Raw genomic sequence first — 263,309 nt, forward strand, 5'->3', positions numbered from 1 at the left:
TTACCATACGGTTTTTTTTTAAATTGCAGCTGATAATTAAAAGCAACAAAATATACAATCCACACGAGGTGCGTCGCCTATCATTGTATTTCAGCACTTTCAAAATACTACGACAAAAAATGATAAATTCATTGTAAAACACTTCAATTGAAACAGAATTTTTTAACAACCTAACATCAACCCCAATTAGAGAAACGTGTTAATAATTTATTAATAGTGCAAGAAACTAAATACAGCACATACTTATAAATTTCCAACGGGCCATTACGATCTACAGGCCAGGTGGCAATCTCTCCCTGCCCCCCCCCCCCGTGCCAGTCCGTCCCTGGCTTTAATCCGTCGTAGAGCTCACGTCAAAGTATATGTATGTTTTGTTGTAAAATAATTTTTTTATGATGGTTAAAAGAAGGTAAATTTTAAGTGGCGAAAATCTTTCCACTGAATAATTCCAGTTTAACTTTAGAATCATTAGACAATACTACATTATCCCTATCAAATACGTTGGACAGCATATTTCAACAGTTGATAGTGTAAGGGTAACACCTAATTTGCGCACTGTTACAGGTTTGTTAACAGAGAGTGAGTACGGTAGTCGAAGTAGAGGCTTGGTAGTTTCAATATACGAGTAAATTTAGACTTATGGGCAGTTCCCATGTTTATGTTAAAAATCATATTTTTGTCCTTGCGTATTTCAATTCTATACAGTGGTCCTGTCGACAGAATATCGAAGTAAAAAGAGCTAAAGTGGTTATCTTCATTGGTTTTACCTGCAACGTAAGGATTAGGTCATTTCGGTATTATAAGAAATGCAACGTGGCATATTTAACCATACATGAGATTAGTTTTCATTTAATTCGTAAGGCAGGAACGACAGAAACGAATCAATGATTAAAGATGGCCGTTTTCGTTAATAAGAAGCCATTTTGTAGACATTAATTAGTTAAAATAGTAGGTAGGAGTTCGTCTAGAGTAGTTGGGGGAGGCATTCGTTAGCGGGTCACGAAAGTATCAACATCACATACTGTTTCCTAATTCGTCAATATCAAGCAAACGTGCAAATGTCACGATGAATATCATATTATTATTATACAGTACATTTAACCTAATCGTTATAGTACACAACTCAAAGACCGAATTAGATCGTCAGTGGCGGAACGCGATGTGTTGCCTGAAAAAACTGCGATGCTGCCTAAAAGAACCCCGCGTTGAAATGAGAGCATTATTAGTCAAATGTACAGACTGCAGCCCCAACGAGAGTCATCAACTGTACGATTTCGATAAAAAGGAAATGATCACAGACTGTCGGAAAAAGTTGGTGTTAACACTAAAACTTCAAACACCAAGTGGGGGCCTTTCCAATTCCGAGTACGTCGTCGTCGATCACGTCTACGACCCCATCAGTCGTAGAAAAGCGCGTTTGCTGACCCCGTACGTGGTCAAATTAAAACAGGAAGTAATCAACGAAGTTTATCCTCTGCAGTTCTTGCACGTTGTCAACGGTCTCGCCCATGAAGACGTTCACAACAAACATGCCCCTAATTTTACCGGTTGTGACGTGACCTCCCGATCGCCGACTTGTAGCAAAGTTAGATACCGAGGGACCGATGTTGCGTACAGTGAGGGATTTTGTTGTTCGTGTAACGCGTTGACGAATTCACAACGACAACCAACACCCAGCGAGTACGTCGCGAATTTTGTGAAATACGGCGATCCTGAATTCATGCTGGATGGCTTGGAGTGTCCCAGACATTTAAGAGGTAAAGTATGCAGTGGATGTACAACGTTAACCCATGATTCCAGCAGCGAGAGACACTAGAAATTATGACCAAAGTCCTGAGGCCAAGATGGAGAAACTGGTCTACTTTAGTCCTAGCTACGAGGCGGTTGACAAAAGGCAAATTCATTCGAGTGGCGACCAAGCGAGAGGAGGTCAAAATTGTGTGGATAGATACACTCCACCAATGCTTAATCCGGAGGGATACCACGAAAGTGCGCATTGTCTCAAATTTTCCGACGTTTGGTACACGGTTTACCGCCTGGGAAAACCGAAAATGGAACATTCTGTTCTGGTGCAGATTTTTGAGAGGGCCGACGATTTAAACGGGGATGTAATTTGGAAAGACCTCACTGAAGGAAAGGCGATTAGAGTTGGGACCGACAGCTGTCACTATGTAGACGAAAAACGAACTCTGTCAATTAGATATAGCTCAAGAGTGAAAGAGACGGATCCCGCTACGTTTGCAATTAATTACAAGGAGGCACTATTGCTGATCCCGGAAAGTGGGCACGCCGGCGCCTACTCGCACCATCCAGAGGTAAGAAATGGGCCATCCGAATACCTAATAGTTCACAAAGACCAAGTATCGGCCAAAGGTGATCGATGTAACGTTGCAGGCGTAGGATTTGAGGCATTCGCCAGGCAACCCAACCGTTGCTCCGTTCCGAAGGGAACGTGCTTGTCCAACCAGCCCTTCCACTTGTGGGAACATGATCACAAAGCCGAAAAATTGGGCAAGAAAGGGTGCTTCTTTCTAAAAAACTACGGAAATTTCCCCGAGAATCCCATCCAAACAAACCCGAAATCCGGAGACAAGATTTTGACTATGAACCATGCCGAAAGTCAATTCGTAATGATCGACATCGAAGTGAGGGCAGATTTTAACACGCTTCTTCGACCGGAAGGTGGCGCCAAAATTACGGAAGTTTACATAGACAGCACCCGCCCTTTTAAAACAATAATCACTGTGAAAGTAACAAACTCCGGATTAGTCTCAAATTTGTTCAGTGTTCGATTGTGTAATTGTCCACTGGAACTACCGGCTAGTTTCAATGACATTGAAGCCCGAAGGGCTTTGATTCCCCCCCAAACTCAGCACATTTTCAATTTGGAAATCAAATGTGAGCTTCCGCTGAAGAGATTCCAATGCTCAGTCGTTGCGTTAAATGTAAATAGAGAAGTGTCCGCGACAAGAACAATTCTAATTCATAAGTTCGATCGTTGTTTCTGTACTTGGCACTGCAGGTGCGCCTGCGTAGACTCGTCGCGTGGATTAAAATGCAAGCCCATGACCCTAAAACAGTACCACGCCGCTGGCTTTTTAGGGTCACTACCGCTCATCACAGTTCAGAACGTCTCCTTCAGCGACCGCGCAACTATCGTCATCCATTTAACCGTATCGATAATAATGCTGTTACTTTTACTGGGTGCCGTGAAAGGACTAATAGGACTTCTTTGCAGTGCTCCCTTAGGAATATGGGGTTTGGAGAATGTTATGGATTTGCCCAAACCGATCAAGCACTACTTCGAAGCGGATCTCTGCTCAAAAACCGTAATCTATGACAGTGAAGGTTGGCCCGTTCATCCAGAGACGCTAAAACGAGTTAGGTGTATGCCTAAGTCGACCGAAATGATCCTCAACGTATTGTTTTTCTTCATTTATCCCACAAATATTTGCATTTCACTCGTGAAGCGACCCCAAACGCCCAAAAGGACATGCAGATGTAAACTCAAGGGGAAGTACGATAATTGCCTAACGGAAAGCAAACATTTCGTTCGGCGCTCGTATGTCAAAGTTAAAACAATTTTTAAGCGTAAATTCAAAAATGAGGACGAAATGTAAATGTAAAACGAAGGCAAGAGGTGTCACAGATTAGCTCAAGTTCCCAGGAATGTTGATTGTTTCATTGGTTGACGAGTCGTTTTGGAATTTATCAGGGAGTGGGAGCTAATTGGGGGGAACTAAGATCGGGATTCGCGTCGAAGCGTTAACCGTAAACAATGAAGATTTCAATAAAACGTTCAGAGCCTTGCCTACCCTCAAATGTAACCTCTGCTACACTCATCAGATGACCTAATTAATCAATAAATGAACACCCACCCATTGCAACTTTATATCAGCTACAAAAATTATGAAAAGATGCCAATCAGAATATTTGTTAGTTAATGTCTTAACTAAAAAGTGAAAACTTACCCTTTAGCCTTATTAATTTGGTCTCGCCTAGGAAGGTCCTGACATGTTCACCTGATGGTAAACTGAAGGCATCTGAAAAGTAAAAGAATATACAAGGTAGTGACTTACTGTATACACCACTACATAAGAAATTGTCTATTTCGACCAGTTGTAACGGGAACCCGTTATGCTGTACACATTTTTTCGAATTGTATGTATAGGTAAAAACGCATATGTACCGCTTTATACGAACAGTAGACTGTAGCTTTAAAAATGATATAGTAGACGCATTTTGGAAAGCCGAGATAGCAGTGAACCGTCCAGTTCCGTTGGTTCCGTCTGGATAAAGACGAGAAAACGTAAATGCGGGTTTGCTATTGGCTAAAAGGGGACACTAACTGCGGAGATTGCGTTTGTTCCGTTTTGTATGAACCATGATAACTGAAGCGAGGGGAGAGGTAGCAGTCCAATCAACGAAAGAAGTTCACTTTAATTTATTATTAAATGTATTCAATCATTTATTAAAATCTTGAGTAGTTACTTCCTGTGATAAGAGAAATTGATCAGGGTTCCTGGGTCAAAGAATAGTTAAAAAAATCAACATAGTAACCGCCAGGTTCTACTATACAGACTTTACCTGTATGGAAAAATGTCAAAAATTGACAGTTTTTTGTTACTTTGACACACTTGCGCATGCGCGATTCTGTAGTAGTAATATATTCTTCCCTCCATTTCGGGCCGTATTCTTTGTAGAATACGCCCTTTAGTTTTCAGGGTGCAGAAACGGTTTTAAAAAGTACGAAAAAAAAATTGTCTCAGATCGTCCCGGAAAAAATTTTTCTTATAGAACGTGGCCTGTAGAATCCATAATTTCAAACAGTTCCAACATTGGGTTGCTAGTTCAAAAGTTACAGTCCTTTGAATTTTCTTTCGAAATTGGTTTCTAGTCTATAACTTTTGATTGAGAAGTCTGATCGAAAAAGTAAGAATTTTATTCATGTGCCCATTTGTAAATTTTGTTGTGGGAAATTGGAGAAGTTAGGAAATTATGAATTATCATTTTAGTAAAAATCACTCTTGCCGTGAAATTATTATTTTTACGCAAATACTAAATTTTACTTTATTTAATTTTTCCAGTAAACAGAGATAATACTTTATAAGCTTCCATTAATACCAATCATGGGTTTATACAATACAATCGTAATTATTATTAGGTATATCCGTAAAAAAAGGTTTATTGTGCGTCGCTAACAACCAACGAAACCCTACATTTGTTTCTATTGGCTATTTCCTAATGATCTAAGATAGTGAACTAATGATAATAATTGTATAAACGCACTATGAATGAAATAAAACAATGGGCATGTAAATAAGTCTGCCAAAAATTAAAATTAATCTCTTGAAATATGAAAAATTGTACACTTCCTGTTATTTATCTGCACTTAAGTGACAAATTTATAAAAAAACGATTAGTTTTTTGATGTTATATGATTTATGATAAGTGATTTGGTTATGAAAATAAATTAAAGCCGATATACATCTACCTATAGCTTTTGAAAAGGAAGTAGCATAGGTAATATAAGAGTATTTCACAAATTTTTTTAATGCCATTACAAATATATTTATAAGTAGGTAACTAAATGAAGGATGCTCATTTACGATGTAGAAACTTTGTCGTTCTTGACAGTGAAAGTGTACAGGGTGTTCCAGATCGAGTGGGATTATCCTCATATACCTATATTTATTTCTTTATTTCTAATGTTCGATAGTCGTTAAACTGTTACCTACATTTTCGAATATATACTCATATACATGATCACTTAACGTACAGGCGTCAAGTGGCGCGTAATACAAACAATAAAATAACAATATATCAACAAATAACCAGTGTAAAAGATAAAATTAACGGAAGTTCAATTTAACGGAAATTAACAGAAGCGTTAACATCTTAATCCGTTAAGCAAAATACTACTCAATTTTTGGGGAACTTCTCATAGCTCGACCAAAACTATATAGAAGATAGGAAAAAATTGAAAAATCACCACTTTAGTAAACCACGCTCGGAGATGGCGCCCAGATGTCGCCGACCGTACTCTGTCACTAAAGTTGTTAATTACACGGCCCCGGTAGGTACATGACGTGCACTCCTCGTTTTCTACAAACTTTCTTCTACGGGCCTTCATTTGCTAATAGCCAGCCAGCCGGCCAAAAAGAGATTAAAAGCTACCTTTTTACATAAATGAATTTGCAAAAATGCGCTACAAACAAGGTTCTATTTCCATATGTCTACAAAGAATGTTATATTTCCATTTAATTCTTCATTGAATCATATCCTGCGGCTTACGGCCGCGCCAGCCCTCGCACAACGAGCCCCTGAATAAATGCATGTTGTTTTTCTCGTTTCTTATATTTCAAAAATGGAATTATTTAATGGATGTAATTATATAGTGTGTTTTTTAAGTTCCCAACCTTGATAGCCAAAATGTCAAAATCCGAGAGTTGAAAGATGAACAAAAAATAACTATTTTTCTTCAAACGTCAATAAAACATGACATTTCTCAACACATTGAATGACATAAAAGTTTGACTTTTTAGACGTCTGTGCGTTGGCATTGGTATTGGAAGTGTATAAAAAAGTTCGCGTTGCCATTGACAACGCCAGACAATAGTTTTTTGTACTAGTTTTTAGAGTGATACTTTTTTTATGAATTTGCAGTTTGATTAATGAGGACGAAGCCAACAAGTTGAATAAGTAGTAGGTATCTATATCTATAAAAAAACAATTATAACTCTCGCCAGGAAAGATTGCCGGTCACAGCACACCTTGTGTCAATTTACAATCTATGTTTTTTTTAAGATGCGAGCGACTTCCGAAATAGGATCGTGCCAATGTTGAACGAAAAGTTTTTTCGTTCAACATTGGCACGATCCTATCCCGGAAATCGCTCACATCTTTAGAAAAACACAGATTGTAGACCGAGATCAGGTCTTCTGTGACCGGCAATCTTTCCTGGCGAGAGGTTTATGTCCATTCCTTTTTGATAGAAGTAGGTACCTGCCTAAATCGACACCCCAATTTGTTGCTTCTTAAAAATATTGTTCTAATTTGTGCGCCAATCCCAAAATGTTGTGTGATGCTTCTTGTTTACGAGAAAATCAAAATTTTCCGTTGGGGTGCTGTGCTGGAACATCATCATTCTCGTATCCACATGACACTCATTCCATACCTAGTTTTGTGCTCGTTTTGTGCTGATAAGTATGTGCGCTAATACTCAGGCCTTGTGTGCCTTTCCTTTCGGTGTAATTCAAACGTTCTAAAGGGGGTGCCAAGTGCCAATTTAACGCAGCACCCGTTACAATCGGAGCGACTTAAAATCTATATCATCTTTTTGTGCCTATAGTGCTTTGAGCTCCAACCCCAGGTTTTTTTGTAGACCAATTTTATCCCTACGTTTAAAATACAATTTTTATTCATGTATATAGAGTTCACGTTTTATAATACGTTGATAATATGTATATAAATAAACGTTCTTTTAAGAATAATTTGATAAACGTATATAACACCACTTTGATTTACCATACAGGAATATCGGTTTACTGACTTCCTCTAAAATAGGTACAAAACCATAACATATCATAACATAACGGTAAGTTGGCTCCCTGTTTAGAAATTTTGAATTACTCCGATTGTATGAGATGTCATGATGTGGATACGAGAATGATGGTTTTCCAGCATTAAGTTGGACTCCCAGCGGAAAGTTTTATTTTCTCATAAATAAGAAGCGCACAAAATTTGAGGATTGGCGCACAAATAGGCACAATATTTTGATGATGTAACAAATTGGGTTGCCGATTTAGGGATGCTAACTTAATCCACCTCCTGCCTATACTTGTACTGACACGTATACCATTCGGCGCAACTGTTCAACCCCCGTCAATTATCGGGTTTAAAATTTTCATATAGTGTTTAGTAATAGGTACCTGATACCTACCATATTGTTTAAAAACGCTATCCCTATAGCAACACAGTTCCGTATAAGAAGCGTTTATTGTAGACTAAAATCTTACATATATACGCATAAATATCCGGCGGATGTTGCTGTATAGGTATTCTTGTAGGAATATTATACGTTTATTATTTTCCATTGATATGCGATTTATATACGTATATTAAAGTGGTGTTATATACGTTTATAAAACGAATGCTAAAAAACGGTTATTTATATACGTATTATCAACGTAGAAAGTGAACTCTATGACAAAAATCGTATTTTAAAGGACATATGGCTAGGTACATATACCGCAAGTGGGGAATTGTAAAATTTCTACTACGTCTGATACGGAAAGGTAAGAAATAATAATATTCTGGGTCTTATACCGTACAGGATTTGCTGTTCATACTTCCATAATTTTAGTGAATATATGATAAGCGGCGGAGCATTTCCCCGGAAAATATGCAGTATGGCTCTCTCTAAATTCGAAAAATAAATTTAATATAAATAAAGAGAAAGCATAAAATATAAAGCTTTGCGTATCTCTGCAAATTTAAACAAAATTACATCTTAAACTCAGCATAAAATTAAAGTACTAAAACATCTTTATAGAAGTAATAAAAATATAATCAATATGGAATAAGCTAAGCTTCGCCAGTGCACAATCTTTGTTATTAACGCCGAAAATGGTCCATATATCTGTTTAATACGCTCCGACATGTACTAAGAGGCCATAAGGACTGTTTCGTTGGAAAATGAATCTAGAGACAAGTGAAAATAAGTCCATAGAGGCGGAATAACCAATCAGGAAACGTCACACCGCAGCCAACCAGGGCGGATTCGAACCCCGCCTAGAATAGCCCCAAACTTGCAAGACTTGGAGAGACTATCACTCAACGCACAATTATTTGCCTTCTACCCTTTTTGGTGGTAACTTAATACAGATCTCGGTAATTTCGTGCGGCGTTACATTATTGAATTTAAGTGCTAGTGACGTGCCCATGCATAACAACTTTAGGATGTATCATCAACAAGAAGCTGGCAAAAATGCGCCTGTAGTTTTAGACGTCATTCCGCCTCATTATAATGTTCATCACCATAATCAGCCCAGCCCGCCGCAATCGCCCAACAGTACGCAGCATTATAAAAAAGGTACTAAATTAGGCAATCCGTCGGATCTTTTCACCTATAATAGGTACCTTGGAGGGCGGAAGCGCGTCGCCAAGTCACTTAAGTTTTAGTTCCTCTCAATTATCTGGTTCCTGTATGTTTTTTGGATTTTAACCACTTGTAGTGTCTAGACTATCAGGAACATCGACTTTAAGCTTTTGCTTCCGCGCATTATTGAAACATTTCCTGAATTTCGTTTCCCTTTTTTGCAGAGTGCAGCAGCCCGTTATCGTCGGAATCGAAACTAAACACGTCATCCACAAGTCCAGTTCAATCCGATCCGAATATTCGGCGGTATCGTACGGCGTTCACAAGGGAACAGCTAGGAAGGCTAGAGAAGGAATTTTATAAAGAAAATTACGTTTCGAGACCACGAAGATGCGAGCTGGCGGCGCAACTTAATTTACCTGAAAGTACTATAAAGGTAGGTGCACAATTTTTATTTCCGATGATTTTTTGGCTGAAGTATCAGTAAATCAGTAAATGAAAACATAAATTCCATTAGTAATTGACGATGGTCACATCATAATTGCAATTTTTATCTAATAATTACAGCAACTGATCGAACAAAAGCTTTTTTGTTTTCTAATTTTAATGAACTCATTAACTACCTACAAACAAATCTCATTAATTATCTTGTTTATTCATAGACAGGAAATGATTAAATAGTTTCATATCGAACAAATCATCAACATTCTATAAATGATCATTTTTAATGTTTTGTTCTCTAATGTTATTTTTGTGTTCTAAATTTAAAGAAAGATTGAATTTTCTGATTTTATTCAGGAATTTAGCAGAATATTCTTATTCCCGCAAATTTTTTCCGTGCGAGTTTTTTTTTTCATTGGGATTTTGGAAACCGTAAGACATAGAGATTCGGTTAAATGGAGAAAGAGTTGTCGTTTTAAGTATACTTATTCTTTGTTTTTTGAAACAAATCCACAGTTTACTAGATATGAGCGAAAAACAGATTTAGTGATTTTTCTTCTAAATGTTGTAGAATCGTTAGTATTCGTATTAGAAATGCAGAAATATGCAAAGAGAAGAAAAATTGTAGATCTTTTTCCGATTAATAAAATACATAATTGTTTAATTTTCATTTTTCTTTTATAATTTTCGAGTTATAACGCAAACTTACATTTTCTTAAATAGTAACCATAGTTGGCTGTGACATTTTTAAAAAGTGCAATTCATAAAACAACAAAAGTCATGGCTATTGCTACGAATAACAGAAATGTTGAAATTTAATTTTAAATTTTCGGGTATACCAAAAGCTTAATAAAACATGTACAGGAGGGTAGGATATTGCATAAAACTAATTTCCCATGTTAAATCCCTATACGTTCCTGGTGCACCACCCGGTATAATATATTCTGATTATTGGAAATCGAAAATATTTGCATTTTCAAAAGTTATAGCGATTTGACTGAAAGCTTTCAGGGGCAAAAATTAAAGCTGGCATTTTTGTTTGCCCTCAAATAAAAAGAAATATGGAGTGTGATATTTTCCCGCGGTTACTTAGCAAAGAGGAGAAAAAATCCTGGAACAACAAGGGGAACACTTTCATCAAGACATAATGGAATTTGAACACGTTACCAAAGCCAGTTAGTTAGACGCGAATGTATAGGAAGCTTTAGAAGCTTAATTCTCTGTTAACCACAGATTAAACCCTAAATTTGGTTAGAAATGATCTAAGTACCTATTTAAAATACAAGCCCACATATGTATTGGACCAAAGCAGATATGGAACAAAATTTTCTGAATTAGAATTTACTATTAGGTACTACCTACTAGATTTTCCTCCGCGACTTCGTACTCTCGATATTGACGGACGGTGCCCATTTTTCGAGTACCACTATGGCGATCTCCCTTATCTTAAGAGATAGAAACTTGATTAAATTAGGGCAAAGTTGCGAATTTTCGTGCTGAATAATAATCTAAAAATAAATTCATATCTTCAATAGTTTTGAAAATATGGCAAAAAATCGAAAATTGCTGATTTTCATTTTTAACTTTTTTTAGGTAAACTAATTGTACCAGACATTTCTAATTAACACATTATTCAGACACTTTTTAATGGATATTTCGAATATGGCATCCCGTTTTTAATAAGTTTCAAGATAACGGATAGAAACGCGTGGCAACTTTAGTTTTTTTTATGGGCGCCGTTTTGGATTTTGACATTTTGAGATTAGGTCTTTTTTTCTCTTTACAACGATATATCACACATGGTGGTTCAGTATCACATTTTTTCTAAAAATACAATTTTCTTTTTCTGAGTGCTACGCAAAAACAAAACGTTCTTTTGTTATGAACAAAATGTTGACTTATTTCAAGCAGTCATTTACGATTGTGCTAGTTTTATTTTTATTTTGTTCTAATTTGAATTATAATTTTCTTGCAAAAGGAAGGTTCAATTCTGTTCCTATGAAAATCGAATTTTCTCAACACATCTAGTTCGCTGATGCCCACCGGACATATGCATCAAACTGTAAAACTTTTGTTCACAATAAAAGAACGTTTTGTTTTTCCAAAGCACTCTTCCCAAAAAATTAAAAATTGTATTTTAGGAAAAATGCGATACTGAACCACCATGTGTGATATATCGTCGTAAAGAGAAAAAAAGACGTAATCTTAATATCTCAAAATTAAAAATGGCGCCCATAAGAAAAGCTAAAGTTGCCACGTGTTTCTCTGTCATCTGAAAAGTTATTTAAAACGAGATGTCACATTCGAAATCTCCATTGAAAAGTGTTCGAATAATGTGCTAATTAGAAATGTCTAGTACGAGTAGTTTATCATGAAAAAATTAAAAACTAAAATCAGAAAGTTTCGTTTTTTTGCGATATTTTCAGAACTATTGATGATATTTTAAATTTCTTGTCAGAAGGTTATTCAGCACGGAAATTCGCAACTTTGCCCCCATTTAACCAACTTTCTATCTCTTAAGGTAAGCGAGATCCCCATAGTGGCACTCGAAAAATGGACACCGTGTATACTTAATAACGAAAACTTACAGAATGTAAAAATGTAAATACATCGGCACGGTACACGAAATAGCACAGTGCGACATCAACGAAAAAAGAAGTTTAAAAAAATAACACCTAAAATATTGGTTTAGTAACTTTAAGGTTTGATGGTTAATTTAAGTTTTTTCAGAAAAAAATTTGTTTAGGCTAGTTTTGTCAACAAAACACATAGTAACAAAGAAACAGAAGTTGTACGGTGAATTTTAACTGTAGCTTATAATTTCTTTCATGTTTTTTTAAATAAAAAAGCATACCAATTACGTTAAGTTAAAACTCCATGAAAATGTTAACAAAAATTGCAGATCTATTGCAGAGTATTTTATTAAAAAAAATTGTTCAAAAAGCGTATTATGTTTTCTCGACGAATTTAATAAAAATAAGGTTTTATTCGAATTTGGGCATCTGTCCATTGCGTCCGTCTTGCGGGGCTACTTTTTAATTAAAGGGTGTAATTATCAATGGATATATGGATATACGCGAGGTGACACAACGAAATTGCAATTGTTATACAAGGTGATTTATATCAAAGTTGCATTTTTTAAATGAAATCCCCTGTAGGTATATTACTTATTACATATTTCCATTCCTTGAACAATTTTAGTGTGACTTTATGTTATTACACATGATATCAGCTAAAATCAGTCGTTTAACCGCAATTCGTCATTTTTTAGTAGATATCCAGTAAAAATTGAATATCGCAGTTATCATAAATCTAAGAAGGCCGTGACTTTGCAGTGTTAAATGTATTAAAAAAATCACTCCCTGAATTTTCAATATTCTTCAATCAAAGGTAACTTGATTTTTTTTAATTGAACTACCAAGTTTTTTATTGCATAAAATTTAGGATTTTATCACCTTTCTAACGATCATGCCGGTATTTAGCTTTTACATATTTTTTGTCAACAATTTCTAATAATTGACAGTGTCATTCAGTTGTAAAAGCCCCTTACTAGGTAACTAGTAAGCTGTTAAAAATTATTAACAAAAGAAAAGGATAAAATAATAATTTTTTTATTTAAACTATGAAAATACGTAAAAAATGACCAATTGCGGCTAAACGACTCATTTTAGATACCTATCATGTGCAGTGTAATACACTCGGTAATACATAAAGTCACACTAAAATTGATCACGGAATCAAAATATGTAAAAATATACCTACAGGCGGGGTTCCATTTAAAAAAATGCTACTTTGTTATAAATCACCCACCCACACACTAATAGCCCACCCTATATATCCTAGATTTTAAATGGATGCCAGGCGGCATTGAAATGTTTATAATAATAATAATAATAATATATATTTGCCCAACAGATACATAAAAGATCCAATTAGAGGACAAATGGAAAAAGTTAAACTTATAATAAGTAATTCGAGAAAGTAGAACAGTAACAATGAAAGTAACAAACAAAAGAAAAAAGAAATAACGCGCATGAAAGTAATTCTAAGTAATACTAACTCTATGGTAATACATAATAAGTTACATGAATAAACAATTCAAAAACTTAGGAACTGATTTTTTGACAAATGTAAGATGTCATACCTATTTTTTTTTATACGTTTATACGTAAAGAACCCCTTCCCCATTAATTATTACGCTTTATCTGTACAAGAGTTGTGCACAATTTATACCTACGTATTTGCCACACATCCATAATTGTTACACCCTGTATCATTGACATATCGGGGAACGATACAATATACAGTGCTATTTATTAAGAAGTAGACATAGGGATTTATGTGTATTATACCTATGTCTACTTTTAAATAACAACATTTCTTCTGAAAGGCGCGTAATTTTATGCACCCAATTACTTCTTAAAACAAAATGAAGATCTGACTGTCACTTAGTTAATCTGAATATTGTTGCTTTGGCGATGCGAAAATCATCGAAAAATACAAGAATTCTAGCTGAGATTTCCACCTCGGTTAAACTCCTTGAAAATGTTTCATTATACCAAACGTAACAGGTTTTTTTTTCATGCGTTTATTGGCCATGTAATAAACTATAATTAGGCAAACATTCAAGCAAATCGTCATTCTTTTGCTATTGCATTTAAAAACTTTACATTATGCTCAATATGCTTGGCTCTTTTTAGCCATATTGATTATATTTGAAAATTGTCACGATAGCGTTCGCAGATGATGATGCTACTGTTGCCGAAACGTGTTCGTTGAAAGTGGTTGGCTAATAATCACAGCTTTCCGATCAATACGCCTTCGTTTAATTAATTCTGCTCCATAGGACTTCCATAAAGCTTTATGCAAACGTTCACGAGCCTTTCGAATCGTATTTTAGAAGGAATATAGGTAGATCCTCTCCAGAACCCTTCTAAGAGCATCCTAAGCTCTTTCCAGAACTTTATGCTTCTTCCCGGGCTCGGCCAGTTTTGGAAAGGGCCTCTACACACATAGTTAATGGAAAATTGAAAATATCTTTAGAAAGCTGTTTTGCATGGTCTTAAAAGCTTTGTAGAGGCATTTGTGTGGACCTTTTCTAGTGATCGCTAGAGGTCCGGGAAACCACCTACAGCCATCACTAAAAACGCGCATTTGGGGTACTTTCCAGCACATTTTCACCCTATACCAAAGCCTTATTGACAGTTCCCACAATGAAGGTGTAAATCTGAATTTAGATCTTATATTGTGAATTCGATGCTTGGAGTCCGAGTGCAAAGTACGTCCGGCCCTTCCACGCACCTTCATAAATAAGAGAGTAGTTATAATGTACGGTATACATGTATATAAATTGGTCCTTGTAAAGGGTTATACACGGTGTCCATTTTTCGAGTCCCACTATGGGGATGTCGCTTAGCTGAAGAGATAGAGAGTTGGTTAAATGGGGGAAAAGTTGCGAATTTTCGTTCTGAATAATAATCTGAAAAGAAATTAAAAATATCTTTAGTAGTTTTGAAAATATCGCAAAAAAACATTATTCAGACACTTTTTAATTTTTCGGGAAGAGTGCTTTGGAAAAACAAAACGTTCTTTTATCGTGAACAAAAGTATGACAGTTTGATCCATCTGTCTGGTTAGAGCGTTGGCAGGGAACTAGTTGAGTTGAGATTTTCATCTGAATATAATTGAACCTTCGTTTTGCAAGAAAATTATAATTCAAATTAGAACAAAATACTTAAGAAGAAATAATATTTTCGCAATAAATCTAGCACAAACGTAAATTACACTACTTGAAATAAGTCAACCTTTTGTTCACAACAAAAGAACGTTTTGTTTTTCCAAAGCACTCTTCGCAGAAAATTAAAATTGTAATTTTAGGAAAAATGTGTTACTGAACCACCATGTGTGATATATCGTTGTAAAGAGAAAAAAAGACGTAATCTCAAAATGTCAAAATCCAAAACGGCGCCCATAAGAAAAATTAAAGTTGCCACGTGTTTCTCCGTCATCTTAAAAGTTATTGAAAACGGGATGCCATATTCGAAATCTCCATTAAAAAGTGTCTGAATAATGTGTTAATTAGAAATGTCTAGAACGATTAGTTTACTATGAAAAAATTAAAAACGAAAATCAGAAATTTTCTTTTTTTTTTGCGATATTTTCAAAACTATTGAAGATATTTTAAATTTCTTTTCAGATTATTATTCAACACGAAAATTCGCAACTTTGCCCTCATTTAACTATCTATCTCTTAAGATAAGCGAGATCCCCATAGTGGCACTCGAAAAATGGACACCGTGTATACTGTACTTTGTACACTGATCATACTGTAATCGACGGTTTCCACTTCAGAGTGCTTTTCCATTTCTGTATATACCTACATTACGTTGCTTCAAGATTAATTTGGAATGGACAATAAATAATTAGACACCCACTTATATGTTCGGTACACGATACAATAGTCTACAGGAGATTTTTTTAGGATTCCGTTCGTTTTACTTTTCTCAGAGAAAATAATAGGACAAACGATCAAAAATTAGCACAAAATTATAGTATCGATTTTAATAATTTGTGAAATGTGTGTTTTCAACTAACAGATCGAGTAAACATCGATTTTGGTTAAATATGGGAGAGGTTGTCTATCGATATCGATTATTATACACTTACATAAATTGTCAACAATAAATTTATTATGATAATGTTGTTTTTTTAATAACTTAGTATTTATTACGCAATTATATATTCATTTACTGTAAAAAATCAAAGCTATAAAATGATCCTACGAATTTCTTTGGTCATTAAATATTTAAAAATGACCGCTGTAGACAATTAACACATTACAGGCCAAATAAGACATTAATGTAGCTTTTAACACATCAAAGGAACCGCGGTGTTCAAGTATAAAACATGGAATCGCCACTTTAGCTTCTATTTTGGTACAACTTAAGAGTTTATTATAAAGCAGTAGCCTAATGCACAGATAAGTTCGAATCATATGTTTTATGAAGTGCTAACTACTTAAGATCAAGGCGGTGTTTAAGCATTCATGAAATTAACATTTTTACAATTGAATGAAGTTTTTTGTTTCGGCCTCAGCGGCAGATACACATATAACACTTTACTAGTTCGTTTTTTCTTTGCCGCTAATAAATTTTTCTCTTTGTTAAAGGTTTGGTTCCAAAACCGTCGCATGAAGGACAAGAGACAACGGATGGCGATCGCGTGGCCCTACGCCGCAGTGTACACGGACCCTGCGTTTGCCGCATCGCTACTACAAGCCGCCGCGTCCACCTTACCGCTACACTACCCCCCTCCGCCACCGGTCTACCCTCATCACTACCCGCGCTACAACCCCTGGGGCCAAGGATTCGGACTACCCCAAACCGGCATCCCCCTCTCAAACCCATCCCTAAATCTAAATCAAAACATTAACGTGCCTCAAAACATGCCACAAACCATAACTCAACACTCCCTACCTCAAGCGCTCAATCTCAACTTGGGATTGGACTTTTCCCCGTACCCGTCGATGAAATTGGACGCCCACGCGAAATTATCGCCGAGAGTCTCACCGGTACATTCAGATATTAGTCTCAGCCCTCCGGCGCCCGAAGGTTTACTCATAGCGGCCAAGGACCACCATACGAGCATCTCCATGCCGGAAAAACCTAAACTGTTCAAACCTTACAAATCGGAAACTTAAATCCGTAGATACCTTTTATGTGTTAAGTTTGTTAAATTATTAAATTGTATAGTTGTGTATTAGTCTATTAAATAATAAGTTACCTACTTTTTGTACAGCGAGTATTATTAAGTTATTTGACGATGGCGATCTGAAAAGTGATTGTAAGAACATGTCATTTATGTTGTAAATAAATGCCGTAATATAAACCTTGTTTTCTTTACGTCGTTTCGTACAAAAATTATTCGCAGAGCAAGCTAGAAGATGTGAGTTACTACTATCTTCAAAATCTTTCTTTCTTTAATTTTGCTATATAATTATTCAATCAAGTAGGCGGGCGTGATTTTTAAGGACTTTAAGGGCCCTGGGTGGGGAAACTCTCGATAAATCCTCAGATACTTCAATTTTGAGCTCGAGGGGTACCTCTTCTACGAAACTCACTAATATTTCCGTCCTTGAACATGAAAATTTTGAACGTACATTCTACGGTCACTAGGCTACTACTTTCAGTACTTTCTTATGAACAGGGGCGGACTGGGTAGTAACTGCGGGCCAGGTGGAATTGCATAGGTTACGGGCCATTAAAGTATTAGTGTAGTAATGATGGTGGGGGGGGGGGGGGGGGTTAGCTCTGATCTGCACCACAAAAACATTTTAAAGTACTCCTTTCTCGAAAATAAATTACCATACAGTTTTTTTTTAAATTGCAGCTGATAATTAAAAGTAACAAAATATACAATCCACACGAGGTGCATCGCCTATCATTGTATTTCAGCACTTTCAAAATACTACAACAAAAAATGATAAAGTCATTGTAAAACACTTCAATTAAAACAGAATTTTTTAACAACCTAACATCAACCCCAATTAGAGAAACGTGTTAATAATTTATTAATAGTGCAAGAAACTAAATACAGCACATACTTATAAATTTCCAACGGGCAGGTCAGGTGGCAATCGCCACCCGCCCCCCCGTGCCAGTCCGCCCCTGCTTATGGACGCCATATTGGAATGACGGAATGAGATAGAAGACATCATGGCCAACAAGGCTATTTAACAAGATCTAGTTACCCGTGGAGGTTTTGTTGAGAAATGGAATGTAAAACATTTGATTTTGAAATTGTTCTTGTAGGTACATTTCTGTACAAAAATACACGTCATCATCTGTCTTTTCTGTCTTTTTTTGTCATCTATCTCATTCCGTAAAAATCCAATATGGCCTCCATAAGAAGTATGAAAGTACCTAGTAGGTAGTCTACTGCTTTTATACATCTAGAGTGTTATGGAAATTCTAACAGATTCAGATTCTCTCAAAAAAGTTCTTATAAAAGGATCCAACGGGAACCGTCCAAATGAATGAAATTAAATTTAACATTTTCAGTTTTTCGGTGATATCTCAATTATTTGCACAGATTTTAAAATTCATTTTTTTAGTCACAAAAAGGAGCAACTTTGCCACACTGTATCTCTCACCCTTACGGAGAACCAAATAGTGAGCCACGAATTTGAACCGCCCAGTAAATACAAGCCCGTAGCCAGGGAGTGAGCCCACCTAAAACCTGGTCTTGCCCCCACTGGAAATTACGGTTGATGATTCCTTTACAAAAATTACACGGGAAGTCTTTATCTAAAAGGCTTAAGCCCCACCTAGAAAATTACCGACCACCCCTGCTACGGGCCTGTGTAAATACATGGCCAAAATGTTGTCTGGAGCACTGAATATATCTTCAAAATACCATTTTTTAAGAAGCGTTTTATAGTATCCCAAAGTTTGCTACCAATCTACGTACTTTAAAATTGTGGCCAGTGGCGTACTTCTGCATAGTGAAGATAAGCCTATTTTTTTTAATGGCCTACTAGTTTTCATTACATATTATTAAAGAGTACTCTTTTTTGGATATATAACAGCATAAAAAACATAATTAATTAATAATAATAATCAAATTTAAGAGAAAGATTATTCTTTTGTTAGTTATGTCAAAGAAATGTAGGTATTAAAAATCATTAAAAAAATTTAAGAAAAGAGATACATGCTTAAAAATTATTTACAGCGTGGGGCAACCGTCTACAGAACTAAGAGGGCACTTTTTTAAACCTTTATAATTTTGTAGACCATAAAAAGTTTCTTTAAAAAAATGTCGACTGGATTGATTTTCATGATCTTTGATTTTTTGAATTGTCGAACTGTAAATCACGTGGTAGTGTGTAACAATGACCAATCAACGCTTGGCACTTACTTCAAAATTTGTGTACACATTGCAATTTTGCAACAAATCTTCAATACCTATGTTCTGAAATGGCATCTCTTAATACAGCAGTCTCCAACACATTTAAAATCTGTACAGTGTAATTATGCAACGAACGAGAAATCAAACTTAAGTAGACATACTACCAAATATTTAAAATGTGCACAGTGTGATTTTGCCACACGTCACCACCATGTCCTAGAAGTGCCTCACAAAATCTCAAAGGATTTGAAATGTGAACACTGTAATGGTATTATATGGAGGAAATGTCAGGTACCCATAATAAGAGGTTCGCCGGGGTAGGCGTTATACAACATTAGTGGCCATATAAATACAAATATGTTTGTTTGATATATTCCAATTAGGCAATTACGCAATCTGGATTCAGAAGTGAGTACAGCTGTACTGTTAAATGTAACTGAATATATTTTTAGTGCAACTGATAACCATAAACTATTAATATTAGTAATAATCAGCGATCGATTCCGCTCTGGTGTCCCGCAAGGCACAATACTAGGACCATTACTGTTTGCACATCAAATTTCGGTAAATGTTTGAAGTACCTACATTTCTTTTCTTTAATAGGCGATTCTCGTTTAAAAAAAACTGGAGCCAAAATGGCGGCCAACATTACGTTAAAGCGAGTGGTTGAGAGTCAAATTGTCTACTGTGTGTTAATTCAAGGAAAACTGATTTTCCAGATCAGCACAAATTAAAATTGGATCAGCACAATTTAGTACAACACTAAACATTTTCATAACACATTTTGTTTTTTAATCGAATGCTGCTGCAAAATCTTAGAAATTAAAAATTGAAATTTTGTTTAAAAAGTTCTAGACGTTAGATCCCCTTATTGTAAATAAAAAGTGTCTGTAGCTGTGCCACATATTTTCTTTGTAGGTAAATAGCATTATCCAAATGGGCGTCATTAAATTAATTTCATTGACGTTGACCTTTTAAGTCAACCAGTGTACCAGAATAATTGAATGGACAGTGTCCAGTAGTAGGTATATGGGGTGATTTACAGATTTGCAGTAATTACAATCGGCACTAACGTCCGATGACAGATGCAACCGCAACCACCCACTATACACGATAAATTGGTCCATTAGCTGCAACCGATTTGTGGAGTTTAGTTATTCTCGCATTATTAAATCGACTTTGTAGTGTTTGACGAATGGGTGCGGTTGGTCAATTTACCTTATTTATTGGGTTTAATTGCCGTTTGCAAACAATGAGTGCGGAAAATAACGGCGCCTCTAAACGTTCGACAAGATTCTCGCATTGTTTCTTATTCACACCCGTACGTAATTACTTGTCATATACATAAAAATGAAAAATAAAATAAAAACAGATGCTGCACCGCTCTCGTATAGCCATCCAATGGAAGGTATGCCCGTAATGTAGATAAATGTGTTATCATTCGAGGGTGGAACAATGGAAGAGCGTGACAAATTGTTTCTATTCCCTATTGTATTAATCCTGCGCTGTAAATGCAGTCAACATTGTAATAGATATAAGATAGGATTATGGTAACGCTACGGATATACGCTAATAGAAAATCAATACCAATTATAAATGATACATTGCTGATTTATTACCTACACGGTTTGCGTCATCGGCCCTCTATTAATATGTAGATAGAGGGTGGAAATGTATCTGGGAGAACATCGTCAGTTTATTACGAATACGAATTAATTCTCTTTTTTAAACTATTTATTATTACATGCGTTTTGCTCTGATTAACGTGTCTTTGCCCAAACTAGTGATGAGCATCCCTCTTCCCAAAATTTCGTGTCAAAAGCTCAGAAAGAAGTCGACACTACCTAATAGCGCATCTGTTCGTAATTTAGTTTTCATTTCGTCGTCGTTTTCTCTCTAGAGAATAATTTTGCTCATAGCGAGCAAAAGAAGAAAAACATTTTGTGTGCAAATGATGCGCGTGCCTCTGCCGAAAGTTTGCAAAATAGACAAACTTCAAAGCGTCGTCCGCCGCACTAATCTAAGTTCAACGTGCCCAGTAGAAATTTCCAAATCTTAAAAACGCATTATTAGCCCTTATTTTACGACATATCCGCACTTGCCGCAACGAAATTTGCCTTTTTCTTTCAGTGCGGGTACACCATTTTTAAAGTGCAATCCACCTAGTAAATACATTTATTGCAGGACCGCAATAAATAAATAAAGCCATAATTTGTTCGATGACCCTAAGTTTAGCCATAATACCCCCTTAAGGTTACTGACCGTTCTTCATAGGTTTTTACTCAATTAACCACAGTTTTGGTCGAATTTCTTAAATGACCATACCAATGACCACAACATGACAAATTGATTCGTTACGGAAACTTGTTTCGGTTTTGAATGTCGTGCAGGTTGCCAAAGTAATGTCTGTTTGTGAAAGGAGCATGCAAACCTCTTTGAGAGGCTGTCAATATTTGTGTTTGTGTATCCTTTGAAGGATGTAGATTTCTTTTCTTAGAAACCATTCATTTTCCCAAGAAATGTACAAATATTGTGCTTTGTTTCAAGGTTTAATTTTTTATTTATTATGATATTTTTTGTTAAATTTGCTTCATTTCTGCACAACATTTTGGATTGCTTCAACTTTTAATTTTAGGTACCTACAGTATTGCACACCATGTATATACGTATACAGAATGAAGTAAACCATCAGAGCTGCTACAGACAGAGCCGTCCTTAGCAAATGCGAGGCCTGGAGCGAAATATTTTTGCGGGGCCTTTTTTAACAATGATTTCCGAAGGGGGAGGGGAACACAGCCATTTTCAGCGGGTCCAGGAAGTTAGCCACTGATATGAAGCACAAATGACGTCACCATGCAAAGTTCTTAGTGCTTCATTGTGCTTCACACCAGAAAACGGCCACAACTACGGTTCAGAAAATATAGAAAGCCTCAAAGTTAGAGGCTTTTTTATTAATGAAGCACAAATATCGTGATCTGGCAGAATCCTTAGTGCTTCGCTTATGCTTCATACTGGAACCCAGCCACACCTACGGTTCGGGAAATGGCAATGTTTCTCTCTATGTACCTATTCAAAGCTATACACAGTTATCGTATTAGGGACATAGGTATTCAATTTTGGGATTAAAGATATACAATTTTTTACTTTTACGCCATTATGGTTTGATTGTTTAGTTTAGAGATTTGTTTACGCGGCGCCGGGGTTTCATAATGATGTCGTCTGCAATTTATGACGAAGGTACTAAGTCAGCGTTTCTCAACCTGGAGAGGAAAGTTTGAGGACCACTGTGAGCATGTTTGGGGTTTCTGTTTTAGAGGAATAGAAGTCAGTGTCTGAAAGGCCATTGCACATCTTTCAACCACATATTTATGTGAAGCTGGATTTTCCACGATGACAAAAAACAGATTGCACGTTTCATCGTCATTATGGATGGCAATAAAAAGCGAAATCCAACCCCGAATTCATAAATTGGGATCTATCCAACAGGATCAGGGCGGCCACAAGTGCCTAACTTTTTTCGCATTTTTTAATTTTTTTTAAATTTTGATTTTTTTTCTTCTTCTACTGACCTTGTATTACTGATTGAAAATAAAAATAAAATATCCAAAAAAGAAAAATATAATTTTTTTTATTTCGGTGTTACAATGAGAATTTTGTGCAACTGTTTTCGGCAAAAACAGTGTTTCAATGAGTTCCATTGTAACATTGTTTTTGGTAACTTTTCATCTTTAAGTTGGCAGCTCGCCAAGACGTCAACGTCAAATCATCAGATGTGAAATCAAATTACGTAAAATTTATGTGTTTTCCTTGATTTTTGGTACACGAAGAACTTAATACATTCCAAATCAGCAGTTTACACATCCACCATAAATAAATTTATCTACGAATAAAAAATTACACATTCACGGAGTTTAAGTTTCCAAATGTCAGTGTTGCCAACTTAAGACATATTGATTCTAAAGTTTCCGGTAGTTTTTCATAATTACTTTTTAATTAAATTAAAGCCCCGAAATAGATAGTCGTATTACAATAGGTCGCATTGTAACACTTGTCTTTCAATATACTATTGTGGCACCATTCCTTTTACAGTTTACACTTTTACAGTTTTACAGCACTGTTGGGGACCACGAATATTTTTACGCCAAAAAATTGAGACCACAAGGCAAAAACAGGTTGAGAAACGCTGTACTAAATCGATGTTAATCCAGCGCATTTTAAGCACTAAAGAGAAAATATACAGGGTGCGTCAAAAAATTTCTAGGATGTACCTAAAATTGAATTACGTTTTGCTCCGAAAGAGTTAAAGATAGGTAAAGGATATGCTACATGAATTAGGCGTGTAGAATTTGACACAGAATTCAAAAATGGATTTGAAAAAATTCTGTTCTATTTAAAAAATCAATTTGATATCAAAATAATTTGCACATGCCCTGTATCATTTCTCTTTAGTGCAAAAAATTCACAAGAAAAATTATGATAGTGCGGTGCGAGCATTTTTTAAACCCCACACATGATTTTTAAATGAATTTATTTCATATTTTAACCCCCGACTATGCATATTGTTAAGTTGAACGCATTTGGGTTCACAGCGAGGTTCACAGTACAAGCAGGAAGTGTGACATAGAAAATAAGCACATTATTTTCCATATTTTCGGTTACCACCACACTATGCTAGACAATAAACGAATGAATTAAGTTTCAATCACAATCGGTCATGGAATTATTGCCATAATAAATACAGAAATACAAGATTAATTTCCAAATAAAATATTAAGTAGTATTTGCGTATACAGGGTGGTGACTTGCGTAACGCATCATAGGGATTTCAATGTAAAATTCATAACATGCGATTATTGGCTCCCCAAATTATTTTACAGCAAAAATGCATTAAGGTTTTTTGTAGAAAAAATTTTTTTACGCCAATCAACCGTATTAGTTTTCAATTTTTTGCATAATAAAGACGGAAAATTGGAAAAATAAAACCCGCATCTTTTTCAATAATCAGCTACAAAAAACCTTAATACATTTTTGCTCTAAAATAATTTGGGGAGCCAATAATCGCATGTTATGAATTTTACATTGAAATCCCTATGATGCGTTACGCAAGTCACCACCCTGTATATGCGAAACGTCTTTATTCATTGCTGATATCTCGGTCATTACTACCTACGTATACAGAGTGTTTTTTGGGAGCTTTAGTTAAACGTTTCTGGGAGGCCGAATCGATGAAAAATATTTCCAAAATTGCCGCCCTTCCGGAAACACCGGAAGTAGATAGTAACTTCGTTATTTTAAATAGCAACCCCTATTTTTTACTGGATTTTTGGATTTTACGTGAAATTTCAGGTCCTTTGATACCCGTATGTCGATATCTGCCATTTATGGTTTTTAAGTTATTTTGACTTGAAGAAAAAAAATGGCGGATGCAGATAATTGATTACTTCAAAACCGTTGTAGTTATGGCAACCTATTTTTATCAGTGCATAGAGAATAAATAGGGATTTCTTTTATTGCACTTAAAAATAAGTTAAGTTGCGTACGACCGCCCCTCTGGAGATCCAAATTTATGCAACTTCAAAGACTCAAAACTCAGTTTTTTTAATGGAATTGCCATTTCCTTACTATTGCACGAGATAAAGAATCGAAATGGGCATATTTTGACAATACATGTTCATATAGCTATCTCTCGAGCTATCTTTAACAGTTTCTGACTTATTCTGACTTAATTGACACTATTATTTTCGGATTTTATTTTTAGTAGTCGGCCATGATTTTATAACAATCGAATTTTAAACAAATCAAGGAAAAGATTCTTTATATCATTGATTCTAGTCTAAATAATCTAGGGGACCAACAAGTACCATTTTTAGTGTACACCAAAAATTCAAATTCAAATTAATTCACGTTAATTCAAATTAATGTAATAATAATAATATATGTTTATTTCTCAATATAATAACATGATTTACAATAAAAAAAAGAAAATTAAACTTGTAAATAGATCACATTGAGAAATATTAGGGGTCCCAGACAATTCACGCCAATTCAAATTAATTTACGTTAATTCAAATTAATTCACGTTAATACAAATTAATTCACATTAATTCACGTTAATTCACATTAATTCAAAGGGGTGTACACCAAAAATTCAAAGTTGTTTCCCCCTAGTAAATAATTCATTACCTTTGGAGTGGTTAGAAAGCGAATGGCAGTTCCGTTCAGTAGGTACACAGCGTAAATCAAGTGTCTAAGCTAAGGTGTAATTGCTATAGTTAGCTGAAGAGTGCCAATTCACAAAAAATTCAAGATTGTAAGGAATTTCAAAAGCTACAAGACCATATGAATTTCCTTCGGTTCCTTTTCGTTTTAAAAATATCGTAAGGTGCTGATATTGATGCAAAATTTTGACAATCTATATCGATATTGTTCATACAGTGAGTTTGTAACTGCTAAAGTTGTTATAAGTGTATTATTAAGATTTTTGCAGTACAGTACATTTGAAAAATGCGATAGGCTCCAGGTTTTTTTTAACTGAGCACCTATACATTCTTTTTCAAATGATTGTTGTGATCTTTTCATTGTCGTGTAATAAAGTTGTAAACATTTGTTGATGTCAGATAATTACATACCCAAACTCGCATTTTTACCTTAATTAAGATTTATTGCACATCGGATTGTAACGTTTTCTTTTGTGTTTGGTAGAAGATTTGTATGTAAATGCGTGTATTATGACATCCATTATAAGTATAATAAATCAACGCTTTGTTGTAATTACGATTAAGCATTGCAACGTGGCTTTAATTATCAAATATTGCCATTATTAGCGCGTTTATGTCTTTAATGAATATTAGTTTCGTTCGACGACTTCGAATCTTTCAAAAATCATAAAGCCCATGTCTACATTGCATCCCATCAAAATATAATAATAATAATAATATTTTATTGTGTGTTGTGTTTATACACTTACACTCGTCAACAAAGATAGGTACATAAACAATAAACAATAAAACGGACGTATAGTTACAATCACATTGTGTATATGAACGGAGAAGACTTACAATAACTAACAAACTCGTCGAACGAATAAAAAGCATTACTTAATAGAATTTGTTTAATTTTTAATTTGAATGTAGAGAAAGGTAATGATTGTATATTAGCTGGGAGACAGTGGTCGTGTATATTCTGATGAAAGCTAGTTGCCAAAGTCGGCCTAGGTATAGTGTTTTTATTCAGTGCTTATTGAACATATTTTAGATAACTTCTTCATATTGACATTAGTAGGTACTGTACCTACTGTTCAATTTTCAAAACATTCCTATTTCTTCTCTTCGAGATACCTATGTAAAATGTACAAATAAAGACTATTATTATTATTATTATTATTATTATAGATAGTTGGCGTTGGTCGCGGGACACCCTTACAACGTTTTAATTTTTAAAATTTTGTAGAAACGAAATTTCTGAATAAAAAAAGGTCTTGTACTGACGGTCCTAATTACCACCGTATCCGGCAAGTTGCCACTATAAGACTAACAGCAAGTATGATTCATTTTAGTTAAAGAGAGCAAATAAGTATGATCATGTAGTTTGATCGGTGGAGGAGAGGAATATAAAAAAATCTAAATATTTGAAGGACGCAAGAATGGACTTAGATTATTTGAACGCTTTCGTGCAGTCGACTATTAAGATGCTCAAAAACGATTTTCTCCCTTTACAGAAGTTGCCGAAGACGACGGGGTGTCCACCTTTAAATTGCCGATATCGTAAACATTTTAAAATGGGACTGCTAGTTATTACTTAGTAACTGTATCGTTTATTGCACGCCCCTTTAAGGAGACAGTCACGGTAGCCGAAAGACATTATTTACGGGGTAAAAGTTTATTGCTGTAAATATTAGTTCAACCTTGAAATTGTTAGTCCCGAGCTTTTATTAGTAATTAGTTTAGCGTGTTGGTTGTAAATATTTGTTCCGGCGTTATAAAAGATTGAACTATTTCCAATTTCTGATGGTTAACGTGTATTAATAGCGGGGGGAAAAGGGGGAAACACATACGAGCTTGGCATCATTAAAAATATCCGTGATCTTATTATAAGGTAAAAAGGGCACGATCTCTAAGGCTTGCACGGTGTGTCACGCCAACCCTGATTTCCCTAAGGTTGAATAAAGATTGATTTAAAAACACTTTTGCATTGTGTCACAATTTTCTACAGTTGTACTGTTTGTTGTGCTATAAACAATTCAGTCCTCTATTTAACTACCAATAGAAATGATTGTACCTATAGGCGGGTCTAATTACAATTCTAATCGATTACAGATTGGGCCATCTTATGGTACAATCGACTAAGGCATTATTAAACTTTAATAAGCGTCATTCGCTGCGAGCATCGTAATCCTGCAAGGAAAAATCACAATTCCTTATTCGGGCGACCATTTCCAACGTCAATTATTTCGCATCTGAGGGCGATGTACGGTTTTATTACGTTTCCCGTTTTCGTCCTTTTATACGATTGGGATTCTAATAAATATCTATGAGTATCTACAGTATCGGGGCGCGTTTTCCAATATTCTGCCTCAAATAAAAGGGTAGATACGAGAGCGAGTTACATTAATATGTATTGCGATGCATTCCACCACCCAAAATTTAAATTTTTAACTGGATTTTGCCTGATTTCATTTCTACATAGAGATGATATACCCTCATAACATTCTTTAATTACATGAAAATATCGTTTAGAAAGGGGGCATAAGTATAACTTTTGTTTGAAAAAATTAAAGGAGTAGGATGTCTATTAAGAGCATGTGTTACGTCACGGAAACATTAAAAACCGGCGTTGAAATGGTCAAATGCCCGTCGCTGTATACAGGGTATTTTTCAAGATATACGTAGCTCAAATTTGGAATAGAGTACTTTCAAATCTTGAGGTACAATATGTCTGAATTAGAATATTAAAAATCGCGAGCGTTTTTGCAAAAACTACCCTTGAAGTATGACGTTAATGCAAAATATAGTCAATGTTTGACATATTTTTTAGAGGGTTAGAATAATAAAAGTGGAAAAACGATTCAGTCATAATGGAGTTTAGACTGTTATTTACCTTTTAAAAAAATTGCGAGTCATTACAGTTGATAATCAAATAGTTCTGGGATCGGGTAAAAAGTATGTTTTTCTATTTCGGTGTTACAATGAGAATTTTGTGCAACTGTTTTCGGCAAAAACAGTGTTTCAATGAGTTCCATTGTAACATTGTTTTTGGTAACTTTTCATCTCTAAAGACGTCAACGTCAAATCATGAGATGCATGTGAAATCAAATTACGTAAAATTTATGTGTTTTCCTTGATTTTTGGTACACGAAGAACTTAATACATTCCAAATCAGCAGTTTACACATCCACCATAAATAAATTTATCTACGAATAAAAAATTACACATTCACGGAATTTAAAGTTTCCAAATGTCAGTGTTGTGTTTATCTACGCTGCCAACTTAAAATTTGTCAACGTAAATGGTGTTGCCAACTTAAGACATATTAATTCTAAAGTTTCCTGTAGTTTTTGATATTACTTTTTAATTAAATTAAAGCCCCGAAATAGAAAAAATAGTATGAAAAACACGTGTTACAATGCTTTATTGTAATACTCCTATCTTGTGGACACTCGTGGCTCCGCTTCGCTACGCCACTCATGCCACAAAATAGTCGTATTACAATAGGTGGCATTGTAACACTTGTCTTTCAATATACACGGTGTCCATTTTTCGAGTGCCACTATGGGGATCTCACTTATCTTAAGAGATAGAAAGTTGGTTAAATGGGGGCAAAATTGCAAATTTCCGTGCTGAATAAGAATCTGAAAAGAAATTTGAAATATCTTCAATACTTTTGAAAATATCACAAAAAAACGAAAATTTCCAAAGCACTCCTTCTCAAAAAATTAAAAATTGTATTTTTAGGAAAAATGTGATACTGAACCACCATGTGTGATATATCGTTGTAAAGAGAAAAAAAGACGTAATCTCAAAATGTGAAAATCCAAAATGGCGCCCATAAGAAAAACTAAAGTTTCTACGCGTTTGTCCGTCATCTTGAAAGTTATTAAAAACAGGATGCCATATTTGAAATCTCCATTAAAAAGTGTTCGAATAATGTGCTAATTAGAAATGTCTACTACGATTAGTTTATCATAAAAAAATTAAAAACGAAAATCAGAAATTTTCGTTTTTTTGCGATATCTTCAAAACTATTGAAGATATTTCAAATCTCTTTTCAGATTCTTATTCGGCACGAAAATTGGCAACTTTGCCCCCATTTAACCAACTTTCTATCTCTTAAGATAAGTAAGATCCCCATAGTGGCACTCGAAAAATGGACACCGTGTATATAGTACTTCGTCATAATTTTTCCGTGATCCAGAATTAGTTTCTTCCACCTTACATTTGCAAAAGATTGGTGTGTAATCATTCGGTTATAACCCGCGATCGTACGATTATTATGGGCGTTTATAATATTAAAAGCGACAATCCAAAAAGGTAGGAAATATCACGAAGAATTAGAAGTGTAACTGTACTGTAATTATTCTTCTTCTTATTACTTATTATTATTACATTTTTACGTTACGCCGAACGCACCATAGGAATTTCAATAGTAATTTTTTCATTTCCGAATTGGCGTCCCTAATTATTTTAGAAATACCTAGTCTATTTAGGTTTTTTGTAGAGAAAAAAATTACGAATCCGTACACACTATTGTTTCCTATTTATAATCCGGTAATGCCATAATGGAATCATGAAATCAAACAAAAGCGCATGCACTCGCCCTTAGTTATTGTGTTTACGGAAAAATATAAAAAAAGGAATCCCGAAAATTATCAATCTGTTTTTACTATAGCAAAATTCATCCGATCATTTGAAAATCCGTATTTAGTCACTTCTTTTGATGACAAAACAATAAGACAAACCCGATCACCGTAGGTCACTGATTATTAACGAGGTCCTAGTGAGTTTATAATTTTGTGGTGTCTGTCCGTCCGTTAGCACGATTTCTCGATAACAAATGAACCGATTACAATGAAATTTTGTAGGTAGATTCTTTATCAAATTTGTTGACCGGAGTTCGTGAATTGGTAATGTAGGTAAAAAAAATAAGGAAGGCCCTTTTGACATATCTGTTAGTTATGAACCAAATTGCATGAAATTTAATATGGACATGGTTCTAACATACAATACGCACTTCCAAAAGTTGAGTCTTTTCGATTCAACATTCAAAGTGCCCTTTCACATCTCGACCATTTAAGAAACGAATTGCAAACTTTTTTATTTATGAAGGTATTTATGTACAGGGTGTTTTTTTGGGAGCTTTAGTTAAACGTTTCTGGGAAAGTAAAATAGGTAGGTTTTTGAAAATGTGTACTTAGGAGTTACTCTGAAGACCGAATCGATGTAAAATATTTTCAAAATAGCCACACTTCCGGAAACACCGGAAGTAGATAGTAACTTCGTTATATTAAATGGCAACCCCTATTTTTTATTGCATTTTTGGATTCTACGTAAAATTTCAGTTCTTTGGATACCCACATGTCCATATCTGCCATTTATGGTTTTTAAGTTATTTTGACTTTATGAAAAAAAATGGCGGATGCAGATGGTACCTTGATAATTGATTACTTGAAAACGGTTATAGTCATCGCAACCCCCGCACAGTTACATAACATGTGTTCTATGTCCTTTTCTTCCTCTTTGCATATTCGACGTTTTCTTTCATTTTCCTGTCTCAATTTTTCCCCCTCTTTTCATTTCCGCATCTGAATGTGAACATTGCTTAATGCGTCAATATTTATTATTATCCAACATCTACAATAACGATGTGGATTTTTGATCCGCCACTGGAGAAATTCAAATATACCGCCACGTGCCGACCACTCCACATACTGTACTTTCAAGGAAATGCCGAACTTGTAATTTCTATTTTTCTATTATAACAAAACGATTTTGTGAAATATCTGCGGTAGGGTACCAAATTAATGAGTTTATATCTTGTTAAAGCCTTCAATTCGTCAGTTGACATGTACTTAAACGGCAATTAATTGGTTTAGGACGCCATTTATAAAGCAAATTTAGGTTCATGAACGCTGCCTGTTGGCCAAAGCTGCAAAGCTTACTTTATGAAATTTTTGTTGGAAAATTATCTTATACGTTATGCACCAATCCGCCAAGAAACAGCAATCAAACAAAAAAATATTCCCAGTTTTCACAGATGAATCCGGAGCGTTATGAAAAAAACACCTGAAAGTCGATAAACCTAACCTAAAAGGTTGCTGATTCGAATAGTATTTTATTTCAAAGGGTTCGAATTTAGTTCATACATAGAAATCTTATATACCTAGATACAAACTGATTTTTAGGAAATGCGGGCGCAATAAAGTAATGTTTTCAATCAAATTTTTGAGAACCTTTTGTGTTTCAAGGCTACACATAGCAATACGCGTAACGAATCCTTAGCATACAAGTAGTTGGTACAGAAATGGAAATAGGGATAAAATAATAACTTTAAAGCTTACCAGGTTAGCGGCATCGTATGATGAATTGCAAAATCTGGAAGACCATCCACCGATGCACTGTTCGCCGTTCACACATTAACTGATTCGATTATTTGAATATAAAAATGTCGTTATCGCTAACGACAACCTGACCGGCCGCATCCGAAGTTGAACCCACCTGCTTATCGGCTCTGCCATATGACAAATTTGAGTCACGCGCGCCTTGAGCAACTTTTTGGAATTAAATAGCAATAATTTCATTAATAATTAGACCGTTAGAAATGTTATTGTTACTCCGATTGAGCTAGCCGCACGCACTATATTATAAAGTTGATCTATGTGAAGTTAGTAGCCACATTGCCGATGACGCCCGAATGTTCAGTGGCGTAGTTTAACAGAAATTTTCAATAAAATTAATTAAACCCCGACTTCAATTAACATAGGTAATCAAAATTCAGTTTTTGTAACGGCAGCCCCCTACATTTATTTATAATCAAAATAGCAACATTTACCGCAGTTCACGAAAACGGAACCTCCAAACTTCCAAAAAGGAAAACCAGTCCCGATTAAATAATTACAGCTCTTATATACAAAAAATTGTAAATTGTTGATATTTTGTTTAGAAAGAGATACAGGCAGACCAAAAACTAATACTATAATGCTGTATTGTTTGATTTAAAACGCAGCGAGTCTATTCGAATTATTTTTTTGAGTTGTGGAAATTCGGTCTACAATTTTGTCCTTTATGAACGCAATCTTGAAAAATCACCTTTAAACGTCACGAAAAAGCTAAAACCTCCCTTGAACTGCTCAAATATCCACCAATATTACAGATAATTTATTAGTAGCACAGAAACACCCTGCGCCATCTTGGAATTGGTCACGTCACACGGTCGTGACCTTAGGATTTCCCCGAGGTCATGGCCCTGGAGTTTCCAAGGTCATGGGGCTGGGGGATTTTTGAAAGCCATGGAGCTGGGATTTCTTAAGGTAATGGCGCTGGAACTTCCCAAGGTCATCGCCTCGGGATTTCTCAAGGTCATTGGACTGGGATTTCCTTGCAGTTTGGCCCGAGGTCATGGTCTTGGATTCCGGATCAAGGTAATGGCAAAAGAAAATGCAAATAGGTTTAATAAATAAAATAAAATTAGGGACAGATGCTTCATTGCAACATTTAAGCGATCTTTAAAAAATCTACATTTCTAATTTTACAAAGAGGAAAAGCAATAGCATTCAAGCAAAACAACAACAATAAATAAAGGCTACTGACATATAACGTTATCCTGGTTCTTGTTTGAAAATCCCCATGTTTTTAGCACATTTTTCAACTCATGTTGGTAGGTGCTAATATAGCCACTTTGTCCGTCCGCCTGTCCATCCGTGCGTTCGTCCTAGACCTCCGACAGTTTTCATGATATTTACAACGTTCTTTTTGCATTCGGTAGCTAATAACTCTGGCACCTCAATTAAGAAAAATCTTGACGATTAATATGCGCATGCGCAGACTGGGCAATATCAACTTTCTTATTAATGGTGATATTCCTTTAAAATTGTAACCCCAGATGGTTCTAGTAAAGACAAGCATATTGTATATTGTAAAAATCAGATGTGCAGTTGAAGAATGAACCTTCCTGGAGAGGTTTCCGGAGGGCAGTATTTTATTTTATTTATTGTGTTTCTTGGGCCCTCAATAGACTTTCGCCCAGTTACAGGGTAACGCGTAATGGTTTCTAGAGGTGTCCCTGCAGAAGGTCTTCAGTTCTATAATACTCCTCCGGTATTTACCTTACAAATTAGGAAAACTGCAGGAAAACTTAATTCGGAGTAGCCGGCAGAATGCTCGAAACTGATCTAAGTAAATTCCCGTTTTTGCCACAGATGAAAAATGTTGTCTCAGCCCAGGTTCGAACACCCCACCTCCGGCTCGACCACTGAGCTACACAGTCCGCGATATGGCCCCCCTGGTACTAGGAAGGTGTCGACGTGCGGCGTCGGGCATTTTCCTAGCACTAGATCAGAACAGTTGCTTGATCCTACTTTCATATTTACAATGTGTAGCTTCAATTAGGTACTTATACAAATTAAACAAGCAAAATAATATATTATACGCTTACAAGAACAAAGCGATCTAATAAAAAAATGGCAATAATAATAAAAGCGACGTAAAACCTTCTTTCTGTACCGCACCAATTTCCAGCATCCAATGATATAATGTAGAAAGAGCATAAAATTACAACCGAGTACGGTTAAAATATTTTATTTAAAGTAATAATTTTGGAGCGTAAGCGAATTTAATGAAGGGTTTACAGAAGAGGGCGCAATGCAAATGAATTTTGAGAAGTATACTCATAACTATATCTCCCTTGAATATCAAATTCCCATCTTTTCGTGCGTGTTACTGAAAGCTATTATGAATTAGAAACAAATTGGAAGCATGAATGTTAATAAAGCGCCCTGAAAACATTTCAACGGAATTTATAAAATGAATCTGTCTGAGCGAGGCAGCGCCGCTATCATGGCTGATAATAGAGCGCGAGTATTTTTATCAGTCTATCTGTCCTTCTCTTTCATTGGCCGTAGCTTAGATCGTCGCGAGTTCTCATTGGTTCAGAGAAATTGCTAGGGGAAAAACTAACATAAAACAAGGGCCAATTTCGTGCTACAGCCCGTTCGAGCTCTCTTTCCCTGGTTTTGCTTTTTACGCTCGTTTAGTTGAATGCGGAACCTTTACTCTCACGCTAACTTCTTCATTGATTACCTACATTTTAATTCTGCACCCTCGAGAGTACCATCAGCATATGCATTTACAATAGGTAGGTAGGACACAGGACGAAACCCTGAACCACAAGACGCAGATGGGTTAATGTGGGTGTTCGATAAGTGACGAAGGGGCGAAGAAGTGGGAGCTGTGGCCAGTTAGAGTGCTATCAAAGTTGCAGACACAATAAGAATCATGTAATAAGCTGGGGAAGAGAAAGTCACTCCTAATCTTGTTTGTATTCTCACAGATACCAGCGCGCAGTTCGCAATTTATTACGGCTATTTATTTCATGGACTAGATTACATGCATATAAACGTTGCGAGGGTAGAAAGGGTAGGATCCACTTCCAATCCTCATCTACCTATAAATATAAACAACAAACTAAATAAACTTTCACATTTAAGTAAAATCGAAGGTAAAATGGATTATTGCTATTTGAGGATTTCTATACTGTTAGTGTGTTACAGCTGCTGCCAGGGTCCACGAAGGCATAGAAGAATCACTTGGAGTATTATATAATTATTAATGAATTGTAAATTTTTTTTGCAATTGCAACTATTCGCATAACAAATATACAGAAAAATAGACCCCATTAAAAGCATTAGAAGTTTTGGATCGGCTTTTAAGGAACTTTAAATGGCACCGATTGACCAATTCCGGTCTTTGAATTTTCTTAAATTTGAATCTGCATAGGTTCGGTCGTACGCAACTTAACTTTTTTTTAAGTACTTGCACTAAAGGAAACCCCTATTCTTTCTCTATGCACTGACAAAAATGGGTTGGCTTCAGTTTTCAAAGTACCATCTGCCTCCTCCATTTTTTTTAAGTCAAAATAACTCAAAAACTGACATGTGGGTATCAAAAGAACTAAAATTTCATCTAGAATTCAAAAATGCAATAAACATAGGGGTTACCCTAGTAGAAATGCAAATTGGCTAGAACTTGGTGGAACATTGGCCCAATATTTGAGTATTGGGCCAATATTTGCAATGCCATGCCGATATTGCATACAGACGAAAATGCAATATTACCGGGGTATTGTAATCTATATTGGCGCTATTTCGTTTTACCAGTGGAAAACAATATTGGAGTAGTCAGTCAATGTTGTGGCTATATTGTACTACAATAGTTAACCAATTTGTCGACCACCTCTTATTAATAATAGTATGTAAGTATATAATATGACGATTTACATGTAATGCGTTTCGAAACAAATTTTATGTTTTATTTACTAAAAAACCAACGAATTATTTCCAAAATGCCGGGTTCGTATAGGTTTGATTTGTTGGATGTAACTTTTCCTGCCGCAATGGCAACTCCGCACGCATCAATCGAGCGCTATAGTTGGCAACCGCGCGAGTATTAACCAACAATTATGGATTCTACAGGCCACATTCTGTAAGAAAATGTTTTTTCCCGGTCGATCTGAGACAATTTTTTTTTCGGGGCAAAAAAAAGGCAGTGTATAACCTTCCTTTTTTTGCCAAAAATCGACTGCACCAAAATTACTCGGGAAAACACTTTTTCTTATTAATTGTGGTGCGTAGAATCTAAAACAATTCGTACTTTTTCGATTAGACTTCTCAATCAAAAGTTATAGACTAGAAACCAATTTCGAAAGAAAATTCAAAGGGCTGTAACTTTTGAATCAGTAGCCCAATCTTGGAACTGTTTGAAATTATGGATTCTACAGGCCACATTCTATAAGAAAATTTTTTTCCGGGTCGATCTGAGACAATTTTTTTTTCGGGGCTCAAAAAAAGGCAGTGTATAACCTTCCTTTTTTACCAAAAATCGACTGCACCAAAATTTCTCGGGAAAACACTTTTTCTTATTAATTTTGGTGCGTAGAATCCAAAACAATTCGTACTTTTTCGATCAGACTTCTCAATCAAAAGTTATAGACTAGAAACCAATTTCGAAAGAAAATTCAAAGGGCTGTAACTTTTGAACTAGTAGCCCAATCTTGGAACTGTTTGAAATTATGGATTCTACAGGCCACATTCTATAAGAAAATTTTTTTTCCGGGTCGATCTGAGACAATTTTTTTTTCGGGGCTCAAAAAAAGGCAGTGTATAACCTTCCTTTTTTACCAAAAATCGACTACACCAAAATTTCTCGGGAAAACACTTTTTCTTATTAATTTTGGTGCGTAGAATCCAAAACAATTCGTACTTTTTCGATCAGACTTCTCAATCAAAAGTTATAGACTAGAAACCAATTTCGAAAGAAAATTCAAAGGGCTGTAACTTTTGAACTAGTAGCCCAATCTTGGAACTGTTTGAAATTATGGATTCTACAGGCCACATTCTGTAAGAAAATTTTTTTTCCGGGTCGATCTGAGACAATTTTTTTTTCGGGGCTCAAAAAAAGGCAGTGTATAACCTTCCTTTTTTGCCAAAAATCGACTGCACCAAAATTTCTCGGGAAAACACTTTTTCTTATTAATTTTGGTGCGTAGAATCCAAAACAATTCGTACTTTTTCGATTAGACTTCTGAATCAAAGGTTATAGACTAGAAACCAATTTCGAAAGAAAATTCAAAGGGCTGTAACTTTTGATCCAGTAGCCCAATCTTGGAACTGTTTGAAATTATTGATTCTACAGGCCACATTCTATAAGAAAATGTTTTTTCCCGGTCGATCTAAGAAAATTTTTTTTTCGGGGCAAAAAAAAGGCAGTGTATAACCTTCCTTTTTTTTTCAAAAATCGACTGCACCAAAATTTCTCGGAAAACACTTTTTCCTATTAATTTTGGTGCGTAGAATCCAAAACAATTCGTACTTTTTCGATTAGACTTCTCAATCAAAAGTTATAGACTAGAAACCAATTTCGAAAGAAAATTCAAAGGGCTGTAACTTTTGATCTAGTAGCCCAATCTTGGAACTGTTTGAAATTATGGATTCTACAGGCCACATTCTATAAGAAAATGTTTTTTCCCGGTCGATCTGAGACAATTTTTTTTTCGAGGCAAAAAAAAGGCAGTGTATAACCTTCCTTTTTTGCCAAAAATCGACTGCACCAAAATTTCTCGGGAAAACACAAAGTCCACATTTTCACAATTCTCTTTCCCAGAAACGTTTAAGCTTCCAAAAAACACCCTTAATATAGAATCCGTTGGAGGTCTTTGACGCTATATCCAATTTAACCAATACAGTGTGATTGATTTTGCGCGTCCAAGTGTGTATATCTTTTATTATTGGAGATAGGAAAATATGTTAGAAGCAAAAATAGTCTATATATATACTTTCATTTTTTGATAAAGCTACTTACATATTTAAAAAAAAAGCAAGCGATGTAAAAACAAAAGAGCATCAGAAAACAAATAACTTGAATAGAGCGGTTAAATTTTCTCTGCACTTTCACTTTCAAAAAATAAAAAAGTCCGCTCTTGATGTCTGTCTGTCTGTCTGTCTAAGTCACAAAGGCTACGGCACTACACTATCACTTACAGATTTGGTATTGGGGTCATTCGATCGTATTTGTATACCTTCACAAAATGTTAACCATTGATACAATTTACCCCAAAACGCCAAAATACAGCAGGATCTTCGTTATATGGTTGAAAATTAGTCAAAATTGCGGAAAATTTGAATTTAGTTGATCCAAAAGACATCTTTTATTAGATGCACTGCTAACGAGTATATAATATAATTAATTCGACTGCAAGAAATTTAAATGTTAGCAGGCATTCCAAATACCTTCTAAAAGCTGAAACGGTAAACTAAAAAGAACAAGGTAGGGGATGAAAAATTGTGACATTTATTGACCAACTGTATCTAAACTTGACTGACAATTATTCGTCGTAAGAATCAACACTGTCTAAACTTTACCGACGTTATTGACAACAATAAGTCATAAAACTGTCGACACTGTTTGAAAATATTGGACCTCGTTTTAACTAATGCGGAACGCTCCCTAAAGCGTGGGTACAAAAATAGATGGGAGCCGTTCTAGAAGCGTAAGAAATTGATACAAACAAATAGTGCTTTGATTAGCTACAGTATGAAAACATTTTTTTCCCGTTTAGACGCATCAAGCGTGTGGAAATTGGGTATTTGATTTGTAAATTAAATTCCGAATACCTAGTCAACGGAGGTATGAGAAGAACACAAAATTTCAACAGCCTCAATCATTGACGATTATCATTACGTCTACCATATTCCATTCTTTGTAATTAAGATCATGTAGGTAAAAAAAATTATCGCAGTATTCAATTAGCCAGTTTTGACTCCACCATCAATAAGACCTTGTACAAGGCTACCACATTCCCTTTGTGGGTACCCACGAGACACGAGAAAGAGAGAGACTACGATTCGAGCATTTTGGGCGCCCAAAGTCGACTACCCCTCGAAGACGCGCGCCTTGCAAAAGGTCGTTAATTCCGCCTCTAAGAAAAAAAAACAAAATTCCGACCAAAACTGAAAAATCACAACGTAGCAAATCCACGCTCGGGGATGGCACCCAAGGAGAAACACAAAACAGGTGGGAGATTGAGAAGGGATTCAATTTCAAAGGATGGGGGCGACACCAGGCGACATCTAACGGAGGAATTTTACAACACAACTGCAGGATGTTTCCAAAAAAATTGACATTGCCACTTTTTATATTTTCTTACACATTGTCCCCTCCTCGGAAGGTCGGGAACGTTGGGGTTACCTCAAGCTGGAGTCGACGCCTCTTTTGGTCGTTGCAAACTTCAATTCTTGAAGGGGAAAACGTGGTATGAAAACTGCCTTTGAAGCTTGGAACCAGTGTCCCTAAAACGTATACTGAAGGCATTTCCATCCCTCACTATATTAAAAAATATGAAGATTTGTTGTCAACGAAATGAGAAAAGTTCCCCCCTTCAGGTTATTATCTGTTCAAAGTCCCAGATAAATACAAATAATTTAAAAGAACAGAACAAAAGGATTTTCGTAGTGAATTCAGGTGAAAATTCGACTCTATAGGTATTAATAGAATGAAACTTGTGAAATGTTATTACAATTACGGTTACGTATTTGGAAAATGAATTAGAGAAACCAGAAACCTATACAAAAATATTGTTTTTGTACATCAAGATTAGCTTTACACCCTACACAGTGTTTTCGTAGTAACGCAGGCTATTGTCATATAATGAAACGATATACAGTTGATTCAGTAGCATAACCGACGACCCCATTATCTTTCCAGATATGCAACATTATAGAACTCTCCCCCTTTATCGGGAAAAGCGGGAGTCTACGTAATAAAATAGATTTTATCGTCGAAACTTTTATTGTTAATGTAAATTTTGGCTTGTTTGTTTGAAAAAGATTCTTTCTGCAATCGCGAATGCGTTAACAATGATCTCCAGAACAAATTTTCTTTCGTCCGATTCGAAGGAGCAATTGCAGTAGTTTTAGAATTATGGGGCAATAAAACGAAAGTGCACCCCATAAAAATATAAAATCATTTATGATTTCTTCCAGTTTTGTGAGCGGAACTAATAAGCGTCAGCTACTGGCCTAACCGGTACCTACGCTTTAAATAACATTAGGTATACCTACCCTAAAACTGTATTTTAGGGTTTTAAAGAACTGTCAGCGTCGCAATAAAACTACATCCACCGAAAATTATTTTTATACGACCATATTATTAGCCACTTCACTTAGTTGGAAACATAATTGCGGACGAAATAGTGCAACCGGTTAGTATCGATTGAAAAATATATGAAGCTAAATTAATGATCTGGAAGAGGTAGGTAGGTAGGTATAAAGTGACTAAAAGAAAGGATGAGAGTTATTTACAACCCAATAAGAGCTGGTGTTGGTGGTGTGCGGTAATGGCAAATCCCGGAAGTAAATTAACTGATCGCCCCGATTTATTGGGGCGTAAATAACAACCAATAAGTCTATCACGGTTCCCTATTAACTTAAATCTTTTCAAAGTCCAATATAAGAATGTGTTTTAATTTGCTTTTAGCCGATGAAATGAAATTTCTAAAAAGTAATTACTTACTTAAATCTTGCAGTATCCCTTACAGATGCATATTGTTATGAAGATATGACATTCCTGAAGTCGAATGAGGGTGAGTACACCCCCAATGTCAAAACAGTTGTAAATGAACAGAAAATATTACGTTTCCGTTAGTTTACTTCAAGTCAATTTCAAATAAATCCTTCCATTTCGTCAGCTTTTTTTGGAAAAAAGAAAACTCGAACAACAATAAAAACCATTAAACCCTTTTACCTACAACTAATGACTGGGGGATAATTTTTGGGGCGTATGAGATGGACCAACGAGCAGACAATTTTTCATCTTGGAACAACTAGAACACGTAAAGGACAGTGCGAAATCAACGAAAAACGAGACTCATTTGTTTTCCGAAATAAAAACAACTGAATATCACCTTATTATGGAAAATAAAATGTTAAACAACTTTTATATAGAAAAATGTTGTATACCGAGTAGATAAGACATGAAAAGACATGAAAAGCTGTTTGTAAGTATATATTATTATGTTTCTTTGTTGAATAAATACCTACCCTATCTCTATCTTTCTTCATATCATGTGTGTGATTGTGGGAGCGATTTTAATACTTAAGCCTCTCATTCCTCATTCTCAACACCAAGGGAACACTACCAACGGATATAGTCGTGGTGTGGAAGACCCCCTCGATTGAGGGTGAAAAACAACTAGCATTGTTTCAATAAGCACTTCAAAGGATATATACCCCTACTGAGGCGCTTCACTCCTATCTTTTGCAATTGTAGGATGGGGTGCAAGGGGCGGTGCACTTGTCCAAAAGATAGGACTTAAATTTTCGACAATTGGTATATCTGAATTCAGAATTGTAAAGGCCAGGCGTGCTCCAACGTTCCTGTTCAAGAAGAAGCATTTACCATCCCTCATCCTGTCATCCATTAAAGGAAGAAGAGGAGGGCCTCAGCAATGAATTGACGAAGAGGAGACTGAATATTATGCAGAAGATGGTGGGATAGAGCACGATGTTAGCGTCAATCGACGCAGAATTTAATTCTATTTAATTGGTTTTAGCTATAGGATGTGTTGTTAAGGAGTTTGGAGGTGTTTGGGACATTAAAAGTTATTCTCAACCCCTGGAGGGGTACAAACTCAAATTACTTTTTTTCAAGAACGATTTCCAGCTTTCTCCATCCCATGTCGCTTTGAGGCACCCCTTTTTGTGGGGATTATATTAAACATCAGCGATGCCTACCGCCATCTATGCAGTTAATATGACATTACGAACGATTAGCGAATCGTTTACAGATTTCTTCTTTCTTGCCACAGATGATCGTCAAATGTGGTTTATCTGGCTGTCACCTTTTAGGTTAGAATTGTATGCACGTGTGAATCGTGTGTAATTATTTAGTATTTACATCAAGAAATACAGTTAATAGCACAGCCAAAATGTCGCTGTACAATTTTAAGAAAATTGCGGTTGTCCCAACTGCTAAGGTAAGGACACCACTAAACCTCTTACGATATTTAACCACCTTCCTCTTTCTAGGACTTCATCGATATTATGCTATCGAGGACACAACGACGAACACCGACAGTCATACATAAACATTACAAAATTTCACGAATTAGAAGTTTTTACATGAGAAAGGTGAAATACTCCCAGCAGAATTTCTTCGATCGCCTCTCGCAAATATTGACCGAATTTCCCAAATTGGACGACGTGCATCCGTTCTACGCAGATCTAATGAACGTCCTCTACGATAAAGATCACTACAAGTTGGCCTTAGGTCAACTAAATACCGCTAAGCAGTTGATCGTTAAGTAAGTTCGATTTTGTCGATATTTGGAGATTACGGGTTTAATTGCAGTGTGTCGAGGGATTATTTGCGACTGTTAAAGTACGGCGACTCTTTGTATCGTTGTAAACAGTTGAAACGGGCTGCGCTCGGACGAATGGCGACGATTATGAAAAGGCAAGGTGCCAATTTGACGTACCTCGAGCAGGTTAGGCAGCATTTAGCTCGTCTTCCGTCCATAGATCCGTATACGCGTACAATAATTATCTGTGGTAAGATGTTTGTGGCTTCTACAGCTTTTTACAGCAAAAATTTGTGACCCTTTTGTGGTATTTCGACATTTTTTTATACAGGGGGTCCCATTAATGTGACATTAGGTGATATATCTCTTGACAGGCTATTACTACAAAAATAGGTGTAATCATTTAATAAATTATTCTGTAGTGTAATGCAAAATTGTCTGCTTGTTAATGTAACGCAAAACTATTTTTGTATGTGCAGGTTGCTCCATAAATATGGTGTGAACCACAACCTTGTTATTTTAAATGGAACTTTTTTTCAGCATCATGTACAGGGTGGCCAAATAAGAATGCGAGGTAATGTATCTGGGAACCTGTCCATCGTATAGGCTTGCGGTAAACAAATTTATTACTAAAACGGTCACGAGAAAAACCTGGAAAATATTTTTAAGTTTGTGCAATGGCCGCTAGGGGGCGTAACTGCAATCTGGAATCTAAAAAAGTGATGTTTCTATGAATTCCGCTATATTAACCTAACAAAAAAATGTCCGGTCTTTGAAGTTGAAAATAATCTGAACCTTTTTTGTTTGAAAATTTTTCTTGTATCTCTAAAAATGAAGTGGTGGGGCGTATTCAAAGGTTTCCGTAAAGAACACCCTGTATCTTCGAAACGGCTGAGCCGATTTAAACAAACTCGGGTTAGTTCCAAAGATCTATTCTTCAGCTACAAATATTATACTACATATTTGAAGTTTTGTTAGTTTCACATATCACCGCTTAAGGGCTTTTTTCGACGAAATGGTTAATTTTCTCAAAAAAATGAAATGCATTGGTTTGATTTTTTTTTCATGAAAAGGTAGCTAAATGATGCCTAAACAAGCTCGCGAAAACAGCATCTCGATATCTTGAGATATATATATATATATATTTTTTATCGTGATGACCAGCATTTCGAAGATTTACGGCGGAATTAAAAGCTTCATTTTTTAAATCGACCCACCTTAGGGGCACAAATTATATATATAAAAATAATTTCGGAAAAATTAGCTTAAAAAAATAAAATTTTGAGGGTATAAAATTTTCTTTGACCTAAATTTTAGGTTAGGAACAAGATATCGAGATGCTGTTTTCGCGAGCTTGTTTAGGCATCATTTAACTACCTTTTCGTGAAAAAAAAATCAAACCAATGCATTTCATTTCTTTGAGAAAATTAACCATTTCTGTCGGAATGTCGAAAAAAGCCCTCAAGCGGTGATATGTGAAACTAACAAAACTTCAAATAGTATGATGAAGAATAGATCTTTTGAACTAACCCGAGTTTGTTTAAATCGGCTCAGCCGTTTCGAAGATACAGGGTGTTCTTTACGGAAACCTTTGAATACCCCCCACCACTTCATTTTTAGAGATACAGGAAAAATTTTCAAACAAAAAAGGTTCAGATTCAAAGACCGGACATTTTTTTGTTAGGTTAATATAGCGGAATTCACAGAAACATCACTTTTTTAGATTCCAGATTGCAGTTACGCCCCCTAGCGGCCATTGCAGAAACTTAAAAATATTTTCCAGGTTTTTCTCGTGGCCGTTTTAGTAATAAATTTTTTTACCGCAAGCCTCTACGATGGACAGGTTCCCAGATACAGTACCTCGCATTCTTATTTGGCCACCCTGTAGATAAAAATCGATTTTGGAACATTTTACAGGGTGTTTGCACTACTGTCCATAAAAATAGAAACTTCCCCTTCTTTTTTGTAACTTAAATTGTTCACTAAGCAACAACTGCTACATAATTGTTAATTCAAAGCAGAATAAGTGCGGGTTAAACCTGTGCATCAGTTTCAAAACAATGTGTTTCACCGTTTTTCAGATGAAAATGGTGCATAAATTAAAATTTGTTCAAATCGTCATGAAATCTCAAATTATCTTGCCCCCAGTAAACTTCACTCACAAAGTAAAGTATTCTAAGGACGTTTAGGATTACATAATTCATTACATTTGTGAATCTGCGCATCTCCACCAGAGCAGACAATTAATTTTCTCATTCTGGCAATTTTTGTAGGATTTCCAAATGTGGGAAAGTCATCTTTTATTAATAAAATCACACGAGCCGACGTTGAAGTACAACCGTACGCGTTTACGACCAAATCGCTGTACGTCGGTCACACAGATTACAAATATTTACGTTGGCAAGTAATCGACACACCTGGAATTTTGGATCATTCTTTAGAGGAGCGTAATGTTATTGAAATGCAGGCAGTAACCGCCCTGGCGCATTTACGAGCGTGCGTCTTGTACGTCCTCGACCTTTCAGAGCAGTGCGGCCACTTGCTCGACGAACAAGTACGCATTTACGGTGTTTTAAATGAAATTACCACGTGCATTTCAGGTGAAATTGTTCGAGTCGATTAAGCCCCTGTTCGCGAATAAGCCGTTGATTGTTGTCGCGAATAAGACGGATATTGTCAAATTGGAGGAATTGACTCCCGAACGTCGTGCTCTACTTAAGGAACTCGAAGAAGATCCCGAGATACCTCTTTTGGAAATGTCAACAGTGACTGATTATGGTGTAATGGAGGTGAAGAGCCAAGCGTGTGAGAAGTTGCTCAGCTACAGAGTTAATCAAAAAATGAGAACCAAAAAGGTAAGATAATTTGACCTAATTTTTATTTTATTTTTATTTTATTTTATTTTTATTTTTTTTATTTATTTTATTTTTATTTTATTATACCTCTCTTGTTCTAATCACTTTTTGACATCTTTACTTAGCATGAGCAGTTGCTAGTAATAGTTATTTATTATATAAGACGATAAAGGGATATTTTCAGTTTACGGTTTCCATTATCGTCTTGTGTAATAATACAAATATTTATTTTATAGAGAAGCCATGTAATCATTGTAAAGCTTCTGACAATTTTGAATTTAATTTTGGGACGTCAAAAATAGCAAGCTTAGGTTCTGCCGTCGAGGTCATTTCTATAGAAACAACATTGTATTATATTCTGAACTTCATTTTATTTCGTGCTACGCGTTCCATTTGAAGAGCGTACTAATATGCACTTTAAGTTTGAAGAGGCCAAGACGCATGAAGGTCCACTAGATGTTCTCTAATTGTTGACGATAAAATCATAATATTGTCCAGGCTTGCTAAGACGATATTATCTTTTAATCTCGACCGTAGGCGATCTGTTAATCTCTGAAAAGTCGAAGGCGAGTTCCCCAGCCCAAACGGCATTCGCTCGAAACGAAAAGTGACGTAAACGTGACGCGATCTACTTCTTTTACCGGAATCTGCCAATAACCGTCAATGCGCGTTAATGGATAACGATCCGGCTATGCTCATTTGTGGGTTATTTGGTTTTTCACAGGTTCAGTACACACTTCGATTTCTGTTAATGTGAAGGCACTACAGTTGGGCCCCAATGCGTTTTTTAATTATTGTGTATCGGTGCAGGTTGATGGAATCTTAAATAGATTACACGTTGCACTCCCCGAAGCTAGAGACGATAAAATACGTCCTCCCTGCATTCCCGAATCGGTCCTACTGAAAAAGCAACAGACCGCGGAAAAACGTAAACGCAAACTCGAAAGAGATATCGAATTGGAAGAGGGCGACGACTACATGCTGGATCTTAAGAAACATTACGTCGAAATACCAGAAGACGAGAGATACGACATCGTACCGGAAATATGGGAGGGTCACAATATCGCGGATTATATTGATCCCGAAATCTTTGACGTAAGACCCGGTTTTGGTTTAAAGTAGAGCTTAAACTTGATAAATTTGCAGAAATTGGAGGAGTTGGAGAAGGAGGAGGAGTTACGTGACGCGTCGGGTATGTACGTCGCGCCGAAGATCGAATTGGATGAAACCTTGAAAGAGATTAAGGCGTTGGCAATCAAAATTCGTGAAAAGAAATTTATACTCAAGGATGAGGCGCGGATTAATAAACAGAGTACTAAACCTAAACTTCCGCGTACCGCCGCTGCTAAGGTAAATATGCTCTTGTACTTCAGTAGATAAATTGTACGTAAATAGGGCCGCAATCGCTCCGTAACACGGCTGCGTACACAAATGTCCGAACTTGGAGTGGATATGTCGGATACCGCAGGTGCACACTTCACAAGAACAAAGTCGCGAGGTCGATCTGCTGGACCAGTTGCCAAACGTATGAAAATGGACGCAACAGATCCAAGATCAGCGAGCAAAAATAGAAGCGTTTCCAGAACACCTAGAAACGAATTAGGTGTTAGAGATGCAGTGGTATGATCATGTTGCATAATACAATTACCTTTCATTAATTACCGTTTATTTTTGTAGATGCAAAGAAAGGCACATAAACTCGCCCACCTTGCAATAAGCAAGAAAGTTAAGAAATACGGTCTTAAAGGTGAAGCAGATAGATTTATTGGAAACAAAATGCCAAAACACTTGTTTACTGGCAAACGTGGTATCGGCAAAACAGATCGTCGTTAAACATATTTATTGTTATTTAATATATGTTAATACTTTTTTGAGAAGTGATGTAAAAATAAAGTTTTATAGTAGTATGACCCATAATGCTCAAAATAATTTATTTATATCATTTCTAAATCATTACATGGAATAATTAATCTAAAATGTCAACATCGATAGGTAGGCGGATTATCTATAAAGATGCCAGTATAGTCTGCTCACATCTCACATAGAGATTTAATGGAGACAGACCCATGGGGCGTTGAAGGATCAGTAAATCATTTTTGTTAATAGCACCCAAGCTTAAGCGCAAACACTAACCTCAAAAATTGGCTTACGTTTTGTTACATTGCGTCCTTTCGTTGCTAAAAAGTTCGCGTCATTTCATTGATAAAGCGGAGCAAATGAGAAGAGGGTAACGTTACATTTTGAATCGTAATTCTGAGGTAAAATGGTCTGAGCTTCGGGTCCCTTTTTCAGACGGCCGATAATGTGTGTCAAAAGTTTGCGCCCTTGTTGCTATTACATGGCTTGTTGCCTACCTTATGTATGTACATGAGCTAATACTCGGAAGCATTCTGAATTTGAATCTAGGATGAAATTTGAAAAAATATATTCGAACACCCTGTACAAAAAAAAACCTAATGGAGAAATTCGGCAACGTTGCTTCTTATGTTTACATGTATTTTCTCTGATTGGTGGAACCAAACGATTAGATTTCCGTTTCCTACGGAAGCGTTATAATCTACGTTTTAAATTTGAAACCTTTGTTTACACAATTTCAATTACTTTAAAAAGTGTGTATTTTTAAAGTACTGCATCCCGTACAAACCGTAAAACTCGTATTCATGTCCGCTTAATTTCATCGAATGAACGAAACTCGATACCTGATGAGTGTTTAACAACATTTTGTGTTGATAACTAAAATGGACGCTATAGGTACACTTTCGTCTTTACTAGTCCGCCTAAGAAGTTTTGCCAGTTTAAAGGTAAATTACAACTTATTTCGCTACAACAAATACATGTATCTTCTTAGAGTTCCGAAGAAATCCCCTTTGACACAGTTCGAGCCTTTAGCGTAGATCTCTACGACTTCTACTACTTCGCCTGCGAATCCCTGCACGATTACGACGTAATAAAACTCCTTAAGGATTGCAGCGTAGAATACGTGAATTGTGTCGATAGTTTACTGGAAGCGGGTATAATAGATGAACGTGACGACATTAAGCTTTTGTGCGATAGATTGGAAATACTTCTGGTGCGGTGATGCGTTAGTTAAAAATAAATTACTCAGCGGTCATGTTCGATAGGTACTTTCGTCAATCGAAGGGATCAAGGATGAGTATGCGAGGTTGGTCGTTGTGCCACTGATTGAGAAAGCGAGCGAGCCCGACGAACGCTTGTACTTCAGTAAGGAGTTGCTTAAATTGGTCCTTCTAATGGTGGAGAAGGTTTGCGGTGAGGTCAAGGAAGCTATTGTGAACGACAATGCCCTACAGTTGTAAGTGAATTTCTGTGCGTTACTGCTTTTTGGTAGTACCTATCATTTCAAATTTTATCAAAAGTACGTCGGAGAAGTAAGTATGGTGCAAGTTAGTTAAGTTCAGAATGTGTTAGACACAATATTAAGTATCCTATATCCTATATAAAGTTTGTTAAAATCGGCTCAGTCGTTTCGAAGATACAGGGTGTTCTTTACGGAAACCTTTGAATACCCCCCACCACTTCATTTTTAGAGATACCGGAAAAATTGTCAAACATAAAAGGTGCAGATTATCGTCAACTTCACAGACCGGACATTTTTTGTTAGGTTAATATAGTGGAATTCACAGAAAAATCACTTTTTTAGATTCCAGATTGCAGTTACGCCCCCTAGCGGCCATTGCAGAAACAGAAAAATATTTTTCAGGTTTTTCTCGTGGCCGTTTTAGTAATAAATTTTTTTACCGCAAGCCTCTACGATGGACAGGTAACCAGATACAGTACCTCGCATTCTAATTTGGCCACCCTGTACAAATGATAAAAGCAATGCAGAGGGAATTTTGGTACCTAAAATAGAATTTTTGGTAGAGACCAAGAGAGTAATGCACGCGAAAAGGTTGCGTCGCTGTATTAAATCTGTGTAAATTGTCTATAATAGTTATTTACATAAAAGTAAGGAAAATGATATATTACTGGCGAGGAAATATTGAAGTGCGAGGCCCCTTAGGGGCCGAGTACTTTAATTCCCGAGTCAGTTAATGACATTTTACTGACGAGTTTTGTATTAAATTTTACCCGAAATCGTCTTTTAATACAAAATTTCAATTTTTATATAGAACTTATGATTAAAGTCAATCTGTCAGTGATGACAGGAGTCATGATCGACATTTAGAAATGTCAAAAATGTCGCCGGTAAAGTGGCAATCGGCACGAAACGTAGTCTGCTCTGCCTCTGTTATGGAAACTAAAATTTCCTGACAGAAAGTAGGCATGAGAATGAAGGTTTCAGGACGATTTTGGGTAAAAACATTTACTTGTTGTCAAGGAACAGTGCACAGTACCATAGTGCAGAAAGTATTTTTATATTTTTTATTAGTATAGTAGTAGGAATATTATACAGGGTGTTTTTTTGGGACCTTTACGTTTCTGGGAAAGTGAAATAGGTCGGTTTTTGTTTTCCATTTTTATAAGGAACTAAAATATGCGTCACGGTTTCTCCCGGATGGATTAAAATGCGATGAGGGACGAAAAGTGACAGTACACATTCAGTGTACGGTTACCTTTATACAGGGTGTTTTTTTGGGAGCTTTAGTTAAACGTTTCTGGGAAAGTAAAATACGTAGGTTTTTGAAAGTTTGTACTTAGGAGTTACTCTGAAGGCCGAATCTATGTAAAATATTTTCAAAATGGCCGCACTTCCGGAAACACCGGAAGTAGATCGTAACTTCGTTATTTTAAATGGCAACCCCTATTTTTTATTGCATTTTTGGATTCTACGTGAAATTTCAATTCTTTGATACCCATATGTCGATATCTGCCATTTATGGTTTTTAAGTTATTTTGACTTTAAGAAAAAAAATGGCGGATGCAGATGGTACCTTCATAATTGATTACTTGAAAAAGGTTATAGTCATGGCAACCCATTTTTATCAGTGCATAGAGAATGAATAGGGCTTTCTTTTAGTGTACTTCAAAAAAAGTTAAGTTGCGTACAACCGCACCTATGGAGATCCAAATTTAAGAAACTTCAAAGTCTATAAACTCAGTTTTTTTAAATGGAATGACCATGTTCTTAATATTGCATGAGAGAGAGAATCGAAATTGGCATATTTTGATATTACATGTTCTGATTTATCTCATTTCATTGAATTGATTTCGAAATTGATGCCATTTTTTTCGTATTTTCTTTTTAGTAGTTGGCCATGATTTTATAACAATCGAATTTTAAACAAATCAAGGAATGGATTCTTTAATACCATTGATTCTAGTTCTAGTCTAAATAATTCATTAATAAATAACTCATTTATTAAGGATAGTATAGGACGGAAAATTTTTGAAAAATCTAAACAGAGTCGTTCAACTGAATTTCTTAAACAACGCATAAGTCTGGAAATTAAGAGAGGTAATGCGATATCTGTTCTAGCAACAATTGCATACCAAAAATGTTTCAACGAAGTTTTTTATATTTTACATTGAATTTATTTTGTTAATCTTGCATTTGCAATTCAATTCATTTTCTTAAATATTCTCTTCTAGAGCTTTGTATCACTTGTGCTTCAACGGTTTGTAGTGCATTAGGGGTACAAAATTTCCAAAATTCATACAATTTCGAAATGAATGTACGGAAAGCACGCGCCGCGATTCTGCCCATTTCACCATAAATAACAATTAAATTCCAAAATAGATGAAACCACTGCGAGTCATTTTTCGATTTTTGAAAAACTTATGTTAACCTATAACAGTGAGTGATGGATTAGTGTCACTAGAATTGTTTAAAATTCAATTGTTATAGAATCATGGCCGACTACTAAAAAGAAAATCCGAAAAAAATAGTGTCAATTCAATAAAAGTCAGAAACTGTTAAAGATAGCTATAGGAACATGTATTGTCAAAATATGCCCATTTCGATTCTCTATCTCATGGAATAGTAAGAACATGGTCATTCCATTTAAAAAAACTGAGTTTTTAGTCTTTGAAGTTTTATAAATTTGGATATCCATAGGGGCGGTCGTACGCAACTTAACTTTTTTCTAAGTGCACTAAAAGAAAGCCCTATTTATTCTCTATGCACTGATAAAAATGGGTTGCCATGACTGCAACCGTTTTCAAGTAATCAATTATCAAGGTACCATCTGCATCTGCCATTTTTTCCTTAAAGTCAAAATAACTTAAAAACCATAAATGGTAGATATCGACATATGGGTATCCAAAGAAGTAAAAATTCACGTAGAATCCAAAAATGCAATAAAAAATAGGGGTTTCCATTTAAAATAACGAAGTTACTATCTACTTCCGGTGTTTCCGGAAGTGCGGCCATTTCGAAAATATTTTACATCGATTCGGCCTTCAGAGTAACTCCTAAGTACAAATTTTCAAAAACCTACCTATTTTACTTTCCCAGAAACTTTTAACTAAAGCTCCCAAAAAAACACCCTGTATATACATTTATAGTTTCGTGCACCAAATGTTATACTTATACCGTTTTCCATATCTTTTTGAATTTGGGATGCAATCATCGCTATTTATATCTGCTTCTACTGAGTTTTGGACTATAATTTCTGCACGGTTGTTTTGTACAGGAACCTTTAAATTGAATTAATTAAATCTTTGTAATGTAGACTTTGCCATTGAAGTTACTGTAACTGATTACCACAGTACAAAAAATTGCTATATACCACAGGACTACAGTGGGTCTCCTTCGGGTGCTGCATTCTTGAGCTTAAAACCCACACTTTTGGGCCCTTGGTATATACTGAATATACTATTATTATATACTTTTCTTTTTAGTTACAAGCTAGTGGATATGTTAAGCATGTGCGCGGATTATGGCCATCAGTTCACTATAATGAAAATCATTTTTTGTTTATTCTCCGATGAGCAATTACAAAATCGTGCCCATATAATGTTCCCCGGATCTGATACGGCAGCAAGTGATTTAAAGAACGTCAGCCTTCAAACTTTCAATAACGATATCAGACACTTTTTGAACAATTTTAATTCGAAGAGTCGCCGAATAAAGTCGTTCAAATTCGATTTCGCATTTTTGGATTCGTATGTGATAACTGCACCCAATGTAGGTAGCCGCACAGATGAGTATAGCTACTCATTTTTTTCCTTGTAGGTTCTCGATGATAACATTTGGGTGGATTTTAATCTGGCGATTAAATCTATTACAATTCTTTGTAACAAAAAGTCGTTAATTTTCAACACTTCTATTGAAGATGACTTTGCCCTAGAGGAACTCACTGTTTATTTCGACAATGTGGAAGCAGTCGATATAGTGAAGTAAGTACAAGTGTAGCACTTGACATTAATTGCTTGCCTTGCTTTAAATATGATACTTTTTCAGCAGTCTAACTGGTGCGTCAAAATTGCATTATTTCAGTTTCAAAATGTCTGACTTTATTGGGATACAATGGAAACAAGCGCACGTGTACAATCATTTGTTTTTCATTATTCGTGTGTATTTATCAAATAATTTCGATTTTTCTTTCACCCGCTTCACATTTCTAGCTTATCTGAGCTACTCAAGGGCGAATGGGATCATAAAAAATAATTGAAAAAAATTAAATTAAATTAGTTGCAAAAAATTAGATCAAGCTATTAGTAGTACTGACCCCTATTCGCTCCTGCTTGCATTTGAATCCTTTACCTATTAAAAAATATGCTTCATTATTTCAACAAATTTGCATTATTACAGATTGAAGAAAACCGAATCGGGATCGTTGGGGAACAAAATACGATTTAAGCTCAAAACCCCATATGCTGTCGTTCACAGTTCATCAGAAAATGCCGCAAATGCTAATTATTTAAATTTAATCCTTTTCGATAGTACCGAGTTAAATGAGTTAGCGAAAGAAGTGTTACCATTGATTTTTGCCGACCATGAAGAGGTAAGTAAAATTTGGCGGAATGTTTCCCACTCAAAGAACCACTACTCAAAAATACGTGCATATCATCTGCATTAAAATAAAACGATTTTGTTTTCGAAAATGTACAGGATGAACCAACAAAATTTTACTTTGGTAGTGTTTATAATAATAATAATATTTTATTGACGGCCAAGCCAATTTATACATAAATTATTAACAATAACAATAATATTTTAATTAGTATAAGAAGATATAGATATTAATAAATAATACAATAATAAATTACCTACACAATAGCAATGAAAAACAATTAGTGAATATAATTTGTATCTTAAATTAGAATAATTTAATGACTATAATATATTTAGTTTATATTTATAATAGAAATTTAGATTTTAAGGTAGACGTGATGCATTTGGTATTAACAATAAATATAATGGGGAACATTTGAATAATACAATTTATACATTTTCAGGACAATGTGTGTGAACCAAAGAGGCCAGATCATTTAACGGAAAACTTTAGTTGTATACGTAGGTTACATGCACATCTCTTGTAATTTTGTAATACTTTCATTGCAGTAACAAATAACGAAAGATCACCAGTGGGGGAAACATTTGAAAATGGGTTGAAAAAATCAAGACGCAGTGTAGGTTCCTGCAGTACACTGACAATGCCAGATGGAATGGTAAGTAACATTAGTATAAGAAGCAAATTCCCTCATACACAATTTGTTTAGAGGCTAGTAAGGAGAGCGACGGAAGTAGAATATGAACATCCTAAATCTCCAAGTATTAAATTAAGGCGAAGGGTAAGGCCTACTGGTCCTTTAGCTTTAATGTTTAAAAGTTACATTTCTAGGCAATTTTACAAAATATTGCAAATTTTGATTCTTCCATCGGTCGAGGAAAAGGTTCAGCTAGCTCCCGTCAATTGTTGGAACCAAGCAAAGTTTGCAAACTTAAAAACCAAACATTTGACCTTGAAGCGACTGGAGATATTTCTGTCAATGAAGGTATTAAATCGCATGGACAATTTCTCGGCAGCCCTCTTGAACCGCACGACATTTCACAAGTAGCCCTTGTTAAATCTATAGATACAACAGTAATTGGCGAAGAAACCAATTCTGAAAGTGACAAAACCAGCATCGATTATGTTCGTAATGAAAATCTAGTAACAATTATTACTAATGACTCACAAAACATAATTGCGGAACAGTCGCAATTGGCCACCGTTGGTGGCTGTAATGAATCTGCTTCATGTTTCACGATTAAATCAGATGAGTGTGTGTCGATATCGAGTGATAGTGGATCTTGTGATATTCACTCTCGCAGTACAATCATTATAACACAGTTCAGCGATTCAGAATATGAAGCCAGCACAGTTATAATAGACTCCCCTAATAGTAGGAGTGACACATTTTATAGCAAAGTTACTACCAATGACTTGGAGCCAAATAGTTCAAAGCTAATTATTGGTATTGAAACAGACAAGATTCATGATCATTGCTCGAAACAAACACAAGAAGTGGATCGTCAACAAAGTTCTGAATATTTACAATCCAATCAGTCACCTACAATGAGAATCAATAACAACAAAGCGTTAGATAGAAACAAACAAAAAGAAGATGTTGTTAGCATAAAGGTAACACCCGAAATTCCGAAACAGATTGGCGTGGAAAGACAGAAAAGTGAAACGTCATTATCAACTCCCAAGAAAACTCAAAGCTTCGTAAATATTGTAGATGACGATGAAGAAAATGAGGAAGGAAAAAATGCAAATATAATTCAAAAGAAAGAAAAAAGAAAATACGATGAAGACAATAAGCTACTGTATAAAATGTCGAAAAAACAGAAGAAACAAGATAAAGATCTAGATACCTTATTGTCCCCTGCCTCAAAGTTAATTAAAAGTAAAGAAACCAGAAAATACAACGATGAAAATAATCCAAGATACCAAAAGAAGGAACAATATAAAACTGTCTCGCCATTAATTGCCCAAAAAATTGAACCAAGTAACGTTGATTTGTTTGAACCAAGTGAAAGCACCAAAAAGATACATAAGAAAATGATAAAAAACTTGAAATATTTAAAGGTGGAAATTAGCACCGAGTGCCAAAATATTTTAAAGGCATATATGAAAAAGCAAAGACGGCTTAGTAGTTTGCGAAAACTATACAATCCAAATAGTATGTTTACTCCGAACTGTGCAAGTGGTATTAAAATGACTACTGCGGCAGAAATTAAAAAAGACAATAGTCTAAGCGAACCTTCTATGTCAGGAGAAGAAGACGGTACAAATCCAATCCTGCTCAATTATGTAAATGAAAAAAGTATCAACATATTGCAAAACATTGTTATAAAAACTGCAAATACAAACAATGTTGCTTCTACATCCACTCCATTGGATATTGAAAGGTCCTCCGTACCTAATGCGAGACAGCACAAACACGTGAAAGCTCCTCCCAGTTCGCTAGACATTGACAGATCAATGGTATCTAATGTGAAACAACATACGAAATTTGTGTCTAGTCCATTAGCTATTGAATCTCCAGTACTTAATGTGGAACATGTAAACATTACTCCCAGTCCATTAGACATTGAGAGATCTCCGGTACCCAATGTGAAACAACATGCGAAAGCTACACCTAGTTCATTAAAGAATGGAAGATCTCCAGAATCTGGTGTGAAACCTAGGTCTAGTCCACTAGACATTGAAAGATCTCCAGAATCTAATCAGAAACATGTGAAATCTACGCCTTATAGTCCATTAGATATTAAAAGATCTGGTGTGAAACAACACAGACAACATGCGAAAACTACACATAGTTCATTAAACATTGAAAATGGCGTGAAACAATATGTGAAACCGAGGTATACTCCACTAAACATTGAAAGATCTCCAGGATCTAGTGAGAAACAACATGTGAAACCTAGGTCCAGCCCATTAGACCTTGAAAGTTCTCCGGTACCTGAAGTGAAACAACACATGCAACATGTGAAATCGACGCCCAACCCCTTACATATTGAAAGATCTTTAGTATCTAGCGTGAAACAACAACACAAACAACATGCGAAACCTACGCCAAGGCCATTAGACTTTGAAAGATCTCCTGATGCGAAACAACATGCAAAATCTAAGCTTAATCCATTACACATTGAAAGATCTTTAGCATCTGATGTGAAGCATCGGAAACAACATCTGAAACATCCATCTAGATTTGGAGATTTAGATAACCGTGATGAAGATTTAAATGGCTCAGAATTTATGACGTTGTTGAAATCGCTACACCAGACGATAATAGAAGGCACTAAAGCTTATGGTCCAAACAAGAATCGATCATCGACGTACACAAAAGGAAAAAGATCTGCAAACAAAAGAAAGTATCCTAAATTAAGAGCGCAAGGGACATGCTTCGATAAAAGTAGTAGCGATGATGATAGTTCGGAAGTGATTTTGAAACGGTACAGTGATGCTTGCAACAAAGTTGGCAAGTTCTTGTACAGTCACCAAAAGAAAGGTATGTTTAACATATGTACTTTCAACACTTACGTAAATGTTGTTTTTCAGGATCGACTCCGCACTTTGAGAGGTAAGTTTATGGAATGTGACCAAGTGTAAATTTATTTATACAGGGTCATTCAAAGGTCTTTTTCATCATTCTATTTTTTTTTATTGCGCCTAAGGTTGTTTTGGAAAAATTCAGTTTTGATTGTCCTCGTTTGCTTTGTTTAAATGAATTGTAATTAATTTTTGTTTAGAGTATCACGAGTAATTCTCCAAGAACATAGCAAGATATATGACCGAATGCTGGATGTAGATCAAGCATACAGAACGAATTACAATCTGAAAGAAAGCCTTGTAAATACTGAATTTAAAAGATACTTACACAAATATGTTAAGTAGGTAATTTTATTTATTAATGACTAGTTAATGTTTTGTTGAAAAATTGTATTCTTTTGTTTATAATTTACCTACGTATTTGTAGGCTGTAGACAAAATACCATAACATAATATGTTAAATTTGGGTAGGTAAATTATGCTATTATGAAGTGATTATTTAATTTGTAATTTATTTAAATATCAGAACATTAGTAATAGTGTTTGAGTTAAACACCATGTAATAATAATAATCCAATAGTTCAATGTTTCTTAGTTTAGTTTTTTTGAATTTATGTGTTGTATTCCTTGTTACTTCTGTCTGTACAGTCTGAGATCTTGGTTGTTTCATAAGAAACCACGGTTTTTAGCGAATTAAAAAAATGTGCTATTGTTTGCGCTCTGTCAGTCCGTCTGTACGGACCCACTTCTGCCATGTTGAACTACTTTTAGGGTAGCCTATACCTTGAAGGTGTGCCAGATGGCCATCAAATTTGGCCTTAATTCCCATTGTCTGTTGCCTACCTTCTTCAGAAATGGTTGATGCTTGGACTTCAAAAGCGATTGGATAGAAGAAATAAAACAAAAAATACCCTGTATTTGTTCTTTAAGAATTTTGCAATTATAGGTGTAATGATAAATGAAAGGTTTTGTGCTACTATTTTATTCATGAGGAACGGTTGGTTGCCTAACTAACTAGGCGCCTCTAAGGGCATGCTAAAGCTAATGCGACAATAGGTCCTTTAACAAAATTGAAATTAATTCCTTCATAACAGGTTTAACTGTAAGTTTTGCGATCCAGATATGCCCGAAATGAAACCCCCCCAACCCGCTAAATTTAATCTCTACAGTTTCGCCAACCTTAGGCAGGTGCCGAACCGAGTTAGTCGGCGGCATTTGTGATTTTGTAGTGGTAGTGGAAATATGGAGAGACTAGATGTGTATATTAATTTTGTGATTTTAGTGTATTTATTAGTAACTTTAACAAATTGTATAAATGGAACTTTAGTACATAAAAAATTTGAATATAAATACTCGTTTAAACCTCCATATTTAGCCCAGAAGGACGGAAGTGTTCCGTTTTGGGAGTACGGCGGCAGTAAGTAAACACATTACTATAGTACACGTAGTTGTTTTTGGCCTCTATTAAAGACATACGTACGTCAACCTTTTTCTTTTTATTATTCAACAATTGTGCTCTCACTTGTAAGTAGGCAGGTCGCGTACGTCCACGTGTTTTGGACACGTATCTAACCTGTACAAAGCAGATGTTATCTCTAATTATTGTTTAGGTACCATTTCTCATCTTGAGAATACAAATTTGCATAGACCTCCGTAAGCAAACCCCGCACTTTAGACTGTAATCTCGGCATATACCTACCTACCCCATGATCATTCATAAAGCATTCAAATTTTCTAGAATGAAATTGTCTCGGTGACAGTCTGAGTGACCTGTGGCCTTCCTGCATTTGATAGTAACGACCTGTTACCCAACACTTACATTTTAACAGAACATTATATCTGGGTATCGTACTCGGTTGAATCTTAAAAGTAGTCATGAGATCGTTGTTGTAGTACGTAGAAGAGGAAGTAAATCGAGTTATAAAGGCAAAGGCCGATTGGCCATACAGTACAATAGGAATAGATTACAGCCCTTGTTGGAGGAGCTTCCGACAACGAACCGAGTCGATTACTATCTGACTAACTAATGTGAATAAATTTCTGATTATTTGTACATTATGAGTTTTTCTTTGAGCTTTTTATATAATTTGTTATATAACGGAACAATGTTTCAGACAATGTTTCTAACAAAATTGTGATATTGTTTAAGGGTCATGTATACAACAAGATCTGAAGAATCGCATACGATTTTCAGTAGGGTAATTTTTTGCCACTCAGCTCGTATTCATATTCAATAACACTGATCGTGTAAACGCGTCATAAGAGATCCGGGGGGGGGGATTTCAAAATGGTCCTATATTTTCATAGTTACGAGTAGGCATGGGAATTTTTTTCGATATATCGATGGTATCGATAGTTTATCGATATATCGAATAACAAATAAGGTAGAGCATTACAAACTGAAAAAAAAAAATCGATATGAATCGATAGATGATAACTATCGATATATCGATCTTATCGATAAGTATCGATATATTCGATACTATTCTGATATGTCGATAACTATCGCATGATGTCGATAACTATCGATATGTCGATAACTATTGATATAATCGATAAACTATTGATATAGTCGATATGGTCGATAACTAATCGATATGTCCGATAACTATTGAATATACGATATGTCGATAACTATCATATATATCGATATGTCGAATAACTTATTAGATATATCGATATGTCGATAAACTGTACGATAAAATTAATGTATTGTTGAGATTTCAACGAGCGCTACTAATTTATTATTAATAAAATTTCCATTTTCGGGTTTACTCTCAGTGTAAATTTGACTAATTTTAGTTGGCTCGGTACGTTTCGGAAACTTAACTTTGCTGCCTTTCTCAAGAGAAGCGCTACGTCAACATGCATTCATCCATGCCAAAAAATTAAACGCAGTAATAAATCTTTAGAAAATAAGATCTTTTCGTCTTACTGACGATTGCTCAAAAAAAGAAGATCACTTCAAAAACCTTGAACAAATGTTTGCATCAAAATGGCTACTCTTTAGATAAAATAAAGAAGACAATCAAAGGGTGTAATCATGGCCTATGTATCGGTATCTGACTGATGGTTACAGAGGACCAGTCACAAAAAACAGAAATGCTAAAGAGCCCTGCGATAATTGCACAGTTAATATGGTAACTCCATTAAAGTTGCAAGAACTGCATTCGGTTATTTTCATATTTTGTTAAAAAGAGCCCTCTTGTCTTGTCGGGCTCTTTCGCCAAAATATAAAAGTAAACTCATGCAGTTTTTAGACACGCTTTCAAAAAAATTATCGGTAATATATCGATACCTATATATTAAAAACTATCGCCATAACGAGAACTATCGATATACCGATACTTATCGATATAGCGGTAGTTATCGATCTTTCGATAGTTATCGATGTATCTATAACCATCGATATTTCGATAATTATCGACATATCGATAAGTAAAATATATCGATAGGTAAGTACCCGATACTTATATCGATAGGTGAAAACAGTTATCGCCCATCCCTAGCGATAACTATCGACATATCGATATATCGATAACTATCGATATATCGATACCTATCGATAGTAATCATATATCGATAACTATCGATATATCGATAACTATCGATATATCGATAACTATCGAAATATCGATAACTATCGAAATATCGATAACTATCGATAACTATCGACATATCGATATTTCGATAATTATCGGCATATCGATAAGTAAAATATATCGATAGGTAAGTACCCGATACTTATCGATAGGTGAAAACAGTTATCGCCCATCCCTAAGTAGTTACGAGACAGAAAAATAATATTATAGGTATTAGTTATAATAATTATTGAATAATCTGTCGTTTTCAAAAAAGTATACAGGGTCAGGTAAAAAAAATATCGGGCCTAACCTCATTTTTTTAAATATAACATATATCTTGAAATTGGAACTGACTGAAACGCAACTCGGTTTGTTTATACGTGTAGCAAGCGCCTCACATCCGCTTTCGTCTCTTATCGCCTCTACTCCTTTATGTCGCCTTGACGTCTTGGGATTTCTAGAATAATAGTGTTGATAGCACTAACAATTACGGAGATACCCTATAAAAGTGTTGAAAATGGGACACCGTGTACTTGATCGGTTACAATTTTGAAACAAATCCGGTCATCAGGTCATTATGCACTGTAATAACAGAGACAGACTGAGTGTACATGGGCTCGGGTGGCAGCAAAGCAAGGACTCCCATGAAAAATTTGTATTGTTGAAACATTTCATTAAATGGTGGATTTTTAGAATAACAAATAACCGCGCATCCTGTCAGCACACGGCCTGCTAGATTTCATATGTTTTCTAAATATTGAATCACGAATTTTTCCACTTTATGCATAAATTTATTCTCAAAAAGACATTGAAAAATATGCGAAAAATGGTATGGTAGAATTCTCCAAACGTATGTGCGTTACAATAAACTAAAGGATTAATTGGTTGATAAATTTAGCAATGGTTAAAACTTTTGTCCTCACCGAATTAATCCGATAATCCCATTGGATTATCTTAAATCCACATTTAGTTGTATCAAATTTTGTTTTGACATTCCATTGTTTACTGTGACTTTTTCAAATCCCTCTTTTACTTTTAATGTAGAAAAATACCTACAATCTCGCACTTTGAAAATGGAATTTGACCATTTTTGTAGAAGAGGCGTTGTTTAAGTTCATAAAAGGTGAAGTGCGCGATTAACTTTTCTGTAGAGCAAAATCCGAATTCTGTAATTTGCAAAAGATAAGTTCAGGGCCGCCATAATTACAACAAAATAACGCACTTTCTTGATAAGCCATGTATTAATTAAAATTCTTTAAACAGATGCAATTGCCAGTGCTGAAAATGTAAGGCTCGCGCCTTCGCTACGAAGTCAAAAAGGTGCGATTTGGACAAAGTCGCCCCTAAATTTTGATTGGTGGGAAGTGGACATTGTCTTTCGGGTAACGGGCCGAGGAAGAATAGGAGCAGATGGCTTGGTAAGTTTGGAACTGCACGCCAGTAAATTAATAACGGAACCCTATTTCAGGCGTTTTGGTATACACAAAGTAAGGGCTCCTACGAGGGTGACGTGTACGGATCTTCGGATAAATGGGTAGGGCTTGGTGTGTTTTTCGATTCGTTCGACAACGATAATAAGCATAACAACCCGTACATCATGGGCATGGTTAATGACGGAACACGATTATTTGACCACCAGAAGTATTGTATACATTTCATTTGTTTAGTGTATTAAATCTGTTATTTACACAGCGACGGTGGTACTCAAGTGATGGCCGGATGTCTCAGAGATTTCAGAAACAAACCGTTCCCGACGCGCGCGCGTGTGGAGTACTATCAAAATGTATTAACCGTGTCATTCCACAATGGTATTACAAATAACGAGGGCGACTATGAGTTATGTTTCCGTACTGAAAATGTTATTCTACCCAAAGGAGGATATTTCGGTCTTTCTGCCGCAACAGGCGGACTCGCCGATGATCACGATATTCTCCACTTCCTCACGTCGAGTTTATGGCCGCCGGGTCAACATCCCACAAGTGGAACTCAAGGTCAGTTCTTTGTCAGTTCTATAAAAAATATCACCTGTACATTTTACAGCATCAAGTGCCGAGCAGCAAAAGTTGACACAAGAATACCAGGAATATCAACGTAAATTAGATCAACAAAAGGAAGATTACAGAAAAGAGCACCCTGATGCTGTAAGCATTACTATTAATTATAATTTTGTCAATTCTTCTTGTTTTTTGCTCGATTTTGATACCCTTTTATAGTCTGAGAGCCAGTGGCAGGCAACCTTTATGTAAATTATAAGATCTTACCACTCAGGTATCAAATTCTTGACAGAACAGCTTTCTAGCTCAAACCAAAAATTGCGCTTTGAGAAGAGTGTGGGGAAAAAACGTTTCCCACGAAAGTGTATTGTATTCCAATGTAGAATAAATCATTTTTTGATATCCCCGCTAGTTTCCGCAATAATCGACTGTCCAATAAATCATCCCCTGAAACTGATATCTTTTCTAGACAAAAATGCTTGCTACAAAACTATCGTATATTCGTTCTGTTCATTGTTATACTCGAACAAAAAAGTTTACCCTTAAATTGTATTGTGTGTGTGAGGGTAGGGCAGTGTAGCCTTTAAGCACCTAATCCTCTAAGGATGTGTTCAGCCTTTTTATCTGCCTGTCCACTCTGGCGGAACTCTATTATTATATTCTATTCATAAGGGCAGCAACAGCGAAACCTTACCTACTGCATATGCATATGTTTATATAGGATGTTTTCGCGAGCTTGTTTAGGCATCATTTAGCTACTTTTTCATGAAAAAAAAATCGAACCAATGCATTTAATTTTTTTGAGAAAATTAACCATTTCTGTCGGAATGTCGAAAAAAGCCCTCAAGCGGTGATATGTAAAACTAACAAAACTTCAAATAGTATAATATTTGTAGCTGAAGAATAACTCTTTTCATTTAACCCGAGTCTGTTCGGCTCAGTCGTTTCGAAGATACAAGGTGTTCTTTACGGAAACCTTTGAATACCCCCCACCACTTCATTTTTAGAGATACAGGAAAAATTGTCAAACAAAAGAGGTTCAGATTATCGTCGTCTTCAAAGACCGGACATTTTTTTGTTAGGTTAATACAGCGTAATTTACAGAATAATCACTTTTTTAGATTCCAGTAAAGTCACTAGTACCGCAATCATCCGCCATTTTTGGGCAAATTTGCTGCCAACTTAAAACAATTGACAAATAAAATCTCAATAGCTGTAATTTTTTATAACCTAAATTCATAGTACTGTCATGTTTTATAAAAATATACAGATATCTCAATGAATAAAGAATACCAGGAAGGAGCATTAATCAAGTTGTATACGAGAGAGAGTGCGACGGAAGTCGGCCATTTGCAAAAGCCACTTATGAGTCATTTTTGTTGTGGCTGTTGCAGTGACATAAAAAGAATGGTTAGTTGTTGTGCTTGTAGTTGCTCCAAAACAGAAAAAAATAAAACTTTGGGAATTACATTTCATGTGTAAGTATTGATACCAATATTATTTTTACATAGTACATGTAAATTTACAAATTTTTTATCGGAATGTAGTTTGAGGTTAGTTAAACAAAAGTCATAGGTGGAGTAGACACATGGGGGTTTAGATTGTTTTCGTGTAAAATTCTTTATAATTGTATCCTTCTACAACTGTAAGGTAGGTACGCCACTGGAACAGGAAACTACTGTCCGCCATTTGCAAAAGCCATCGCGGTCGCACGTATATTGTTGATATTCTCCTTCCTGGTATTCTTTAATCATTGACAGATATCTCCAAACAGGTGGAACAATCCCTAACATTAAAGTTACTAGAATCTGGTAACTTCCGCCATTTTTGGGCAAAAATCATGCGTTCTCTCTCTAACACACGAGCCCAATGGATTGCGGTACTTTCTATATTTAGTGACTTTAGATTCCAGTAAAGTCACTAAATATAGAAAGTACCGCAATCCATTGGACTCGTATTCTTTATTCATTGGGCTCGTGTGTTAGAAAGAGAATGCGTGATTTTTGCCAAAAATGGCGAAAGTTACCAGATTCTAGTAACTTTAATGTTAGGGATTGTTCCACCTGTTTGGAGATATCTGTATATATTTTTATAAAACATGACAGTACTATGAAGTTAGGTTATAAAAAATGACAGCTATTCAGATTTTATTTGTCTTTTTTTTAAGTTGGCAGCAAATTTGCCCAAAAATAGCGGATGATTGCGGTACTTTCTATATCTAGTGACTTTAGATTCCAGGTTGCAGTTACGCCCCCTAGCGGTCATTTCAGAAACTTAAAAATATTTTCCAGGTTTTGCTCGTGGCCGTTTTAGTATAATTTTTTTACCACAAGCCTCTATGATGGATAGATTCTCAGATACAGTACCTCCGAGAGTACCTCGCATTCTTAGTTTGGCCACCCTGTACTTGTATTACGTCCTTCTAATTAGTTTTTACTTATTTGCTTCCTTTCAACAGAAACCGAAAGATCCAAATGCCGAAGATTGGTTCGAGTCCGATAACCAAAGAGAGTTGCGACAAATATTCCAGGGACAATCGCAAATGTACGAAGTAATGCGCGATCTGAACCGTAAACTGGACGAAATAATTGGTCGGCAAGAACGAACTCTCAGCGTTGTTTCCATGATGCAGTCCGGCGTTGCGGTTCCCCAAGGACAAGCGCCGCCGGTGGGACAAGTTCCGCCGCCATCGGGCGCTGTGCCCTCACTAGGTGAAGGTATTAGAAAGTACGAGTTTGACGCAATGTACAACAATGTTGTACAAGTAATGACATCTATAAATCAAATAACGTAAGTGGCGTTATCTCGTTTTGTTTGTTGTATCGTTGTGTTCACAGGCAATCTTTGGGAGATCTTCATCGGAAAACTGAAACCGTAATGAGTAACCAAGCGAAACAGCCCACTGCACAAGTGCAATCGGTGGGTTACGACATGCAGTCGCTTGTTTCCGAAATGAGGGACGGTCTTAACCATGTTAAGCAAAACGTCGCCCAAGTTTCTCAGAAAATGGGTGGTTCCACTACTACTTGCACAAGCTGTGTATCACTAACGGCGGTGCTCGTCATCACCGCCGTTCAGCTAGCAATATTGCTAGGATACTCGATATACAGAGATAGCAAAGAGAATCAGGCGAAGAAGTTTTATTGAGGATCGGCAGTTGTAAATGAGTGTATAAAAAAGGGCATATTTGTACCGATTTTAAATTTAAATTATTAAATAATTTGGACTTTCGTTTTACTCATCATCTTTTGATCATCTTTCGGTTTTAAACATTTTGAGTACAAACTACACTCGCACTATTATTTAGTATGAGGATAAGTACATGTAGGTAGTGAATATAACTTTTTGTACTTGGAGCATTAGTTATTGTCTTCCATTTCAAAACAATTCCCACATTTCTATTTTTGTTATGTAGAGATACTGAAATTTAATAAATAATTGTTGGTATTTGTATTACTCTCGTTATATACCTAAAAGCAAACGTCATTGGAAATTAAACTAATTTTAGTAACGTGATAAGCCCACGATGAAAGAGATGAAAGTACTAACAAATAATCACTGGTTGATTAATTTCTTCTCTTTATTACTTACATGTATGTTGTGTTGCCTATGGATTGAAAATTTCTACGAGTAAAACGTAGGAAAATTTAAATTATTGAATAATTTGTCAATCTTCTTCTGAAGAAGAGGCGGGAATATCCCGCATGGTCCTACATTCATAAATGGGCTGAACGTGTTAATAATAATAATAATATTTATTTCAATCAGCTACAGAGACGTAGTTTGGAACATGTCATGAGCATCTTGATCGGCCTTACACTTTTTGCCCCGTGGCTTTCAAAAGGATCTTACGAAGTTTTTGAACTTCAAGGAGACCCTTTATGTTGATCACAGAAGATCCTCATTTAGACCTTCGAATATGGTCCTTATACCTGCACTAAGCCATCTCGCAGGCAGCTTGGTTCACATATGGTCCTATTAAAGAGTCTGCGAACCTCCTTGCGATTACTCCTCAATGCTACTACGCAACTGACAATATTTAAATCAAATTTTGGCGCGCTTCCTCTGCGCATCAACCGATCTCGCCATGCGAGTGGTTGCGATCGGTGGTGAGAATTAGTGACTTGCAGATGTGTTGCATATTGACTCCCTCGGTACTGCGTAAACGCAAGCGCGCTTAAATTTGAATTTGCGTAAAACTGTCAAGTTTAATGTGTAAATAATAAACATAACCTACAAACGCTATAATTGAAGAAAATTTAGTTTACCTGCTTACCTATTGTAAGTAGGTGTAGTAGGTATCGCGTTTATCTTGTTATGATCGTTCTTATTTTCAAAGAAAACGGAAAAAAGCTGCATAGGAAGCGTAAGCGGCTTCAACGATAAACTAAAAACTGGGTCACGTGACATTACGCGATGACGTAGTAGGTTAACGTCATCGCACGTGACTGATTTTAAAAAATGGTCCAATCACAGCGCTTTTAAAAAAAAATTGGCATTGTTGATAAAAAGCATTGTTTATTTATCACGGATTTCACACAATTTAGGAGAAAACTACTTTTCTTTTGTGAAAAACTAATCAGTGATTCTTATAATGAAATGCACAGAACAAATTATAAATTCCGTTGACGGAAATTGCCATCTTATAAGTAACCCCGACAAATTTTAGGGGCATGATGATTCATAGTAAAAAAAGATAATTTGTTTATGATTTAGTTATTAAATTTGGGCATCAGATTTAAAAAAAAAGAAGGAAATTATAACGCACGTTATTTGCAATGGTGTAGCCGCCAGGGAATCTAGAGCCTTCAGGAAAAAATGAAAATAGTTACTAAAGGTCCCACAATTTGGAACAGATGCCGTAGGGTTGAATTCTAAAAGGACAATTGAACGTCTGCAGATGTTCATGTATAAGGGCGACTCCTAGGCTACTCAGAGACCGATTCCAATACAGGGTTACAAAATGTGGTAAAGGGCTCTTTAAGAAACATTTGCAATGTCTTTATTAATTTTTTCCATCACTCTCGCAATAAACCTACATACTGCTACCTCAGTACTCTAGGTATGTACACCGAAACGAAAGTACACAAGTTCTACTTTACGCTGACCATAAGACCTATTGTAGCTGCTCTAGACTTCTACCACTTGCAGTCCAATAAAATAAATAAGAATAACACAGGCCATATACAAATTTCAATTCGCTACCTCGCCTACTACCATCTAGTGAATGCAATCTTGAGTCGAGATCTCACTTGATTAGAAATTGCAATCTCACATCTCGGGTAGTTTTCGAAAAAAAAAAATTGTTTATATTGGATAATTAGAAAGAAATGAAAGCTACTAACATAACATGTGATTATGAGGTTGATCAACACTGTGGCACCAGGGTGAGTAAACTATTGCAAAAAGCTACTCCTTGTTTCCCAACACTCATATACATCTATCATCATCACGTCTATAAAAAATGGAGCACAATAGTTTATAGCTTGGTTTATAGTCATTTATCTGGTAGAATATGTTAATTTATTTTCCGTACACCATGAGGGTTTTGATTATAATAAATAATAACGTTACAATTCTTGTTGTTTATTCCAAATTATGTTGTAAAGGATCATGACGGTTGTTGGGATTATAATTTATAATGTAACTGGAATTCACAGTGATGACCGAAGGCTTTATTAATTCGAGCAAATTCAAATTTAAGCGCGCTTGCGTTTGCGTAGTACCGAGGGAGTCAATATGCAACACATCTGCAAGGAATTAGTGTCAAATTTTGTTCTACAGTTCAATAACATTAGGTAAATAAATTTTCGTTAATAGAAATTGTGTGATTGTCTCGGAGATTATACTGTAGTAGAATTTGTGATAGTTTCATGACTGTAGAAACGAAAAGTAAGTAAATGACGTCCTTTGGCATTTAAATAATGTGGATCTTATTCGACCTCAAGTGTTTTGTTATGCATTTGAATATTGTTAGGGAATATACTGTGTGTATTTGTACTGATAAGTTTGTTTTAAACCTGCAGATGAGTAGCAGCCATCAGTATATGCAAGCAACAAATTCGAGTGGTGTTTCTTCCAGACATGGTGATATTGAACATTTGTCGCAGCTTTCAGATAACTTGTCATCTTTGTGTGTTAATCAGGAATACTCTGATGTTACGTTGATAGTAGAGGGACAAAGGCTTCATGCACATAAGGTTCGTATAGTAAATTTTATTAACCACGGTTTCTGCAACAAAGGACTTACATTATCAATGATTGAAATTTTGATTCTCAATTGGTAAATTTGTTTTATTTTATTTTTGTGATTATTTCTAAGTAGGCTGCTCTACCAACCTAACCCAACCCGCTATACATTTATAAATATCCATGGTCAAACCCAGACTTAAACCTGGGACCTTCAGTACCACACTCGAGCTTCCACTGTGCACTGTGGCAAGCGGGCTCGCATAATTAACAAACAACTAAACTAAAATGACTGATAGTATTCTTTTCAAGCAATTGTAATTGAAGTCCCAAAATAATATGAAAACAAAAAAACAAAATAGAGAGAAAGAAAAAATATTAATATTAATTAAATTTGTAATATTTTTCACAAAAGTGAACTGACACTAATTCGTATATTTGAAACAGGTTATATTGGCTGCTAGAAGTGAATATTTTCGAGCACTCTTATATGGTGGCTTAAAGGAATCATCTCAGGTAAGAATAATTTAAATTCCGTTTATCAAATTTAAAATTTACATTTGAGAGGTACCCCCCGAAAGTCCCATATTTTTGGATAAAATATATTCAAGTTGGTGGCCATTTTTAATTCTAGTTTTGGAACCCCCTGTATTTCTTCATAGGTAGTCCACTAAAGCAGAACCTCTTCTAAAAGGAACTCTGTCTCAATTAAATAATAACAGCTCTCGTACAGAAAAAAAATCATTAATTTCCCATTTTTATGTAGTATGGTTGCTAAGTAAAAAAGTACCAAAAATATTGAAATTATGGGACTTCTGGGGACAAATGCATATACACAATTTTCTTACATAAATTACTATTTTAGTCTGAAATTGAACTGACAGATGCACCCTTAAACGCCTTCAAGATATTATTAAAATACATTTATTCCGGTAAGTAGCAATGCGTTCGGCGAAGATGCCATAAATCGATTTAAAAATCTTACAGGTCACATGTTTTTAATGACTCTCAGAGAAGACGTAATTCTTGACACCTTAGGTTTGGCCCACCAGTATGGCTTTCAAGAGCTGGAAACGGCAATTTCGGATATCCTACATCAAATTTTGGCATTGAGAAACGTGTGCGCCATTCTCGATACCGCTCGGTTGTACGGATTAAATCAACTAATTAAAGTTTGCCATTCTTATTTGGACAGTCACGCATCGGAAATCTTATGCCACGAATCTTTTTTGCAGCTGTCGCAGGTACATAATTTGTTATTGTCGGAGCAAATTGTAGGTAGACTCTAGTTTGAGTAATAGGTAACGCAGATTTAATCAGCTTGATATCAAGATATTTGAGCGTCAATTTCTAAGCGCGAATTTGCGATTTTGCCAAAATCAATGATCTTTAATAACAATCAACTTTTTCTGTTTTGTTGAAATCCTAAATATTTATTTTCATATCGTCCAGTGTTTCATTGTTGAGTGTCTGTTGTTCTGCTTCTTTCCTATAAGTAGCATCTTACATTTACTTATTCCAAATTCCAAGACGATGTCTTTTGTTACTTGCTCAGTTGTTTTGAGGAGTCTAGTCATTTTTTTTAAGTGGGAGGATTTCAGTCAATCACCTACTATACATTTACAAATATCCAAGCACGAACCATGTAGAGCAGGCATGTCAAACACGCGGGCCACATCGCCATTCTGTAACCTGCAGCCCGTCACGATGTTTGCAAATTATAAATTAAAAAACCTGCCTATTTGAGATATTTTTACGTAGAATCCAATGGCGTAATAAAGAAAACTTTTGGACCACCCATGCTGAAATTTGACCCAAAGTTGGTATTTTTTAAATGCAACACCCTGTATATCTTAACTTCATTTTTGACATTCCTTTTCCTGTTTACATTAATGTAGCACATCCTATATAGTCCTAATTAATCTCAAACTTGAACCTCATACTTTCAGCACCGATAGTAAGTGACAGGTAACAAACTGATCCCATTTCAGGCTTCACTAGTCGACCTGCTACAAAGAAATTCATTTTTCGCGCCCGAAGTCGAAATTTTTCGAGGAGTATGCGCATGGTGTAGAGCAAACGAAGACTGCGACGATTTAGTGATGAACTGTGTCCGATTGCCTTTAATGAGTATTTCCGATTTGCTCTCTGTGGTTAGACCGGCCGGTCTAGTGAGACCCGACGCCTTATTGGACGCCATTGCTGAACGAACCATTGTGCGGAACAGCAGTCTACCACACAGAGGACAACTAGGTAAAAATCATTAACTTCGATATTATTTTTGAATGGACCACCCTGTATATTTTGAAACTAAATCTATGAAAAACTGAAAAGTTGGCTAAGACCGGATGTTCTTACAGCAATGGACGAAAACGTGGCATCCCCTCGAATGGGTGCTAAGGTAGTGGCGGGTGAATTATTGGAAGCGCTATTAGACGGCGATCACACAAATTATGACATGGAACGTGGTTATACAAGGCACGCTATCAATGGTCTTGGCGATCAAGGTATTATCGTTAAACTTGGCACACCTTCCATTATTAATCACATTAAAATGTTGCTATGGGATCGTGATCTTAGGTAAATTGATTTTAACAAACGGATTAAGGTTGATTCATTTTTTTTTAGATCATACTCGTATTATATTGAATTGTCCATTGAACAAAAAGATTGGGTGCGTGTCATAGATTACAGTCACTATGCGTGCCGTTCTTGGCAATATCTTTACTTTCAAAACAGAGTCGTACAGTATATACGGATTGTTGGCACGCACAATACTGTAAATAAAGTAAGCGCTACGAGCTTCTGTTACTCAATTACTCAATGTACAGTATATTTCAGGTTTTCCATCTGGTTGCCTTTGAGGCAATGTGCAAGGTCAAAATTCCAAGAATGATAAATGACATAATCGTACCGCAATACAATGTTGCCACTTTAGACTGCAGCGCTTCTGTTATAGAAGGTGTAAGGTAAGGAACCAAAATTGATGGTGTCTGTTTTTAAACTCGAATTCGGTCACAGGATAGTGTACCACAAGGGTATCTGCTTGGTCCATTACTTTTCAAATTGTAGACATGCATTTCATTTCAAATAAAAATTAAATTAAAATTAAAAATAAAAATAACTCTCCCAACTGAAAAACAGTTCGACCTAATTTTTTTGTTATAGTTAATTATTGTTTTCTTCTTTGTTACACAATTTTAAATATTTCGTTTAACTAAAGTTTTATACTCGGAAAAAAAAAATAAGAAGACTGGAAAAAAAAATAAATAAATGTTATAGAAGGTGTAAGGTAATGAAATGCTGAATAGTAATATTAGTCACTAAATTTCAGCCGAAAGCCGAATGAGTTTCAAAACATTTCTGACACTAGGGCTAATAATTCAAATAGGGATCATGCGTAGTAGTCTCAATAATCCGAGGGTATTGGGGTGGCACCTCAAATTTTGAAATACTCCCTACGTGGAAACAGTGAAATGGGATCCGCAGCTAATAATGCAGTGAAGAAGTTTTCAAGTTTTTCTTTGGGACCTTGGTTAACATGGAACCTCGGATTATCGTCACTTTACTGTAAAGCCAAAATTATTATTAATTATTAGTATATTTCTTATGGTTTTGTAAGGTTTCTGACACCCAAATCATTGAGGTAAGAGACGCCATTACGTCTTTATCTAATAGTAAATGTCGAGACATATATGATCTGTCTAAGGCTTTTATTGTATTACCACTAACAGTGTTAATTAATGAGTGTTTCAGGGAAGGGCCGTTCCCAAAGGCATTGAAACGGTTTATAATTTTACCTTTGTTTAAAAAGGGTGACAAAGAGGATGTTTCAAATTATAGGCCGATATCAATACTTCCCATTTTTTCAAAAATTTTTGAAAAATCTTAAAAAATCGCATACTGAATTATTTTGAGGTCAATAATATTTTTAATAATGCACAATACGGTTTTAGATCAAAAAAGTCAACGACGGACGCCCTTGTAGATCTATCTAGTACAATCTTAAATACATTTAATGAAAATAATTATACAACAGCAACTTTTCTAGATTTAAGCAAACCTTTGATTGTGTAAATCATAAGATCTTGTTAAATAAGTTGCAAGCATATAATTTTGATGAAATTTCCATTAAACTCATGCAATCATATCTCGAAGAACGTTCTCAAACTGTTAGATATAACGGTTTATTCTCAAAAGAAATATGTGTACAGTCTGGTGTTCCACAAGGTTCCATTTTAGGGCCTGTGCTTTTCTTAATTTATATAAATGACTTGCCTTCTACAGTTAATGGTCATTTCATATTATATGCCGATGACACTACAATACTAAGCTCTGGTTCTAGTCTAGAAATAACAAATATAAGAAGTAGAGATCTTCAAGGGCAGTCCAAGCCTTGGTTCCACTTGAACAAGTTGTCTCTAAATGAAGACAAAACAGAAGTTTTAACTTTTACGATGAGAAGGGACACTGGTAATTAACCGAAAGCCGGTGAAATTTCTAGGCGTCTATCTGGACTCCTCACTTTCATGGACACGCCATATTGACGAGCTCTCCTCAAAACTGATCAGAACTGTGTTCTTACTCTGTAATTTAACAAACCATGTTTTTCGGAAATTACGTGCACTGCGTACTTTGGATTATTCCATGCCATAATGAATTATGGTATTTTAGTATGGGGTCACTGCTCCTCTGTATCTAGAATCTTTAAAATACAAAGAAGAGTGGTTAGAATATTGGCTAACCTAGACTATCAATCTGATTGCAGGCAAGCCTTCACAGATTTGAAAATATTAACCTTACCCTCACTTTACCTATATACCTGTATGATTTATATGAAAAGTCTTTGCCAAAAATTTAAATGCCACTCGGACTTTCACAATTATGATACGCGAAATATGCATAATTACGTACCTACCTATTTACGTCTTAAAAAAAGTCAGTACGGCCCTAATTTTTTAGCCATAAAATTTTTTAATATGTTGCCCACCGCTCTTGAGCATTGCAATGAAATAGAGTTTAAATCTAAAATTAAATCATATCTAATAAAAAAGGCTTTCTATTCACTAGAAGAATTTTTGACGAATAAATGTTGTGATATAATGGAATAGTTTGTATAATTATTATCTTTGTTTGTAATTTATTATATTCATTTGTCTCTTACATTGCATACTTGAAATGACTTGTGTAAACACCATGTGTAAAACATCAATAAATATTATTATTATTATTATTAATGTAAGAGGGTAACATGTTTTTCAAGAAAATTACTGAAATTTTCAAATTGTTTGCTACCTCAATTTGGTAAAATGAAACTAATGTTCTAGTCGATCAAGAAATGCCTTACTAAATGGTGACACGAAACATTACGATTGGGACTCCGGCTATACGTGTCACCAGTTGGGTTCCGGAGCCATACTAGTTCAATTAGGTAAAATTTGACACTTTTGTTCTTATGTTTTTCACAGTTGATATTTTAGGACAACCGTACATAATATCGAGCTTACGACTGCTATTGTGGGATTGCGACGAAAGAAGTTACAGCTACTACATCGAGTCGTCCGTAAACATATGGGACTGGGAAATGGTCGTCGATAAAACCAGAGAGTCGTGCAAATCATGGCAAACGATACGCTTTTCGCCACGACCTGTTGTGTTCATACGAATTGTCGGAACACATAATACGGCGAACGAGGTGAGGCATCAATTATTTACTTCCGTCATTTGTTAACGAATTTATAGGTTTTCCACTGTGTCCATTTTGAATGTCCGTCTTGTGATAAAGAAGACTTAAATAAGTGGACTTCATCGTCAAAATCTTCCAGTGATCTAATAAATACTGTAAATTCCAATGACGCAATTCAACCGACAGAGACTGCAACTGAAGCAGAAGAACTAACTGTGGACAGTGGCGACAGTTCCGATTAAATTTGTTGGTTTTTGATACTTAATTTGTTTTTAAATTCCGATTACTCGTAGAAATTAAATTGTAAAGATTTGTTCCTTATAGTTTATAGTCGAGCATCTCATTTGGTAGGTCCCATTAGTGTTCACTGGCTGTACAGGGTGACTAATAAAAACGCACAGTAGATTTGATTAGATTCTAAAAGAGGGGTTGTTTTGTAATTTACTAGAAAATATTTTTATTAGTACCCGTACATGAAAAATCGAAAGCGTCTACAGATTTTTTGTCTGGTTTGAAGAATTGAAGGTTGTTTATTTTTGATCTGCTGTGTCTTTATAAATGCAAGTGCAAGTTTAAGGTAATTTAAAAGTCATAATATTATTTCACAAATCTGTAGATTACTAGTACATTAGAAAGTTCACCTCTAAATATACAAAATCAGACAATTAGGATTAGAAATAATAATTGACTTGATTTAAATTTTTATTTTGATGTGATTAAGCCTTACAATTATAAGTGCCAATTTCCATATGCTCTGACAGATTATTTTACATTAAATTCAAGTTTTGTGTACAATTCAGGGAGCAGCTCGTAAAATGGGATAACGTTAATGCAATAAAATTAACTCGTTTAAGAAATGTGAGAACCTTTGTGATAATTTGACAGTATTTTTTGTATTTTAAATGTTATGTTAGATGTAGCAATTTATATTATTGCAGGCAGATAATGAAATTATTAAGTTTTTTTAGATTTATTTGATACGTGTACCTACATATTATCTAGGAAATTTTGTTATAATTAAAAGCTAAATATATTTGTAGTTTATGGACATTATTTTAAGATATTGTAAAGGGTAAGATACTTTTGGAAGGGATCAATTATTTTTTCCCCAATAAACCAAGGTGCTTTGCTAGCAAAGGTCAACCACTCTCAAAACATGCTCAAATATTTTTATAATTTACAATAACTTGTGATCAAAGTCGAAAAACTCGCCTACCAAAACTGGAAGGAAATGCTTACACTCTCCACACAGGATTGAGAATGACGGTTGCTAGCTGTTACAATACGCATCAGCGCCCTCTGTGGTAGAGGTATTTTTTCTCGCCCGTACACAGGTAAAACCATGTCACTGGGAACAATAAAAGAAACAAGGCTAAAGCGATATCCCCTATCCCCAACATATAAATATTTAAATCCTCTCATATAAAGTGATCACTATGGTTAAGGCAGCACCCCATTGTTTTTATTTCAGAAAACAAATGAGTAACGAAAAAATTGAGTTTTTTTAAGACAGTGCATCTTCTCATTCATTTGATAGAGATTTTTTTCTCTTCCATGATATACCTAACATATTAGTATCCTTATTCAAGAATATTTTAATATAATTAAATCAATAACATTAATCCAGATATACTACATTATAAACTTTTGTCGTTCTGGTCTCTGGACTGTGTTACACAGTGTAAGGAAGGAACCACAACGAAAAAGCTTAAACTGGAGGACTAGTAGTGGTACAGACGGACAACAGCAGTCAGGGGCGGGCGTGGCGATTGCCACCTGGCCTGTAGATCATAATGGCCCGTTGGAAATTTATAAGTATGTGCTGTATTTAGTTTCTTGCACTATTAATAAATTATTAACACGTTTTTCTAATTGGGGTTGATGTTAGGTTGTTAAAAAATTCTGTTTTAATTGAAGTGTTTTACAATGAATTCATCATTTTTTGTCGTAGCATGAAAGTGCTGAAATACAATGATAGGCGACGCACCTCGTGTGGATTGTATATTTTGTTACTTTTAATTATCAGCTGCAATTTAAAAAAAAACTGTATGGTAATTGATTTTCGAGAAAGGGAGTACTTTAAAATGTTTTTGTGGTGCACCTCAGAGCTAACCCCCCCGCCACCTTCATTACTACACTAATACTTTAATGGCCCGTAACCTATGCAATTCCACCTGGCCCGTAAGTACCCCTGTGTATAACCTTCCTTTTTTACCAAAAATTGACTCGAGACTCTCGAGAAAACACTTTTTCTTATTAATTTGGGTGCGTAGAATCCAAATCAATTCGTACTTTTTCGATCAGACTTCTCAATCAAAAGTTATAGACTAGAAACCAATTTCGAAAAAAAAAATTCAAAGGGCTGTAACTTTTGAACTAGTAGCCCAATCTTGGAACTGTTTGAAATTATGGATTCTACAGGCCACATTCTATAAGAAAATTTTTTTCCCGGGTCGATCTGATACAATTTTTTTTTGGGGCTCAAAAAAGGCAGTGTATAACCAGGGGCGGACTGGCCCGGGGTGGGGCGGGTGGCGATTGTCACCTGGCCTGTAGATCATAATGGCCCGTTGGAAATTTGTAAGTATATGCTGTATTTAGTTTCTTGCACTAAAGAGCTCCCCCCCCCCCCCGCCACTTTCATTACTACACTAATACTTTAATGGCCCGTACCCTATGCAATTCCACCTGGCCCGTAAGTACCCAGTCCGCCCCTGATAGCAGTCATTTGCCTTTTGGAAAATGCTCTAAAAAAAGAAGAATCGCGATGGGACTCCTTATAAAACATAGTGCTTTTATTTCTAAGAGATAAAAATGAGCCAGTCATTTTACTGAAAGCGGTTTCCCTAGCAAGATACTGAGACACAGGGGACTATGCGAATATCACTGCAGCAGAGGTAAGCACAGTTTACGTTAATAACCAATTTGAAATCAGGCACTTTCCTCTCCTCACTGATAGAGAACATAAAAGGAAAATTTTCAAGGATTATTCAAAGCACTTCCCATGTAACCCAATTTGTGTCTCTTACCGCTTCTTGAATGCTCATAGCGGTCCTAGGTACCTGTTTGTATTTTTGACATAAAACATATCGAAAACGACTACTTAGACAAAGTTGCCTAAGGTTACCTCTAGGTGCATATAAACAAGTTGGCATCAACTTTCGGTAGGTATAGCCGAAAGTGCCACCAACATGAAAGAAACTAAATGAATTTCTCTTATCGGCATTATAGTGTACACTGTACCCAGGGCCGGACTGGGTGGGTAAGGGTCCCGGGCGCTCCATGACCAAAAGGCCCGCAAACTCATGGACCCCTCCCCCCCTCCCGAAAAAGAAGACAAGGGATTTGCAGATTTTTTAATTGTATTTCAAACAGCTTGCTGCTTAGGGGGGCCCCGCGGCGGAGGCTCCGCTTCGCGGTTCCACAAGGGCCCCGGCTGGCCTGGCGGCCTGGGCCAGTCCGGCTCTGGCTGTACCCTCAAATTTTGAAAATATTTCGAGATTCAGACAGCCTTTATTACTCGTGGGACACCCTGTATCACTACTTACTAATTATTACTAAATGGTGTTGTTACTCAATTTCCTAATTAAGTAATTAATTTTGAACTTGATTTCATGTTTGTGGTTGAAATACGATTTTGTGAGAATTTCATTTTTGAGTGCTGTACACATCTACGAAAAATTCGTGTGCAATGGAAGGCTTATTAATTCGTGGGGATTAAAATAGATCGCTTTAATTTATTCTATTCGAACATATTGCAAGACGCAAAAGCTATAAAAAGGTTGTATGCATTAATGTATCTGACAAGGACACGCCGGAGATTCCAAAAGAGAGAAGGAACTATAACCTGTTATATAAAACAAGGACTGGCGTGTGGTGAAAGCAAGATACGAAATAGGAGATTCCTATACATTTACCCACGCATTAGAGGGAGAAGCCCAATAAGAGGAAATTCCGCTATAATAAAGTGAGCACGACGTACAGTTCGGGCGATCCCAACATGTGCATGTGATGCCCGCCGCTTCTGCGAATTCGAATCATAGCAAGCCGTACATACGATTTATTAAAGAGTCTATATTTAGTCGCTGACAATATGCTATCGAAAACCACGTCCATCGATCATTCGTTAACTGAAAGTGAATGAGGAAAAGTCGGGTTTTAACAATCGTCGGTAAAATTTGGATTATATAACGTTAAAAGACAATCGGACCATATGGTGGTAAACAAAGACAAAAAATTATGTGAATAGCACTGCCTACTAAATTAGACTTTGAACTTACACAGTCAGTTGTTAAAAATAAGAGAAACCAACAACAGAAAGAGAAAGCATGACGCACGAAAATTGTAAGGTGAATCCAACACCAGACAAAGATGGTTGCTAAACAGGTTTGAAAGATTTCAAGGAATGAGGTGGAATAATAAATAACTATAGCGTAAAGTGAGAGGTGAATATGGTATTGACGCGTTAGAAAAGAACGGCCGAGTTGTACTGCAAGAAGCTGTAAGTGAACCACACTTTAGTCACTATGTTTGTTGGACTGAGACAGAATAAATAAACATGGCGCCGTGCTAGCCAGCATATCATATTTAGTGTACATTGTAAACGCAGTATCTTCTAGATTTATCTTAATTTCACAGTAGATAAGTGCGAATGTCGTATACAATGCTAAAATGGGTGATAGAAACCGATTTTAATTCAAGTGCCAAGTGTTAATTAGATTCCTATTTACGTTATCAGCGAAAATCCATGGTACATTTAAACGCGGCTCGAAAAGTACGAATTCCAATGCCAACTTTCCTGAAATGTAAACATTGGGAGAATCTGTAGATCGAGTGAGTATTGTTTTTATTCAATTTTTTCGTAAAATGCCCGCTAGCGAATTCTTGCCGTATGTACGTGAATTAAGAATTTTTTGCACGGTATTGTACTGTGGCGCCTTGTTGACTATCACTTTGGCGTCATAGGCTGTCTGTCTCCCGATCGTTTCGCTCCCCCCCGCGCCCCGCCTTCGCCGAGATTCTTTGCTCTACATGTCAAATACTTATGACGTCGCAATAGTCGAATGCCAATGAATTTTTTATTATTTCCAAGGAGGACATACATACATACTAATTGCAGTCAGCGTCGACCACAAGCAGGAAACAAACAGTCATTCATACAAGTATTATTTACGGTGTGGTCATTCTTAAATGCAAAATTGTTTGTTATGTATATCGTGGGTGCTGCCGTGCCGTGTTTTCATTTAAACGGGAGTTCCTGGAATGTTTCCTTTATTTCTGGGATAGGTACACTTAAAATCTTCATTCTTAAAATATCACGAGTGCGTATTTTTGTAAATAACATTGCGCGACCCCTGCCCGAATTTATCAATTCTTTGTGAGACAACATTTTTGGCGGGTAGCGGAATAATTTCGATACTGATTCATCGCATTTCTAGGAAAAGTATCAAGGTGATTACGTAGTATATTTAATTTAGTGTTAATTTGTTTTTTCCAATCGTACCTACCTACAACCTGCATTTGCATAATTTTTAACCATTAAATCCTGTACGTTAATCGTAAAAAATGCGATGATGTAATTGCGGCGCGCGTCCAGATTTTTTTGTGCCGAATTTTATTTCCCAACAGCAATTTGTCTTTATCGATTTTAATTTACTTTACACCTAAAGAGAAATCGCTGTGTCAAAAAGTTTAATTAAAATTGATTATCGCTTGCTGGTCGCTCGTCTCGGGCGGCCCACGTTGGAAAAGTCGCGTTTTCCGTATAGAAAATGCGGGTTTTCGATGCCACCGTTCCAAAGGTCTCCAAACAATTTTATTTATTCCCACAGTTAAAGCAGTGCGGATTGTTCATAAGGCACAGCAGGCTGTAACCTATGGGCCCGTAGGCGATATAGTAATAAAAGCATACGTCAGCTTCTTCGGGGCCTGAATATGATGACAATTTAGAAGAAAATTGCATTAGATTCAATTAACGAAATTTTTATACATCGTAGTTGGATTGTTTTGATAGCGGTACTACTTAATTAAGAAATTTGGAGGCAAAAATATTCCCTTACGTTTTTAATGTGTGGGCAACTTGTTTTCCTAATTATGAATTTTCTTGATTATGGAATGCAAGCGCTATTTGGACAGTACCCAGTACAAACATATCTTTAAGTATAAATCTTAAGTACCCAGCAAGTACTAAATAAGGTGCTGTCTGTTTATGCCCTGGTACAAATACTATGCGATCAAAAATGAGTTGCTGTCGAGTCACCTTTGGAATTTTTGTTTACATGAAAAATCGTACTTAACTTGAACTTCCAAAGGCGACTCGACAGCAACTCATTTTTGATCGCCCGTTATTCCGTGTTCCTACTGACCAGTACAGTCATACCCTAAAAGGTACCAAACGAGGTACCAAATAACTGATTGCGTACCTAAATATACAGGGTCCCGCAACAGTGCGTCGGTTTTTCCCGAAGTTTTTCCTAAACTCATATCTGGTAAAAAATATCAAAAAACCTATTGTGCAAAATGTCAACCATAGATGCTTGTGATACAGAGTGTTCATAAAAAATAATAAAGTTTCCAAATTTCAAAGTGTCATAAGTCATAACTATTTTTTTCACATGAAACTATCACTCTATTTTATTTCTCTATCCGATGGTTTATCTATTATGTGCGTGTCAATTTGTATAAAGCGTGTCCTGTAATTTTTAGTTATTCAATTCAGGAGTAGGCCGTGATAATAAAAAACCAAAAAAATGCCAGACGGTAAACAAGTGCCATAAATTTGCTGCAAGTGTACTCCTTATTTAAATAGTAAAATAGGATTCTTTAAAAAGACTAGTTTTCTTTCTCAAAATTCGGATTTTTAATTAATCTTATTTTACTACGAAACAATAGCAGCAAATCATAAATTTATGGCGCTTGTTTACCGTCTGGTATTCTTTGGTTTTTTATTATCACGGCCCACTCCTGTATATAAATATGTAATTAATCTCGTAATTAATTAATGTGTAACTATTTTTGTGAAAAATATTGAACATAAAAACTATGGGGTTTATTCACAGTACACTCTTTATACAAATTGAAGAGCACACCTCGGAGCACACAAAAGACTATTGAATTGAAAATGGTGGTAGAAATTTCATGGTATTCTAATGAAATATATATCGTAGCGAATATCTTGAAAACGAAGTCTGGACAATTACTTAGTATTGAAATAATATTTATGACAATTTTTGTTTATACATTTATAAAAAATAAACAATTCAAGTTGTAAGAGCAGTTATACCCAACATTTACTGATTTAATATTCTCGTAAAAATTTACTAAAAAGGAGAGACAAACCCTAAACCATCTCAACCCAATTCTATTTGCGCTATTATTATATTTATTGAAAATACAAATAAAACTACTAAAATAATAACGATTTAAATTTTTCTCTCCTCTATAGAAGAAATAACTACTTAATATGAATCTTGTAAATAATAAAGAAATCCAATCAAATAAAATTGTGTCAAAAACAGGTGATGAATTTAAACTTAATAATTCATATTCAATTATTATTAAATAATTCTGTTATTAAAAACTACAACTTAATAACAATTTTTTGACGACTCACTCTATACAGAAAATTTGTGCAAATTAAACCAACATTTTGGTTCTGCACGACTTCTATACAGAAAATTTGTGCAAATTAAACCAACATTTTGGTTCTGCACTTACGTAACGTTCGTTATTTTTGCATATTTTATTCACGTAACGATTTGAACTTATTTGAATACAAGGCAGGTGAATATTTAAACATTACTTTATGCAAAATTCACACCAGTGAACTTTGTTCTAGGTAGTGTCTCAGTTTCGTGAAAAAAGACATCATTGTCTACATAAAAATGAATCAAGCATAGTAGGCGATTTGAGTTGTTGGTCACACAATAATTTGATATGGGTATTTCCTTGGTCGTGCTTCATTGTCAACGTTTGGTTGTGCGTCATCCAATGTGAATTTTGTCAGTTCTCCAAGATACTATAATTTGCGAGATCATTCGCGTAGGTACACAAATAAAAAAAAGTTTTTACAACACAGAAAAGCTGTGCTGTGCTGTGCCAAAACTACTTTGATGCATAATTCGGACAATTTTATCCACATTTTGATGTACGGGATCTCAAATTGTGTTTATTAATTCGGTAAACCATAATTAAAGAGGGAAAAGGGACCTGCTCATCCATTCCATTCGCAACGCCTTTAAAGTCTCTCTAAGTGACTTTTACTTGGTCATCTTTTCATCTATGGATTCCAATCTGTAGAAATTCAGAATGGTTGATACGCCGATATTTATCGGTATCGGCCAAAAACCCCCTCACGACAATGAAAAAGAGTGTACAGGGGCGGACTGGGTACTTACGGGCCAGGTGGAATTGCATTGCACAAAAACATTTTTTTGCTTCATTTTAGTACTCCTTTTTCGGAAATCAATTACAGTTTTTTTTTTAATTGCAGCTGATAATTACAACTTTTGATTGAGACGTCCGATCGAAAAAGTACGATTTGTTTTAGATTCTACGCACCAAAATTAATAAGAAAAAGTGTTTTCCCTTTGGTGCAGTCGATTTTTGGTAAAAAAGGAAGGTTTATACACTGCCTTTTTTTGAGCCCGAAAAAAAAAATTGTCTCAGATCGACCCGGAAAAAAAATTTTCTTATAGAATGTGGCCTGTAGAATCCATAATTTGAAATTGGTTTCTAGTCAGGGGCGGGCCAGGTGGAATTGCATAGGTTACGGGCTATTAAAGTATTAGTGTAGTAATGAAGGTGGCGGGGGGGTAGCTCTGCGGTGCACCACAAAAACATTTTTTGCTTCATTTTAAAGTACTCCTTTTTCGGAAATCAATTACAATACAGGTTTTTTTTTAATTGCAGCTGATAATTCAAAACAACTGTGGCAACCAAGGGTAGAATCATTGAATGACAATATAGTGTTTTATTCAATAGTAGAATGTAGATTCTTTGGACCTGAGAGCGAACTTACACTATGACACATCCATGCGCAATAAATTTTGAGTTCTGCTATTTAGGTGCAATTATTCATCATTCCGATACACAGTTAACAATTATCTCTAGAACTCGATTTCCATTTAAATATTACTCAACGCGAACACTTTTCTTTTTTACTTCCTTTACACTGAACGTATGCGGTTTACGATTATAAACAATTCATTTAAACGTATTGCTTGCGGCCGAGTTTGTTACAAATGACCGATAAGTAATCAGTGGATGTGTAGTGTAACCTTTTTTGGTCTAATTTCTGGGAGATTTTCCACATTTCACCGCAAATCCAGAACAAAAATTTTGTTTGTTTCTGTGGCGAAAGTAAATCTTTCACTCGGTGTGTACTATAAGTAATAATAATATCGCCACAAGATAAATTCTTAATGGCTATTCTGAATTGATACTAAATGTTTAATGACATCATTTCATATGAATCACGCCAAAGGTTCTTAACACTTTGCGAGTCATAATCAATTTTGACTGAAATGGAAAAACGTAATTACCGCTACCTTGAAACGATAACAACATACCTACCAATTAGAATTTTTTTGTAATTATCTAGATTGGATAGTAATGCAGTTTTCTATGAAGTTGTAGAGAATTTTATGTAATAGGGAAATTATCGAATTTTCTGGTTTTACTTGATCATTTTGTGACTTACGTAAAGGTAACTTGCACGAGCTATTTTATAAACATCTAAAGTGCCATTCTATGCAAATTTTAGACATTTGTTACGCAAAGAAACTTTAGAAAGTATGAATCAGTAGAAAAACATTGCTTGCAATATCGAAATATTCCAGTGGGCAATTTCATGGCTACCCTATATATGTGCCATATTGATACAATTCATTTTTTTATTGAACGTAAAGATTAATTCAAAGATACATACATATATGTAAGTATTTATTAACAATGCTGTAAGTATTTGTAAAAATATAACAGACTTAATCGTGGTAGAAAATCACATCCGACCTTCTTAGAAGAACGAACACCTAATATTTATTTTGACATTCCTAGACAATCTACGCCGATTCGCAGAAAATACCCAGGACGTCGAATTCCGACAAGAAATTCGGCCTTGTGTTCCTCGAAGGTTGAGACTTTTTCTCGGCAACCAAGCGGAAAGATTACAAAATAAAGACACAAAACTTATTTGGTGTTCCTAAACCATAAATGTCGATACTAGGAATACACAGGATTAGAAGACCATCCAGAGTGAGGACAAATAGGGAAAGTCGATTTATTTCGCCACCACGTCGTATACCGGGGCATTTTTGGTCGATTTTGGCCTTTACCGATCACAAAAGCGAATAATCGCCAAGCTTCACGCAAATAAAATAGAAACATCTTGAAAACTGTAGCAGTTACGGCCTCGAACGGAAGGATTTGATTCGAAAACCAAAATATCTAAACAAATTACAACGAAACCCTTATTAAAGGACCAAAATCAACCTTTAGGATATTTTTGAAATGTACTTACCTGTACCTGCCAAGATTAAACGATCAACAATAAATTATCAAAAGTCCATTTTGTAAAATTTTGATAAAACGAAAACCAGAGGTCCAATGGTTTTTAATTAAAAATCATCCCTGACTACTTTTTCGTACAAACACCTATTTTTAGCGCATTTTTGAAAAAAATACGCTATTATATTCGTTATTGCTGGCAGGCCGGCTGTCCGCGTGAGATCTCCACAACTACAATAGCTAGAGACTCCAAATTTTCACTAAAAGCTTTCTGCTACAGTGTAGATGTGCAGGCACTAGTCTATTTTGAGTTAGTTTACTTGTGAGATCGATAATTGAAGAACATATTTTCGATATGGGTTTCGGAGGTGCTATAATTTTACCGTTAGATAGCGCTACCAGTATAAAAACTTATTATTTACTTTGTGATTTGTTTTACAAAATGAAGACGTACCGTCAATTGAAATTAAATAAAATTAATTATTTAACGCAGCCAAAATTACTCGTGAGATCGATAATTTTAAACTTCGCTAATAAAATACTGACCTGCATTACCAAAAATGCGCTTTAATCATGCATATGCTGATTTACAACTTGTTTTAATTTTTATATATATACATGTATATATATTTTCTTTTTTTATTAAACCTTGCATTTCTTCTTTCATTTTTTTGAAATCTGAGAATCTCTTGAAAAAGCTTTAGAAACATTGTTTGGATCGTAGAAACGTTTTGGAAATAATTTTAATTTTTCTACAAGAAATTGTAAGAAACAATTGTTTCGAAAACAATTGCATTTCTTAGAGATCTTCTTCAATCTTTGGGTTCTGATAAACATTAAGAATTTATTTAGAAACATTTTTTTGCAAGGACATTGAATATTTCTTAAGAATCTTCGAACTACCTTTAAAGATCGTGTCGGTCTGTGTGGAGCAGTGGCGTTAAGGGTCAAGGGTAATGAGTAATTTTTGATACATACCGAAAACTCAGTTTTTTTGTAGCTCAGAAAAGTGTGCCATTGTGATCAATAGAAAAACAGTGCGTGGCGTTGAGATAGACTCTCTGAATTTGGCAATAATTTGTGTATATAGGTCTCCTGCAGGCGATCATAATCGTTTTATTCAAACGATCAATAGACTGTTATTGTCAATAAATTGGAAGAAGAAATGGATGATAGTTGGAGATTTCAATGTTAAGTTTGGAACGACTGAAACTGAAACGACTCATTTAACTGATCTGCTATCGTCATTTGATTTTGATCAAATGATCTTCGATAGTACAAGGAAGCAGAATTGTATCGACAACATTTTTGTTAATTTCAAGGTAAACCTTGAACATGTTTCTGTAATAGATCATATACTCTCCGATCATAAAGGACAGGAGATAAAATTGCGGCTAGGTTCAGATGTTACAAATAAAGAAAAAATTTACGCCAAATGTAGACCCTTTACCCAAAAGGGAAAATTTTTGTTGTACCAATGTTTGAGCAACACAAACTGGAACTTTTTAAAAGATTCTAGTAGTCCCAGCGAGGTTAGGTTTAATATATTTTTTTAATATAATTCTACAAGAATTTGATAATTGTTTACCAGTCAAGCGTAAACATTTTAATAAAAATCAAAAATCAATTTCCTGGTTTAACCAGCATTTAAGTAGGATGAGGGAAAAACTCTCATTGATAAATGATGTTTATAACGCATACAATACCAGTCCCCTACGTACACTTAGGAATAATTTTAGACAAACATATCGTACTGAACTAAGGAAAGCGAAAATGTGTGCAAACAAATCATTTATCAACAATGCCAAAAATTCTAGTAATGCCATGTGGTCGATTATCGATTCTTCTAGAAACACTAATCGTCAGGAAAGTCCTAACACCTGAAGAGTTTAATACATATTTTAAAGAAATTCCAGCGAAAATCACCAAAAGAATTAATTCTACTTCTTCTGCAACATTAAGCACGGGCTCATTTAGTCGGATTAATAATCCGGCTCCCCACTTAAAATTTTTTTTGCACGAAGTAAGCATCATTGAGGTAAGAGACGCCATTACGTCTTTATCTAATAGTAAATGTCGAGACATATGATCTTTCTGCAGAAATTGTAAAATGTCTAAGGGATTTAATTGTATTACCACTAACAGTGTTAATTAATGAGTGTTTTAGGGAAGGGACGTTCCCAAAGGCATTGAAACGGTCTAAATTTTACCTTTGTTTAAAAAGGGCGACAAAGAGGATGTTTCAAATTATAGGCCGATATTAATACTTCCCATTTTTTCAAAAATTTTTGAAAAGATCTTAAAAAATCGCATACTGAATTTTTTTGAGGTCAATAATATTTTTAATAATGCAGAATACGGTTTTAGATCAAAAAAGTCAACGACGGACGCCCTTGTAGATCTATCTAGTACAATCTTAAATACATTTAATGAAAATAATTATACAACAGCAACTTTTCTAGATTTAAGCAAAGCTTTTGATTGTGTAAATCATCAGATCTTGTTAAATAAGTTGAAAGCATATAATTTTGATGAAATTTCCATTAAACTCATGCAATCATATCTCGAAGAACGTTCTCAAACTGTTAGATATAACGGTTTATTCTCAAAAGAAATATGTGTACAGTCTGGTGTTCCACAAGGTTCCATTTTAGGGCCTGTGCTTTTCTTAATTTATATAAATGACTTGCCTTCTACAGTTAATGGTCATTTCATATTATATGCCGATGACACTACAATACTAAGCTCTGGTTCTGGTCTAGAAATCACAAATATAAGAAGTATAGATCTTCAAGGGCAGTCCAAGTCTTGGTTCCACTTGAACAAGTTGTCTCTAAATGAAGACAAAACAGAAGTTTTAACTTTTACGATGAGAAGGGACAGTGATGTAATTAACCAAAAGCCAGTGAAATTTCTAGGCGTCTATCTGGACTATTGGCTAACCTAGACTATCAATCTGATTGCAGGCAAGCCTTCACAGATTTGAAAATATTAACCTTACCCTCACTTTACATATATACCTGTATGATTTATATGAAAAGTAATTGCCAAAAATTTAAATGCCACTCGGACTTTCACAATTACGATACGCGAAATATGCATAATTACGTACCTACTTATTTACGTCTTAAAAAAAGTCAGTACGACCCTAATTTTTTAGCCATAAAATTTTTTAATATGTTGCCCACCGCTCTCAAACATTGCAATGAAATGGAGTTTAAATCTAAAATTAAATCATATCTAATAAAAAAAGGCTTTCTATTCACTAGAAGAATTTTTGACGAATAAATGTAGTGATATAATGGAATAGTTTGTATAATTATTATGTTTGTTTGTAATTTATTATATTCGATATTCGATTGTCTCTTACATTGCATACTTAAAATGACTTGTGTAGACACCATGTGTAAAACATCAATAAATATTATTATTATTATAAAAATGATGCATACGTGACCTATATCGATTAAGGGTTTCAGTAAGGTTTCGGGAATTTACAGCTTGCACAATATCGTACTGAAAATTGCCCAAATCGGTATTTAGATACAACTTAGTGGGGCTTAATTCAAGTGCAATATGCACCAAACCCTGTCACTCACAAGTGGTACCTAATTAAATGATACATAGTTGTATCTGAGGGTACTTTCCAGAATAAAAAGTTGAGTGTTCGAGTGCACACTCGAATATTTGGAAAACCCTTCGGATAGAATTATAAATAGTTTTGGTAGTCACAGGGAATACTTGACTTGACATTTTTCAAAGTTGACTCTCAAAAAACACTATTTTTGGCAAATACTGAATATGATATGTTTACCTATGTGTTATGGTAGGTTTATAAAATCATTATTAATCAGATTAAGGGAATAGAAACAAAAGTTTGTTGTGCATCCAACGAAACCATACATTTCTTTCTATTGGCTATTTTTAAATGATGTACTAATGATACTGATTGTATAAACCCACCATAAGACATTTCAGCACTGATTCACATTTATTTTTAGTAAGTTTGTTTCAGTTGACTTTTTACATGAAATAGGTACACAATGTAGGTACTACCTACTATAGATTAAAAGCTTATTTTTTTTCAATATTAAAAGCTACCATCACGTTTGCATAAACAACTGGTACTTAAAGTGCTGATCAGGAAATAAGTGCTACTAAATATAATACCATTATCTACAAATCCAGATTAGTGCTATTAAGTAAATCAGTTTCACGTCATTTCAACCTTTTAGCCCAAACGTATTATGCTTCTCATATCTTCACTCTAAAGTTCAATGTTTGTTGACATATTTTTTTATTCACAGAGATAAACTTTTTCAATTCAGTTTATCCTAATCTCCAGTATTTCTATAAAATCGCCCCGCCAATTTTATACGATAGTATATGTTATCGTAAAACGTCAGGGATTAATAAAAGAACACACTCTCGCAATTGAATCCAATATTGTCTCGTTAATTGTATACAAAAAAATGCGCAATAAGGAAGGGAAAATGCAGTCAGCGTTTTGCATTGACGATCGATCGGGTGAGATATGTTTTGAGTAATCGTAATCAGTTAATAGGAAACATTATCTTGTAGTTATCGTTTTTCAGTACCATGCAGCTGACTAATAGTAGAAAATCACTTGTGTACGTAATCACTGATTGTGCCATGCTTCCATTCTAAGTAAATGTTATTTGTTTTCTAATTTTTCGTTTTGTACTTAATTGTGTTCTTTGTTTGTAGATTCGCTCGATGATGGAAACAAGCACGGACAGATACTTGCATAAGAAGTTCAAAAAACAACTGAATTTGGAGGGAAGCAGCTTCTATCAGAATGAGGAAAGGACAAATGCGCTAATTGTACCAAATCTGCAGACCGGCAGTGTGGTTGCTAACGAGGCAGCGATTCCTGGGGTATTGTCACAGAATGCTGACAATGTTTCGGTTATAACTAGTAACAATGTTGTGCCAAATTTTAGTACAAATAATGAAAGTGTTAAGAGTAACGCATCGTGTAATGTGAAGTCTTCCATATCACATTTTAATGTAGGAGAAAGACGAGAAGCCATAACTACTGAAGTAGATCCACAATCTTCGAACACTTGCATATCATATGTAATTTCAAAACATAGTAGATTAGACAACAGAAATCAACCAGAAATCCACTTTAGAACTGCTAATTTTGATACAAGATTTAACAATTCAGAACCAATAGGTATCTCGACAGTCGGTACGTCTTCCATTTTAGACAATGTTTATACAGAACAATACGTAACTTCCAAATTGGTACATGTAGATAAAATAGAGGACATATCCTCCAACTTTAGCATAGTTAATAATGACCATATATCGCATTCTGAGAGCACACTAGATAGTAGAACGTTAGAATCCAACTATTCGACCGAGTTCGGTTCGGCGGAAAAAGGTAGCGGAGGCAAGTACATTTGTTCCTACTGCAACTTGGCGTGTTCGAAGCCTAGCGTCCTGCAGAAGCACATTCGGGCGCACACAAACGAAAGGCCCTACCCGTGCGTCAGTTGCGGTTTCAGTTTCAAGACGAGGTCCAATCTCTACAAGCATTGTCGTTCTCGAACGCACGCCAACCGAGTGATGGGCAACAAAGCGAATAACGAACTCGAGGCGGACAGTTCGAGTAAGATGGCGGAGATTTTAAACGAGGACAGTAATAATTCGCAATCGCGCGACGACATGCCGGAAGACGCGAGCGTTGGCAACGAAAGACTGGGCCAAAATCTCAAGAACAAACCGTACAAGCCGAGATTTCACAATTCTCGGGTTTTTTTCGATGTCGACGATCAGGACCCCGTGCAGAAACCGTCGAATTCCGATCTATTATCCTTGCACATCAATGAAGTGATCAGTAAAAATAACGCGATTGTGAATACCAACGAACCGTATTTACTCAGAAAACGTTCTATGGATAATAGTCTTCTGGAGGGTGCTACGAATAATGGATCGATACATCGGTACAACGAAGTCGGTAGTCCGCGCCAGCAGGTGGAAGAACGCAGCGTGGAGGAGCCCCTAAATTTGACGCATAAAATTCGAAAACGGTGCGTGAGCGAGGTGATCGAGCCTACCATACATAAAAGCTTAATCAAGGAGTTGTTGCTGAAAAATCTCTACGCCGATTCCATGCAATGTCCCCACTGCAAAATGATCTTTCAAACCGTTACCGAGCTGGAACTGCACAAAATGCGAAGCTGTAAGGGCCTCACCAAGGTCGGGCCGAGATATAACCGAAGCAGCTCGGTAAACGTGGCCTCGATTTTGACAAAGAACAAAAACGCGTTCGACTCCATGCCGTACTACCCCAGCACCACGTTTCCGCTAAAATCGCCCGGGCCGTTTTTGGGCAACACTCGTCTGGTGGAGAGCGACAAAAGTAAATCGTTCTCGTTCGACGACAGCTTCGCCAAATTTCAAAGTACACAAGCGAATATTTTAAAGTCGCCGCTACGCTATTCGCTATCGCCGCTGTGTTTCGAGGGCGATCGCGCGAAAAAGGCGCCCGTTAAACTATTCGGGGGGGAGGTGAAAATCACGCCGACCTCCGGAACGAAAAGCTTTAAAATCGACAGCAAGGACAACGAAAGGTATCACGATCGCTTTTTGGATCACGACGAAAGACTGAGTGAAAATCGTGTCGTCAAATCGAGTTTGCAGTCGGGCGGAACCGTGCTGCAGAACAAGGCGAGTTTTAACAACAAGCAGGAGTCGTTGCGATCACCCACGGACGTTATTCGAATGTACGACACCTCAGAATTCGACAAAGCCAAATTTAATTACGGCTCACAGTCGACTCGCGAAGTATCGAATTTATCGAGACCGTTGTCGGCGGGGAGCGGTGACGGGGGTACCTCGTACAAATACACGAATATTATGGATTTTAGTCAGAAGGCTGTCAAGTTACTAGCGCCGAATTTGAAGCAACCCAACCTTCGAATTCCCGGCGTCCCCGTTCCGGTACCTCCCAAAATTATTATTCCCCACTCCCCACTGGTTCCCGTAGATATGAATAACCTCGAAATGCCCAAATTGTCGGCGGAGAGCAGCCCTCTTGTCCCGAAAGCACCCCAATTGTCTCACAAGCAAATTCGTTTACTAAAAACCGATTCCAAGGAGCAACCGGTTTTACCGGCGGCGGTTTGCAATCCTGTTAATTTATTGGTTAACGGAAAAGTGGTCCGGTACGTTCCCGGCATGCCCGGACCGGTGGCGGCCGAATCGCCAGTGGCGTACGCCTCTAACACGCTTCGTTCGCCCGCATCTCTCAAGTCACCCAGTCCGTTGGACACGCGGCCTTCTGATAACCTCATCGGCGCGGACTCGGATAGGAACACCCCGAAATATCCGGACAACCGAATTACGGTCGTCAAGTCGCCTCTCGCGAGGACCAAATCGCCGAACCGCTCGTCGCCGTCGTCAATAAGCGAAACTCCGAAGAGGTTCGCGAGGCCGAACACGTTGGCGCTCAAACCGAGCATTTCCGCGCAGAAGCAGCATCACGGCCTCACGCCGACCATGTTCAATCAGATACTGATCAGTCCGGATACGCCTCGCATCGCTAAGAAGTACATGCAGCATTTTCTACACGGCAACTACTTCAGTTATCTGGGTCTGAAAAGTAGCACAAAGTCGGTGTACTGTACGCTGAATAAAACGCAGCCGTTTTACGTGCCGCATTTTAAAAAGTTGAGCATGTATTCGGAATGGAGGCAGCAGGATATCAAGGGGGATAAGCTGTACGTTAGTGCGTACGACTCTCGACAACGACAGCCGAGATATGTAACGGCGGGCAAGGCTAGCGCGGATTTGGTTGTGCATTCCAGTTATAAGGTAAGCGCACTGTAAAATGAGTGTAAACACAGAATAGGAGGGTTACCCGGGTCTTGAAATTTGTTTTAGATGCACTTTCTCCCCCCAATTTTTTTTCTTATTGACAATTGAGTACTCATCTAGTTACCTTTATTGAGTCACAGTTGAGTCAGATTTCGACAAGTGACAGTCGACCTTTTACCAGAAAGCCTAGAATCAGAAGTTGATCTAAGCATTCCAGCTTGCTCATGTTGATAAAACTCCTTTTATCACGTTTGATGAGTAACCGTCGAGTATACTTTCGCTAATACTCTCCTCCATAATAGTACAAGATTCTTTGCTCATCTTATTTACCGAGTGAAATTTAATTTTTAACAATCTAGTCGGGGAGACATTTCTGAAAAAGGCTCTCTAAATCATGTCTAACGGCATTTTGTGCTACAAACTGGCAACAGGCGGTTCTAGAGTAATTTGCCCCCGTTGAAAATGATGCGCCCTGTTGCCAGACCCGATTTTGACATTTAAGCCCTTAAATCCAAGATGGCGGCCAAAATTGCCGTTTTTTTGGTTATTTCGAGCCCACAAGGCAGCCACTGAACGTTTTGGGTAGTTTAAGGGTAGAATAACATCTAGTACACACGACCACACCGTTTAGGCACATTTTCGTATTCATATTAAGGGCGTAAATGCCTACACTCCGCTTACAAACGTCAAAAATGCAAAAATGCATCATTTTTTTTCTTTCTGACCGGTTGTCGGCGTCCTCATATGGTCAAGTTAACATTTATGTATGTGGGGACAACCAGCAGCGCCATATGCCTGGAGCCTAATTATCAAGATGGCGCCTGGAAAGTCCAAAAACAGCCAAAAAGTCGTTCTTTTTGCCGTATTTTTACTACACTGGCCACTCTTTACGTTCGCTGTTCATTTTGGTGTTCTGGACCATTTTTATGAGTAATTGCAATTGCCACCCCGGACGTAATACACCCCCACGAGGGGGGGGGGATGATCATCTCTAACCGAACGCTACAAAACCCATTTAAAAAACCCACAGGGTTTTTGTGTCAAAAACCCACCCAACGACCTATACAAAAACCCAACACAAAAACCCATACAAAAGCCCAAAGGGTTTGAGACACAAAAGGAGACAAAATCGAGATAATTTTTATATAGTATTTAATAACAAAATATAATGTAGTTTACTAGGAAACAGACAGGTACTGATAGATCAGTCTTTATATTCTTATTCCTAGTTTAAAAAAAAATTTACTTTAAAATATAAAATACAAAACGGCTTATTCATTAGGAACAAAATAAAATAAAAATAATAAATTTTTCTCTTTTTTAAAGTGGCTCATTTTTATTATTTTTACAAGTTTTTCTACGTTATCGGGCAGTAACTTATTCCGAAGATCAGTCCACAGTTCCGGAAATTCGACAAATACCCAAAAATTACCCAAATACCCAAGAAAAACACAAATACCCAAAACCCCACCCAAAGCATACAAAAACCCCGATTTTTGCCAACCTTGTACAAAAGAGCTCGAAGCGCGCCTTTTGAAAGGACCCAAAATAAGTCCGAGGAACTGACTGTATAATTTACTGGATTTATTACTTGTGTCTTAATATATTAAATGTGTAATAATTAAAATTACTATTGTAGACATTTTTAGTATGTATTTTAAAAAATTATAATTCATGGGGTGTCAGCAAAACACTCAACCTAAACGGGGGTCGCAGTGTCTAAAAGGTTGAGAACCACTGTTGTAGAGAATTGAATTCGTTATAATTTACGTCTTGAATCTTTGTTTCTATGACTGATGGTTAAGGAGATATGAATTTTTTAAAAAATCGCTTTTTTTGAAAATTTGTCAAACCTCTAACTTTAGAACGTTGTAATTGTTGTATCCAAAATTATAAACAGTTCGCCACCAATCTACATACTTTAAATTTGTGGCCAGTGGCGTACTTCTGCATGGTCAAGGGGGCCCAAGTTTGTTTAATGACAACCGCTAGTTTTCATAACATATTCTTATAGAGTAAGTACACTTTTTTGGATATAGCAGCATAAAAAACTTATAAATATTACATAATCAACTTTAAGAGAAAAACTCAAATTAAGGAAAATATTTGTGTTAATTAATTTTATAATCTTATCAGTTTGCGTTGGAAAAAAATTGTATTCTTTTGTTAGCTATGTGAAAACAATTTATTGTAGTAAAAAATCATGAAAAAAAATTTAAATAAATGTACATGGTTAAAAATTATTCATAGTGCCGGGCGAGGGTCACTTTTTTGAAATAAAAGGGGCTCTCTTTCTTAATATGACAATATGAAAAACATGACCAAACTAGAGAAATTAATTATTAAACTATTCTCTTAAATTTGTTTAAGTAATATAATAAGTTTTTTATGCTGCTATACCCAAAAAAGGGCACTCTCTAAGAATATGCAATAAAAAATAATGGTTGCTATTTAAAAAAAATATGCCCCCTTTGACCATGCATAAGTACGCCACTGATCATAAATTTAAAGCACGTAGATTGATAGCAAGTAGTATTCATTCTTTTACACTATGGTTTCTTGGTTGGAAATGGTGCTTCCCCATCTCTCCGCTTAAATGTATCACATTTATACGGGATGGCTCATAAAAAATAAAACGATTTTCGGGGGTGGTCAATCTTCAAAATCGTACATTTAAAAAAATACAACATTCAGTTCAAGGAATTATCTCATTGCCATTAACATTTTAAGTGGTACATCATTGGAAAGGCTTCTCTCAAATTCTGTCTTTATTTACCATATTTGTGATAGGTCAGCGGTTACTTAATTGAAAGAGCATGTGCAATTCCATTAATTAATTGGCATATTGTGAATACCCACTCTGTAATTATACACAGTTAGTAGGTAGATTTTTTGGTACCAATTACTTTCTCCTCCTTTGAAATTGAAAAAATTGAATTATAATTACATAATTATACGAATTTGCAGTTCATAAATGACTCTGGAGGGAAACAAGACGAACAAAACAAGTCCACATCAATATTAGGAGGATACGAATCAAATGAAGACTATACCTACGTGCGCGGAAGAGGTACGTTGTTTTTATTCCTAAATGAGTATGATATTTTACTGACGACGTTTGCAGGAAGGGGCCGATACGTCTGTGATCAATGCGGAATTCGATGCAAGAAACCGTCGATGTTAAAGAAGCATATTAAAACGCACACCAACGACCGACCGTATACGTGCAGCCATTGTAATTTTAGGTAGGTGGCCTGTTTCTTATTCGCGGGATTGAAGAGAACGTTATTTACAGCTTTAAAACTAAGGGGAATTTAACCAAGCATATGAAGAGTAAGGCGCATACGAAAAATTATACGGCAAGCAGTAGTTCTAATTCTTCGGCTCATCAAAGTGGTACGCAAAGTTCGGATTCGGATACTGAGGATAGTGGCATGGACAGTAGTGGTAAGTTCCAAATTATTGACTTTAAGTCAAAGAAAAAGTAATGTTGAATAAATTAAAATGTTCGAATGCCCTGGCACCCATCGTAGTGTGATGTGGTTGCCAGTTGCCATTTTCTTTAGATTGCAGATGCACTCCCAGATTAGTTCGGAATCGCAGGTACCCAGTGCTACAGTGCAGCTTGACTGTCTGAGGATATCTATTTTTACCCCCTTCTTACCTATCTCTAGGTTTATCAGGGCACAGAGGTTTATGGCATAGACCTCTGCTTGAAAGAGAGTGGCTTTTTGTACCAGAGATACCGAGATTTAATAGTTTGGGCTACTGACCGTTATCTCTGTTTTACCGCTTTTTTGTTCTCATGTATCTTTTGTATATGCTGCAGCTGTTTTTGTGCAGTTGTTTGATCAACTTTTGGTCACCATGTGACCATGGGTCTGATGATAGTTTTACAGGACCATTGGGTCATTTTAGGCGTTAACCCCCAGTAGCGTTCTAGGGGCCTGGGATGCCAGGGTCGCCTTTTTTATCACCTTACCCGTATTTTAAGAAATGTTAAAAAAACTCAAAAAGTGACTGAAATTTATGAAATCATAAATAGGTGTAAAACAAAAATTGAAAATAGTGATTTTCACACATAAAGACGTAGAATTGCACGAGATATTTAGCAATAATTGTCAATAAAATTTTAGTAAAAACCATTTGGAATTGAAATTAATCTCCTCCCCTTATCTATACCCGCCCATCACACTTACTTTGGCCAATTAGTAGGTACACTAATAATTACATATGTGTATATAAACATTAGATCCTATCCAGACCATTGAATTTATAACTATCAGAAGCGCGGATCCCATATAACAGTTTGTGACCATATTCGACCTTTCAGCCGCTAGGGGAAGGTCGATCCGTGGGCGGTCGAAAGTGGAGCGTTACATTGAAACTGTAATTGTTGTCCCTAGATTCCCAGACATTAGATAGCAGCATTACAAACCATTTATTTTGACCATTCCTTTTTAATGGTTAGATGTCAGGAACTCGGGATTTTTTTTGTGTTATCATTTTTATTTTATAAATAGGATTGGAATGTTCTAAAAATAGATCCCTTAAGAAGCGTTGCGTAAATTTGCAATGTAAATAATAATACATTTACCTTGAAGGGATGCAATCAGGGGCGGACTGGGTACTTACGGGACAGGTGGAATTGCATAGGTTACGGGCCATTGCAGCTGATAATTAAAACTTTTGATTGAGACGTCCGATCGAAAAAGTACGATTTGTTTTGGATTCTACGCACCAAAATTAATAAGAAAAAGTGTTTTCCCGAGAAATTTTGGTGCAGTCGATTTTTGGTAAAAAAGGAAGGTTATAACTGCCTTTTTTTGAGGCCCGAAAAAAAATTGTCTCAGATCGACCCGAAAAAAAAATTTCTTAAAGAATGTGGCCTGTAGAATCCATAATTTCAAACAGTTCCAAGATTGGGCTTCTAGTTCAAAAGTTGCAGCCCTTTGAATTTTCTTTCGAAATTGGTTTCTAGTCCATAACTTTTGATTGAGAAGTCCGATCGAAAAAGTACGAATTGTTTTAGATTCTACGCACCAAAATTAATAAAAAAAAGTGTTTTCCCGAGAAATTTTGGTGCAGTCGATTTTTGGTAAAAAAGGAAGGTTATAACACTGCCTTTTTTTGAGCTCCGAAAAAAAAATTCTCAGATCGACCCGAAGAAAAAAATTTCTTAAAGAATGTGGCCTGTAGAATCCATAATTTCAAACAGTTCCAAGATTGGGCCACTAGTTCAAAAGTTACAGCTCTTTGAATTTTCTTTCGAAATTGGTTTCTAGTCAGGGGCGGGCCAGGTGGAATTGCATAGGTTACGGGCCATTAAAGTATTAGTGTAGTAATAAAGGTGGCGGGGAAAATTTTCGATAAATTATCCATTAGTCGACCATTTTTTTTAAAATTTATTGACTGACTATCTATTAATCGATAATAATCGATAAGTTATCGATTAATCGATTAACCATTGAGAACAAATTTCAAACGTCAGAATTTAAAAGAAAAGAGGCAACGCGTTAACGACCTTTTTATTTGGTATCAAAATTGCCAGGTGTGACGTGTCATCCTAGGTCAGGGGTCGGCAACCTGCGGCTCTTTTGATATAAAGTTGCGACTCTCCGTATTTATCTAAATAAATTAGTTCATTTGTTCGAAATTCGCCTTTTTAATTAATCTTATTTGTTTACGAAATCAAAAGTACACTTGCAGCAAATAATTATCTAATTTTTGACAACTTGTTTACTTTCTGATATTCTTTTGTTTTTTTTTTATTATAGCCAGCCCGGAACATTCCAAACCGGCGATTACAAACCGGCATCTGCCAAACCGGCAATGCACGAACCGGCGCCGCACCAAGTCGGCGACATGCCCAGCTGGCGCTCGGTCACGTAAAAATAAAATAAAAATAAAAAATAAAACACGTAATTAATTAATGAGTAGGTACTTTTGTGAAAAATATTGAATAACATAAAAACTGCGGGGTTTAAGCACAGGGCACCCCTTATAAACATTGAAGAGAACACAAAAGACAATCGAATAGCGAAATAAAATTGTGGTAGTTCCATTTGAAAAAGAATAGTTATAGCACTTTGAACAAATGGCATTGAAACAAGTAAAAATATGCAGGATGTTCTATTTAAAAAGAGCAGTTATTAATTGACATCGTAAAAATGGAACACCGTGTACCTACATTCAAAAATAATTTCTGTACATCCGCAACCACCAATATTTTTTACCAGGTATCAGCTATGTAGGAAAAACCGACGCACTGTTGCAGGACCCTGTATATAGCCAAAAACTATAATATTGAATCAAAAATTTTTTGTGGCTCTTTAAAAATTGGGAAATTTTGTAAATTGTAATTTTTGGCTGTTCCGTTTCAATAGGTTGCCGACCCCTGTCCTAGGTAGTTTAACCGAAACACACAAAAATTAAGAATAGATAGATAGGTACATTTAATTTTGTTACAGGATGCCTACGTATTTTTTGCTTTCCTGTTCAAATGTAATTCAATCTTCCTTAAGGAATGTTAAGTAGGTCACGATTCATGAAAGGAAGAATGTTTATCAACATCCACATAAATGCCTTATAAATACGTTTCTTGAGTATCTAGAATTCTGTATGCAACAATTACAAATCGAGATAGTGGGTTCATTACAGATTCCTGTATAATAATTAACAAAGGTAAAAAACTGTCATTATTATTCATCTTTCTTGATGGTAGAGACATCTACGTCATGCAATTAAACTATTGAAAACAGTCACATATCCTGCCTTTTAACCCGTGCTTCTGATAGTTATAAATTCAATGGCCAGACCTATGGAATATAGTATATATCTCTGTAAATAACGACTGTATTTTTCTATATAAAAGTTGTTTAATATATAATTTCCCATAGTAAGGCACCATTCAGTTGTTTTTATTTCAAAAAACATATGAGTAACGAAAAACAATTGAATTTTTTTAAATAGCAATGTACCCTTTATTAGGCTCATTTGATAAAGATCTTTTTTCTCTTTTCAATGATGGAACACCTTTATACGAGAAATTAAACCACATACAAGATGGGTACTTCCTACTGGGTACATTATGCACATATTTTTTAAATTTTACTTATTCACAAAAACCACAACAAGTCTAAAGAAGTCTCCAGGATTTAAATTGAAAATCACATCACTGTTGATAAGAATAAAAAACAGAAACAAATGAATTTTTATGTGCATTTTCAATGGACTTAATTGTAAAGTTGGTTTGTGCTTTTGTTACAGACGAATCTACAAGGCAGCAGGAGCACGAAGCAGCATATGGCTTACTATCTCTGTCGCAAAAAGCTCCTCAAAACGCGTCATCGAATTCTGAACCCGATATAAATTCGTTAAACATTAATCCCGTAGAAAACTCGTCCAGTTTCATGAACGCCGAACAGATAACTCAAGTGAACAATAAAAACTTTGCCAAAAATAAAATCCTCGATCGGCACGTTTCCCTAAACTTCAGTGCATCTAAAATTACGCCCGAAGTTATCGCCACAAACGATAGATCGTCTAAGGATACTCAAAGTTTTCACACGTTCTTCGGTACAAATAGGCCCTTAACATATCCGTACACATCAGAAATGGTAGACGAAAGTTTATCGAGTCAAAATGCGGCGTCAATTTTTAGTCCGGTTGTCGATTCGTCGAGCAACTTATCCGAACCGAGAAAGGAGTTGCAAAATACGTCCGCGTTTAGCATTGTACAAAAACATAACGTTCACTACTCGCCTCCCGAAGATGGTTCGGGACGGACGACTGAAAGTAAAAGTGTTACGATTCCTATTACGATTAGTTACGATTCTAGTTATTTAAATCAGTATAAATCTCACGATGTTGTTCCTATAATTTCAAATCATCAGAGGCCGATTCCTTCAGTTAAAGTCAACGATAGAATTACTACTTCCTACGAAAGTGTTCCTGCGGATGTCAGAAAACGTAAGGTGCAAGAGGTTCAAGTTTCGAACAGCGTAAAGGTCATTAAAATTAATTCCGAATCCGAAGCTATGGATTTATCGATGCCATCATTAGTGGAGAAGTCCCCTGCCGGTACTTTGAACGTTAACGGTATTTTGTGCAATAAAGATATTAATCATTACACGGTGATCGAAACGAACAATAAAGTGAAAGTGGCGGAAACCGCAGGGGCGGTCAGAAAACCAGAGTACAAAAACGAAGGTGCAAACTACAGTAACGATAGGATACAAATGCCATATGAAAAGAATGACGAAAATTCTATGCATAATTGTGATAGTAGCGAGGAATTATCGTACAGCGAAGAGAGCGATAACGCGATTAATCTAAAAATGTCACCGAAAAACAAGGCGGACGACTCGATCAACGTTAACTACGTCATACAAGAGAACAGCACCTCGGTTATTACGGCGTATACGGACTTACCGAACAGTTACACGCCTATGGACTACGATAATAGTGCCATGGAAACCTTGGCGGACGTCGCTACGAAACAAGTTAAGCTCGAGAAGAACACGCTGGCAAAGAGCGTGGCGTCCGAATACCTGAAGTTAGCGACGAAGAACGAGTTTCAAAGTATGGAAGGCGCGACGGAGTCGAATAAGGAGGTGACGGAGTTGATGGTCAAGCCGGAGGAGAACAAAAATTGTACCATTTGTTCGAAAAGTTTCAGCAAACCATCACAGTTGAGGTAAGTTATTAGTATTAAATATGGCGGTTAAAAAAAACAACAAACGCTAATAAAACGAAAGGGTTTAGGCAGAAAAGTTGTCATCATCACCTAAAGAGAAAGTTTACATGCTCCTCCTATTCCCTACAAAGCAACCAGCTTTACAGCGTCTGCAGCCAGTTTATCGGCTTTTTTTAGACACTACAACACATTTTCAGGCGGCATCCTTTAAACAAAAAAAACCATCATCCAGATCAGTTTGATTTTGCCCCTCTCGGAGATGTAGTGGATAAATAAAAATTGTATTTCGTCCTTCATTTTTCTAAAATGGCTCTGCTGGCTTGTGGGACCTGAATTATTATTCAGAAATAAAAGTGAGATCTATCCCCTACGAAGGAAAAAATGAAAAGCTTCCTAGCTCAAACCAAAAATCGCGCTTTTGGAAGAGTGTAGTGTTAAATGGTACGTGTTTGAGGAAAAAAGTTTATTTTCCGCCCTACACTTGAGTATAGCATCATTAAATAGGTCCCTCCATATGAAGAATATTTTATATAAATCATTTTATGATATCCCTGCTAGTTTCCCCAATAATCGACAGTCTCAAGATAAATGGGACGCCCTGTATATAAATTAATTAGGTGACAAGATTTCGAAAGTGGTAGTCGCAAAGTTTACCGCAACTCGCTAAAGAAATGACTGCTACACTTCAATTCGTCTCGGTTGTGCAGTTGCAGAACCCCATTAAATCAACCCCTGGAACTGATATCTTTTCTAAGCAAAAATACTTGCTTCAAAAGTATCATATTATAAACCCGCTCTTTATTATAATTCTGTTTCGAATTTCATGTCAAAAACGAAATTTACCCTTTATGAAATTAATAATTTTAATTATCACGATAGTGGATAATTTTTTATACGTTATCTCGTTAATACCTCGGACTCCATGTTGTTGTGTTACGACTTCACGTGCTTTTTTTACCTTTTGTTTGTGGTTATTACTAACAATTCATTTATTGTCTACAGTCAAGCAATGTTACTTCTAGTTAATACTCATATTTGAATGAGTAACAACTCGAAAACTTCGCTCGTAAATAAAATATGTCGATTACTATTTGAAAAAAGGGTTGTATAACGTCATGGCGCTAAAACCCATATTAAAAAAAAGTTTTTGACACTTTTACATCCTTTGTGCCTAATGTAGGTACATTTGAAAAATTTAACAAAATCATAGTAACCGTTTTGGCGAAAAAATAGTTTTATTTTTAAACTTCGACATTTTTTCTGTTTTTTTTTGTAATTTTTGCACAATTTTTGTTGGTTTTTGTAGGTTGTACGCAGAAGAATAAGGCCTTCAAAATACTTCAATAAAAAATGTTCTTTTTGTCTTTAACAAATTACATCAATAAAAACAAACGAGCAGCGTTGTTTACTCTTGAAACATTGGATACCATGGAAATAATAAATGAAACAAGTGGAGCTCCAGACGTAAAAAGAATGAATAAACAAATTCAACTACTTAAGTCAATTGTAGGAAAATAAAAACATTCAAATGAAAAAACACAAAATCAACTCTATCTCTGAAACACTTACTTTGCGACCTATGTTTATAAAAACAAGAAAACAGGATTTTATGTTTTACAATCGAAAAGAGACTTTACATTTAAAATGTAGATTTCTTTCTTCTGTTTGCCGATGACATAGAGTAAATAATGATGATGACAACTTTACTGTCGAATCATGTTCATTTTATTACAGTATTACTATGACTTTTTCATGTTTTTATTCCAAGTTGTGTTATTGTCATGGTTCTAATTGAATGTCTCAATTCTATTTAATTGCTTTTCACTTTTTATACTCTTCTGCTAGATTTAAAGTGGTTATGAAGGTGACTGGTCTGCAGAGTAGGTCGAAGACCACTACATTTTTAGATGAAGCACTTACCACGTGCTACTGAACTAAAATAACTTAATAATTTACAGGTTACACATGAATATACACTACCTTGAAAGACCATTTCGCTGTGATCCATGCTCGGTGAGCTTCAGAACGAAAGGCCACTTCCAGAAACACGAACGAAGCGCAGGTCATCACAATAAAGTAACCCAAGACCGTTTGCCCCACCCCCTTCATTGTCAAATAACGTATTCCTGTTACAGTTATCGTCGTCGCCGATGTTCTCCTCGTCGGAACCGCGTCCTTTCAAGTGCTCCGACTGTAAGGTAGCTTTTCGAATACACGGCCATCTGGCGAAACATTTGAGATCGAAATTGCACATAATGAAGCTGGAATGTCTCGCCAAGATTCCTTTCGGTTTGTACGCGGAGTTGGAACGGGCCAATAGTCTTCTCACCGAAATCAATACCACCGACGGGGACCAATGCTTGGAGAGTTTAAAGGTTCGTGCTAGTAATGCTGCGATGATTTTTGTTAAATTGATAATCTTTTACAGGCTCTGGCGAGGAAAGTGTTTGTAAACGACCCGAGCAAATTAAATCAATTAGAAGTATCAATGAACAATGTAGATTCATCAAATAGTTAAGTTTGAATAGTATATAATTTAAATTACATGCAAGACTGAGTAAACAATTTATTGAACATAAAAGTATATATACATTTTTTTAAAGCATTTTAACGTTAAATGAATATTATAGTTTATATAACTAGATAGTATAATTATACAAACTGCATTCTCATGTGTCAAATCTATTATGTGATGTGATATAAGTAACTAAGTATAAAGTTTTATTGTTTATTTTAATTAGAATTTGAAATGTTACGTTTAAGAAAGTTCTTGTTGCTGTCGTACAATGTACGATCGGGTGACATTTTATTTAATCTTTCATGAACACAAGTGATGTCTTTGTTAGCAATATGATTGTTTTCTTTTGCGCATTGTTTTATTTTGTAAACATATGCCATTCATGTTACTTAGATTAAGTGTGTTTCAAATTGTACATATGATTTATTATTAGTTACAAATTATGTGATGATTTGTATTAAGAACTGTTACTTTCATTATGTTGTTCAATCCAAGTGCAACATTGAATTGTTGAATAAACTTTTGTTTTATTTCTATTTGTGCAATTTTATATGGCATATGACCGAATTTGTGGTGTCTTAAGGCATTTTCTTACATCTTTAATATTAGTTCTGTTATAGAAAATGACTACTAATCTCTTCTTGCATGCACGTTTATAACCGGTATGACACTATTGAGATTATTGTGACACCCTACAAACATACCATTTGGTAGTACTATCACATAAGATTAGGGACAGCCGATTGTGTATTTCTGATTTATATCCCACTGGCATTTCTGGACTATAATTTGGTACCTAGGCCACAAATTCGGGGCCTTTGTACTACTCTGACTACAGACTTTGGCCCTGGCGGTGGTGACACTGCCCCGGACTCGGTGTAGGCACCTTTAGATAGAAGCATGTCTTCTTGAAGTTAGTAAGGCATCAGTACCCATCCAAGGAGTAGAGTAATTTCCCGCCTATTGATTCTGTTTGTGAAAGACCAGGGGAAAGAAGGGGGGGGGGGGTTTAAGAGAGGAAAAACTAACTAAAACACAAAAATGTGTAGTAATGCTCTGGTAAGAACGAGATAGTTCTGAATAAGGCTTTAACAGCACTTAAAGGGATCAAGATTCGTTTTAAGATAACAGTGATTGTTTAATGTTTCAAATTGTTTTTTATTTTTACATATTGAGGTGTTTTATTTAAACATGTTATTTCGATTTCGCAGAGAAAGTTAGCAATTATAGTGGGAACACGCTGTATGTGTGATCTGCGTCTGGGGATATTTGTTTTCTAACGGTTGCCTAATCGTAGTAACTAGTGATGGTAAACGGATGAGTAAACAAAATAGGTTGTGAATTAAACTGTTTTTATGTAATTCTTTATTAATAAAAATCAGTAATGTCTAATTTGTGTGAAAATATTAGTATACCGCCATGTATATGGTTCGAAGGTGACAATCGACGAAATGCCACCGCGTCTATGATTTCAGGATTTTTGGTATGAGAAACAGTTTTAGCTGCGAATGAACCATTAACTTTGATGTGTTTCAGTTCTTCGTTGGTTGGTGGGTCATAATAGATGCTGCTAGTGTCTATACGGGGTCAGTTGCCGCCGGATATCACATGTGCGGAGTCGTGGGAACGCTATCATTAGTAATGGTTAATTCCGTGTCAAATGCTCAGGTATGATCTACTAGGCGCCTACAGTATGTTACAGTATGCAAGAGTGTGCTATGGTTTAAACCAATCACAAAAATAAATGTGAATAAAGTTCCGTTTATTTCAACTATTTCTAACTATAGTTATAGAGATTCTTCAGTAATTGAAGGTCAAGTACTGTGATACTGTATAATACGAAAACTATCCCTGTTTGCAAATGCATAATTATTGTCATTTTAATTCTCCAAGAGAGTATTTTGACCACACTGTCTGTCTTCTTCCTCCCTAAAACCAAGCTCTGTTGTTATGCAAGATTAATGTTGATTTGTAGATACGTGGTGATGCTTACGAAGGAGGTTGTTTAGGACCACGTGGTTCGAGAATTTGGTTGTTTCTAGGTTTTGTGATGGGTTTTGCATCGGTCATCGCCTCATGTTGGATTTTATTTGCTAACTTTGTAGGAAACAGTAAGTAATTTTATTGCAAACTCAAAGAGCGAGTTTGAAAATATGTAATTATTTATAGGTGAAGTGCCTCAGTGGCCAGGAGTCGGTCTCTTTCTTCAAAATGCGCTCATATTTATATCGTCACTTATTTTTAAATTCGGCCGATCTGAAGATTTATGGGGTTAATAAATTAAAAATTGTGTTTTCTGCTTATATATTGGAAGGTGTAAAAATAATGTTGTGCATATTATGGTTAGTGTAAAACAAGTAAAGGTAATATATACCTATGTACCATTTTTGGCTATTTTTTATATTTGGGAATGTGGTCTTTCTCATACCTGTTCTCATATTTATTGATACTTAATTATAGAATTGACACTTTTATTTTCTAAAATGTATTATTATTTTTAAGACTGTTATGTGATTGTTTGTTTTTTTTAAATAAAAATTTAATTTGTGAAACTTATTTTAGAATTAAGACGTTTTGTGACCGAGTTTCTAGGAAGCACTAAAGGTAGCTAAAAATGATCAAAAGAAGACACTAAATTTTTAACGGGAATGGGGGCGAAACCTTTACTACAATACCAGGAACTCAAGATTTACACTTTTTCATTTTTTTACCATTTCTAATTCTTTTTTGTTTTTATATTTTTTTATTGTGAAATATGATTGTCCAATAAAAGTCTTTATTTTATTAGTTAAATGAAATTATGTATTGGGAGAAGGTACATAATGCGTATTTTACGTTTCCGTTTAATAATAATAATTTATAGTCTGTGATCAACGTAATTGACATAGACATGGTCATACGAATAATTGGTATGAAACACGTGCATTAAAGAAAAAATATTTTATATATCAGACAGTTGCTTTGTAAAAGCAGTGGTCTATATATATGTATCTCACTGGTGAGACAAACTTTCCTATCCACATTGTACCTAAGTACCTCTTCATTTACGTCCATTCTTAGTAAAGGATAGTGGGAATTTTTTTGGAAACACTCTGTATACTGATTTGGTGACATAACCACAGTTTAGTAGACTGCTGTAACATAACCACAGATAAAAATTACCTGTTCTAACCTCAATAGAAACTAGTTTGAATTTTAGATTTCTTTAACTTTTGTAATTATTATTTGAGACTAACTTTTAAATGTGAACGCTTATGGTATGAATACGAAGACTCAAGACGAGGCCGTAGGGTAAATGTTTACCCAATGCATTTGCTTTAACTTTAGTTACCGTTCTTTAGGATAACTGAGCTTAGCGCACACTTAGAGACTGAAGGATTTGACTTAGAAGCAGGCACAACATGGATTTATCCCACAAATTACCCGTGCAGGGATTATCAATATGCAATAATCCAACAGGCATTACTTAGGAATACTATGGTACAAATAATTGAATATTAACAGATATTTTAAGTTACATTGTAGGTCAGCCTTCCAACTGGACTTGGTAAAACGTTTATTGCTGCTGTCGTTATGTACAACTTTTATCGATGGTATCCGAGGGGAAAAGTTATATTTATGGCGCCTACGAAACCGCTAGTTAAGCAACAAGTGGATGCGTGTTATAATATCATGGCTATCCCCAAGGAGATTACCGCTGAACTGACAGGTGACTAATCTCCTTTGCATTATCCATTAATGTACATCTAAAATCCGCAGGAACTAAAGGACAAGAGTTCCGCAAAGATATTTGGAACGAGAAAAGAGTGTTTTTTATAACGCCTCAAGTTCTTCAGAACGATCTGAATATACTACAGAACTTTGGCAGTAGAGTAAAATGTCTCGTTGTCGACGAGGCACATAAGGCGAAAGGGAATCACGCGTATTGCGAGGTTATCAGAAAATTAACGGCACAGAATCGGCACTTTCGAGTTTTGGCCCTCAGTGCAACTCCCGGCAATTCTCTTAAGGACGTCGCCGAAGTAAGTCACTCGGTGTAATTGTCAACGTGTTATGACTTAAATTTTAAGGTGATTAATAATTTACTTATCGCTCACCTTGAAATTCGCACGGATGACAGCCCAGATGTGCTCCCTTATGTTTTCGAACGGTCTTTAGAAACTGTAGTGGTGCCATTGGGCGACATGCTTCAAACAGTCCGGGATAATTATCTACATGTGAGTATAAACGATCAGATCTGTTTGTTATCAGTGTAGCCTTCGTAGGTACTAGAGAGATATACAAAGATATTAATGCAGAATAAAATTCTGTCGGGAAATTGCAGTATGTTAACGAAAGGCAAGGTTTTTATGACTATGAAACAATACCAAGAACAAAATCGACAGAATAGGTTGGTAAAAGTGTGGGGTAATGATTCTTACATTTGTTTTTAGGGACAGAAATTTTGCAGAAAATATGAGGTACTTGAACATATGCCATACTTTGTATTATGCCTTTGAATTACTTTTAAGGCATGGCTTACGAAGCTTTCTGTTGTTTTTTGAAGGTGAGATTTATTTATTTTATCTTTGAGCTGATTGGTTTAAACGAATTGGTACATTATGCTATGGTTACAATTGTTTCCAGTTAGGTGACTATCACCTTGGTTTGAAGTTCATGACCCCGCCGTCATATTAAATATTCTGATTCAGTTTGAATAACTTCTCCCGACTTTTGAGTTTCTAGGATTTGCAAGTGTGATTGAGAGATGTCAAGCGCATGCGCTTACGAGGCTAGATATGATCAAATAATCTCCTACTGACCATACCTAGCATCAATGTATTTTGTTTTTCAAATGTGAATTGATCATAGAAGGCTATGCTATAAGACAATGCATTAAGCTAGTGAAGTAGATATACCCCTTCCATAATATAAATAACATAACAGTGGCAGTTGTCTGTTGTTTTTGTTTAAGATCGCCTAGAGAAAACAATGCTCCACGAAAATGCTCTGCTCAAAAATATCATTCGTGACATTGAACAATACATGGGACCATTACTAAACATAGAATCACTTCCAGATGGCACTGTCACCGGGGTAATATTTCAGTTTCTGTAGTCTAAGTTAGACCGTGATTTTTAGATTCCCGAAACGGTGAAGTTCGGTCATCCAAAATTTTACAAACTGCGCGACGTCACCTGCGAACACTTCAAGCAGCAGAACAATAACGAAACTAGAGTGATCATTTTTTGCGAGTACAGAGAAACTGTGATGGAAGCTTACGGTATATTATCGCTCAGCCAGCCTCTGGTGAGACCTAGAATTTTTATGGGCAAAACGTCGATTACGCAAAAGCAACAGATAAATGTTGGCAATTACCTAATGGGGCGATTTATTTCGAATGCTTTTGTAGGTTATCAAGTCGTTTCGGGATGGCAGCTGTAATACATTGATATCAACATGTATCGGGGAGGAGGGACTCGACGTTGGTAATGTGGATTTGATTATTTGCTTCGATATTAGTAATAAATCGCCGATACGGATGATTCAGCGAATGGGACGTACCGGCAGAAAAAGAGAGGGGCGTGTTGTTGTATTTGTTACTGAAGGTCGCGAACAACAGGCAAGTACGAAATGCAACGTCCCTCAGAATACATTCCGTGTTTCAGACTTTAAAAGAATGCCTTATCCAGAAACAAAACTTGAGCAATCACATACTGCATCATAAATCGTTTGCGAGTGAAATGTACAAGGAGAATCCTCGAATGGTACCACCACACATAGAACCTAGGTGCAATAAAATATTTATTACTGTAAAGAACGAAAGTAATCAAAAGTTGTCAAAGACCAAAAGCAAAAATATAAAGGTGGGTTTTTTTGAAGGGGCACTCTGATTGTAATTTTTTTTTAGGACATTTTCAAGTTAATTGCCGAAGGAAAGAAGCAAGCGAATGAAGGTGAGAATGAGGCGAAATTAACCGACATAATCGATATTGCTGACAAACTGCCCGACAGCGAACATTTTTGGAATAGCGGTAATGATACAAAATTCTGTGGTTGTCTCTCAATAACGTCTTGCAGGTAAAGGGAGACTGCTTACGAAGAGCACTTTAGCATTTAACAGTAAACTGAACAAAGTCAGAACTTTGCAACCCGTTGGCTTCATTGGTCACTCCAGTAAAACTAAAATTATGGTGTCGTTGTTAGAGAAATGCGATTCTTTAAAATTCAATTTGCCTCTTACTCAACATCCAAGTACGTAGCTAATATTGTAAATGAGCTTATAAAAATAATGTGTACTGTTAGTATTAATTTCGCAGAAAAGGCCAGAATTTAGTACCAATCTTAAACAGAAGGATATTAGAAGTATGTTTGGGCATGCTACGCATTCGAGTGTGGATGTTTTGACGGTGGACGCTGAGGTTATTGTTATAGGTAGGTTTTTTATTAAAAAAAAGTACCATAAACTACCTATACAACCAGGAAAAATTCACGTAACCTTCAGTGGGTTTTTAGTTTAGACAACAACCACAATGACATTCTTTTAGTGTATACGACCTTGAACTTGGCGCATGCGTAGAACTCAAGTGCGCCAGGATCGGTGTTGCTTACCTTTCTTTTATAAACGCAAATTATCCAGTCGCCTATAATTTTCTAGAAAATAGATATTCTAATAAAAGACTCACCGCATTTCACAATGCATTTATTTTCACATCGTGACAACTTAGAAACAATTGACATGTCTTTATACGACGAAATCATAGAGGTATCACACTAGAGACTGAGATATCCACTTAAATAATAACAAACACTCAAATTCATATTTTACCGCTACTCATAATTGCACGCTCCATTCCTGTTCTATTTGCAAAAATACAGAACATATTATATGCAAATGCCCAACTTTAAATAAAAATATATTTATATATACAATAAACCAAAATAATAATAATAACTTTTATTATGTTATATTATATTATGTTATGTAATAATGTATGTACTAATTGCAAGACTAGTTGCTTACAAAATCACAACTTAAGCATTTCCCCTCCTAAGAAAAATAAACAATTGCAATTCTACTTCTACTTGCCGCACATGTACGAAAAGGCACCACACATAGACGAATAGTGTGACTCAGTGAAGTTGAAGTTCGACTGCGGTACCTAGGTTCTCTGGTTCGAATCCGAGTTCGGGCATGGATATTTGTAAATGTATAGTGGGCTGGGTTGGTAGAGCAGCCTTGGCTGAAACCCAGTCCACTTATAAATAAAGCCCAAAAATAAATATAAAATTTTTTATTTGGTCTGCAAAATTTAAATAGTAATACGCTGAGTAGTAATGTGTCTTCTAAATACTTCCCACAGTACTAAAAGGTTGCCAGAGTTTCCCAGTAACCTCAATTCAAGGGTTATTTAGAATATCACTTCCTTAACTGTATAGGCATCTAACTTTTGACCACTTTCTAGGGCTTTCTAAATGCTTTCCAGGGCGTGATAGGCTAAGATCTTTGGAAAGGACTTTTGCAGGCTATTAAAGCCTGTTCAACGAATTACAAAGTATTTTCAGGTTTTCCTGGAACTTTTTGCCATATTTTCGCAGCGTTTAGGTCATTTTTATAATTTCGTAGGTGGTTTATCAACCTTTGAGATTTTTCTGGTCATGAAAGGGATAGAAAGGGTTTTTGGAGTTTATGGAAAGCACATCAGCAACCAGTGGCGTAACAAGGTATTTTTCGAAGCGGTGCCGGATCAGGTTTTGGCGCCGTACCAGATCACTTACCATTGAGGTCTAATTAATAAAACACTGTACATTTTTGAGAGAAACTTTACACAAAATTTTAAAAGCACCGCACCCTTTCGAATTTTAGACAGATGCTTTGAATAACGAAATCTGTCACTCGATGAAGAATAGAAATACATTTATTCATAATGTTTGAGATAATGTTTTCAATTTTCGCGTCACATTTAGCTATGGCATAGGGTACAAGTCGTCGAAATGATTGCGTCTTAGAATAGGGGTACAAATGCTGGTCACACTAATACAGACTATTGTATAGATCTCAAATAAAGTATTATTATTATTATTAGTTTAAATCTGCAGCCTTTTCCTAGCGCTGTAACTTTGTTCTACAAGGGCTATCCAGAAAGTAACAGACGTTTTAATAAAAAATTAAGAAAGTGTAAGAAACAACTTTTATTATATACACTCTTAGGCTGTTTTTCAACATAGTCGCCATTCATATTGAGGCACTTAACATAGCGTGGTACAAGTGTTTTTGGGTACCTACAAAGGCAATATGGTAGTTCCCGACAAGATCTTACTGATGGTAGAGTCAAAACTGGCTAATAAAAGTACTGATCTGCCACACAAAAATGCGTTGAAATCCCTTGGATCTAACAAAAAGACTTTGGTAATTTTTTTCATTTTTTAACAATGTTCGGTTCATCCTAAAGAAGCGTAAATTCAGTTTTAATTATATTTCAGTGCACCCTGTATTCGACTTTAGCAAAGTATTAGAATTTAACTGCCGTTCTTGTCTTTTATGACTGGCCTATACGGTACACCACGTACTGCCCATCCCGACTTAGTGCCCTCGGTGCTTTAGCGCCTCCGGCGCGTCCTCCCCCCTTCAGAGCGCGGTGCCGCGGCACCTTTGGCACCTACCTAGTTACGCCACTGTCAAAAACTTCCGTTATAATTTCAGAAAATATTAATTTGTGACTAGTCCACTGATCTTTACACGACCAGTTTTTACCTTTTCGATATGTTTGGATAATCGAAATACAAGGGGCGATCAACAACTAAACATTTTCGCCCTGTAGAATAAAAACGAAGATAGCCATGACAAATATATCATTAGACTATTTTGTTTCCTTAAAAAGTAGTTAATATCTTAGTCGAGTAAAATTAGAGTAATATTTGCTCAAACCTAGAACAAATTCGGGACAAGCAACCGATGTCCGAAATTAGTAGTATCAATAATGCTCTTTAACATACTAAAAGTCCCCATATGTCCGAGATGCGGAACATCCTGAAAATTGAGCCGCCATCTTGGATTTTCATGTTTTTTGCTAATAACTTTGTTATTATTATTTTTTTCGGAAAAAGATAGGAAAGGGAATTTGTGAAGATTTAAAATAGATTGGCGGGGAGGGGGGTGAGGGCAGGAGGGGGCCTAAGGGTAGGGGTATCACACATATCTCTGCTCATGTCTGGGGAGGGGGGAGTGTTGCACTGTCGTATAGTATACACAGCGAATGCTGTATAGTGCGATTATTGATACAATAAAAAAATCATAACTCCCTTAGTTTTCAATCGATTTCGAGAAATAAGAAGCATTGGATTTGTATTTTAAAGCTTCACAAATTCCCTTTCCTGACTTTTTCCGAAAAAAATAATAATAACAAAGTTATTAGCAAAAAACATGAAAATCCAAGATGGCGGCTCAATTTTCAGGATGTTCCGCACCTCGGAGATATGGGGACTTTTAGTATGTTAAAGAGCATAATTGGTACTACTAATTTCGGGCATCGCTTGCTTGTCCCTAATTTGTTCTAGGTTGAACTCTAATTTTACTCGACTATCTGTAATAATAATGGCGTTTCCCTGCAACTACAACGAAATCCGTCAGCGGCTGGAAGCTTTCCGGTGCTCTAACGAATTGTACGCACTTTTCCAGTGCATTAGAATTATTTAGCTCCTGTACAGAGCCTTCTATGCCACTTACTTTTCCAAAGTTTTTTTTAGAGCATTTGCAGAATTTTTTAAGTCTAGAAATGATCTAAAAAAAGGCAGAGGTCTTCAGTCTGCCAACCTAGGGGAGTGAAGTATGCAATTTTTGTAAATAAAAGTGAGAATTGTATTGTATGGGTAGTCATATGTATCCATTATTGTTAACGTTAAGTTTTAACTACAGATGAGGATTCTGGCACAAGAGAGAATACTCCCAACATCCGCATAACTACGGAGGATAAGGATCTTAATAACAACTGCAAGCTCTGTGACGTCTTATTTGATTGCACTCAGTATTATTCGACCTTTAACTTGAGTTTTAACATTGGAGATTGGAGAGCACCAGATACTAGTATTTTCGATACCATAAACTGTGAAAGCCTGGCCGTGTACGAAAAAGCTTTAAATAGCTGTAATAACGAAACTGTGAAAGATCAGCAGCTTAATGTTACTGTAAACGACGAGAACGTGGAAAAGATTGACAATCGAGAGATACACTTAGTAAACTCGCCATTTAAGCCTCCTAAAACTATCAATAACGTTTTGAGGATGTTAGACTTGACCATGCCCCCTATACCTCTTACACAATTAGAATCGGCACCAAACAATAAAATTGACAATGCAAAATGTAGCATCTTTGATTGTTCGGTAAATTTAAATGGGTTTGACGATGTCAAGTTTACACAATTGCAAGGGCCAGCCGTAAAAGCCGCCGAGCATGACCTTAGTGATGGTTTAGAATTCTTCAATATTAGCGCATTAGAAGATATTTTTGAAGATCCGCACAACAATGCACAATTAATTAGTGTAACTCCCAAGTCTGATAGCACTATAATTTATACTCCATGTCTGCCAGAAGTTGATTCTCCCATACTGTCCGGTGCTGAGACTGTACATAATCAAACAGCCGGGCAATGTACTCCACCCACTGAATTGAACGATGTGGTTGACACCAGTCTTCTTTCGCCTATACTTTCAGGTAGAAGTAAAAGGAAATTGACTGACGAAACATTTAATCAAAGTTATTCTAATTTTCCCCCAAAGACCAAACATGATTTGCATGAGCTTTTGGATAATTCCCTTATTGATATGTTATATAATCAAAGTTTCGAAGAACCGCCTAAGAATGACATTAGTAGTAAAAACAAAGATGAGATTGACAGCAGCATTAGAGCTGTGCAGAGTGTTCAGGAAACAAAATGCGATCAATCCAGTATAAACCGGACTGATAAAGCCGGCGATTGGGAAAATAACATTTGGAATTTCTGTATGGATTCAGATGTTGAAAGCAAGAATGAAGCAACGTCCAATGTTACACAGTTTAAAGAAAAAGGTAACTCGTTATTAACACGTGATAAAGCGGTAGAGTTGATATCTGATCAGTCTGATGATTTTATTCACTCATCTGCTAAGTCACCGGTGCTAGTTCTGTCACAGAGGGTTGATACTCGGAGTTGTCAAAGAGAAACTCCGATTAGAACCCTGGATCGTTCACCGTCACCGAGCTTTAGCAACCACGTTTCTCCCATTCTGAATAAATCCCAGGCAAATATTAGCAATAAATATAAAATTAACAAAGCGTCAAAAAAATTAGTGTTTAGCGACGATGACGATGATGACTTCGAATCGGACCCGAAACAATCATCTTGGATATATCCGAAGAACAGAAACGCGAAGAGTAGCACGGGCCAGGTCGCGACAACTTCGCGCGCGAATGTCAAGAGGTCGGTAAGTATCTAGGTGGATAAATTTGGGTTATTCGTTTGCTTGTCTAGAAAGTGCAAGATTGCCCGTTTGTGGAATTGGAGGCTGACTTATCCGGAACTCAATCGGATATCACTGAAAGTGATGCAGATGGATCTTTTGAGAAGAGCTTTGTTGATGATGAAACGCAAGATATTGCGAATACGACAATGATGCAAGTCAAATACTTGCAATCGGTTAGGTAGGTAGTTGTTTAGCCTGGTTTGCACAGGGTGTCCTGAATTTTGCTATTCTGCTCTAGAATTGTTTATTATTATTTATTTGTCTTTCCTGCATTTTTAGCGAGTTGGGTGCGCTAGTGTAGGCACTTTTTCTGTCCGTCAATCCATCCCGGGACTTTACTACTCTTACAGTTTTCAATATATTGAGTTTGTTCTTTTTGAATCTGGTACCTTATACACAGCTTACTTAATATCAGTAAGCTGTGCCTTATAGCTCTGGAACCTGAGCCAAGAATAATTTTGAAAATTATTGTGTGAATGCCCAGGCTAAAGATGTTTAAATCAACTTAGGCTTAACGTTGTGAGTAGAGGTAGGCTTAAAACTGATGGTAATCTGATAGAAGGATAAAGGGATGAACTACCATTTTTTTGAAATTTTTACCACAGACGTGTCTAGTACAGGTTTGCGTGTGCGCACGCGGAAATAAGTCAGAAAACGGTCAATCGGTTTAGAAAATTCGCTGTGTAATAATAATAATAATAATAATAATATTTATTGATGTTTTACACATGGTGTTTACACAAGTCATTTTAAGTATGCATTTATGCAATGTAAGAGACAAACGAATATAATAAATTACAAACAAACATAATAATTATACAAACTATTCCATTATATCACAACATTTATTCGTCAAAAATTCTTCTAGTGAATAGAAAGCCTTTTTTTATTAGATATAATTTAATTTTAGATTTAAACTCCATTTCATTGCAATGTTTGAGAGCGGTGGGCAACATATTAAAAAATTTTATGGCTAAAAAATTAGGGCCGTACTGACTTTTTTTAAGACGTAAATAAGTAGGTACGTAATAATGCATATTTCGCGTATCGTAATTGTGAAAATCCGAGTGGCATTTAAATTTTTGGCAATTACTTTTCATATAAATCATACAGGTATAAATATGTAAAGTGAGGGTAAGGGTAATATTTCCAAATCTGTGAAGGCTTGCCTGTAATCAGATTGATAGTCTAGGTTAGCCAATATTCTAACCACTCTTCTTTATATTTTAAAGATTCTAGATACAGAGGAGCAGTGACCCCATATTAAAATACCATAATTCATTATGGCATGGAATAATCCGAAGTACGCAGTGCGCGTAACTTCCGGAAAAAACATGGTTTGTTAAATTACGGAGTAAGAACACAGTTCTGTTCAGTTTTGAGGAGAGCTCGTCAATATGGCGTGTCCATGAAAGTGTGGAGTCCAGATAGACGCCTAGAAATTTCACCGGCGTTTGGTTAATTACATCAGTGTCCCTTCTCATCGTAAAAGTTAAAACTTCTGTTTTGTCTTCATTTAGAGGCAACTTGTTCAAGTGGAACCAAGACTTGGACTGCCCTTGAAGATCTATACTTCTTATATTTGTTATTTCTAGACTAGAACCAGAGCTTAGTATTGTAGTGTCATCGGTATATAATATGAAATGACCATTAACTGTAGAAGGCAAGTCATTTATATAAATTAAGAAAAGCACAGGCCCTAAAATGGAACCTTGTGGAACACCAGACTGTACACATATTTCTTTTGAGAATAAACCGTTATATCTAACAGTTTGAGAACGTTCTTCGAGATATGATTGCATGAGTTTAATGGAAATTGCATCAAAATTATATGCTTTGAACTTATTTAACAAGATCTGATGATTTACACAATCAAAAGCTTTGCTTAAATCTAGAAAAGTTGCTGTTGTATAATTATTTTCATTAAATGTAATTAAGATTGTACTAGATAGATCTACAAGGGCGTCCGTCGTTGACTTTTTTGATCTAAAACCGTATTGTGCATTATTAAAAATATTATTGACCTCAAAATAATTCAGTATGCGATTTTTTAAGATCTTTTCAAAAATGTTTGAAAAAATGGGAAGTATTGATATCGGCCTATAATTTGAAACATTCTCTTTGTCACCCTTTTTAAACAAAGGTAAAATTATAGACCGTTTCAATGCCTTTGGGAACGTCCCTTCCCTAAAACACTCATTAATTAACACTGTTAGTGGTACCTAATACAATTAAATCCCTTAGACATTTTACAATTTCTGCAGAAAGATCATATATGTCTCGACATTTACTATTAGATAAAGACGTTATGGCGTCTCTTACCTCAATGATGCTTACTTCGTGCAACCTGTGTTATGAAAATATATTAAAAAGTCTACAATTCAAAATCAAACGATCTGTGTGTCTTGCTTCAGGCTGACCGGGGGCCCCAGAATGCGAGTACCCTGCTAAATAATTGCAATTGTGCGTTCCAGCATTCAGCTTTCTATCAGCAAGCTTACAATTTTTTATTATGTCATTTAAAGGAACCATCAATGAATTATTTTGACATTTTGTCAACGCCTACTACACCAAAATGTTAAAAAGTGACAACAAACCTTTTTTCTGAACTTATTAAAAAATATTTTACATTTTGGTGTAGTAGGCGTTGACAAAATGTCAAAATAATTCATTGATGGTTCCTTTAAATGTACGGTTTAAATGAAATAAAAAAGAATCATATTGTGCCATATATATCGATGCATGTATAATAAAAAATGATAGTCAACACAGTAAGTACTTTTTGTTTGGTCCATACAGAAATATGAAGTTGATAGTGGTTTCTCAAAGACGAAACGTCGCAGTGTGGGCACCATCTTGTACAACTTATCTATCTAGGTATAAGGAAGTGTTAATTGGTTTTTAATCTGTTTTCAAATAGAGTTAGAAAAAGATAAAAACGAATATTGTGTCTGGTCCATTGAATATAAGGTGCTTATTCAATGGTCAGGCAGAGCTGGGTAGTGCTTTGAAAAAAAGTGCTTGCTAAAGGACTTCAATTACTTTTAGTGCTTAGAGCTCTGTGCTTCAATTACTTTTCTAATTCAGGAAAAAGTGCTTCAATTACCAAGCACTTTTTAAAGCACTTTCATACAATTTCGAGTACTTCTAAAGAGCTTCAAGCATTTTCAAAGAGCTTAAAGCACTTTCAAAGAACTTCAAGCACTTTTTAAGGGCTTCAAGCACTTACAAAGGGCTTCAAGCACTTTCATAACGAAGCTCTTATCATGAATTAGGTGACGAATTTAGAAAACTCTTAGTCTTACTCATTCCTTCACTCCTACTCTGACGTTACCTACGTGTTCTGTGCTTCATTAGTGATTAGTCTGCAGTCTGCACATCTCACTTTTGACTTCTTGTTTTTCGTATTGTGTGGTTTCCTGTGAAAGGGGTCGTACGATTTCGCGAACAAAAAAAGGAAGAGGTAATAGTTCTGCCATTTATTAACGCTGCCCTATCATATTCAGGGCATACCGGCATACGTTTAGTTTTGTTATAGTTATTACGATAGGTATAATCAGATAATTTACTGCCGCGTATATAATACATAAAATACATTACTTGAACGGCAAAAAAGTACCTAATCAATTACCACGCACTTGCCTCTAAATTAAACATTTTTATAAAAGGCCAGAAAATAACATCAAACCGCCAAAATAGTAAATACCAAGAATAGTAGAAGTTTAAATTTTGGTTTGCAAGTTATTTTTTTAATTTAGTCTTAACCCTTATATCTGTATTACTTTGATTATAAGGAATTGTTATCTTTTATTGTCCTTTTATATTTGTAATTAAGAATTATTACCTACATAGTAAAAGTTTACAAATTTTCTCTGTGCATTTCTTCACGTAACATACTATCACGAATTTTCAGAAGATACGTCTCGGTAGGTAGGTACGTACTTACAAGTAACAAGTGTCAAGGAATTTCCGAGCAACATTCTGGATTTTTTTCTTGTAGTACCTACTTTTATAGCACATGCAGTTATTACTTCTACATTAGTCATTACCCATGGGTACAGGGAGAGTACTGTACCGATAACAACATTTTTTTGTTTACCTAATCGTTTTAAACGAAAATTTGGACAAGCAAAACTTTAGCGATAAAACCACTAATTCCTCCAGTATAATTACGATGCGGAAGTACTGTTTCTAGCGTGTTTTTTAAAGTGTTTCCAGCAGGCTAGAAACCAATTTTGAAAAAAATTCAAAGGGCAGTAACTTTTGAACTAGTAGCCCAATCTTGGAACTGTTTGAAGTTATCGATTCTACAGGCCACATTCTATAAGAAAATATTTTTTCCGGGTCGATCTGAGACAATTTTTTTTTCGGGGCTCAAAAAAAGGCAGTGTATAACCTTCCTTTTTTACCAAAAATCGACTAAACCAAAATTTCTCGGGAAAACACTTTTTCTTATTAATTTGGGTGCGTAGAATCCAAATCAATTCGTACTTTTTCGATCAGACTTCTCAATCAAAAGTTATACCGGGTGATCAAAAAGTAGTGCGGACAGATTGAATTTCCCGTAAAACTAAACATTTATAAAGTTGGTAACATACCGAATGTCATTTATGTAAAAGCAGTGGTGGATCAATTTAATCACTAATACATAAATAAACTACCTTCTAAACATGTTTGCCAATTCCTTAAGTAAAAAACATTAAAAACTTAAAGCGCCCAATTTAAACTGTCTGCAGTTCTTTTTGATCACCCGATAAACTAGAAACCCTGGTTTCCAGTAATATGAAAGGTGCTTTATATTGTTTATATTTATATTAATTTATATTGTCAATTACTGTGATTCAAGCACTTTCCAAGGGCTTGGTGCTTTGTATTTTCAATTACTTTAGAAAGTGCTTGGTAATTCCAAGCTCTTTAATCACATAAAAGTGCTTAGGGCTTGCAAGCACTTTTATCAAAACAACGCGCTCGGTGCTTAGTGCTTCAAGCCCTTTTCAAGAGGGCTTTACCCAGCTCTGTGGTCAGGTCACTTCACAGTTACGTTAACTGACAATTTTTACTCATTCACGTTCCCAGATCCACTTAACAAGTCATCTGCGACAGGTGCACCTGTAGGTGTCCACCTACCTTTAGGATAAATGAAAGGTCATGACTGTTTTTCAGGTCAAAAAGTTGTAGCCCAAAAACTACCTGCATATTTCCAACAAAAAGGTTTCTTTTACAATTCTTGTTGAAAATAACATATGAAGCTCCTTACATTACCTTTTTATTTTCAAATTTGTTATCAAAACTGATTTATTGGATAGGTTTTCGCGTTGGGAGACACTACCGACTTTTTACCATTCTTCTTTTTCATATTTCAGATCTGCAGATAGAAATAGAGGTAATTTCAAAATTCCAAAATTGCCAGTTAGTAACATAAACGTATATTCTCAGATGGACGAACTTCATGAGGAGAACGCCTATGTTAATGTAAGTTTTTGATCAAGAGATTCTTCAAACCAACAAATTAGAACAGTATTTTACGCCTTATTTTAGGACAGTTTCTGTGTGAGTTCTCAAGAAGACGAATTGTGTAATAATAACGCGAACAATATGTCAGAGTTAGAGCTAGCAGAACTAATATTGGAGGGAAAGCGGAAGAAGAAGAGATTAAAGTTCCAAGTGAAGACTGTCAAACGTAAAAGAATTATTGTAAGTAGCAGTGATAGCGACTGATATTTTTGTTAAAAAAATTATAAATTGTGATAGTTTTATGCTGTAGCCTCAGACTGAATTTTTTGAATTCGAAGCTCAGTTGAATTGTAAGATTGTATTACGAGAAGTTGATTAGTTTTTTACACAAATTATTTTTGCTAGTTTTTGGTGTTTTATTTACGAACAAATTTTACAGTTTTCTTGCATTTGAAAATTTGGACGGAGCGTTTAGTTATGTGCCAATTTTTACTTCTTTTGTTCTCTTTTATTCCCGTTGTTTCTGTTTATTGACGTGACCACAAACAGGCTCACGTGAAACTTTCATTTTAATTAATTCACTCTTTTGTTTTTTAATTTTTATATTTAGTATTATATGGTCCTTTTGAAAGGCGCCTAATTTTATGCAACCAAAATAACACCTTACAAATAAAGATCTGGCTGTAATATTAATTAATTCGAAAATTGTTGCTTTGGCTTCACAGACACTTACGATGACAACCAGATCTTTATTTGTTTTAAGAAATATTAGTAGACATAGGGAAAAACAATGCACGTAAATCTCTATGTCTACTTTTTAATAAATATCACTGTGTATTTAAACTACATGGGGGATTTAGGATAATTCAACTGGTTTATATCCGGTTGGTAGATTTTGCCATGGTTTCAATTGTTACAGAATTGTGTCCATGGAAAGTGGTTGAATTATTGTAAAGTCTAACTTGTCAAAATCCAACATTACACATGTCAAACTAAATGTCACATACTTACAATGATAAAGGTAGAGAGTAACAACGACAGGTGTAACGTTTGTAATGGTTTGATTAAAAATTCCATTGCAGCCGCATTGTATAAATGCAATATGGGGAAACATCCCATATGTTACACTTGCTTTTTGAGAGCCTCCAAAAATGGTATATAAGGTACTGCTTACATAATTCGTGACTTGAACCTGCCGCAAATTACAGGTAACCCACTCTGCCCGAAATGCAACTCGCTCGTAATGAAAACAAGCTCAAGTGCTATCTTTAAGCGTAGCGAAAATGTAACTGTAGAAAAATTATTTCAGTTACCGACCGAAAAAATTAACGCCCTATTGTACAGGTCAACAGAAAAGTTAAACGATGCGACGGAAAAACACTGGGCACCAATCAAATGCCCTCACAGCCCATGCGGTAAAACCGTAAATCCTTCGTCTTTACACAGTCACTTCATTTACGAGCACAGCAATATTCCAATCTACCAGTTAACGCGAGGGAGCGAGTTACAGGTGTTAACGGAGCTGTCGCACTTGGAACACGGCGCCTCGCGGTGTATTGGACTGATCGAACTATTGCCGTCGGGTTGTTCATTTTGTATATTGGCGAGTGCCTCGGAAGAATGCGATCCATTATTGGGCTACGCCGTTTATTGGCTGGTTACAAACTCGCAAAAACAGTATCAGTGCACGTTGGAAACGTTATCGCCCTCGAAGGCGTCGAGTTGCGCAACTTTTTGTAAGGTAATTGAAGCGAGGAATAATTCGTCTATTACGGCGATAATCAAGGCAATGGGTTGCCTTTTCTTATCATATGGTACCGTTAAAAACCTAGCAGATGATTTTGGAAAATTACATCTCTGTATAGTAATCCATTAACAGTAAATTATCTATTTATTTATTATATTATCATTGTTTACATGAGAAAGTGGTAAAAAGTTTTGGTTGTGGTTCGCTTTACATGCTTGTCATCTCTTGCCTCCACCTTTGTCTTGGAGAGGAGTTTGACCGTCACAATGGTGAAGTTCAGTCTTGTCCCAGGAAGTTTGGTCCATGAGAACAATCAAAGTTTGTCTCTTGGGGTCTTCCTTCCTGTCTACCAACGGTCCCAATTTTTACCTTTTTCTAACTTCCCTTGGGAGTGCTGTTTGACTTAAAACGACCATTTCATGATGGAAAGCAGTGGCGGCGAGATAATAATAATAATAATAAGTGACATTTATTAGATTACTGGAAGTACAGAAGGAAATATTTTCTTTTTATATTTTTATGTGTGTATTTTATTTTTTTCTCGTTGACGCCTCCTATGTACATATGTATGCCAAAGGAAAAATATAATGACTAATGACTAAAAAAAAAAAATAAACATAAAATAAACATTCAAATAGATAATAAACTAAATAATTAAAATTAAATGAAAAATGAAATTAATGTTCTGAGACACCCTAGAACTGCTCTACCACGGAAATTTACTTATCTTTTCCCAAGAAACTTTAATTTGCAGAGAAATTCTATTGGGGGTGTAGTTCCCAAATGGAACATTGACGCGTTCTCGGTTTTTTAAGAAAAAGTGCATGTTATAGTTCTCTCTGCGACACAATTTTTTTCGTCACAATATTCATCCTTAGTACTTACCTCTTTTCTCATTTTTTTTAAAAGGATGTGTTCTTAATTTACAACCATTAACTTTCTTTTTTACTCATAGCCCAATTTATTAGAACAACAGTAGTCATATAGGACCGGTTGTGGACCAGCTCAAGATCGCTCGCCACCTTGCAAAGTAAATTAAGGTAGCCATTTTAGCTAATAATGAAAATGAAATAACGCCAGAAAAATTATCAATGATACAGTGACTAGGGAATCTTTAATAATTTTTTTCTTTTTCAACATCTGAAGAAACTAACAAAGGAACTCCATTATTATCGATTAGTATTTAGCTAATTAGCTTTTTTTTATCACCCTGTATAACTCTTAATATTAGAATAAGTACAAGAAACAGTTGATAAAATTATTGTTTTATTAAAACACTTTATTTCACTAATACTTAATCGCCTAATCACTTTCTTCTCCCATATCCTTCAAGGAGTCTAATTTAGCAATTAGTGCTTTCGCCGGATTGAACATGCCGTTTGTTTGTGTATTACAAATAGCACACCTTGCCGATTTCTTGTACCGGTTCAACGCGCAAGCTTCACAAAAGTAATGCTTGCATCTAAAACAATACCGACATCAGAAACGAACAATTTCCCTCAGATTTACCTTGTAACAATGGGATTGACGAAGCTCTTCCTGCAGATATAACATTTGAACGGAAACTCTTCCGAGTCGGATGCAATTTCGTACTTGTCATCATCCTCGTCGTTCCGTTGATACTCTCCAGACGCGTACTCTTTCTCCAATTGCCATCCGTGTTTGTAATCGCTTCGGTCGTGTAAAAATTTACAACTGTCGCCAAAACCGCAATAGCCGGTCTCTTTGTAATCTTTACATATGTCGGGCTGATAATCCCAACGAACTGTCGCTCTTATATTTTCCGGAGCTCTAATTGGACCTCTTCGTACCATACCTGTATTTTTGTAAAATTGTAAGCACTGAAAAATATCCGAATTTACATACCAGAACTCGCATTCCCGGCCGCGGTGTCTTTCGGCTTGTAGTACTGTGCGTAATTATTCATGCCTCGGTAGATTTTATCGTCTTCCTTCCCCTCCAGCTCTTTGTTGATTTCTAATCGTTTTTCAAATATTGCTTGTGCGTCTCTATCTCGTTCTGTGTCTATTTCCTAAAAATGACTAAATCAAATTTCTTCAGTTACGTTTAAGGGCAACTTACTAAAACTGCGGTAGCTCCTTGATCGGCCGGGCCAGATACAGTTGTTGACCGTTTAGACTTGTAACTGACAGTTACGTTATCACTAGACTCGCCGCTTGAATCAGCACGTTCCTTTTTCTGCTTATTTGACGAACTTTGTATGTTGGGATTTGGTTTACGTTTTTTTTGTCGCCTTACGATGGTAGTTTCTGATTCATCATTGCTGCTGTTATGTTCTAAAAACGATCCCGTTTTAGAGTGTTTTACTACAAAAAATGGTGCACAAACCTGAGGAGGATGGCTCTCTTCTGCGTTGATTGCGAATTAATGGTTTTGATCGCTTTTTGTATATGAATTTACAAGTAAGATTGCTGGTTTCAGCTTTTTCTTCTTCCATTTCTCAGAAAATTAAAAAAATCCAATCCTGATACTTTGACGACAGTTGCTTTTTAGGTTATGTTTTATTTTTTCTTGTGACGGCTAGTGGCTACTGGGTTGGCCGTGGTGATATAGTGGCCTATATACACAGTATTGCACCTAATGTGCAGTTTATAACGTTCGTGCTGTTTTTGGGTGCGAAAACCAAAATCCCTTGGTACATACTGTGTCGTCGCTAATCATGGGTTTTTTAAACAGCGGTTATGATTTGTTACACACTTCCTAGACTCAGACACTACTGTAATGATGATTTAGAATATAGGCCCACTATTCTCCTAATCTCCTTGGTCGTTTACAAGTATGTACATAGATATTGCAGTATACTAGTATTTCAGATATAGCTGTGTAAATCTAAATTCACATGGGGTGTAGCCCATTCATCACTGAATTATTGGGTTCAAGGACCTGTCATAGCTTTGTAGACCCTTTGCAGCGCTCCTAGGTTTTTTCAAGGTTTTCCGGGTCTTTCTAGCTGATTCCCTAGAACCCTGAACGAATGCTGATCGTACTCAATACTGATCCATTTGAGATAATTCTTTTTCATAATGATCTTATTTTATGATCACGGCTTTGTTAGATCATCGCGTGTTTTATTAAAAATTTCCTAATTATGCAAGTCATATCTTCGAAGTTCAAATTTGACCGAATCCCTCTATTCTGAATGTCCACCATCATGGTCTTAAATTATTTATGTGTGATAGTTCATAGACAAATAAGACAATAATAATTTGCTCTTATTGGCGTATTTATGAAATTAAATAACTTTATTTGTGTTAATGTAATCTTTGATTGCAAGCACATGCTCTTGATCATATTTTAGTGGCGATTAGTAGTCGACGTATTATTTTACTACTCAAAAGTGTGACCTCCCCGTTTAACAACGCGCCACTGTGTATGCTATGAAATTAGCCTCGAATATTCTCTGGGCACGCTCACTTCGTTTTGTAAGCGTTTCTTTTTGACAGCTGATTTTTCATACACAGAGGAAACTCCAAGAAAATCTTGAAAAATGTTTGGAGGACGTGCCCCAGTATTAGTTTTGAGTAAGAAAACTGTCGTTTTTCAGATTGACCAACTGTTGTCATTAATTTCGCATGTTTCAGGCCAAAATACCAAACGTAGTTCAGGACGAAAAGTTCAGGTGGAAAATATCAATGCCGGAAAAGTAAGCACGCACGTGTTTGGTTATTCTTGTTGTAGTTCGTTTAGTTTTTCACTTTTTCGATCATCATTTGCTTTAAGTTCGAGTAAAATATGATACTTTGGTGATTCATGGAACACAATTGAGGTTATGTTAATAGTGTGTCTTGATTATTAGCAAATAGCGGATGTTATACGAACATGTCTGGGACCACAGGCGATGCTGAAGATGTTGATGGATCCCATGGGTGGGATCGTTATGACAAACGACGGGAATGCGATATTGCGCGAGATCACCGTACAGCATCCTGCCGCTAAGAGTATGATCGAAATCGCCCGCACACAAGATGAAGAGGTCAGCGAATTGTCACTCATTCAAATGAGATAGTGATAACTTAATTTTAGGTGGGAGATGGAACTACATCCGTCATTGTATTGGCCGGTGAAATGTTGGCCACTGCCGAACAATTTCTCGAGCAACAAATTCACCCTACAGTTATTATACGTCAGTATAGACAAGCTTTAGAAGATATGGTGGCGCTATTAGAAGGACCTTTAAGTATTCCAATTGATCGAAATGATAAATCTGCATTAGCCAACGTCATAAAAAGTTGTGTTGGCACGAAATTCATAGGCAAATGGTCCGATTTGGCTGTGAATATCGCTTTGGATGCGGTTGACACAGTCATGTTGACTGAGAACGGTCGTACGGAGGTCGATTTGAAACGTTACGCGAAAGTCGAGAAAATACCGGGCGGTTCTATTGAAGAGTCTCAAATTCTGAACGGTATAATGATTAATAAGGACGTTACCCATCCAAAAATGCGCAGATACATTCAGAATCCACGGATCATGCTTCTTGATTGTCCATTGGAATACAAGAAGGGGGAATCTCAAACGAATGTGGAAATTTCTGGAGAAATTGTACGTGTATAGAATAATAATATTGCACTTTGTGTCCCCGACGTAAAATCGATCTTTAAGGCATGGTTTGTTGTAGGACTTTACCAGAATGTTGGAAATCGAAGAAGAGCATGTGCGCCACATATGTGACGCGATCATCGCTCTCAAGCCAGATGTCGTATTTACAGAGAAGGGAGTTTCCGATCTTGCACAGCATTTCCTTTTAAACGCGGGTATCACTGCTCTGAGACGTGTCCGTAAAAGTGACAATAATCGCATTGCACGTGCGTGTGGCGCGACAGTCGTGAACCGTACAGAGGAGCTGCAGGAGTCCGACATTGGAAACGGGTGTGGATTGTTTGAAATTAAGAAACTGGGCGATGAGTATTTCTGCTACTTGACTGAATGTAAAAATCCTAAGGTATGTCTTGTGGTATTCGGTGGAAAGTGTTTGAAATAGCTTTTTTAAGGCGTGCACTATATTATTACGAGGTGCTAGTAAGGATATTTTGAATGAAACTGAGCGTAACTTGCAAGATGCGATGCAGGTAGCCAGGAATATTGTTCTCAATCCACGTCTTGTACCAGGTGGAGGTGCTATTGAAATGGCAGTGGCACATCAACTGCTGCAGAAGGCTACACATGGTCCTTCTAGAGCCTTAGCCCATGCACTTGGTACTTAGTACAACTTAAAAACACAAACTTATGTACTTTTTCAGAAATAATTCCTCGTACGCTAGCCCAAAACTGCGGATCAAATACCATAAGAACATTGACAGCATTGCGAGCCAAGCATGCAGGGCATACGGATTCTTCTAAGCCGTGCTGCTGGGGCATAGACGGTGAGAGTGGCGAGTTAGTGGAGCAAGGACCAAATGGAATTTGGGAACCTCTTACTGTCAAATTGCAAGTGTATAAGACAGCCGTTGAAACCGCAATTCTGTTATTGCGTATTGATGATATTGTTTCTGGTTCAAAGAAACAAGGCGAAAAGGGAGAACCGCCTAAACCCGCTCAAGTAGCAGAAGGTCATGAATAATTCGTTTTCTTTTTTATCACGTTTAGCTTTCTTACTGTATTAATTGTTTATGCTTTGCACCTTTTCATACACTAATAAATTATTCAATAGTAATATAATCCTTTTTCGGCGTAAACAGTTGAAGGTTAACGTGAACTATGTGATTCTTTATTACTTTGCATAAAATTAAGCACCCTTCAGAAGGGATTTTACAATTTACAGGTAGACATAAAAACAATACACGTAAATCCCTGTCTACTTAATAAATATCGCTATGTTGAAAACGGTAAAGCACAGTCATAGATAAAAGCCAATTTTTTTATTGTATTTTGCGCATATAAGGCTAAAATGACTTGTTAATTACTTGATTTTACATAAATGTACCAAATCGTTAAAATATTGATTATCATAATCATCAGGATTGCACATAAAGTTCCACAAAGTCATCTGAAACAAAAAAATTAGCAATGAGTAGCCGATATCAAATCGTTTACCTACCTGCTTAACAAAACCGCGATATACTCGATTATGTCTCAAAAGTAATAAGAGTAGTAACGACAAATTATTCCAATTACGTGTTAATATACAATTTTTAATTGCCCTCATCAGGTACGTAGGCGAACCCCATAATATACGGTCTTGGACCTTTTTATTATTTGTGCATGTTTTTTTCATGTGAACTGCCCGTTTCTCGATTGGCGAAAGTTTGTCGTATTTCTTCTTCGGATCTTCTTTTAATCGTTTTATCGCCTTCTTTAATTTACATCGAGGAATAACAGGTAGTTTTTTTAGTTCCTTTCTTCTTTGTGTTTCTTTGTAGATTAAGTCGTCTTGTAATTCAAACAGATCGTAGCTATCTTCGTCCGAACTAGAGGCCGAGGATTCACTAGATTCTGACATTGTGACCACTATAAAATACAATTTACTTGTGAAAAGAGCGTTGATGCTACCTACCAGGCTATTTTTAATCTACCCGGTGGGTAAAGCCTTAGGACACTAGGAGTGGAGATTTATATTTTAAGGTTATTTTCCCTCCATGTATTATTTGAGGTTATGTCAAAGACTGTGGCTCTCTTTCTTTGTCAAAGGACTGTGGTTATGTGTACCAATAGTATAAACAGGGTGAGTCATCTAACGCATCCATTTACAACGCCCACTTGATTCACATGGTAAGGCCTAATTTAAAACTTTAAATGAAAATTAAATACGTCAGTAAGTAGGGTACACACAATATTTGTTGGTTTTATAGGCGGTTAATCAGCGATTAAAATAATTAGAATGGGAAACATTTGAGCTTATAATACCATAATTTGGATTAGCCCAGTTTAAGATAACAAAATGAATAGAAATAATTATAAACTTATTTATTCTGTTTGTTGTTTGCTTGCTACGCTTCAGTTTCTCATTTAGCGGATATATTATGCAGCAGTCTATGCCCGTATAGGTATGTACTAGATTTGCGCAATATATTTCATTGCCATACCTTTGGTAAATTACTGACTGCGATTTTGAGTTTTGAGTGTAATCCAATTTTTATTGGTAGGTCTCTATAATAAAAGTAGACAAGATGAAAAGGCCAAAAGTCATACTGCGCATGCACAATAGTCAGCTTTCTTACTATCGTGTTCAGATTAGGAACAATTTAAGTTGGTTGGATATACTCAGAAAGTCAATGAATTAGAACATATATTTTTACACAATACTCATAATATACAAATAGGTATCTTTACTGTAATATTGTTCCACATACCAGATGGGAATATCAACAAAACATTTATAAGTAATAAATAAGTAAACCTCAGCTGGTTTGCTAAAATAGGTATAGGTTACAAAAGAGTGAGAAAGTAGGAAGGCAATGCCAAAAACTTTACTCGCTTGAATCAAACATCCATTGCAGAATTTAGAAAGGATTCGAGAAAACAACTATAATACCTACATTATTTAGGAATATCGATTTTATGAAATATTTTATAACCGAATGAATAACAATAATTGGATCAAAGCACATTGACATGAATCTTGTTCAAAAATTTACACTTGATTTGAACATATTAATAATATTTCCTACTTTAAGTGGATACATTATTATTTATTTTTCCTTATCTGCAAACGTTTCTACAACATACTAATTGTTACATATAAAACTTAAAATGTTAGCGAATAACGTACATTACACCTAAAAAAAGTCAGTCTAAAAGTTTCATCAATCGTTCTTTACAGGGTACTTATTTTTAAAAATAAATCATTCCGCTTGAAATCACTTGATTGGCACGACACCGATTGTAATGGAATATGAATCCTAAATGCACGTTTAAACAGGACGGCAGCCCGTCAATGTGCTCCTAGGTAATTTTGGTCATTGATGCTCTAGCACCTAGCGAAACCGCAATCATGCATCTTTCACGCAGAATGATCATGACACATAGAATCTTTGTACAAGTATTAAAGATCAGTTCGTTTAAATGCACACAGTAAAACCAGAAAAGATAGGATTAAGCTGGCAACCTATTCTTGAATTTTAACAAATCACTGAGGTATCAACAACAAAAAAAGTGTTAGAATAGTTATGGTCAGCAGTTTTCACCGTCCTTTACTTCAAACACTTTTCCGTCATTCTCTGGATCACCGAATATGTAATTGGTGTCGTCCACTTCTACTCCCGGACCTCTCAATTGCAGCGTCAGTATGTTGCTACTGCCCTCCGTGGCTAATACGATATGTTTACCATTGGACATTATTTCGCACGCGGTTATGTTGGACCTTGGAGTGTATACGGCTACCAAACTCCCTAAAGTGTCACAAACCTAGTTAAAAAAATCAAAAATTGCGATTAATACCTTTCTGAAGATTCCAAACTCGTATCGATTTGTCCCTTCCTTGCCGGTCACTTGATAGGCAAAAGACTCCTGTGGGATCTAGTCTGAGTGAACTGACTGGTGCTGTGTGCCCGCACAAAGACCATCTGCAGTTTCCTGTTGGAAGATGTATTATGATAAAAGGAACGCACCTGCTTCCATGGAACTGTTAATTTAGAATATTTAGATAAATGGCAAAAGTTTCGTACAACCCTGTGTGGGAACGGGGAAAGAATACTCCCACTGCAGAAGTGCACTGCATGCGGTAAGAGTCCGCTAATCAAACGCATGCCTCGTTGGCTCAAACGTGAATAATCATAATAACGTTTAGACGTATGGGGAAGGTTTTGAGTTATTAATTTCATCATAATAACTACCGGGATAATCCCTCCTTAATTCCATTACTAATTAAATAACGCCTACAAAATGGTTTCATATTAACGATAACGGCCATCTTTAATCACTGAACCGTGTTTTCATTTTTGCTCTAATATTTCCATTCGTTTCCTATGGAGTACGACCGTTGTATTATTATTATTTTCTAAATACCACTATTATTAACCCGAGGTAGGTTAAAATGTGTGTTTTTGGAAGGATTTGATCCGTAATTTCTTTCAGGGTTCAAGATCTTGTTAATTAACGCAGTCGAGCGTGGATCGGAATACAAGAATTTTGGCTCCTCAAGCCATCGTCTTCAAGGACCGAGTGGATTCACTTTGGTTTTTCTTTGTTTTAGATTGAATTGCTGGAAGCGTTGGAACTATAAGCCGGCTAATGGTTGATTAAAGGTAAGACGGTTATGATTATTTTATGGGATACTTGTACTTTCATTTTATCGGCGCCGTTTTGTCTTAAATTTCCGTTTTAAAGCCGTGGGGATATTGAACCTTGTCTGGGGAGACCAACCCCTTCACTTCAGATGGTTTAAAGAACGTCTGGATGTGGTAGCGCGCAGCTTTATCATAGTGAGAAAAAATTGGGGCATGGTGTTAAAGCAGATTGACACAACTTTTAAGTTGTTTTGAGTTCACAACAGAATTAAGTACCCAACAGCAATTTGCAAGGGTGCTATAATAATTGCGGGTAGATAACTGAATCTAACGCAACTTACGGTTTCAGTCACCACTTACCTGTAATTAGATCCCAAACGAGAATTCTTGCGTCCACTAAACCGGATATTACGCAACTTACTTGCGAACTAATTTCTAAGGATACGGTACTACACGAAGGTTTCCATTTTTTAAATAACGTTCCACTTTGCAAATCATAAACGACTATAAAATTTGGGTTTGGTTCATCAATTTCGTGGCATACGCAACAGACGTAATTCCCTGAAAATCGACGTGATACCTTTACGTAACATGCGGATACGGACTTACCTTCATGAGTGATCGCAGCTAACGATGTGTTGAAATCGTGATGGGGTATCCTGAGATCGTACTGTAACTTTTTGGATGTTAAATTCCAGACCAGTAAAGGAAACGGTTTCTGAACTTCGTCTCCGCATACAAGTACCCTAGTGGAATTTGGAAACAATTACCAAAATTTACAAAGCAATAACTACCTGCCATCGCCGGACACGAGAAGTGAGTTAAGGAAACGGTCCTCCCCAACTTTAAACGTGGCAACGCAGTCCCCTAAAATTCGACGGGTTAGTGCCTCTTCGAGCGAAATGGAACCTTACCTGTTTCTAAATTCATTAGATTAACGTACATTCGGTTTCTACTAAGTGCGACTAAATGGGATTGGTCGTTCAACCCAAAGTAAGGCATCTTCTGGTTCATAACACCTTTTAATTTTGTTATAAAGGTGCCTGAATCTAAATTATATATTTTTAATTCTCTTCTACATAAGACAATACACTTTGCTTGGTCTATAGGAATAAGATTTATCGGATGAGTTATTCCCTTTAAAGTTCTTACTTTATTGGATCTGGAAGATTTAGAAAGTTAAATTTCCCGCACGGAAAACACTTACGTTTGTATATCCCACACACATATTTCTTCTAGATTTGTAGAAACGCTAGCTACAAATTGCTCCGTATCAGGCAGACGTATGATTAAGTTTAAAACTTTATTCTGGCACATGGTAACGGTGTCCGGATCACTTGGGACGTTACTATTTAAAAGCACTAGTGACGTAACCGGAGGATTTCTAGTTATATTGAACACATCAGTAATTTGTTTATTAGCTCCGTTCACTCTTCCTTCTTCCGTTAGATAATTATAAAATTGGGCATAGAATTGACGACCGTCATAGTTAAGAGTAGTGGCAAATTTCTCCAGAAAATCCCTTAAAATTACAACAAATTCGTTTGCCTCAGTTTGCGCCAAGTAGATGTCCTCTAGCAGTTGGAAGCTACTCGATCCGCATACTTTTTCATATATCCATTCCAAATCGTTCAGATATGGCGAATGCGCTAATTTGGTCGGATTGAGTTGATGGTATTGGTAGGGCAACTCGTCCAGTTTTCTTCGATTGTAGCTGGAATAAAAATATGAAGTAACGCTCTACGTGTGTAAACGACTAATAAGAATCTGGTGCGCAGTAAATTAACAAAGCATGCAACTGAATTCGTCGCCTCTCGAAATGCAGAAGCTTGGATGGAATGTGAGTAAATATACAGCTTGATTGGTCAAACCAGCGAGACTTTTGGTTCTTAGATTGTTTGGACATCCATTGACTTGGTAAGTTAAAAGGCCCTAATCTTAGTAGATCTGTTCAAAATTGTATTATTATAGTGCTTGCAGGGTTTATATATCACTATTTGGAATTGCAATTGCAAAAGCGGCTTTGTGACCGGGACTTGAACTTTTGTGTTTCTGGTGATTGGTTTAGCTTTCATAGCTAAAATGATAGAGAGGAAAAACTATTACATCTGAATTAGGGATGTTTACATAGTATCTGCAATCGATAGAACAGAATAAGTATGCAGGAAACCAATACAGTGTTGCATTGTGATTGGTATACCCATTACATCAACAATCCTCTCCCTACAGTACACCAACCACAATGAGCACCGTTCATATGGTTTTCTACACAAACTTATTCTGTTCTATCAATTTCAGGTACTATGTAAACATATTTAACTCAGATGTAATACACCGATGATGTGCGTGCAAAAATCCTACTGTATCTATGTTTCAATTTTGTGGTGGCATTAACTTCAATTAGAGATGATTAGGATGATATTTATCAATAGATTGGTGTAAGCTCGATTAAAAAACATATGTAAACACAATTAAACTATAACTTTTAGATACTTACTATAAAAGAAAAAAAAAGACATTTTTTAATTGTAAAGCAATCAAACCCATGCAAATTTTAGAATATAACCCAAAAAATATCATACCATTGTCCTAATAATGTGTGCTGTGTGACAAGCCTCGCAGCCAAATTTTTAGGTTTTTCATTCCACCATTTTCCCTAGAAATTATACATTCTGTACAGTACAAGCAATTCAAAGAACAAGTTAATTGTATAAATGCAGTGCTTTACTATATCGAGCTATGTTCATGTGAAATAATGTGTATTTAAATTAACACGTCTGAAAATGCGCCTGTCGTCAACGTTGCGTTCCCACATGACAGACCTATATACATTGCATATACCATGTACATTCCACGTGGGATATTGTATATCCATAGAATGTGGAAAAGTATGTCGCAAATGTCCGATGTATGTGCATGGGATATAAGTTTGGCAGACTTCACATAATATGTCTTTATGTATATGCATGTATATACATCAGACATGCTAATGTATATTGGTATACTGACAACTGGATATATCATGAATATTCCTGTAATATGCAAAAGATGTTCAATAGGATATTCTATGTATGTTGTATACATTCAGAATGGATGTTCTATAGAGATTCCTCTAACATTCGGGAAGTTTACTAGCGTCCATACCAGAGCTGGGCAGTATTCGATTTTGTAAATACTTTTTAGTATTCAAATCCTTTAAAGTATTCAAATACTTTGTAATTAAATACTTTTATGGAAGCAGTATTTGTATTTGTAACTCAAATACTTTCACAAATATTTAGTATTCAAACTTAACCTTCCTTTTTTACCAAAAATCGACTACACCAAAATTTCTCGGGAAAACACTTTTTCTTATTAGTTTGGGTGCGTAGAATCCAAATCAATTCGTACTTTTTCGATCAGACTTCTCAATCAAAAGTTATAGACTAGAAACCAATTTCGAAAAAAAATTCAAAGGGCTGTAACTTTTGAACTAGTAGCCCAATCTTGGAACTGTTTGAAATTATGGATTCTACAGGCCACATTCTATAAGAAAATTTTTTTCCGGGTCGATCTGAGACAATTTTTTTTTCGGGCCTCAAGAAAAGGCAGTGTATATAACCTTCCTTTTTTACCAAAAATCGACTGCACCAAAATTTCTCGGGAAAACACTTTTTCTTATTAATTTTGGTGCGTAGAATCCAAAACAATTCGTACTTTTTCGATCAGACTTCTCAATCAAAAGTTATAGACTAGAAACCAATTTCGAAAGAAAATTCAAAGGGCTGTAACTTTTGAACTAGTAGCCCAATCTTGGAACTGTTTGAAATTATTACTTTTACTCCCCTTAAATTTGTATATAACAATAGAAATATAAAAAAAGCTAACCCCATACAAAGTATAACTTGATTTTTTAAGTAGTATTAAGACTTTTATCTAGTATACTATTTTACATTTTTAATGTATTTGAGTGACAAATATTTGAATACTTTTTACTGTAATCGAATACTTTTCAAAGTATTCGAATACTTTTTATAGTATTCGAATACCTTTGATAGTATTAGAATACTCTTGAAAGTATTCGAATACATTCTAAAGTATTTAAATACTTATTGTTTAAAGTATTTGAATGCTTTTCAATGTATCTGTATCTAGTATTCGCTTGTGCTGGACGTAAAAATATTTAGTATTCAAATACTTTTTGAAAGTATTCTGCCCAGCTCTGGTCTATACCTTCATAAATAAATTCTTTTCACGGAGTGGAGCTTTTTGTTTATTAAGTCTCTTAGTATACAATGGAAAATGTGCTTAAAAAATTATTATTTAACACTGTAGTCTTGAGTCATTTTGATCGTGTTGTTGTTCAACTGCAAAGGAATCGACACCAGTTCCATATAATACGGATGCAAAAAGGTATTGTGACTTTGCGAATTTCTGCACTTAATCGATAAATCCATAAAAATGAATTTATAATTGATACAATACGTAATTTATAAATTCTTTCAAATGAAATGACTTACCATGTAATAATCGTAAAGCATAGTGTTGGCCCAGGTAGTATATTCTTTGTATCTCGTTTTAACAGCTTGAAGAAATGTGTTATCCCTCCATTGTACTCCTAGTACACCTCCTGTTAAAGTCCATTGCAGGAACGGGGCCAGGTGTTTATTTAATCTTGACCACGTTAGACACGCTGGCGCCCAAACAACTGGAAAAATACCTACGTTGACTAAATATGTGGACATGCATGGTTAGTATTGCTTAAAAGTCATTATCAAATAAATTTGATGAGTAGTACGTCGTCGCCTGGAAGCTCTGGAATCCGTGACCAAAATCACAATAATATATCAAACGCGTTTCAACAGCAAAACTGTCATCATCAGCGAACAACTGGCTCAGTGTTGTTCGCTGTACCTACATATTTAATATATTATTGTGGTTTATTGGTGTTTTTATTATGTTCTGTTTAATAAGTTGGAAATTATCGTTTGTGCTGATTGCTAATATACAGGGTGGTGACTTGCGTAACGCATCATAGGGATTTCAATGTAAAATTCATAACAAGCGATTATTGGTTCCCCAAATTATTTTAGAGCAAAAATTGATTAAGGTTTTTTGTAGAAAAAATTTTTTTACGCCAATCAACTGTATTAGTTTACAATTTTTTGCATAATAAAGATGGAAAATTGGAAAAATAAAACCCGAATCTTTTTCAATAATCTGCGATGCCATGGAATTTTCTAAAACAAAAAGATATCCAGTTATCAATTGGCAGCAGTTCGAAATGGATTTTATGATCGACTTCATGGTTACTGTCTTGCAGTTAATGGTGACTTATTCGAACATTTATTGTAAATTGTTATATTAGGAAATCGTTTTTAGTAATTTGCTCTTTCTTTATGTTGAATTCGCTGTTCTAAATATAATACTTTTTGATAGAATTTGATTTGTTTTATAGCAGACATTCCATGGCATGACGGATATTGGCGTAGTTTTGTTTTACAAAATTTCATGGCATCACAGATTATTGAAAAAGATGCGGGTTTTATTTTTCCAATTTTCCGTCTTTTTTATGCAAAAAATTGAAAACTAATACGGTTGATTGACGTAAAAAATTTTTTCCTACAAAAAACCTAACTCTAAATTAATTTGGGGAGCCAATAATCGCATGTTATGAATTTTACATTGAAATCCCTATGATGCGTTACGCAAGTCACCACCCTGTATATGTACTATCCACCGACGATGTGGACTGGTTTTGAAAGTGTGTACATACCGTAAGTCCCATTGTTGTGGAAACAATCATCGTACGCCAGTAAATCGATCATTTCCGAATCGGTAATACCATCTTTTGTGCAAGTCATAAGGGCAAGAGCATGTTGGACTTGAGTTATTCCTAATATTTTCTCTAATTTCTCTAACATTTGACTAAGTTGATCGATGATATTTCCTTTTGGCACAATTTCGTGTTCCTTCTCAGTATACCAAGATGTTTGCCAAGCTAACACCTACGAATAAGTGTCGGTCACACAGTTCCTTTTTTCGGTACCTACTTTAACGTAGAGAGGTAAAGTGCATTGTTGTACTGAAGTTAGTACACAGTCCTTAATGTGTGAATTAACGCTGTGATTGTACTGCATTACACTCGATAGCAAAATACCGGTCGCTTCTGTCTCATCCAAGGGTGACATTTTAATGAAGTATTTGGCATCTATTTTCCCTTTGATATCCTCAAATATACTACAATCTTCCGCTACAGATAAAATTAATTTGACATTGTCCGGCAATTTATTTGGAAGCCAATCGATTGTGCACGAGTTGTAACATTTTACTTGATCAATTCCATCTATTAAAACTATTAACGGTCGTTGTAGGCAAATTGCGTTTAGTAAAGCTGGAAGAACCTTCGCGTACGTTTCCATATTCTTCAAAACATAAAAATCAAGTTGGGAACCTCGGGGTTGCAAGAACTCACATGTGTTTCGTAACTTTGATGACCATGAGTAAGTATGGAGCATTGGTTGGTTATTGAATGGAGCAGTTGTTGAATTGAACTAGATTGAGCACTGATCCCGACAAACCTAACGATTAGAAATGCCTCCGGTTGCCACGTTAGGCTGCACTGTGCTATTCGGGACAGTAATGTACTTTTTCCGCATCCGACTGGACCGACAATTACCAAAGGGGACGTATTGTCACTTACAATGTACCTAAAAACTGAACTGAAATCCGAGCAATGTTAGTCAAATACCAACTTTTCAATATCGCTCAGCATCTTCTCCCGGTTAATACTACATTGTGCAGCTCTCTGGCAAAATGTCGTCTGCTGAGTTAATTCCTCAAACAATGACGAGTCTATTCCGTAGGTGGGTTTCAGAACGGTTTTGTTATGATGTTCCTCCATAATTGCGTCAATGGATTCGAGCAAATTTTTTTTTAAATAGTCGACGACATGCTCGACGTAGAGCTTGTGCTCCGGAATTTCTTCACTTAGTCCACCACAGACGTATTTAACGGAAATTCGCATTATGTGTCTTTCCAAAAGTTGATTCTGATAAAAAATTATATAGGCAGAATCGTCTCCCAAGAAAACTTACCGCTAGATCTCTTTGTAAATTGTTTAATCTTCTTTTCAGCTCAGCTTCTCGAGGACTCAAGTTTTCGGGCGTCTTCTCAGATGGCGTGTACACCCGATTTAACCATATGCACCGTTTCGCCAGTTCTTGACTCATGAACACTGTGTTGTGCACTTCCTGCAGTAGATGGTATATTATTCACACAAGAAAATGGAGAAAAACGAGTTACCTGCTCTACAACCGTCGTCAAATAGGTGTCTCGTAATTCCTGTGGTAGTATGTTAACAAAAATTGCGAGCATTCGGTCAATTTCACCGCGCCATTCCTCCAACGCTCTTTCCCGTTCTTCTTGCGACGTCTCTTTGAAGCCAGGAATATGTGAAGCTATTGGTTGTAAACGATAACATGGCGGTTGAGCGGCACTGTCTAATTGATACCTGAAACGAATTCCAACAATGGCAATCGAGAAACGGCCACATCTCACCATTTTGACAGTAGCGTTTGAGCAACCTGGCTTTCTGCACTATCTAACGCCATTTTAAAATCGGCACTTTCTATGGTAATTGGTAACAGCGACGTTCCCAGCGAATTATTGAGGAATAAGACGGGAATTATGTACGCGATTTCCATTTGTCCTAAACGCAAACTTAAGGCTTGAAAAGTACAAACAGCGCCTTACTTGTCAGTTCTCCAATGCACAACTCCGGAAATTCATGGTCCTGCTGTTTCTCCAATGGAGTTTTCCAATGCAAATCGACTATATGCAGTTCGTAACCTTTCGATCTACAGTGCGCCCGCAATTCCGGATATATCACATTATGAAGGGACCCTTTCTCCACACAGCAGTCTGAAAATAATCTGTTACAACCGGCGGCAACTTTAACATGTATTCACCTTGAGAATCCGCCGCACATACGTATATAACGATTTTTTGAGTACGCGTAGTAATCTTCGCCTCTGAAATTCTTCCCATGATCAGATTTTGTAGATCTTCCGATAAGCTACAAACTATCGGCGGTAGGTGACTGTGTTCGAAGCCCTTCGGACTGTGAATCCCTGGCGGAGAACTTAACGACATGGAATCTGCTGGAAATGTAAAATTAGAAAATGAGCTTTCGCCCCGGATTTCAATTCTTAACACCGAAACATAGAGACATCCCGTGGACGACAGAGAAACGTACCCGATATACTTGTGGGAGCTACACCTCTTAGCACTTTGGAGAGCGGCGGCTTCTTCCCGTTCATTGCGCTTACTGTTGGTGAAGTGGCAGTGGGCTGTAGAGGTTGCAATGTCGGTTGTCCCGCTGTACTTGGTTCGAGAAGCACTCCGCAGTGTTGTTGTTGAGAGACGTGGTTTAGTAATGCTTGTTGCTTTTCGGATGGTATACTTGTTCGGACGTGATAGCTGCCAGACCTGTAGATAAGTTCAAAAATGCAAAGACTACATTTAACGCTGACTCCGACGATCAATCTTACTTTAACAGTGGCTTTAATAATTAAAAAAAATGCGTTTTGTGTCCCCGTCCATCGAAACCAATTTATGTGGTTTTAAATTACTTTTAAGGGAATTGTCTTAGGGTTTTAGGGTCCGTCTGTCAGGCATTCAGAGTAGATAAGGCTAACTTGATGAGATTTACGTGTCCAGAACTGCAAGGCTTCAAGAAACTGTGAAGTGTTATAGATGTCGTGAATTCGGACATATCAAGTCGAACTGTCCTAAGAAGCTGCTCGACAAGAAGATAATGGACGGCAGGAACATGTTTTGTGCTTTGTCTGGCGCAACTTCGCACATGTGCACGGACACTAATCTCTTCGAAAATGTTCAGTAATGTTTCAGTTGTGAAAATATGACAACAAGGACAATTTGTTGGAAATCTCAATTTGGCTGTGAACGTCAATAATACGAACGGAAGTATGAACTTGAAGGATCTGCCTGAGATTCACACGAATTTGCTTTCAATTCTCAAGATTGTTACCGGTTATCTAAAACAAGCAAGGATGCAGAGTTGTTAATCAAATCGAGGGAATGTTGCTGAAATTTGTTCAACTTGAATAAACCGAATGGAATATTATATGTATCAATGGAGAAAAAAAAATTGGCTGATCTTTGGCACAAGTGTTTAGGCGATCCTTGTCGTAGCAATATGAAGAAGGTTGAAGGCCCAAAGACGTTTCGTAAAAGCTCTAGGTGAGAACTCGCTCAAAAATTTTCTATTTACTGCAAAAATGTATAAAAATTGATATTTTTCGGTCAAATATCTTACTCATGATCAAACTTGGTTCCAATGTTAAGTCATCTAAATTAAATTTTATTAACTATTATATCTTTAGAAGGCGAATCTTTTTCTTGAGAAATCGTGTATAAAAAAACGGCATGTCCCTCATCATAAAAACATTTCATTTCTTCATAGCATCCATCGCCTTTCGCGATTGCTCCATGCCTCCTTTACATATTCTTCCTACGCTTTTTTCTTTACGCATTATTATTATTTATGTTTCTTCTTAACGCAACTCTTTGGTTGCTACTCGTCTCAGTCTTTCAAGTGTGCTCAAACCTACTTTTGGTTTTTTGACGTCCCTACCTATATATTCTTTGCCCTTGCACCTCGCATTTTTCAGGCACCATTTGCCTCCTTTTCACTTCTCTTTCACTCTTTCTAGAGTATTTTTAGCGTTTAATTTCACTTTGGCCGGCTGGCTGGCTGGCTGGCACCAAATGCGAGCCCGTAGAAGAATGCTTGTAGAAAGACGAAGAGTGTACATGTATATACATTTGAATTATTGAACCCATATAACGAATATCTAATGCACCTATCGGAGCCGTGTATTTAGCGACGGGGCTACATTTCGGTCGGCGACATCTGGGCGCCATCCCCGAGCGTGTTATACTAACGTGGTGATTTTTCAGTTTTTTCCTATCTTGTCCTACAGTTTTGTGTAGCAGATCAGTATTCTATTAGTCCACCATCAATAAGATATTGTCGAAGGCTACCACATCCCATTTGTCGGTACCCGTTTTGTGGGATTTCGCTAAAAATCCGGCACAAAATAGTACTCAATTTTCGGGTACTTCTCATAGCTTGAGGCACGAGAAAGAGAGACCGCGATTAAAGCTCTAAGAAATTTTTGGGCGCCCAAAGTCAACTTCCCGCTCGAAGACGCGCGCCTTACAAAAAGTGGTTAATTTCGCCCCTAGGAAAGAAAAACAAAATTCCGCTACGCAGTGTCGGACCAAAACTGTAGAAGAAGATAAGAAAAAACTGAAAAATTCCCAGGTTAATATGACACGCTCGGTGATGGCGCCCAGGTATCGCCGACCCCACATCATGTAACACCCGTCCCTAAAGTTGTTCATTACACGGTCACGAAAGGTACTTACACTCCTCATCTTTCTACAAGCATTCTTCGGTACTTTTAGTATGCTTCACCCACAACTAAAATTCACTTTACGGATTATTTCTTCTATTTTTTCTTCGTTGAGTGCGAGCTGTTAGTTATGTAAGTGGGTGTTTTTGAAATTTTTGATTTTTTATTAAAATTACAATCGAAGATTCATTTCGAAATGGAAGCTCCGTATATAGAAAACAAACGAAGACAATAGCAGATCTAAGCGCAAAGTTCTTTCGTGCACAGACAGACAGACAAACAAACCACCTAATCTAATATTTTCTATTTATTTAATTTTCGACTATGGACTATGGTATGGTGAGACAGTTCTGAGGGTGAACGGTTACACATGGTATAAAAGTTATCGCATTATAAACCATAACGTATGTGATTTATTTCTGTACATTTTAAAATAATTATCTGTTATCACATTTTGTAACAAATTATAATATCGCATATTTTAGGGGTCAGTACTATAAATCATCTTTTGTTTCGTCCTGCCACATTCTAAACGTCTTTGTCACAGGTCACCAAATACGTTCAGCTTTCATATATTTCATTTTTTTCCATAAATACTTTGGAAGAATTATTTCTACTTTGACGCTTCGTTGATTGCCCTTTAGAGCGTAGATATGGTGTACGATAGGGCACCCTTCCGCAACTTGAACCTTTTTCTATATGCTCACCATACCGTAGAGATGATATGACTAAAAGAAATTTGCTAGGGCAAAGATGCATTGTTTCTAAGGTAACAAATATTGCTATAGCGTTGTTCTATTTACAATAATTTGCGCAAAAGGCGATTGCGCTTACAAAACAAACTTGAAAAACTATCCGACGTCATTCTTGGTCATTAAGGGTAAGTGTAACCAACTCGAAAGATGGATTTAAAAAAAAAACCAACGTCCAGCGATATGGAATAATGAATTACGCATGGAGGCATTTGCTGTTCCAATTTCACTTTGCTAATTGTAATAAATTAGTTTTCCAATGTGTCAATGTTGCAAATTCAGGGTAATGACGTCATTGAATAGGAAGCTAAGGCCGATTGTCGAAAAATGTGTGACTTTCAAGGGCCAAAATGAACTCATCTCAGGGGTTAATTAGTTTAAGATAACATGCAGCGTAGAGTGCACTCTATAGAGTGTAGGGGTGGAATTTGGCACAACAAAGTTTTCTAATAAAAATGAACTAAAAAGTATACGTACTCTTCAGATCTTTGGGACATATTATCCTTATCTTTGTGAGCCTGGCCGCTGCTGCAAGAGTTGCCCATGGTGATTTCGGAATATCTTTCTTCACTTTCTCTTGATAAAATCCAAAAGCATTTTGTACTTCACATTCATCTTACTCTTACTTCTATGGCGATGCATTATACTTCTTTAACCGCACAATAGATTTTATTCATAATAAATTTGAAGGGAGATTGAATAAGTGAACCTCGCACATTTTAAAGAATTTTGTAATACAACTATTTAATCCGTTTAAAAAGATACGCGCCACAAATTATTTTAATAAACATTTTTAAAAATATTTCGTTTAAAATTAGATTCAAAAATTATGTGACATTCCTATCGTGCGCTACTTATTTCTAGGACACATTGAAAGATTTTATTGCCAGTAATTGAATAAATTGTTTCTTCGCGATGTTTATAAATTTATAACTACGTCCACTATTGTTATTTAAAATAATAGGTATCTTATTAGTAAGTATTTTGAGATACACGGCACGGATACATATCACGCACGATAATCACGGGTGTAATAATCAATGTTGGCAGACTATACGGGCACGCGCGTCTAAAATGACGTCAAAGGACGCTTTACAGAGGCGGCACTTGTAAAATTTTTTTTAATACGCTCAAAAAACACTTATTTAGCCGTTTGGATCATTACGGGAAAGTGTAAATGCGACTTATTTATTTTAGAAAATTTATTGCCGTATTTTTCGTTTAATTTCTAAATAAACTATCTATAGCTGAACTAAATTTTATTTTTATCCGGGCGCAACATTTTTAAACAAATTGACATAGGTTAGTGCTAATTCACTTACTCCAATGTGATAATAGTCACGCATGAATAATATATTGGCGAAAAATTAATTCCGAAAGGATGATATAGTTATCAGTAAGGAGGTCAACCAGGCCGTCCTTCATATGTTACACATTGGCGTCAAAATTTTAATTGTGCGCTATAATATTTTTATTGAGTTCTGGAATTGCGAAACGACGACATACTCGCCTTCGCGTAAACGACAATCGCCAAAGATTCATCCACAGATAATTAACATTTAGACAAAAGGCACATGTCTTAACATAACGATAATTAAAGTTTCCTTAAATAATGTTAAAGGTTAAATTAATAGCGTCTTTCTCATTCAGCCTTATTAAGATACCATTAAGGCAGGTAATAAAATTATTTTATAGTACTCGTGCATTGAAGTTATATTACTCGTTTAGAAATGTACACGAAGGTCTTGATTAATTTATGGTTAATGTGTTTTCAACTTTACTTTATTGAAAACAAGCCGATAGCAAAAGGTCTGTGTCTCCAGCCGCCCGTACTAAAAACAGTAGTTATGTTTTAAGATATTGTTCCCATTTACTTCCAAAATAAAGAGCTAGCTGGAGAGGCTGTCACCCTATCCCATTTTTGAAACTCCAATCTAAAAATTTGCTAAAGAATCCACCTGCAAAATTTCTTCGTTTTCGAGATATCGTGCTAACGGACAGACGGACCGAGAAAATATGAACTCGCTAGCGGCTAGAAGGTCGTTAATAAAGTGAATCAAAATAAAATCTTCCACTATATAAGAGCAAAGCACACAAGAAATCTTTGCTTCATTAACCCAATCGCTCTTCTCATTGTCTAAATCATTATATATCCCACAGAATACGTCAAATCGACTACAGTAGCCGATCTAATGGCGAATAATGTTGATATTCTCACCTACTGCTATTCGCATCCACCAAAATTCGTCCCCGAAACATTCTCACCTGGAAGATTCGTCCCCAAAAGATAGGCCTTCGGAATATTCGCTCCGGAAAATTTGCCCCAGGAAAACTCACTCCCGCGTACCGGAAACTGGCTCTAAGGAAAATTCACGTTTAGGAAAGTTCGAACATCTCACACAACAAGATACTGCCGGGAAATTGTCCAAAGGGAAATCTTCTGTAAGCAAATAGTCCGGTGGTAAGTTTTCTTGGAGCCAAATATTCCGCACGGTGATTTCCGTCTGGGAATGAATTTTCTGGGGGCGAACGTTCAGAAAGCGAATCTCTCTGGGAGGGAAATTATAAGGGGGAAAGTACCGCACACGGGATTGGAGACGTGTCATACGTGATGGTATAAACTTCAGAACTAATAGTAAAGGCCGATTATTCCTTGGCGACGCGTTGCGGTAAAACGTTCCTTCCAAAAGTTCCTATGTTTTCAAATGCAGCAGTTCTCACCAAGCGACGCATCACAACCCACATGGTTCCAGAAGCGTTGTTGGCCTCTTGTACATGTAAAGGACCTACGGTGGGAAAATCTCAAATAATAATAATAATACCTACACATAAATTGCAGTCTTTAAATTCATTAATTCAAGAAAGAGCTAAATGTCCTTTGGTGCTTTCCATATATAGAGACTACTGAAATAGTTAGGGAGGCTTTGAAGCACTCTCTAGAAAGCAAATTGTAAGGCTTCTTTAGTGAGAGACCTGTTTACGACCTTATTTAGAACACTAAGAACAGTTTTTTGGGTTTTCCAGTGCCTTCTGGGCATTAATCTAGAGCATCTTCTTCCGCCAGCGCTTTCCATACTTTTTCCAGAGCTTTCGATGTTAATATTTACTCCGAATTAGGTTTTCCTGGAGTTTTCCTAATTTGTAAAGTAAATACCGGAGTAGTATACAACAACTTAAGACCTTCTGCAGAGACACCTCTAAAAAGCATTATGCGGGTCACTGTAATTGGGCGCAAGCCTGTTGAGGGTCCAGAACAAGAGATGGATAATAAATAGATATGATTCTAGGTAATGAACATAATTATTTGGCGGAGCATTAAATTTTTTAGAAAGCGCTAAAAGACTTTGGAAAACCTTATAAACACTTTCTACAGTAATCGAAGGTTTTAGAGCCTCCCAGGAGTTTACTTTGAAACGCCTTTCGTACTACCACAGTTGCCTAGACCGTTGTCAGTACTCTTTAGGAGTCCACAGGTTTCGAAAGGGACAGGGATGACTCTAGGTCCCTTTAAACAAGTTTAATAGTTATGTTAGAGCGTATTGTATAAATAAACAATGCATCATTGTATAAATTATGAAATTACGCAAAATTGGTGGTGAAGTGCATTAATGTACCAAGGTGGATGGAGTTTTTGTCTCAAATTAATCTCTACATTAATTTCCCAAAATAGTTCCCATTTCTGCTGGAACACCCTGTACATGTGGCAACGTATAAAACTAAATCAATGTTGGCAATAATTATGTTGGTAGTATAATTTGTTTGAATTTGAGGTTAGTTTTGTTTTTGGCGCTTTGCCTGATATTTGTGTATCCTTATCGGATAAGGCTTATCCTGTATTAATAATTTGATTGATCAGTGAATAATCGTGTTGGATGTGTTAGTGAGAACCTGAATATCAGATAAACCATGGCCTCACGTAAACGAAAACCCTTATCCCAACTTAGTCTTGAAGAACAGGAAAAACGCAAGAGAAACTCAGAGGCCATTTTTACAGAGGGGACTGATGTAATCTAATTTGTTTGTACCTAAAATGTAGCCTTCTTATGGTTATTTCGTTGCAGACGAGAGCTGGCACAATCTCGCGTATGGTCCTAAAGAACTTCATGTGTCACGCTCATTTAGAGGTAGTATTCGATCAGAACATTAATTATTTAATTGGACGCAATGGTAGTGGTAAAAGTGCCATATTAACCTCGTTAGTCATCGGACTTGGAGGTAAAGCATCATTTACAAACCGTGGGTCTAGCGTTAAAGGTACCATTTTAATACTTTTCTCGATTCACACTGCACATATTTTTTGCTAGGTTTTATTAAGGCAGGTAAAAATTCAGCGTCCGTAGAGGTTACACTACGCAATGCAGGACCTTTAGCATACAAATACAATGACTACGGAGACGAAATTACGATCGTACGAAATTTTACAGCTGCCGGTAACAGTAGCTACAAGATCAAATCGGCGACGGGTATGCTTATTTTAGCTCGAATCTTTAATTGAGTATACGCTTGCAGGGGAAGTAATCTCAACGCAAGTTAAAGAAATACATCGCGTCTGCTCTTATCTTAATATCCAAGTCGACAATCCGATATGTTTGCTAAACCAAGATACGTCGAGAAATTTTCTGAACTCCAAAGATCCGCGACAGAAGTTTCTATTGTTTATGAGGGCGACACGTCTCGAAGCACTGTGGGAGGAATATGTTAAGATATTGACCAGCAAGAAAGATGCCGATCGCATGTTTAAGGAGAAGGAGAAGGTTTGTTGCTGCGGTTAGACTGCATCATAATTGGTTTCTTTTTTTTAAGCTACACAGTGAGCTTCAGCAGGAACTGTCAGTTTTGAAGAGGAAAATGATCGATCAGAAGTCGGTATGCGCACTTAAGCAGCAAGTTAAGGTGTTGCAGACAGAAATTTTGTGGGCTAAGGTGAGGGTTTATTCTATTGGTTCTTTTTGTGGTTCTCAACTGAGAAAGTTCGACTTCCTTAGACCTTCCTAGTAGGTAATACACACCACCACAAAAATAAATGTTCTTGCTAGTATAACAAACAATACAGACCTTGCTTCTGATAGTTTTCTAATAAAAACATTAATAAAATTACAAAAGAAAAATGGGGGAAATTGATTAATGATAAAACTAAGCAGGTAGGTAATATACGGTCATGGAATTTAGATAATCGTCGGGAATAACGATGTTGATTTTATTAAAAGAGATGGTTTTTGGTTTCAAAAGGCATTGTTAGCCTTAATTTTTTCTTACAGGATTCTTTGTATTTGATTTTGTTTTCGGCTCTTGCATGTATGTATAAGAGTTTTAAGTCATGTTAGAATTTTTTGTTGTTGTGTGGGAAAACAAAACTAAAGTGCGTAATTGGAGCTGTATATCATTGCACACAGCAATATACAGGGAGCTTTAGTTAAACGTTTCTGGGAAAGTAAAATAGGTAGGTTTTTGAAAATTTGTACTTAGGAGTTACGCTGAAGGCCGAATCGATGTAAAATATTTTCAAAATGGCCGCACTTCCGGAAACGCCGGAAGTAGATAGTAACTTCGTTATTTTAAATAGCAACCCCAATTTTTTTTGGGTTTTTGGATTCTACGTGAAATTTCAGTTCTTTGTATACCCATATGTCGATATCTGCCATTTATGGTTTTTAAGTTATTTTGACTTTAAGAAAAACAATGGCGGATGCAGATGGTACCTTGATTATTGATTATTTGAAAACGGTTGTAGTCATGGCAACCTATTTTTATCAGTGCATATAAAATGAATACAGCTTTCTTTTAGTGTACTTAAAAAAAAAGTTAAGTTGCGTAAGACCGCCCCTATGGAGATCCAAATTTATGAAACTTCAAAGACTAAAAACTCAGTTTTTTTAAATGGAATTTTCTTAATATTGCATGAGATACAGAATCGAAATGGGCATATTTTGACAATACATGTTCCTATAGCTATCTTTAACAGTTTCTGACTTATTCCCATTTTATTGAATTGACACTATTTTTTTCGAATTTTCTTTTTAGTAGTCGGCCATCATTTTATAACAATTGAATTTTAAACAATTCTAGTGACAGTGAATCCGTCACCTACTGTTATGGGTTAACATAAGTTTTTCAAAAATCAAAAAATGACTCGCAGTGGTTTCACCTATTTTTGAATTTAATTGTTATTTATGGTGAAATGGACAGAATCGCGGCACATGCTTGCCGTACATTCATTCGAACACTGGAATGAAATTGTATGAATTTTGGAAATGTTGTTTCCCCCAAATGCCCTACAAACCGTTGAAGCACAAGTGATACAAAGCTCTACAAGAGAATATTTAAGAAAATGAATTGAATTGTAAATGCAAGATTAACAAAATAAATTCAATGTAAAATTTAAAAAACTTCGTTGAAACATTTTTTGTATGGAATTGTTGCTAGAACAGATATCGCATTACCTCTTTGAATTTTTAGACTTATACGTTGTTTAAGAAATTAAGTTGAACGACTCTGTCTAGATTTCTCAAAAATTTTCCGTCCTATATCCTTAATAAATGACTTATTTATTAATGAATTATTTAGATTAGAATCAATGATATTAAAGAATCCTTTTCTTGATTTGTTTAAAATTCGATTGTTATAAAATCATGGCCAACTACTAAAATGAAAATGCAAAAAAAATGGCATCAATTCAATGAAATGGGAATAAATCAGAAAATGTTAAAGATAGCTATAGGAACATGTAATATCAAAATATTCCAATTTCGATTCTCTATCTCATGCAATAGGAAGAACATGGTCATTCCATTTAAAAAAACTGAGTTTTTGGACTTTGAAGTTTCTTAAATTTGAATCTTCATAGGTGCGGTTGTACGCAACTTAACTTTTAAGTACACTAAAAGAAAGCCCTATTCATTCTCTATGCACTGATAAAAATGGGTTGCCATGACTGTAACCGTTTTCAAGTAATCAATTATCAAGGTACCATCTGCATCCGCCATTTTTTTTCATAAAGTCAAAATAACTTAAAAACCATAAATGGCAGATATGGACATGTGGGTATCAAAAGAACTGAAATTTTACGTAGAATCCAAAAATGCAATAAAAAATAGGGGTTGCCATTTAATATAACGAAGTTACTATCTACTTCCGGTGTTTCTGGAAGGGTGGCCATTTTGAAAATATTTTACATCGATTCGGTCTTCAGAGTAACTCCTAAGTACAAATTTTCAAAAACCTACCTATTTTACTTTCCCAGAAACGTTTAACTAAAGCTCCCAAAAAAACACCCTGTATATATTTTTGAATTACTATGTATATAAATATTTGCAATATCAAACGTTATAGTGAATAGGTACATTTTTCATTTATAATTTAAATTTAAGCGAAAGATTCTTCCGTCGTTTCGTTTCCATGGAGACAGTATTGTTTTCTTCATTTTATTTCGCGCTCCGCGTCTCATTTTTAACCTTCATCTACTCTTACTGCTAGGGAGAGATATTTGCGCATGTGGTTTTTATGAAATTTATATATTGTGCTTTACTGATTAAACACACGTCTAAAAAATATTCTTTGTCCAATTGCTTGTGCAACAGCTTTATTAATTGTTTTAATAAGAAAAAATATATATATATGAATTTATTGAGACGATCTATCAAGGATTAGGAGAAAGGCCGATGATCAAAATAAGAGAATAGATTCCTCTGCTTTCAATGTTGATTATTATTATTATTTTCAGGTTCAAGATGCTGAAATAGCAAGAAACAGCGAACAAGAGACTGTAAATAAGCTGAGAGAGCAAGAGACACAGATCGTAGCAGGCATAGGGAATGAGGACAGAATTCTAATGGAGTATCAGCAACAAATTTCGTAAGATTCGCCAACACAATTTGTTTGTATCATGATTTTTTTTTCTGTAATTAGGAATTTACAAAATCTCATATTAACACTACAGCACTCGATCGAAGAACAAAACGAACCACAAAGCATTTTAGTTCGCATCTTAGGCGAATTGAAAGAAACTCTGACCGACAAACGTCGAGAGAAACGAATAGTTATGAAAGATATCGCGGTGAAGACCGGAAATTGTAATATTCTCGAGCAGGAAATTAACAACTTTAACGAAAAGTGAGTTGCCCTCTGCGATTTTGGGTTAATTTTCTGTTTAGTTACGATCAGATAGAACAAGAAAAGGCGAAACGGGCGGAGGAAATGGCGACGCTTGAGGAGAAAATTAGGAGTATTGAAGGTCTATTGGAAACGTCCAAAAATGACCAGTATCAAATGAGGAATTCGGTTAATCGCGCGCAGGAAGAGGAGCGTAATGTGTTAATGGAAATGCGGGGAATCGATTCTGAAATTGGTTAGTAAGATATTTTACTGTGTATTCTCTTCTATAAAATGTCACTTTTTGTTTGGGTCCTCCTCGAATTTGTGTCAATATTGTTATATAAAGTCTATAGTAAAGATGGGTCCGTCCTATACGAGGTAAATTTCAATTTTTTTTAAGGTTAAATGTGGTTGTTAATTTCGATTAAACACAAATTCGATCATATTATTTAAATGTGAAGTAAATATTGATTTGTATGAGAAATATGATGGTTAATTTTGTTTAAATAATCGCCTTGTATTTTAATTGATTTATTGGTCGTTTACGTTAAGAAAGTTTAGGGAAATCTGGAAATAATTGCGTCTTCCTATCGTTCGCTCGTTACAGCCTCGTAAAATCGAATTTATTTAAAGATAAACACGTGTTCGTCGAGTGGGGGACGTCGGCGGTCTTTCTCTTGAAATTTTGCTGGTGTCTAAAGGGAATTTGAGTCGTGAATATTGAGCAAAATGATAAAGAAGTGGGATCGGAAGGAATAGGGAAGAATGTTTTAAATAGGCGTTAAACGGGGCTTTCTGGTGAAAGACAGTCAGTCTTGGTGGTTGTAAAGTTTTTGTTTGCTTTACTCTGGAACTTAGAGATTTTTGACAATAAATTTAAACAAAATTGTAATTGTTGTATGTATTTTAGATAAAACTCAAACACGTCTAAATGCCTTTAAGGCAAACTCGGATGTATTATCACTGTACGGCAGTGATATGCCTCGTATTGTGCAAGCCATAAAACAAGCTGAATCTCAGTTTACTCATGTGCCACGAGGACCACTAGGTAATCCTATTAATTTTATCGGAAACCTTGCACCATATGACTAATTTATTCGTAGGGTCATACATAACTTTGAAAGACAAAAAATGGGCGGTCGCAGTTGAAGGATTTTTGACTACCGGCCTGCTGCGTGCTTTTGCCGTGGATAATAAAAGAGATAATGAGCTATTAATGAAAATTCTACAGAGAACTTGCTCCGGTGGTCAAAAACCGATGGTTATCACCGGGAAATTCTTTTTTCAGGTAACTAAGGAACTAGTACTTCGTAAACTGACCGTTTTGTAGGTACACGATGTCCGCCCAAATTTAGTGAGGCCAGTAGACGGGTGCCTAAGTGTTTTTAGCGCCTTGGAGATATCCGATCCGGTGGTGACTAACTGCCTAATCGACCAGGTCAGTCTAGAAAGCGTTCTACTTATTCCCGATACGAATACAGCGATAAATCTAATGTCTAATCAAAGTCACGTGCCGCAAAATTGCCGACAAGGTATTACAATGAAAGGGGACAAATATTATCCAGATCCTAATTATAAGACTTACGCGTCCCGATACCATACCGCTCAGTATTTACAAGTGAGCACTGCCGATGTGATACAGTAAGTAATTTTGTTTTCGTTGTTTATTTTTTAATGACCGAAAAATAGCCCGAATTGCTTACATTAAAATTTTTGCTGTGTGAGCTGTGGCCCCATCCTGCTGAAACCATGACATTGACTAAACAAAATCTCTGTTTTAAAAAGATCCGTCTTTTCTGCCTCGCCATGTATTTAGAGATTTTAGTGTTGTAGAAAGATTGACAGTAACCTTCCCACTATTACTTAATTTAAATTATGGTCCTTCTTTTTATCCTTCATTTGTCAAACCCAGGTATGTGTCATGACATAATAAGCTATTCTGTTAACAAGACAATCATTCAAGATTATCGCCTCCTATGATTATTATATTAAGTGTGACGTCACTGGTGGGCGGTGATTGGTGAACGTTTCTAAAGAATTCAAATAGAAATTTCCATAAAAAAATTTGAATCGTTAGTTTAATGCTTTTTTGGTATAAATAAGGTTGATTGTGCTAATATCTATAGTTGAAACTCATTCACAGACAGAGAAATCGATTTATTTATATAAAATTATTTATAAATGTTCACAGGAACTAAGACTACTAACGCTAAAGTAAATTTATAAGTCTTTGAGTTATAAAAATTCAATACATATTTATCTTTCCCGTTACTTATCACTTCGACATCGAGATTAAGTCTGAGACTAAACACAGTTCAGTTGCGTTTATAGCATACATTAAACCTGGCCTTTTAAAAATCACTAGGCAATCCGAATTGCAATTCTTGCTTTATTGTCCATCTGATTACAGGCAATTGGAGAACCATATAATGGTCCTTCAGGACAAGAAAAAAACCATGCAATCTCAGCTCCAGACAGTGAAACGGGATTGCTCGGAACAAAGTAGGAGTGCGAAAGATCTAGAGGTGAAAGTGAACAAATTGGGCACGGCCCTGCTCCACCTGAAACGAAAACTGAGCGATTTGCAGGGCTCCGACGAACCCGACGTCGCGAACATCACCATGCTCGTAAGGTCAAGCGAAACGTCTCGCCGTCGTATTATCGTAGCGTACATTTTCAGAAAAACGAATTGGCGGAACTCAAGAGGGCGGTCGAGGCGAGAAGCGAGGTTGAAAGTAAAATTCAAGCGGATCTGGCGGAGCTTCAAACGAAAATTGAGAAAAAAGAGGAGAAGCTCGAAAAAATTAAGCATATCGTTCGAGGGTACGAAGATAGAATGGATCCGTTAAATGTATGAGTGGAGTAGGTGTAATAGTGTGCTAAACGCGATTTTTTAGTTGCAAATACGTGAAAAGCACGCACAAGTGAAGGAGTTTGAGGTTAACAAAAGATTCGCTAATAATCGCTTGGCTGAGTGTAGATCACAATTGCGGCAGGCCAGAGCTGTTTTAGATGAGAAACAGAAACTGGTGCAGTTGAAAGCGACTGAAGCTGGTGAACTTGGATCTAGACCTTCAAAAATAAGGTATAAAGAGTAAGTTTGTTTTCGGCTTCTGTCCGTAATACCTCTTTCTTCGGGAACGATTATCTGAATTATGTTTTACCAAATGCTTCTGCAATTTCCCACATTTACACTCCACTGTCTACTGTAAGGGAATTGCTTTAAAAAAGCTAACAAATCCATTTGCATGCTAAAGGCTTTGATTAAAAAATATATAGATTTACGGTTCTTATGGACACGTTAGAACAGTATATTTTAGTTAGTGGACATGGACACCAGGCGGCCATAACCATTAACCACCACCAGCTCTTCCACTTAACCTTGTTACCACATATACAGGGTGCCCATTATGTATCGAATATAGTGTATATTCTCGGTAAATATCGAATGTATACAAAATTTTTCTACATGAAAGTTGTTTAACATCTTAATTCCTATAATAAGGCAGCATTCCATTGTTTTTATCATGTATTTGTGACTGTTATAAATCAATTTTCGGTAGTTAAAATGAAAGTAAAATTTTTAAAATGGTCCACCAGTAGGCCTTGGATAATCTCTTGTTTTTATTAGTCTTGACAGTTTGTATTTGAAATTGTATCTTGTGTTTCCATATGTTTATAAATGAAAAGGGTTTAATTTGTAAACAGTACGGTGAAATTATAAAACCCTGTAACGGTTGTCCTGTTGAACTATTGTTTTTTTTGTGTGCAATGATATGATATAGACCTTTATTGCACGACTTAGGATTTTAGAACCTTGAAAAATAGATTCCCACATACAGTCTAAATCTATTGTTTCATAGATGGCGATACTGTCATGGGTTTAAGTTTTCAATAATGTTCCATGGGTTTGAATCTTAGACCACAAAATGTTATGTAGGCAACACACAATACATTTCAATCGTGATCCATATGAACGGTACTTCTTTAGTAGTCTGTATTCAAAGCTAAAAGGCAAGGTCAATCCAGAAACTATTGTGGTTTCTTGATGTTTGTGTTACAAGGTTATAAAAATTCTTAATTTCCAGGACCGTACCCGTCGCACTAAAAGAGTTAAGCGATACCGAAAGACACATAAGACGAATCGAATCTAATCTAGAATCGTACGATGTTACTAAGAAAAAGTATGAAGCGTGCAAAGATCAGAATAAGCAAGCGTCCGAATTTATAAAATGCGTCAGATGCGATGTGCAACTGTTAAAGGCGGCAGTAGAAAATTGCCTTACGTGTTACAGTCAAACGGAAGACTATTTCGTTACCTTCATACAGCACGCCTTCGAGGAAGTCCTGCAACTTCGACAGTTCCAAGTATGCGTCGTACAGTTTTGTTTAATCGATTGTCACACACGTTTTTTTTAGGGATCGTTAAAAATAAATATGGGCGAAAAGAAGTTGGAGCTTGTCGTTATTCCGCAGCAGGGTTCTCAGGGGCATACGACAACCTCAAATTTGTCCGGCGGGGAGAGATCCTTCTCGACAGTCGCATTTCTTTATTCTCTATGGCAGTGTATGGATTTTCCATTCTATTTCTTGGATGAGTTTGATGTGTTTATGGTTTGTATTTGTATTAGTTGTTTATTTACGTTGACACCTTGATTTTTAGGATAAGGTTAATAGGACAAAAGTTATGGAAATATTGTTGTATCACGCGAAGAAACATAAAGACATGCAATTTGTCTTTTTAACACCTCAAGACATATCGTTTGTTAATGATCCATTGGTTGCTATTCACAGATTGCAAGATCCTGAAAGAGGAATGATCCAATAATTACAGTTACCATTTGCATATATTTTGTTACTCGTTTTTGCGTTTGTTTCAACTTACGATAATAGCGTTGTTAAATCATCGTATTTATGATTGTAAACACTATTGCATACATTAAATTAGTTGTAAAAGAAACTTTCCTTAAGTGAAGTTGATCAATATTATATGAGTCGTCTAATTCGAAGATATTGTGACTCTCCAGCCTTTTGAAACATTGTAATGTACTCTAAAAAATGGATTTCAGTAGTGATTTTGACTTCATTCACTAAACAGGTTTAGTATGTACCTCAGAGGCGTATTATGTGATATGGGTAGAAACTGCAGCCTTTTTAATCTTTTTAAAGATGAGGTTTTAGAAAACAATGAATTCACAGGATATTCTCTATATAATTCTGAATATGCTCAAGTAATGTGGATAGGTTCATGTAATCGGAAAGGAATATTCCTAGAATATAAGAATAATTTGTGTATATGCCATAAATGTTCTGTGGGCGCGGACATACAGATTTTCTAAAAATATTCTGTGTACACCTATATATTCATAGTCTGTTTTGAGAATATATAAATATATTCCTACAGGCATTATTCTCAGAATATTTTTAGTGTATATTGAGCCATCTGGATTAGGACATTTACAATTGGTCCTGCGCAACTCTGAGCAAGACACAGCAGACCATGCAATGAAGTGAGATTAACAAAAGGTAGGTACAACAAGTAAGTGCTAATTTCTTGCTTTAATTATGTTATAATTGGAGCAGTTAATTAGTAGCACAATTTGTCTCTACACTAGCACAAGGGATGTCTAGTATATTATAACAGGCTATACGTTTGATTTTCTTTAATCACATTAGATACATACTTCTAAAGAAAATTTCAATTTATTCACTTAATAGCCACGTCTCACTCAATTTTCATTAAAGGGCAGTTGAAAATGTGCAATCCCTTGTAGGATTTGTAAAGTAATTGTACTTCAATGATCCAGTATTGGGAATTGTCTTTTGTTTAAGTAATTGCTACGCGTGCGCCATCTCTCTGGTTATCGCTACACTTCCGATATTATTTTTTTGTAATAGTTGAACAAGTTCCAATGAGATGACGCCACGTGCTTATCAACCTTCTAAAGAAAATTTCAATTTATTCACTTAATAGCCACGTCCCACCCAATTTTCATTAAAGGGCAGTTCAAAATGTGCAATCTCTTGTAGGATCTGTTGATCAATTGTACTTCAATTATCCGAAAGAAAATTCAAAGGGCTGTAAGTTTTGATCCAGTAGCCCAATCTTGGAACTGTTTGAGATTATGGATTCTACAGGCCACATTCTATAAGAAAATGTTTTTTCCCGGTCGATCTGAGACAATTTATTTTTCGTGGCAAAAAAAAGGCAGTGTTTAACCTTCCTTTTTTTTTACCAAAAATCGACTGCACCAAAATTTCTCGGGAAAACACTTTTTCTTATTAATTTTGGTGCGTAGAATCCAAAACAATTCGTACTTTTTCGCTTAGACTTTTCAATCAAAAGTTACAGACTAGAAACCAATTTCGAAAGAAAATTTAAAGGGCTGTAACTTTTGATTTAGTAGCCCAATCTTGGAACTGTTTGAAATTATGGATTCTACAGGCCACATTCTATAAGAAAATGTTTTTTCCCGGTCGATCTGAGACAATTTTCGCTACACTTTTCCAAATTATTTTCTTGTAATAGTTGAACAAGTTCCAATGAGATGACGCCACGTGCGTAATGACCTTCTAAAAAAATTTCAATTTATTCACTTAATAGCCACGTCCCACTCAATTTTCCTTAAAGGGCAGTTGAAAATATGCAATCTCTTGTAGGATTTGTAGAGCAATTGTACTTCATTGATCCAGTATTTTGAATTGTCTTTTGTTTAAGTAATCGCTATGCGTGCGCCATCTCTCTGGTAATCGCTACACTTTTCCGAATTATTTCTTGTAATAGTTGAACAAGTTCCAATGAGATGACGCCACGTGACTTCAATTATCCGAAAGAAAATTCAAAGGGCTGTAACTTTTGATCCGGTAGCCCAATCTTGGAACTGTTTGAAATTATGGATTCTACAGGCCACATTCTATAAGAAAATTTTTTCCGGGTCGATCTGAGACAATTTTTTTTGAGGGCCTCAAAAAAAGGCAGTGTATAACTTTCCTTTTTTACCAAAAATCGACTGCACCAAAATTTCTCGAGAAAACACTTTTTCTTATTAATTTTGGTGCGTAGAATCCAAAACAATTCGTACTTTTTCGATTAGACTTCTCAATCAAAGGTTATAGACTAGAAACCAATTTCGAATGAAAATTCAAAAGAAATGTCGGAAGAGGGGTCCATCAAAGGAAAGGTGTGAGGCGACGAGAAGGTCTATCAAAGGGCAGGGTCAAAACTTCAAAGAACATTAGATAATGGACATTACACAATGGACATTGGACAAGAGACATAAAGTCTAATGTCTATTGTCTAATGTTTAATGTTTTATGTCTAATTTATAATTTATTTATTCAATGCATATACAATGCCATGACTTGCCGGACGACTCCCTTACTAGTTTTACAAGTTTTGTGTCAGCTTAATTGATACATTATATCGAGGAAGTGGCATCGTCGCCAAAGGATAATCGATCCTTGTCGATTATCAGCGACATAAAACGAATTCTCGTTTTTCAAAATATTTAATTTTCTAACCTACTGGAGTCGTTAATATCCTGTTCATTTGACGTTTATTTATACAAATTTTTTATTATTATAATAAAATTCTGTGATAATGCTTTGGAGCTTTACTTTATAACACGATCAATTCAATAAATCAGGATGAATTTAAAATGTTTAATTTGCAGCGATTTATTAACTCCATACTCGGAAATCTTTGGCACAACATGCGGTCATCTCTTCCATTATCACTGTCTAATACAGTGGATCGAACGGTAAGTTACGTTATTTTGATAATCTCGTCGAACCGGTATGATTCCAGTTCGAAGACATGCCCGCAGTGTCGTTTCAAAGCGACCGAAAAGACAATTTTTAAGATCTATCTAACTGTTGAAGAGAATACGGAAACCGTCGATCTTGCCGTACTTCACAACAAGCTTGATAATTTGCAGTTTCAAATCAACCTTAAAAATCTGGACGTGAAAAATACGAAGGAGAAAAATGAAACGCTGCGCAAGCAAAACCTGGCCCTAATAGAAGAAAACAAGGAGCAAGAGAATAAGCTTCGAGTGATGGAATCGGCGATGTTCGCGTTGAAAGAGCAAGTGACTTACTTCAAGACGAAGAGTAAGGAAGCGAAGAAACTGGAGACCGATTTACTCGAACTGCAAGGCAAGTTAGATAGAATTAAAAATGTCGAGCTAGTCTTGGCAGGTACGCAAGACGAAGTGAACAGTATGTTGCGAAACAACCAGGATCCTCAGTCACTGTCAATTCTGGTGGCCACCTTAAAGAAGTGAGTATGTTTCTTTTTGTAATTGTAACGTTGTAATCTTATACGTGCAGAGAGTTAATCGAATCTGATAAAAGCAAGAAGCAATTGAAAGGTGCAATTAAAACTGTTCAAGCCGAGTCTGTGGCGTACCGTAAGAAATTTCAAGAGTTAAGGGATGCCTCTGTGCATATGAGGTAGGTTGATTTTTGGTACAATTAGTATTTACGTTTGTTTTAGGGAGGAGCTTGAGAGTCACAAGGGATGTGAAACCGAACGTCAGTATTTAAAGGGCAAACTTGCAGAGTTTCAGAATAAGTACAACCGCCTTTCCTTAGAGACTGCTAACAATGTCAACAGGATTGTCAGTGAAAGCCCTATACCAATTTCAAGACTAACAGAACCTAATACAAGTTCACCGTCAGTTGTAAGTTAGGTACTTCAAAGATGTAAATATACTACAGACCATTGTATCGATTTGGATTTATCCACGTTTCAGGATTAGTAACTTTGTGTTTAAGATAAATTCCATTTTGTATTAGTGTGGATGATTCATTTAGGTTGAACTGATTAAAAAAATCTGTAGTATATTTATATCTGTGATTACTCATTTTTAATTAGAACTAAACTTGTGCGTTCCTTTCAGCCAGAAGTTGTCGAAACTATAGCACAATCAAATTCGCCGTACCTACGTGTGCAAACCAGCAGCATAGGACTCTCCGGACTGCTTACCTACAACAACTTATCGGCTGGACCCAATAAGGTTGCATAATGCGCTTACTATGTTATTACAAATCTCTTTGCAGACGTCGATATTGAAGCAACATCCTCTGCAGAAGGAGACATTAAAACGGCCATCAATTTCGTACGACGGTCTAGGAGGTCACAGCAAAGACGATGACTTTCCATCTCCACGTTCCTCTCTACCTTTCAAAAAACCGAAAATTAGTGTAACTACTACGGCACGCAAATTTAAGAAATTGGCACCTCAGCCGAAGTTATCCTTTCAAAAACTCAACTAGAGTATTATTCAATCAGTATTGTATTTTTTATTTTTTTAAAATTTTATTATAATAATACAAGTACATGTTATTTTTGTCCTTGAGCGACAGCATTCTTCTTTCTTGCTTCTCGCATTGCCATCCTGTATGTAGCGCGTTTTAGTTGTTGTTTTGTATTAAGGTTGTGCTTCTTGGCAAATTTAAGGTTCTTTAAGAACTTGGCGCAGACCTACGATTTACAAGTTATAAGAGTCGAATGAAACATGTAGACTTACCCCCAATGTTGATTCTTGGCGAAAACGTTTTGGTCTCTTGATTCCATTACGATGGTCCTTGCGATCTGTTACATAAAGATACTAGCTACATGATACAACTAAGGCAACTACTTACTTTGATTGTGATTGGTGTGGTTCTTCGATTTAGCCATTGTTTACCTGAAATTATGCTTCAGTAAGTAATTAGCTTTTTGTTGAGATACGGTATAATTAAATTATTATTTAATGCACCTAAACACGTTGCCACAGTACAAAGTAGATAACCTATAAAAGGATAGTAGGGATTTTTAATACTGCAATTTTGGCATGCAATGATGCTAGTACTTTATAAATTCCTTATGGTGGTAACGTGCATTCCAGTGGCGTATCATCAATGTCATTGGTGCATTTTTGCACTATTACATATTCGCCATTCATTGTGAGTAAGTATGGCATTTTCGGAAGACGCAGTTTGGTTTGAAATTAGTTATTCTGAATCCTTTTATTTATAAGACTCATTTTGTACATAAAATTAATTTCGCAAGGTTGTAGTTGAACGTAAGGGTTCTCCTGAAACCAACCATAGGGTGTAAGTAGGTATAGCCATCTAAAAAGGCACTGTCACCTCAGTATTATACGGTCAAAGTGCAAAATATAGACCACAAAATAACAATCTTGGTTCACAACTGTCCATAAAGGTACCTTTACACTATAATATATCTCACATGATTTTTTATATATGTTATATGATATATATGATGAGGTTTAAACAGTACCTACTACAATCTCAATTAGCCACATTAACTATCACTATCTCGCATCAATTGTTAGCAATCTGGACGTTTCGTGAACCATCCTATTTATATCGTAGATTTTATTTCTTTCCTCTTTCTTTCTTCTATCTATATTGTAAATTTTATTTTCTTCCTTCCCGTTGCTGATTTTGGTCCAAGTGGAAGACCAGGAGCGGCGCTTGTGCCTGTCCCTGAACTTGCACCTATTGTCACTTATAAATGTATTAACAAAGAAATGTTATTTATTTGCTGTTTGTTCGGTAGACAATAAAGACATTTATTATTATTATTATTATTATTATTATTATTATTATTATATTGACTACCAACATATTTTTCGTAAGAGTTTTAATGTTTTACTTTACACTTGACAGGTTTTTCATATGACTTTAATACAAGAAGTTACTAGACCCATATAACTTCTCTAAATTAAAATGTTCCAAGTTCCAAGATTGAGCTACTAGTTCAAAAGTTACAGCCCTTTGAATTTTCTTTCGAAATTGGTTTCTAGTCTATAACTTTTGATTGAGAAGTCTAATCGAAAAAGTACGAATTGTTTTGGTTTCTACGCACCAAAATTAATAAGAAAAAGTGTTTTCCCGAGAAATTTTGGTGTAGTCGATTTTTGGTAAAAAAGAAAGGTTATACACTGCCTTTTTTTGAGCCCCGAAAAAAAAATTGTCTCAGATCGACCCGGAAAAAAAATTTTCTTATAGAATGTGGCCTGTAGAATCCATAATTTCAAACAGTTCCAAGATTGCGCTACTAGTTCAAAAGTTACAGCCCTTTGAATTTTTTTTCGAAATTGGTTTCTAGTCTATAACTTTTGATTGAGAAGTCTGATCAAAAAAGTACGAATTGTTTTGGATTCTACGCACCAAAATTAATAAGAAAAAGTGTTTTCCCGAGAAATTTTGGTGCAGTCGATTTTTGAAAAAAAGGAAGGTTATAGACTGCCTTTTTTTTGCCCCGAAAAAAAAATTGTCTTAGATCGTCCTGGAAGAAATGTTTTTTATAGAACGTGGCCTGTAGAATCCATAATTTCAAACAGTTCCAAGATTGGGCTACTAGTTCAAAAGTTACAGCCCTTTGAATTTTCTTTCGAATTGGTTTCTAGTCTATAACTTTTGATTGAGAAGTCTGATCGAAAAAGTACGAATTGTTTTGGATTCTACGCACCAAAATTAATAGGAAAAAGTGTTTTCCCGAGAAATTTTGGTGTAGTCGATTTTTGGTAAAAAAGGAAGGTTATACACTGCCTTTTTTTGAGCCCCGAAAAAAAAATTGTCTCAGATCGACCCGGAAAGAAATTTTTCTTATAGAATGTGGCCTGTAGAATCCATAATTTCAAACAGTTCCAAGATTGGGCTACTAGTTCAAAAGTTACAGCCCTTTGAATTTTCATTCGAAATTGGTTTCGTCTATAACTTTTGATTGAGAAGTCTTGATCGAAAAAGTACGAATTGTTTTGGATTCTACGCACCCAAATTAATAAGAAAAAGTGTTTTCCCGAGAAATTTTGGTGCAGTCGATTTTTGGTAAAAAAGGAAGGTAATAACTGCCTTTTTTTTGAGCTACGAAAAAAAAATTGTCTCAGATCGATCCGGAAAAAAATTTTTCTTATAGAATCCATAATTTCAAACAGTTCCAAGATTGGGCTACTAGTTTAAAAGGACTCCGTCCATCTTTAAGTGCCATTTAAGGAAAACTAAGCCCAAGGTGGCTATTAATCGCATAAATTCAAAAGCAATTTCAAATGAAGTTACGTACGTGGCGACATCTCAACTAAACTTAAAATACTATAAAATGAAATAAGTGTATCGATTACCAACGAGATGGCGCACTTGTACATATCCTCATTGAATTTACAATGATATTATATTTAAAGTAATTAATCAAAAACCGGGGCATTGTACTACAATTGCTCTACAGATTTTGCAAGACTCCGTCCATCTTGAAGTGCCATTTAGGGAAAACTAAGTCCAAGGCGGCTATTAATCGCATAAATTCAAAAGCAATTTCAATTGAAGTTAAGTACGTGGCGACATCTCAACTAAACTTAAAATACTATAAAATGAAAAAAGTGTGTCGATTACCAAGAAGATGGCGCGCTTGCAGCCATTATATTTGAACTAATTTTTCAAAAATCTGGTCATTGAAGTACAATTGCTGCACAGATCTTGTCCGTACATTTTTAACTGCCATTTTACTAGCTATACTCGGCGTTTTCCCCGTGTCTTTTTAAGCATTATGTTAGATGTTAGTGTACCTCTCCGTGCTTTCTCTTGGGCCATTTCTGGACTTCGGGAATCTTGTCTATTTGTCCAGGACTTCCTACGACCCCATTCCTCCTGACAGCTGCCTACTTTTGCCTAGGAATTATGCACCGCCAAGCGCCGTTTAACTGTCGTCAGGTTCTCACTCAGATGACAACTTAGAGGAATCTATAAAAGCTGCCTTTTCCAGTTCCACCTTTAGGCAAAGAGTAGTATAAGCAAAGAGTATTTGGTATAAGTATTCTTGCCTTTAGGCATAGAGTAAATTCTATGCTTTAGGTGTGTTGTTTCCAAAAATTGTAGGAGGTTTCCAACCACCTCCTTCAACTCCTAAGGGTCTGGTTGTTTTCGCACGAGATGATTCGAAGTTTGGTCACTGGTGAGGTTGGGTTAGAGTATACTAGTTAGGTTAGCTCGAAAATCTTGTATCAGGAGAATATAATGTGCGAGGAGATTAAGGTTAGGAAGAATTTTTAGTGAGGTTAGGTTAGGTTGATAGTTAGGTTTGATTGAGAAGTCTAATCGAAAAAGTACGAATTGTTTTGGACTCTACGCACCAAAATTAATAAGAAAAAGTGTTTTCTCGAGAAATTCTGATGCAGTCGATTTTTGGTAAAAAAGGAAGGTTGTACACTGCCTTTTTTGAGGCCCTCAAAAAAAATTGTCTCGGATCGACCCGGAAAAAATTTTTTCTTTTAGAATGTGGCCTGTAGAATCCATAATTTCAAACAGTTCCAAGATTGGGCTACTATAGTTCAAAAGTTACAGCTAGGGAATGCAATCCCGCAGCAAAATCTCAATCCCGGTATTTGCGGGATCGTTAGATGTTAATGCCGCGGGAACCCGGTATTTGCGGGATCCCGCAAAATTTTAAATAAATTGGCAAATAAGCAATTTTGTGCGGTTAACTTCTGTATTAAAATAAATCGCTAATTATCACAATAAGTATTCAACAAAAAAGTACCTTCAGGCTAACTTAGAACTCAAAAAAATCACCAGTAAAGCATAAATAGGTGAACTTCTAAAGTGCCTCAAAAATTATAGTACATTTTTAACGAAAAAGTTTAACAATTATTTTAAAAATAATTTCTCCGTTATGCGTTGCATTAACAAAGCAAACAGAATCGTCCCCTTGGTCGACATTAAGGATTAAGGATGAGTGTACCCTTATTTGAAAGATTACCCCCCAAACATTTGAGGGGTTAATTACCAATCAAGACACTATTTGACAATGTGTGTCTGAAAACACCACTACAACCAGACAACCAAATACCAATATACTCGTAAATATTTATTGCTCAATTTATTGTTTATGTAATTTATTCTTTCATTAGTAACTAATATACCTATTATAATCATTGATTATACACACCTATAAATAATCAATGATATTATCAAAAGTTTACTGGTTTACTCAAGTATTCAGCTTTTTCAGATAAGTACAACAGCAAAATGCGAAAAGTAACCATAGAAGGGCGGGATCACTTGGGTATTTAAAATAAGTCATGTCATTTGTCATGCAGAAATAGAAACATCCCTATTCCACGATTTACGTATTATTTCCATATTATTTCCTTATGATTTGTCTTATGACAGCCATAATACCAAAAATAGTATAGTGTAAACACAAATCTAAATGCATGTTACTTATCATATGACAAATCACATGACAAGTATGATAGTGTAAAGGTAATTTAAGGAGTTTTAGAAATTTAAACATTTTGAAAGGTACAGAATTCGTGAATATACTAACACTATTGAAACTAATACAGGGTGGCCATTTGAAAACGAAACAGTGCCTATTTTGGGGACCTCAAAACATCTACGAAGAAAATCCTCGGACCCGTCAATTTTTTATTCAAGGGGGAACCATTTTTTTGCTAGTTTCGCCTCCTTGAGGGCAAAGTTCTAGCAGGGGTGACAAGCGCCCCCAAATTTTTAAATCGAATGGGGGGGTCGAGTGGTACCTTATTTTGAAGGTATTTGTATGTGGATTATAAACCCTTACGTTTTAAATCGCAACTAATTTGCCTAGCCGATACAGGGGCTAATAAAAGTTACAAAAACGTGGCAACATTTTCTTATGAAAAAAAAATGCTTGTAAATGAATAAATACAACAATAAATATCAAAAATCTTGTTCTCCTACATTCTGAACCGTACCTACTTGTTGTTTTTTTTCTTTTTAATACTCGTGTCTCGTAGGTATTATAGCAGTATTTTGAAGTTTAATAGTGATTGTCAATTACTGTTGTCAGATTATAGTAGTTATTTAGTTGCAAAATTCGTACATTGAACAGTGATAATGGTTTTTATTGCTGAAAGATTTGAAATAATTTCTGTTTAATCTACAACACCAGAATCGACAGGTCCGTCGTAAGTACATTTTGGAATTGGTTCAAAAATTTAGGGAAACTGGGTCTGTGGTTAATAAAAAACGTGAAATGGATAACCCAGTAGTAAATGAAGCTTCAGAAGTGGATATTGCAGGCCATATTGTGCAAGATCCCACACTCAGCACAAGGAAATTGTCAATCGTGTCTGGTATTACTAGAAGCAGCATTCAGAAGATATTTAAAAAAAAACACAAGTTTCATTCGTACAAAATGCATCTCGTACTCGTTCTTTTTCCTAAACGGTACTGTGAATCGTCACAACTGGGCTGATTCAAATCCCAGAATAGTTCGTGAGGTGCATGTACACAAAATCCTGAAAAATTGAATGTTTGGGCTGGCATTTTTGGTAACCATATCGTAGGCCCCTTCTTTTTACCTGGCAATTTAACAGGAGAGATGTACTTGGAGTTATTAGAAAATACGATTCATCGAGTATTATACTAGAAAATAACGAGTACTTGGAAAATCGTCTAGTATTTCAGCAAGATGGTGCGCCACCCCATTATGCTGCAAGGGTTCGTCAATATTTGGACCAAACGTTTCCGGGACAATGGATCCGAAGAAGAGGAGCTATTGAATAGCCTCCTCATTCCCCGGACTTAAGTCCGTTAGATTTTTTTTACGAGGCCAAACTACAATTTATGGTAGTCAGCCAACTGGCGACAAAGAATAATTGATGAATGTCGTCAAATTACACCAGAAGTTAAAAATGTACGGGAAAGGTTCGAACAAAACCTGTACTATTGAATGGAAGTCGAAGGCCAACATTTTCAACATTTACTTGATTCATTTTAGCTTTAAGCACATAAAATAAAATTGATTTAAAACTGAAGGGTTATAATCCACTTAAAAATACCTTCAAAATAAGGTATCACTCGATCTCCCATTCGATTTAAAATTTTGGGGGCGCTATGGCTTTGCCCTCAGGGAGGCGAAACTAGCAAAAAAATGGTTCCCCCTTAAATCAAAAATTGACGGGTCCGAGGATCTTTTCGTAAATGTTTTGAGATCCCCCAAATAAGCTCAAATGGCCACCCTGTATAGTTACTTATTAATTATTATAGATGATAAAGGAATATTTTAGCAATCAAGTGGTAGAATTCACAAGTGGCGAAGCCATAGAAGTGAGTCAAAATACATCAAACAAAGTTTTAGTTAAAGTAATAGTTTAGGGTGGATACTGAAACTCAGGTCAGTCGTCCAATCTCACAAATTCCCAAAATCTCGACATGAAAAGGAGGTTTTCTTATAGATTTTACCTGTAAAAATTGATCTCTTCCCATAACTTTTGATGTAGAGGTCCTATCGTAAAAGTACTGAACGTTTTCCATTTTACGTATTGTATTATATTTTATGTGTGAGAGCACCTAATCCTTTAAAGCTGATGTACATTAAACGTTCATTGTAAGTACATACGGACCTTCTGTTCCAACACTGTACATACGCGTATAATACACGTAATGGACGTCCATTGTAGGTCCAAACGTCAACGATATGGATAGTATAGTGTATACATACTGTACGTCCTATGGACGTTCGCTACCGTTTTATTGCACAAGATTAACAAATAAAACAACTACTTTGAAAACGATATCTATTCAAACACTGTTGATGAAGAGATGAAGGGTCACAAAAAACCGTACGCGAATAAAAGGAACATAAAATTAGAATTAAAATAGATAGGTTATTAAAGATACATTGGAGTAGTAGGTGCTGGAACGTCGCTCTGTGATGATAGGTAAAAATATCATGCCCAAGATCTTTATTACTGTAACGAAAACGCTCCAGACATGACCTCGCCTTTGGCGCTCTGGAATTTTCTACGCCCGCGATAGTGGGATTTGTATAGGAATATTCCAGACTTATCCGGTAATTACGCGAGTGTTCTGGACTTACATTGCTTGCGTGTATAAATGGTTGCGGACCGAACATCGCAGGCAGTTTTTACTACCGAACGAGATCGAGTACGGACGAAACATTGAGCGCGAAAATCTGATATAAATTGCGAAGTGTGATATAAATAGTCGATATAAATTGTACAGTTTTTATAGTGTTTTAGTTTTGTTTAATAAATATTGATATAAATCGAACTTTAATTTATAAATCACGTTACATTACTAATTATACTAGTGGAAGGATCGATATTTGGCTGACTGTGCCGAAATCGTGAAGTCTAGGTACAGCTATTCCAAGCTCAAATCAGTTTTGTTGTCCGCGAGATCCGCAGCTACCAATGAGCAGTTACTACTTCTTCTGGCCACTATATTTTTACAACTGGGACTTGTGTTTATGAATTGCATCTCGTAATTGTCGACGAAGAATTTTACCTGCAGGAGTTCTGGGAATATGGAGTATAAAATGGACACTTTGTAAACGTTTGTACGGTGCCACTTGCCCTAAACATGATGAATAATTTAACATAAACTACAAATACAATATTAGTACCATTAATAAATTCTTTCACTTCTTTTTCTGTCAACTCTATTCCTTGCAATTTTACTACAAAGGCTATGGGTATTTCTCCATCTCTATCATGAGGAATACCAATTACTCCAGCATCCGCTATTTTTGGATGATTTACTAGTATGGCCTCTAATTCAGCTGATGCAACCTTAAATCAAAGATTTGCGACGAGTTACGTACCTCTGAAAATGTCACCTGGTATCCTTTGCACTTGATCAATTCTTTTATTCTGTCCACTATGTAAAATGCGTGGTCGTAATCGTAATAAGCCATATCTCCCGTATGGAGCCATCCGTTCTCATCAATGACCGCTCGCGTAGCTTCAGGATCATTATAATATCCCTTCATAATTACGTCTCCACGACACCATAACTCTCCAACTTCCATCGGACCCAAAGATTTTCCCGTATCGACATCTGTTATCTTTACTGACGTATTTGGCATGGCACGGCCGCATGCACCTGATGCAGTTCTGTCCTTCGAATCGCCTATTACGGAAAGAGTTGATTCTGTCATGCCATACGACTGTCGAATATCCCTCACATGTAGCCTAGGAAAGAATATGCAAATAGTATCCTTTCATGTCACCCACAGTCTTATTAACATATTACATTCTTGCAATTGTAACAAATTTTTTGTAATTAGGTACCTACTGTAGGTACCATCTAATAACTTTCTGCAGTTTTAATTACATACCAAACTCTGTAGTAAACACAAAATATTTACCGCTTAGTCAACGCTTCTTCAGCAACCTTGGTCAGCGCCGCAGAGCCGCAAGACACCGTTTTCAAACTTGATAAATCGTATTTGTCCACCAGTGGACTTTTGATTAAAAAATTTGCGATCGATGGTACGATGGACAGCCTTTCGATTTTGTAATCTTGTATTGTTTTCAGGTAGACGTCTGGATCGAACTTCTTCATTACTATTCCTTTTCCTCCACCAGAAATTCTTAGGCATCCCAGGAACAACCCATACACATGGTATAATGGTATAATTATCAAACTGACTTCACTGAGCGGATCCCTTCTGGGCCTAAAAAAATTTTACTTGTAGAAACCTGTATTTAAGGCTAGCAACACTTACTTATTTATTGTAATAGTCGTAATGTAATTTAAATGCGTCAACATGACGCCCTTTGGCAATCCCGTTGTTCCCGATGAATATAAAATAAATGCAACATATTCCTTAACGTTTACCGGAAACGGAGAAAATGTGCTTACATCAAAACTTGCTGGTACATATTCCATTATGAAATTTTGAATCGACTGACACCCTCCGTAATCTGCCTTCGCATCGATGGCTACAACTTTAGGAGTCCTCTTCAATCTATCTTTCACCTTCAGTATTACGGAACTTGCTTCAGTGGAGCAAAATATTACTGATGGCTGCGAAATATTGGCAACGTGAAGGAGTTCCCCTGAAAGATTGTATGGGTTTTACCCTTGTCAGCATAGTAGTAAAATTGAACAGAGCCAAGGGGCGTGACAATACATTTTTTTGGCCATCTTCTTTCTTTTATATTAATAAATCCACTAAACATTTGAACATTATTGATTTAAAATACATTTGGAATGATAAATCTTGGAAAACCCACTATCCCTGCCTACCTACCCTAACAAAATTCAACTCTCAATCTTACAAAAATAAAAAAAATCCGTTGAAGGGCTCCCGTTACAAGACCTTGTCACCTTTAAAATTTTAGAATATTTTTATGTATCCCTAAAATCTACTACTATACCAAAAAACAAGAGATTCATGGAATTATGTGCAGAATACACAAAGATTTCGGGATATTTAGTAAACTGTGATTGGTAAATCTACGACATTGACCTCATATTATACTTACTCTCGGTGTAATGTGGACTAAAAAGGGAAACGATGATGCCCGAATACAATCCAGCTAAGACAGGATCGAAAAACTGCACGTGATTTTCGCTACAAACTGCAATTACATCATTCTTCGCTAATCCAAAGTTTCGTAAGCATTGACCCAAAAAACAAGAATTTCTCAGTAGAGTAGTGCTCGTCATATATTCACCAGAGAATGCGTCTATCTGAAAACGAGATTTGCAATAATTTATGAGTTCGATCGAAACCCAATAGTGAATAAATGAAAAATGAAATTTCATTCAGCCAATGAGTCTCTCCCAAGATAATCTGTATATTGGGCACAATAGTAAATGACGGATGATCCCTTAGAAGTGATGGGTTCCGTCTCAGTCGCTAGTGTCGTCTTATAGAGTTTCCTTACGAAAATTGCGATCACGCGCACGGCAAATCGAAATAGATGCAAATAGGATAAATAATGGGCATAGATGATTATATTTCTCACATAAACTCCGAAATGGCATATGTCTTCAACCTTTTATGATTAACAACCATTTAAATGAGTGGGTTTATTTTAATACGTTTGAACAGGTAATTTGACCTACCCTGTGACTTATACTTACAAATAAGGGCGTTTCTTCTCTGTCATTTAGTGCTTTATACAATTGTATTCCCAGAGAGTCGTATGCTATCGGAACTGTAACTCGCGGACCATGGATAATAATTTCATCTTCTCCCGTCATTATGCTGAAAACTAAAATCCTTAGCTTTATGTATCAAAGCCTATATTTAAATTATTTGTTTACGATAGCGTGCTACCTATTAGATTAGCGATGTAAAGGTCAGGTTCAAATACTTTGTGGCATCATAAACGATTACATTGTAGTAGTAGCGTCTGACTAAAGGTCATTTAACACGCAATTATACTGTAACTGTATGCAATTAATTCATTAATTTTTCATAACTTAATCATTATCGATAACATTGATCGTGGTACTGTAACGGGCTCCGTTATAATTAGGGTTGAAGACCATTCTTGCATATATAATAAAATTGAACCTCTGCGGCACTGGAAGAAGTTTAATATGACAACCAATTTTATGACTCCCACGGCTAGCTCAGTAATAAAATTGTGGTATTATTACGGCGTCTAGGTATTCCTTTTAATAAGATGTAAATTATTCCTGTAGTGAATTTGTTCCAAGTGTTATAGATTTCATATTACAATAATAGTTCTTCGTTTCGCCGACGGAAGTCGTTCAGAGTTTTTTTTAATTCCTCTCGGCGGACGCACTTCTTTGTACAAAATGACATTTAACTATTACCTACTTGCGGATAAATTTTAGGGTCGTTTCGCTATTGGGGAAGTTTCACCGCCATCTTATCATTTTATGAAAATAAATTCAATACACGGTGTCCATTTTTCGAGTGCCACTATGGGGATCTCACTTATCTTAAGAGATACAAAGTTGGTTAAATGGGGGCAAAGTTGTCAATTTTCGTGCTGAATAAGAAACTGAAAAGACATTTCAAATATCTTCAATAGTTTTGAAGATATCTCAAAAAAACAAAAATTTCTGATTTACGTTTTTATTTTTTTTATGATAAAATAATCGTAGTAGACATTTCTAATTAACACATTATTCGGACACTTTTTAATGGAGATTTCAAATAATAATAATACTTTATTATCCTGGCGGAGATCAGCTGTAAGCTGTTTTTCCCAACCAGTAGAATTACAATTTTCTAGAAAATACTGATTGAAAATAACAAAAATTAAAAAAAGGTATACTATTTCAATAACTTGAGTTGTACGAGACTACATGAAAAGAAAATAAATGAAATATTAGAAGAAGACGACAGATTGACAAAAATGACAAAATTTCTCCACGTGTGTACATATCTAAAAGAAGTATATAGAAGAATACATATAGAAAGATTAGGTAACAGAAACTTGGTATACTTAAAGGTCTAATTATTGTTCATTGTAAATCATACATATGGCATCCTGTTTTTAATAACTCTCCAGATGACGGAGAAATACGTGGCAACTTTAGTTTTTCTTATGGGCGCCATTTTGAATTTTCACATTTTGAGATTACGTCTTTTTTTCTCTTTACAACGATATATCACACATAGTGGTTCATTATCACATTTTTCCTAAAAATACAATTTTTAATTTTTTGAGAAGAGTGCTTTGGAAAAACAAAACGTTCTTTTATTGTGAACAAAAGGTTGACTTATTTCATGTAGTGTCATTTAGGTTTATGCTAGTTGTAATGCGAAAATGCCTTTTTCAAGTGCAGATCAAAGAGATATGATCCAAATTTACTACACTTCTCATCGAAATGCCCACATGACTGCTGCAACATACTTGCAGCGTTATCCAGAGGGGCAACAACCTAGTTTGAGGTATTTTTCTTTGCTGCATAAAAACTTGGGCGAATGTGGTTCTTTTAAAAGATGTAGACAGCAATATGGTGATAGACCCAATTAAAATGAGCAGGCAATTTGGCAACCAGTTGAGATGAAAATCTAATTTCTACTTCTCTGACAACGCTGCAACCAGACATGGATCAAACTGTCAAACTTTTGTTGACAACAAAAGAACGTTTTGTTTTTCCAAAGCACTCTTCTCAAAAAATGAAAAATTGTATTTTTAGGAAAAATGTGATACTGAACCACCATGTGTGATATATCGTTGTAAAGAGAAAAAAAGACGTAATCCCAAAATGTCAAAATTCAATATGACGCCCATAAGAAAAACTAAAGTTGCCACGTGTTTCTCCGTCATCTTGAATGTAATTAAAAACAGGATGCCATATTTGAAATCTCCATTAAAAAGTGTCCGAATAATGTGCTAATTAGAAATGTCTACTACGACTAGTTTATCATAAAAAAATTAAAAACGAAAATCAGAAATTTTCGTTTTTTTGTGATATCTTCAAAAGTATTGAAGATATTTCAAATTTCTTTTCAGATTCTTATTCAGCACGGAAATTTGCAACTTTGCCCCCATTTAACCAACTTCCTATCTCTTAAGATAAGTGAGATCCCCATAGTGGCACTCGAAAAATGGACACCGTGTATATACCTTTTCGTCTGTATTAACTGAATCAAGATCCAGGAAAAATTAGGATGCGTTGGAGACAGGTTTTTTCGTCTCGTGCGCTACAATAATTTCAAGACAAGATTTTAAAAGCATTTCTTCCAGAAAACAATTAGAGCTTTTATTAAATTAACAAACAAACAAAAGATAACAAATATAATAACAGAAACAGAAGGAATAAATAAAATCTTTATAAATTTGACTTAAGTTTCTTAACTTCATCTCGTAGAAAACGACGTAATACCTTTCCGCTGGGGTTTCTAGGAATTTGGGACACAAAGCGTACACCCCCACGAAGCTGTTTGTATGGTGCAACTTGATCTGCAAAATAAAACCTGTCGACTTCATCCAAAATGATTATAAGACGTTTAGTAAATTTTGACATACAAATGGTTTTTAGTATGGTTTAGTCAATTATACCTGCAATAAACTTCTCCACTTCTTGCTCGGATAAATTTTCACCGCGTGTCTGGACAATAAATGCCATCGGCACTTCTCCGTACCTTTCGTTTGGAACACCAATGACACCACAATCTAATATCTTGGGATGGCTCAACAGCAGTGTTTCAAGTTCAAGTGGCGCTACCTAAAACGGTTGTTCATCATTGCAACAGAACCATTACTGGTAATGGCAATGAGTTGTCGCTGGTGGGTCAAATTTGGGCCTTTTGATTATATTAGATACCAGTATTAAAGAGTTTTAGAAAAAAGCTAAGTAATGCAGTGGTATTTTACCTGTAATCCTTTACATTTTATCAAATCTTTAATCCTGTCCACCAAGAAGAACCTATAGCAACTATCATAATAGCCGACATCACCCGTGTGCAGCCAACCATCAACATCAATCATTTCTTGGGTAGCTCGTGGATTATTTATGTACCCTTTCATTACCATAGGGGTTCTGCAACATATTTCGCCAGTTTCAAATGGACCTAGTGCCTCTCCTGTCTGTATGTCGACTATTTTCACGGAAACGCTTGGGAAAACACTACCGATGGATCCCAGTGGGTATTCTCCCGACACACTGTGTCCCATGAACCCAATCGTTGTTTCGGTCATTCCGTATCTCTGTTTCACAATCGGTACCTTAAACCTTCAGAGGGTGGCTTCTAACACACGTGCTTCTTCAACACTTACCGCTTCCGTAACTCTTCCTCGGTATGTTTAAGTAAAGGCGCACTGGCACACATTACCGACGTAACGCTGGACATGTCGTACTTCTCTAACAAATTAGTCTGGGCTAAGAATTGTGCAACAGCTGGGACTAATTGGAGCGATTCGATTCGATAATCCCTTATTGTTCGCAGGTAGACGTGAGGATCGAATTTGACCATTACTAGCACGTATGACCCGAACAAAACTGTCCTTATTGTTAGACTCAGTCCAGCTGTATGACAGAATGGATGGAACGCTATACATGGATTGACATCTAGACTGTATCGTCCATCCCTTAAAGCACACATTTAGTTATCTCACGAGAGTTTACATTTATTTCAATATGATTGCATCAATTAAGCTGAATACTATTCGACGTAGCTTAAGGTCTGTCACCACGAATGAATCTTTAAATATATCTGTCTAGTGAAAGCGACTGGTAGATTGGTAGATTTTTAAAGGAAACGGCATTATATGATTAAAGTTTCATTTGGTGGATTGATCAATTGCTTTTATTTCTGCATATTGAAATTCTATAGCGTGTTGACTTCATAATGAGTTCCGGAAGTCGTTGGAGGTTGCAGGTGCACCTGTCAATTCTACCTGTAGTACGTGACTTGTCAAGTGGACCTGGAAAGTGACCTGACGCTTTCCGTGATAGTCGACAGGTCGCAGGTACACCTGCACCCTTCGATTTGTAGTGTGTATGATTTCCTGGGCCGGTAGTCCACGGTAGATTTGCTCCGTTCTCAAACAATTTTAACCAACTGAAATGGACGGTGGATCTGTTGGTGTAAATTAAGAGCTGTTCACCTGCTATAGATAGAATTGACAGGTGCATCTGTAGGTATGCAGCTACTACAAACCTACTAACACTTGAACTGCATGTACGGTATTGATGTTTAGATGCGTTAACATGACACCTTTCGGCAACCCCGTCGTTCCCGAAGAATATAAAATGAGGGCCACATCATCCTTTACGTTCACAGGAACCGGTTGGTATTCGTCAATGTTAAAATCTTTGGAAACGTTTTCCGATATAAAATTCTCGACGGATTGGCAACCTTTGTAGTTCTCGTGTTGGTTAATAATTATGATCTTGGGTTCTCGCTTCAGTTGATCTTTGACTTTGAGCACTGTGGAACTCGCCTGGACTGAAGAAAATATTATCGAAGGCTGTGATAAGTTCGCGACATGAATTAATTCCCCTGCAAGGAAACAAGAGGGATTATAACATACACGGTCAATAAATTGGCATCGGTGCAAACTCTAATCTGTCTGTACGTACTTCGTTTTGTCTAGTTGGGTCTAGTCTTATTTTTATAAACATTACCTAGAAGCTTATCCAATGAATTAATTTGTATTGTTGTTGCTATATCAATGCGCTTGCGGTATTTTTCTGTACGGGATTTGGTGATGTATGGTAATGATCCTAACTTCTTGTAGAAATCGTACAAGTATCTGTATGATATTTGTGACGTATGTAAGTTTGAATGTGGGACAATATTTGTTTCGTGTAGCTGTAGATTAAGAGGCTGGTAGGATTTCTCCGCATATGTTACTGTTTTGTGTAGAACTGTCTGATTTGTTATAAAAGTATTGTCGTAAATTGTGTATTTGTGTTTGGTGCAATAGTTTTATGTCTCTAACTCCTATACCTCCTTCCAAATGGGACAGGTAAAGTCGTATAGTAGAGGAATGGGGATGATGTGCATGGTGTTTTGTTAATAGTGTACGGGTGTTTCTCTGTATTTGTTCTAAATCTGTATTTGTCCAAGGTATAATCCCAAAAGAGTATGTCAGTACCGGTATGGCATAAGTGTTAATAGTTTTGATTGTATTTCTACCGTGTAATCGAATTTTAAGCAGGAAATGAAACACTAAAAATGACCTAACTTAAACGTTAAACCCCTCCAAAGCTATGTGCCTAGTTTAATTCTGAAGGGAAGTTTTATTGTGCGTCCAATTTTTGGCGATCTTATATCCCGACACGGGTCAAATTATTAGGCTCAAAAACCGATGTTATACACTTACCTTGCGTATACTGTGCGCTGAACGTGGTGACGGCAATTCCAGAAAAGAAACCGGCTAGGACGACATCAAAAAAGTGTAAGTTGTTTTCACTGCAAACACCAATTATATCATCCTTCGTAAGACCAAAGTTGATTAAACTCCGACCTAAACGAGATGCAGTCCTGAGAAGCTGCTTGTTTGATACGCTATCACCAGTAAATGCGTCTATCTGCAACAAAAATGTGAATGTAAGGTTTAAGTAAACGGTTGCTGCGGTTTTCATTATTTTATCGCGTTTTGCTACATTAGCCGATGAAAAATCCGTTAATTCCATAACGAACAATTATAGAAGCATAACTTGTGTAAGTCTGTTGTGCGCCAAATAAAGTTGTGTCACCCAAAAATGCCATCGGGTTTACCAAGAAAAAGTAAGTAACATATTTCTAATCTTATTCGTTATTTTGAACGAGAAAGAGATAATTGTGGTCCACTTTTACCAGTCGCAGCTACTTTAGTAATAGGTATAAGACTTCATATACTTAACAAGTTTCATTTCACAGAGAGTTGCGGATGACAGTTTTCTTAAGTGGTCCTGGAACCCATTTGCTGCCAAATTTAAAAGAACCATCGCTGATTATTATGGACAATGTTAGTTATCACAGTAGCTTACTGGAAAACTTGCTATAAATTCTTCCTGGACAAAACGACAACTACAGGCATGGCTACCGCACAAAAATTTGGAGTTTCCAAATGAAGCATTAAACTTGGTGGAGACTGTTGCAATTTATGTTGTTAGTTCAATTTATATTGCCTGTTTGTAATCTCTTGACATTTTATACCTTATGATATGCTGTGACAACCCAATAATACTTTGTAATCGGTATGGGGATAAATATAACTAAACTAAAACTAAACTAAGGTTTGTTTCCTTAAATTTCATGCAACATGGTTTATTCGTAGCCACAATCAAATAATTGACCTGCAGAATAACCTATTCGCCATCATACATTGTACTCGTTGCAGGGACAAAGATTGTTAAACATATTTATTCTCAAAATACTCAAATACAGTTTGCTTATAAACTTGAAAAAGTGTACGACAATTTCTTCACATTTGCTCTTATTGGATACACCGATGTCTATCCGTTAGTCAAAACTAATAGGTACTGTAAATTTGGCTTACTTACAAAGACAGGCATTTCCATTGATTGCTTCAAGGTGTTATGCAGTTGAATTCCAATCGAAACATTTGAAATTGGCACCCTAAGTTCACCTCCACAAATAACATTTTCTTCTGTCATAACTGATTCGATAAATTTTGAACAATTTGTAGCAGTCCAGCGATCCGCTACGTGTGCGACTTTTTTTAATAATGCTGTTTAACGAGAAAATTGATAAGTTAAAGACATAAATAGTTTAATTAATCGTTTTTGTGGACGTCCATTTATCAATATTTACTTTATACTGCTTTGATGGTGAATATGACCTGACGTGACCGATTGCTACGTAAGATCAAAGGCTTATCGTGTATAATATGAAGAATGGTCCAAAAGTATGGAATAAGTTCATTATTAGCGTCACTACCTACCTACTATTGAAGATGCACGATTTTTAGTCAGAATTTGATAATTAATAGTATAAAAATATAACCATCAAACATTTAAATGAAAAAGGTGGTGGTGGGGCACTTTTTTTGAAAAGGATTTTAATTCTCTTTTTAGGAGTTTCTTTCAATTTGCATCTCTAGCTCTATCCGCTGGTAACGGGAGTGATTCCACAATAAAAAGTTTCGCATCAAATCTTCTACAGATCACACATTTTTTTTAGAACTGATTGAATATCTCTTCTGCCTCATGACCTTGAGTCAAAGTTCAAGGCCGCAATCTTGGAAAACCCAGGACCATGACCTATTCTTTACGTATATGACTTCTACGATGCTCATCTAAACCCTTTATACGCGACATTAGCCAAGACATAAACCACGATCGAGTTACAACCTTCAATGGTCATAGTTCGGAAACACATTAGTTTAGGCAACCGACCCTTTAGGTAATTTTACTTGACCCTAGCTCAGAACCATTTGACCTTGACGTTAGCGCAGATCTACTGTAGTTCAGGCAAGAAACCCCGTCTACGTTTTACCTTTCAATGACATCGATTTTAGCAGAGTTTCAAACCCACGTCCACGTTTGACCTTTCAGTGACATTGATTTTAGCAGAGTTTCAAACCCACGTATACGTTTGATTTGATGAATCCACCGTACATTTCTACTGTCACTAGCAACTTCCGTGAGAAACCTTTTTTATTCTCGTCTTTAGACTAGGCGAAGCAAGAATAACGATAGCACGAATATAATGCCGCAAACCCGAAAACTATACGATATCCCGTTTCCGAAATTTCGATCGATTTATACAAAGAAATACGTTAAAAAGATACTCGTATATTTATTACATAAATATGAAGTGACCCCTTTTTGCGTCCCCTATGGTTGTGAACTGTTTACATTCTGATGCTATCGCGCATGAGTGGTGTTCTACTTACGGTGCAAAATATAGTTGTCTTTGTTACGTATGTAAATCGGGTCTGTGGATCACAACAATCTTTATTAATCCGGTCTTTAAATTCTCCCCAATCCTAAAGGACGACAGTATACAGGGTGTTTTTTTTGGGAGCTTTAGTTAAACGTTTCTGGGAAAGTAAAATAGGTAGGTTTTTGAAAATGTGTACTTAGGAGTTACGCTGAAGGCCGAATCGATGTAAATATTTTCAAAATGGCCGCACTTCCGGAAACACCGGAAGTAGATAGTAACTTCGTTATTTTAAATAGCAACCCCAATTTTTTATTGGGTTTTTGGATTCTACGTGAAATTTCAGTTCTTTGGATACCCATATGTCGATATCTGCCATTTATGGTTTTTAAGTTATTTTGACTTTAAGAAAAAAAATGGCGGATGCAGATGGTACCTTGATAATTGATTACTTGGAAAACGGTTGTAGTCATGGCAACCTATTTTTATCAGTGCATATAGAATGAATACAGCTTTCTTTTAGTGTACTTAAAAAAAAGTTAAGTTGCGTAAGACCGCCCCTATGGAGATCCAAATTTATGAAACTTCAAAGACTAAAAACTCAGTTTTTTTAAATGGAATCACCATTTTCTTAATATTGCATGAGATAAAGAATCGAAATGGGCATATTTTGACAATACATGTTCCTATAGCTATCTTTAACAGTTTCTGACTTTCCCATTTTATTGAATTGACACTATTTTTTTCGAATTTTCTTTTTAGTAGTCGGCTATGATTTTATAACAATTGAATTTTAAACAATTCTAGTGACACTAATCCGTCACCTACTGTTATAGGTTAACATAAGTTTTTCAAAAATCGAAAAATGGCTCGCAGTAGTTTCACCCATTTTTGAATTTAATTGTTATTTATGGTGAAATGGACAGAATCGCCGCACCTGCTTGCCGCACATTCATTCGAACACTGGAACGAAATTGTATGAATTTTGGAAATGTTGTATCCCCAAATGCACTACAAACCGTTGAAGCACAAGCGATACAAAGATCTACAAGAGAATATTTAAGAAAATGAATTGAATTGCAAATGCAAGATTAACAAAATAAATTCAATGTAAAATATAAAAAACTTCGTTGAAACATTTTTTGTATGGAATTGTTGCTAGAACAGATATCGCATTACCTCTCTGAATTTTTAGACTTGTTTAATAAATTCAGTTGAACGACTCTGTCTAGATTTCTCAAAAATTTTCCGTCCTATGAATGACTTATTTATTAATGAATTATTTAAACTAGAATCAATGATATTAAAGAATCCTTTTCTTGATTTGTTTAAAATTCGATTGTTATAAAATCATGGCCAACTACTAAAATGAAAATGCAAAAAAAAATGGCATCAATTCTTTGAAATGGGAATAAATCAGAAAATGTTAAAGATAGCTATAGGAACATGTAATATCAAAATATTCCAATTTCGATTCTCTATCTCATGCAATAGGAAGAACATGGTCATTCCATTTAAAAAAACTGAGTTTTTGGACTTTGAAGTTTCTTAAATTTTGATCTCCATAGGTGCGGTTGTACGCAACTTAATTTTTTTTAAAGTACACTAAAAGAAAGCCCTATTCATTCTCTATGCACTGATAAAAATGGGTTGCCATGACTATAACCGTTTCCAAGTAATCAATTATCAAGGTACCATCTGCATCCGCCATTTTTTTTCATAAAGTCAAAATAACTTAAAAACCATAAATGGCAGATATGGACATGTGGGTATCAAAAGAACTGAAATGTTATGTAGAATCCAAAAATGCAATAAAAAATAGGGGTTGCCATTTAATATAACGAAGTTACTATCTACTTCCGGTGTTTTCCGGAAATGTGGCCATTTTGAAAATATTTTACATCGATTCGGTCTTCAGAGTAACTCCTAAGTACAAATTTTCAAAAACCTACCTATTTTATTTTCCCAGAAACGTTTAACTAAAGCTCCCAAAAAAACACCCTGTACAGCAGACCAAAAAAATAGCGATTTTTATTACGATTTGATCTTCCTATTTTTTTATTCAGCTTATTAATATTTTGTGAGAAATGCTCAGTAGATAAATTGCAACAGGGGTTTAGTGTGATTGTTCTTCGCAAGCGTGGGATACATAGCCGCTATTGATGGTTAGCTTCATGTAGCACAGAAGTAGATTAAAATGTAGGCAATATCCTTAAAACCTCTCTAACTATCCATAGGATAAAAACCAGTAATTTTACTCTAGGGAAGTGAAAACGTCACTAGGCTTTACCTTATAAACCTAATCTAACAATCTCTGCCAATAAGTATTTTAGTGGAGGACCATTACAAATGTGCCATGAAGCACTGCAGAAATAACTTAGGTACTAAGCCCGTTTGTGAAAAGTGGCCAAACCCATAAATTTGGCAATGACAATAAAGAAGCTAAAATTGTGGTCAAACTCACAAACATTTTTATTATATACATTTTAGTAGCTGATGCTTATAAAAGCAATATTTAAATCGTAAACAGCAAATAAAATAAAATTTAAACGATGTGATTAAGAGCCAAAGGTCCTCTAGAAAAAGGTATTTAAGCAACGGAATTCCTTTGTGTTACATTCTTGAATGTCGCTCGCAGTGACATTAGCATTCCGGTACTGTTGGTAAAATGGAAGACGCCAAAAACATAAAGAAAGGCCCGGCGCCATTCTATCCTCTAGAGGATGGAACCGCTGGAGAGCAACTGCATAAGGCTATGAAGAGATACGCCCTGGTTCCTGGAACAATTGCTTTTGTGAGTATTTCTGTCTGATTTCTTTCGAGTTAACGAAATGTTCTTAATGTTTCTTTAGACAGATGCACATATCGAGGTGAACATCACGTACGCGGAATACTTCGAAATGTCCGTTCGGTTGGCAGAAGCTATGAAACGATATGGGCTGAATACAAATCACAGAATCGTCGTATGCAGTGAAAACTCTCTTCAATTCTTTATGCCGGTGTTGGGCGCGTTATTTATCGGAGTTGCAGTTGCGCCCGCGAACGACATTTATAATGAACGTAAGCACCCTCGCCATCAGACCCAAAGGGAATGACGTATTTAATTTTTAAGGTGAATTGCTCAACAGTATGAACATTTCGCAGCCTACCGTAGTGTTTGTTTCCAAAAAGGGGTTGCAAAAAATTTTGAACGTGCAAAAAAAATTACCAATAATCCAGAAAATTATTATCATGGATTCTAAAACGGATTACCAGGGATTTCAGTCGATGTACACGTTCGTCACATCTCATCTACCTCCCGGTTTTAATGAATACGATTTTGTACCAGAGTCCTTTGATCGTGACAAAACAATTGCACTGATAATGAATTCCTCTGGATCTACTGGGTTACCTAAGGGTGTGGCCCTTCCGCATAGAACTGCCTGCGTCAGATTCTCGCATGCCAGGTATGTCGTATAACAAGAGATTAAGTAATGTTGCTACACACATTGTAGAGATCCTATTTTTGGCAATCAAATCATTCCGGATACTGCGATTTTAAGTGTTGTTCCATTCCATCACGGTTTTGGAATGTTTACTACACTCGGATATTTGATATGTGGATTTCGAGTCGTCTTAATGTATAGATTTGAAGAAGAGCTGTTTTTACGATCCCTTCAGGATTACAAAATTCAAAGTGCGTTGCTAGTACCAACCCTATTTTCATTCTTCGCCAAAAGCACTCTGATTGACAAATACGATTTATCTAATTTACACGAAATTGCTTCTGGGGGCGCACCTCTTTCGAAAGAAGTCGGGGAAGCGGTTGCAAAACGGTGAGTTAAGCGCATTGCTAGTATTTCAAGGCTCTAAAACGGCGCGTAGCTTCCATCTTCCAGGGATACGACAAGGATATGGGCTCACTGAGACTACATCAGCTATTCTGATTACACCCGAGGGGGATGATAAACCGGGCGCGGTCGGTAAAGTTGTTCCATTTTTTGAAGCGAAGGTTGTGGATCTGGATACCGGGAAAACGCTGGGCGTTAATCAGAGAGGCGAATTATGTGTCAGAGGACCTATGATTATGTCCGGTTATGTAAACAATCCGGAAGCGACCAACGCCTTGATTGACAAGGATGGATGGCTACATTCTGGAGACATAGCTTACTGGGACGAAGACGAACACTTCTTCATAGTTGACCGCTTGAAGTCTTTAATTAAATACAAAGGATATCAGGTAATGAAGATTTTTACATGCACACACGCTACAATACCTGTAGGTGGCCCCCGCTGAATTGGAATCGATATTGTTACAACACCCCAACATCTTCGACGCGGGCGTGGCAGGTCTTCCCGACGATGACGCCGGTGAACTTCCCGCCGCCGTTGTTGTTTTGGAGCACGGAAAGACGATGACGGAAAAAGAGATCGTGGATTACGTCGCCAGTAAATGAATTCGTTTTACGTTACTCGTACTACAATTCTTTTCATAGGTCAAGTAACAACCGCGAAAAAGTTGCGCGGAGGAGTTGTGTTTGTGGACGAAGTACCGAAAGGTCTTACCGGAAAACTCGACGCAAGAAAAATCAGAGAGATCCTCATAAAGGCCAAGAAGGGCGGAAAGTCCAAATTGTAAAATGTAACTGTATTCAGCGATGACGAAATTCTTAGCTATTGTAATATTATATGCAAATTGATGAATGGTAATTTTGTAATTGTGGGTCACTGTACTATTTTAACGAATAATAAAATCAGGTATAGGTAACTAAACGGATTGAACGTTTCTAGAAAATAACATTTAAGATGCCTTAGCATTGTCGTTTCACATCAAGCGTGAAAAGTTCAGGTGAAATGGACAATTTCGTAAGTTTTTATTTTCCTTGCCAAAAGCTGCACCTTTTGTGGAATTTGAATAACCCGGATAACCCCGGGTGTTCCTATTAGGTGTATGGATGCGACTCGTGGCTGACTCATCATCTACGTAATGTATACCGCCTTTGGGCCAGAATTTCTCCAAATGGCTACATTCCCGACTAGTATCAGATTATATTATTTTATTCTATTTTAGATTATAATCCTTTTTATGTCTTACTAACCTATCATAGCACATTTTATATCTGTGATACGCGGGCATAAAGTACCACATTATGCCCTAGGGCATTAAGTATCACCATAGTAACTCATTTATACTTAATGACAAAACAAACAAATATTTGCAGGTCATTGAAAATTAGAAACGTCAATTATTAATTGTCAATACCTACCTACTAAATCACAAGATTTTCCTCTCCTAAAAAAAGGCAAAAGGGCAAATAAAATATTATATTTGCAACCCTTTAAAACTTTCGAAATGTGTAAGTCATGGGAACTATACGCCCTTTTCTTAATATTCTCTCAAAAAGCGAATGGCTTTGTCCGATGGAGAAAGAGTGATGAAGAAATTAAATATTAATTATTCACTATTTGTGATATGATGGTTAGTGATGCCCCCGTTGGTCTCGTCTCGAATTTTTGAAACGAGACCAAGGTTCAGTCTCGTCTTGTCTCATCTCGACGAGACGAGACTAACCATCAGTCTCGGGCTCTCGACTCTCGTTTGGTCTCGAAGTTTTTTTTGTTTTATTTTACTGTTTTTTTTTTAAATTTTAATCAAGAAAATCCATTGAAATAACATGCATTCCAATTGTTGACATAAACCGTTCCTGACCTTACTGATTTAGGACTTAATTACAATAGGTGTTATATTATACAACTGTAATTTTTCTTAAATCCAGGAAGTCTTCGACAGCTTTATTTTATTGGCGGACAATTGATTTATTAAACCTGTACCCTTATCAAGAGATTTGGTAATAATACTTAATAGAATTGCTTTATATTAAATGCCCTTAATGCTCTCATTTTATTTTCACAAGTTTATGGCATTAAATCCAATCGTTTCTAGGTATATAGGTATAGTGACTCAATTTAGAACAGTGGATACAACCGGGTATCTCGTTTTTGATTGGTAGCTCGTTCTGGTCGCCATATTGGGGCTAAAATGCTATACCTAGGTACTTTAGTATGAGTTTACACTTTTTTGTGTTCTTGCGAAATTCTGGGAACAAAGGCGCTGCTTAAGGTAAAATGTATACTGTGGACATATGACATATTCAAATATAGTTACTGTAAGTATAAGTACTTACATATTTACTGCGTAGTTAAGACCATAAAAGTAAGATTTTACAAAATAACTTGGACAGATTATCTTTAAGTATTTAAGTAACAAAGAATTCAGTGAGACTTTTCTATACCTAGTTACAGTAGTTACATTACCAGTTAAATTTTACGAAAGCTAATATTTTTTTAGCTGCAGAATGGTAAAGAAAATCCTTATAATACACATAATTATGTTTCGTGATTAGCAGATAGATAAGGAAGGTCAATATTATTTGTTATGCCTTCGTGGTGTCTTTTATACATGCTTTACGCCATTTTTGGATAGTATGGCGAGACCACGCGAGACCAAACGACACTAGACGAGACGAGACTTTGAAAGTCTCGTCTCGTCTCGTCTCGCGGCAACAATAATGATTGTAACTGATGCATTTATCTCATGTACATTTACCAAAGATTCAAAAATAGAACATGCAATGTAGAAAAAAAAACTGCTCTTTAATTTCGATTCTATAAATTTTTTTACTCAGATTCACTTTACGAGATAATCGCCGCAAAAAAACAGTGGTGGGCTCATTTTTCTCTTTGCGCTGAAAACTATGCTTATTTTCCAAGGTCATTTACGAGCGTTGGGTGGGAGATACCCAAAAACAGTAAGAAACATCTTTATAGAGAATTTAATGAAGAATATAAAAAGTCCTATAACATTTTTTTGTAGAAGTTGTGGTTTACGAGCAAAACCCCGAAAAATTCGCGAGGTCACGATTGGGAGTGGTGTTTTGGGCAAAAGGGGAGGTGGGAACTTTTCAGATCTGTATTTGGGTCCCTACTGAGAGTTCATATCCAAATTTTTAAAACTTTATAAATTTTTTCTTCTATTCCTTGTTTTACGAACTAACTTGCTTACACTATTAGTGACAAATTCCTGCAAGAACTACTAATCCCTTTTAACTTTTTAGAAATTGTGCTAAAATAGAATAAAACGTTGTATGTACCGCGGGCATAATCGATTATGGCCCTCGAGAAATTAAAAGCCCTCCTTCGTCGGGCTTTAAACATTCTCTCGTGCCATAATCTTTTGATTATGCCCTTAATACATAAATAACTATTTCCTACGTTTAAAATACGATATTTACTCATACATATTAACTATACAGTTTATTTTCTACTGTGACAACATTGAAATAAGCTTTCCTATTTTACGGTGTGAAGCACCTAGTCCTGTTTTTGACGTACCTTAATAGTAGGGGAGCTCAATAGGAGATTTTGAGCTTTACTCGAGTAAGGGGGGTTGATTACGTGTTGAAAAGTGCATTTCAATAATCTGGTGCGCCCGAATAAATCCCGTTTCTACCCTTCGGTACCTACAGTCTTCCATTAAGTATGCGCGCCATCCAGCCAATCCGTGGCGGAGATTTACCTACACGATGTTTTTTATATTCCATACATAATGGCATCGATATACCTTTCGAACAAGTAAACAATTTCGATATCTCACACAAACATAGGAAGCGCTCAATGAAATACTCTGTAGAATGCAAATGAAACATGTTCCATCAAGAATAAAAGGAAAAAATATCCTTTATGCAATTAACCGGAAGACTTAAGTATAAGAAAATAAGATAAGGGATAAGTATGGCTCATAACATGATAATTTTACCATAATTTTGGTATTGACAGAAACGACGCCATGGTGTAAAGGTCACGCACAAGATAAACGTGAAGCTTAAAGTACTGCTTATCAAAGTAATTTATTGAACCATTAGATATCGAAGTATAACTAATTTTGATTATAATTAAATTATTATTTACTACGTCACTTAATCGCACAGAGTAGAATTCTTTTATTATTCAGCGCTATGGCAGCAAATGAAGATGGTATTCTGTGTGGTCCGCAAGAAGAATTTAAGATTTGGTTCGACTCTCTTGGAAAACACTTCTACGCTTGCCTGAAGGATAAAGACCCAAATGATATTATAGCGGTATGTATGATTGTATACGTCTTTGGTTTCGGGCACTCAGAGGATGCTTGAGATTATTACCTATACGAGTACCTACTGTAGTACTATCATCAGCAATTGTCATTTCTGAAATTGTTAACAACCACACAATCGGATTGTGCCGCTTATCTGTTATCGCGCAATATTCATCGCAATTACCATCAGAGAGTCTTGTTTCAGATTGATCCAGTTTCGAAAGAGTCCATAACGGCTGGAGACCTGTTAGACAAAAGCGTCAGGTTATCATGCGCCTTACGACGGCTGTCTGTACAAAAGGACGATATAGTTGCCATAATTTCCGAAAACTGTATCGGCTACTATGTGGCTCTACTAGCCTCATTCTATTGTGGAGCAATCAATTTCCTAATCAACGCCGCCTATGTGCCACGTAAGTGGAGATTTTTCGCAAATGAAATCTTAAATTCATAACATTGCTGCAGGAGAATTAAAGCATGCCTTCACTATTGCGCAGCCTAAAATAATACTGTGCACCTCATCGTCGTTGCCAAACGTGTTAAAAGCTAAAGAAGAACTCATGATTGAATCTACTATCATTTCAATTAACGAATTTGTGAATAACGATCTAGAGTACTTATGCATGAACTCTTTGATTCAAAATGAAGCAAGGGTCGATGACTTTAAAGTGGAAACTGTTGATAGCAAAGATATAGCTGTGCTCTGCTTGTCCTCGGGCACTACGGGTTTGTCGAAATGTGTCGAGCTCTCACACCGAAACTTCATACCATTCGCCAATGCTCTTCGGTAAGAAATGATCACCGTAATCATAAACCTGATCTTTATTTCTAGAGATGAGCGATATCTCAACTTAAAAGATGACGTGATTCTATCAGTTCTACCATTTTTCCATATATACGGATTACTAATTTGCACATCCGCAATAATGACCTCCGTCAAAGTAGTTGTAATCTCTTCATTTAAACCTGACATATTCTTAGATTCTATTCAGAACCTAAAGGGAACGCAATTATTTCTCGTGCCTCCTTTGCTTCAATTTCTTTTAAAAAGTCCCTTAGTTAACAAGTACGACATTTCATCCGTGAAAAGCATTGTTGTCGGAGCTGCGCCAATCGGAAACGATTTATATAAAGAATTCCAAAATAGGTATGTATGTCTTTGGGTTTGAAAGCAACTAAATGAACCTGCAGGTTCAAGGATATAACAGTTCGACAGGTTTACGGCTCAACGGAATGTGGCGGTTTAGTATCAATTCAAAACTACACGGATCACACCGAAAACGTGGGGTCACTCATTTTCGGCTTTAAGGGCAAGATCGTTGATCTGTCAACCCAGAAACCGGTTTCTTCGTTACAAATTGGCGAATTATGTCTCAAAAGCATGTCCATTATGGTCGGCTACCATAATAATGATATAGAAACTCGAAATTCATTCGATGATGATGGTTTTTATCATACAGGGGATATCGGATACTATGACGAAGAAGGGAAGTTGTTTATTATCGACAGGATAAAGGAAATTATAAAGTATAAGGGTTTTCAGGTTGGTGTGCGCGATATTGGAAAAGTGTCGTAATCTACGCGCTTATTTTTGTATTTTAGGTACCCCCTTCGGAATTGGAGGATATCATCATGTCGCACCCTGCTGTACAAGACTGCGGAGTTATTGGTATGCCTCATGACAGAGCTGGTGAAGTTCCGGTAGCTTTTGTTGTTGTACAGGATGGCATGAAAGTTACGGAGGAGGAATTAGTGCAACTTGTAGCAGGTATAATAATCAAATTACAAGCCGCAAGTACCTACACTTTGAATTTCAGAAAATGTATCTACCCATAAACATCTTTATGGTGGTGTACGTTTTATGGAAAAAATTCCAAGAACGGTGACAGGAAAAATCTTAAGAAGAGAGCTCAAAACACTTATTTAAAAACACTTTTAATACTTAGTTCCCAAGTGTAGTTGGTACAATTAAAATTTTCATCTTTTGAAAAATTTGAAGTATGTTTCTATATGGTTTCGTCCAAAAACCACCTAAGTTTACATTTTGTTACGTTTACTTTAGGCAAAATTGTCTTAGATAAGCACACGATAAGCTCAGGCAAAGTAGAGGTGGGTCGGGGTGAATATTGGGGTACAAGCAAAAATAAAGCAAAAGGTAATAATAGTGGTAGTAATCTGAATTGACGCCACTTAGTGTCTTAAATGTCGAGAAAGGACCAAATACTTACTAAAAAGGGGAAACAAGGCAGACTAAGAGATCCTTGTTCTGATTTGGGGAGCTAAAAGGGAATAACACGCTGAACAATAATTGACGTCACAATCGATGGTTATTTAATCCAATGATCTCAATAATAAATCAAGTAAGATACTGTAATATAAGATCTGCTATGCCAATAATTCAATTTTAATTAATTTTAGAAAAAAAAGGGAGTCAACACGTAGTCGGAGAGAATATTTATCCAAATAGGTTTCCGCAAAAACAACGGAGCTATAATCGTAAAGTGAATTTCAAGCAAATGTAACAATTACAATTCGATGGTATCGAAGACCAATATACAGTGTGTCCCATATCGGGTGGGATTGCATGGGTAACTTTGTTATTATTAAGGATAGAGAATTGGTTAAATGGGCAATGTTTTGCAGTTATAGATGCTTATTTAAAATTTCCTTTTGGAAATTCAAAATGTCGCATAGGTTCGACGTAAATTCAAAAAAACTAAAATTGGTCACTCGATTGGTAATTTCCTTGAATGTCTTATATCATCGAAAGTATAAGAGATATAAAAAAAAGTTTTATATAAAAGTGACTGTCTTTGATACGCTTAATTTAGAATTGATGTAAAAAAAATTCAAGGTGGCCACTTTTGAGGAACATTTACCAACTTCCTAAAGTTAAATTATAATAATTCTCTTTTCAACCAGCCATCATAAGCATAACATAAGATTGAAAATAAGATACCAGTTATATCAACGGTTTTTATATTTTAATTAAGTAGGCTGTGATGAATTAAAAAAAACAAAACAAAATCTATTCAAGGCAACAAAACAATGAAAATAATTACATCAGATGTTTAAAAAAATCAGGGACGCACTCATGAGAGGGGGGGTTTGGGCATTACAACTCCCTCCAAAATTTTATATAAGCATTAGGTCTAGAACAATTTGATTTTTATAACATCACTTATTGACTTATTATCCATACTTACATACCTACAAATGGTCACTTGATTAAAATACAAAAAACCGTTGATACAACTGGTATCTTATTTTCAATCTTATGCTATGATAGCTCGTTGAAAAGAGAATTTAAAAATCTATCAAGTAATCTAAAAATCCAATATGGCGCCCATTTAACTTTAGGAAGTTGGTAAATGTTCCTCAAAAGTGGCCATCTTGAATTTTTTTTGACATCAATTCTAATTAAACGTATCAAAGACAGTCACTTTTATATAAAACTTTTTTTTATATCTCTTATACTTTCGATGATATAAGACATTCAAGGAAATGACCAATTTTAGTTTTTTTGATTTTACGTCGAACCTATGCGACATTTTGAATTTACATAAGGAAATGTTAAATAAGCATCCAAAACTGCAAAACATTGCCCATTTAATGAATTCTCTATCTTTAATAATAACAAAGTTACCCATGCAATCCCACGCGATTTGGGACACACTGTATAGGCAATCAAACGTTAAAGTAGGGTAAATCGACCAAATTAACAACCTTTACCTTTTGAACTACAGGTCGCAATGGCCTTGTTGAGCACAAGAAGGGCGCGTATACTGCAAATCTGTAAACAAACAACAAGAGGGGTAATGATTGGGCCACGTATAGCAATGTACCGTCTGACACTGAAACTAATCGTATACTGAGAACTGCAATTAATATCCTACTTAAAATGACTCAATAACTCGAATGACTTTAACCTAGCAAAAGTAAAATTTGTCTCGACTACTAAAATAATTGTCCTTATATCCGTATGTGAAAGCCAAGTATCGTAATTTAATACCTACAGCGCCAGTATATTCCAAAAAATGTCGACAAAATTATCAAGTAAGCAATGGCTTTGGGGACCATGCTCGAAGGCTGACTGTACACTGCCGTGTGACCATACTCCCCCCCGAGAACAGGCCATTCAAGCATTGTTGCATTCTGAAAAATAAGGGGTTTTTGAATAGCAGAGGTAAGATAATATTCTGAAAATTTTGAAGATACCTACTTTTAACAAAAAATACACGTGATTTTGGGTAGGAGAGGGGGGGGGGGGAATCTTAAATTTCAACACGTATCGCCAGGGAGGGGGGTTTACAAAATTGCTAAAAAACATCACGCAACTTTTCTTATCCTTTATTCTACGATGCGGTATTGATACCTACGCATCATTGGTAGTTTATGTTGATTTAATAAACAAATGTGTTTTTCCTATACAGTTACTTCAAATATTGATAACCTCTTCGTCGTGCTATGGTAGAATCTATAAATAATTTCATGGTTAACCTTGTCGAAGGGAAAAGTTCATGCAGAAGGCTGCCACACGGTCACATGCATTTGAAAACGAGATGAGAAGTGTGGTCGCATGTCACAAATGGAAAGCTTGGTCTATTGCATTAGTGGAATTACAAAATTGATAAGTTAAAGTGATAAATCCATTATACTTGCATGTAGTAAGTGAACTTAGGTACTTGCTAATCGGTGTGCTAAGCTGAATGTTTATTAACGATGGCAACAAACAATAGTTGTATTATTTCTGGCCCCAAAGAAAAATTTAAGATATGGTTTGAATCCCTAGGTATATATCTGTATAACTGCCTCAAAGACAGAAAAGCGGACGACGTTTTAGTGGTATGTGTCCTATAACATTGTAATTTACTTAGATTAGAGCCTGTTTTATCACATTCTAATAAACTTAACTGACAGATAACCTCCATTATGAAACTGACGCTTAGTTAATTTAAGATTTTCAATTGCGTTTTTTGTCTGCTCAATTTTAGTAAATGGGGTTCAGGCCCACCTAGAACGTGGTCTTACCCCCTCTGGAAGCTATGGGTAATGGTTCCCGTACATAATAGTTCCATAAAATTTACACCCTTCACAATAGATAAATCGTTGCGTTAAAGTGTAGAAATTTACTGATCTTGTTACCCTGTAACGACTGTTACAACTATTAGAAAGAATTTTCTTAGTTTTCTTCTTTTATTGTCGTACGTTGAGAGCTACCTTTTGTACTTTACTCCTCAGCTCAAGTAAAAATAGATAAGAATAGGAAAGAATTGAATTGAATTTTCCTTCTCATTGATAATCAAAAACTTCATATAACATTTTTCAATGTGAAAATTGTTTAACATTTCAGAAACAAATTCAGATAACAAATGAATAACGAAAAACAATTGAATTTTTGTTATAGGTTATACCACTGACTTGCAATTAATGGTGAACATTTTGAACATTCATTGCGATGAAACCCATTTTAGCTAATTTCGTTTTGTCTTCAAAGTTTAATAAGAAACGTTCACGTTCATTTGTTTTATTTTGATGTAGGATATCTGGATAATAAATTTTTTTGGAAACTTTTCTTGAATACGGGTACTAACATGTTGGAGTGCTGCCATTAAAAAAAATTCAATTGTTTTTCTTTCCTCATTTGTTTTCTGAAATAAAAACAACTGAATGTTACTTTATTATGGGAAATAATGTTAAACAACTTTCATATAGAAGAATTTTGTATATACTTTGAGATATATACTATATTCTATACATAATGGGCACACTGTATATTATATTTATATTAAAACTGCCGTTTTCGCACGACTCAATCTTATCTGTTGTCCTACATACATTAAGATACATACTACAATTACCTACCTAAATTTGTTTCAGATAGATGCTGATTCCAAAATCCAATTAACATGTGGAGATGCTCTGAGTAAAAGTGTCAAGCTCTGCAAATTTCTAAAGTCTATTCCACTACGAAAAGGAGATGTCGTGGGAATAGTCTCGGAGAACCTCCCAAATACATACGTGGCGCTCTTAGGAGCGTTGCTGGCAGGCACCACTGTGTTATTATTAAATCCCAGCTACACTCGACGTAAGTTTGTACGGTTCAGTGAACGCTTCTAATCTTTAACACAGGAGAACTCGTACACGCACTTGGCATTGCAAAACCAAGCGTTATACTCAGTTCGCTAACTGCGATACCAAATTTGTTGCAAGTCAAAAATACATCTTCGTTAACTTTTGACATCATAACGATCGATGGCTCTTGGGACAAGAACAATTCACGGTTACCAAGCATCGATTATTTGATCGAAAACCTGAGCGAAGACTTTGAAATCGACAAAGTCGAGATACAAGACATAGCTTTCCTCTTGCTGTCTTCTGGAACAACCGGTTTACCGAAATGCGTCAAAATTAGTAATCAAAATATGATCTTGGGAGTAAATACAATTAAGTAAGACAAAGATTGTCAAAATTTGATGATAATTAGACATTTTAGTGATTCGAGATACTTAAACGTTGGACCGGATGATGTAGTCATATCAATTTTGCCTTTTTTTCATGTATACGGGCTTTATATACATTTGACACCAATTGTTGCGTCCACGAAGGTAATACTTATGAAAAAATTTAAACCGGACCTCTTTTTACAATCAATTCAAGACTATAGAGTGACAAAATTGATAACTGTGCCCCCCATAGTGCATTTTCTACTGAAAAGTCCGGCGGTTAGTAATTATGACGTTTCAAGTATCAACGACATGCCAGTGGGTGCTGCTCCATTGGGACAGGATATATACGAAGAATTTCTAAAGAGGTTTCACGATTTTCTTGCAATATATATATAGTTACTTATAATCCCCTTCATTAGATTTCCACATGTTTCTATTCGACAACTGTATGGTCTCACTGAAACTAGTGGTATATGCACAATCCAACAGAGTACAGGAGGCGGCGCAGATGTGGGGACACCCTTATGTAATTCACAATGCAAAGTGATTGACTTATGCTCGGAAAAACCCGTTAAAGCTTTACACGTTGGCGAATTATGCATAAAGGGCATAGGCGTTTCCAGTGGTTACTATAAGGGGAAAACGGAAGCAGATGTTCCCATCGCTGATGATGACGGGTTCTATCATACCGGCGATCTGGGATACTATGATGAAGCAGGAAAGCTGTTTATTGTGGATAGACTTAAAGAAATAATTAAATATAAATGTTACCAGGTAACTGCCTACTTACGTATCGAAAACAAAAGCGACATTTATTTCTTGTAGGTATCCCCTTCCGAACTGGAGGACGTTCTCTTAAGTCATCCGGCTGTGAGGGATTGTGGAGTTATCGGCATACCTGACGAACGAGCCGGAGAGTTGCCTCTGGCATTCGTTGTTCGGCAAGATGATACAAATATTACCGAACAAGAATTAGTCGAATTTGTCGCTGGTAAAAATCATACACGTGCCCCTGAAGATAATCATCACGTTTGATTCTGTTTCAGAAAACCTATCAATTCACAAGCATTTATACGGAGGTGTGCGATTTATCGAAGAAATACCAAGGACGATATCTGGAAAAATTTTAAGAAAAGAACTTAAGAAAATATGTTATTAAAATGTAGGTTTTACTGTAAAATTTAGCGTAATATAAAAAGAAGGGCGAGCAAGAATTTCTTCCTGTTCACACCGCCAGCCTGTGGCGCAGTGCTTGCGGGGGGGGGGGTCTGTGGATTCAAATCCCGCTGTCGACTGCTCTGTCTGGGGTTTGTCAGGGCGTTTTAGACGTTCGTAGCTTCGCATAATGCTGAAATCCTTGATGCGATAGTTGGAGCAGTCTGCAGTACTTTTTCCTCTCATCACCATCTCCACTCCCATCCCTAACTGTACCCATCCATACATCCCAGTTAATCATATGGTCAGTAATTACGTCTATTGTGGGGATAATTGAAGGTGGAATAGAGGACAGATTTAAAGGTGAAATAGAGGACACACAAAACAATACATAGTAAATACAAGTAAAATGTAATTCAATTAGATCGCACTTATACAGGGTGATTTCTAACCTCCCTGCCAAACAGAAATGCTACCTAGAGGGGATCAAAATAAACGTTTTTTTCAAATAAAGTTTTAATCAAATTCTAATATTAAGAAAGTTATTTACATTTTTCAAAATTGACAGTTACTGGTTTTCGTTTATTGAAAATCGCTGATTTAAACTAATGATACTTGATTATTAAAATTGTAAATGTCAAAAATGACGTATTAAGTAATTAATTTGTTAACACATTAATTTGTCTGCAATGGCGAATTACAGTGACAATGAATACGTATTTGATCAAAACTTTATTTGAAAGAAACGTTTATTTCAATCCCCTCTAGATACCATTTCGAGTGATATATGGAAACGGCGAATACAGCCCCGAGGAGAGTCAAGAAATTGTTAAAAAGTATGAGTTAGGTGAAGTAATATGTGATTATACGTATAGGTAAGGGATGCCAAGTTGGAGTTGTTTAATGAATAGTTGCAAGCGTGGAAGAATGACTCAGCACCCGATGAAGAGATTCTTAGGAAGTTCTAGTTCCCTTCACTAATCTAAATCTCAAGGCAAAAGGATTAGAAGCAATTTAACCCATCTTAATTTATTCCCACAAAGAACTTAAGAGTAAGATGTGAATTCATGGTAACACTAGAAGTATTATTTCTCCTAGAAAATAGTTACCTACCTTGAGATAATACTTGTAATTATCATTCTAAAATTAGATTCTGAAACAAGCAACAGTAGTGTTTGGCGCATAGGTATGTCCTTCAGCAGTTGATCGTTACGCTTCATATCAATGTGTAATCCATAACTCCTACTCTAAAAATCACAATTAAAATGAAACCCCTAGCTTCTTAAGTCAGAAGTTGTAGTGGTTGATGGGGCCCCTTATCAACTAACACCCCATTTTATAACTGTTCTAGCATGATGATGTTTAATATTTAATGATTTTCAATTTATAAATTGTTATAAATTAATTTTTAAAACTTATACACGGCGAAAAAAATTATCGTGTAGAAGGTACACGATACTTTTATCATTGTTTAAAATTTAAACAATGACCTTAAATAAATTTTACGGGTTGTATCAGAGTTTAAATGCTAACTTCCAACTTCTAACAAAAATGTTTGTACAAAAGTAGGCACTGAAGCAATTTTATTTATTCAAGTAACCAATGTAAAATGTATAAACAATACTAAGCACAAATTCCTCCACTAATGTACCCAATTCTGACAAAGGGCTATGCAACTATCACAACAAAAGTATTTGATTGTGCGCATCGCCATGTATCCAGTAATAGCAAAACCAACACCCCAAGATATTCCTCTAGCCGGTTGAGGAACAACATGAACAGCATAAACTATGGTGTGGGCAATTCTTGCCAATGTGTATGTGCTGTATAGAGCGACAGCCACTGACGGATTTGGATCAGTTAAGGCGTATCCGATACCAGCCATATAGAAGATCGGAATGTTTTCCAAATCGTTCAAATGCGCCCTGAAACCAACAAAAGGTCAGAGAACCCAATCTAACTTTTATCTTTATGTATGTTGTTTTGCAATCGATAACAGACCTTCGAACGCGATCGACATCCGGATGGGATTCAATTGTCTTTCCTTTTAACAGAGTAAGATCTTCAGGTGACGCGGGGACCTGCAACAAAATATGCTTAGTCAAAGGCGTAGTAACTGGCAGGCAATAGCGTTAAGCACCAGGCACCTATGTAAAAGTGTCGTTTACATTATTTTAGTTTTCTCTCTGATGCTTTTCGTCAGACATAGGGAATAATGAAAATTTAAACTTCGTCTGAATGCCAGTAGAACGCTTCTTCGCCACCGGGGCAGCTTTTTTTAGTTCGTTTAACCTACTGACGTATTGCTTCACCCCCAAGATGTATTTATTTCCACTGAGAACATTTAGAAACAGTTCATGCACCTTCTCTTGTATTAGTTGGTGCAAATTTTCTATCACGTTTACATCGAAATTCGTTAGATGAATTATTATCAAATGTTGAAGAACTTCTTCTCATCATTTCTATTCCTTTCCGCTATAGAACGTCATTTCAATTTTCTCGTGACACTTCGTCCAAGTTCTTCAGATATTCATCAAGTAGCGTTCGTCCAATGGCCACGTTAATTGTTGGTGATGGTTAAGTACACTGTTGAGTTGACGGGAGAGTGTTAATGTATGGGTATGGGTATGGGAGACATTGACAGTTTGACGGGAGATGAAAGTCCATATTTATGCAATGTGTACTTCGGTCTGAGACAATCTCAAGACCGTAGGAAAATTCGTAACCTGAATCGCAGGCTTGCAGTTCATAACTTGTTAGTTGGTAATAGTCTACACCGATAAAATAGCAATACACGATAAGTGGTTATCATATTTACATTGCAGTTTAGATTAATTACAATTTTCTTTTTATTTAATGTATATTTATATTATCTATATCATTTATAATATGCCATGTATTGAACCAAACAAAGACGAGAACATAGAAATCAGTAGTGTTGAGTATAAAAATGAAAAGTAATGGGCAAGATGAATGAATGAAGATGGTATTACTAATTCCCATAAAATAATCTTGACCTTTCCCTCATCAGCAGGGACTGCGCACTAAAAAACACTTTTATTTTATTTTTAGACGTACGGTCAATAAACTTAGGTACCTAGCTAGGTTACAACTTTCACATTATTTCAAGTGTAAAAAGCTATCTACATCTAAAATGCATCACTTACACCGTGTATTTTTCGTTGTCTTCCTGTCAATATAGACATGCCCATCATTTTTAGGACTAATATAGAACTGCATGTTACAAATGCGCAAAACACTGTATTGTCGGTATCCAATACTTTTGATAAACCAGCCATTTCGTATTCAGCGTTAAACCCTCTCGTGTGTTTTCTAGTCTGAAGAACAAGTATTACCTAACTACCCGACTGTTTACTAACGACTGAACGCGTGATTATGATTAACTCTAATAGTACTAGTAGATCCTACTGTTAGAAATTCCTTTAGACGCTGCATGCAGTTAGTTTTACAACATATAGATGCCGCCATTAGTAAGAGATACTGTTTGTTTGAGAGAATGGTGACAAGTAACGGGTGATAAAAAATGAGTTGCTGTCGAGTCGCCTTTGGAAGTTCAATTTAAGTACGATTTTCCATACAAACAAAAATTCCAAAGGTGACTCGACAGCAACTCATTTTTGATCGCATAGTATTAGGACTATTATAGCGTTTGCTACTTAAATTTCTCCTAATAAATCTTGTGCAGTTATTGAATATTGATTGAGGTAGCAAGTAAATAATTGGACTATTAACCAGGGGCGGACTGGCACGGGGGGGCGGGTGGCGATTGCCACCTAGCCTGTAGATCATAATGGCCCGTTGGAAATTTATAAGTATGTGCTGTATTTAGTTTCTTGCACTATTAATAAATTATTAACACGTTTCTCTAATTGGGGTTGATGTTAGGTTGTTAAAAAATTCTGTTTTAATTGAAGTGTTTTACAATGAATTTATCATTGTTTGTCGTAGTATTTTGAAAGTGCTGAAATACAATGATAGGCGACGCACCTCGTGTGGATTGTATATTTTATTACTTTTAATTATCAGCTGCAATTTAAAAAAAACTTTTCGAGAAAGGAGTACTTTAAAATGTTTTTGTGGTGCACTTCAGAGCTATGTAATAGCCCTACTATTACCGTCTCACGTTTCTGATTGATAAAAAAATAAATCTACATAAATTATATTGAAAAAAAAATAAAATAAATCCAAATTCCACTGCACTCACAATATTGATTTTCTTTTTTTTATATTAAATCTTAATTACTCAATTACTTACATCTATTCTGAATCTGAATAATATTTAAATTTATTTAATATAACACTTAATTAAATACCTACAGCAATGAATATCCTTCTAACTTCTAACTTATATTTATCCTATCTATATAAAACCATTCGGCAAAAACAATTATAAAATGACAAAATAAAAATTTTATATGAATAAATTTCTAGGTGAATAACTTTTCATAAAAATAACTTACATTTAAACAGTAGTATTCTTCCCCTTTTTAGATGGTGGGTATTGTAGTGGAGGATGATTTAGATTATTCTCAATCTTCATCTATTAAATCCAATCGCGTAATCCCAATTGAACAACAATTTCTTAGCGCAATTTTCGTACTTTATATAATTTCTGAACGGAAGTCTTTCAATCGCACGTTAAACTAAACTGCAGTTACTCAATGATTAATACTTTCCGAACAATTCACTATTCCAGAACGACCAACTTGTTCCTGGTTAAACAATACGATTCTAAATTAATACGCGCAACAAATTTTATTTGGTTTGGGCCTTTTTTTACTTAAAAGCTGCTTTTTCCGCGATGACACTCGCCCGTGCGAATGTCTACAAAAAAACTTTATAAGTGGTGGCCGCGTTTTCCGCGGCGGTATCCACGCTCCGCGTGAATATCTACGCAAAAAGCCCCTCAATTTCTGATCATTTTGGTTTTTATATCGCGAGTAAACCAACGCCCGTAATTAACGCTCCCATCGAGTTTCCGGAAATAAACAAACTCATAATTTTTTAGCCTCGCTATTTTGTTACATATTTTTCTTAGAATCTATTGCGTCTTTTAACCGGTGACCTTTTTTAAATCACGTACTAATCGTTAACTCGCCCAAAATAGGAAGTCCAAAACCAATAACTCATCTTATATTTCACGATATTTGAAACTTAATTACATCGAAAAAAAAAATGTTTGTTAATTTTAATGAAAACTACAACTTCACAGAAATCTGAATCATCGATACGCATTTATACCCGAATATAATTTTGTAATCCACAAAACTTGAAAAATTCAACAAGCTTCCGTTACAGCTACCCCCCTCCCCGCGGCACCTTCATTACTAAACTAATACGCCTAATAACCTTCCTTTTTTACCAAAATTCGACTACACCAAAATTTCTTTTAACTTTTGAACTAGTAGCCCAATCTTGGAACTGTTTGAAATTATGGATTCTACAGGCCACATTTTATAAGAAAATTTTTTTTCCGGGTCGATCTGAGACAATTTTTTTTTCGGGGCCCAAAAAAGGCAGTTATTACCTTCCTTTTTTACCAAAAATCCACTGCACCAAAATTTCTCGGGCAAACACTTTTTCTTATTAATTTGGGTGCGTAGAATCCAAATCAATTCGTACTTTTTCGATCAGACTTCTCAATCAAAAGTTATAGACTAGAAACCAATTTCGAAAGAAAATTCAAAGGGCTGTAACTTTTGAACTAGTAGCCCAATCTTGGAACTGTTTGAAATTATGGATTCTACAGGCCACATTTTATAAGAAATTTTTTTTTCCGGGGCGATCTGAGACAATTTTTTTTTCGGGGCCCAAAAAAAGGCAGGCAGTTATTACCTTCCTTTTTTACCAAAAATCGACTACACCCAAATTTATCGGGAAAACACTTTTTCTTATTAATTTGAGTGCGTAGGATCCAAATCAATTCGTACTTTTTCGATCAGACTTCTCAATCAGAAGTTATAGACTAGAAACCAATTTCGAAAAAAAATTCAAAGGGCTGTAACTTTTGAACTAGTAGCCCAATCTTGAAACTGTTTGAAATTATGGATTCTACAGGCCACATTTTATAAGAAATTTTTTTTTCCGGGGCGATCTGAGACAATTTTTTTTTCGGGGCCCAAAAAAAGGCAGGCAGTTATTACCTTCCTTTTTTACCAAAAATCGACTACACCAAAATTTATCGGGAAAACACTTTTTCTTATTAATTTGAGTGCGTAGGATCCAAATCAATTCGTACTTTTTTGATCAGACTTCTCAATCAGAAGTTATAGACTAGAAACCAATTTCGAAAAAAAATTCAAAGGGCTGTAACTTTTGAACTAGTAGCGCAATCTTGGAACTGTTTGAAATTATGGATTCTACAGGCCACATTCTATAAGAAATGACAATGTTTATTTCGGGGCTCAAAAAAAGGCAGTGTATAACCAGGGGCGCAATTTAAAAAAAAACTGTATGGTAATTTATTTTCGAGTACTTTAAAATGTTTTTGTGGTGCACCTCCCCCCCCCCCCCGATCACCATCATTACTACACTAATACTTTAATGGCCCTATGCAATTCCACCTGGCCCGCAGTTACCCAGTCCGCCCCTGCTATTAACTCAAAAAGACCAGCATTTGCTACTAGCGATCTTATCCAAAATGTGAATGTAATCGGGGGTCCCTTGCTTTGTATCTGTATCACATCCTGTCGATAATTCGATATATTCACCTTGTAGCTAGATAAAGAAAATGGATACAAATTCAGTCATGCTCACTCTAAACATGAAAAATAATAGTATTAGTTTATTTATTCTAAAATGGCCCTAAACCTTGGTTTGCACACTTTTCGCCTTCCAAACTTCAGCGCTAAGCATTACTGTAAAGAAAGCTGCCCGATATCATTTCAAATGTTTATTAATTTACCTGTTGTTTTCTTTGCCAATTGCCAAATGGAATTTGGAATATAATCAACTGCTATTAATTGTATGTAAATGGTAAAATAACCTCACTAGTTTATTTGCAAATATATTACAATATTATACATTACAGGTACTAAGTCGTAGTGATCCATTTCAAAAATAAAGGATCTACATATATCTAATTCTTACGTCTATATAATATAGTTACTTAATTGCAACAGAAAAAAAAACAACTAAACTAAATAGTTGTCGGATTCAGTGGGGTGTGGAACAATTGTACCAAGAGCACTTTTTTGACGATTGACTATTGCAGATATCATCTACAGGTAATACTGCACCATTAGTCAGTTTTGGCTCAATTGTCACATTTTGCTCGTAATAGTTTGGAGGAACAATTACACGAAGGCATCGTCAGCATTTTCTGGCTTGGTGTTCGCAGCTTGACCGTTCGATTTTATCATTAGTAACGGAATAGGGTGGGAATTATTAGCAGTGTGTAGAGACGATGTAGTTAAGGTGTATTGCTGAGCTGTTTTTCTGCATAAGCCGCATCTGTTGGAAGAAAAATGAATTGAAATGTAAAAGTTTGAGATACGTACCTCGAAAGTAAAAGGAAGAAGTCTCTTCGGTATTGCGAGGTCATTATCGCGTATAAGTAGGGATTGGCACATGAATTGAGAGGGTAAAAGAAGACGAGCAGTATTTTGCTTCTTGTCACCCCTATTAGTGGATATCCAGCTAGCGCAGTCAGTGAAAAAAACGCTATGGGTGCCCAACAAGCAAAGTCGGTGAAAACCAAGAGTGCCATCTTTTTTGCGATTGTCATCTCGCCATGAGTACTGCTGTGCCTCGTCTCGTAACCGAGACTGAAATAAATCTGCGCGTAGCAAAATACGATCAACGCAAATGCTATAGTGTTCAATACTATAATTGTTATTAAATAAGCCTTATCTACTATATGATTCACTTCCATGGGAAGACAAATACTGAAACAATCAAAGTAGTAGGTAGCACATACGGTCAAGCCACAAGTACCTGGTACTACTATAGTTGCTCACCCCAAAAAGGGGAAGAGCAGCGATCAAAATGGAATATAGCCACCCCAAGCACATTATCTTAGATGCGGCTCTAATGCGTATCCTTCTGGTTAAATGCATCGCGTGCGTGATGGCAAACCATCTCTCCACAGTGACAACGGTTAGTGTAAATACCGACAATTGACTCGCAAACATCGTTAAAAAGCCCGCAATCTGACAGCCGACACCTAAAAACCAGTTAGCTGGAAAATTTCATTGTACGTGATCTTGAACGTAACACAACCCAAATTTGAATAACTTACCGTACTGCCAATCATACGCGCTGTTGAAATAAGTCCCGACAGAGTGCAAGTCCATACTCGCAATAAATAATAGGTATAGTCCCATAAAAAAATCGGCGAATGCTAAATTGCATATCAAAAATCTTTGCACCGTTATTTCCCCGCCGCTAAATATTACGACGATTATCACAGCCATATTTCCCATCACCGCCAATATTACCACGAACCAAACGCTTATACGTAACCAGTAGGAACCCATGATGTCTTCACAGGGATTAAGGGCGTTTGGTTCTGGATAACACTTAATGAATCGGGTGCTGGAAAGAAACAACGTTAAAATTGATGCGCGATATCTACAACGGCTTTTTGACTTCTCTTCATAGTTAGATTTAATAAAGTGTGTAATTTTCATAACCGAATTCTTTAATTTCGAGTATCTACCACTCTTCTTGTACTTAAACTGTTAGGTCTACAGTCTAGGAGCTACTGAACATTATAAGGTCCACATTCTGCCTGGATATTTTAACTCGTATCTATCGTCCCCTCCGTGCCTGGCACTTTAAATTTGAGGCATAACTGATAAAAATAATTATTAAAAAGTGAGTTCAAATTTCTCATTCCACTTTGTCACTCAGTAAAAATTAGCGACCTTACAGTTTTTCTGTTCGTAGCAACTGTACATCAAATAAATCGGACTTTCCCGAAAATATCTTAAAACGGAACAGATGTGTTTTCAGAATAACCGTGGGTCCTTAATTTAGCTCTTTTCATTTCGTGTGTGCCTCCTGTATAGTTACAACATTGTACACATAAAAAATGCAGCCTCTACGTTATGGACTCCATGCTATATGCTGCGGTCTTGCTTGGAGATCAAAGAAAAATTAATAATCATTGCACTTCGATTTGATTTGCTTTATTGAGCAGAAGGAAAAATGCAAAGGAGTTATTGTTTTCGCAATATCTGATGCGGTACGAGTGAAAGAATTATCTATTAACTACTTATTGGTTATATTGAAGACAAAGATACAGTGCTTGTCATTGAAATTCCGAAGGCAAAGCTCAAGTCAATCATATTTTCACGGTAATTTCTAAAGGTACGTCTAGTTTCATAAGCAGTTCTCGTCGAAAAAAACATTTTTGACCGTCTAGCTTCAAAAGGGTCAGAAATGGGGATCAGTTTTTTCTATTTCGTCGCGAAAGTACCCTTAACCTATTAAAAGTGCGCAATTTAGGACACCCTGCACTAACACGCAATTTTAAAGAGTCATTTTAGGCGTTAGATGTTCACAATATTCGTGGTGTCTAAATGAGTTTTTAATACTTCTTGGTAGTTGGTACGTAAATTACTATTTTTTATCAATTATGTCTCAAGTATGGAGGGGTATGATGGACATAAGAAGAATTACTGACCAACAAGTTCACGAGCTCCTAGAATACTATAACAACCCCGTTGATCCGATTAAGCCACAACCTGCAAACCCCAAGACTGAACCACGTATCCGATCTAAGACACTTGTTTCGAAAACCCTATTTAACCCAATTTAAGATTCGCAAATTAACACATACGCGCATCTCAACATGGTAAGTAGGGTTGGATCAGAAGTACTCGATCTCACGATCGGGTCCGTTACTCAAGGATGAAGTTAAACTGTGGGTCGCAAGTAAGGATCCCCCTCAAACTGGTGACCTGATTGACCAACGATCCAATTCCATTCACGAACAATTATTTTCCTACTAGAGAGAAAAACCGATACTTAGTGCCGCGTTAATAATAGCGGTAAAAAATAAATAAACAAAACGTACTTATCAGTGAAATTCCCACAGAAAGCGTCAAATGGCTTGTTTTCCGAAATTTCGGCGGATGTTTGGTGAAATGTTCCAAAATCTTCATCCAGTGGACTCGCAACGCCTTCAACATATTCTATTGTGTGCCCTCGTAGTGGATTTAAATGAGAATAGTCGGTCGGTCTTCCATTGTCATTTAAATTCCAGTCGATATGCGCGTTCGGAGCATGGTGTTGAGTATCATACTTAACATCCCCATACCCTATGTCCCTGAAGCGTTTGAATGCACTACGTTTTGTAATGTGTTATACTCACTCAAATGGATCGGACCACATTCCGACAGTTCTAATACTTCTTTTCTTGAACTTTACGAACTGCCCGGTATCTAAGGCGGGGGCTGCGCGATCACATGCCGCTCTTACAGTTTCTTGATATTGAGCATATCCAATGGGATCGTGCTGTGCGGGATATTTAAATGCGCAACAGTGAAACGGGTGAGTTAGATGAGCTTCTTGCAAATGCTGAAAGGTAATAATAAAAAGTAACGTGTATACTCCCCTCGATACGAAAATAAATTTGGCATGCGAGCATACTATATTACAGGCATACGTACCCTTAACTCGTAAATGCTGGGAATAGTTTTCATAGTTGGAGTATTTTCAACTTTGAGAACTTCAATTTCGCTCAAACCAGCCACAGGTATGCTCCGTATGGACGTTCCTGATAAATCTCTAAAATCATAAAACTGCTACCGTTTAAAAGAAAAAATTTCAAAATCATACTGTAAACGTACGAAACAGTTAATAAAAATGAATACAGTTAATTACACTTACAGCTGCTGAATGCTACTCAGGCCCTGAAACGCGTATTGTTTGATTTCCGATAGTCGTTCATTTCCTTTAAAGCTCCTAAAAACGAAATCCATTATCAAAATCCTGGGGGATGGTACATTTATTACTTACAAAGCGGCAATGTGAGAGCCATTGAAAGCGTAATTTTCAATTACAGTTATTTCGTTATAATTAAACGTCCTGAAAAATTGTCGGCTATTTAAAAGACAGATTTTAAATGTTACCTACACTTGTTCGGCGTTAATCTTGACTGCATTGTTGGGTATTCTTTCGATTTTATTACGATCTAATTCGCTGAAACAAAAAATTTAATATTAGAGTTACGGGTTACACATATTAGACATAAAATGCGCATTTCAAATTACAAAACTGATGTTAGATGTTGCCCTTGCAATTGGGTCAATAAATGAGGATACAAATCAGAGTTGTCATATTTAAATTCCTTCCATATAAATTTGATTCCAAATTTCTTTTACTACTTTTGAATTATGTTAATTGCTAATAACACGGGATTAACAAAACCAAATATGTTTGAAACTGTATCTCAGTCCAGGCGTCAGAGATATTTTTGCCGAAAAAAATCCTAGGGAAGATTTTTTTCGCCAATTGCTTCGTTTTATCGTGATGATCTGAAATTCGGCCCGGAAATATATTGTTTTTTAACTTGACCAAAAAAAATGGGACCTTACCTGTTCTTTCTTAACCTGAGCTGTTTCCATTCATCTTGAGGCAGGCGGAAGTTAAAATAAGCTGTAAAGAATTGGCTATTTTACTAAAGTTTCACGTGTTGAGAAAGGAGGATATATTCTGAGGGTTAACAACCAAAATAATGTACTTTGCTGACACAAGCCATTCAAATTTTCATTATGAAAGTTAGGTGGACGAATTCATTGGACCTACAAAAAGAAAGTGAATATATAAATTGTAGAGAATTTTATTCTCTTCAATTTCTTATAGAAATATGATTTATTTAATAGTACTAAGTTTGTGATTTATTATATTGAAAAAACATAAGTAAAACCCTTTTTTGGGTTAATTAACATACTTATTCCGGGTCAAAATTTTGGAAGAAACTTTTATGGTATCGTTTATAACGAAAAAAGAAGCAATTGACGAAAAAAGGGCTTTCCTGGGAATATTTCAATCGCACGATTTTCGATCTCTGACGCCTGGACTAATACTGGCTACCAAAAATATAATCCTATAGCGTAGGTGAATTCTTTCCAGTTTTTTCACAAAGCGTGACTCTCAATATCAGAAATGAATTAGTAATATAAGAATATTGTAAAATCCGTCGATCTCCACAATGTTTCAAGCTGTCTACAAACAACCCCTATGATATCCGCAACGGAGGATTCTTGTAACAACGGTAGCTTGAAATTTGGAATTTTTTGAATGTTTTTTCCTAAATATACGTAAAGTTGATTTTTTTTTAATTTAAAGGGTTAGAAAAGGTTCGGCGTTAAATGTTATAGAACGTTTATAAGGTGTCGGAATTTAGAGGCCAGATTTTCCAATAAATTATGTGGATAGCGGAATTTCAAGAGTAAATCTGTAAGTAATTGGTGGATTTGAAGATTGTTCTTTCTGCTGTTAATTTCCGTAAGACATTTTGTTCATAATTGACCAAATCGATTGGAGATTTTCTATGATAAGGAAAGTTGGATGCAGCAGGCTTTACTTTGTCAATAAACACATCGCACTTCAAATATTGTAACCATCCGTTACAAACTCCAAAAGTAAATTACCATTAACATCAGGTCTTCCACAGGATTCAATGTTAGATCCGATACTATTTATTAAATTCGTAAGTGACATATTTTTAAGTGTGCCATCCCAAAATCTTATAGGTAGACAATGCTACATCTATAGGCCAAATGAGAGATATATGAGGTAGGTGATTATGCGAGTTCTTTGTAACAAAATTTGAACAGGTATTTGGTTTGATCACGTACGTTTTTGTATTACCAACCCCCAAACTAAATCGATTTTGCACATTTTAAATGCAAGTTGATTACGAGTGGCGTAAAGTGTAGGATAAGTAAAGAGGCCAGTTATTGTACTGACTGTGTTTGTGACAAGGGGTGCTAGTAAAAATTTCGAAAAAAATAGCCTATACAAACAATATTTAATTAGCATGCCTAATTGTTTACTACAAGTATGTATGGTAATCCGTCAATTGAGTTGTAATAGAATGTATTGACGCAATTTAATATCCGTCTTGAATCGTCGTCAATTTAAAGCTCAAAGTTTGTTCATTGAGCTGTAAAAGTGTAGGCCTTCATCCTTCAACATATTGCAAGGAATGCTTAAATCGATTTTTCTCCACCTTGTATGCGTGCCTTAGTTTTTCACATAAATTCTGCCCCAGATGATGTTTAAATGGACACAATGGAGGCATACTTACATCATTTGTACAATATTGTCGTTATGTAGGTTTGATAAATTTGGAATTTCCTGTAGGCCAGTCCCCACTATCCGCCTGTAACAAAATAAACACTTTTCAAATAGGTAATGCTCGTTTCTTTTAACAGTTCAATTTAATCTTTCTGTGCCTAATTTTACAGTAACTTAATTAAAAGTGGAAAGCGAAACTTGAAAAAAGTGGATAAAATCGTTCGTTTCGAGGATTATCAAAGTTATAAAACAAGGATAACGAACATAGTTATTAAAATTTAAATAAGACATACATTTCTTAAGATTCGATTTAAATTCTAAAAGTTGGGTAATTAAGGTTAGTTACCTTTGAGTAACTTTTTAAATTGAAAAACGTATAGAGGAAATGTAAATTGGAACCAGGTAATTATTTAAGATTTTTAATATATGTATAGATACAATACTTTATGGTCATTTGGTGTTTAATTTTGCAAGTAAGCAATTTTCAGAGAAATCTCGAGAATTTTGCAGTGAGACTAAAAGTTTAAACCGAAATCAATTTTCATATTTTAAATCCTGGGGAGGCGGCGACGCCAGGTATATGTCAAAGTACCAAGTTGTTTGTTATGCTTTAGTTGTATCACAGACAACATATACTACAGACGGTCAATCTTAAGGGGAAAAAGCACGCCAAGTTTTGTTTCACATGTCCCCTTATTTAAAAACCTGCTATCCCTCTATTTTGCTCTATCTATTAGCGCATACAACAATGTGTTGGTTCTTCTACAGATTTCTTATTTTGGAATGGTTTTGCAAATTGTCTAGGGAAAGAAGTATTGATACTTTATTATTAGAAAGCTGTCCCACTCTCGCAAGAAATCCCCATATTTACATCTGGGCGAAGTGCTGATAATCTTTGCAGGTACACATACAAAGCAAATATCACTTCATATTCGCAATTACGTATTACTCGTTGTCTTTGGGTGCATAAGAAACGATATAACTTGCACCACTTTTCGAATTCTCGAAAAAAGTGTAATCTCCGTGTTTTTTTTATATACCTACGTACTCTACTTGCCTACTTGTCTCTCCGTTTGTGGAATAAATCTTGCAATCAGCAATTTAAATTCATTTAACTTGGGTAAAGAAAACCTAAACATAAGCAATTTTCGAATGAATATTTGCCTCATCATGTAATAAATCCCATTTGAGGTGTGCAGTTATCGGTCAATTACGGCGGTAATTGCATTGTAGAAAACGAAAGAGCCCTGCGCTAATTGCACATTTCATGGGAATACACTTAACAATTTGATAAGTAGGTAAGGTGAGTTTGTAATGTCTATTCGGGAAATATTCCCCCGAATTACACTCGTGCATCAAAATAAACCTGATAATTTTTAGCGCATTTTCCAACGAAATTGGGTGCGCTACTGCAGCCACTTTCTCTGTCCGTCCGTCTGTCCGAGGCCTTAACTACTCCTACAGTTTTCAAGATATTTAGTTCGTTCTTTTTGCATTCGGTAGCGTATCGCTCTGGCACCTGAGTCAAAGAAAATCTTGACGATTGAACTGCGCAAAGGCAAATATATCGCATATAGTAAAATTCAGATGTGCGCATGCGCAGACTGCGCAATGCAAACTTTCTTATTTATGGAGATATTTCTTTGAAATTTTAACCAAAGATACTTATAGTAAAAGCAAACGTATTGCATATTGTAAATATCAGATTAATAAGCGCATGCGCAGGACGCGCAATATCAACTGCGCAGTAAAGTGTCAACTTCCTTATTTATGAAGATATTTCTTTAACATTTTAACCATATATGCATCTAGTAATGAAAAACGTAGCGCACATAGGTATGGCATTTGGGGAAGTATTGATCAATTTATGGAAAATGCGCTGAAGTTACTCGCCTTAGGGCGAAAACCTTTTTACTTGTTTATTCAAATATCTTATCAGTAAAAAACTGCGTTCGGTTATTTTCATAATTTGTTAAAAGAGCATTTTGATGAACTTGTGCAATTACCTACGAAAATTGTCACAAAGCAAAGTTTTAATAGCGATCCTCGAGATGGTTTATAGTTTTGTATCTATTACTGTCTGCCGGTTTAGTGTGTTGTCACTTCACTCAACGAAACAAGCGCTCGTATGAATAAAAGTAAGCAAATGCTTATACTTACAAAATTCAAAGTAAATACTCGTAACTGCCCCTTCATACTGGTCTGTTTAGCATGGTTTAGCAGCGCTGCACTGCGTCCTGTCCTTCTGCTTAGAAGCGCTGCTAAGTCACCCAGTGCGAAGGAGCACTTACGAGTATTTACTTTGAATCTTGCAAGTATAAGCATTTGCTTACTTTTATTCATACGGGCCCATGTGTATTGTATGCAAAAAATCCCCTGAATCCGTAAATGACAGTCTAGCTGACCGGAAACTCCGGGAACATATTGCTATACACAAGAAAACGAAGAAAAAATGGGAAAATATCGTTTTTTCGCATTTAACTTAATTAGGTATCTCGTTAACTATTCCTCTTACGGAAAAAATGAAGAGAACGATTTGTTTAGAATCGATTTTTCTATCAGATACAGTTGGTATGATTTTTATTAAACAGAGTGCCAAGGGCCTATTATAAAGTTACTTTCTTGTTCTATTTCTGGGGTTTCCACTAAACTAATTCCACAGTCCGTCGATTTGCAAAACTCATCGGGACAACAGAGACAATTGTTGGAATAGGTTGTTTTACGGTTCCACCATCCATAAAAATATTGAAAACGCTCTGGGAGTCATCCAGTTTGAAAGACAAAGCATCGAGAAGGGCGTATCAACAAAAACAAATGTTAATTTTTGGGATTACTTTTTTTGTATTTTTCCAGAAAAAACAATAACATTTAAAAATGAACGGTTCTGTACCAACTGAAAATTCTATTCGAAACAAATTCATTTCTATGAGCTCGAGCATTAGTTGACGAGATAATTGGAAGTCAAATGCGAAAAAAACTGCATTTTTCCATTTTTTCTTGGTTTTTTTGTGTATATAGCAATATGTTCCGGGAGAATCCGGGCAGGGAACTACTTAGAATACACTTGGTTTCGTTGTGTGAAATGCCAACATCCAGTTTAGAATACTTTTGGAGCTAATTGGCTGGACTATGTTGACCCTACACATACATTGACATAAAATAAATAAAGTTCGTTAAGTGCTCCCTTCCCTAATCAAAAAATTTTGTGATGTTATTATCACAGATCATGCTATAATAAATATCACATATACATATAGGTAGGCAAGGCCGTGCGAGGGGGAGGGGCGAGGGGGGGCCCAGGCCCTGGACGCCAATTCTGGGGGGCGCTGAAGTGAAGTCGCCCGTCGTCGCCTTCGTCGGTAGCGTCAAAGGCGTGAGTGAAAGATTTACCTCGAATTATATAAACGAATCGGTAAATACTCTTGTTTCGTATTTGATAAATTCAGAATCAGTAAAAATTTAAAAATTAAAAACTGTCGCGTTTATAAAGTCGGTAATTCCATGGAGTTAGGAAATCAAACAAAAGCGCCTGCATTTGCCATGTTTGATTTCAAATTGCCATGGCACCACTGATTTTCTTAAAAGCGCAAGTTTTTAGTTATCCAATTTCTGGAATTCAAAGTTCAGAAAATTAAAAGCTATAGTATGCATGGATTCGTAATTTGTTTCCCTACAAAAAACCTAAATAGACTTTCTCTCTAAAATAATTACAGAAGTCAATAATCAGAAATGAAAAAATTACTATTGCAATTCCTATGGTGCCTTGTTCAAGTCACCACCCGGTATAATAATATATTTATTATGGAAAAACAAAAATTATGTTTATTATTCTAATAAAATCTTTCCTTGTCCAACCTCATAATTTTATATGTGGAGGCTAAATTTAGTTTCCGCCCTTGTATAACCAAATTCGCTCCATCAATTTTTTAAATGTTTAGAAAAGCGAAAAATGAAGAATTAAAATGTATCCTCTTTCATGTAATTTATGATGTTATACAAGTGAGCGGTGAGCGCTTATCTTATCTACGTAAAGGCCGGCGTTGAAGCCGAGGAAGTAAGGTTTGAGTATATGTATTTTATTTTTACAAAAATGACTCCATCTATTACACACTTTTACCACACACAACAGTTTTCTGTGCGTCTACCACATTTTACAACAAATTAATTCGACTGCTTCAAGGTAGACAACACACTAACCGTACTCTATTAGGTGTTGCGTTTATTTCTACAGCATTGCATTGACCGTCTGTAGTATATGTTGTCTGTGGTTGTATGTAATGAATTAATTCAATCCACACTGTACTGCTACTAATCAGATTTCGTTAACAATACGAAACTCATTACTTTCCCTGCAAAAAGCGTTTCAATTTGCATATATTCAGTTTGACATTCATGCGTATGCGTTTATTAATTAGTTTGACCGGGTACCAACGTCACTGAGCTGGGATTCGAAGCTGTCTCTCACCCTTCGACTTCTCATTAATTTCTCTCGATTATTGGATATTAAAAGTAGTAGGATCAATAGTTTGAGTACATAAAAAGTTCCTGCGTTACCGCATAAAAACAGTAACCGCGTTCTTCCAGATTACTTTTTCTTTGATTGAAAGGGCGCGAATACAATGCAAACTTTTTTATCGGCGTTGTAGCACAAATTACCTTTTCACCTTTATTATCAGAATATTTGATCTTTCATATTATTCTTTCGTTCATTGTTGTACGTCTATAAATTTTTCTTCCTTTTTCCCAATGGTCCAGTAGTTTTGTTATCAAAATGTTTCCACAAAGGTTACTTATAACTTATAACACACCGTCTTTTCTTTGTTTTCTTTGGCGTGGCACAAATAAGCCCTTTCAAACGCATGTATCCACTTTGAATCGTATTGCTTTTAAGGAAAATGTAAACACATCACGTCTAAATTCGTGTTTAACCGCACGAGAATGGAAAATAGAGCAAACAAAAAGTGAAATTTTCAATTGGTGTTACAATGTAAAACATTGTTTAAAACCTGGATGATGTTTTATATGTTGCATTGCTGCCAGACTTTCGGCACAGTTTGTAGTGGTGTTGTCAAAGAAAAAACCTAAATAATTCTGGCCTGACTTTAAAGTTAGAATACTTTCTTATGCATATTATGGATAAACCTGCGGCATTCGTTCACTAGCACTCGATACACAATTTCAAGCATCTTGTGACGAAGAAAACTAGAAGGAAATAATAAACCCAGCACTACGGCTCCAGCTGCTCTCGGTGGTAGGGGTGGTTCGACGATCTTGAAAGAAATAGCTATAAATGCTCCGAAAATTTAGGCGCCACTAATTTTTCGATAGTTCCAAGCCGCACAGGAAAAAAATTAGAAACCTGCTCCTGTTGGTCTGGAAATGCAGGGGTAAAACTATAAAAAAAGAAATAGAGAATAGAGAAAGATAGCGGGAAAGAAAAGGTATTTATTCTTCAAGGAAATCAAGAATTTAACACAGATATTGTAGGGCGAATGATGATGATTGATAATGGCACGGAATGATAACAGGGAAATAACGGCAAAAAAAGAAAACGGTACGAGATCTCGTCTCACAGTAAAACAATAAAATTTGACTAAATTACTTATTATGATGTAGGGTGGCTGAATTAATGTGATGGGTTTTTTTTTTAAATAAACTTAACGGTTTTTTTTAAGGTAGGTAGGTAACTTGAACACTTGAACTTAGCTGTTCTGGCTCCTGAAGTTGTTCGGCGGACTTGGCGGTGGTAGACCAGTGGCTAAATACAGGGCAGATTAAGGATAGGGATGCGGGTAGAAGGGAACAAGGAAAAAGAAATTTGAGGGTATCGAAAGAAGATTGAAGACTGAAGACGACGACTGAAGACTGGAGATGGACGAAGACGAAGATTTCTTAGTAGTAGATAGGTACGTATAACAAGCATAGACAAGAAATAACTAAAACTACAAGGCCCTAGAACAAAAACCCAACATTACGAGCTACAACTATCACAAAAAGGCTACTTACGAGATGGTGTGGGCCTTAACGTAGAGACAATATATAGATATGTATGCTCAATTAAATTGGTGGATGGTGAAATAAAGCTCGGATCCTAAGAGACAACGAAGAAATAGAAAAGGATACAGACAACAAAAATACTTACACAAGGGTTGAAATCCGGCGAGCAAGGGTAACATATATATATTGGTTGTAGGTAAGTTCACAAATACAAATGCGCTTCCTCTTCCACTCTTAATCCCCAAAACAGGGTTTCCAAGGAAGAAATACCAATTCCTTGCAATGAGTAGAGACTTTATGACGAGGGTAGAAATCCCAAAATTGTCGGATAAAAGCGGCTGCAAAAATTCCGCACCTCACAAGCACACCATAGGTACAATTGACAATTGACCAAAACGGAAACGAAAACGTAGAAGATTTTCAAAAAAACGAACAGTAATACCAATAATTAAGGAACATAAAAAGTTGGCGGGAAAAGAAGAATAGATTTTTGAAAAGAGCGGGAAAGAATAGCGTAGTTTACAAGAACTGACAATAGATGACACTGAAAGCGGACCAGAGGCGTAACATGGAATAAAATAGTACACATAAGCTTCGAAAATTAGAATAGTGAAAACAGTAAGGAAAGGAAAAGCGTTTAAAGCGTGAAAAGGTAAATACAATTGTAAGAAGAGAGCAAGAATCCAAAGAAGCGAAGAAATTGAAAGAAGAAATTTAAGAAAATAGGCACGCCTATGTGATGAAAATCAAAACAAAATAAACAAATTCCTAACCTAAAAATCAAAATAACTAAAGCAAAACTTAACTAAAAATGGACCTGTAACAATCTGCTACCTAATTGCAGTTTGAATGTGCTGATTTATAAGATATTGTATGTATCGGATCTATTCAGGGAAGAAATCAATAAATTGTAACTTTCTAGCGTTGTGCACTTTTCGATTTTTATTTAAAATTTTCATTTTCCGCATAGGACACATGTGTTCAGTCGCGAATTTAATTTGATTTAGTAAGTTGCTACGAGTTAGGAAAAGTTTCTTCTGTGTTATGTTTGAATATTGCATACAGGAGCGCGCTTTGCAATTTTTCGAATTTTATATACACGATGTCCATTTTTCGAGTGCCAAAATGTCAATATTCAAAATGGCGCCCATAAGAAAAACTACAGTTGCCACGTGTTTCTCCGTCATCTTGACAATTATTAAAAACGAGATGCCATATTCGAAATCTCCATTAAAAAGTGTCTGAATAATGTGTTAATTTGAAATGTTTATCATAAAAAAATCAGAAATTTTCATTTTTTTTCAATATTTTCAAAACTATTGAAGATATTTTAAATTTCTTTTCAGATTATTATTCAGTACGAAAATTCGCAACTTTGCCCCCATGTAACCAACTTTCTTACTCTTAAGTTAAGCGAGATCTCCACAGTGGCACTCGAAAAATGGACACCGTGTATGGACAAAATTGCATATGTCGGTTCCTTTTTGCCGAACCGAAAACGCAAAGTAGCTAAGAATCGGGGCTTTCGGATTGGAAACCTTCTTGGAATAGGAGATCCAAATAGGAAACATTTTTCCACTATCTTTATGTCACTACGAATAGGGTTGCGGTCAAGGTTCCGGTATATCCATTATTTTTCGTAGCCCTAGTCACTAATTAATGGTGTAGGTAGTAAATCGGATTGAAATTAATGTTTATTTACTTTATAGCCATAATTAACTCCTTACTTACTTACAAAGAACGAAATTTCCTGGCCGTCACTCCAAAAAATACTCCATGCAGAGATTTCATTTGCGGCGCATGCGATATGTACCTGAAATTATAAAATAAAACGAACTCATTTATTTGTTCATAAGCTTATTAGAGGAATTAATCAAATGAAATCCTCAAAACACACAACAACCCCTTGAAATATTTATATCTCCAAGGAAACTCACCCTCGTGATATTCGCACCTAATGTAGGGGCTCCAAAGTAAATATTTGGGAAACCTCTTGCTCAGTTCTAGAAAATTAATTAGCCATTGTAAATTCCCACCCGCAAATTCACTCTCGAAGGACCCTTCTTGGAATGTTTACCCTCAGAAAACTGTTTTTGATTTTTCCAACTAAATATTCCGACCCAAATATTGCAATCCCACGATTTTCTGGCAGCGGAAAATTTTCGATTGGACTATTAGCTTCTCTAATATTTAGTATCATGCATAAAGCACCACAAAATTCGTTCGTAACAAGACTCAGCTTCCACCATGATGCCGTCCCTCCCCTCTCCCATTTCTAGGAAAACAAGGTACTAGCCACATTTTGAATATTATCACCTAAGTAAATTTCTGACCAGACCATTAAGGAAACTTTTACGACAACTGCAACGTCTCAATATAGAATCCATACATTATACTTTGCCTCTTCGATGAATATTTACGAGTTACTCAAAAAATGGGGTTGCCCTTTATTACTGTTGGCTGGTGCATCTGGTAGGTTTGAGGTTTTCATTTCACTCACGACCGTATATGAAGAAAAAAAAACATATTTACTCACAATGTTCGCAAATTTGGTGTATCCATAAATGTTCCCTCCTCAATCACTTGAAGGAAAGGTAAACTTTCAAGAATTCTGCAAAGAAAAGATGTGTCATTAAGATTCACAATGGAAAAAGAGGTCTTATTCAATGAGGTAGTTAAACTTAATTTTCAACGTTTACTTAGAAAAAGGATTAACAAAACGGGTTAAAGAATTTCTTTTCCCTGAGTACAAGGCTTAAGAACAAATTTCTTCACTTTCAGAGCAACTTTTTAGAAGTTCCCTTTCTTTTTGAACTTTTCTGTTTTTATATTTGCAAAACAGTTTTGTTCTCAACGCGCGTGGCCTCTTGATTATAAATTACTTTTTTGCTCACTTTAGCACTTGAGCATACTATGATTATAGAAAGTATGAGAAAAATTACGCTACTTTAAGAGGTAAAGTGGAAAAACTACTAACAATATAGCAATCTTGCATCTAAAAATCATAGAAAATAGACTTGTCTTACAGAAAAATGAATATTGCTGAAAGATTTAAACCCGAAGAGCTGAAAATTACGCTATACTGTGGTTAATAAGAGGTAAAGTGGAGAAGCTACCAAAAAATGTAGTAACAACTAATTATAATGTAGCTACCTCAATCTCCTATACTTTGAATGAGCTAGCTTCTAAAAGTTACTTCAAGTAACTCAATTTGTATAGGGCCTGTGGAAATTAAATTCTTCCCTCATAGCTTGTGCGATTACCGTTTATAAAATGCGAGAAATGTTATTTGCATTTTCAGACAAATTTGTTCGTACTATTTTCGTTTAGTACTCGCGTATGTATATGTACCCACCGAAGTTTATAATATTGCTATTGTTGTCTCCAGATTTGAAAGTTACATAACAGAACTAGACAGAATCAAGAAATCGTATAGGTATACGTATACACTATACAATGCAGCTTTTAACATTTATTTAGGTGCACGGACAATAATTTTTGTATTCGTCTCATAAACAAGAATTTTTCTACATCAATTGCTTCTTTCAGAACATCAGCTTACCGAATATACCGGAATATACCTGTAGTATGTAGGTATGTATTTGTACTGCAATATTTTTAAAGAAGCAGGCATATCACTTATTTAGAAAAGTTAAGCACCGATGGATTACTCTTGGTAGGGCTAGTCTTAGCAATGCATTTTCCTGCAACATTATAATAGCTGCAATTTAGTTCAAAAATCAACGGTCTTGTTTGCATTCTAAATTTGTGTAAATACCTATCGCAAATAAAAAACCCTATTTATTTAAACCGGACCCCAGAAACATCCCTTATAGGATTTCTTTCATTGTATATGTGTGTATAGTAATTGTGTGATTGAGAGTCACGAAATCTTATCGACCTAACACCCTCAATTATTGTTTTTGTAACAATAATGTAACGTGATTTATAAATTCGGGTTCGATTTATATCAATATTTATTAACAAAACTAAAACACTATAAAACCTGTACAATTTATATCGACTATTTATATCACACACTTCGCAATTTATATTTCCGCGCTCGATGTTTCATCCGTACTCGATCTCTTTCGGTAGTAAACTTCCCGCGATGTTCGGCCCGCAACCATTTATACACGCAAGCAATGTAAGTCCAGAACACTCGCGTAATTACCGGATAGTCTCGAATATTCCTATACAAATCCCACTATCGCGCGCGTAGAAAATTCCAGAGCGCCAAAGTCGACGTCATGTCTGGAGCGTTTCCGTTACACTAATTTAAATTTCGTCGCCGAACTACAGGAAACGTTTTATAATGACTACATGTCGATACTAGGCTGCTGGCACAGTAATCAGTAACGGAAAAAACATGTTCACCAACCATCTTGATCTCCATAATAATAAGATGAGCTAAGAAAATTCCTTTTCGTCTCGCGAATAAAATTAAGACTGTATTTATAATGTCATGATATTAAATTTCAAGGAAAGTGCTCTAAAAACAATAACATAATTAAACGATAACAAAATGGCACATGAAAGGAAACTGAACTTTCAATCTTTTAAGTGAGCACTAACAGTGATTAAGTGCGTTCTAACCTGGACGAATACAACTTTTAATAAGCAAGTACTTTGAGTTTCAATTAACATATAATTTTAACTTTACTGTTTATTACCTCTAATATAAGTTTCGTTGGCATCACATGCAACATGCTACCTTTTCATACTACAACAATTAATAGAGAGTAATAAGGGGGAGGAAATTCACATGGTATTCATGGATCTTGAAAAGGTATATTGCTCAATTCCACACTCGACAATTTTGGAAGCCATAAGCTGAATTGCGATAAGCGAACATCTGATAAAAATTATCAAAGAGCAATATACAAATAATATGGCATACATAAAAGAAGGGAAATATCTATTAAATCCTATACAGGTCACAAAAGGTTTATGACAAGGTTGCATGTTTATCTCCAATATTTTTCAAAAATATTAGGAAATAACGTTAAAGGAATTGAAAAGGAAATGTTCAACGATGGGGATACCAATATACAAGCAACATCTATGCAACCATTTTGCAGACGATCAGGTCATCTTGGCACAGGATTCGTACGATCTGAAATGCATGTTGAAAAAATTACAAATTAACATGAACAAGACAGAATACTTTGCCACAAACACGGATGACTATTGTCAAATTTTGATAAAAAATCCCTACAAAATCTATTTATAATCTCTTCAAAATATCTTCATGTGGGGTCTAGTGGTCCTCTCATTACAAATCCTTGTTCTGGTATTTTGAGGAACTTGGCTTATGCGATAAGTGAAAAAGTAATGGAATTTGGACGAATCCAAGGAAAAAGGGGGTTCTACGGGCAAGACAAAAGGTTTATGGGACTAGTAATAAATAATACCACCTTCATAACCGTTTCGAACCATAATAATTAATGCATAAGTACAAATAATGGATAAATGCAAACGTCAGCCTGAAAAAGTGTACTAAAATAAATAAAATGCAAGATTGCGCATTTATTTTTCCCAAAGGCTCAAGTATAACGATGTATTTTTAATCAATTAATAAAATTTAGTTTTCTGAGATTTCCTCAAGTTGAATACTAATTAACTACTGACGCATTACAATGGACTGCGAACTTTCAATTAAAATTACAAAAATTGCCATTGTCTTGCTTTCATACTGATAATGAACAACTTCTCCTTAAAAAATTTGCGTAATTGGTATTTAAGTTGCTCAAGTGTTTACGGGCGCAAACTTTATCCCCACGAAGAAAAAAGGTTTCGCTAGTTCTTGAGACTACTTGTGAATAAGGAGTTTACTCGCACCAAAATAAATGGAAAAAAATAGCTTTCCAATTGAAAAATATGGACTGAAAACGAGTAATGGTTATAGATATAGATGCGCTTACTAATAAAAAATAATAGTTTCCCCTAGTCGTATTGATTTCTAGAATTTTTTTATAAGTGTAGTTACTTTCTTCTCTAGACACCAAATTATACTGTCAAATGACATCGCCAAGTTTGTTTATTTACATATAACGTAAGGTTGCGGTTAGAAACAAATAACATTCGATAATTTAGATGAAAACTGTACTTTCAAATGCATTTCCTTAGCTACACTAACTCAGGTAATGAACAAGAACAAGCCAATCATATTGCTGATATAACAAGAAAATTAGATCCAGTTTGAATGTCGCTTTACAGTTTCATCATTTAGAAGGTACTTCTGTTTATATACCTACTTAGATTTGTGACCACCTTACTGGGTAATTACCTTGACTAAACTACCTCCTCTTTTCTCTCTGCATGCGTGCAGTTATATTTCTTTTTAGGAGCTTATTGCTTCGGAGAGTACCCTTTATTTTTACATTACATTTACATTAAGAGGTTCAGAGGCAGAAAATGGATTGAAAAAATCTGATTTTCAGACGAAACAAATTTATCATTGCGTCAACCAAAAGACCCCCAAAACAATAGGGTTAATGAGTCCCGACGTTATCTTCAAACGAGATGGCACACCACAAGTAGGTACCATAGCCTATTTGCAAATTGAAAATACGACAAGATGTATAGATTGGAGGACAAAGAACTAATTTTATAAATGAATATATATATACTCGTATATGCATTATTATTTCATACTCAACCTTAATTAATCAAAATATAGTCCAATATTGTTAAGCAGTTACTGTACTACAAAACCATCATATATGTAAATCAGTGCTAAAAATTACGTGCATAAGGACTTCGCTTTAGGATAATCCGAAATTTTGGTTTTGGTTTTTACAATTTCGTGAAGTTATTAATTAATCCCAAATTACTTACACATCCCGCAGCGTTTCCTTGTATGGTTGAAACGAATTCTTCTCAATAACTTTTATTTCAGATTCGGTCAGCGTTATTCTCTCCAACTTTTCGTCGAGGTCAGTTGGAATCTCGAGAAGTCCCCTTCCGTGACATCTACATTCCAATTCCAGCTCCATTCCGTACGTTACATTATAACACTCACAAGTCCACGTTAAATTTTGCGCTCGTTTCGATTCCATTTTCGAAATAAACATCTGCTGTTCTTCTAACGTTGCAATTGTTGGACTATTCGTAGTGAACGATATTTCCACGCTTATAATGACGAACCAATATAGGGCATCGCGTCGGTTCATCATCTGTAACAGAAATAAAAGCAATTAAGCAAAGTTAAAAATCCTTGAAGTTCATAATAATGTGTACACACCAATTTGGACCAATTATCGTGTCAGGCCTACAAAGTTTTGAGGTGATCGTTAAGAATTGACGTCAACTCGTTGTACAGAATCAACAAAACTGTTTACTCACTCGCTTAATAAGCGAGTAGCCCAATTAGATTATGGGTGAGATTTTAACGCATTCATTATTGCGGAGGTGAAATTACTCGCATCGATCAAGTGATACGCACGCATGAAAATATTACGCTAATTTTTCTAACAATGAATTCTTCATTGTCTGCTGTGAAAGTTTCTCCCGCCCAAATGTCGCTCTAATCATCAACACGTTTATTTATAAAACTACCCATGTGATGCTATATGTTTCAAGGGTGGGGTCCTAGTTCCATTTCGAAGATACTTAATTAGTGAAGAATTCTGATGAAGTTGATAGGTAATAGCAAAGAGTAGATATGTCACTTTATCGAGGGCTGGAACGAAATATCCAAATTATTCAAAAATTAGAAATTAGATATTCATATTTCCGTATCACTCAAATAGACAAATCCCCCGCTCTATACCATATCTGGATTCTGCTACATTACATAATTGAAAAGACACTGCTGATATTTTACAAACAAACTGTTCATTATATGTGCACTGTGTTGCCATATTGAAGTAAGAAACAATTATTTTAGATTAATCTTGGGTCTTCAACCTTTATATAGCAGTTATCCATTTCCCGACACAAAGTAAAGATCATTAATAATTCAGACAATGTAATCGCGAGCCTTCTTCTGTATTATTATTTACCTTATTCAATCTATCAGGGATTGAAATATGCATGACGAATACAATTTTAGATGGATAATGTTCTTTACAGCCGAATGTATTAATAACCCCTGCTGCTCACAGCTTTTCAAAGAATTTGTATATCAGAATGACATTTTCGAGTTATGATATTTTGCATATTTCGTCTCAATGTATATAGTGAATTGTTAAAAAAACCGCGTATGAGTACCTACCTATACTATGCATACGTGCAGACTGTCCAAAATTCGAGAGTGAGCATAGGTAAAGTTTCGTATTTTAGGGACGAATTTAACGCTGCTTGGAAAGTGAAGGAATTCCGAATAGGTACTTTTCCGTTTCCCAAATATTTTTTGTGACTTTATTTAAAGAGATTTTTTAAGCAACAAACATTTTCTCATTAATACTTTTTCTCCTCTACAGCTGGCAAAATTAAATTTTAAGTTCGACGTTTCAGTTTTTTGGGGTCATCATCATTCGATTAATACAAAAAATTTTCGATAAAAACGCAGCTAGCTCGCATATGATGCCTTCCGACATTTAAATGTATGCATAGACATTTAGCTCATTGGGAACGTAGCTCAAATGACCAAATTGCCATTACCTGTTTATTGAAACTTTCGAAACGCTTACCGTCAAATTTTATGAAATTATTAAAAGAAGTCACACGCACGATCCAAAACTCGACTTCAAAGGAGCTTAACATCAAAGAAATACCGAATAAGCCACATGAATAGATTATTATTGTTAATACATTTAGCGTTTCCTTTGGAAGATTTCTTTTTTCGTTTTGCATAAATCCTCGGTATATTTCGAAAGGATTAAACAAAGCGAGGAACAATGTTTTAGATATAAAACATACAGAGATTGTAATTGCTCATTAATTTGGAGCTTTGTTGGTTAACAAAATTGATTTTCCATTCCCTATATTGGCTTTAGTTCAAATGGAACGCATTTAGATGTTTCCATAATTGCATCAGAAGTCAGTTAAGGTATACCGCTAGCAGTTTACTCAACAATAAAACTCGATGCTATATTAATATAAAGTAATACCTACAGCTGTAAACTTGAATGTAGTAATGCAATTACAAAGCACTTCACTAAGTGTCACTAAACTTCACGAAGGTTTTGGGTCAGAATGATGGTGACCAACGTAAGTAGATTATGCTGAATGCTCCTATGAGCAAAATAACGTCAGTACCCATACGCTTTGAAAGCATTGTCGCGTTGTAAACACGTCAGAAAAGTTTATTTAATCAAGAAAGCAACTTTTCATTTTCATTGATGAAACCTTGCACGATTTGACGACAAAATTATCTTCGTTCATAAATAACAAACCCGTAATTATCTTAATGTATAACATACGTAATCCCAAACTGCATAGTAGGAATAATTTTTAAGTCTTATTAAATTGGAAGTAGGTATTAATCGCGATGCTCAATAGTTATCGAATGTAGGACTGACTACAGCCTTTTGAATTTTCTTTCGAAATTGGTTTCTAGTCTATAACTTTTGATGGAGAAGTCTAATCGAAAAAGTACGAATTGTTTTGGATTCTACGCCCCACAATTAATAAGAAAAAGTGTTTTCCCGAGAAATTTTGGTGCAGTCGATTTTTGGTAAAAAAGGAAGGTTATACACTGCCTTTTTTTTGCCCCGAAAAAAAAATGTCTCAAATCGACCGGGAAAAAACATTTTCTTATAGAATGTGGCCTGTAGAATCCATAATTTCGAACAGTTCCAAGATTGGGCTACTGGATCAAAAGTTACAGCCCTTTGAATTTTCTTTCGAAATTGGTTTCTAGTCTATAACTTTTGATTGAGAAGTATAATCGAAAAAGTACGAATTGTTTTGTATTCTACGCACCAAAATTAATAAGAAAAAGTGTTTTCCCTAGAAATTTTGGTGCAGTCGATTTTTGGTAAAAAAGGAAGGTTATACACTGTCTTTTTTTTGCCCCGAAAAAAAATTGTCTTAGATCGACCGGGAAAAAACATTTTCTTATAGAATATGGCCTGTAGAATCCATAATTTCAAACAGTTCCAAGATTGGGCTACTGGATCAAAAGTTACGGCCCTTTGAATTTTCTTTCGAAATTGGTTTCTACTATATAACTTTTGATTGAGAAGTCTACTCGAAAAAGTACGAATTGTTTTGGATTCTACGCACCAAAATTATTAAGAAAAAGTGTTTTTCCGAGAAATTTTGGTGCAGTCGATTTTCGGTAAAAAGGGAAGGTTATACACTGCTTTTTTTTGCCCCGAAAAAAAAATTGTCTCAGATCGACCGGGAAAAAACATTTTCTTATAGAATGTGGCCTGCAGAATCCATAATTTCGAACAGTTCCAAGATCGGGCTACTGGATCAAAAGTTACAGCCCTGTGAATTTTCTTTCGAAATTGGTTTCTACATAGTTTGGCTATTACACCTTACAATGGTATCCACGTGTCCGTTAATGTAGACGCACAAAACGTGTGTTGGCGCATAAAACAAACACAAATGAATGTGTTAAGGACTTTTCGGTTCTTGAATTTGAGGGAACAATTTAATGCACGTATTTAAATCGACGTGTTTTTTTTTAAATTTTTTCTGTCAAATTACGAATTACATGACGTACTTATTTGTTTTGCAAATGAAGGTGCGTATACGCTCACTACTGCCACAATGTACAATACCTAAGTGCCGTACGTAGATAAAATCCTCAAAGGGCTTTCTCTAAGATAGGCATCGTTAGTTATTAATAAGACCAAGTCACTTCATAACACAAGACTTACTACTCTTTATAATTTCTGAATGTATAGAATATGCAGTAACTTAACTTTGATCCATCTTTGTACAAGGAACTTCACCTAATTAATGTAGTCATTAATCAGTATTACATAGTACCTACTTTAGATTGTAGCTCGCATGCGAAAAAGAAAGCTTCTTATCCTTGTGCTGTGGTGTAGGTACATTATTAATTATTCCTTGGTAAACGGTCTTAGAGCGTAGTTAACAATCTCATTTCCTTTAATCATCTTATGAAGTGTTGCGTAACAGAATTACAGCTTTTGTCTTTTGATAAACATGTACCTACTGCTCATTTTGTGGCTTTGTGTCGTTTTCAAAGAGATGTGGCAATACTAGTAAATTTCCACGCGTAATCCCCTTGCTTTCGAAGGAGGTGAAATAAAGATTGATTACGTTAGTATCCGAAGGTGATTTAGGAAGGTGAAAACCCTCTCAATCTATTTTTTACTGCAGGTCGATGGTTTTTCTGTTTCGGAACAATTAGGGTTGAATACCCAACGGGTAAGCAACTGGTGTTTCCAACGCTTAGGGTCAACAAGTTTGATTGGTTAAATTTTCAAGTTTTCCAATTAACTTTCTTGATCCACGAACATCCCTTAATTCAGTTTAACCACTACACGTAGTAATTATAAAGGGCTCTTTTTGTTGTGACTACACAAAAAGTCAAACACCAATTGCAGGAAATAGCTGACATGCCTAACGAGAACAAGTCTTTGTAGTGCAAAGGGTGGATGACGCATAGATTGCAAGCGTTGACCGAAAAGGGGATTAAAGTTTCAGATTCCAACACACTGAGATTCACTAACTTTTGTAATAGCTTTTTTAATGGGGGCTTGTCTTCATACACATTTCAATTACATGTCTAGTTTATTCTAAACTTCCTGGAAATAATGGAAGGAGACGTCGCTAAAGGGCGGTGTTTGTATGTTACCGTTAACTCTATATGACAGTTAGTTTTTACAAATATATTCATATAGGAGGTTATTTATTAGATCAGTTTAGCTGGCAACCGGCCCTTATTGGAAAATGTTCAAACGTCAAAATATTAGGTCATTGTCCGACTGAGTAGTAGGCGCCAAGTTTTCCTGTCTCCGGAGGGAAAAGTGTTGTTATGGAAACACAAAAATTTAATGTTTACTTAGAGAAAAAGCACCCACCTACTCATGAAAAGGAAAACAAACTTCGCTACTTGACAATGACGTTTAATTTAACGAACGTTATCAATATCCCATAAAAGCCTATCACAGGCACGCCATGAAAAGTAATACTTCTCCCTTTTCCGCATAATTGAAAGTGACAACATCGCAAACAATTTCACGCAAATAAATGCTCTCGTTACAGTACCCCCTTCTGTTTCCTAAACGAAGAAAACCTGATCAGATTTGAAAAACAACAATAAAGGAAAAAATTTTCAAATATTCTAAAAAATTCTAAGGAATATTCAACAACTACCTAACCAATCCCAAAAAATCCAAAAATTCCAACCTAAAAAAATCCTAAACTTATTCACTAAAAAACCTAAAAAGTAAATATGTACACTTCACTTCATTTCACTTCTTTATCAATAATCTTCAGAAACTTCAATCTATCAAATAACTAATTAACACTTCACTTTACTAGAGCTAAGATAAACTTAACTTCACTAAAAAAAAACTATACCGTGTGTCCCAGGTTGAACGCAGCATAGGCAAATAGAATTAATATATTATTTCGCGAAGGATCCACGAGGCCCTTGATATACAGTGTGTCCCAGATCGCGTGGGATTGCATGGGTAACTTTGTTATTATTAAAGATAGAGAATTGGTTAAATGGGCAATGTCTTGCAGTTTTGGATGCTTATTTAAAATTTCCTTATGGAAATTCAAAATGTCGCATAGGTTCGACGTAAATTCAAAAAAAATAAAATTGGTCATTTCCTTGAATGTCTTATATCATCGAAAGTATAAGAGATATAAAAAAAGTTTTATACAAAAGTGACTGTCTTTGATACGCTTAATTTAGAATTGATGTCAAAAAAATTCAAGATGGCTACTTTTGAGGAACATTTACCAACTTCCTAAACTTAAATAGGCGCTATATGGGATTTTTAGATTATTTGATAGATTTTTTAATTCTCTTTTCAACGAGCCATCATAACATAAGATTGAAAATAATATACCAGTTATATCAACGGTTTTTATATTTTAATCAAGTAGGCTGTGATGAATTTAAAAAAAAAACAAAACAAAATCTTTGCGAGCCAACAAAACAATGAAAATAATTACATCAGATGTTTAAAAAATTTTATATAAGTAGGCCTAGAAAAATTTTGATTTTTATATCATCACGTATTGACTATCTTATTATCCATACTTACATACATATCTACAAATGGTGGTATAACTACAAACTATCCCCTCGAAAAAATGTCATGCCATTATCCACATTTCAAGACACTTTGCTTTATTTTACACAATGTATTACGATTGATGCATTGTCCCAGGTCACATTTTGTAAGTCAGTAAGTGGTTTATCCGCAAGAATATCGAAACTAACAGTTTTACCAGTCCGAGCATATGGATAGATAAATCTTATTTTTCTAACTGCGGAGTGTTCAAATCGACATAATGAACACTATACTCGTCACAGGAAAACCTACATGTTGTAGTTTCACGTCGAAATCAAGTAATATTTTTTTTAATTAATGTATTTTATGGCATAATGGGAAGTCATGTAATTGGCCGGTAATCTTCGTTGGATCTGAAACTGCTCACCATTATTTACAAATTCTCCAATAAACTTCCTTAAAGGATTTTTCTCGACAACGTATGTTTCGAAGGAAGGGTTAGTTTATGCTATCTACCAACAAACTGGTTGCTCAGGTGACAATTCACGAATTATGTACAGTACATTAAATTATAAAAGTAAGTACTTAATTAAAAAATAAAAGTAAAGTGGAAGTAGCTACCACTACAATAATAATAATAATCATCAATGGCAACACGTTGCCTAAACTAAACTGTCTTGAAGTGTGTTTCACTAATAATGGCCAATATTTTAAACATTTGGTGTAATTATTTTCATTGTTTTGTTGCCTCGAATAGTTTTTTTTTTTTTTTATTCGTCACAGACTACTTGATTAAAATACAAAAACCGTTAATATAACTGGTATCTTATTTTCAATCTTATGTTATAATAGCTCGTTGAAAAGAGAATTAAAAAATCTATCAAGTAATCTAAAAATCCAATATGGCGCCCATTTAACTTTAGGAAGTTGGTAAATGTTCCTCAAAAGTGGCCATCTTGAATTTTTTTTTGACGTCAATTCTAAATTAAACGTATCAAAGACAGTCACTTTTATATCAAACTTTTTTTTATATTTCTTATACTTTCGATGATATAAGACATTCAAGGAAATGACCAATTTTAGTTTTTTTGAAATTACGTCGAACCTATGCGACATTTTGAATTTCCATAAGGATAAGCATCCAAAACTGCAAAACATTGCCCATTTGACCAATCCTCGATCTTTAAATAATAACAAAGTTACCCATGCAATCCCACGCGATCTGGGACACACTGTATACATACGTTATTGCACGTTCAACGCTAATTTCAAAGACCTCGTGGATCCTTCGCAAAAAAATACATGCCCGTTTCCCTATGGTGCGTTCTATCTGGGACACGTTGTATAGAAAAACACTATATCTAACAAACAGTCACCGAATTATTTTTTACCTTCAGATCATTTTATAAGCAAAGAAACCAGGCATTTTTTAGCAGGCAATAAAATGAAGCAAATTACAACTGTACAACCACCGATCCATTGTATAAAATATATTGACAAAATCTTTTAAATAACGCATCTATTGTTAACAATGATACAATAGAAATGCACGCATTGTGTTATTTTCAAATGCCCAAATTAATATATTTCAACATTTAGGATTTTCACCATATTTAATAATGATGAAAAATTTATTCCTTTATATCTTTTTCTTTACATAACTTGTGCGGCTTTTCGGGAGAGAAAATTTTATTTATAGGTACGCGAAATACGTTGGGTAAAACTGTATTGTTACCGACTACCTTTGTTACTAAATACAGGGCGTATTTGTTTTAATTTTGTCACAAAATGCACCAAGAACCACAGAGGAGTGGAATGTTCCACTGGCAGAAATAAACAGCTTTTTACTACAAACGTTGAACGATAAGTACATTTATGTTGACAAAAATTATCCAAATTTCCTCCTCATTCGGAAACAAATCCAGAATTTTTCTCTGTATTTGGTGAATATATACAAACACGCATATACCCGTAATGGGCCACCGCACTTGTCCTAACTGCAGTTTTATTTATAGTATAATTTAGTTTCAGAACTATTTTTGTTGGAAGTATACTACTCTTATAACTGTAAATCACGGTTTAATGTTTCCTCATAACACAAATAAAAGGTCTGTAAAATGCTGCATATTTCCCATCCTGACTTTTATTTATTACATTCGAAACAAAAATAATTCATGTGAAGTTAAACATTTTTACTGAAAGAGACGTTGAAAATAACGTGTCGAGTGTGGGCGACATTTTCTTTATTTTCTGAAAAAACCACGACAAAATCCCATAGTAACACTAAAGAATGATTTCTTGTCTACATTATAGCAAATACAGTTCGCACGTTATGGGGAAGCCTAATTACTATGGGCCACGCAACGCTGCGTTATATAAAGTTAGTGTTTTTACCAAAGAATTGATCGCGAGGCTTGTTATTGCACGGGATTAGATTTGGGTTTCCATTAGATCACGTTTAACTATACTTTCATTACACAGCTTTTTAGTATCTTCACGCACACCTGCAATTTGTATGCATAAAATGTGTATATCTAGATTTAGAAGATTTTCTTACAGAAAACGGCATTATCTTATAGTTCCCGATTTAAAATATATATAGCTATATTAGTGACTATAGCTTTCCCCTCTCAGGTAGCCATAAATACAGTGGTGTTCCCATAGGGGAACGTATGCGCCGTATACTCTCAAGGATTTGTTAGACATATAACGTATACTCTCAATCAAGGCGCCACTGGACATGCAAACACGTTTTTTTACCAATTTAGAGCGCTGTAACTGCGTTTTGAGTATCAAATTTTAATAAATTTGTCAGGGGATGACCCCCCCCCCTCGCGTTTTAAAAGGAACATCACAACCACCCGCTCAATTGATCACATTAGAAAATAAATCCAACAATAAATTATCAATATCAACCAAATGTAGTTTACGAAATTTTTTTTTAAAGATATGCAACCCTTAATTTTTTCAGAAATAAAAGCACTGTACTTCATCTAAAAATGTCCTCCAGATGATGGTGTTTATAGAAAATAGAATTGGCACGACACCCTCCTCGTAGAGACAGTATTTCGGAAATTAGCAAATGAATTTGTAGATTCGATCTTTAGTTGTATTTTTTTTGTAAATATCCCAAATTAAAGTGTTGTACGAACGTGTACGACTATTACAAATTATCTATTGGTGATAGTGGTTTAAATTTTGACAGTTATTTCGAACTCTTCCGTCTTTAATAATTGCAATTATACATTTTTTAACTGTATAACTTCCTACATTAAAAAATTCGTTTTTATTTTCTAAAGCTCAGCGAGATGTTCCCACGGCAACTTCTCACATTTGCGTACCAATTTACATAAATGATGAGAGAAATTCGACATATGGAGGAAATCTAGATATGCAAATGTAGGAGAATCCCTTTCTTTGTCGAGAATACGAGATAATAGAACGAAGTTCACATTACGCTTTAAACGCACCATTTCATATTGTTAATCGGTAAGTACCACCACGTAAAAAATTAATTAATCCAGTTTGAATTTTAATGGAGAACGCTCGGTTTACAAATTAACTCTTGACAATTTCGTACATCGTAATTAAATAAGTTTCTCTTAATAGAAACGGTAGGTACAAGAAATGTTTCTGCGAGGTTCTTTAAGCTGCTCTAATGATATTAAAAGTGGGATATAGAGCTCTGTCTTTTTTGATGTGCGAAAATTAATTAAACATTATTAGTATTAGTATTTAATTATTGTCACAAACTATACAGACTTCTTTTAAACATGAAGTCTTAGCAAGTATTTCTGGACTTATTGTTTCGGTCAAAGTATTTGAATGATTTAGCGCAAACGAAATTACAAGCATTAACGTACTTATCCTCGACATACAAAGGGGGTTCCCTTTTATGAAATAAATTCCACCAAATGCTTACAGAGTTATTCTTGAAATTCCGCTAGCGACACAATTTATTGGAAAATCGATCCTCTAAAAACAAATTCAAATTTTGGGCTGCCGTTACACTATCACCCTCAAAGCAACCCGTTAGTTGACCGATTCCATCGGCAACTAAAATCTGCCACGCAGGGGCGGACTGGCACGGGGGAGGGCGGGTGGCGATTGCCACCTAGCCTGTAGATCATAATGGCCCGTTGGAAATTTATAAGTATGTGCTGTATTAAGTTTCTTGCACTATTAATAAATTATTAACACGTTTCTCTAATTGGGGTTGATGTTAGGTTGTTAAAAAATTCTGTTTTAATTGAAGTGTTTTACAATGAATTTATCATTTTTTGTCGTAGTATTTTGAAAGTGCTGAAATACAATGATAGGCGACGCACCTCGTGTGGATTGTATATTTTGTTACTTTTAATTATCAGCTGCAATTTAAAAAAAAACTGTATGGTAATTGATTTTCGAGAAAGGAGTACTTTAAAATGTTTTTGTGGTGCACTTCAGAGCTACCCCCCCCCCCCCCTCGCCACACCTTCATTACTACACTAATACTTTAATGGCCCGTAAGTACCCAGTCCGCCCCTGTGTATAACCTTCCTTTTTTACCAAAATTCGACTACACCAAAATTTCTTTTAACTTTTGAACTAGTAGCCCAATCTTGGAACTGTTTGAAATTATGGATTCTACAGGCCACATTTTATAAGAAAATTTTTTTTCCGGGGCGATCTGAGACAATTTTTTTTTTCGGGGCTCAAAAAAAGGCAGTGTATAACCTTCCTTTTTTACCAAAAATCGACTGCACCAAAATTTCTCGGGAAAACACTTTTTCTTATTAATTTTGGTGCGTAGAATCCAAATCAATTCGTACTTTTTCGATCAGACTTCTCAATCAAAAGTTATAGACTAGAAACCAATTTCGAAAAAAAATTCAAAGGGCTGTAACTTTTGAACTAGTAGCGCAATCTTGGAACTGTTTGAAATTATGGATTCTACAGGCCACATTCTATAAGAAAATTTTTTTTCCGGGTCGTGTATAACCAGGGGCGCACTGGCCCGGGGGGGCGGGTGGCGATTGCCACCTGACCTGTAGATCATAATGGCCCGTTGGAAATTTATAAGTGTGTGCTGTATTTAGTTTCTTGCACTATTAATAAATTATTAACACGTTTCTCTAATTGGGGTTGATGTTAGGTTGTTAAATAATTGAAGTGTTTTACAATGATGAAAGGAGTACTTTAAAATGGTTTTGTGGTGCACCTCAGAGCTACCCCCCCCCCCCCCCCCCCCCCCCCCCGGCACCTTCATTACTACACTAATACTTTAATGGCCCGTAACCTATGCAATTCCACCTGGCCCGCAGTTACCCAGTCCGCCCCTGCTGCCACGAATCAAAGTGACAATGGAAGAAAGTGTTTTGTGTATTGCACTTAAAGTGACCCCCTCTCCTTGTAGGTTCCGTTACTAAATATTTGCAAAATTCGTGCCTGAAAGCGAAGTGAGAGTGCACAAAGTTCTACATTCCTTAATGAAATAAATTAATCCCTAATTTTCCATGTCATCTCATCTTGAAAGGCTCAAAGTCGCATTTACATTTACATCACCTCCTAAACAATTAAAACCAACGACTAGAGAAAGCTCTATTGCAATTTAGATACCTACACGATTACACTCTCACGTTTGGACGACGTATGACGAACATCTTTCAGTATTTGTCATGCAATTATTCGCGTTTCCATTGTCTTTACGTAATTGAAAATCTCACTATAGACATCGATTTTCACGTCAGTAATAAGCGAGTCAATGAATTCGAATACTTTAGCAGTTTGCTTTGTCATCAATGGAAACTTCGAAATCAATATGGCTTTATTAACTTTAGTTGTAAAGCGTTTCGCACAATTGTTAAATTTAGCTACCTACTTAATTAGCACCTCGTTTTTTTTGTTACAGGAGACGCCGAAAGTCCGCTTGTGACCTTTAACGATTAGAATCTTCGAAATTTTCAATCAGTAGAAATTAAATTAAGAAAGATAATTGGGCCAGCGGAATCGTTGTGCATTTCATAAGTGCAAAGTCTAGGAGGAAGGAACGTTTCAAGATGGTTTTTGTTCTAGTGCCCGGGTTAACAAATGCGAGAATAGTTGCCATCTAAGAACTGGACAGAAAGTTGTCACAGGGTCGTCAAGGGTGGTCTGCTCGAATACGGATCTTAGATGTATCTGGACAATCTGGACCCCCTTAAACAATTTATCCCATTCAAAATGGGCACACCCCTAAAACTTGGCAAAATAAATATTCGACAAAAATTCAAAAACCGCCTTTATGCGTCCAACTTCATTGTCCTGTCTCTTAAATGTGTTTAACTGTGGTGCAGTAAACGGAGAGTAATTAGTACGGAAAAGCTTTCTACAAAACTTCAGACTAATTTGCTAAGACGATTACGACCTAAATCATGATTATGAAAAGCGACAAGTGAGTTTATTTGGCAAAGCTTTCCTTATTGATTGACTACGTTTACTGAGGAAATGATCGGCAAGGCAGACTGTGCCGGTGAATAATGCTGTTGCGTAAGTTGATACCACCCATTTTCTAGTCCTGTTGCGTTTAAAAGCTATAAATCTTGAGAGCTTTAGATAACCTTCCGCTTTGTTTATTCGATGCCAATACATTAATGTGGTAAAGGTGATACTTTCTGGGTGCCTGAACAGACGAAGCAATAGAGCTGAAAAATGTATCACCTCGTAAAAGCGTATAGGCTCCTGAAAACGCGAAAAATAGAAGAAACAGAAGCGTGGCAGATTTTTAATTAATGTGCCAAAATCGCGCTGGTTCAACTACTTCAAAGAAGTGTTTGGCCTTATTTTTTATGTAGCAACTTTAATCCACAAGAGGAATTTATTTACTTAATTATCATCCTCCTATAATATGCAAGGTTGTCAAGAAAGTAATTGTAAACTGAGCGTTTTAATCATAAAACAAGTATCACAATATTATTAATTGCAGGGAGGGATATAAGTGTTACACAAATTCATTATGTCGCTGCCCATAACCGCAATTACTTACCAACTGGCCAACAACTTGTAACACCATCCTGTAGATTATATTATATTTATAAGTATAGTATTATTTCCTTAAGAGTAATTTCCGAAAATGTTATACTTTGGAAATATGGGTGAACTCTACTGATTTTAGCACGTGTGAATGTGTTCAGCATTCGTTTTCCCAAAGTAAGCTATAGAAACCTCCGACAAACCACTACCAATATTAGTTTTTTGTACACAAAGTAAGCGCTTTCATTTATTTCAGACTCTCAATTTACGCCACATTTTGTGCCTCTTATGTGAGAAATAACTTAACGAAAGTATTTTTATAACTTGGTTTTCTCAGAAAAGTTTCATAGGACTTAGATTGTGTGTCCCGATTCGCTCCTGATTGGATATCTCCGTGCAATTTTGACTTATTGATTGCTTGATGTGAAATTAGACTCAAGTATTCATAAATGAATAAATAAAACAACATATTGCTATAATAGCAAAAGGATCGTATTCATACTTCGGCCCACTGCTTAGAAGAGATGAAGGGACTATTTTCTATTGGTTTATAGACAATTTTCACATACTTTACTTTTTTTTAACTTTTGAGAGCTGTAACGGGTGTTCTTCTGCTGCATCCTACCTCTGATTAACCCTAGTTTACTGGCCACTAAAACTTTCAAGTTTATTTATTTATTTATTTATTTATTTATTTATTTATTTATTTATTTATTTATTTATTTATTTATTTATTTATTTATTTATTTATTTATTTATATTTTATTTATTTATTTATTTATTTATTTATTTATTTATTTATTTATTTATTTATTTATTTATTTATTTATTTATTTATTTATTTATTTATTTATTTATTTAACCAGAAACCATACAGAATAAAAATTCCAATTACATGGCACTGGGGCTCTGAACAAATATTAGGACTTAAGATCTAATTTTATTTATTATTGAATTTAGGGGATCGTGAAAAAAGTCGATATCATTAACTGAGGACAACTTATTTAAAGTGATCAAGATCTTAATAAGTGGGGAAGTTGTGTTGTTAACTACAAAAATAGTATTATTTTGCTTTAGCTTAAGAAATGGTACCTTAAGCTTAATTTTTTGAAGTAATTCGGAAGAGTTTAACAAATTGTGTAAAATTTTGAAGACAAAAATTGTGGAAGCAATGTACCGTCGGGTTTCTAACCTCGTTATATCTAAGCCGAAAGTACTATTTAAGTAATTAAGCTGGGTACCGTAAGAGATCAAATGTGGATAATTTTGGGTTGACCTAAAAAACATTACTCGGATGAACTCTTTCTGCACTTTTTCAATCATGTCTGAGTATTTGAGAGTTTGAGGAGACCAGATACATGCAGCATACTCAAGCTTGGATCTAATAAACGCATTATATAAGGTTAGCATTGTCTGTATATTCGTGAAATTGAGTGTATTTCTGATAACGAAACCAAGAAGTTTGTAACACTCATTTGTTAGGTATTCAATGTGTAAGTTGAAGTTAAGGTTGGTATTGAAAAACACGCCCAGGTCCTTAACGGAGGTGACTCTTAGTAAGACCTTTCCATTCATTTTATAGTCAAAAAGTAAGGGATTTTTCGATCTAGTAAAAGTAAGGACTTTACACTTATTGATATTTAGTTTTAGTTTATTTTTGATACACCACTTAATTACTGAGTTAATGTCCTCTTGAATATTTAAACAGTCACTTGGGGATTGGACTTTATTAAAAAGTTTTAGGTCGTCCGCAAATAGTGTGCTTTCGAGTTTTTTATCACTCGCGGTAAATCATTTATGTATAAGAGAAACAGAAAAGGACCAAGAAGTGTTCCCTGGGGAACGCCTGATGAGGGATAAAATTCGGCTGAATTCACACCATTGAATTTCACTCTTGTTTTACGGAGAGATAAATATGATTTCAAGAATTTGACGGTCGGATTACTTACGCAATTTAAACCAAGTTTACGGAGCAAGACCTGATGGGATACTGTGTCAAATGCCTTCGCAAAATCTGTATAAACACAGTCTACCTGGGCTCTCTCATCCAAGGCTGCTGCTGAGAAATGCGTAAACTGCATTAAATTGGTAATCGTTGATCTGTTCCGCGTGAAACCGTGCTGTTGATCTGCAATTATACTGCTGAGATGGGAATAAAGTCTAGTATAGATCACTCTTTCGAAAATTTTCGCTATTGCTGGTATAATTGCAATTGGGCGATAATTCTCAACTAATTTTCGGCTTCCATTTTTGTGAATTGGTGTTATTCTGGTGCATTTCCAAGCTTCAGGGAATGTACATGTTTGCAAAGCTAAATTAAATAGATGTAGTAAGGGGGTTACCAATAAAGATGCACATCCTTTCACGATGTAGGGTGGGATTCCATCTTCACCCATAGCCGACCTCGGTTTCAATTTTTTAATTGCTTCCAGTATCTCGGATTCATGTAACTGAGTCAAGTGCAAAGTTTACGGGCGTAGAGTGGAACGGACCCCACGCGCCGTGTTTCCTTGCATAATCTCAGAAAAAAAACTTATATGGACATTGAAAGTGGCTGTGGGGTGCGATCCACCCCAGACCTCTAAATTAGGGTTAACTGTCTTACACACTAATTTGTGTTCTTGTTATGTAATGGGCGCCGCCGGCTAGCTGGCCTCTTAAGCAAAGATAAATGGATAAATAATAAGTCAATGAATCGGTTCTTATTTTATTTAAAGTATATCTTTGCCGCAATGGAATAACATATTATTAAATGGAGTTTGAGGCGGAATGGCCCTGGAAGGCAAATGAGTAAACACCATGCATTTGCAACAACACCCTTCGCAGTGATAGGAAATATTTAATTTTAATGGAACCACTCAATGTATACTGGATAATCGTCAAGTACTAAAAGAAAATTAATTGCATTTCAATAAACACCCTGTAGAATACAAATAAAGCGAACAGAAACACATTAATATGTTAAGAATCTTCAGGCGGAGATCTAAGATAATAATTATGTATTTATTGAGATGCAGCTACAAAATATTGGAAGGAAAACGATAGAAAAATAATTACAACTCGAAGGGCGGACTTCACAGTTTGTACTTTGCTGCTCTTGCACTCAATCCATAATGACTGTTAAAACGATCACATATTTGCATGTCAGTGTTGACTTGGGAAACATCTTGGACGCTGGACCCATCATCTTGCATACTTAGCAATCACTATTGCCAGAGCAGGCATAATTTATTATCGTTTTTGATTACAACTAGAACTAACCTGCTTGAATTGTAGGCATCTCTCAAGTTTCTTGAAATCTTTAAAACAGAAATAGAAAAGTGGAGCAAAATTGCAAGTAGGTAGTTAAATCGCCTTTACTTAAGTTGTTCAGGAATATTAACTGGTGCAAAATATAGAGAGATTTGCAGCTGCATGATGAAATTGTGGGCTGTTACATGCAACAAGACGGTGCTACAGCACATACTATTCTTTGGCCAGATTAAAAAAAAATCGTTTTCTCAACGACGGTTGTATAATGTATATAAATCTAGACGAATTGCGTGAAGCAATAGTGGCAAAAATTGATGAAATCAACCATGATCGTCGAATGTTGGCAAATGTTAGCACCGGTATTTTGCGTAGAGCTCAAAAATGCCTTGAAGTCAATGGCTCACATTTTGACTATTATTTTTTGTTAAGAAGCTGTTTTTCCATAAATTCAACTTTATTACCAACCATTAAATTAAATTAAAAATTCAAATACCTCTCTAATTAAGCGAATTTTCAATCACATGGATGTTCACAATTAAACTTCCATTGCCAACTATGACGCTGAATTTTCTGAATCGCTCGATATACAGTGTGTCCCAGATCGGGTGGGATTGCATGGGTATCTTTCTTATTATTAAAGATAGAGAATTGGTTAAATGGGCAATGTTTTGCAGTTTTAGATGCTGATTTCAAATTTCCTTGTGGAAATTGAAAATGTCGAATAGGTTCGACGTAAATTCAAAAAAACTAAAATTGGCCATTTCCTTTAATCTCTTATATCATCGAAAGTATAAGAGATATAAAAAGAAGTTTTATATAAAAGTTACTGTATTTGACACCCCTAATTTAGAATTGATGTCAAACAAAAATTCAAAATGGCTACTTTTGAGGAACATTTACCAACTTCTTAAAGTTAAATAGGCGCCATATTGGATTTTTAGATTACTTGATAGAATTTTTAATTCTCTTTTCAACGAGCTATCATATCATAAGATTGAAAATAAGATACCAGTTATATCAACGGTTTTTATATTTTAATCAAGTAGGCTATGGTGAATTAAAAAAAAAACAAAACAAAATCTATTCGAGGCAACACAACAATAAAAATAATTACATCACATGTTTAAAATACTGGCCATTATTAGTGAAACACACTTCAAGACCGTTTACTTTAGGCAACGTGTTGCCATTGATGCTATAAGACGCCTTTAAAACGGCTTCGTGCAGTTGTGTTATTATTACCTATTATATTAGTACAGTAGCTACTTCCATATATGCACTTTATTCTTTAATGTACAATGTACATAATTCGTGAATTGTGACCCGGGCGGCCAGCTTAATTGTTGGTAGGTCATAAAATACATTAATTTAAAACCTTACTTGATTTCGGCGTCAAATTACAACATGCAGGTTTTCCTGTGACGAGTACTGTTCATTATCTCGATTTGAACACTCCGCAAAATAACACTCATCTGTCCATATACTGGGACTCGTAAAACTGCAGTTAGTTTCGATATTCCTATGGATAAACCACCTACAAAATGTGACCTGGGACAATGCATCAATGGTAATACGTTGTGTAAAGTAAATCGAAGTGTTTTGAAATGTGTTTAACTGGATAATGGCATGGCATTTTTTCGAGGGGATAGTTTGTAGTTATACCAGCATTTTGTAGGTATGTAAGTATGGATAATATGATAGTCAAAAAGTGACGTCATAAAAGTCAAAATTTTTCTACGCCTCAAATTTTGGAGGGAGTTGTAACGCCCCCTCCCATGAGTGCGCCCCTGATATTTTAAACATCTGATGTAATTACTTTCATCGTTTTGTTGCCTCGAATAGATTTTGTTTTGTTTTTTTTTAATTCACCATAGCCTACTTGATTAAAATATAAAAACCGTTGATATAACTGGTATCTTATTTTCAATCTTATGATATGATAGCTCGTTGAAAAGAGAATTAAAAATTCTATCAAGTAATCTAAAAATCCAATATGGCGCCTATTTAACTTTAAGAAGTTGGTAAATGTTCCTCAAAAGTAGCCATTTTGAATTTTTGTTTGACATCAATTCTAAATTAGGGGTGTCAAATACAGTAACTTTTATATAAAACTTCTTTTTATATCTCTTATTATATCGATGATATAAGAGATTAAAGGAAATGGCCAATTTTAGTTTTTTTGAATTTACATCGAACCTAATCGACATTTTGAATTTCCACAAGGAAATTTGAAATAAGCATCTAAAACTGCAAAACATTGCCCATTTAACCAATTCTCTATCTTTAATAATAAGAAAGTTACCCATTCAATCCCACCCGATCTGGGACACACTGTATGTATTATGTACAAGGAAACGAAATTACTGCGATTCTTTTGTCTCATAAGTCCTTTACTATAAAAGATCTTGGAGCAAAATTGTGCACAATTACCGTTGTTTGACAATTGAATGGACGGTACGTATATTTCTACTTACCCCAAAATGCGTTGGAATCTTCGTTCCAAGGGGATATAAGAGTGGGTAAGAATTATCATAAAACAAAGTGAAGAATTTGCGATTGATTACTGGCAGGACCAATAAGGAAGTTTTTTTAATCATTTCACAAATCACTATTCGCGGCTAATTGTGTAGTATCGTAATAATCAAAATGAACGTTTCGTGAAGTACGTCGCGTTCGAACAATAGATTTCTATCGAATATAAAATAGGATCCTTATCCATGGCCCTGACTCGTAATCTCACTAAAATTGAATAAACTTTATACAAATAAATACGACAACCGTCGCCATGTTTCTAAAATAGTTATGATCACCAGTGGCGTGCTATATTCCGGGGAGTAAAATGGAGCACCTCATATTGTATGCACCCCATATTTTATTGCGGATTTCGGTATTTGGTATATTTGTTCTGTTCTTTACTGACGGTATATAGTGCAATATATGTTCTTTTAAACCGACACGTTATTCTACCTGGTGACAGCGCTATGTTCTGTCGTAAAAATGTTCACGTATTTCGTTCTCTTCTCGAATGTGCTGCTGAAAATCTTCTTCAGCGGAAAGTCAGTTAGTGGGTAGCGTTGTAATATCTGGCTCTCTGGCAACCGCGCTCGTTTTCCCTCAATACGTTGCTTGCCATCGTTTGTTCATGTTCGATATGAAGCGGTATGTGTAAATTGCCCTATGATTAAGAAAATACAAATACAAAACCAAATTTTTGAAATGGAAAAATGACCACCTACCCACCCCATAAAAGCACATGACCTTTTCGCTGTTTTACAAAGCTTCTTGTCCATCGGACGTCTCACACGTTTCAGCATTAAATATTTTATAACGGGGCTCGTCACTGAAAACTATTTTAATACGGTTGGTGTTACAGATGAAAACTTAAATTTACTACTTTTGCTTCAGAATTAAAGAAGTTATGATTTTGATATACGGTGCGGGCGTAAATACCCCCGCCCTCCCTTTTGAAGTAATAAAAAAATTGGCTGTTCTAAGTTACAAGATGGCGAGTGCATCTACAACATTTTACATTTTTATTGTCTGAGGTCATGTAATTAAAGGGTTTATTATCCGCGGCTCCACCTTCTGTGTTTCAAGTCCCCATTGTAACCCTACCTAAGATGGCGGTTCGTCAAATTTTATTGCGTGCGTGGCATATTAAATTAGAAAGTCCTGCAACTACTCTACCAGAAAAAGAGAGAATTGCTTCAGTGCTTATCCGACGAAGGAAATCTGTTTTCCACAAATCTAGTTATGAACATTTCGCTTTATGGTAATTCTCGAATTAATTAAAATGGGAGATATACAAGGGCATTTTCGATCTGAAATGTAATAATAAGTTCCCCATCTTGAAGGTTCATCAAATATTTTCCTTAGTAGCGGTGTAATGTGATGGAAACTTACCTAAGCTACACACTAGAAAAGCTCTTTTCGTTTTATTTGGGAAAGTGTCAATTATGATTATTTGCCAAGTGTATTTCGGGACGCCCCCCCATTTCGTTGCAATTAAGACTATTGGCATTGAGAGACAGAAACGTTGCGTCACGAAGATCGTACTTCAACGCCAAAGAACACAATCCTTAGAAAGGGATTGCGTTATGAATATTCAATTATGTAGTACTGGGCGATTTATTAAATTAGGCTTTTACCGAATTTAACAATGCCAAATTTTTAATGGGAGATAATAGAAATTACTGCCGTTTTGTAGCTCAGCCGCGAGAACAAGTCGTGCAAAAAGTTGGCGCTGCTTTCTCGGAGTTTCAGCCTATTTAAAAGGCAAAGCACGTTCAAATCCTCATCTGGATAGGTTGCCTTGGTGTTCGTTATTCACGCAGCGTTGTGAAACTTAGTTACTTCCTATTCAGAATACAGCTTACAAAACAAGACTTTTACACCTCACTTCCTCGTGTAGCGATAAAACATTCCGACTGCTGCTAAATTGCCAGCATTTCCCCTAATCTTGTAATATATACAAAGCTTAAAAGAGGACACCTTGTTGCAAATTGCTTCTGCACCTACTTAACTCGATTAGCAATCTTATTGTTTCTAACTGGACTTGGAAACGAGTATGGGTAATTGGATACTAAATCATTTCAAATGGAATTGCACAACAGAAGGCGAAAATTGTATGGAAATTTCACTTTAATTTTACATTTCGAGTGTAATGCGCTTAACTAACTCCATTCATCAAAAATCTTTGTCGAGAATTAAAATAATTAAGAAGTCTCATACCTGAGCTCGTGGGGACTGAAAGCAATCGGGACTTATTTTATTTATTCAGTGTACCCTGACAAGATCTAGACAATTGAATTTATGTTATTTGCATTTCGTCCTTTGCATTTGGACTTGGAAGTTGACAAAATATGTAAAAGGATCGCGAATTCAATTTTAAGCATAAATATACACTATGCCTATGAACAAAGGAATCTATCTCATCCGACAAAGTAGAAAACCCAATCCAAATATACCTATGCGAAACAAAATCACCAATAAACCATGACAAACATGTTTTCAGGCAGGTTATAGTCCAGTAACTTTGTTCCTAAAAATGGGGGGTACCAAGCGTCAAATCCGGTAGTTCTGATTTTTTGTGGGATTGCTTATGTTGTTAACCCAATGTATAATTCAAGATTTCGACCTCGAGCGGCGAACGCAACATAGTCAAATATACTAGTATACTACAAACCGAGGAATTTTCGTTTTCTTTTCAGATTTTGACGATTTTAACTTTGAAGGACCAGTTTTTCGCCAATAACGGTTCAATAAGTTTTCAAAGCAGACCAAATTTGCTATAATTTAAGCCCAATCTTGGAACTGTTTGAAATTATGGATTCTACAGGCCACATTCTATAAGAAATTTTTTTTCCGGGTCGATCTGAGACAATTTTTTTTTCGGGCCTCAAAAAAGGCAGTGTATAACCTTCCTTTTTTACCAAAAATCGACTGCACCAAAATTTCTCGGGAAAACACTTTTTCTTATTAATTTTGGTGCGTAGAATTCAAAACAATTCGTACTTTTTCGATCGGACTTCTCAATCAAAAGTTATGAACTAGAAACCAATTTCGAAAGAACATTCAAAGGGCTGTAACTTTTGAACTAGCAGACCAATCTTGGAACTGTTTGAAATTATGGAGTCTACGGGCCACATTCTATAAGAAATTTTTTTTTCCGGATCGATCTGAGACAATTTTTTTTGAGGCTCAAAAAAAGGCAGTGTATTACCTTCCTTTTGAAACTTGAAACTTGAAACTTTGACATATGCCTGGCGTCGCCGCCTCTCCCAGGATTTAGTCAACTGTCGTGAGGATGCGTCCCTGGTAGACACTATCAGGGACGTTTCTCCACTACTTTGTTGCCATCGCGCTGGGCCGCGACATATGCCAAACAATGTGGTGGATTTTGTGGATTGGGGGGGTTGTGGGGGGGCGGCTAACTGGGTGTTATCCGACCCGAACGGGTACGGCCACAGCTTCGCCACTGGTATTCTGCCTTAGAGGGAACTCTGCTTTCTAGTGATAGCTTCTTCTCCGGGCGTTCATTGGCTTCCGATGTTCCTATCCTTTGGTCTCGTTCCCTTCCCTGTTTTCCCTCGTGTTAGGCTGTCTTTATTGTTGTCCTCTCCCCGCATTACTTTCTGTCCCCTTTTCCTCCTCCCCTTGGCTACTTGTCTTTGTGGCTGATTCTTCCTCCACCTCCAGTATTCTTCTGCTTTCTTTCTTCCTTTGATGTTTGTCTCTGCTATTCTCTTCCCATCTTTCCATAGTAATCCCCGAGACCTCTACCGTTTGGTTTATGGTGGTGTTCCATGTTTGGCAGGGTCGGCCTACCTTCCATTCCGAGGCACATAGAATCTTGACAGCCCGAATGCTATGGTCTTTGTTCCTCCTGTTGGTAATGTCCCCAGTATCTCATCTGCCTCATCTTCAGTCTCCTGGCAAACGTCTTTTCCTCTAATAGTTCTCTTCTCTGCTTTCTTGTGAGGTTGCTGTTTTCTTCAGTATCCTGAGTGCCTTCCACTCCGGCCTCCTCAATGTTCGTCTGTTGCTCTTTGTTGGCGCTGAAGTGTTAATTCCGTATAAGATTGTCGGTGCTACGATCGTGTTGTAAATCATCATTTCAAGCTGTCCGGTACTTTCTTCGCTCGTATGAAGTTCCAGATTCCGTGTGTGATTCTGAATGCGTTGGTTATTCTGTCTTTCACTGCGTTGTGCCTGCTGAGGGTGCTGCTTATGTACATACGTTCCCGTATATTTGATCTTGTGCTTCATGGTTATCTCCTTCCCGGCTATGGTCTTCTCTCCTTCTTTGTACTGGGGGTGTTGTTTGCTGGCACTCTTGTCATCATGTAGCTTTTTTCGTTGTATGTTTGTAGGTCCACCATTTCCTGGTGTACCTGGTATCCCGATGGCCTGGACGAAGTCCTCAGTGTCTTATAAATTATCCGCGGTTACGAGTAGATCGTCCGCGTACGCCAGTAATGTCGGTAGTTGTAATTGGTCGCCTATGCTAAGGTTCCTCACCACCATCCTTGTTTGTTCTATAGCGTGGTCTAGTGCTATCGCGAAGAGCCTTGGGGAAACGGACATCCTTGTTTGATCCCCCTGGTTTTCTTTTGGTGTTCGGTTTTCTTCCAGAACCATTGTATATTGGTATATATTTTCTGTTTCCCCCTTGTTTCCTCTTTTTATATTTTCTGATGTGCCTATACCATTACATTTCCGTATTCCTCTCCATTGGTCTGAGTTTGGCGATCTCCGCGAACTCGGCGAATTCCTTGATTTCGTGTTGCTCATAGGCTCTGTTTTCTTCTTCCTTGGCTTCCCTTAGCTTCTTCTTTGTTTCAGGTTAGTGTGGGTTTTGGCCCGCTTTCTGTTCGGTCACATGGGCGGTTTCTGTTTCCCTAGTGTTTTCCTTGTTGCTTCTTTGATCGTTTCGCCGATCTTTTCCATATGGTATCCCATCCCCTTTTTGCTTCTAATCTTTTACCACTGCTTTCGGTACTCCTTTCTTTTCTTCTCCCCTGACAGAAGTTTCACATTCCGCCCTTCGGTTTCCCCGTTGTGCTCCTTGTCCTTTCCTTCCTGTTCTCTTCTTCCCCTCCCCCCTCTTTACTTTCCCCTTTACCATTTTGTGGTCCGATCCTACTGTTTTTGCCCATAATGTCTGCTGTGTTCGTGACGCTGATTTCCTTTGATTACATGTAACCATTTTGGACTTGCCGAATATGTTTTCTACCCTCAGTCCATGTAGGTGTACCATGTTCGTAAAGGTCGCTGCCGTTCCCTTCCTCCTATTCACTTCCGTCCAGTCTGCCTAGTTGTGCATTGAAGTCGCCTAGTATGATACCTCGGTTTTTTTCGCACTTTTTGTTGTTGTTTCACTTCGATTTCTGAGTTCCGCCTGCCCTCTTTTGTCCGAGGGGATGTGGCATCCTATGATTGTTAGTCTTCTTATTTTCATCTTGATTTGGGCCATGGATATACTCTTGTTTTTCCTTCAAATTTCTCCGCCTCAATGCATCGGTGCTTCTTGATTACGATTTCCGCAACCCTGCTGGTTCTCTCCTTCTTCCCTCCACGTATCCGTCTACGTCTCCTATCAATTGTGGGTAGAAATCTTCCGCAGGTTTTCCCTGATGTATGCGTTGATTTCTTTTTTAATCATTTGGTTAATTTCCTGTGAGGCTCTGATGTCACTGGCAGTCGCCTCAGTTGGTGCGCAATGGCTCCAAACAGGCAGTCCCCATCCTTATTTAAACTGATGCATTCTAGGATGTATTCTTTTGATCGCACTTCTATTTGATCGCTGTTACGAGTACTTGTCTTTAAGGTCTTAATCCTGGTTTGGGTGGTGGGTGCTGTTTATTGATCGCTAAAAGAGATACCTAGGAGAGATAATTTAGTTAAGTTAATTGTTAAGTCACCGAGACGTGCTCCTTCAGTCTATCTTTGACCGCCCCGTATATTCTATTGTGTCTGGGAGACTCTAAACTAAAGGTACTAACGAAAGTAAAAAGCGCAAAAAAACAGGAAAAAAAAGCCGCTGAAATTTGGTAAGAAAGGTTTCCTTTTTTTGTCAATCATGCCTATTAGACCGAAATTTGAGAGCTTTTAAATATTGTAATTTATGGCTATAGTTTCTTTATATGTCTCCGGTTGACAAGTTTATATTTCCTTTCCCAAGGGTCAATTTGTTCCACCCCGATTCGAAGTAGGTATATTCAATGTAGCTCCCAGTGACTTGCGCCTCTCTATTCTATATTTTCCCCTTTGTTCACTTTTAAATTAAATTTAGCCTTAATTCTAAGTAAGTAAGTGAGTAAGTAAGCAAGTAAGCACTTATCTTAGCTTTACGTTCTTTTTTGTCCTGTTGATTGGAGGTTCCTGCCCTGTCTTCTCACGATTTAATTAGTCTCGCGCGTTATGAATCTTGAGATTAAACTTAAAACTGTAAAAATTCGTAAAATCTCAGCCACTGGACCGATTTCGATGAAATAAGCACTAAACAATTGCAAATTTTGTACGCTACCGACATACATTTTTAAACCTATACAAACACAAAAAACCACTAAAAAAGGCCGGAGCTCGCTCAAAACACGTCCGTTCGCCATGTAAGACGAACTTCTACCCTCAAACAATGGAACTATTGACATTGTTTGCAATAAATTATAAATTTGATTAATAGGAACGTTAACCCGTTAAACAAGTAATATAAATGCAATTTAAAAATTTATTAACAAACACGTTAGATTGATCAATACCGGAACCTTTCTTTGAACAACCACTTTAGGCGGCGATGACTTTCAGTGTTCTCAGTGTATTACCTTCCTTTTTTACCAAAAATCGACTACACCAAAATTTCTCGGGAAAACACTTTTTCTTATTAATTTTGGTGTGTAGAATCCAAAACAATTCGTACTTTTTCGATCAGACTTCTCAATCAAAAGTTATAGACTAGAAACCAATTTTGAAAGAAAATTCAAAGGGCTGTAACTTTTGAACTAGTAGCCCAATCTTGGAACTGTTTGAAATAATGGATTCTACGGGCCACATTCTATAAGAAAAAATTTTTTCCGGATCGGTCTGAAACAATTTATTTTTCGGGGCTCAAAAAAAGGCAGTGTATAAACCTTCCTTTTTTACCAAAAATCGACTGCACCAAAATTTCTCGAGAAAACACTTTTTCTTATTAATTTTGGTGCGTATTATTCAGATTATTCACTGCATTTGCGCTTTTGTTGTAAAATGACTGAAATAACCAACATTGTTCTAAATGTTATACGTAGATGCAACATAAATTAAGTAGTAATATTGTAATTAACTTATTTTTGCAATTTAGTGGATTCGTAATTGGAATACTTTTGTAATGGTCCGAATATACTTTGTGACATAGTTTGAAGGGGGTTGATTTGCATTGTGTGGGTAGGTAGTTATCTTTACTAATTAAGTACGACTTCAAGCTAGTTTTTATTAAATATTTTGTTTAAATTACAGTCTCGAGCGCACCTTTATGTGTAATTGTTTGCTTATTGGCTACTGCGTAAATAAATAAATGTAATTACCAATTTAATTACCACGACCACCCTGTACACTTATCTCCATGACCAATCAAAAAGTCGATAGAGGCTTCCAAGATCCAAGATCATTACCGAATTGTAAACAGCGAACAATTTAAGCATTTGCATTTAATTCTTGGGGTTTATGATTTTGCCTATGTTATTTTAATTTTCTTCTGTATTTGTCAAGCAGAAACTTTTTTTATTTGTAGTTTTTTATGGAGTATTCAAAGATAAAAAATGTACAGGATGTTCCATTTAATAGAATAGTACGTGAGGTTTCGGGTTAAAGTACTTTCTTTAAACACCCCACTAACTCCATCCAGTTTCAATGATTGGTCGCCCAGAACTCTACCGTCGCTTTCTTTGCAAGTGTTTAGTGTTTATGACACCTTGCCCTTTCTCCATTTTCTTGCGTTTAATTTCATCCTGCTAATTTCTCGCCATTCATTAAAAATAATTGTGCCCTTCCTTGTATTTCAGTTTCCAGAGGAGGTTTTTGTTACCTACAGACAAGAACAAATTGAGTGAGTTTCGTGCGAATATCTTTAGGTATAAAGTGATGTTTGAATAAAGGAACGTAGCAAAAAAAGGTTTCGAATTCTTTAATAAAGGGCCGATTATACTGTTATCACTGTGGGATTGAAATGAAAAATTACTGACTGGGATCTACTTAATGTGTGCGGAAATCAGTGTTGAAACAAATCGTTCTACGTAAAACTTTACATGAATAATGTAACACGCCTTTATGTCTCACATAGAGAAAGAGTACCTATTATTTAAATTTTAAAGCCCTCTTGTTCAATGAGGAACTAATGAAATTAGTCGATTTCGCGGTTTTGCACTATGCATTACTATAAGTTAAATTTGTTCAAATATGAATTATTTTGGTTTCTAAACATAATTCAGCGAAATAAATCATTGGCATAATTGCAAAGATTTGGAAAAGCCAGGTGGTAGGTAAGCCGCAATGGGCATTGATCGATCCTACTATCTACCTGTTGCAGTAAACTCTCGAAAAGTTAGCACGTGAATTAGTAAATACTTTGCTAGAAATATATACCCGCACTAACCGCACGAATAATGCAGCTTACTTCCAAAAGAACGCACAAAGTTCTTGTCACCCGCGTATATGGAAACTTCTAAATTCGGTTACTAAACGCTAATCTCAACGGACTTTAATGAAGACATCAAGTTAGTGTCCGTATGTTCCTTAATGGATTTCGTTAACTTGGAAGTAATTACCTACACAATGGTAAGGTGGACATAACTTTGCAGTATGTGTCAAGAAATTGGCACATTGTAGTATAATAGCGGCTGGTTTGCAGATGACAAGAAGTGATTAAGATGGATTACAGCGAGCGAGCATAATAAAACAAATTTTAATTAGATTAAGAGCTTATTGATAATTTTTACATTTGTATTTGTATCACGAAGAGGTGTGGTTCTTCAGTTACAAGATCTATCGGAACTCGCGTGAATACATCTACCTATTGAGAATATATACGAGCTGTATCGCTTTCAGATACAAACCTAAACAATGGAGGGAGATAAAAATTGTTTTTATCCCCAAACTGGCAAAGTGGAAAAGTCGCCGCGCAATTAGAAGACTTTGGGAACCATCCCCGAAGGTTGTCTGGTGGTTGTATACTGCCGTGATAAGACCTAGGAAAAATAAGGGGATGTTGCATAGTAGAGGTGTTGAGGTGGGCCACTCTTGAATTCTGCCTACACTAGAAGGGCGATCGGACTCATTCATTCTTCAATTCATGTTAAGGAATTTAGTCAGGGAGACATTTCTGAAAAAGGCTCTCTAAATCATGTCTAACGGCGTTTTATGCTACAAACTGGCAACAGGCGGTTCTAGATTAATTTGCTCCCGCTGAAAACGATGCGCCCTGTTGCCAGACCCGATTTTGACATTTAAGCCCTTAAATCCAAGATGGCAGCCAAAATTGCCGTTTTTTCGGTTATGTCGAGCCCACAAGGCAGCCACTGAACGTTTTGGGTAGTTTAAGGGTAGAATAACATCTAGTACACACGACGACACCGTTTCGTATTCATATTAAGGGCGTAAATGCCTAAACTCCGCTTAATTAATTTAATTTTGGCACAGGGGCCTCCTTTTTCATATACACTTGCAAAATATGAACCGAAAATATCAACAATATTTTGAGGAGTATTATAAATTTGAGATTTACACTCAACCTCACTTGGAATACTTGTTACTCCTTTTTTTTTCCTATGTACGTAGCAAAAAAGGAGTAACACGTATTCCAAGTGAGCTCCTCAAAATATTGTTGATATTTTCGGTTCATATTTTGCAAGTGTTATATGAAAAAGGAGGCCCCTGTGCCAAAATTAATAATGTTTACATCAACAGCCCTTATATTCATATTAATTCTGTTTCTGAGCAGGAAGTCATTGAAGCCATAAAAAGCTTAAAAAACAAACCGACCGCCGGAACAGATCAAATACCTCCCTTTTTAATTAAAGATTGCTCTTGTATTCTAACATATCCTTTAACAATTTTGTTTAACTTATCTTTAAAACAATGGACTTTTCCAGCTGTTTGGAAAGTTGCTAAGATGTACCCGATATTAAAAACAGGTTTGGCATCTAAAGTTGAAAATTATCGCCCCATATCTATTTTATGCAACTTCTCCAAAGTTTTTGAAACAGTACTATACAAAAAACTTTATCAACAATTTAACACGCAGTTGTCTAGTTACCAGCATGGTTTCGTTCCCAATAGATCAACTGTTACAAATTTAACTTGCTTTGTGCAATATTGTTCTGAAGCACTAGATAATAGACAGCAAGTTGATGTTATTTACACAGATTTCAGCAAAGCCTTCGATAAAATTGATCATAACATTATTTTCAACAAGCTTGTCGAATATGGTTTCAGTTGCCTTATTGTTCATTTAGTGAAGTCATATCTAACTAAACGACGTCAATTTGTTTCCTATAACGGGCATGACTCACAATCATTTATTCCTACATCTGGAGTGCCGCAAGGGTCAACTCTTGGTCTTTTTCTCTTTTTAATATTCATTAACGATTTACCCTCCGTTATTTCAACTCAGAGATTATTGTTTGCGGATGACTTAAAAATTTTCACTAGGGTCACAGGCCACAAGGATTGCGAGAGCCTTCAAAGCGATTTAGAAAGTTGGTGTAACGCAAACAGGTTGTACCTGAACATTGATAAATGCAAGGTGGTAACTTTTTCACGCAAGCGTCAATTAATCCGATACAATTATCAAATTCAAGATACACCGTTAAAAAGAGACACTCAAACAAAGGATTTAGGGGTTCTGTTCGATAACATCCTAACATTTAGCTTACACATTGATACAATTGTTAGGCAATCTTTTAAAACCTTAGGTTTTATTATACGCATTGGTTCAGATTTTGCAAATTTGTCAACTATTATACTACTTTTTTCCACATTTGTACGAAGCAAGCTTGAATATGGTGTACTAGTATGGAATCCAGCATTTAAAAAACACGAAGAATGCCTAGAACGTATACAACGTCGTCTTTTAAAATATGTAGCATTTCGCTGTGATGGATACTACCCTACAAGAGGCTACCCACAAAATCTACTGCTAGAAAGATTCAATCTTTTACCCTTAAGTAGCAGACGTAAAAGAATAAGTGTGTCGTTCTTGTACAAATTATTATGGAATGAAATTGATTGTGTCACATTACACAATTATTTAAATTTCTCTGTGCCTCGTTCTTCCTCCAGGCATTTCCTAACTTTTAAATTACCCTATTGCAGAACAAATCTCTTACAAAATTCCCCAATTTATCGAATGTGTCATAATTATAACTCGGTATGCGATACTGTTGATATATTTAACACTAATTTAAAATTCCTTATAAGTATGATCCAATAATTTTTGTCTTTTTCTTTTTTGCTTTTGCCATTGCACTAATACAATTTCTCTTATTTACCAATATTGTATTTTGATTTATGACTTTATTTTGTTTATTGTATAACTCTGTTAACAATTTTCTTTCGCTTTAGTTATAAATCTATCATTATTATTTTTGTTACATTTTGTTAATTTTTCTATATTTCTGTGCGACTTTTATTGAACAATATTTAAGTTTGTCCTGTATTTAGACTAGATAGTCTGTTTGGACAATAAATTACTATTACTATTATTAATTATTATTATTAATTAAAAACGTCAAAAATGCAAAAATTCATTCTTTCTGACCGGTTGTCGGCGTCCAATATGCATTCATATGGTCAAGTTAACATTTAAGTATGTGGGAACCTCCAGCAGCGCCATATGCCTGGGGCCTAAATATCAAGATGGCGCCTGGAAAGTCCAAAACCAGTGAAAAAGTCGTTCTTTTTGCCGTAGTTTTACTACACTGGCCACTCTTTACGTTCGCTGTTCATTTTAGTGTTCTGGAAGATTATTTTGAGTAATTGCGACTGCCATCCCGGACGTAATACACCCCCACGAGAGGGGGGTGGAATTATCATCTCCAACCGAACGGATTCGCGAAACTATCAATCTGTGCACTCGCGTGTTGTTGTGCGTCTTCGTCGGCGCCGCTCCTGAAGTTCGTCTGTTTCGCTTCGATGGCGTCTTCCACCTACGCCCGATATATATATTTTAACAAGTTTTATTCTGTAATTTCCTTAAGCCAGATGATGACCGTTGGTCGAAACTAGTCGTGGCTTTTACAATTTGTCTATTAAAATCGAGATTAAAATAGTATGGGGAAGGATTTGTGTCTTTTTAGGATTTAACCTGGAATTTCTAACATTAACATTAAGCTCGTTCATACTAATCTAACATGATATCACATTACATTCTAACGCATGAAGATGCTCTATTTAAACGTTAGGCCACATCTCTATTGATCGTAGAATGGTGCTCACGTCTTCTTTCGCGGTGGTGACTTCCATTTGACTGTTTCAGTTTTCCCTAGGCCATGCAGCATGAATCATCCTCTGGTGGTGATTTTAACAGTACCTAGTCTATGTGTAATATGCCAAAAACAATCCAGAGAGAAAACGTCAGTGCTTCAAGAGACAACGTTTAACTCTGTAACGTTCTTATTCTTGCATAATACCTTCTTCTTCATAGTATTAGTGCTCAATATTCTAAACAGTTTCGACTGCCAAGTGTTACGTTTTAATTTAAAAAAATCAAAGAAAACTTGGGAAGCATGTTTTAATATATTTGCCCTCAAATTACGCCGCCAAACCAACTTCTGCCTCTTGGTTCCATAGTTAAAGTTTATAGGAGACGAATCCCCACTTCCGCAGTTAAGGCCCTTCAGTTGTGTAACATCCAGAATGATATTCGCAATTCTCATATTATGGCTCCAGGCCATCGAAATGGGGAATGTGTGGCCAGTGTAGTAAAAATACGGCAAAAAGAACGACTTTTTCACTGTTTTTTGGACTTTCCAGGCGCCATCTTGATATTTAGGCCCCAGGCATATGGCGCTGCTGGAGGTCCCCACATACTTAAATGTTAACTTTACCATATGAATACATATTGGACGCCGACAACCGGCCAGAAAAAAAAATGACGAATTTTTGCATTTTTGACGTTTTTAAACGGAGTTTTGGCATTTAGGCCCCTAATATGAATACGAAAGTGTGCCTAAACGATGTCGACGTGTGTACTAGATGATATTCTACCCTTAAACTACCCAAAACGTTCAGTGGCGTGCCTTGTGGGCTCGAAATAACCGAAAAACGGTAATTTCGCCCGCCATCTTGGATTTAAGGGCTTAAATGCCAAAATCGGGTCTGGCAACAGGGCGCATCGTTTTCAGCGGGGGCCAATTAGTCTAGAACCGCCTGTTGCCAGTTTGTAGCACAAAACGCCGTTAGACATGCACTTTTCAGAAATGTCTCCCTGACTAAGTAATTGGTTTTTGTTGGATCTCAGAAGTCCGTACTTATATTACCTAACATTTACATAAAAGAGAAAATCTGATTAAACTAAAAAACGTTACTATTTTTCATTTAAAATTAAGAAAAAATCTGTATACACCTTAATAACATAATATAATTACTACCAAAATATTCGTAACTGGACAATTCTCTTTAGGAATATGGTCCTCGATAAGTTCCCTCCCTTCTGGAATATTCATCTCGGATTCATACGCATATATCCACGCGAAGAAAATCCACCACCAAATTATTAACTTCGCTGATATTCACAACTAAGAATATTCCCGCACCTGGATTACGCGACTACATCTATCTGGGCTAACTTTCTTGACGAATTAATTAACGAAACTTGTACTTTCAATACAGAACAGCTTCTACCATGCACCAATTGTCCATTTACTTTTAGGTCAACAGTTAAACGAAGCAGATGTTTTTGGCACTCTATTTTTAGGCCCACTTTGATTGACTTCATTGAACTGTGGGTACAAACTCTTTAAGTGGAAACGATTCGAAACGGTTTCAGCATAAAATGAGCACTAATATTACCTTTTTGCCTGATTATAAAAATTGGCAGAGTATGCGATCTTTTATTGTAATTGGGACAGTTGAATAACACAATTTAAATTTTCCACCAATAATATACCACGCGATGTTCCCAATTACTCGATCTCGATTTTGTTACATAAAAAACGTAGAATGTGAAAATGAGTCGAATCCGATTGGTATTTTATTCAACCATATTAATCGCCGAAGACTAACCCCGATTAATGATTTTTCTCTCAAGATCTAAAATGACATTTTCTGTAGAAAAATAGCGCTGGTAACAATGCACATGTAATTTATTTAACATAGAAAAATACGAGTACATCTTCTTGATGTTTATATTTACATGGTTCTAAATGAAGTCCTAATTTTACATAATTTATTAAGCCAGGTAAACTCGCTGACAATAAGCGGGAATGCGCTAAGTGGGGGTGCGCGCTGGCTACAATGGATACCCTTAAACTAGTTTTTAAACATAGCCCCCTCTTTGAAGGGAACCTTCAAAAGTACAAATAACATATAGTTAAAACACCTTATTGAACATGAGAAAGAGTATAATAAATTAGACATAGTTAAATATTAATATCAATTTTTCATAAAAAAAAACTTCCTAACACTAAGAACAAGAACGCTATCTACACATATTGTTTTTCACTGTACACTACGAGGCTAACGAGTCGACGGTTGTCTTTGTCTATAATACAACTTGTCGTCTAATCGGCTACAACTGGTAATGGGCACAAGTGTCGTGTAGACCTTTTGATGAGTCCGTGTGATGTGGTGATTTCTGCTACTCGAGGTACGTCATCTGGGCCACGTATTAACTTCGATATTCTTCCTAATGCCCATTTGTTGGGCGGTTGGTGTTTATCCTGAATCAGCACTAAACTGCCGATATGTAATTGTTGGCCTGAGCCGGTTTTCCACTTGTAAGTTTGATGTAATTGATGAATATATTCTTTGGAAAAACGGGTCCAAAAATGTTGACGCAGCTGTTGTACGTATTGCCACCGAGACAGTCTGTTTTGTGGTATACTTTCGATTCCGGGTGTCGGAACAGCGGTAATTGGTCGTCCAATTAAGAAATGGGCAGGTGTGATGGGTTCGAGATCATTAGGATCGTTAGACATTGAACTTAAAGGTCTTGAATTTAAAATGCTCTCAATTTGAGTTAACAGAGTGGAGAATTCTTCAAAAGTTAAAACGGAAGTGTTCATTACTCGTTTCAAATGAAACTTCATGCTTTTAACCGCTGCTTCCCACAGCCCTCCAAAATTTGGACTATAAGGGGGGATATAATGCCAGCTGATATTAAAGTTAGTTGCATAAGTCAATATTGAATTTTGGTTATTAGTTACAAATTGACCCAATTCTTTTAATTCGTTATTTGCGCCTCGAAATGTTGACGCATTATCCGAGTATATATGAGTAGGAATACCACGTCTACCAATAAATCGTTTGAGGCATCCAAAAAAGCATTCAGTTGACATATCGCTTAATAATTCTATATGAATAGCCTTATAGGTAAAACAAATAAATATACATATATAACATTTGTGAATTTTGGCTCCTCGCCCTTTTCGGTCTTTCCATTGGAAAGGGCCTGCATAGTCAATTCCAACCACTTGAAATGGCAAAAAAGCATTCAGTTGACATATCGCTTAATAATTCTATATGAATAGCCTTATAGGTAAAACAAATAAATATACATATATAACATTTGTGAATTTTGGCTCCTCGCCCTTTTCGGTCTTTCCATTGGAAAGGGCCTGCATAGTCAATTCCAACCACTTGAAATGGCAAGCATTGTGAGATTCTATTATTTGGTAAAGCACCCATCGGAGCAATACCTGCAATTGGTTTGAATTTGAAACATCGTATACAAGTTCTAGTTGTCTGTTTAGCTAAATTTCGTCCAGATATTGGCCAATATTTTTGTCTTACTAACGACAATAATAATTGCGGACCAGGATGCAAATGCTTCAAATGCTCGTGGCGAAAAATTAGTTTGGTAAAATTGTGCTTACTGGATAACAAAATGGGATGTTTGACATCTGGAGGTAATGAGGTATATTTTAACCGCCCCCCTACTCTTAATAATCCGTTTTCATCAACAAAAGGTGTTAACCCTTGTAATTTGTTCTTGTCTCCTAGCATTCCTTTTGTTTTCAAATGTTCGACGTCTTCAGGGAATGACTGTTTCTGACAAATTTTTATTAACTTTATAAATGCTTTATTAATTTCCATTGCTGTTAAAGGACCTGTTACTTTCAAATTGGTTCGTTTTGAGTTGTTAATGAACCGTAAGCAATACGAAAAAACATGCTTTAATTTGGTTAAGTTAGAGTATCTATCAAAAATATTAAATTCGTTTTCAGTCAATGTAGTAACGGGAAATATTTTGTACGTTTGTTTTCGAACTTCTGGAAGTTGATCTACTGGTACATTAAATAAAGTTACCGGCCAGTTCGATTCTGATTGATACAAAAATTCAGGACCGTTCCACCATATATTACAATCGTTTATTTTGTTTGGTAATAGACCACGCGAAGCTACATCAGCAGGATTGTGTTTTGTGTTAACATATCGCCATTGATTGATTTTGGACAAATTCTGAATTTTCGTTACTCTGTTTGATACAAAGGTCTCTAATAAGTTGGGTTCCATTTTTACCCAGTGTAAAACGACTTGTGAGTCTGACCAAAAGTATATTGGAACGTTGCTTGCCAGAGCTGCCTGTACCTGCTGATATAATTGTGCACCTAAAAGTGCCGCACACAATTCTAAACGGGGTATCGAAATCGTTTTTACAGGCGACACTTTTGTTTTAGAACAGACTAACCTTACTCGAAATTCGTTTGAGGAACTGGTACTTCTCAGGTAAATGCAAGTAGCATATGCATCTTTAGAAGCGTCACAAAAACAATGGATATCCATTTCTCGAAATTGTTCACCTACTACATTTCGGGGAATCGATATTGAATTTAGTTTTAATAATTGTTGTCGAAACATAAACCATTGGGTAGCTAATTCGATTGGGATTGGTTTATCCCATGATAATTTTAATTGCCAAAGTTTTTGTATCATAATTTTTGGTATGATTACGCAGGGACTTAGTAAACCTAATGGGTCATATATTTGTGCGATTTCTGATAGTATCACTCTTTTCGAAATTGGTTTGTTTTGTAGTTGCGAATCCGAAATATTGTATTTTAATTCATCAGTGGAGCTAACCCACTGTACGCCTAACAATTTAGAGTATTCGTTAACCCCTAATCTTAACACGCCTAAAGAATCATCCTTGCTATTAACACTAATATTTTTTAATAACTCAGGGCTATTTGAAACCCACTTTCTTAGTACGAATCCAGCTGACTCTAACATATTGGCTATTTCCTCACAACGTCGTTGTAAAGTGGATAGGTTATTACAGCCGGTAATGAGATCATCAACATAAAAATCATTGAGAATAATATGTGATGCTTCTGGAAATCTATCTTTATTTTGAATTGCAAGGGTTTGTAAACATTTGATTGCTAAATAGGGTGCCGATTTCGTACCATACGTCACGGTATTTAATTCAAAAATTGAAAAATCATCGTGTGGGCTCTCCCTCCATAAAATACGTTGCAATGGTGTGTATTTTGAATCCATTAATATCTGTCTGTACATTTTCATAATATCGCTGGAGACAACAAATTGGTGGATTCTAAATCTTAGCAGAATATCAAAAATATCATTTTGCACCTTAGGCCCTGTATATTGTAGGTCATTTAAAGACCACCTGCTATCAGATGAACATGAACCGTCGAAAACTACACGTAATTTAGTGGATAAGCTGTCATTTTTTACGACACCATGGTGGGGAAGATAGAACGTTTTTTGTTTTTCTTTGTGAATAGAACTTCCGATTGTACCGACTTTACTCATATGTCCCAAATTGATATATTCGTGTATAAAATTGGTATATTGAATGCGTAACTCGTTATTCAGTGCAAATTTTCTTTCTAAATGCTGAAAACGTTTAATAGCTGTCTGCAATGAATCGCCTAATAAATTTACGGAATATTTTAATGGAAGAGAAACCACAAATCTACCATCCTTATTTCTAGTGGTTGTCTTACTGAAAATATTGTCACATTCGCGATCATCTATGGATAATGAATCGTTATGCTTAGGTACGTCTTCCAACTCCCAGAACTTTGTTAATTGCTCATCTTCGACATTAATTGTTTGCACAAAATTACAAATTGATTTAGATGAAGAATGAATCGGAGCATTTCCACATACAACCCAGCCCAATTTTGTGTTTTGAAGTGTCGGAGATTGCTTTCCCAGGGGTATTTTACCTTCCGTCAATAAATCCCAAAACAAACTAGCCCCTATTAAAACATCTATTTCACCAGGTTCATGAAAATTTGGGTCTGCTAAATTGATATTTGATGGTAATATTAAATTGGATAATGGTATTTGATGTCCTGGTATTTTAGTGGAAATTGTAGGAATGACGTGACACGAGAGTGAGGTTTTAAAGCTATCAAATCTAGACATAATATTTACACTACACCGTTTTGTTAAATTTGATATCTTTTGATTAATACCTACAATTGATAGATTTGACAAATTTAACGGTAGCTGTAATTTTTTTAAAATCTTTCACTGATTAAATTCGATTGTGCGCCACTGTCCAAAAGTGCACGGCATAAATGGGTTTTTCCAGAAACGTCTTTAGTATTGACCAAAACCGTTGACAAAAGAACTTGAGTTTGTGATGTAATTGGTCTGGTTAATAAATTGGTTTCAATATTTTCAACAACAGTTTCGTATGGTTGACTAGAATTGCCCTTAATTCCCGCGGTTTCCTTTTCTAGATGCAAAAGTGTGTTGTGATACCTCTTACATTTTTTACAAGGACCAAAGAAGCATTTGTAACGAGCATGACCGGTTCTCAAACAATTTTCACATAATTGCAACTCTTTTACCTTTTCCAATCGCGTGGGAACATCTAACTTTAAAAAATTGTCACATTGGTATATCAAATGCTGCCTTTTGCAAAAATTACATTTGGGTACACTATTTACAGATAAATTTAAAGAAGAAGTATTTTGTTGGGACGACTTATTATGACTCAAATGTTGTGTACCTGTACTTTGGCCGTTGCATTGTATTGTTTCGAGTAAATCCGCTTTCCCTTTTAAAAATTCCATAAATTCTTCAAGTGTAGGCAAATCACCCTGGGTATTGTTCTCGTTCCAATCCCGGTATGTGACCTTGTCCAACTTGTTTGAAATAACATGAATTATGAATAATTCCCATAATTTGCTTTTGTCTAATTTTAACCCTTCTAGCGCTGTTAAATGTTTCGATACGCTATCTAATAGAAATCTAACTTGCTTAGGAGATTCCTTTTGAACTGATTGCAAATTAAAGATGGAATTTAAGTGATTATTAATTAACATTTTTTTATTATCAAATCGGGAACATAACAGATTCCAGGCGCAATTATAATTGTGGTCTAGAAATTCAACATTGTCTATAATACGTTTTGCGTATCCCTCAAGAGACGCCCTTAAAAATTGAAATTTTTGTGTATTTGTTAATTGATTATTAGTATGTATAATAGAAATAAATGATGTTTTAAATTCGAGCCAATATTCATAATCACCTTTAAATGTAGGCAATTTGATTTTGGGTAAAATGACCCCTTGTAAGGAGTCTTTAAAAATGTTGGAATTGACTTGCGGGGTTGAAGATGAAGGAGTATTTTCATCAATGAAGGTCTTTAATTTGCCAAGAACTTTACAGTACTTTGTTTCAAATTCCTCGCGTTCAATAAATTGATTATCTAAATCGGAATCCTCACACAATCCATCGATTTGTAATTGAATTGCGTCAAATTCTTTAGAAAGAGATTGGTAATGCTCATATTTAAATTTAACATCAGCTAGCAATGGGACGTTATCTGAGAATGAATTGACGTATTTTTCTAAAATTGTTAATTTTTGTTTAATTGAGCCTCTACTTCGAATTAATAGTTTCAAATTTTCTGCCATTATAACTTTTGAAGGATATTGTTATCGTTGTTAATAAACTTGTAAATAATTTGATAAATTGTGAATATACAAACAAGCAAGACCTTTAGGACAATAGTTAACACAATGGAATAGAAATGGAAAAATAGACGAAAGGACTTACTCGCTGTGAAAATGGATGACGTCGGTGGTGAAAATAGATGACGTCGGTGTACTCGTAGTCGTAGATGGTCACGTCGGAAAATAGCCGCCGATAAATCGTTGAAATAATCTTGCTCGAAGGACCAAAACTTCTTATGTAGAAAAATAGCGCTGGTAACAATGCACATGTAATTTATTTAACATAGAAAAATACGAGTACATCTTCTTGATGTTTATATTTACATGGTTCTAAATGAAGTCCTAATTTTACATAATTTATTAAGCCAGGTAAACTCGCTGACAATAAGCGGGAATGCGCTAAGTGGGGGTGCGCGCTGGCTACAATGGATACCCTTAAACTAGTTTTTAAAACAAAAAGCAAACATGCGTTTTTTCAAAATTAGAGCAAGAAGCTTGAATTTCGTGTGGCGGTCCAGAAACGGATTCTAATTGGATAACGTCACAAGCACGCTTCAAGCCCCACCCCCAAATTAATGGTAACCTCATATCTGGAATAGTGCTGTTGTTTATAGGTTGGTGAGCGCCTAGTGGCGTTTCTAATAAATTCTAATGTTATATGAACATGAAACCGAGAGGTTCCAGAGAGCCGACATGCATAATTTACATTGGTGCGCGAAACAGCAACTACCTAAGAATATATTTCAGCAAGCAACACCTCGAAATAGAGCGTGTATCAAATTTGGTTCCAATCGGTTCAGCCGTTAAGCCGTAAATAAGAGTACAAGACGGACCGACAGACCGACTTCAACCTTGAAGCCCGCCATCCCCAGAGGAGTAGATCCATCTGGTCCCCTAACCACTTTTTTATTTGTAGGTAAGTTGTCAAGCAATGTTTGCGGGCTGCTTAGGATGGTGGTGGTAGGGATGCGAGGTTGAATTTGGATTTTACGAGGGCTTTGGAAAACAACTCAAATCTAAATTTATCCAAAGTATCTTCTGAGTCATGGTCACCGTCATTAACTCGGTAAAGATGACCTCAGAAGTACTCTGTCTTTTGCTTCGGCGGCGGCGAGGAGATGATCTTTGTGCTGATAGACATAGCAAAATTAGTAACAGGGATCATGGGACTGAAACCGCTCAATAATCTTCTGAACGCCTGCAAAGCCGAAACTACTAGGCATAGAAAGGTGAAATTTGGCATGTAGGTTCGTTGGGGATTGTAGGGGAGCACTAAGAAAGGATTTCCCGAAAAACGGGATTTTACGTTTTACAATTAACACGTGAATTTCTTGGAAGGTGTTAAGATATACCACGAAAGTACTTCCCGAAATTCTCACGTGAACGAGGAAGAACTGAATTAAGACAGAGGGTATAATAGTATGATACGCAAAGAGAAGGGTGCCCCATATTATTGCGTTATTATTTATTTATTTATTGTTCTTAGGCCCTCAACAGGCTTTCGCCCAATTACAGATTGACCCGCATAATGCTTTTTAAAGGTGCTCCTGCAGAAGGTCTTAAGTTGTTCTATACTACTCCTGTATTTACCTTACGAATTAGAAAAACTGCAGGAAACCCTAATTCGGAGTAGCCGGCAGAATGCTCGAAACTGTCCTCAGGAAATTTCACTCTGTCACATGAAAAATTTATCTCAACCCAGGTTCGAACACCCGATCTCCCGGCTATGCAGCCCAACTTTCTACCACTGAGCCACACAAACGGACCCCCCAGCGGGATTTTTCGATACACATAGAGCTTTGTTGTTGTTACCATCCAGATTATAGTTTACAGCAATAACCCAGCAAAACTGTAGAATTTGTAACGTTGAATATTACTTACTTTACGAAAGATCTTGAAATCTTATAAAAACCCTGAGGCATCAAGGTAAAATTGCCGAAATTATTTATCTAAACGTCTTAGCGTGAATGAGATTTTGCTAACCTTAATCTAGGTAAGCATATTTTTCATATTTCCGTTGTTTACGTAATTTTTCATTATTTATAGGTTAGTTTAGGTATTCTCCATTTTACGAAGCATGAATTTTGTAACATTCTTTATGTATTATGTGCATTGGTTGTTAAGGTCAGTATATGTGTTGGTCATTCAATATTAATTTAAGTATTTTTCTTCTTTACCATAGATGTCACTAATTTTTGAGATTTTGAATACGAGTACCTATAACAATTCGAGAACTAATAAAAATGTGTAGTATACATATAAAAGCATGATGGCATGGTCTGGACTATGGCCACATATGACTGTGTTGTAACATACCGAACAAACCACATTAAAACCTCATGGTATTTTGTATCTGTATCGGGAGCAAAATATTGGTTAAAGGACGTTGTCAATATAGTGTGACAATTGTCAATGCGCAAAGGTGTTATATTGTGGGGATAAATGTAGAATCGTCTAATTTCCCGCAGAGAGTACTTTAAAAATGTATCTAATTAACACCGGAATTTACTGCTAATAACTCCTTTGAGTTGAAAGGTTCACAAACGAAAATTTAACAAAGAGTAAGGACACTAAGGCAGAGAGGTACAAAAAAATTGTTTAGTAATTAAGCGGAGTCCAACTGTACACTGTATTATGCCTTCGTTTTAATTAATTTATCTAGCTAGAGAGATGTTGACATTTGTATCAGGTGTTTAATTTGAATTTTGAAAGGTGATAATGAGAATCGAAACTAGTGTTACCTGAAAGCAATTAATTTAATGGAAAAATCGGTTGACGTTCGTAATGGTGTCAATTTGTACTATTCAGATATAGTACACCAAATCTATTGTTGCAGTAGCGTTAATACCACAAACTAAGTAATTGCCTTTGCGTTTATTATTAATTACTGTATCAGTTTAGCGCGTTTAGGGTCAGTGGTTTTGGAAAATTGATAGTACCGCATTGTTGTTCGAAATCGTAAAGTCGACGCGACACCGGGGGTTACTGTAGGAGCACCGTTTAACAAATGAAACTTGGGGGATGCGATAATTGCCCCTTACAGTGCGGTGCTACTAGTCGCAGTCGCGCGTAACTTCTTAACGGAAACGGAATCGCTAATAGCCTTTTAATAGACGACTGCTATTTCACACATTTGAATATCACAAAGGACAATGTTAATACATTCCATTACGGATAAGGGTATGTGGCACGCGAACGTCACCATGTGCTTACTTTACTGTTTTGGCTTCGTACAGGTCGCGTGACTGCATTGATTCAGCAGATGTATAATTACTTATATACCCCACTTGTAACAA

General features: G+C 35.9%; 24 protein-coding genes and 1 long non-coding RNA gene across 43 annotated transcripts; 17 read left to right on the plus strand and 8 right to left on the minus strand.

Annotated features, from left to right (window-relative positions):
- The first annotated feature begins 1,107 nt into the window (after positions 1–1,107).
- On the plus strand, positions 1,108–4,054 carry LOC116159323 (hapless 2-like). Its single transcript, XM_031472283.1, has 3 exons — positions 1,108–1,757; positions 1,804–3,562; positions 4,003–4,054. Exons 1-3 carry the CDS (start codon positions 1,160–1,162, stop codon positions 4,052–4,054), a joined length of 2,409 nt encoding a protein of 802 aa, XP_031328143.1. The 5' UTR covers positions 1,108–1,159.
- Positions 4,055–8,849: 4,795 nt separating this feature from the next.
- Positions 8,850–17,372, plus strand: LOC116159046 (segmentation protein even-skipped-like). Its single transcript, XM_031471940.1, has 3 exons — positions 8,850–9,094; positions 9,325–9,536; positions 16,710–17,372. Exons 1-3 carry the CDS (start codon positions 8,944–8,946, stop codon positions 17,238–17,240), a joined length of 894 nt encoding a protein of 297 aa, XP_031327800.1. The 5' UTR covers positions 8,850–8,943; the 3' UTR covers positions 17,241–17,372.
- Positions 17,373–42,027: 24,655 nt separating this feature from the next.
- Positions 42,028–47,280, plus strand: LOC116182012 (nucleolar GTP-binding protein 1). Its single transcript, XM_031502474.1, has 9 exons — positions 42,028–42,184; positions 42,237–42,511; positions 42,559–42,758; positions 44,782–45,062; positions 45,109–45,363; positions 46,174–46,458; positions 46,510–46,713; positions 46,759–46,983; positions 47,041–47,280. Exons 1-9 carry the CDS (start codon positions 42,137–42,139, stop codon positions 47,194–47,196), a joined length of 1,929 nt encoding a protein of 642 aa, XP_031358334.1. The 5' UTR covers positions 42,028–42,136; the 3' UTR covers positions 47,197–47,280.
- Positions 47,281–47,991: 711 nt separating this feature from the next.
- On the plus strand, positions 47,992–57,238 carry LOC116160673. The gene is made up of 12 exons (XM_031473937.1): positions 47,992–48,164; positions 48,212–48,433; positions 48,486–48,676; positions 52,165–52,450; positions 52,499–52,662; positions 53,078–53,270; positions 53,725–53,782; positions 53,831–53,937; positions 53,989–54,060; positions 54,111–56,769; positions 56,820–56,841; positions 57,011–57,238. Exons 1-12 carry the CDS (start codon positions 48,102–48,104, stop codon positions 57,153–57,155), a joined length of 4,182 nt encoding a protein of 1,393 aa, XP_031329797.1. The 5' UTR covers positions 47,992–48,101; the 3' UTR covers positions 57,156–57,238.
- A 776-nt stretch (positions 57,239–58,014) lies between these two features.
- On the plus strand, positions 58,015–65,744 carry LOC116158700 (protein ERGIC-53). The gene is made up of 7 exons (XM_031471526.1): positions 58,015–58,227; positions 61,658–61,812; positions 61,863–62,035; positions 62,087–62,385; positions 62,435–62,535; positions 64,847–65,178; positions 65,226–65,744. The coding sequence occupies exons 1-7, from the start codon at positions 58,053–58,055 to the stop codon at positions 65,533–65,535; spliced, it is 1,545 nt and encodes a 514-aa protein (XP_031327386.1). The 5' UTR covers positions 58,015–58,052; the 3' UTR covers positions 65,536–65,744.
- Positions 65,745–68,125: 2,381 nt separating this feature from the next.
- On the plus strand, positions 68,126–75,179 carry LOC116159337 (BTB/POZ domain-containing protein 9). 3 transcript variants are annotated; one of them, XM_031472292.1, is made up of 12 exons: positions 68,126–68,186; positions 68,415–68,588; positions 69,025–69,093; positions 69,443–69,509; positions 69,565–69,821; positions 70,569–70,830; positions 70,938–71,157; positions 71,206–71,365; positions 71,419–71,546; positions 73,905–74,008; positions 74,058–74,272; positions 74,320–75,179. In XM_031472292.1, the coding sequence occupies exons 2-12, from the start codon at positions 68,415–68,417 to the stop codon at positions 74,503–74,505; spliced, it is 1,842 nt and encodes a 613-aa protein (XP_031328152.1). In that variant the 5' UTR covers positions 68,126–68,186; the 3' UTR covers positions 74,506–75,179. The 3 variants fall into 3 exon arrangements, with proteins under 3 accessions (XP_031328152.1, XP_031328151.1, XP_031328153.1); XM_031472291.1 differs by having other exon boundaries at positions 68,148–68,280; XM_031472293.1 differs by lacking the exon at positions 68,126–68,186 and having other exon boundaries at positions 68,415–68,475; positions 68,535–68,588.
- A 3,593-nt stretch (positions 75,180–78,772) lies between these two features.
- On the plus strand, positions 78,773–104,369 carry LOC116159336. 4 transcript variants are annotated; one of them, XM_031472286.1, is made up of 9 exons: positions 78,773–79,096; positions 89,498–92,614; positions 95,585–95,687; positions 95,742–95,862; positions 95,913–96,064; positions 99,887–101,315; positions 103,274–103,391; positions 103,451–103,690; positions 103,744–104,369. In XM_031472286.1, the coding sequence occupies exons 2-9, from the start codon at positions 89,507–89,509 to the stop codon at positions 103,831–103,833; spliced, it is 5,361 nt and encodes a 1,786-aa protein (XP_031328146.1). In that variant the 5' UTR covers positions 78,773–79,096; positions 89,498–89,506; the 3' UTR covers positions 103,834–104,369. The 4 variants fall into 4 exon arrangements, with proteins under 4 accessions (XP_031328146.1, XP_031328147.1, XP_031328149.1 ...); XM_031472287.1 differs by lacking the exon at positions 78,773–79,096 and adding an exon at positions 79,387–79,714; XM_031472289.1 differs by lacking the exon at positions 78,773–79,096 and adding an exon at positions 89,149–89,296.
- Positions 104,370–105,128: 759 nt separating this feature from the next.
- On the plus strand, positions 105,129–106,360 carry LOC116159338 (transmembrane protein 50B). Its single transcript, XM_031472294.1, has 4 exons — positions 105,129–105,316; positions 105,370–105,501; positions 105,809–105,944; positions 106,003–106,360. Exons 1-4 carry the CDS (start codon positions 105,218–105,220, stop codon positions 106,107–106,109), a joined length of 474 nt encoding a protein of 157 aa, XP_031328154.1. The 5' UTR covers positions 105,129–105,217; the 3' UTR covers positions 106,110–106,360.
- Positions 106,361–106,984: 624 nt separating this feature from the next.
- Positions 106,985–121,169, plus strand: LOC116181175 (Fanconi anemia group M protein homolog). Of its 2 annotated transcripts, XM_031501463.1 has the most exons (19): positions 106,985–107,124; positions 107,175–107,313; positions 107,359–107,542; positions 107,593–107,855; positions 107,904–108,050; positions 108,099–108,223; positions 108,267–108,379; positions 108,788–108,909; positions 108,955–109,179; positions 109,226–109,435; positions 109,482–109,679; positions 109,724–109,847; positions 109,894–110,067; positions 110,119–110,247; positions 113,729–115,272; positions 115,320–115,489; positions 120,675–120,694; positions 120,748–120,783; positions 120,850–120,991. In XM_031501463.1, exons 1-18 carry the CDS (start codon positions 107,093–107,095, stop codon positions 120,762–120,764), a joined length of 3,936 nt encoding a protein of 1,311 aa, XP_031357323.1. In that variant the 5' UTR covers positions 106,985–107,092; the 3' UTR covers positions 120,765–120,783; positions 120,850–120,991. The 2 variants fall into 2 exon arrangements, with proteins under 2 accessions (XP_031357323.1, XP_031357314.1); XM_031501454.1 differs by having other exon boundaries at positions 120,675–120,783; positions 120,850–121,169.
- A 356-nt stretch (positions 121,170–121,525) lies between these two features.
- On the plus strand, positions 121,526–123,683 carry LOC116175580. 2 transcript variants are annotated; one of them, XM_031493773.1, is made up of 3 exons: positions 121,526–121,786; positions 121,848–121,919; positions 121,974–123,683. In XM_031493773.1, the coding sequence occupies exons 1-3, from the start codon at positions 121,762–121,764 to the stop codon at positions 122,639–122,641; spliced, it is 765 nt and encodes a 254-aa protein (XP_031349633.1). In that variant the 5' UTR covers positions 121,526–121,761; the 3' UTR covers positions 122,642–123,683. The 2 variants fall into 2 exon arrangements, with proteins under 2 accessions (XP_031349633.1, XP_031349623.1); XM_031493763.1 differs by having other exon boundaries at positions 121,526–121,919.
- Positions 123,684–123,758: 75 nt separating this feature from the next.
- Positions 123,759–125,058, minus strand: LOC116175574 (E3 ubiquitin-protein ligase RNF113A). Its single transcript, XM_031493756.1, has 5 exons — positions 124,862–125,058; positions 124,595–124,809; positions 124,379–124,544; positions 124,022–124,328; positions 123,759–123,974 (listed from the first exon to the last, which is right to left on the minus strand). Exons 1-5 carry the CDS (start codon positions 124,968–124,970, stop codon positions 123,815–123,817), a joined length of 957 nt encoding a protein of 318 aa, XP_031349616.1. The 5' UTR covers positions 124,971–125,058; the 3' UTR covers positions 123,759–123,814.
- An 847-nt stretch (positions 125,059–125,905) lies between these two features.
- LOC116175566 (T-complex protein 1 subunit gamma) lies at positions 125,906–128,186 on the plus strand. Its single transcript, XM_031493746.1, has 7 exons — positions 125,906–126,054; positions 126,115–126,176; positions 126,330–126,506; positions 126,557–127,075; positions 127,152–127,475; positions 127,525–127,729; positions 127,774–128,186. Exons 1-7 carry the CDS (start codon positions 126,021–126,023, stop codon positions 128,091–128,093), a joined length of 1,641 nt encoding a protein of 546 aa, XP_031349606.1. The 5' UTR covers positions 125,906–126,020; the 3' UTR covers positions 128,094–128,186.
- Positions 128,187–128,376: 190 nt separating this feature from the next.
- Positions 128,377–129,166, minus strand: LOC116175589. 2 transcript variants are annotated; one of them, XM_031493780.1, is made up of 3 exons: positions 129,027–129,166; positions 128,571–128,980; positions 128,377–128,519 (listed from the first exon to the last, which is right to left on the minus strand). In XM_031493780.1, exons 2-3 carry the CDS (start codon positions 128,970–128,972, stop codon positions 128,433–128,435), a joined length of 489 nt encoding a protein of 162 aa, XP_031349640.1. In that variant the 5' UTR covers positions 128,973–128,980; positions 129,027–129,166; the 3' UTR covers positions 128,377–128,432. The 2 variants fall into 2 exon arrangements, with proteins under 2 accessions (XP_031349640.1, XP_031349648.1); XM_031493788.1 differs by having other exon boundaries at positions 129,023–129,141.
- Positions 129,167–130,009: 843 nt separating this feature from the next.
- LOC116159468 (NACHT domain- and WD repeat-containing protein 1) lies at positions 130,010–144,343 on the minus strand. Of its 2 annotated transcripts, none has more exons than XM_031472440.1 (20): positions 143,348–144,343; positions 139,934–140,166; positions 139,647–139,838; positions 139,432–139,599; positions 139,237–139,387; positions 138,982–139,189; positions 138,774–138,929; positions 138,432–138,727; positions 138,152–138,386; positions 137,730–138,101; positions 137,453–137,684; positions 136,197–136,384; positions 134,280–134,353; positions 132,905–133,411; positions 132,612–132,859; positions 132,492–132,564; positions 132,307–132,443; positions 132,058–132,258; positions 130,910–131,044; positions 130,010–130,860 (listed from the first exon to the last, which is right to left on the minus strand). In XM_031472440.1, the coding sequence occupies exons 1-20, from the start codon at positions 143,413–143,415 to the stop codon at positions 130,643–130,645; spliced, it is 4,092 nt and encodes a 1,363-aa protein (XP_031328300.1). In that variant the 5' UTR covers positions 143,416–144,343; the 3' UTR covers positions 130,010–130,642. The 2 variants fall into 2 exon arrangements, with proteins under 2 accessions (XP_031328300.1, XP_031328301.1); XM_031472441.1 differs by having other exon boundaries at positions 139,647–139,835; positions 143,348–144,342.
- On the plus strand, positions 140,160–155,950 carry LOC116159469 (structural maintenance of chromosomes protein 6). Of its 4 annotated transcripts, none has more exons than XM_031472442.1 (18): positions 140,160–140,940; positions 146,727–146,875; positions 146,932–147,124; positions 147,175–147,333; positions 147,380–147,624; positions 147,674–147,793; positions 150,591–150,721; positions 150,776–150,979; positions 151,021–151,214; positions 151,872–152,009; positions 152,065–152,249; positions 152,292–152,602; positions 153,372–153,588; positions 153,642–153,812; positions 153,859–154,055; positions 155,050–155,329; positions 155,381–155,575; positions 155,625–155,950. In XM_031472442.1, exons 2-18 carry the CDS (start codon positions 146,777–146,779, stop codon positions 155,787–155,789), a joined length of 3,204 nt encoding a protein of 1,067 aa, XP_031328302.1. In that variant the 5' UTR covers positions 140,160–140,940; positions 146,727–146,776; the 3' UTR covers positions 155,790–155,950. The 4 variants fall into 4 exon arrangements, with proteins under 4 accessions (XP_031328302.1, XP_031328304.1, XP_031328303.1 ...); XM_031472444.1 differs by having other exon boundaries at positions 153,859–154,046; XM_031472443.1 differs by having other exon boundaries at positions 146,752–146,875.
- A 2,491-nt stretch (positions 155,951–158,441) lies between these two features.
- On the plus strand, positions 158,442–160,323 carry LOC116159789 (E3 ubiquitin-protein ligase TRAIP). The gene is made up of 6 exons (XM_031472869.1): positions 158,442–158,721; positions 158,769–159,242; positions 159,293–159,415; positions 159,459–159,645; positions 159,865–159,981; positions 160,025–160,323. The coding sequence occupies exons 1-6, from the start codon at positions 158,609–158,611 to the stop codon at positions 160,238–160,240; spliced, it is 1,230 nt and encodes a 409-aa protein (XP_031328729.1). The 5' UTR covers positions 158,442–158,608; the 3' UTR covers positions 160,241–160,323.
- LOC116159790 (60S ribosomal protein L29) lies at positions 160,243–160,791 on the minus strand. 2 transcript variants are annotated; one of them, XM_031472871.1, is made up of 4 exons: positions 160,726–160,791; positions 160,610–160,653; positions 160,495–160,559; positions 160,243–160,448 (listed from the first exon to the last, which is right to left on the minus strand). In XM_031472871.1, exons 2-4 carry the CDS (start codon positions 160,644–160,646, stop codon positions 160,308–160,310), a joined length of 243 nt encoding a protein of 80 aa, XP_031328731.1. In that variant the 5' UTR covers positions 160,647–160,653; positions 160,726–160,791; the 3' UTR covers positions 160,243–160,307. The 2 variants fall into 2 exon arrangements, with proteins under 2 accessions (XP_031328731.1, XP_031328730.1); XM_031472870.1 differs by having other exon boundaries at positions 160,248–160,448; positions 160,610–160,780.
- A 7,202-nt stretch (positions 160,792–167,993) lies between these two features.
- On the minus strand, positions 167,994–171,005 carry LOC116160580 (4-coumarate--CoA ligase 1-like). The gene is made up of 7 exons (XM_031473806.1): positions 170,855–171,005; positions 170,251–170,458; positions 169,488–169,821; positions 169,128–169,436; positions 168,597–168,951; positions 168,384–168,549; positions 167,994–168,334 (listed from the first exon to the last, which is right to left on the minus strand). The coding sequence occupies exons 1-7, from the start codon at positions 170,972–170,974 to the stop codon at positions 168,207–168,209; spliced, it is 1,620 nt and encodes a 539-aa protein (XP_031329666.1). The 5' UTR covers positions 170,975–171,005; the 3' UTR covers positions 167,994–168,206.
- Positions 171,006–173,445: 2,440 nt separating this feature from the next.
- On the minus strand, positions 173,446–177,984 carry LOC116160066 (luciferin 4-monooxygenase-like). 3 transcript variants are annotated; one of them, XM_031473199.1, is made up of 7 exons: positions 177,053–177,166; positions 176,530–176,737; positions 175,370–175,703; positions 174,478–174,789; positions 174,076–174,433; positions 173,761–173,926; positions 173,446–173,661 (listed from the first exon to the last, which is right to left on the minus strand). In XM_031473199.1, the coding sequence occupies exons 1-7, from the start codon at positions 177,134–177,136 to the stop codon at positions 173,531–173,533; spliced, it is 1,593 nt and encodes a 530-aa protein (XP_031329059.1). In that variant the 5' UTR covers positions 177,137–177,166; the 3' UTR covers positions 173,446–173,530. The 3 variants fall into 3 exon arrangements, with proteins under 3 accessions (XP_031329059.1, XP_031329058.1, XP_031329060.1); XM_031473198.1 differs by lacking the exon at positions 177,053–177,166 and adding an exon at positions 177,695–177,975 and having other exon boundaries at positions 173,447–173,661; XM_031473200.1 differs by lacking the exons at positions 173,446–173,661; positions 177,053–177,166 and adding an exon at positions 177,695–177,984 and having other exon boundaries at positions 173,920–174,005.
- LOC116160069 lies at positions 176,735–177,422 on the plus strand. The gene is made up of 2 exons (XR_004143123.1): positions 176,735–176,936; positions 177,069–177,422. It is a non-coding gene; the product is annotated as an uncharacterized LOC116160069 (long non-coding RNA).
- Positions 177,985–181,638: 3,654 nt separating the features above from the next.
- Positions 181,639–183,792, plus strand: LOC116160065 (luciferin 4-monooxygenase). The gene is made up of 7 exons (XM_031473197.1): positions 181,639–181,830; positions 181,889–182,096; positions 182,149–182,482; positions 182,531–182,851; positions 182,901–183,255; positions 183,299–183,464; positions 183,512–183,792. Exons 1-7 carry the CDS (start codon positions 181,705–181,707, stop codon positions 183,652–183,654), a joined length of 1,653 nt encoding a protein of 550 aa, XP_031329057.1. The 5' UTR covers positions 181,639–181,704; the 3' UTR covers positions 183,655–183,792.
- A 3,131-nt stretch (positions 183,793–186,923) lies between these two features.
- On the plus strand, positions 186,924–189,139 carry LOC116160068 (4-coumarate--CoA ligase 1-like). The gene is made up of 7 exons (XM_031473203.1): positions 186,924–187,153; positions 187,352–187,559; positions 187,612–187,933; positions 187,979–188,293; positions 188,338–188,689; positions 188,749–188,914; positions 188,964–189,139. The coding sequence occupies exons 1-7, from the start codon at positions 187,031–187,033 to the stop codon at positions 189,071–189,073; spliced, it is 1,596 nt and encodes a 531-aa protein (XP_031329063.1). The 5' UTR covers positions 186,924–187,030; the 3' UTR covers positions 189,074–189,139.
- Positions 189,140–191,533: 2,394 nt separating this feature from the next.
- On the plus strand, positions 191,534–194,821 carry LOC116160067 (4-coumarate--CoA ligase 1-like). The gene is made up of 7 exons (XM_031473202.1): positions 191,534–191,991; positions 193,027–193,234; positions 193,279–193,597; positions 193,643–193,960; positions 194,015–194,369; positions 194,421–194,586; positions 194,642–194,821. Exons 1-7 carry the CDS (start codon positions 191,869–191,871, stop codon positions 194,752–194,754), a joined length of 1,602 nt encoding a protein of 533 aa, XP_031329062.1. The 5' UTR covers positions 191,534–191,868; the 3' UTR covers positions 194,755–194,821.
- A 1,495-nt stretch (positions 194,822–196,316) lies between these two features.
- On the minus strand, positions 196,317–198,171 carry LOC116159428 (microsomal glutathione S-transferase 1-like). The gene is made up of 3 exons (XM_031472396.1): positions 197,918–198,171; positions 196,752–196,831; positions 196,317–196,675 (listed from the first exon to the last, which is right to left on the minus strand). Exons 1-3 carry the CDS (start codon positions 198,047–198,049, stop codon positions 196,393–196,395), a joined length of 495 nt encoding a protein of 164 aa, XP_031328256.1. The 5' UTR covers positions 198,050–198,171; the 3' UTR covers positions 196,317–196,392.
- A 3,562-nt stretch (positions 198,172–201,733) lies between these two features.
- LOC116177565 (lutropin-choriogonadotropic hormone receptor-like) lies at positions 201,734–240,008 on the minus strand. 4 transcript variants are annotated; one of them, XM_031496568.1, is made up of 15 exons: positions 239,857–240,007; positions 220,860–221,197; positions 216,556–216,630; positions 215,755–215,832; positions 208,033–208,107; positions 205,854–205,919; positions 205,737–205,805; positions 205,608–205,682; positions 205,388–205,505; positions 205,090–205,295; positions 204,793–205,044; positions 203,011–203,306; positions 202,707–202,935; positions 202,271–202,657; positions 201,734–202,223 (listed from the first exon to the last, which is right to left on the minus strand). In XM_031496568.1, exons 1-15 carry the CDS (start codon positions 239,977–239,979, stop codon positions 202,067–202,069), a joined length of 2,544 nt encoding a protein of 847 aa, XP_031352428.1. In that variant the 5' UTR covers positions 239,980–240,007; the 3' UTR covers positions 201,734–202,066. The 4 variants fall into 4 exon arrangements, with proteins under 4 accessions (XP_031352428.1, XP_031352419.1, XP_031352438.1 ...); XM_031496559.1 differs by having other exon boundaries at positions 202,707–202,950; XM_031496578.1 differs by lacking the exon at positions 239,857–240,007 and adding an exon at positions 221,266–221,462 and having other exon boundaries at positions 202,707–202,950.
- Between the last annotated feature and the right edge of the window lie 23,301 nt (positions 240,009–263,309).

Source organism: Photinus pyralis, unplaced genomic scaffold (genome assembly GCF_008802855.1).
Source record: "Photinus pyralis isolate 1611_PpyrPB1 unplaced genomic scaffold, Ppyr1.3 Ppyr1.4_LG1, whole genome shotgun sequence".
Taxonomy (NCBI): domain Eukaryota; kingdom Metazoa; phylum Arthropoda; class Insecta; order Coleoptera; family Lampyridae; genus Photinus; species Photinus pyralis.

What these genes read in the sequence shown, in the direction of transcription:
- LOC116159789 (XM_031472869.1), top strand. Translation starts at nt 158,609, where the DNA reads ATGAATTTAAAATGTTTAATTTGCAGCGATTTATTAACTCCATACTCG. An exon ending in CTGGTGGCCACCTTAAAGAA is followed by an intron (nt 159,243 to 159,292) that starts GTGAGTATGTTT and finishes TTATACGTGCAG; the next exon opens with AGAGTTAATCGAATCTGATA. An exon ending in TATCGGCTGGACCCAATAAG is followed by an intron (nt 159,982 to 160,024) that starts GTTGCATAATGC and finishes ATCTCTTTGCAG; the next exon opens with ACGTCGATATTGAAGCAACA.
- LOC116177565 (XM_031496559.1), bottom strand. Translation starts at nt 239,979, where the DNA reads ATGATTAAAAAAACTTCCTTATTGGTCCTGCCAGTAATCAATCGCAAA. An exon ending in AAGGAAACGCTGCGGGATGT is followed by an intron (nt 216,631 to 220,859) that starts GTAAGTAATTTG and finishes TTTTCTTTGCAG; the next exon opens with AATTCTTGAAAGTTTACCTT. An exon ending in ACACCAAATTTGCGAACATT is followed by an intron (nt 215,833 to 216,555) that starts GTGAGTAAATAT and finishes TTATAATTTCAG; the next exon opens with GTACATATCGCATGCGCCGC.
- LOC116175589 (XM_031493780.1), bottom strand. Translation starts at nt 128,972, where the DNA reads ATGTCAGAATCTAGTGAATCCTCGGCCTCTAGTTCGGACGAAGATAGC. An exon ending in ATCGCGGTTTTGTTAAGCAG is followed by an intron (nt 128,520 to 128,570) that starts GTAGGTAAACGA and finishes TTTTTGTTTCAG; the next exon opens with ATGACTTTGTGGAACTTTAT.
- LOC116159046 (XM_031471940.1), top strand. Translation starts at nt 8,944, where the DNA reads ATGCATAACAACTTTAGGATGTATCATCAACAAGAAGCTGGCAAAAAT. An exon ending in TACGCAGCATTATAAAAAAG is followed by an intron (nt 9,095 to 9,324) that starts GTACTAAATTAG and finishes CCTTTTTTGCAG; the next exon opens with AGTGCAGCAGCCCGTTATCG. An exon ending in TACCTGAAAGTACTATAAAG is followed by an intron (nt 9,537 to 16,709) that starts GTAGGTGCACAA and finishes TCTTTGTTAAAG; the next exon opens with GTTTGGTTCCAAAACCGTCG.
- LOC116159323 (XM_031472283.1), top strand. Translation starts at nt 1,160, where the DNA reads ATGTGTTGCCTGAAAAAACTGCGATGCTGCCTAAAAGAACCCCGCGTT. An exon ending in GTGTCCCAGACATTTAAGAG is followed by an intron (nt 1,758 to 1,803) that starts GTAAAGTATGCA and finishes TGATTCCAGCAG; the next exon opens with CGAGAGACACTAGAAATTAT. An exon ending in AAACATTTCGTTCGGCGCTC is followed by an intron (nt 3,563 to 4,002) that starts GTATGTCAAAGT and finishes GGTCTCGCCTAG; the next exon opens with GAAGGTCCTGACATGTTCAC.
- LOC116159469 (XM_031472442.1), top strand. Translation starts at nt 146,777, where the DNA reads ATGGCCTCACGTAAACGAAAACCCTTATCCCAACTTAGTCTTGAAGAA. An exon ending in TGTGCCACGAGGACCACTAG is followed by an intron (nt 152,010 to 152,064) that starts GTAATCCTATTA and finishes ATTTATTCGTAG; the next exon opens with GGTCATACATAACTTTGAAA. An exon ending in ATAGAATGGATCCGTTAAAT is followed by an intron (nt 153,813 to 153,858) that starts GTATGAGTGGAG and finishes GCGATTTTTTAG; the next exon opens with TTGCAAATACGTGAAAAGCA.
- LOC116160067 (XM_031473202.1), top strand. Translation starts at nt 191,869, where the DNA reads ATGGCAACAAACAATAGTTGTATTATTTCTGGCCCCAAAGAAAAATTT. An exon ending in AAATCCCAGCTACACTCGAC is followed by an intron (nt 193,235 to 193,278) that starts GTAAGTTTGTAC and finishes TCTTTAACACAG; the next exon opens with GAGAACTCGTACACGCACTT. An exon ending in TTGGGAGTAAATACAATTAA is followed by an intron (nt 193,598 to 193,642) that starts GTAAGACAAAGA and finishes TAGACATTTTAG; the next exon opens with TGATTCGAGATACTTAAACG.
- LOC116182012 (XM_031502474.1), top strand. Translation starts at nt 42,137, where the DNA reads ATGTCGCTGTACAATTTTAAGAAAATTGCGGTTGTCCCAACTGCTAAG. An exon ending in AAAAAATGAGAACCAAAAAG is followed by an intron (nt 45,364 to 46,173) that starts GTAAGATAATTT and finishes GTATCGGTGCAG; the next exon opens with GTTGATGGAATCTTAAATAG. An exon ending in TTGATCCCGAAATCTTTGAC is followed by an intron (nt 46,459 to 46,509) that starts GTAAGACCCGGT and finishes ATAAATTTGCAG; the next exon opens with AAATTGGAGGAGTTGGAGAA.
- LOC116160065 (XM_031473197.1), top strand. Translation starts at nt 181,705, where the DNA reads ATGGAAGACGCCAAAAACATAAAGAAAGGCCCGGCGCCATTCTATCCT. An exon ending in TTAAATACAAAGGATATCAG is followed by an intron (nt 183,256 to 183,298) that starts GTAATGAAGATT and finishes CAATACCTGTAG; the next exon opens with GTGGCCCCCGCTGAATTGGA. An exon ending in GATCGTGGATTACGTCGCCA is followed by an intron (nt 183,465 to 183,511) that starts GTAAATGAATTC and finishes TTCTTTTCATAG; the next exon opens with GTCAAGTAACAACCGCGAAA.
- LOC116159338 (XM_031472294.1), top strand. Translation starts at nt 105,218, where the DNA reads ATGTCTAATTTGTGTGAAAATATTAGTATACCGCCATGTATATGGTTC. An exon ending in CTATGATTTCAGGATTTTTG is followed by an intron (nt 105,317 to 105,369) that starts GTATGAGAAACA and finishes GATGTGTTTCAG; the next exon opens with TTCTTCGTTGGTTGGTGGGT. An exon ending in TGCTAACTTTGTAGGAAACA is followed by an intron (nt 105,945 to 106,002) that starts GTAAGTAATTTT and finishes AATTATTTATAG; the next exon opens with GTGAAGTGCCTCAGTGGCCA.
- LOC116160068 (XM_031473203.1), top strand. Translation starts at nt 187,031, where the DNA reads ATGGCAGCAAATGAAGATGGTATTCTGTGTGGTCCGCAAGAAGAATTT. An exon ending in ACCCAAATGATATTATAGCG is followed by an intron (nt 187,154 to 187,351) that starts GTATGTATGATT and finishes GTCTTGTTTCAG; the next exon opens with ATTGATCCAGTTTCGAAAGA. An exon ending in CAACGCCGCCTATGTGCCAC is followed by an intron (nt 187,560 to 187,611) that starts GTAAGTGGAGAT and finishes ACATTGCTGCAG; the next exon opens with GAGAATTAAAGCATGCCTTC.
- LOC116159468 (XM_031472440.1), bottom strand. Translation starts at nt 143,415, where the DNA reads ATGGGCAACTCTTGCAGCAGCGGCCAGGCTCACAAAGATAAGGATAAT. An exon ending in CAAACGCTACTGTCAAAATG is followed by an intron (nt 139,190 to 139,236) that starts GTGAGATGTGGC and finishes AATTCGTTTCAG; the next exon opens with GTATCAATTAGACAGTGCCG. An exon ending in ATCAAAGTTACGAAACACAT is followed by an intron (nt 138,102 to 138,151) that starts GTGAGTTCTTGC and finishes TATGTTTTGAAG; the next exon opens with AATATGGAAACGTACGCGAA.
- LOC116159790 (XM_031472871.1), bottom strand. Translation starts at nt 160,646, where the DNA reads ATGGCTAAATCGAAGAACCACACCAATCACAATCAAA. An exon ending in CCACACCAATCACAATCAAA is followed by an intron (nt 160,560 to 160,609) that starts GTAAGTAGTTGC and finishes TTTATGTAACAG; the next exon opens with ATCGCAAGGACCATCGTAAT. An exon ending in GCCAAGAATCAACATTGGGG is followed by an intron (nt 160,449 to 160,494) that starts GTAAGTCTACAT and finishes TGTAAATCGTAG; the next exon opens with GTCTGCGCCAAGTTCTTAAA.
- LOC116160673 (XM_031473937.1), top strand. Translation starts at nt 48,102, where the DNA reads ATGGACGCTATAGGTACACTTTCGTCTTTACTAGTCCGCCTAAGAAGT. An exon ending in ATGTGATAACTGCACCCAAT is followed by an intron (nt 52,451 to 52,498) that starts GTAGGTAGCCGC and finishes TTTTCCTTGTAG; the next exon opens with GTTCTCGATGATAACATTTG. An exon ending in GTATTAAATTAAGGCGAAGG is followed by an intron (nt 54,061 to 54,110) that starts GTAAGGCCTACT and finishes TTACATTTCTAG; the next exon opens with GCAATTTTACAAAATATTGC.
- LOC116160066 (XM_031473198.1), bottom strand. Translation starts at nt 177,808, where the DNA reads ATGACAGAAGAAAATGTTATTTGTGGAGGTGAACTTAGGGTGCCAATT. An exon ending in CAGCGCACAGTATACGCAAG is followed by an intron (nt 175,704 to 176,529) that starts GTAAGTGTATAA and finishes GTTTCCTTGCAG; the next exon opens with GGGAATTAATTCATGTCGCG. An exon ending in AGTGGAGAAGTTTATTGCAG is followed by an intron (nt 173,662 to 173,760) that starts GTATAATTGACT and finishes TTTATTTTGCAG; the next exon opens with ATCAAGTTGCACCATACAAA.
- LOC116181175 (XM_031501454.1), top strand. Translation starts at nt 107,093, where the DNA reads ATGAATACGAAGACTCAAGACGAGGCCGTAGG. An exon ending in GAACAAAATCGACAGAATAG is followed by an intron (nt 108,224 to 108,266) that starts GTTGGTAAAAGT and finishes ATTTGTTTTTAG; the next exon opens with GGACAGAAATTTTGCAGAAA. An exon ending in CTGAAGGTCGCGAACAACAG is followed by an intron (nt 109,436 to 109,481) that starts GCAAGTACGAAA and finishes TCCGTGTTTCAG; the next exon opens with ACTTTAAAAGAATGCCTTAT.
- LOC116159336 (XM_031472286.1), top strand. Translation starts at nt 89,507, where the DNA reads ATGATGGAAACAAGCACGGACAGATACTTGCATAAGAAGTTCAAAAAA. An exon ending in TTGTGCATTCCAGTTATAAG is followed by an intron (nt 92,615 to 95,584) that starts GTAAGCGCACTG and finishes ACGAATTTGCAG; the next exon opens with TTCATAAATGACTCTGGAGG. An exon ending in AATGCTTGGAGAGTTTAAAG is followed by an intron (nt 103,691 to 103,743) that starts GTTCGTGCTAGT and finishes AATCTTTTACAG; the next exon opens with GCTCTGGCGAGGAAAGTGTT.
- LOC116158700 (XM_031471526.1), top strand. Translation starts at nt 58,053, where the DNA reads ATGGAGAGACTAGATGTGTATATTAATTTTGTGATTTTAGTGTATTTA. An exon ending in GAATAGGAGCAGATGGCTTG is followed by an intron (nt 61,813 to 61,862) that starts GTAAGTTTGGAA and finishes ACCCTATTTCAG; the next exon opens with GCGTTTTGGTATACACAAAG. An exon ending in GAAAAGAGCACCCTGATGCT is followed by an intron (nt 62,536 to 64,846) that starts GTAAGCATTACT and finishes TCCTTTCAACAG; the next exon opens with AAACCGAAAGATCCAAATGC.
- LOC116175580 (XM_031493763.1), top strand. Translation starts at nt 121,778, where the DNA reads ATGATAAAGGTAGAGAGTAACAACGACAGGTGTAACGTTTGTAATGGT. An exon ending in TTTGAGAGCCTCCAAAAATG is followed by an intron (nt 121,920 to 121,973) that starts GTATATAAGGTA and finishes CGCAAATTACAG; the next exon opens with GTAACCCACTCTGCCCGAAA.
- LOC116160580 (XM_031473806.1), bottom strand. Translation starts at nt 170,974, where the DNA reads ATGACGGGAGAAGATGAAATTATTATCCATGGTCCGCGAGTTACAGTT. An exon ending in TAGTCCACATTACACCGAGA is followed by an intron (nt 169,822 to 170,250) that starts GTAAGTATAATA and finishes ACAATCTTTCAG; the next exon opens with GGGAACTCCTTCACGTTGCC. An exon ending in TCAAGTGCAAAGGATACCAG is followed by an intron (nt 168,550 to 168,596) that starts GTGACATTTTCA and finishes CTTTGATTTAAG; the next exon opens with GTTGCATCAGCTGAATTAGA.
- LOC116159428 (XM_031472396.1), bottom strand. Translation starts at nt 198,049, where the DNA reads ATGGCTGGTTTATCAAAAGTATTGGATACCGACAATACAGTGTTTTGC. An exon ending in GACAACGAAAAATACACGGT is followed by an intron (nt 196,832 to 197,917) that starts GTAAGTGATGCA and finishes ATTTTGTTGCAG; the next exon opens with GTCCCCGCGTCACCTGAAGA. An exon ending in GATGTCGATCGCGTTCGAAG is followed by an intron (nt 196,676 to 196,751) that starts GTCTGTTATCGA and finishes TGTTGGTTTCAG; the next exon opens with GGCGCATTTGAACGATTTGG.
- LOC116175574 (XM_031493756.1), bottom strand. Translation starts at nt 124,970, where the DNA reads ATGGAAGAAGAAAAAGCTGAAACCAGCAATCTTACTTGTAAATTCATA. An exon ending in AAGAGAGCCATCCTCCTCAG is followed by an intron (nt 124,810 to 124,861) that starts GTTTGTGCACCA and finishes GATCGTTTTTAG; the next exon opens with AACATAACAGCAGCAATGAT. An exon ending in GGCCGGGAATGCGAGTTCTG is followed by an intron (nt 124,329 to 124,378) that starts GTATGTAAATTC and finishes ACAAAAATACAG; the next exon opens with GTATGGTACGAAGAGGTCCA.
- LOC116175566 (XM_031493746.1), top strand. Translation starts at nt 126,021, where the DNA reads ATGTTTGGAGGACGTGCCCCAGTATTAGTTTTGA. An exon ending in TGGAAATTTCTGGAGAAATT is followed by an intron (nt 127,076 to 127,151) that starts GTACGTGTATAG and finishes GGTTTGTTGTAG; the next exon opens with GACTTTACCAGAATGTTGGA. An exon ending in AGCCTTAGCCCATGCACTTG is followed by an intron (nt 127,730 to 127,773) that starts GTACTTAGTACA and finishes GTACTTTTTCAG; the next exon opens with AAATAATTCCTCGTACGCTA.
- LOC116159337 (XM_031472292.1), top strand. Translation starts at nt 68,415, where the DNA reads ATGAGTAGCAGCCATCAGTATATGCAAGCAACAAATTCGAGTGGTGTT. An exon ending in GCTTAAAGGAATCATCTCAG is followed by an intron (nt 69,094 to 69,442) that starts GTAAGAATAATT and finishes TTACTATTTTAG; the next exon opens with TCTGAAATTGAACTGACAGA. An exon ending in ATTAAAATACATTTATTCCG is followed by an intron (nt 69,510 to 69,564) that starts GTAAGTAGCAAT and finishes AAAATCTTACAG; the next exon opens with GTCACATGTTTTTAATGACT.